The 253,079-nt window shown below is 42.3% G+C and overlaps 1 protein-coding gene across 1 annotated transcript; it reads left to right on the top strand.

Moving 5' to 3' along the window:
* Positions 1–7,384: 7,384 nt before the first annotated feature.
* Positions 7,385–238,134, top strand: LOC126203184 (2-oxoglutarate dehydrogenase complex component E1-like). The gene is made up of 19 exons (XM_049937426.1): positions 7,385–7,474; positions 7,702–7,959; positions 52,590–52,805; positions 102,823–102,925; positions 107,933–108,188; positions 114,689–114,923; positions 142,869–143,048; positions 143,271–143,451; positions 143,538–143,665; positions 152,311–152,463; positions 153,480–153,708; positions 165,280–165,430; positions 172,985–173,112; positions 174,300–174,478; positions 201,576–201,698; positions 211,002–211,165; positions 223,884–224,031; positions 224,131–224,285; positions 236,661–238,134. The coding sequence occupies exons 2-19, from the start codon at positions 7,711–7,713 to the stop codon at positions 236,758–236,760; spliced, it is 3,078 nt and encodes a 1,025-aa protein (XP_049793383.1). The 5' UTR covers positions 7,385–7,474; positions 7,702–7,710; the 3' UTR covers positions 236,761–238,134.
* Positions 238,135–253,079: the final 14,945 nt, after the last annotated feature.

Here is a 253,079-nt window from a genome sequence, read left to right on the forward strand (position 1 = left end):
AGCATTTGGGGTGCACGAGTGAAATTGGCAGAACTGTGACCGGGCAAAGTGCTCTTTTGGTCGAAGACCTTACATGCTTGCAAGTGCTAGTGCAGAACTGACCATGCAAGGGTATGTTATGATTGATACCTACAGAAACTCCAGTTCTTCGATCACTTGTTTCCGGGACATTCGTAATTTCGCGCCAATTGTGTGTTGAGGCGAAATGCGATTGGCATCCCTGCACACGCCTGAGATTAATACGTAATTGCCGGAAGTTTCATTGTTGTATGTCTGTTAGTTATTGTTCAGTGATGTATCGAGTAGATGGTTGTGTTGCACATTTTGCAAATTTGGAGGTGCAGACTTAGAGGAGCAAAGCAACAGCATTAAGTTTTGCGTGAAACTCAAGTAAACCTTTACAGAGACACATCAAATGATGCAGGAAGCCTACGATGATGAGTGCATAAGCCGAATTGTTCACACGGTTTAAAAATGGTCGAACGGGTGTTAAAGATGTTCCTCGTTCAGGACGCTCTTCGACGTCTACCGACGACGCTCATGTCAGGAACGTCAAAGAAATTTTGCGTACCAATCGGACACTGACTGTCCGAGAGATTGCAGAAGAAAGTAACATATTTGTTGGATCATCTCATGGAATCCTGACAGAGCATCTTGGAATGCACTGTGTTGCCGTCAGGTTCGCGCCGCGACTCATGAGTCAAGACCAGAAAGACCTTCGCCTCGCAATCTGTGAAGAGTTCTTGGATCGCGCAAATGAGAAAGAGGTGTTCCTTAAGAGAATCATAACTAGTGATGAGACGTGGGTCCTAGGTTATGATGCTGAGACCGAGGTTCAGGGTTCACAATTGGTCGGGGAAGATTCTCGAAGACCAAAACGGTTCGTCGGGTCAGGTCAAATGTCAAGGCCATGCTGATAGTTTTCTTTGAGTTTGGAGGATAAGTTCATCATGAATTCGTGACAAATGGACAAACTGTTAATCGATGGTACTATCGGGACGTGTTGCGACGCCTGCGAGAAAATGTGAGAAGGAAACGGCCTGAAATGTGTCGAGGTAATTCATATCTCTTGCATCACGATAACGCCCCCGCACATTCATCCATGTAGTTGCGTGATTATTGCACAAAAAACGAAATCACTGTACTGCCTCATCGTCCGATCCCTTCAGACGTGATCCGTGCGGACTTTTTTTATTTACAAAGTTGAAAATTCCTTTCGAAGGATTAAGTTCCGCAACGACAGACGAGGTAAAATAAAATTCGCAGAGGGCGCTTCGCGCTATTTATCAAGAGGCGTACCAAGACTGTTCTGGAAGTGGAAACGGGGTTGGGAGCGGTGTACAAACGGTGGAGGAGATTATTTTGAAGGACACCACGCACAAAAAGAAAAGATAAGTGTAGAAAAATTTTGTGGACAAAGTTCTGGAATTTCTTGAACAGGCCTCGTACCTGTTCATCCATCTCCGGCGGGCGTATTGTGCGAGGCCTACTGAGGTCATTTGTCCGTGCTACGAATGATCCACAATCTGCGAGGTGCTGGAACAGCCTACTGAACATGCTTGCAGATTCAGTGGCGCTTTGTGAATGATGTTCTGTGTATACGGAGGTTGGACGAAAATATGGGAACCCCGCGAGAAATGCATGCTCGAATGTAAATGCAGATGCTACACAAGTCTGCAGGCTACGCCGTTCTACAGGATTGGCTACGAACGGCACCACTTCAATGTCCTCGATACGTTTCAAGCGCAGTCGTGATCAGAATAATGTTCTGTGTGGCTGCGAGTGCAGTGAATTATTTCGGGGTAAGTGAATTCGAACGTGGGCAAATAGTTGGTGCTCGTATGGTTTGTGCTTCCGTAACCAAGAGAGACTAAGTAATGGAGTATGAACAGGTAATGTATCGAATATTTATGCCGTAAACAGGGAAAAACGAAGAAACAACATCCTCTAAGTCACAACGCGAACGGAAGACTGTGTTGAGCGATCGTGACAGACGGTCATTGAAGAGGATTGCAACGAAAAATAGAGTGGATGACAGCAGCAAAAGTTACGGCCGAGCTGAAAATCGCATTCGCGAACTCTCTCAGCACCAAAATAATACGAAATGAGCTCCAGAAGTGGGAAATTGCTAGGCGAACTGGAATTTGAAAACCATTCATGAGTGATGCAAATGGTTACAAATCACTCGTACGACAGGTTATAGAATGTTGCTGAAGTGTGTGGGATCCGTACCAGATAGGACTAACAGGGATATAGAACGTATATAGAGAAGGGCAGGTTTGTTTAATCTGTAAGAGAGTGTCACAGAGATATTGAGGGAACTGAACTGGAAGAGTCTTGAAGATAGACGTAAACTATTCCGAGAAAGTATATTGACAAAGTTTCCAGAACCGGCTTTAAATGATTACTCAAGGGATAGACTACAACCCTCTACGTATCGCTCACATAAACATCGCGAAGATAAGATTAGAATAATTACTGCACGCACAGAGGCGTTCAAACAATAATTCCTCTTGCCCTTCATACGAGAATGCATCGGGGAGAAACCCTAATAACTGGTACAATGAGATGTACCGTCTGCCATGCAGCTCACGGTGGTTTGCAGACTATAGATATAGATCTAGATGTAGATGCCCGTAACAGGAAGCCACAAATCCTGGGCTATGGAGCAACGGAAGAAAGTTATCTGGTTGGATTAGTCTTTTTTTCACGCTATTTCCAACTTCTGGCCGAGTTTACGTTCCAAGAACGAAGCATGGCGGGGATTCGGCGATCATCTGGGTAGCCATATTGTAGTGTTTTGTGAGCCCCGTGGTCGCACTGCAACGTCTCATTACTGCCAAGCATTACGCAACCATTTTGGCCAATCACGACCATCTCATGATAAAACGTTTGTTCTTCAGTGGTTATACAGTTTTCCAGAACGGCAGAGCCCCTGTTCACACAGCTCGCACCGCCCAGGACTTGTTTTGTGAGGTCGAAGACAAATTATCGCATCTTCCCTAGGCACCACAGTCACCAGACCTCAGTATTATTGAGCCATTGTGGTCTACTGTGGAGGGAAGATAGCACGATCGCTATCCACCTCCCTCATCGATACCTGAGCTTGCCACTATTTCGCAGGAAGAATGGTATGACATTCCCTTGCAAACCATGCAGGATCTGTATTTACTCATACCGAGACGACTGAAAGCTATTTTGAATGCCAACGGGCTTCCTACATCGTGTTAGGCCTGGTAATGTGTTGTGTTTTTGGTGTGTCGATATTTTTGTCCGCCCACTGTAGTTCACGGAACAGGTGATTACTGCCGTCGGCTAAATCATAACAGAGCATCATATCTGTCAGTTTCCTCGTGGAATAGCAGGCCTTAATTGCACTGTCTACAGTACAGTTTGTTCACGCTGCACCAAATCAGAACCTTGATGAATTCTTCTCTGGTTATCAGCCGAGTGGTGACGTAGTCTTACCGCAACGTTTCAATGGCGAAGATGATGGATACGAAACTCATTGAAACGTTGCAATAAGACGACGCCACCACTCGGTTGATTACCCGAGAAGAATTCACGAGTGGAATACGCCGAGAAAGACTGCAATCGGATAAATCAGAACCTTGTCCTGTTAAGTAGTGCAAGGGCAGGAAAAAAAAAAAAAATTGTTCAAATGGCTCTGAGCACTATGGGACTTCTAAGGTCATCAGTCCCCTAGAACTTAGAACTACTTGAACCTAACTAACCTAAGGACATCACACACATCCATGCCCGAGGCAGGATTCGAACCTGCGACCGTAGCGTAGCGCGGTTCCAGACTGAAGCGTCTAGAACCGCGTCTAGACTGAAGCGTCTAGAACCGCTCGGCCACAACGGCCGGCAAGGGCAGCACAATCGCAATTGGCTGATGTACAAGATCGTTTGCTCTCCTGTAAGTGATATCAGCGCCACCTTTAGTGTCCTGCAGATTACAACATGTTACAACCATTCAGAAATGCGCAAAGAACTGCAGCAATAAGACGACCTACACCACCGAATTCTACACATTACTCGTCCAAAATAAAACGGTCTATATCTCAACAGGTATTGGTTTCTGGGCATATAATTACAGGAACTTTTCCCCTAGTTATGACCAGTGCTCCTGGAGGAACATGTGCCACTTTTTTTCTTTTTTTTCTAACACCTCGTACAAAGCACCCGATAGATATCGTCTAAAACCTTATGAATCTGTTCCCAGACGACACAGCTGTACAGAGAAGTGACATCTTTAGAAAAAAGTTATGAAACTCAGAGACTTGATCAGTGCCTGGTACAATGATTGGCTGCCGACGCCAAACATAAAGAAATGTAATGAAATGTGCTTAAAAAGATGAGAAGATCCAATATCATTTGCCTACGTTACAAGGGCGGCGATCAGTTCCTGAAAAGTCACAACCTCAATTCACGCTCGGAAGAGACCGTTCACACAACCCACATTCGACGAATTATCGCGCTTTTTCGTCAGTCTGGGTCACTTAGCAGCTTTGGTTACTGGAAGACATATAAAAGACTGGAGGAAGAACTGCACAATTCGCCAAGTGTATAGTCAGCGCGTGAATGTCTGCGAAAAGCTCGACAACGCAAGACGTTACCAGAAAGGTAATGTTCATCGTGTAGAGCTTCACTTGCAAAATTCTGCGAAACCCGATGCGAAAATCAACAAAGAAACACATCGCGAGGCAGCATTCAATAATTAGATAGTGAAGGCAATATACCTAATGCAGGGAATTGTAATTTTTGATGTGTTAGATGGCAACCATGCAAACAGTTTTAATCGCTTGTTAGAGTAATATTTAAGCAAAGATAATATCTAAGTTTTTAGCTGCGATGGCATCTTCACTCGAGGAAATGAGGGCGGAGCCTTGTACCTTGGAAAACTTCTCTGATTTTCTCCTCTACCTAGCCCAATAATACAAGTTTTTTTCATATTCCATTTTTAAATTATAGCACTCAATTTTTGTGTGCTGAAGGCTTTTTCTTAAATAACAAAAATTACTCTGGAAAAGTAAGGTTTACCAAAGTGAAAAATATGTTCCATGGTAAACATGATCATGTGCATAGAAACAAATACTCTATTGAAATTTGAAAGTGTTGCAGTGGAGAAAGTCTTGTCAGAACCATTTTTGGTGGTCTGTGTGTTCCATTATTATTCTACTGCATACCAAAAATCAGTAAGAGAAATCACATTAAAGTGATAAAGGAAAACGTTTAGGGATATCTTTGGTCATGACATTTCCTGACGGATTAAAAATGTGTGCCGGACAGAGACACGACGTCGGGACCTTTGCCTTTCGTTGGCAAGTTCTCCACCAACTGAGCTACTCAAACAGGACTTACGACTCCTCCTCACAATTTTACTTTCGCCGGGACCTCGTCTCCTACCTTCCAAACTTCACAGAAGTTCCCCTGTGAAACATGCAGAACTAGCAATCCTGGAAGAACTGATGTTGCGCGGAGACATGGTTTAGCCATACCCTGGGGCATATTTCGAGACTGAAACTTTCACTCTGCCAGATTAAAACTGTGTGCCGGACAAAGACAAGACGTCGGGACCTTTGCATTTCGCGGGCAAGTGCTCTACCAACTAAGCAACCCAAGTGCGACTCACTCAAAACAGCATTTTCTGCCAAGGAATAAATCTGTACAATAAATTTCCAAGGGAGTTGAAAGAAACTGCTAAAACAAACCTATTTTAAAAAGTCAGTTAAGAAGTACCTGTTAATCCAAACATTCTATACACTGAAGCATTACTTCGATAACTCAGAGTAGGGGTTTTATAAAAAATGTAACATCAGTCCCCTAGAACTACTTAAACCTAACTAACCTAAGGACATCACACAACACCCACTCATCACGAGGCAGAGAAAATCCCTGACCCCGCCGGGAATCGAACCCCCGAAGCCGGGCGCGGGAAGTGAGAACGCTACCGCACGACCACGAGCTGTGGACTAAAAATGTAACACAAATAATCATAACGACAATAAAACATCCAACTTCCACGAAGCACTTTCACACTATATTTTTTTTCCTTTTCTTGAAAAAACTTACTCCTAGAGCTATGCAGTGCATAATACTAACACCTTATCCTCTTTTTGAGCCCAATATCTGACTCGTTATAGAGGGACACATCAGTTTTTCAGGCTAGCAAATGAGAAGTTGCGGTGTACAAAATGGTCCTGGCATCAGCTGATAGTATGTGAAATTGTATGAAACAATGTGTGTATAGTGTGTGTAGAATATGAAGTTATTGGGACTGAGAAATGAATTAAGTGCGGCTGGTCCCGACGGAAATTCGAGTCCTCCCTCGGGCGTGGGTGTGTGTGTGTGTTTGTGCTTAGGCTAATTTAGGTTAAGTAGTTTGTAAGTTTAGGGACTGATGACCTTAGAAGTTAATTCCCATAAGATTTCACACACATTTGAACATTTTTTGAATTAAGTGTAGTGTTTGCCTTTTATTATTATTAAATAACTAATTTGTAAAACAGTATTGTACACTGGGGGTAAAACGAACGAGGTAGCACTACTTTAAACAGAGTGGCCATGTATCTGGGAGAGTGGAGGCTCCAGTCTTCATCCAGCCATCCTGATTTAGGTTTCCCATTGTTTCCCTAAATTATTTCAGTAAATGCAAGGATTGTTCCAACTACCTGTCCCACCCTTGTGTTTCTAGACCTGTAAATCTGTATATGTGAATTACATAATTTTTATTGTTTCTTAAATTATAATACCAAGGTATGACCAGTATCTTCATAAAAGAGATCTACCGGTAAATAAAACTACGAGCACTACTACTACTACTACCACTAGCCTCGCGAATGCGTGCGTGGTAGATAGGCCAAGAAAGTTCTTTGCTGGCTTCCAAGACCGACAAAACGGTCTAAAGCAGTGTGGAAACAATAGATGATACTAGAAACTATGCAGGAGCAGCGAGAATGTGCATCGTTGACGACTGTTATACGTGGAAAGTTCGAGAGGAGGTTTGTCTTTAGCAGTGGATGGCAGCTGAGCGATAATGATGATAGATGTGATGACAATAACACAGAAAGTGAAGGAAGAGCAATCGAAACAAAACTAGCACTTCGCACTTTCCCGCGTATGAAGGTAACTTCGTCAAAAACTAGTCATAAAGCAGGAAATGATGAAAAGACTGTTCACACGATGCGGGCTATTCGTATTTTCCGGCATTTAAACGTCATCCCGTTAACAGGTTGTCATTGGCTACCTGGTGCCATCCAGCCATTGGCTGCCTGCAACCTGACAAGGTGATGCAACGCCGGTGCTCCTTATCGCGCTTAAGCGCACTGTGTGAACTGTCGGAATTGAAGTGCAGCCGGCGTTTAGTGACTAATACGTGATAGAGTGTCATAGACTGTAACGTAAACAAGAAAATAGTAGTCAAAGAATTAGTATTTCGCGACTGTCATATGTCAGTGTCATTTGTTTTTCTGTAAGTGTTTGATTCATGAAATATCCTGACTTGTGCGCTGTGCCGAATACGATTCGTGTCTGTTTAAAAGTAGAAAGCACACCCTCTTTCTTACTGCTTACAACCCCTCTCGGCTGCAACTGCCATGTGCTGTTGGGACAAACTACTCGTACACGAATAAGTTAATGTTTCATATTCGTTTGCCGTATCCGAGAGGCAATATTTCTCTTTTTACTTCCATTTTTCAGGAAAACAAGATGCATCGTGCGAGATCAGTATTAATAAATCTGTTACCTCTCACACCACTAATTCCACGGGCTGCAGGACTTGAAAGATATGCAGCGTGGCTGTTGCGTTCAGGAAGTGCTACAAGCTCACTGTCAGTTACCAGCATCCGAAATTACAGTGCATCTGTTTCACCAGAACCATTTCTCAATGGAACTTCATCAGTATATGTGGAAGAAATGTACAATGCTTGGTTAGCTGACCCGAAAAGTGTTCATGTGGTAAGTATTGCTGTCCCATTTGTAGGCTTTCCGAGTTCTACTTATTTTCTGTATCTTGCATTTCTGCTGTTCATCTAACTTAGTGGGGAAGCAAATGTAGGCATATAGTAAGAAATGTCATACATTTGACTTATTTATTCTCCAGGGACCATCTCTCAGTGGTTGCTTTGCTATCTTAATACAATGAAAATGTCTTAAACATAGAATACATAAATAAATTTTTTGTGAGGGTATGACAGATGGCCAGTCCTTGCCTTTATGAAGGACTCATCCTGGCATATTCTGGAAATGAATTACGAAACCCTAAACCAGGATGACTGGCCAGAGCAAACTCCAACCTTCCAAATATGAGGTCGGTCAGTATCATAACAACTGAACTGCCTCATTCATATGGCTCCTGTTGTACATTGTACTACGATTTACATGCAGTTTTCGTCAGATAACTTATAATATAAATCAAGGTGCCTACTGACAACACCTGCTGATTACTCCTGGACTGTGAAAACACTGCAGTGCCCTTTGCACTCCCTCCAGTCTGTTTGGGAAACTGTCTCCAGATGCATAAACACACACTAATGCTTGTCTTCCTGCCATCAGTTTGCTTGAAAAACTCAGCACTCCCCCCCCCCCCCCCCCCCCCCCACCAATAATGAGTGAGATGTCGAGTGCAGGATAATAACAAGACTTAATATCGTCACTGTAGGTATTGTCACATGATATTCTTGTAAAAGCATTGCATTGTGATCATGTACTATAATGTGACAATGTTGCTGTAGTCGTCTCCTTTCTTTATTAATCACTGCTCAGAACACTCTAAGTAATCTGTTTGTGGTATATGTTACTTATGAAGACTGTTTTAGCTGCGTTTCTGAACAGATGTATACTAGTAATCTTTTACATTTCCTTGGATAATTTATCAATTTTATTCTCTTATAGAAAATGCTGTTTTGAGTTTTTTTGTTTGTTTTTCCATGGCAAGTATATGCCCAGTAGACTGGCTCTTGTTCCATGATTATATATTCAACTAATAGTGAAATACTTAGTAACGTTTTCTTTGATTTCCAAAAAAGTTTGGTAGATGCACTCACTTGTTGCAGTAGGGAAACCAGTTTTTTAAATAGTTCTTTACAGTGGGTCTGATTACTACTTTGAGCTATAATTCTATTGCCTCTTTTTTGGTAAATGTAACTTGGAGCCAGCACCCGCCCTCCCGTTTTACATTTTTCAATATGGTGTGGACATAAACATAAGGCTTCACTGTTGGTCAATTTGTTACCACATCCAGATTTCTGCTTTCACATTCGTTGGCTTCGCTCACTCACAACCAAATTGTCCCTTCACACGAATTTTAAAGTTTTGAAAAAGAATCATTCGCAGCATGTGCTCAGCACAGTCGACCATTATTTAAAGATCTAAAAATATTAACTGTCCCCTCTTTATAAATCTTTGAGGTGGTTCTTTTCCTATGCAGCAGAGCTGATCTATTTAAAAAAAACTCATTTTGAACACTCATATGACGCAAGACCCCCCCCCCCCATGAACCATGGACCTTGCCGTTGGTGGGGAGGCTTGCGTGCCTCAGTGATACAGATAGCCGTACTGTAGGTGCAACCACAACGGAAGGGTATCTGTTGAGAGGCCAGACAAACGCGTGGTTCCTGAAGAGGGGCAGCAGCTTTTTCAGTAGTTGCAGGGGCAACAGTCTGGATGATTGACTGATCTGGCCTTGCAACATTAACCAAAATGGCCTTGCTGTGCTGGTACTGCGAACGGATGAAAGCAAGGGGAAACTACAGCCGTAATTTTTCCCGAGGGCATGCAGCTTTACTGTATGGTTAATGATGATGGCGTCCTCTTGGTTAAAATATTCCGGAAGTAAAATAGTCCCCCATTCGGATCTCCGGGCGGGGACTACTCAGGAGGACGTCGTCCACAGGAGAAAGAAAACTGGCGTTCTACGGATCGGAGAGTGGAATGTCAGATCCCTTAATTGGGCAGGTAGGTTAGAAAATTTAAAAACGGAAATGGATAGGTTAAAGTTAGATATAGTGGGAATAGTGAAGTTCGGTGGCAGGAGGAACAAGACTTTTGGTCAGGCGAATACAGGGTTATAAATACAAAGTCAAATAGGGGTAATGCAGGAGTAGGTTTAATAATGAATTTAAAAAAAAAACAGGAATGCAGGTAAGCTACTACAAACAGCATAGTGAACGCATTATTGTGGTCAAGATAGACACAAAGCCCACACCCACTACAGTAGTACAAGTTTATATGCCAACTAGCTCTGCAGATGACGAAGAAATTGAAGAAATGTATCATGAAATAAAAGAAATTATTCAGATAGTGAAGGGAGACGAAAATTTAATAGTCATGGGTGACTGGAATTCGGTAATAGGAAAAGGGAGAGAAGGAAATGTAGTAGGTGAATATGGATTGGGGGTAAGAAATGAAAGAAGCTGCCTGGTAGAATTTTGTGCAGAGCATAACTTAATCATAGCTAACACTTGGTTCAAGAATCATGAAAGAAGGTTGTATGCATGGAAGAACCCTGCAGATACTAAAAGATATCAGATAGATTATCTAATGGTAAGACAGAGATTTAGGAACCAGGTTTTAAATTGTAAGACATTTCCAGGGGCAGATGTGGACTCTGACCACAATCTGTTGGTTATGACCTGTAGATTAAAACTGAAGAAACTGCAAAAAGGTGGGAATTTAAGGAGATGGGACCTGGATAAACTGAAAGAACCAGAGGTTGTACAGAGTTTCAGGGAGAGCATAAGGGAACAATTGAGAGGAATGGGGGAAAGAAAAACAATAGAAGAAGAATGGGTAGCTTTGAGGAATGAAATAGTGAAGGCAGCAGAGGATCAAGTAGGTAAAAAGACGAGGGCTAGTAGAAATCCTTGGGTAACAGAAGAGATACTGAATTTAGAGATACTGAATTTAATTGATGAAAGGAGAAAATACAAAAATGCAGCAAGTGAAGCAGGCAAAAAGGAATACAAACGTCTCAAAAATGAGATCAACAGGAAGTGCAAAATGGCTAAGCAGGGATGGCTAGAGGACAAATGTAAGGATCTAGAGGCTTATCTCATGAGGGGTAAGATAGATACTGCCTACAGGAAAATTAAAGAGACCTTTGGAGAAAAGAGAACCACTTGCATGAATATCAAGAGGTCAGATGGAAACCCACTTCTAAGCAAAGAAGGGAAAGCAGAAAGGTGGAAGGAGTATATAGAGGGTCTATATAGGGGCGATGTTCTTGAGGACAATATTGTGGAAAAGGAAGAGGAGGTAGGTGAAGATGAAATGGGAGATACGAGACTGCGCGAAGAGTTTGACAGAGCACTGAAAGACCTAAGTCCAAACAAGGCCAGTCCTGACAAAAAACTACCATCTGGTGACCAAGATGTATGAGACAGGCGAAATACCCTCAGACTTCAAGAAGAATATAATAATCCCAATCCCAAAGAAAGCAGGTGTTGACAGATGTGAAAATTACTGAACTATCAGTTTAATAAGTCACGGTTGCAAAATACTAACGCAAATTCTTTACAGACGAATGGAAAAATTAGTAGAAGTCGACCTTGGGGAAGATCAGTTTGGATTCCGTAGAAATATTGGAACACGTGAGGCAATACTGACCCTACGGCTTATCTTAGAAGCTATATTAAGGAAAGGCAAACCTACGTTTCTAGCATTTGTAGACTTAGAGAAAGCTTTTGACAATGTTGAGTGGAATACTCTCTTTCAAATTCTGAAGGTGGCAGGGATAAAATACAGGGAGCGAAAAGCTATTTACAATTTGTACGGAAACCAGATGGCAGTTATAAGAGTCGAGGGGCATGAAAGGGAAGCAGTGGTTGGGAAGGGGGTAAGACAGGGTTGTAGCCTCTCCCCGATGTTATTCAATCTGTATATTGAGCAAGCAGTAAAGGAAACAAAAGAAAAGTTCGGAGTAGGTATTAAAATCCATGGAAAAGAAATAAAAACTTTGAGGTTCGCCGATGACATTGTAATTCTGTCAGAGACAGCAAAGGACTTGGAAGAGCAGCTGAATGGAATGGATAGTGTCTTGAAAGGAGGGTATAAGATGAACGCCAACAAAAACTAAACGAGGATAATGGAATGTAGTCGAATTAAGTCGTGTGATGCTGGGGGAATTAGATTAGGAAATGAGACACTTAAAGTAGTAAAGGAGTTTTGCTATTTGGGGAGCAAAATAACTGCTGATGGTCGAAGTAGAGAGGATATAAAAGGTAGACTGGCAATGGCAAGGAAATCATTTCTGAAGAAGAGAAATTTGTTAACATCGAGTATAGTTTTAAATATCGGGAAGTCGTTTCTGAAAGTATTTGTAAGGAGTGTAGCCATGTATGGAAGTGAAACATGGACGATAAATAGTTTAGACAAGAAGAGAATAGAAGCTTTCGAAATGTGGTGCTACAGAAGAATGGGGAAGATTAGATGGGTAGATCACATAACTAATGAGGAGGTGTTGAATAGGATTGGGGAGAAGAGAAGTTTGTGGCACAACTTGACTAGAAGAAGGGATCGGGTGGTAGGACATGTTCTGAGGCATCAAGGGATCACCAATTTAGTATTGGAGGGCAGCGTGGAGGGTAGAAATCGTAGAGGGAGACCAAGAGATGAATACACCAAGCAGATTCAGAAGGATGTAGGTTGCAGTAGGTACTGGGAGATGAAGAAGCTTGCACAGGATAGAGTAGCATAGAGAGCTGCATCAAACCAGTCTCAGGACTGAAGACCACAACAACAACATGACACAAGACATAAAGAGAACTTTATGCTCGTCTCTCATCGCTTAAAACTGTGTGCTCAAACTCCTCAGTTATAGCCGTGAAAATACACAACACAATAAAAGGGTGAGACATAATGAATATGGAGATAAATATTTTAAAAAGCAAGTTACATGATTTTCTAATTGAACGATGCTACTACTCTGTGGAAGATTTGATGAAGGACAAAGTGATACTTTGAGCTTGATCCCTAAAATGGAATAAAAATTTGTGATAGTTATAGTATATGTAAATCCTGTAAATTTGACGAATTTCAAGTAAGTAAACTCTCCACAAAGTATTATTGTAAGTGTGACAAAATTTTAAATAAGCAGATTGTAACCTTGACATGTCTCCTGTACATCAGACATATGTTCTGGAATTGTGTATGTTATGAGATGAATAAAACACACTTCACATTTCCTAATGTAGACCTTAGGTGTGGTACAGATCATTCTGTCACCACAAATGAGATTTCATGTGGGTAGGCAATATGTAACTTCAGCTCTTTTCTGCAGTCTAAAAATTGTGACCATATTTCATGTCTTCAGTCCCCAGAAAAGAATTTCATAGTGAGTTTTTTGAAATAGTATGTCACCACAACAGATTGTCTGTTACATAGCACCACATGAACACAACATGCTGGTTTTTTCCCTAGTAGCTTTGTGTGTTCTTTCAGTGTTCAGTAACAATCGGTATTCATCCCTGAAAATTTTGGACAACAAGCACAATCCATAGATTTCTCATCTACGCATAATGTGACAGAGTTGTTTTTCCCTCTTTTTGCTGAAGTGCTTACTGTTTGTTTTCTTTATGTTGAATGTTAATGTACCACATAGTACTTAACCTTAAACATCTTTGAGGGTTTCATTTTCTTTGTCTAATAGGAATTCTGGTGTTTATCTGTTACAGTGAGGGTACTGTCTCATCATCACTTTGTTTGCTGTGTAAGTAATTGTCAGTGTTGCACTGTTTTAGGAAGATATTGTTGCAGCCTCTCCACAATACCAGAGGAATAGTCATTTACATAATTTGCCAATTCCTGAAGGTTTTCGGTTGTTCTACTCCTACAGTATCTTTCATTTGTGCATTATTATATTTTATTTGTTCATCCATCCAGAGCTCTCTTACACTGAAATAGAAATTGTCTTCATAACAGAATGAAAATAAATAGCTCAAAATATACTTACATGCAGAATATATGAGTATACGTTTGTGAGGATAGGACACATGGTTGGCCATGGCCTTGAGGGAATCATCCTGGCATTTACCTGAAATGAATTAGGAAACCCTCAGAAAACCTAAATGACGATGGCTGAACAGAGCTCTCTCATATGAGACAAGTGTCTTAACTGCCTCATTCAGTTGGTCCCTAATGTATAATTTTCTTTGATTTAAACACAATTTACTCCAGATAACTTACAATGTAAAACACTGCTTGTTTTTCTTTGCTATTCACTCCAAGGACACCTACTGGTGATTCATGGACCATGAATGTGCTGCTATGTTCCTTGTCCTAACTCTGGTCTGTTTGAAAAACTGACTAGCCTTGTGTATGCATTTTACAGTTTCATGTTTTATAATGTCCTATACTACTTAGCTTTTATTTTCTGTATTATATATACAAATTTTGTCATATTTTCATATTAGTAATATACTCATTCAAGGATCATTTTACATTGAAAACATACGTCATATGTGTTTATCGAGGAAAGGACAGTTGTTGTTTGTGGCCTTGTTGAAGGAACCATTGTGACATTTGTCTGGAGTTATTTAGGGAAATCTAAATCAGGATGCTGGAAAGAGCATAAACTTCAGTCTCCAGAATCTGAGGTCAGCACCATCTCATTTGATCATAACTAATTTATAGTTCTGTTATGTTTGTATTTTGAAATGATACAGATTGTTAATACGCCAGTGAAGGATATTGCATTATGTCAATTATATTGTCTTAAAGTTCATCCAATGCTCTCTCCTTCTAGCCTTAACTGGGCCTCTCATTTTGTCTCTGTCTTACTCCCAACAGTTTTTTTGCGTTTTGTGTCTTGTTCATTAAGAGGGGGCAAAACATAAAAAATGTTCGACTAATATTCTTTAGCATATGCTGACTATTATAGTGCCTGGTATGTACATTAACCAACGCATTGTACTGTTGATATATATAATCTTTTCATAGTAGTGATATTGTTGCTCTGAACTTGAATCTTCTCTTCTTTTTTTATTTTGTTCTCAAACTGTTATTTGATTTGAAATTGTTGAAAGACATTTTATTTGGAATAGCTATAAGTCGCCACAGTTTTTTTAAATGCACTTATTCTGTTTTTGAATGCTGTTAGCACCATTTTCATGTCCGTGTTTAATATTGTTTCCCTTTCCATAAATTAATGAATGTTGTTGCTAAAATTTTGTGGATCTCTTGTCATTATATTTCTGCAAATATAATGATATTAGTACATCACTTTTTATTTCTTAGCAATATTTCCATTTGCTTTTACATGAATTTCGAATTTGTAGACATCTGCAGCACTCTTAGTTCTTTGCGTAGATTTTACTTTTGTTATATCTTCCAACTTTTGAATTTGTCCACTGGGGTGTGTGCATTTTTTGACAATCCTTTCCATTTACTGAAGTGCAAGAAACGTCTTAAATCATGTTCAGTTCCATAGGAATGATTGTGCCCCATGACTGTGATGGCAATGCAATGAAAGACAGGTGGCATTATGAGCAATGCTGACCTCCTTTCTGTGCTGGATCTTACTGAATGTCATAACTGTTGAAGGATGTTACCATTTAGCTGCGAAAAGGCCAGCATCATTCCATCAGTGGCACACTTCCCTGTATTCCTATATGCAATGGCCTTCCTGTTGAGGTAAAGGATGTGGTGGCATTGGGAGAAAGAGTGGCTGAACATGAGATACGAGCTGTGTTTCATGAAGCCAGTGAGCTGATCATGAGCAGGTTCCTGCCAACCACTGAGGTAAATTGAAGACCTATTAACAAACCTATGCATTGGGGATTGTTTATAATCAGTACTGTCTTCAGTGATGAAACCTAAAAATATGTATTGCCTGTAGCATATATACAGGGTGGTTATAATTAAACTTGTGCTATTTGAACCATTGTAGATAGAAAACTATTTACCATGTGTTTTAGCCAACTTTGTAGGAATGATGTTCAGGCTTTCCACTGCCGGATTTGTATTGTTAGTGCATAGTGTTAGTGTCATGACTTGCCATTTAAGAACTGGTACTGTTATGGTGACAGTATTATGGAAGTGTGCAATTCCACCCATCTGCTTTGACCCATGACGTCATCAATGTGGTGGAAATGGCTATTCTAAGTGTCTCCAATATGGCACCTATGATGTCACTACATGCACATAGCAACAAACATGAGAATACATATAAAATAAGACAATATCATCTCCCTCCTAAAATACAATCAAACTAATGGGACAACTGTGGGAAATTTGGGGTTTTCGGGAGGGGACAAGCTAAATATAACAGTAAAAAAAAAAATGCACCATGATCCCAAAACACACAATTGAAGTCTTTACATGCTACACATAGTACTCATATTTACATGATATTTTTGTAAGTTATAAAGAATGTGGCTTATACACATAACGTTGACTTTCCTAGGCTCTCAAAGATTTTGGAGAACCTCTTCCAGGCTATAGAAGCATGCATTAATAGATATTCCTTTAATACTGTTTTAAATTTTTTAGATTACTTATTACTGTAATTGCTTTTGGCAACTTACTGACTGTAAATAATTTTACCATAGTGTAATGTTCCCTTTTGGCACAAACTGGTTTTTATTTTAAGCATGTGAAAGTCAGTGTTCTGTCATGTGTTACATCGATGCAGATCTTCATTTTTGAGGAGAACAGTAGGATCTGCTATTGCATATTTCTTAGTAAACATTGCACTTACAAAGATTTAAGTACATGGGAGAAGAAGAATCCCTGTCCTTTTAAATAGTGGTCTTTGGGTGTGTTCCTTTTTATTCCAGCCATGATTCTCACTATCCTTTCTTGCATCCTGAAGGGTTTTAGGCAGGATGGTGAATTACCCCAGAAAGTGATCCTATACTTCAGAATAGAATATATATTAGCATAATAAATATTAATTACACAATCCTTATAACAACAGTTTTCAAGCACTCTCATTAAATAGCAAATGATGCTTAATCTCTTAAATATGCAGTGAACAATTGTGAAATGGTATTTCTAGTGCAGTTCCAGACTGTTCTGGATGCAGATGGTCATCACATTGAGCAGTATTTGTAAACTGGAATGTAAACATGATAGGCAATTAACGAATGTCACCCTCTTGTGGAAATTTTTAATGTGTTTCTTTCAGTGGTTTATTTATTATTTCTCTTCTGTATCCCCTTAAAAATGTTCCATTGTCCTACAATAACTTGTTTGTAGTGGGAATGGTCCCAAGTAGCGAAAATTTCATTATAACCACCCTGTACATCTGTATGCAACCTACCAATATCAGCTATCATCATCATCATCATCATCATCATCATCATCTCCATCACATAACATGATGATGATGATGTACCACGTGATGCCACCAAGTGGGCAGCAGAAGGAGAACAGAACACTGACATTATTTTTTTTAGTCCGTATTAATTCTTGGAATGTAAGTTGTGGTGAAAGACTGATCTGTAACGTAGTCTGAGGTCTAGGTTGGATTGGACGGTAACAGTTTGGTTGTGAGTTGATGAAGTGGTATTGAACGCATCTGAGAATTTAGTATTCTCCTCTGGGTAGCTGTGGTACCAGACTTTTAAAGTTATTTAATCTTGTAAGTTTTTTATATATTTTTGAATACTTTAAGTAATTTTTTTCTCTCTCCCCTTTCACTATGGCCAGTTAAGGACCAGGTGGCATTTTTAAAGCCTCATTTTTGGTTTCCTTCAATAGTCTTTCATCTGTTCCCCCTGTTTGTTTCCTTGAACCACTTCATACTTATTCTGTTACTGCATATACTTTGTTTTTGAACACATCTATTTCTGCTGCTTCTTGTTTTAAGATGTGTCTCTCTAAATCTCAGCTGACTTCTCAGAGTTATCTTATTACTGATTTATGTTTGAAGATCAAATTTGTTAATGTACTTATCATTCTGTATGAGTGTTGAAACTTTCTGAACTGCACTGACGGGAACTCTCCCAGCAGTATAGTGTTTGTTCCTGTAATCCCTCCCCTGCCTCAAACTTCATCAGTCCCTATCCTCTCCCTGCCTGCCTTCTTCCCTATTCCAATTCCAGCCTCATTCACCCTTCTATATGCCCAGTGCACATCGATAGTCCTTTCCCCTTTTCTGCTTCTTTCCTCTCCCCCTTTTGGCCCTCACAGCACATCTTACAGCCTCCCATTGGTGCACCTAACAGTCCACTAGCTTGTCCACACCATGTCCCAGTATACTCCCACAGGCAGGACTAGCATCTTCCCTTACCTCTAGCCTGATGCCTCTCACCCTCCCTGCCCCAAGTCTCTTGTGCACCCTCACTACCCACCCCAGCAAAGATCACTGCTCTCCTTGGATACAGTCACAGTTGGGCGTTAGCACTGGAGACAACAGTGACCATTTTGTGCAGGTGTGTATGTGTTTTGTTGTGTCTACATCTATGATGGGCTGAGTCCAATAGTGAATAATATCTGAGAGTCCTTTTGAATGTGCATGGCTGCCAATCAATGCATGCTCTATGTGGTGAGTAACAATCTATGCTTTTCATATTTTAATGAAAAATCATTTTTTGAAAATCTTATATAATTCAGTTGTTAAAAAGGTCTATTCGCCATGTGGTGGCATGAGAAAAGGTGCATAAGTTGTGGAAATGTGCTAGCTTTAGAAGCCAGTGACTACTTCTGCTGGAAGGGTTGAAGGGAAAGAAAGAGGGATGAAGGAAAAGGGCTGGTGATGTTGAGGAAATGAGGTGAGTTAACGGAAAAGTCATCCAGAACCCCATGCTGGGGAGACTTACCAAATGGGATGAGAAGGAATGACTGACTGTGGGGAAAATTCTTTTAGATAAGAATCCTAAACCATATATGGCACATCTACCCAACAGGCAGTATCAAGCACAGCTCATTCACAGGATTACAGAGGAGAGGGATGAGAATTCTCAGTAAACATTATGCAGTTTGTTTCAAAATGATATTACTGCACAATGCACAAAGAATTTAAAGATTTAGTTGACAATGAAAGAGTAAAACATTGTAGTGATTGACAGATGGGATTCATTGTTCAGTACATCAAGAAGATGAAGGTAGATTTGCAGGCATGTGGCATTGATGTTATGAATAGTAGAATTTATGGAGTCACATGCATTATTATGATGACAGTGAAACAGTTTTCAATGGAACTGAATGAAGAGTATGGAGACTTTATATATATTGGAAAGTATATTGGTTAACAGAATGAGATTTTCACTCTGCAGTGGAGTGTGCACTGATATGAAACTTCCTGGCAGATTAAAACTGTGTGCCGGACTGAGACTCGAACTTGGCCAGGAAGTTTCATATCAGCGCACACTCCACTGCAGAGTGAAAATCTCATTCTGGAAGCATCCCCCAGGCTGTGGCTAAGCCATGTCTCCGCAATATCCTTTCTTTCAGGAGCGCTAGTTCTGCAAGGTTCGCAGGAGAGCTTCTGTTAAGTTTGGAAGGTAGGAGACGAGGTACTGGCAGAAGTAAAGCTGTGAGGACGGGGCGTGAGTCGTGCTTGGGTAGCTCAGTTGGTAGAGCACTTGCCTGCGAAAGGCAAAGGTCCCAAGTTAGAATCTCGGTCCGGCACACAGTTTTAATCTTCCAGGAAGTTTTATATTGGTTAATTCAGCAGACATTACTGGAATGGTTTTTTGATATAAAACTCACTGTTGTTGAGTTTATGAAGGAAAAAGGAGTGCTGGATGAAAATTAGAACATTTGGAATGGATGGCAGACCTCGCCTTTTGAGTGGACTTCACTACACACTGCCCAAAGTAAGACACTGCAAGGTGAGAAACAACTTCTTTCAGATTTGATGGGTATGCATTTAAAAAGAAAATTGCACTATAGAAGAGACACAGTTTGACAGACACAAGCCAGTTCCCTAAAGCTCACTACTGTTTTGAAAAAATTACAAGGACAGCTTCATAAACATTTTGAGGACTCTGTCAATCTTACATCAGTTTTTGAGACAATTTGCTGCCTGTGCATGTGCAGATGTAACTGATTGATCTGTAAGGTAATTCCCATTTTAATGACCAAGCCTTTTACTTAAAAACTGTCCCGGATGTCTAGATTGCTTTTCTCAGGTAAGAGTTTTCATGTGTCCATACTTAAAAATGAAATCAAACACCGTCCGAATAGTCCTCGAAAGCCCAATGGTAGTGCCCGGCTGCAGTGTTATCCTCAGCCCTCAGGCATCACCGGATGTGGCAAGGCTGTTGGCCCATGTCCATAATGCAGTTGCAAAAGTGCTACATTGTTTCAATTGACATATTTGTGTGAAAGACCTCTTTTCGATTATGAATCTCTGTAAGTTGTGATGACGTGGCAGCTTGAGTGCGAAAATCTGTGTAATTCTCTGCATCTGCCTGTATGCCAACAGTTTGTACCAGATAAAAATTAGGCTTCAGTACACCAAAAATAATTAACTAATACTTGAAATTTGTTTGTTATCTACATTGTTGAGAACTTAAATGTATAATACACAGTGTTACTGTACTGGCATTTAAATGTGGCATGTTCACAGTTTCCCATCTCTTTCCCCTCCTCCTGTTCAGATAGTGCAGCATGGTGATTAGGGAAATGTGCAACGAGGCTAAGTGCTATGGCACGGCCTGTGAGCTGGAATCTTGGCTGCCCCTAATCTATACCTATCTAGTAGCGTAGGTCTAAACTTAAATGCAGTTTCAACTAAATTATAGAGGAATTAAATTTTTAACTAAGAAAAAATTCTAAAATTAAAATATAGAATGTAATAATATTTTTCTGCTTCATAATGTGTAGAAATGATAGATCTAGTGCTGCAGTTCATGGCATACATATTGCAGTGTATGCACCTACACTGTGATCAGACATCCTCTTCGTGTTGTACTTTTCTGCAACTACAAACTGTCCAGCATGTGTGGTGCACTCCGAAAATAACAGCAGTCAAGTGGATTGGAAATTATACCTTGTTTATTTGGGATACCATTACAAGAAGAGGTAACATTACCTGTTACTGCACAACTCTGATTGGAGTTACAAGGAAAGGTAACACTATCAAGTAACTTCATTGGAAGGTTCATAATGAAACCCTAAAACAGTGAGCCATAGCATGAAGCCTATCTCTTCAAGTCAGGTTCACCTGGATGTGAAGGTCCATCCAGGGTCGGCACACTGGTCGGGAGCTGTTCCAAATGAGGAACTGCAGAATGGTCTCTCAACAGTGACCGGCTTCTCGGAGGTCGTGTTCCAGCCTAAGTACTGCTGAGGCAGAGGTATACAGTGCTGAGGGGAAATAGTCCCATGTGCGATAAGAGTAGTTCCTACAGTGGTAACATCCTGAATTCCCAGCGGTACAGCTTTTGACAATGTTGACTGGAATACTCTCTTTCAAGTTCTAAAGGGGGTAGGGGTAAAATACAGGGAGCGAAAGGCTATTTACAATTTGTACACAAACCACATGGCAATACAAGAGTCGAGGGGCATGAAAGGGAAGCAGCGGTTGGGAAGGGAGTGAGACAGGGTTGTAGCCTCTCCCCAATATTATTCAATCTGTATATTGAGCAAGCAGTAAAGGAAACAAAAGAAAACTTTGGAGTAGGTATTAAAATCCATGGAGAAGAAATAAAAACTTTGAGGTTCGCCGATGACATTGTAATTCTGTCAGAGACAGCAAAGGAGTTTGAAGAGCAGTTGAATGGAATGGACAGTGTCTTGAAAGGAGGATATAAGATGAACATCAACAAAAGCAAAATGAGGATAATGGAATGTAGTCAAATTAAGCCGGGTGATGCTGAGAGAATTAGATTAGGAAATGACACTTAAAGTAGTAAAGGAAATTTGCTATTTGGGGAGCAAAATAACTGATGATGGTCGAAGTAGAGAGGATATAAAATGTAGAGACTGGCAATGGCAAGGAAAGTGTTTCTGAAGAAGAGAAATTTGTTAACATTGAGTATAGATTTAAGTGTCAGGAAGTCGTTTCTGAAAGTATTTGTATGGAGTGTAGCCATGTGTGGAAGTGAAACATGGACGATAAATAGTTTGGACAAGAAGAGAATAGAAGCATTCGAAATGTGGTGCTACAGAAGAATGCTGAAGATTATATGAGTAGATCACATAACTAATGAGGAGGTATTGAATAGAATTGGAGAGAAGAGGAGTTTGTGGCACAACTTGACAAGAAGAAGGGACCGGTTGGTAGGACATGTTCTGAGGCATCAAGGGATCACAAATTTAGCATTGGAGGGCAGTGTGGAGGGTAAAAATCATACAGGGAGACCAAGAGATGAATACACAAAGCAGATTCAGAAGGATGTAGGTTGCAGTAAGTACTGCGAGATTAAGAAGCTTGCACAGGATAGAGTAGCATGGAGAGCTGCATCAAACGAGTCTCAGGACTGAAGACCACAACATCAACAACAACATCAAGTCACATTGTGTTTGTTGTTGTTGTCATTGTTGTGCTGGCTTGCAGATGTCTGTGCTGGAAATGTACTACGCCTGCAGCTAGGTCATCTGGGAGGTTGGTTGGTCGATTTAGTGGAGGGGACCAAACAGTGAGGTCATCGGTCCCATCGGATTAGGGAAGGATGGGGAAGAAAGTCACCTGTGCCCTTTCGAAGGAACCATCCTGGCATTTGCCTAAAGCGATTTAGGGAAATTGTGTAAAACCTAAATCAGGGTGGCCGGACACGGGTTTGAACCATTGTCCTTCTGGGGTGCAAGTCCAGTATGTTTACCTCTGTGCCACCTCGCTGTCACCTGCGAGAGGTGGTGTGCTGCAGTTGTTGCGCAGTCTGTGTAGGCACACACGTATGGTAAAAAGTTTTATCCCCTTAGTGTGGGTTGAGAAAGGTGGCAGATTGAAGTAGTTCACTGAGTGCGAGCCACTGCGGGCCATTGGGGCTCTGCAGGCTGCTGTTGAATCCTCAGAGTCCCAGAGACAATCAACCCTGGAGGCCAGCTGCAGAGGGGCCGATACAGCAGAATTGAGCTGGAGTCCCATGACAAACGAAGTCTGTGGCAGTGTGCTACCTTCAAGAAGAGGGTCTGCCATGGATGCAGTTTGCAGATGCAACAGGAAACAGTATCAAGTAGCCAGAAGACAGACGAGACTGGAATGCTGTGATCGTCACCCATTCTGTTAAGACGGTTAAGAAATATTTAGCGAGTCATGGAACATATATTGAAAAGAGAGATTAGACACAGTCAAAGGGATTGTGTTCACTGCAGTCGACAAAAATATTCTCTGTTTTGAGGTTGAATTTGAGTGTGGCTGTGAAGTTATCTGGAGACTTGTAACATGTATGTGTGAAATCAAGTTAACTGTTCAATGTTTTATACACTTCTGTCATAGTTGTGTCATTTCAAGAAGGTCTACACTCTGATCATATAATATTAAGTGGAGGCAACTTTAACCTAACAAGTATAGACTGAGATATCTGTGGATTCATTGCAAGGTGCACAGGCAGGCAGTCTTGTGAAGGACTTTTGAACACAGTTGTCTGAAAACTATCTTCAGCAGCTATTTAGAGAGCCTACACACAATGAAAATATTTTAGACCTTGTAGCTACAAACAGACCTGACTTTACTGATGGTGTCAGTATAAAGGCAAGTATTAATGATTATGATGTCATCATACTGACAGTGATTTCTAAAGTTAATAAATGAACCAAGAGTGTTAGAAGGATATTTTTGTTAGAAAGAACAGATAGAGTTGTTGGGATCTCACTTAGGTAATGATGGGACATAAATGGGTTCCAATATAGTGAACACAGTAATTATGGGCAAAGTTTACACAGATTGTAAATTGTGCTCTGGAGAAATATGGAGTAAGTGGATTAAGAACAGAAAAGATGCAATGTGGTTTAATAACAAAATTTGGAAAATTCTGAGGGAGTGAAGACTCTTCCCCTCTTGGTTCAAAAGAGGATGCGCAAATGACGACAGGCAAAAGTTTGCAGGGTTTCATTATTCTGTGAAAAGGATGATGTGTGGAGCATATATATCAACTACCACTGTAATACCTTAGCGAAAGATCTTGCCAAGATCCCAAGAAGATTCTGGTCCTATGTAGAACTGCTAAGTGGGTCGAAAGCTTCTGTCCAGTCACTTGTCGATCAATGTAGTGTGGTAATAGGAGATAGCAAAAGAAAAGTTGAAGTTTTAAATTTCTCATTTAAGAAACCATTCACACAGGAGGATCGTACAAACGTACTGTCAAGTGACCATCACACAGATTCCTGTATTGAGGACATAGCAATAAGTATTCCTGGTTTAGAGAAACAGCTGAATGCATTGAAAGCATATAAAATGCCAGGTCTGTATGCTATCCCAATTCAACTTTACAAAGAGCACTCTGCATGGCTTTGCCCCTTTAGTATGCATTTATCTCAAATATCTCACCCAGGACAGAGCCCCAAGCCACTGGAAAATGGTGCAGATGACTCCTGTATATATAAAAACAGTAAAAGCCTGGACCTGCAAAATTACAGACCAATATCCTTAAAATCGGTTTGCTGCAGAATTCTTGAACATATTCGCAGTTTGAATATACTGTGAGACAGAAAAGATTGGCCACAAATCAGTGTGGTTTTAGAAAGCATCACTCATGCAAAACACAGCTTGCCCTTTTCTCACATGGTGTCTTGCAAACTATGGATTAAGGGCAAGAGGCAGATTCCATGTTCTAGATTTCCAAAAGGTGTTTGATACTGTGCCCCACTGCAGGCTCTGAGTGAAGGTATGAGTATTCCTTCAAGAATTGTTTGGTAGAAGATGAGCTCTTGTTGAAAAAAACTTTAAGGCAGTTCCTATTACAAGGATCATTTTATATGATAGAAGAGTTCCTGAACTACAATGTTTAGCATTTCGTGTATTGTTAAATGCAAATACATGCCCAAATCTACATTTGTAATCTTGACTATTGTTTATTGTAAACACATATTTTGCAATATTTATTTTCTGTAACACTTATTATTTTGTAATATTTATTTATCTCTGAAAATTGATTTTCTGTAGTAGAACCTAAGTTACTGTTCACTGTAATGTGAAATCGTTTTGTTTTTATGTGCTACCACGGATTTCTGACACGTTCCATATCCTGTGATACTGTCACAACATTGATCACCAGAACAGGAAATAAATAAATAAATATGGAATAAGTTCCCAGATATGTGATTGGCTCAAAGCCTTCACAAGTAATAAAACCCAGCATGTTGTTCTTGACGATGAGTGTTCATCAGAGACAAGGGTCACATCAGGAGTGCCCCACGGAATTCTGATAGGACTGCTATTACTCTCTGTATACATAAATGACCTGATGGACAGGGTGAGCAGCAAACTGTGGCTGTTTGATTATAATGCTGTGTTGTATGGGGAGGTGTTGTCATTGAGTGACTGTAGGAGGATACAGTACGACTTTGACAAAATATCTAGTTGTTGTGATGAAAGGCAGGTAGCTATGTAGGAACATGACAGTTAATGCAGGTGAGTAAGAAAAACAATCGTGTGATGTTCAAATACAACATTAGTAATGTGCTACTTGACAGTCAGTTCGATTAAATATCTAGGCATAACATTACAAAGTGATATGAAATGGTACAAGCATGTAAGGATTGTAATGAATGCAAATGGTCAACTTCATTTTATTGGGAGACTTTTAAAAAAGTGTGGTTTATCTGCATGACCACATATAAAACACTAGTGCAACCCATTCTTGAATTCTGCTGGAGTGTTTAGGGTCCCCAATAGGTTGGATTAAAAGAAGATATCAAAACTGTTCGGCCGTGGGCTGCTAGATTTGTTACCATCTGAGTCGGTCATCATGCGAGAGTTACAGAGATGCTTTCTGAACTGACATGGAAATCCCTGTAGGGAAGGCAGCGTTTGTTTTACAGAACACTATTGAGAAAATTTAGAGAATTGGCATTTGAAGCTAGCTGCAGAACGATTCTACTGCTGCCAGCATACATTTTCCGCAAGGACCACAAAGATAATGTAAAAGAAATTAAGGCTTGTACAAAGGCATAGGGACAGTCATTTTTCCCTTGCTCTATTTGTGAGTGGAGCAGGACAGGAAATGACAAGCAGTGGTAGAAGTCCCCTCCGCAACACACCATATGGCAGAGTATGTATGTGGATGTAGAAATGGTGCAAAGAATTCTGTTACCATCAGTGCCAATAATGACAATGGACAGAACAACATGGAAACGAGACACTGAAAAATATGGAATAGCATCAGCGATATCAGAAAATGGATGTTGCGAAGAAGATTTTAATCCCCTTTGCCCCCCAGGGGTCCCACAATTCTTTTGTGGAAACGTGCGTAGCGAGCACAGGACCCCGAGCTAATGTGGCCCTCCTTCCTTTCCGGGCTGCATACCTTTCTTTTCCGCATCCTTCCCTATCCCCCATCTTCGCCCCCCCTCCCCTCACCTCTGGCTCTTTCCTTCCCTTTCTCCCCCTCTGGGAGTATGTTTTGTGCCTACGTCCGGAGACGGACGCTCGAAAATGTAACACATTCTTCGATTTCTCTGCTTGCATTTCTTCATCCTTCCTTTGTCCTTCTCGTTTGCTTACCTCTTCTCTTTACCCTTTTCTCCACTGCGGTGTTTGAGACCTCTCTTCTTTCCTTTCCCCTTCTTTGTTTTTCCCTTTCTCTTTTTTCCTCCCTGTGCGTGTCTGAAGGCTGACCCACGCATTTTCATGCGTAGCCAGTGACGGGGTAACGTGTAATTCCCCGCCCCGGGTAGACAGGTAGGACACGTACATACCCCCTGGTAACGGCCAGGCCCAGGAAGGGTTGATTACCCGAGCTGATATCTTCCGACAGTGCCGATTGGTCCCTCTGTCCGTTTCTCGGGAGGTGTGACCTGAGATGTGAACAATCACCTAAGGCAGGAGCGCCCTCAGAGAGGGCCCCCACAAGGGAGGAGCGCGCCATTGGAGACGCTGGTAATCATGGGGGATTCTTCTGCAATGGTTTCCTCATCTTCCACTATGTCTGCTCACAAGTGTAAGTTCACACAGTCTCAGCCACAGACAGTTCTTCCATCGTTGCCACAGTTCCTTGTTGTTTCTCGGTCTGACGAAGGTCATGACTTCTCCACGGTCAACCCTTTCATTATTCAGAAAGGTGTCGACGCAATTGCAGGTCCTGTAAAGTCTTGTTCCAGATTACGGAATGGCACCTTGTTGTTAGAAACAGGCAGTGCCCTCCAGGCACAAAAATTGCTGTGTACTTCACTGCTCCACACCTTCCCTGTCCGGGTGGAAGCGCACCGCACTTTAAATTCCTCCCGTGGAGTCATTTATACACGCTCCCTCGACAGATTGTCCGAGGAGGAAATTCAACACTACCTGTCTGACCAGGGCGTAACGGCTGTTCATAGTCATGAAAAGGGTTGACACGAACATCGTTCCAACCCGTACTGTCTTCTTGACATTTGACAGAGTTCAACTCCCATCGAAAATAAAAGCGGGCTATGAGATAATTTCCGTTCGCCCCTATGTCCCAAACACTACGCGTTGCTATCAGTGTCAGCGGTTCAATCATACCAGCCAGTCATGTTCCAATCCGGCCAAATGTGTTATGTGCGGCAAGGATGCCCATGAGGTTGTTTGTCCACCTCCATCCCCTGCATCAACTGTATGGGTGACCATGCTGCTTCCTCTCGAGATTGCCCCATTTTTAAAGACGCAAAGCTCATTCAGGAAATCAGAGTGAAGGAAAAGGTGTTGACCTTTGCTGCTCGGAAATAATTCGCCAGTCGAAAGCCCACTGTGCCTCAGACAGGAAAATACAGCACTGTCCTTGCCTCTCCTTGGTCAACAAAGGAGGCGGCCACACAGACTTGTGATCTCACCTTTAGTGACACGATCGTCAGATCGGCCAGAACAAAGATCGCCCGTTCAACCTCCCCACTTTCGCCTGCTCACTCTATGGCTTACCCTTCATCGGGTTCTGCTAAATCTCAATCCCAAAAGTCAGACACCCGGACTTCCAAAAAAGAGCATACTCATGAAGATTTTTTACGTACCCCAACTTCACAACCATCAGTTCCTCCTTCATCTAAACATCATGTTTCCAAGAAGGCTAATAAGAAACCCAGTTCCTCTCCTTCTCCGCCACGGCATCTCTCATCTACAGCACCACCTGTCAGTAACCGGCCTCGGCCATCTTCTGTGTCGCCGAGGCACACTGCTAGCGGCCGATCAACCGGCCGATCACTGGTGGCAGGAGCTGCTCCTGAACAACCTATGGATCAGGATCTTCTGCCATCAGCTGAGTGCCGTTCCACGCTGTCGGTCGCAAGCTCTGAGCAGTCGTTGAGTTGACGGCAACCTTGGTCACATTCTTCCATTTTCTGTCCACCCTATGTCCATTATCCATTGGAATATCCACGGCATTTGAGCCAATCGGGATGAATTGACGATCCTCTTACGATCCTACTCGCCGGTCATCTTCTGTCTTCAGGAAACAAAGCTGCGTCCCCACGACCGCTTTGTGTTCCCCCATTTTCAGTCAGTCCGATTTGATCTCCCCTCTGTTGAAGGCACTCCATCACATGGAGGACTCATGATTCTTCTCCATAATACTCTCCATTATCACCCAATCCCCTTAAACACTTCCTTCCAAGCAGTCGCTGTCCGTCTTTCCCTTTCTGGATACACCTTCTCTCTTTGTACTGTATACATTCCATCGTCCACATCAATGGCACGAGCTGATCTCCTTCATCTTCTTGGTCAGCTTCCACCCCCCTATTTGCTGGTTGGGGACTTCAATGCCCACCACCCGCTTTGGGGATCTCGACATCCTTGTCCGTGTAGCTCACTATTGCTAGACATCTTCCACAAAGCGGATCTTGTTTGCCTCAACACTGAGGACCCTACATTTTTGTCTGCCTCCACGACAAATTTCTCTCATTTGGACCTTTCGGTCGGTACTGTTCTGCTAGCTCGGTGCTTCGAATGTTTCGCCCTTGATGATACACACTCGAGTGACCACTTCCCATGTGTCCTTAGACTGCAGCCACAACTGCCATATATGCGCCCGAGACGCTGGAAGTTTGCCCAAGCCAATTGGACACTTTTTTCGTCTCTAGCGACATTCGATGACCGTCACTTTCCTAGTGTCGATGATGAGGTCACTCATATTACAGACGTTATTCTTACAGCTGCGGAACGTTCAATGCCTCGCACCTCCGAATTGCCCTGGCGCCACCCAGTTCCTTGGTGGAACGAGGCATGCCGCGACGCAATATGTGAGCGGCGACGTGCCCTTCACATTTTCAGACACCATCCTACTTTGGCCAACTGTATCCGCTATAAGCAGTTCCGTGCGTGGTGCCGTCGCATCATCCACGATAGCAAGAAGGCAAGCTGGGACTTCTTTACTAGCTCATTTAACACCTTCACTCCCTCCTCGGAAGTTTGGAGTCGGATTCAATGGTTATCAGGCACGCCTAGTTTCTCCCCGGTCTCTGGGCTCACTGTCGCGCATGATACATTAGTGGACCCCGTTGCAATTTCTAACTCATTGGGTCAACACTTTGCTGAGATTTCGAGCTCTTCAAATTACCCGCCAGCATTTCTCCCGAAGAAACGTGCAGCGGAAGTGCGACCTCTTGCTTTCTCCTCCCAAAATCGCGAAAGCTACAATACTGTTTTCTCCATGCGGGAACTCCAACATGCACTCTCTTCTTCTCGCATCTCCACCCCAGGACCAGATGGTATCCACATCCAAATGTTGCTGCATTTATCATACCATAGTCGGCGTTACCTCCTTCGCCTTTATAATCGAATTTGGACCGATAGTACTTTTCCCAGACGATGGCGGGAAGCTATCATCGTTCCTGTGCCGAAACCTGGAAAGAACAAACATCTCCCCTCTAGCTATCGCCCCATTTCTCTCAAGAGTAGTGTATGTAAGGTTTTGGAGCGTATGGTGAATTGCCGTTTAGCTTGGTGGCAGGAGTCCCGCAGTCTTTTATCACCTGCCCAATGCGGTTTCCGAAAGCATCGTTCTGCAGTTGACCATCTTGTTGCTCTCTCCACTTATATCATGAACAATTTTCTCCAGAAACATCAAACAGTAGCAATATTTTTTGATCTGGAGAGAGCATACGATACCTGTTGGAGGACAGGCATCCTCCGCACACTGTTCTCTTGGGGCTTTCGCGGTCGGTTGCCCCTTTTTCTTTGCGAATTTATGGCAGAGCGCACATTTAAAGTGCAGGTGAACACTACTCTCTCCCGTACTTTCTCCCAAGAAAATGGGGTACCCCAAGGCTCCGTACTAAGTGTTGTACTATTTGCCATTGCCATAAATCCAATTATGGATTGTCTCCTTCCTGATGTCTCGGGCTCCCTCTTTGTGGACGATTTTGCGATCTACTACAGCTCTCAACGGACCAGCCTTCTTGAACGACGTCTTCAAGGCTGTCTCGATCGCCTGCACTCTTGGAGCATCGAAACCGGCTTCCGCTTTTCTCCCAGTAAGACCGTTTGTGTTAATTTTTGGCGTTGTACGGTGTTTCTTCCCCCTTCCTTACATCTAGGACCTGTCAACCTTCCGTTTTCGGATGTCGCTAAATTCTTGGGTCTTATGTTTGACAGAAAACTGTGCTGGTCCTCCCATGTTTCCTATCTTTCGGCTCACTGTATGCGATCCCTCAGCACCCTCCATGTTCTGAATGGTACCTCATGGGGAGCGGACCGAGTGGTCCTTCTCCACCTCTATCGCGCCTTAGTGCGCTCGAAATTGGACTATGGAAGCATAGTTTACTCCTCTGCTTGGCCGTCTATTCTTCGTCGTCTCGACTCTATCCACCACCGTGGATTATGTTTAGTGTCTGGAGATTTTTACACCAGCCCTGTGGAAAGCCTTTATGCTGAGACTGATGAACCTCCGCTGTCTAATCGGCGAGCTGTCCTTCTGAGTCGTTATGCTAGCCATCTGTCTTCCATGCCTGCTAATCCGGCCCATGACATTTTTTTCGACACCTCCTTGGATTTAGGGTATGCAGGCCGCCCTTCCTCCCTACTAACCCCCCCTGCGGGTTCGGGGGTAAGAATAGGCCCGCGGTATTCCTGCCTGTCGTAAGAGGCGACTAAAAGGAGTCTCAAACGTTTCGGCCTTCTGTGATGGTCCCCTCTTGGGTTTGACCTCCTTTTTTTTCCAAATTTCCGTTGTTAGTGCGTGCCATTTGGGGAAGGACACCTTACGTGGTGTTTTTCTATTGGTCCCTCATGCACCACCATCTTGCATGTTACCTCTTGTCGTGTGGCGGGATTTACGCCCAACGTCTCCTGGGTTGCCTCCTTCTCGCCTTGTGCGCAATTCCATTCTTAGCACCCACGACCACTGTGGACCCTTTAGACACCTAAAATCCAGCACGGTAGCCAGTCCGTTGTGGTGGGGTCGTCATGTACCCTCTTGGTGGTAGCCCCCTGACCACGCAGGGATCGCACTACAGATGCCAGAGCTGTTTCCTCCCCATGCATGCCAAGGAGTATGTGCCCATCTTGTCTGGGGCACGGGGACTCCGGGCAACGGGATATCGGCCAGGTACCCGTCGCTTTGGCTGGGTGGCGCCCTTGGGGAGAGCCCTCGTTCGGAGTAGGTGGCATCTGGGCGGATGTGGCGCAATGAAGCGCAATAAATCACACCAAGCTGGTGGTCGCCCGGCCACCAGCGTCTCTAAGCGAGGTAGAGTAGAATTTGATGCTGCGCAGTATGACCCTCAGACGTTCCCCTCGTTGGCTGCGCCATGGGAGGGCCGTAGATCTAGTGCCAAGTGGGAGCCTTACGTACCGCAATACCTTGTCTGCAGCAGGACTGATGGTGACTCCTTTCTTATGACGAAGCCTCTGTTTTTTTGTGGAACACCTGGAGGATAAGTTTGGGGAAGTGGCGGGGTTGTCTAAAATGAGGAATGGGTCCATCCTCCTCAAGACGTCCTCCCCAGCCCAGTCACGAGCGTTGCTCTTGTGTGATAAGCTGGGTGACGTCCCTGTAACCGTCACTCCCCACAGTAGCTTAAATATGGTCCAGGGGATTATTTACCATCGTGACCTATTGTTACAATCCGATGACGAGCTGAGAGCCGACTTAGAACGACGTGGAGTGCATTTTGTCCATCGTGTCCATCGAGGACCCAAAACTAACAGGGTGGCCACCGGTGCCTTTATCTTGGCCTTCGAAGGTGATGTCTTGCCCGAGAAGGTCAAGGTGATGGTTTACCGTTGTGACGTCAAACCATACGTCCCTCCCCCGATGCGGTGCTTCCAGTGCTGGAAGTTTGGGCATATGTCCTCCCGTTGCCCATCCAGTGCTACATGTCGAGATTGCGGACGCCCCTCTCATCCCGATTCTCCATGTGCGCCTCCGCCTATATGTGTCAACTGTGGGGAGCACCACTCTCCATGCTCGCCGGATTGCCCCGTTCTTCATAAGGAGCGGAAGATCATGGAATTTAAGACCCTGGACCGGCTTACTTATCGAGAGGCAAAAGTGAAATATGAAAGGTTGTATCCTGCTTCCATTCGAACATCTTATGCTGCAGCCACGTTATCGTCGCCCACGCGAGCGACGGTTGTCGCCTCATCTGTGCCGCCTTCAGTGGGCCCTCGGGGCCGTGCATCTCTGTCTGCCCCCCTTGTGCCTGGGGGCAAGCCTTCCTCTGTTGCCCCCTTAGCCGTTGGCGACAAACCCTCTTCTGTCGCTCCCCCCACGCTTACTTCGGGAGTGACATCTCCTCCAAAACCGGGGGGCTCGATCCCTCCCCCTCCTCCTCCACCGGCGTTGCCTCTGCCGGTTCCTCTCCAGCGGAAGGGGTCCCTCGGGGCTCTCCCTTCCTCCGTTTCTTCTCCTACCCAGCCGGATGTCAGCCAGTGGCTGAAGGTTCCGCCACCTGCTGGTCGTAGGGCTTCTGCGTCGTCGTCAGCCTCTGATGCTCCTTCAGAGAAGCTCTCCCAGCCCTCTCACCCTAAGGGCCGACGCGAGAAGAAGGAACGGAATGTGTCCAAGAAGAAGGACGTTCCGGCGGTTTCAGTACCGCCTGCTGTACATAGTCCTGGCTCCGGGGATGAGGTGGAGATCCTCGCCTCTGCCGCGGATCTCGCCCTCACGGAACCCTTGGGGGCCTCTCCTATGGACGCAGCTGACTCTCCCCCGGTGGCGGCAGTTGACTCTGAGGCGCTGTCTGCCTCTTAGTCGCCTTCACGCCCTCCCAGTTCCTTCCTGCTTCCATTCTCCAGTGGAACTGCAGCGGTTATTTCCGCCACCTGCCTGAGCTCCGGATGCTTCTGAGTGATTCCCCTGTTCTCTGCATTGCTCTGCAGGAAACTTGGTTTCCTGCAATGTGGACCCCCGCCCTTCGTGGTTATCGGGGATACTATAAGAACCGTGTTGCCTGTCACCGAGCATCAGGTGGAGTTTGCCTCTTTGTTCACCACTCTGTCTGTAGCTCGCCAGTACCCCTTCAGATGCCTTTAGAGGCAGTCGCTGCCAGGGTCGAGCTCTCGCCGGCTATTACAGTTTGCTCTGTTTACGTTCCTCCGGATGGGGAGCTCCCCCGGCATGTCTTGGCTGCACTGCTGGCTCAACTCCCGCCACCTTTGCTGCTTCTGGGCGATTTCAATGCCCACAACCCTCTATGGGGTGGGACTGTCTCCAATGCCCGCGGTCGTGCCGTGGAGCATTTGTTGGCTCAGCTCGACCTTAGCCTCTTGAACACCGGTGCTCCCACGCATTTCACTGTGGCTCATGGCTCGTTCTCGGCCATCGATCTCTCTCTTTGCAGCCCCGGACTTGTCCCATCCTTCCACTGGAGAGTGCATCCTGACCTGTGTGGTAGTGACCATTTTCCCATCTATTTGTCACTGCCCCAGTGTCATTCCTCTGGGCGCCCGCCCCGCTGGGCTCTCCACAGGGCTGACTGGCCGGCTTTTACTTCCGCGGCAACCATTGAGTCTCCCCCACAGGGTGACATTGACGAGGTGGTCCGTGTCTTAACCACGTCCATCATTTCTGTGGCCGAGGCTGCCATCCCCCGCTCTTCTGGACTCCCTCGGAGGAAGGCTGTCCCCTGGTGGTCGCCGGAGATTGCTGAGGCTATTCGCGACCGTAGGCGGGCCCTCCAGCGTCGTAGGCGGCACCCATCTCTCGAGACCCTCATCGCCTTTAAGAGGCTACGTGCCTTCGCCCGTCGTCTTATTACACGGCGTAAGCAGGAGTGCTGGGAGCGGTATGTCTCATCCTTGGGCTCCCGTGTCTCCCCCTCGCTCGTGTGGTCCCGGATATGGCGGATTTATGGACACCAGACCCCTATGGGTGTCCCTGGGCTCTCCTCGGACGGCGCTGTCTGCACGGACGCTGCCGCCGTTGCTGAACACCTTGCTGCGCACTTTGCTCAGAGCTCTGCGACTGCAACTTATCCCCCCGCCTTTCGCTCTCTCAAGGAGCGAGCCGAGCGGACGCCGTTATCGTTCCACACGCGTCGTTCTGAGAAATACAATGCTCCTTTCAGCGAGCGGGAATTCCTCGCTGCCCTCGCCGATTGCCCTGAAACAGCACCAGGACCAGACTGTATACACGCGCAGATGCTGAAGCATCTTTCCAGGGACTGCCAGCGACACATCCTCACCATCTTTAACCGCATTTGGAGCGAGGGCGTGTTCCCGTCGCAATGGCGTGAGGGTCTTATTGTCCCCATCTTGAAGCCCGGTGCGGACCCACTGGTGGTGGACAGCTATCGTCCCATTACCCTCACCAACGTTTTGTGCAAATTGCTCGAACGTATGGTGGGGTGGCGTTTGTGTTGGGTCCTTGAGTCACGCGGTCTCCTCACTCCATCCCAGGGTGGCTTCCGTCGGGGCCGGTCTGCAGCGGACAATTTGGTGCGGCTGGAATCTGCAATCCGTACGGCCTTTGCCCGACGTCAGCATCTCGTTGCTGTATTTTTCGATCTGCGGAAGGCGTATGACACCACATGGAGGCATCACATCCTTGCTACGTTGCATGAGTGGGGTCTTCGTGGTCGGCTCCCGGCTTTTCTTCAAACCTTTCTATTGCACCGCTCTTTCCGGGTGCAAGTCGGTGCCGCCTCTAGTTCATCTTATACACAGGAAAATGGGGTCCCGCAGGGCTCGGTGTTGAGCGTGTCCTTATTTCTAGTGGCAATTAATGGTCTGGCTGCAGCCGTGGGGTCGTCGGTGTCTCCTTCTTTGTATGCCGACGACTTCTGCATCTCATTTAGCTCCACGACTACGGGAGTCGCCGAATGCAGGCTGCAGGTAGCCATTCAGAAGGCAGCATCATGGGCTCTGACTCACGGTTTTCAGTTCTCTGCAGCCAAGACTCGAGTTATGCACTTCTGCAGGCGTCGGACGGTCCACCCTCATCCTGAACTTTACCTCGACGGCCACCTGCTTGAAGTGGTGGACACTTGCCGCTTCTTGGGACTCGTGTTTGATGCCCGGCTCACATGGGTTCCTCATATTACTCAGCTGAAGCAAAAATGCTGGCGGCACCTCAACGCCCTCCGCTGCCTTAGCCACACGTCTTGGGGTGCAGATTGCTGCACGCTGCTGCGATTGTACAGAGCCCTTGTGCAATCTCGGCTTGATTATGGGAGCCTGGCCTATGGGTCTGCATCACCCTCAGTGTTGAAGTTGTTACACCCCATACACCACTGTGGGGTCCGGCTTGCAACTGGTGCTTTTCGTACCAGCCCCGTGGATAGTCTACTGGTGGAGGCCGGGGTACCCCCGCTGCGGATTCGCCGCCATCGACTGCTCGCCAACTATGCTGTCCACGTGCATTGCTCGCCGGACCATCCCAATCATCGCCTGCTTTTCCCTGCCATGGTCCTCCATCTGCCCGAACGGCGACCTAGGTCTGGGCTTTCCGTCGCTGTCCGCGTTCGGTCCCTGCTGTCGGAATTGGGTTCATTCCCTCTTCCGCCTCCCTTCCGGGTCCGTGCACCTATGCCTCCCTGGTGTTTGTCCCGGCCGTCCGTCCGTCTGGACTTGGCACAGGGACCCAAGGCCTCGGTTCCGCCTGTGGCCCTCCGTCGCCGTTTTCTTGCGCTCCTCGCCTCATTTTCGGACTGTGAGACTGTGTACACTGATGGTTCCCTGGTTGATGGTCGCACTGCCTATGCTTTTGCTCATGCTGCCCATGTTGCGCAGCGCTCCTTGCCGGCTGGCTGCAGTATTTTTACTGCAGAGCTGGTGGCCATATTGCGCGCTCTTGAGCATATGCGTTTCTGCTCAGGTCGGTCAATCGTCATCTGCAGTGACTCCCTGAGCAGCCTTCAGGCCATCGACCGCTGCTATCCCTCTTCTCCTCTGGTGTCCTCTATTCAGGAGTCTGTTTCCGCCATTGCCCGTTCTGGTCGTTCGGTGGTCTTGGTTTGGACGCCAGGTCATGTTGGCATCCCGGGGAACGAACGTGTAGACAGGCTGGCCAAAGGGGCGATCGACTCCCCAGCTTTGGAGATCGGCCTCCCAGCTCGAGATCAGCAGCTGGTGTTGCGCCGTAAGGTGCTTGGGGTGTGGTCTGCTGAGTGGCGAGGCATGACATCCCCGAATAAACTGCGGGCTGTCAAGGTGACGACCGATGTGTGGCGTTCCTCCCTGCGGGCTTCTCGCAGGGACTCTGTAGTCCTGTGTCGGCTGCGCATCGGCCATACATACCTGACGCACGGCCATCTGTTGCGTCAGGAGGATCCCCCCTTGTGTCGGTGTGGGTCCCGGCTGATGGTCGGCCACATTTTGCTGGAGTGTCCTCGACTGCGCACACTCCGGCAATCTTTTAATCTCCCGGGCACTTTGGCTTTGATTTTATCCGACGATGTCTCCATGGCTGACAATGTTTTACATTTTATCCGCGGTAGTCCTTTTTATGGTTCGATTTAGGGAGGTCCTGCGCCTTTCCCTTTCTGTGTCTTTTGTCCTCGTGTCTCTCAATATTTGTTGCTGTTTTGTTGTGTCGTCGGATGGTTGACTCTTTCCCTTTTTTTTTTGTTCTTGTGGTCAGTCAACCAGTCTCCGGCCATTTTCTTTTCTTCTGTTTCTTTCTGTTTGGTGTTCGTCTGTACTCTTCTTTTTTGTAGTGTTCGTTGGCTAATTTGTGTTCTTTAGTGCCTGGGGGGGGGGGGGGAGAGTTTCCTTCCCCTTGGGGTTTTATCTGCTCTGCGCCTTTGTCTCGCCTGTTTTTTTTGGAATGGGGGACTGATGACCTTAGCTGTTTAGTCCCCCTTAAACATCCCAACAACCACCACCACCCTACTACCACCGGAAGTCTGCTTCCGTCACCTGCTCCATTCTCTTTCCTTCCGCTTTCCTAAAACTTTCTTGACAACTTGGGGTACAGCACCACCTTGGCTCCGGCCCCGGACCTGCCTGCTCCGTGATCTTTGTCAGTTTCCCAAGGATGGTACCCCTTCACTTGTTTGTCGGGCATTTTCTGCTCTATGTGCACAAATTAAGGAAACCACATTTATTTACACTGATGGCTCAAAAACATCGTTTGGTGTAGGGAGTGCCTATATTGTTGGCGACACCCCAAATCGATTTCGGCTTCCCGACCAGTGTTCAGTTTATACTGCAGAGCTTTACGCTGTTCTCCAGGCTGTCCAATACATCTGTCGCCATCAGCGGATACAGTATATCATTTGTTCAGATTCTCTCAGCTCTCTCCTCAGTCTCCAAGCTCTCTACCCTGTCCACCCTCTGGTCCACTGGATTCAGGACTGCCTATGCTTGCTCCACTTAGGGGGCGTCTCGGTGGCATTCCTCTGGATCCCAGGACACGGTGGTATCTGTGGAAATGAGGCGGCTGATATAGCGGCCAAGGCTGCAGTCTCTCTTCTTCGGCCAGCTATTCGCACGATTCCCTTCGCCGATCTACGGAGTGTTTTATGTCATCGTGTTGTTCTTTTATGGCATGCACATTGGTCGACACGTCCCCATAATAAACTGCGGGATGTGAAAGCTCTTCCCTGTGCTTGGACCTCTTCCTTCCGAACGCGTCGTCGGGAAGAGGTAATTTTAACTAGACTCCAGATAGGGCACTATCTTTTTAGCCATTGACATCTTTTAAGTGGCGATCCTCCCCCACTCTGTCCCCACTGCTCTCAGCTGTGGATGGTAAGACACCTTTTACTTGAGTGCCCCTATTTTACTCCGTTACCCGCCCATCTACAGCTGTCGGCTGAAATATCGTCCATTTTAGCAGACGACACACGCTCAGCCGATCGCTTTCTCGAGTTTATTCGTGCCAGTGAGATGACGTCAGTCATTTGGAGCTCTTTTTGGCGACAACCAACCCCTTTCCGTAGTGGTTTTTTAAGCTTTCCTTCTGCTTTTAGTTTCTCCAGTTTTTTGAGTTTCGTTCCCATTGCTACTGGTTTCCATTTTCGTTTTTTACCTTTTCCTAAGTCACAGACCAGGTGCTAATGACCATAGCAGTTTTGCGCCCTAAAAAAAAAAAAAAAAAAAATCCCCATTGCCAATTCTCGAAGGAGTGCCTCCCCCTTGGGAAAGAAGCCTTAACAAAAGTCAAGTGGGATGGAAATATTAACTTGTTCATTCTGCATGCCATTAAAAGAAGAGATAACATTGCTGATTACTGTATAGCTCTGATATGAGTTACGGGGAGAGAGAACACTATCAAGTAAGTTTGTTGGAAGATGCATGATGAAGCCTTAAGGCTAAGCAGTAAGGCATGGAAGCCTAAACCTGTAAGCTGAGTTTGCCTTGATGTAAAGATCCATCAAGGATCAGCATTGTGGGTCTGGTCAGGACTTACTCCAAATGAGAAATCGTGGAGCAGTCGGCACAATTGCCCAGCATACCTCCCGGTGGTACCGGCTTCTCAAGTTCCATGCACTGGCCTGAGAAGCAGCAAGGTGAAGGTATACAGTGTGGATTATTTTCAGGCCTGTGACTTACTGAGGTACATAGTCACATGCTGGCTGTGCCTCCTGTTGTCAGTTGGAACACCACCCGACGGTATGAGTAAACTCCTGGGATGGTGGCGTCCTGAGTTCTCGGCGATAAAAAACCATTGTTGTTGTTGTGGTTGTGCTGGTTTACTACCAAGAACTGTTATTGTTAAGCTGATTTTGAGACGTCTGTGAAAGAAATGAACTGTACTTCAGGCTGCCCATCTGAGAGATGCAGGTGTTCTGTGGTTGTTGTCTGGTTGGAGTTAGGTACAGACACTGCACATATATGGTAAAAATTTGGTGTCCTTCGTGTACTGCGGTGGCCCGGTGTCATGTTAAGCTCTCTCTATACAGCTTAAGCATTTCGTGGACTTACTTGTTGAAGAATGCTGGTTCTGCTTTCTTGCAGCACCGATGTCTTCTGCTAGCACCAGACATTTCTCCAAAGATTTCACTGCTAGGAAGGGGAAATTTTCACTCTCTCACTCTCTCTATTCTTGTTTAAAGATACGCTACTCTTGGAATATCATTCAATGCACCAGAACATATTTATTTCCACTTTGTACCAAAAAACAACCAAACTTTATGACGTAAGCCCAAACATTACCGGGCACCCAGAATCAGTTAATTACACATTTTTTAACACAATTAATACATAAGCTTTTATTGTGGCTGACTATCCATGTCCAGTCCACGTACTCTCAACAGCAGTTCAAAGTCTAATAAACAGTCACTATTTCAAGTCTCTCCATTTGTTTTTTAATAATAAAATGCTACATTACTCTTTGCAGCCGGCCATGGATATTCTGGGCCGTATTTGCTTATTCTTGGGAGGTCGCGCTGAACACTTGCCAGCGCCGATGAATTATCTCCCTTCCAGTTTCGCCTGCACAAACAATAAATGGGTGCAGTATCCCATGCTCATCCTTATGCCCTGCTTTAAAATAACGCGTGTTCGAAATGTCAAACACAAGTGTCTCCAGGCTTTCGTAAAATTCTGGGGGCACTACATATGCCTCCCCTTAGCTCGAACAATCATTATTTTGCACACAACATATATTTTAATATTTTTTTTCTAACCACTTATCTTGTTACTTTGTACTACATAAAAACGTTAGGTACAAAAACACTCTTCCATCTCCGATATTTCATTATGTTGTGGTTGGCAGGAGAGCCGACACCGTGTTACTAGAGGAGGCCGAAATGCACGCGTTTTAGCTCACGCAGGCTGGCGTGAGGTCTGGAACATGACAAGAAAATTAGAATTTAGAAAAACGGACGTAGCTGGTGGAATACTTAACTTTAATCCATTAATGATGAACGTCGCTCTTGATGGTACATGATTCACAATATCAATGGTAACTGAATATGGCGCCTTGTTAGGTCGTAGCAAATGACGTAGCTGAAGGCTATGCTAAACTATCGTCTCGGCAAATGAGCGCGTATTTTGTTAGTGAACCATCGCTAGCAAAGTCGGTTGTACAACTGGGGCGAGTGCTAGGAAGTCTCTCTAGACCTGCCGTGTGGCGGCGCTCTGTCTGCAGTCACTGATAGTGGCAACACGCGGGTCCGACGTATAGTAACGGACCGCGGCCGATTTAAAGGCTACCACCTAGCAAGTGTGGTGTCTGGTGGTGACATCACATTCCTCCCCCACAAATCGGCATACGGTTGTGGTATAAGGCTTCCGCCCGGTGTGGGGAGGACCCCATGTTGACGTATGCGACGAGGTGGGGAGCCTAACAACAGGCGAGGCTGTGCCACCCACACCCTGCTGTTCAGACTGCGGGGAGCTAGGAAAAGCCTGAAAACCACCTCCAGGGTGCATGCCAACATGCGGTGTATGTGCCGGTAGAGAGACAGGAGGGGCCGAAGGGTCGATCTCCATCGGGCCAGGGCACCTGACAGGCGAAGACGATACATGGTCCGGAGCGGGCAAGAGTTCCATGTCGGAGGACAACTGGTCCCGGGAAGTGATCGGTGGCGCGTGACCCAGGGAGGCGCCTGGCGGTTGCAGTGGAGCGTCCACTGTGGGCGTCGCCAGCGGAAGAACAGGCGGCGGCGGCGGTGGCAGCGCGGCGCCATGGGGCAAAATGGAAGGCAGCGTCGGTAACACCTGGGGCTGAGGCGAGCCAGTAGATGGGTCCCCAGGCTGCTGACCGGACGGCACCGTTGCTGAAAGCAGACGGGGAGCGGCAGATCCAGTGCGACGACAGAGGCGCAGCTGATTGAGATGCCGACGCACCTCACCAGAGGCCCCCAAAACCAGATACATACGTCCGAGGCAGCGAAGAATGCGCCCTTCGAGCCAACGTCGTGAACCTTGATAGTGGCGGTAGTAGACAACGTCGCCTGGGCCAAAAGCAGGTGTCTGCCGCTGCACAGGAACCTGATGCGGCGTATGTAGCAAAGACATCAAGGTTCGATAAGGGCGAGAGCGATAAGAGGACAAAAAGAGCAACAACACGTCCTCCCGAGAATGCGACTCTTTCAACTTCAACATCTGTGACTTGAAAGTTCTGACCAATCGTTCAGCGGCACCGTTTGACTGTGGCGTAAACGGCGTGGACATCAGATGTTGAATACCATTGGCCTTGCAGAATGACTGAAATTCTGCGGACATGAATTGCGGGACATTGTCGGAAACAATAGTCTGTGGAAGACCTTCAATGCAAAAGACAGCAGATAACGCTTCGATGGTGGCAGATGATGTCGTGGAAGACATCCGGACAACAAAAGGAAAATTACTGAATGAATCCACCACAACCAACCATCGAGCATTCCAGAATGGACCAACAAAATCAATGTGTAAGTGTTGCCAAGTGGAAGTGGCTTTTGGCCATGCAAAGAATTTCCACGGTGGTGCTGATTGTTGTTCGGCACACACCATGCAAGAAGAGCACATATTCGTAATTGTGGCATCGACTCCGAACCAAGTATAGTGCTGACGAGCAAGTTGTTTTGTTCTCACTATACCCCAATGTCCTTGGTGGAGAAGCTGTAAGACAGAGGACTGTAACGAACGTGGGACCATGACCGTGGACTGATCATTATCAGAACGTAACAGCAAAACACCACATCGAACAAAAAGTCTCTCCTTGTGAGCAAAAAATCGGCAAACCGATGGGTCCCCGATGCATGACTTTGACAAGGGCCACTGCGTAGCAATAAAATGCATAACAGTAGCAAGGACAGGATCAGCAGCTGTGACTGTAGCTACATGACAAAAATCAATCGGAAACGATTCGACCACATCATCGGTTTCCGCATCAATGAACATGAAAGCAAATTCGGAGGAATCGAATGCCCTATCCTCAGCAACATGTAAGTGGGACAATGCATCAGCGTTTCCGTGCTTAGCAGTGGACCGATACAAGATATCATAGTGGTACTGCGAGAGGAAAATAGGCCAGCGAATGAATTTCTGCGCTGTACGTGGAGGTACAGGCTTGGTCGGATGAAAAAGCAATGTCAAAGGTTTGTGGTCTGTGATTATGGGAAAGTGACGACCATACAAGAAATCATGAAACTTCGTAACACCAAATTCGAGAGCCAATTCTTCTTTCTCGATCTGTGAATAATTTCTTTGCGCAGACGAGAGAAATTTGGACGTAAAGGCAATAGGGTGATCGTGCGATCCATCTTTGTGCACAAGCACAGTACCGATCCTGAAATCCGATGCATCCACTATCAACAAAAGGGGCTTCTGGGAATCGAATGGCGTAAGGCAAGTATTGGAAAGCAACGCCGATTTCAACTGGCGAAAGGCGCGTTCGCATTCTATCGTCTAGATGAACGGAACACCTTTACGGCGTAAGCGATGAAGTGGAGCTGAAATGGAAGAGGCGTGTGGAACATATCGGTAATAATAGTAGATTTTTCCCAGCACACTCTGTAGCTGCTTCAAATTCTGCGGCGAAGGCAAGTCTTGTATGGCACGGAGGTGCTCGGGACTGGGATGTATGCCTTGGGCATTGAGTACATGTCCCAAGTATGGCAAGTCACGAGCAAAAAAACACACATTTGTCCTTCCACAAGCGAAGACTATTTTGTCGCAAGACCTGAAATAATGTTCGGAGATTGGCTAAATGTTCTTCTTCTGTCTTTACGGAGATCACAATATCATCCAGATAGTTTGCTGCAGTAGGGACCGACGCACAAACAGTTTGTAGATATTGCTGAAATAATGCAGGGGCGGATGCACACCCAAATGGCAGTTGTTTGAATTGATACAACCCAAGATGCGTGTTAACCACCAAAACGCGCTGGGATTCTTTGTCCACCGGTATTTGCAAGTACGCATCTGCGAGGTCCAACTTCGATAAATATTTTCCCGGGCACAGTTTGTCAAAAAGATCTTCTGGGTGGGATAAAGGAAAAATTGCAATCACTAGTTGTGGATTCACTGTTGCCTTGAAGTCCACACAAAGTCTCAATTTTCCGGAAGGTTTTGGCAAAATTACTAAGGGTGATGCCCAGCGAGAAGCCTGCACACGTTCAATTACACCTTGTGATTCCAAATCGTGTAATGTTTTAGCGACCTCATCACGCAATGCGTGGGGAACATTGCACGCTCTGAAAAATTTCGGTTGTGCGTTTACTTTCAGTTCCAAATGTGCTTTATAGTTCTTAGCGCAACCGAGGCCCGGTGCAAAAATGTCTGCAAATTCTTCACATAGATGAGAAACACTGTCTGAAGGCACAGTCTGGTTCACTGATAGGACCTGATTTACTATAGACAAGTTAAACAACTGAAATAAATCAAAACCAAACAAGCTCACTGCAGAAGAAGAACGAAGGACATAAAATGACAAGTTTTGTTTGTCCTTTGTATGTTGCAAGAAGGCTGCACTGTCGTAACACAGGGATCTCTTGACCTGAATAGCCAGTTGATTTAACATTTGCGGCGCACAATGGAGGTGAGCCCAGCTGCTTGTAAGTGTCTTGATTGATCAGTGAAACTGCAGCTCCAGTATCGAGCTGGAATGGTATCACTTTGCCGTTAATGTCCAAGTCTACAAAAAGTTTATTGTCCTGCAGATGACAAGAGCGACTGTCTCGTGCAACGTGAACTGACACTGGTACATAATCACTTGCGACTTGACGGGATTTCCGGCGATGTCGACACACACTATTTGTGGGACGAACACAGTCACTGTTAGAGAGAGTGGCACTGAGCAGAGTGGAATGAACTACATGAATTTCCATGGGCGAAGTTTCATGAGCCTGAGTATCCTCGGTTCGAATCCGGCGCGAAGCAAAGGGCCTTGAATGGTTGAGAGTTTCTGATCTGAGCTTTTTCTGGCAAACACTCTGAACATGTCCTTTTTTATTACAGAAAAAACAAATAGCTTGGTGTGATGGGCAATTCTCACGCGAATGTCTAGTAGCACACCACAGGCATGATTTTAGCACTGCATTGGCTTGCCGGGGCGGCACATATGGCTGAGAGCCTGGCGGCAGCGGCGCGGCCGGGTGCGAGGGCTGTTTACTGCTCCGTGCAGCTCGCCCGGCGGGCCGGTTAACCTGACACATGGCTGGCGAAGTTTCAAAGGATTCCTGAGCAAAGTCAAGTGTGTCTTGCCGATCCACTGTGCCACTTGTTGAAGGGAGGGACTGACTAGTTTCAAAATCTGTTCCCTTATACAAACATCAGAAACGTCATGTGCAGTTGCGTCACGTACCATAGTATCTGAATAAGGGAGTCCACATTGACTCTCAAAAGCACAATCCCTAGTAAGGCCTTGCAAGGTTGCAACCCACTCCCGATTAGTCTGACCTGCCGTACGTTTTGTACGAAAGAAGGTATACCGTTTCGCAACTATGTTGACTGATTCTTTGAAATATGCATCTAATGCAGACAAAATTTCTTCATAGGATAGAGTTGCTACGTCACGTCGGGGAAATAATTTGACTATCACACGGTACGTTTGTACGCTGACCGATGATAAGAGATAAGGGTGCCGCTCGTTACCTTGAATTCTGTAGGCGGCGAGATGGAATCCAAATTGGCGTGACCACTCCGTCCAGCTTTCCAGTGCAGCATCAAAAGGTCGAAAAGTTGGTGCAACAGCGTGTTGTGTCTGCGTTAGCGGTGGAGCGGCGGCTGCCGCATCGTTTTGCATTGCACGTTGACCCTTTACGAGCTGTCCAAGGGCATCCAGTAATGCCTGCGTCTGCTGATTCTGTAAGCGATAAAATTTGGACAGTACATCTGGAGATTGTGGCAAAGCCATTACACAAGTAAATCAGGGCAATATCGATAAGAACGCGGTTTTGCCTCGTTGCCAATGTTGTGGTTGGCAGGAGAGCCAACACCGTGTTACTAGAGGAGGCCGAAATGCACGCGTTTTAGCTCACGCAGGCTGGCGTGAGGTCTGGAACATGACAAGAGGAAATTAGAATTTAGAAAAACGGACGTAGCTGGTGGAATACTTAACTTTAATCCATTAATGATGAACGTTGCTCTTGATGGTACATGATTCACAATATCAATCGTAACTGAATATGGTGCCTTGCTAGGTCGTAGCAAATGACGTATCTGAAGGCTATGCTAAACTGTCGTCTCGGCAAATGAGCGCGTATTTTATCAGTGAACCATCGCTAGCAAAGTCGGTTGTACAACTGGGGCAAGTGCTAGGAAGTCTCTCTAGACCTGCCATGTGGCGGCGCTCTGTCTGCAATCACTGATAGTGGCAACACGCGGGTCCGACGTATACTACCGGACTGCGGCCGATTTAAAGGCTACCACCTAGCAAGTGTGGTGTCTGGCAGTGACACCACACATTAAGCTATTGGTAATATCTTTCATAGACATAGTAGTATGATAAACTAATAGTACAACAAGTATTAGCTATTTCCAATAGATTTATCTACTCTTGCTTCCAGGATTGAGCCAAAATAAATCCCTCCCCTTAGCCAGTTTCAAAGTTCAGGCGTTATTCTGAGTAGAGTCTTTACCTTTTTTTAAAAAGCTGTTGCAATGATAACCACCAGTTTTCCGGGTCTGAAGAAAATTAGTTGTACTGGGGATTTTCTCTTTTTTCTCTCTCCTTGCACAGGACTTGTCTTTTCTATTTAAAAAATTTTAGAATTCAAATTTACCAGGAGAAACTTTCCACTACAATCTCAGGTCACTATACCACCCTTTCCCTTTGGGTTCCAATCTATACTATGAAAACATCTTCTTCCTCATCCTTGGATAGGTACGCCCCTTCCATTTATACTAAACTATGGTACAGGTCAATCCCCTTTTTGGTGCCCCTGCCCACATAGTATAGGTCAGCCTCCTCTGGGTCTGCCTACCTGCCTGTCTTTCTCTCATTTCATCTATATCAGATGCGTCCTCCTTATCTTCTCTAACAATGATTCATAGTCTTGCCTCTTTTGTACTCCTCTGCACACTATTTTATTTAAAATTTCCTGGTAAAATTTCTATCTACCTCTCCTTTCCTCCTCCTGAGTCCTTCAGCCTACCTGCTTAAATTCTTCATTTGTTCATTGCTTACAGGTCACTTATTTAGCCTTAATAACTAAATATGTTTCGTCCATGGTTGTAACTTTATTTCTTTTCTTCGGGCTGTTTTGTCTGCACAATCCTATTATTCATCAGAAACTTATTTGACTCGATACCTCTGGCTTAATATCTATTTCTTTTTATCTCCATTCATATTACTTTGTACTACTATAGCTATGAACACAGGTGGATATACACTTCGCCCCCCCCCCCCCCCCCCCCCTTGTTCCTTTAGCTTAAGTTTACTATACCATTTCACTTGAGATGTGCAACCGTCATTACTTAGCACATGTGCTCAAGCCCTTCCTGAGCTCTACTTCCCCCCTTATCTGTGATGGTTATTACATCTCCCTGTGTATTACTTGCCTGCATCTTTGTATTTAATTGTTTGAGTGTGGAAGTGTGATCGTGCGTCCTGATTCTTTGGCCAACTAAGATTCTTAGTTGAAGATTTATAGAAATCACGGAAAAGAGAAGGACTTCAGTGATAGAAGTATATGAATGTGTACAGAGGGAAAGATAGATTGGTACTCTTAAGAGAAGTAAGAAAGAAAATAAAAGAATTGGTTGCTAAGATCGAAGAAAGAGAGAAGATAGCCCCAAAGACATGAAACCCTTCCCACCCCCCTTCCCCAGGATCCCCACTTCGCCGGTACTTACATGAGAAGCCAGAGGAGGTATGATGTTCGGTGTCTCCTGCAGAACGGACATTCTCACCGTCACCTTTGAAGTCTCCAAAGAAAAGACTTCTATAGAACGGCAAATGATGAAGAACGAGTCACACTTGTTTGTGAGGGTTGTACGAAGGGTGTGGTGTGTAGGTTGTGTCTGTGCCTATGCTACCCACCCCTTTCAAAATTAGATATAAACCCTCCGCAATCACATCACACGTTACAAAAAGTATAAAACATTCTATAAAAATAGAAATTAGATACACTATAATCTAACAGTTATTGAGTTAGTCACTTCACTCTATATTTCATACACATGTTCAGTTTATGTCATCTAGGTATCATTCTTCCTAAACAGTACCACCATATTATATCTCCTGTTAGAATGTTACCCTGCTAGTTTTATCTCATGCTTAGAGGTTACTGTTTATTGTGACTCCTTAAATTAGTCATAATCTTGTAATTATAACTGGTCTCTTTTAATACTAATATGATAGGATAGCTTGAGGGCTATAAATAGATTACAGGATAGTCGAAGATTTGAAGGGAGTTCGGTGTAGGAAAACTAATGTGGAAGTAACACCGAACCCAACTCGGGAACCGGCGGACGTCACTCCGCCCATTGACACAGAACGTCAACGTCCCTGGGGGTTTTGTACATATCGTTTTATATCCTTAACATTATACATTCCCTTTTCCTCTCCTGTCACAGGATCTTTTAAACATAGTGTTTTTTGGTGTACTATTGATTGAATACAATAAGGTCCTACATATTTCAGAAAAAAATGTGTGTTTCTTTTTTCAGCGGTATGGCTTGGTTAAACCTTTTTAAGAAATGGGTGGGGTGTACCTCCCCGTCTGGTTTGAATTTATGAACCTGAATTTGATTCCCATTGCAAATCAGTTATCATGTCCTTATTTAATATAATATTTTGGGAAACTGTGCCTTTCTCTAGTTTCTCCTGCATAAGCTTGAATTCCTTCCTCAACGATTCTAAGTCTCTCTTGGTGTTATCTAAATCGGAAGTTAATATAGGCGAAGAGATATCAACACTTAGTTTCTCTTCAACCTTTCGTCCTCTTAATTCTTCTACTTGTTCTCCTAAGCCATTCAAATTTATAAGCTCTGCAGTCTTTGAAGTTCCACCCATGATTTGACCCCTGAAATTTGTACCTGTACTAGGGGGAGCAACTTATCTTGTTTCTGGACATTGGTTTTTAGCGTAGTTAATTCTTGTTTGACCACATCAAATGTAACATTACATACATTTTTCAAAGAGTCGTATTTTTCGTTAAATTGTGTTTCCAAATTACTACATTTACAGTCTACATCATATTCTAATTTTTGAACTAACCCTTTTAGATGAGCTTCATTTCTTTGTTCTAAATCCTTAAATAAAATATTTGTCTGTTCACTCAGGGAATCGGACAATTCTTTTTTCCATTCTTGTATTTGATTACTTAGGATATTAACTTGAGCCTCTAGTTTTGGGTTTTGCAAATCTAACTTAGAGTTTAATTCTGCCTTTAATTCGTCCTGTTTTGTGTTCTGTGATTCAAACTGCGCTCTGATAAACTTCATTAATTCGCCTAAATCTGGCCCCTGTTTTTCAATTCCCATAGCCCCAACAGACTCTATGGATTGATGTTCTTTTTCCATTGTGTTTTGTTTTGCATTTAATCTAGTTATCCTTAAAAGTACACTCACTTATTTCCACAACTCCCCACACTTCACAAACAATCAAAGGTCAGTAGTAGCTCACCCGGCGTAGGTGGATGACAGCATCGGCTTTTGTGGACGGCTGTGTCGGCGTTGGTGTGATGTGATGTCGGCACTGGTGTACGGCGGCGTCGGCGTTAGTGTGCGACAGCGTCAGCGTTTGTAGATGGTGGCGTCAGCAATTTGAGACTAATTGCAGCATTGTGCGATTTTCTTGATTCCCTTAATCATTTCACCATTTATCAACACGATATTTCTGGATAAGTATCGTGGAATCGCTCTTCAGCCTCACTGTTATCAGTTGCTATGGCAACTCCACCCCCCCCCCCCACCCCTCCCTCCCTTCTTTCTCACGTCCTGTGACAGTCGCCACGTTCTTGCGGTGGCCCAGTGTAATGTTAAGCTCTCTCTATACAGCTTAAGCATTTCGTGGACTTACTTGTTGAAGAATGCTGGTTCTGCTTTCTTGCAGCGCTGATGCCTTCTGCTAGCAACAGACACTTCTCCAAAGATTTCACTGCTAGGAAGGGGAAATTTTCACTCTCTCGCTCTCTCTCTTCTTATTTAAAAAATACGGTACTCTTGGAATATCATTCAATGCACCAGAACATATTCATTTCCACTTTGCACAAAAAAACAACTAAACTTTGACGTACGCCCACATATTACCGGGCACCCAGAATCAGTTAATTACACATTTTTGAACACAATTAATGCACAAGCTTTTATTGTGGCTGACTATCCATGTCCAGTCCATGTACTCTCAACAGCAGTTCAACGTCTAATAAACAGTCACTATTTCAAGTCTCTCCATTTGTTTTTTAATAATAAAATGCTACATTACTCTTTGCAGCCGGCCATGGATATTCTGGGCCGTATTTGCTTATTCTTGGCAAGTCACGCTGAACACTTGCCAGCGCCGATGAATTATCTCCCTTCCAATTTCGCCTGCACAAACAATAAATGGGTGCATTATCCCATGTTCATCCTTATGCCCTGCTTTAAAATAACACGTGTTTGAAACAGCTGGAACACAAGTGTCTCCAGACTTTCGTAAAATTCTGGTGGCACTACAGTATGTATTGTGGAATTTAAATGGTAGGAATTTGAGGAAGTGTTTTAGAAAACGTTGGGCATCCATTTTTTGCATTGTTTCCTATGAACATCGAGACATCCTGAGTTGTTCAAAATACTTGTAAATTGCTAAGTTTCTTCATTACCAGCGATGAACTACAAAACTGTAAAGCATACACAAAATATAGTGCAGGGAAGAAAAGTGACGATTTTCACATAATATAGAACTGAGAAAGTGCGCTGTGTCATTCAATAAATTTTGTAATAATGCAAGTAGGATGTTCGACCCACTTGGACAACCACATGTGTTAAGGAGCTGCTCACAGGATACAGGAAAAGAAGCCAATTCTGTGTCAATCCACCTCATGTGTTAACAACAAGGGCTGGTAAGCTGACCAACCTGTATGTAGATTTTAGATGGTTTTCAACATCCACTAGGTAAATACCAGGCTAGTATCCACCTCCCACCTCAGAAACATTTTATGCAAACTTTTAAGAAAAAAACACTTGCCAGCGCCGATGAATTATCTCCCTTCCAATTTCGCCTGCACAAACAATAAATGGGTGCATTATCCCATGTTCATCCTTATGCCCTACTTTAAAATAACACGTGTTTGAAACAGCTGGAACACAAGTGTCTCCAGACTTTCGTAAAATTCTGGTGGCACTACAGTATGTATTGTGGAATTTAAATGGTAGGAATTTGAGGAAGTGTTTTAGAAAACGTTGGGCATCCATTTTTTGCATTGTTTCCTATGAACATCGAGACATCCTGAGTTGTTCAAAATACTTGTAAATTGCTAAGTTTCTTCATTACCAGCGATGAACTACAAAACTGTAAAGCATACACAAAATATAGTGCAGGGAAGAAAAGTGACGATTTTCACATAATATAGAACTGAGAAAGTGCGCTGTGTCATTCAATAAATTTTGTAATAATGCAAGTAGGATGTTCGACCCACTTGGACAACCACATGTGTTAAGGAGCTGCTCACAGGATACAGGAAAAGAAGCCAATTCTGTGTCAATCCACCTCATGTGTTAACAACAAGGGCTGGTAAGCTGACCAACCTGTATGTAGATTTTAGATGGTTTTCAACATCCACTAGGTAAATACCAGGCTAGTATCCACCTCCCACCTCAGAAACATTTTATGCAAACTTTTAAGAAAAATTTCTGACATTTGAATATGAGATTTAATCTAGACACAGACAGATGGCGTATACAGATTTTGTCATGGGGGGGATCAGGAAGAGCATCAGCCACAACTGATAATACAACACCAACCTCATGGAGAAAGAGGAACCCCCCGACACACACACGCGCACACACACACACACACACACACACACACACACACACACACACACACACACACACACACAGTCACCCTCCTATGGCCAGCAAGACTAGTCTGTCTAATAAAGCTTGCTGTGTGCACTGGAATGTGTGTTTGGGTTTCTTTGATTGTTTATGTAAATGTATGCACTACTGCTAGAAAAAGAGCTAGTGCTCAGAAGTTAGTGTGAATGCTGTTTTCTGTAATGTTTTCTATGCTCCAGGCATCAGTCTGCTGTTGGTGAGAGGTTGCCTTCCCCCTGTTTTACTTATTTCTCACTTTTGACAGACTTGTACAACCGTTTCCTAGCGAGACAGACTGATAGGTACTGAGCCAATTTAGCCATGTGGGCTTAGGCATACAGCTACATGTGATAGGTGACAGTGATTATTGACATGGCAGTAAATGTATTTTCTGGCAACAATTAGAATTCTGTAAGAATTTTGATACACAGTTTGGTTATTGAAAAGTATTGCTATGTTTCATGTAAATAACATCAATGCAAATACATATTTTTATTTCATAATTTAGTAAATATTTGAACCATTAGACTTAAAAAAGTTTTAATTTCTGTTTTAGTTACAATATGATCTTTAATATTGCTAGTTTCAGAGTCTTGTTTTGGTAACTGACATTAAGCAGTCGTTGTTTCAGGATAAACAGTTTGTGTGGTTTGAGGAACTGATGTGAAATCAATCTGGAATTTTCTTTGAAAGTATATTCACTTAGGAGCAATGATAATTTGATGTTTGTCAGAAAGCCTGTTCTAATAATAATGACAGTTGTAAACATATATTCTAGTGGAGTTAAGTATGCTAATGTTGAAAGTAATTTATAAATCCTTAATTATAACCAAAACCTGTGTAATGGGATCCACATTGGTCCTGGCATCATTTTCCTATAGTGTTTTCTGGTCTGTCACATTTCACTTGGTAAGTCAGTTCAAACGTTGGAGTAAGGGAAAGGCATAGTAATTCCAGTTGGACCTTGCCTAGTAAAACACTCTGGTGTTCCAACCAAACTCCAGATTGAGGATAATATTATTTTATTGGCTCACAGCCTGGTGATTAGAAAGTGAATGTCACTAAAGGTATTTTGCTTGCAAGTGAAATTCTGGCTTTGAAAATTTTTGTGTCACAAGTTTTGAACATTATACTACTGAAGTAAATCACCGTTGCACTTGCATGTATTAGCGACTTATAAAATAATGTTTCTCTTTATCCAGGTGTTTTTACACATATTTATTTCTCAGATTTAATTAATACTTCTGGCTATAAATAACTGTTAAAAATCTTCATATATCTGTTTACTGAGATGTGACACATTTAATATTTCCAGTCATGGGATACATTTTTCCGAAGCACCTCAGCAGGTGCTGCACCAGGTGAAGCATACCATCCTCCACCTTCACTAGCACCTCTAGCCAAGAACCAGGTTCCTATAATGAGCCTCGCTCCTTATTTAGGAGCATCAGTACCCGCTCTTGATGGACAACTCAATGAAAAGATAATTGATGACCACTTGGCTGTGCAGGCAATCATCCGTTCATACCAGGTATGCCACTAGGATTCAGTATCAGCTGCTTTGGAAGAATTGCACATGTATTTTTTTTATTAGTTAGTTCTTGTGATCATTGTGCTGGGAAAGAAGAAATTCTCTTATCCTAAGTAATCATTGCTGTAGTGTTAAGACTTCTCCTCTAACTGGCAGCTGGCCAGTTGGATAGTGTAATAAGAAACCATGTTTATAAATGTGTGTATTGAACTGTTGTGATGCAGACTACTTAACACTAAAAACACAAATAGTGTAAATAACAAATAGAATACTTTCTGGGAATCTTAGTCAAAACAGAAACTAATACAGTGCAGACACTTTTAAAGTGTCTCAACCACGCTTGGTACTTAAGTTTTGTTTTTAGTAATTTGTATAATTTACAATAGAGAAAAACTTAAACAAAATTATTTGGGTGTGACGTTACACTCGGCATAAAATATAAATGTAATTTTCATAAGTAATTTCATAAAATATAGGGGCTTGGAGTGTTGAATATTATGTGATGACTGTTTGTGACAATTAATATTACTGTATTATATTTTCATTAGAATTTTTTTTTTATTTCACTACAACATGGGTTACTTCATTCATCAGTTCAGATTATTTTACACAAAATACACTACTCCACCTTGTATTTAAACCTAGAAATTAACACATGTACATAATGAATAAATTTTTCATCGTTTTATAATGCTTGAGCAAAAATTCTATTAAAGTATTTTCTGTATTGCCTCAAATGTTCTTAAACAATAATTAGCCTAAGTTGAAAATCAAGACATGACCATAAATATATGACCATGTAATAACACAACAGTGTATCGTGACATTAAGTAATGAGATGTACTGTGTGTTACAGTAGGCAAATGTTAGTCTGTTACATTACACTATATACCATTGAGGGGACCATCCTATCATGAACTGTTCTAGATAAATATTTGTCAAGTGTATGGTCAACTATTCTTCTAAACCAGAGCAACAGTTCTTACAAATGCTACTCTCCAGGGCTAAATGCTTCTAGTTCCTTAGTGGGGTATAGCATTACTGCCTCTTTATATATTGTGCTGAACATTTAAATCCTTGGACTTGTTTAGTTGCCTTTTGTACTTCGATAATCATTATTGCTACAACTACTTCATGGTGAGTGATACCCTTGTGTTTATCCAGTTGTTTGCTCAAAATAACAGCAACATTTTTAACTGTGTGTTGCTTTCTGTGTTACAGTGTTATGGAACCAAAGTTCTCTTATATTTTTTGTTTTGGAACATTGTTTTGAGTGTTGGGTGACAATGGGGGACTTAATTTGTGCTTGCTAGAAGCTATCGCTATTGATTGAGTGGGGCTTCTGCATTTGTGTTGTCTGTTTTGAGCACTGCCAATGATCCCCCCTGCGGGTCCGGGGTAAGAATAGGCCCGAGGTATTCCTGCCTGTCGTACGAGGCGACTAAAAGGAGTTTCAACCGTTTCGGCCTTTCATGTGATGGTCCCCCTTGGGGTTTGACCTACATTTTTCAAAATTCTTCTGAAGTACGAGCCTTTTGGGGAAGGACACCTTACGTGGTGTACCACTGGTCCTCAGTGCTCTACGACCTTGGCACTCAGTATTGCACCGGCGTTGTAACCATACCCACTATTCCTCAAATTGGGCCTAAACGCCTGATGGGTTGTCCAAGTTACGCCCATAGTGCATCTCCATCTGCACCAGCGATCATGATGGACTTTCCATGGCACCAGAAATCCAGCACGGTAGCCAGCCCGTTGTGGTGGGGTCGTCATGTACCCTCTAGGTTGTAGCCCCCTGACAACACAGGGATCGTACTGCCGATACCTGAGCTGCACCCTCCCCACGTCGGCCAAGGAGTAGATGCCCGTCTCCTTGGGGCATCAGGACTCCCGGCAATGGTCATCCTGCCAGGTGGCCCTTGCTGCGGCTGGGTGGCGCCCGTGGGGAGAGCCCCTGGTCGGAGTGGGTGGTATCGGGGCGGACGTTTCGCAGATGAAATGTCAACACGTATCAGGTCGCTCTGCGGCCGAGTCTTTCAAAAGAAAAGGTACCGTTTCAAGTCCTGGTTCTCCTGCCCTTTCCCCCTTGGCCACTCCATGGGAGGAGGGACAGGCCCGCCGGCTTGGGGCGAAGTACTTCCCCCGCTATTTGGTCTGTTCTTGAACCGATGGGGGGACATTCGCCACCTCCAAGCCCATGTTCTTTGTTCAGCACATTGAGGACGTCTTTGGGGAAATCGAGGCTCTCAGCAAGATGCGTTCAGGGTCCGTTCTTATCAAGACCACCTCCGCCACACAGTCGGTGGCGCTCCAGGCGTGCGACCGCCTAGGGGACATCCCAGTATCCATTGTCCCACATCTGGCACTAAATAGGACGCAGGGAGTTATTTTTCATCGTGACCTCCTGCTACAATCTGATGAGGAGCTCAGGGCCAACCTGGAGCGCCGAGGCGTGCATTTCGTCCGGCGAGTCCAGCGCGGCCCCAAAGACCGTCGCATAGACACTGGGGCCTTTATCCTCGCCTTCGAGGGGGACGTTCTCCCGGAGAAGGTAAAGGTGATGTGCTACCGGTGTGACGTGCGACCCTACGTCCCGCCTCCTATGCGATGTTTTAGGTGTTTGCGTTTTGGGCACATGTCGTCACGGTGTGAGGCTGAGCCCCTTTGTGGCGATTGTGGCCGCCCTCTTCGTGAGGAACATACATGCACCCCACCACCTCGGTGCATTAATTGTCCTGGCGTCCACTCGCCTAGATCCTCAGACTGCCCTGCCTATCAGAAGGAGAAGAAGATACAAGAAATCAAAACTTTGGATCGGCTCTCCTATACTGAGGCCAAGAAGAAGTATGACCGTCTCCATCCCGTGCCATTGACTACTTCTTTTGCCTCAGTTGTGTCCACTCCCTCCGCGGTATCCTGTCCCCCTACGCCTCCTCCGCCCATCAGGGGGCTCCGCCTCCGCCTCCCAAATCCCTCCCTTCCAAATCCTCCTCCCCCGTGGCCCCCACCCCCTCTGCCCCAGGGGCCACCCTTCCTCCTCCTCCTCCCCCCACGCCACCTGAGAAGCGTTCCTCTTCTCAGGCGTCCATCGGGGAAACGTCCTGGACCCCAGCTTCTGAGGTCCGGCGTTCCAAAACGGACCCCGCGCGTGAGGACCTTCTTCGGGTCCAGCCCAACATCCCTGTGCCTCCTCGGCCTTCCAAGAAGGCCTCCAAGAAGAAATCTCTATCCCCCTCTCCACCCCGGCGCGTTTCGTCTGACGCTCCATCCTTAAGTCGCCGCTCCCGGCCGTCCTCAGTTTCGCCGGGACGCTCTGCTGCCAGACGCTCCGCCGGCCTTTCGTCGGCAAATGATGCGGCCCCTCCTACACAAGCAGGGACAGCGGCCGCAGCTGGTGACGACTCGATGGACCAGGATCCGCCTCCCGCCGGTTGTAGCGTTGTTCCCTCGAAACCTGGCCTTCCGCGGCCGTCGAGGTGACCTGCTCTTCCCCTGTCTCGTTCCCTTTTTTTGACTAGCGATGGCGTTGTTTCATTGGAACATAAGAGGTATTCGATCTAATTGGGAGGAATTACAACTGCTCCTCCGCCTGCACTGTCCGCTCGTCCTTGGTCTCCAGGAAACCAAGTTGCGCCCGACTGACCGTATTGCCTTTACCCACTATACCTCGGAGCGGTATGACCTCACCCCTGTGGACGGTATCGCAGCTCATGATGGGGTCATGTTGCTCGTTCGGGACGATGTCTATTACCATCCTATCCCATTGACCACCCCACTCCAAGCAATAGCTGTCCGCATTACTCTTTCTGCCTTTACTTTTTCAGTTTGTACCATCTACACTCCACCGTCATCTGTTGTTAGTCGGGCTGACATGATGCACCTGATCGTTCAGCTCCCCCCGCCGTTCTTATTGTTTGGCGACTTCAATGCCCATCATCCCCTTTGGGGCTCTCCTGCATCCTGTCAAAGAGGCTCACTCTTGGCAGATGTCTTCAACCATCTCAATCTTGTCTGCCTCAATACCAGCGCCCCGACATTCCTCTCGGACTCTACTCATACCTACTCCCACTTGGACCTCTCGATCTGTTCTACCACTCTTGCCCGTCGGTTCGAGTGGTATGTCCTTTCTGACACCTATTCGAGCGACCACTTCCCCTGTGTCGTTCGTCTCCTGCACCACACCCCATCCCCACGTCCTTCGAGCTGGAACATACTGAAAGCTGACTGGGGACTTTACTCCTCCCTGGCGACCTTTCCGGACCACGATTTTCCCAGTTGTGACAGTCAGGTCGCATACCTCACGGCAGTTATCATCAATGCTGCCGAACGTTCCATTCCTCGTACAACTTCTTCTTCACTTTGCGTTTCCGTCCCCTGGTGGAACGAGGCTTGTAGGGACGCTATCCGTGCTCGGCGACGTGCTTTACGCACCTTTCGCCGCCATCCTACGTTGGCGAATTGTATTGAATACAAACGACTCCGAGCGCAATGCCGTCGAGTCATCAAAGACAGCAAAAAAGCTTGTTGGGCCTCTTTCGCCAGCTCCTTTAACAGTTTTACTCCCTCTTCCGTCGTTTGGGGTAGCCTGCGCCGGCTGTCGGGCATTAAGGCCCACTCCTCGGTACCTGGCCTGACCTCAGGTAATGAGGTCCTTGTTGATCCTGTGGCTGTCTCCAACGCCTTTGGCCGCTTTTTCGCGGAGGTTTCAAGCTCCGCCCATTACCATCCTGCCTTCCTTCCCAGGAAAGAGGCAGAAGAGGCTCGGCGACCTTGCTTCCACTCGCTGAATCTGGAAACTTATAATGCCCCCTTTACTATGCGGGAACTAGAACGTGCGCTTGCACTGTCCCGGTCCTCTGCTCCGGGGCCAGATGCCGTTCACGTTCAGATGCTGGCACACCTTTCTCCGGCGGGCAAAAGCTTCCTTCTTCGTACCTACAATCGCGTCTGGACCGAAGGTCAAGTCCCCATGCGTTGGCGTGACGCCGTTGTTGTTCCTATACCCAAACCTGGGAAGGATAGACACCTTCCTTCTAGTTACCGCCCCATTTCTCTTACAAGCTGTGTCTGTAAGGTGATGGAGCGCATGGTTAATGCTCGGTTAGTCTGGATTCTTGAATCTCGACGACTACTTACTAATGTCCAATGCGGCTTTCGTCGCCGCCGTTCCGCTGTTGACCACCTTGTGACCTTGTCGACATTCATCATGAACAACTTTTTGCGAAGGCGCCAAACGGTAGCCGTGTTCTTCGACTTGGAAAAGGCTTATGATACCTGTTGGAGGGGAGGTATCCTCTGCACTATGCACAGGTGGGGCCTACGCGGTCGCCTGCCCCTTTTTATTGATTCCTTTTTAACGGATCGAACGTTTAGGGTACGTGTGGGTTCCGTATTGTCCGACGTCTTCCTCCAGGAGAACGGAGTGCCTCAGGGCTCCGTCTTGAGCGTAGCCCTTTTTGCCATAGCAATCAATCCAATTATGGATTGCATTCCACCTAATGTCTCAGGCTCTCTCTTTGTCGATGACTTCGCGATCTACTGCAGTGCCCAGAGAACATGCCTCCTGGAGCGCTGCCTTCAGCGTTGTCTCGACAGCCTCTACTCATGGAGCGTGGCAAATGGCTTCCGGTTCTCTGAAGAGAAGACGGTTTGTATCAACTTTTGGCGATATAAAGCGTTCCTTCCGCCATCCTTACATCTCGGTCCCGTTGTTCTCCCATTCGTGGACACAACTAAGTTTCTGGGGCTCACGTTGGACAGGAAACTGTGTTGGTCTCCACATGTCACTTATTTGGCGGCCCGTTGTACACGTTCCCTTAATGTCCTCAGAGTTCTTAGTGGTTCATCTTGGGGAGCGGATCGCACTGTCCTGCTTCGCTTGTATCGGTCCATAGTCCGATCGAAGCTGGATTATGGGAGCTTCGTCTACTCGTCCGCTCGGCCATCCCTCTTATGCCGGCTCAACTCCATCCACCATCGGGGGATACGTCTTGCGTCCGGAGCCTTCTACACTAGTCCTGTCGAGAGTCTTTATGCTGAAGCTGCCGAATTACCATTGACCTACCGGCGCGACGTCCTGCTGTGTCGGTATGCCTGCCGGCTGTTGTCTATGCCCGACCACCCCTTTTACAAGTCCTTCTTCGCTGATTCTCTCGACCGTCAGTACGGGTTGTATGTGTCTGCCCTGCTGCCCCCCGGAGTTCGCTTCCGTCGCCTGCTTCGACAATTGGATTTTGCCCTCCCTACCACCTTCAGAGAGGGTGAGAGCCCGACACCACCTTGGCTCCTGGCTCCGGTTCAGGTTTATCTCGACCTCAGCTCACTCCCGAAGGAGGGTACTCCGGCTGCAGTGTATTGCTCACGGTTTGTCGAACTTCGTGCTCGACTTGCCGGACACACCTTTATTTACACCGATGGCTCCAAAACTGACGATGGTGTCGGCTGTGCCTTTGTCGTCAGGGCCGCCACCTTTAAATACCGGCTCCTCGACCAATGTTCCAGCTTTACGGCCGAGCTTTTCGCTCTCCATCAGGCTGTTCAGTATGCCCGCCGCCACCGCCATTCATCGTATGTACTCTGCTCTGACTCACTCAGTGCTCTTCAGAGCCTTGGAGCTCCCTATCCGGTCCATCCCTTGATTCGACGGATACAGCAGTCCCTCCATTCTTTCGCTGATAATGGTGGTTCCGTCAGCTTTCTGTGGGTTCCCGGACATGTAGGAGTGCCTGGGAATGAGGCTGCGGATGCTGCAGCCAAGGCTGCAGTCCTCCTGCCTCGGCCAGCCTCCCATTGTGTCCCCTCATCTGACGTTCGTGGGGATGTATGTAAGAGGCTTGTGTCGTTGTGGTGGGATGCTTGGTCATCCCTCCAAGGAAACAAGCTCCGGGCAGTAAAACCGGTCCCAACTGCTTGGACAACATCCTCCCGACCATCCCGGCGCGAGGAGGTCCTTCTGACCAGGATGCGGATTGGGCATTGCCGGTTTAGCCACCGCTACCTGCTCTCCGGTGACCCAGCCCCGCAGTGCCCTTGTGGACAGGCATTAACAGTGCGCCATGTTTTATTGTCGTGTCCCCGTTTTAGTCAATTTCGTGTTGTCCTGTCCCTGCCATCTACTTTACCGGATATTTTAGCTGATGACGCTCGAGCAGCTGCTCGTGTTCTGCGTTTTATAACTTTGATTGGCTTGTCCAAAGACATCTAACCTTTTTACTTATTTTATCTACATCTTTGTTAGGTCTTTCTGGTGTCCCCCCCTCCCCTTGAGTTTTACTAGATTCCATGTGCTGTAACACCAGTGACTGGGCGCTAATGACCTCAGTAGTTGAGCGCCCTTAAACCCAATCCAAAAAAAAAAAAAAAAAAAAACTGCCAATGATTGCATTGCTGTGCCTTCAAGGTTAACAAGAAAAATACTATAACAGCACAGCTTGTATGAAATTTTGCTTAAGTGTGCACACAAAAATGTGAAGAATAAGTCTGTGCACTGTGCAAGTGTTAAATTTCTAATTTTTCATATTTTTGTCCTATATTAAGTATATTGTAAGAAATTTCTTTCATTTTACATTAAAATAATCATGCTTGTCAGTGGGCTGCAGATTTCATCAGCTTCAAATACAAGATTTAAAGTAAAATTTTGAAAGAGTAATACTTTTATGATGTGTAAAAAATCACTCAATGCTAGTCTTTGTTTGAACATTGCAGGCCATTCTAGTTTGAAATTGATGAAATTGCACAGTTAATATAGTCAAAATGTGGAACAAAATTCTTACTGATTTCTAGTAATTTTGGTGTCTTCATTATGTAACATTTATGCATGAGGCCGCTTGGTGGCAGAATTACATTCTCTAGGAATAATGCATACAGAACTTCACAACAAGTATGGAGATTACCATGTGCCCCAACACAGGTCATCATTTGGCAGAACAGGATGGGTAACAGTGTGCAGTTTTTCTGAAATTTCTTGCAGTTGTGTCATATGTGGTTCTAGTCTTTCTTCCCTGTACACCAGTACCCCAGTAACCTCTTGGACAATGGAGCATTTTTGGAGAAAAATGTGATAGTCAAATTTTGTCTTACGTTGTACACACAATCCATTTTTAAATTGTATTTGGTTGTGGTATTATGTTGTGGTTCTGTCTTATTATGTCTATTCTTTCTAACTTTATGCTCCTTTTTAGGGTTCTGTACCTCAGTTGGTAAAAACAGAACAATTATTGGATCACTTTGCCATCTGTCTGTGTGACTGTTAAGACCTCTTTTTCTCAGGAATCGGAAGACATATCACTTTGAAATTGGTCACATACTAATGTCTGTGATCCCTTGGCAGTGTGAAAAAATTAAGCTTCTAAGTCAGTGCACTCAAAAGATACACCCATTTATGTCACATATTTTGATACTTGCAAGATCACTCATCAAAACCTATTTGGTAATTCCCATTGCTCCAAAAGAAAGTAATTTGGTAAGATTTCATAGTACAAGTAAAGAAAAATCCAAAAATTGTTAATTTATAATTATATCACAATATTTTTTTCCAATTTTATCAGGCTGCCTATGTCTTCCATCTGTTTAGACCCCTTGTGGTGTCAATAGGTCGTATCGACCACAATTAACACCATCTTCGGACTCTTATTGCTCTGCCGAGCCTCCATGTTAGTTTTTAGTTCTGTCCTGTACACGTTTATGACTGACTATGAAATATATCTCTATGTGGAATTTAATGGGGATAGTTGTCAGACGACAACTCTAAATTCCTATGTCTCGTCGCGCACCTCCATGATCACTCGGATTTTATTTGTGATCTACTTGTCTTGCCACTGCCTCTACCAAAGTATGAGTTCACAAAGAAAACAATATTGGACCAACTCGCCTGCTCACCACAAGAATTAATCATCAAGATCTTGTACGAGGAGCACCTGGGGGACCGAACTCCATCATAACTCTGGCGCCACCTTCGATTACTTGTGAGTGAACATATGATGCCGGATGTTATTCTGTGGGTGGTATGGTCCACCAAGTTACCTACCAACCTACAGATTCACCTGCTATTGTACTTCTTCGAGTCAATCGGCTCTCGTCTTTGCATCACAGACAAGCTGTATGCACTGCTACGACAACACCAACCAGCACACCACTCACCACTGGTTGGCACAACTGCTGCTGTTTACCGGCCATCTGCAGGCAGAGGCAGAGCCCACTCCATCTCCGTCTACACTTCCTGGCAGTATCCGCTTGCTCTCTCCTCCATCCAAGCACTCAAGAATCGCTCACGCACCATACCTGCCAGTGTACATTCCGGAACAAATCCCCCAGACTCCAATGATATAGTTGCGGAACATTTCAGAGAAAATTTGAGTCTCGTAACAAATAAATACCCCACTCATACGGTTACAGTTGGTGGGGACTTCAACCTTCCCTCGATATGTTGTCAAAAATACTTGTTCAAAACTGGTGGTAGGCAGAAAACATCTTCCGAGATTGTCCTAAATGCTTTCTCCGAAAATTATTTCGAGCAGTTATTCCATGAACCCACGCGAATTGTAAATGGTTGTGAAAACACACTTGACCTCTTAGCCACAAACAATCCAGAGCTGATAGAGAGCATCATGACAGATACAGGGATTAGTGATCTCAAGGTCGTTGTAGCTAGGCTCAATACCGTTTCTTCCAAATCCACCAGAAACAAACGCAAAATAATTTTATTTAAAAAAGCAGATAAAGTGTCACTAGAAGCCTTCCTAAGAGAGAATCTCCGTTCCTTCCGAACTGACTATGCAAATGTAGACGAGATGTGGCTCAAATTCAAAGGTATAGTAGCAACAGCAATTGAGAGATTCATACCTCATAAATTGGTAAGAGATGGAACTGATCCACTGTGGTACACAAAACAGGTCCGATCTTTGTTGCAGAGGCAACAGAAAAAGCATGCGAAGTTCAGAAGAATGCGAAATCCCGAAGATTGGCTAAAATTTACAGATGCGTGATATTTGGCACGGACTTCAATGCGAGATGCCTTTAATAGGTTCCACAACGAAACATTGTCTCAAAATTTGGTAGAAAATCTGAAGAAATTCTGGTCGTATGTAAAGTACACAAGCGGCAAGACGCAGTCAATACCTTCGCTGCGCATTGCCTATGGTACTGTTACTGATGACTGTGCCGCTAAAGCGGAGTTATTGAATGCAGTTTTCCAAAATTCCTTCACCAGGGAAGATGAATGAAATATTCCAGAATTTGAAACACGAACAGCTGCTAGCATGAGTTTCTTAGAAGTAGATACCTTAGGGGTTGCGAAGCAACTCAAATCGCTTGATACGGGCAAGTCTTCAGGTCCAGACCGTATACCGATTAGGTTCCTTTCAGATTACGCTGATACAATAGCTCCCTACTTAGCACTCATATATAACCACTCGCTCACCGATAGATCTGTACCTACAGATTGGAAAATTGCGCAGGTGGCACCAGTGTTTAAGAAGTGTAGTAGGAGTAGTCCATCTAACTACAGACCTATATCATTGACGTCGGTTTGCAGTAGGGTTTTGAAGCATATACTGTATTCAAACATTATGAATCACCTTGAAGGGAACGATCTATTGATACGTAATCAGCATGGTTTCAGAAAACATCGTTCTTGTGCAACGCAGCTAGCTCTTTATTCGCACGAAGTAATGGCCGCTATCGACAGGGGATCTCAAGTTGATTTCGTATTTCTAGATTTCCGGAAAGCTTTTGACACCGTTCCTCACAAGTGACTTCTAATCAAGCTGCGGGCCTATGGGGTATCGTCTCAGTTGTGCGACTCAAGCTGCGGGCCTATGGGGTACCGTCTCAGTTGTGCGACTAGATTCGTGATTTCCTGTCAGGAAGGTTGCAGTTCGTAGTAATAGACGGCAAATCATCGAATAAAACTGAAGTGATATCAGGTGTTCCCCGTGGAAGTGTCCTGGGACCTCTGCTGTTCCTGAGCTATATAAGTAGTAATAGACGGCAAATCATCGAATAAAACTGAAGTGATATCAGGTGTTCCCCATGGAAGTGTCCTGCGACCTCTGCTGTTCCTGATCTATATAAATGACCTGGGTGACAATCTGAGCAGTTCTCTTAGGTTGTTTGCAGATGATGCTGTAATTTACCGTCTAGTAAGGTCATCCGAAGACCAGTATCGGTTGCAAAGCGATTTGGAAAATATTGCTGTATGGTGTGGCAGGTGGCAGTTGATAAATAACGAAAAGTGTGAGGTGATCCACATGAGTTCCAAAAGAAATCTGTTGGAATTCCATTACTCGATAAATAGTACAATTCTCAAGGCTGTCAATTCAACTAAGTACCTGGGTGTTAAAATTACGAAGAACTTAAGTTGGAAAGACCACATAGATAATATTGTGGGGAAGGCGAGCCAAAGGTTGCATTTCATTGGCAGGACACTTAGAAGATGCAATAAGTCCACTAAAGAGACAGCTTACACTACACTCATTCGTCATCTGTTAGAATATTGCTGCGCGGTGTGGGATCCTTACCAGGTGGGATTGACGGAGGACATCGAAAGGGTGCAAAAAAGGGCAGCTCATTTTGTATTATCACGTCACAGGGGAAAGAGGGTGGCAGATATGATACGCGAATTGGGATGGAAGTCATTACAGCAAAGACGTTTTTCATCGCGGCGAGATCTATTTACGAAATTTCAGTCACCAACTTTCTCTTCCGAATGCGAAAATATTTTGTTGAGCCCAACCTACATAGGTAGGAATGATCATCAAAATAAAATAAGAGAAATCAGAGCTCGAACAGAAAGGTTTAGGTGTTCGTTTTTCCCGTGCGCTGTTCGGGAGTGGAATGGTAGAGAGATAGTATGATTGTGGTTCGACGAACCCTCTGCCAAGCACTTAAATGTGAATTGCAAAGTAGTCATGTAGATGTAGATGAATGAGGACAAGCCTCCTCCGCTGCCACAGTTGTCATCACCACCACGTCCAGCTTATCCGTATTGTTGGTACCACAAGTTTTTCGGCGATGATGCCAGGAAGTGTTGATTACCTTGACAGTACTCAAATGCTGACCGCAGGATCTAGAAGACGCAGAGTCCTGCAGGGAACCTCACAGGCGTCCTAACACATTGCAATCCATCCACTCGTCCACCCGGCTGAGTGGTCATTTGTACATGACTGACATTTCATCACAGCTCATCTTCCTAGTCAACACAAGCGCTGATGTGTCTAGCATACCCACATTGTTGGCTCCTCCTGCCTTTTCACCAACAAGGTCACTTCTACGAGCTGTCAACGCATCAACATTACAAACCTCAGGCTCTGTCAAAGTTACGGTGCACCTATCTCCTTCTCTGTGTTTTCCATGGACTTTCTACATTGCCGACATCGATGAACCACTTCTTGGTATGGATTTTTTGTCACATTACAAACACTCTCTGAACGTGGTTCAGGGCTCAGTGCTACATCATCCCACTAACACTCAGATATCGTGCTCCCGCACTTATGTTCCACGTTCTGTTTCTCTTGCAACGTGTGAGTTAGTACGGGAGAGCTCCACCCTCATGGGCGACATTGTGACTTGCGCCACTAACCTACTGTCAGAATATGACTCGGCAGCACAACTCCGCCAGGAAAATGACAAGCTGAAACAATGAATAGCACACACTTACAACGAGCTTGTCGTGGCTCGTACCTCTGTGCTGAAACTGCAGTCCACAGTGCCACCACCTAATAGTGTTTCTCCTGCAGACACCAGCTCGGACACTCATCAGGTTTGTCCAAAAACATTAATTGCATGTGACGATTCATGTCTGGTAGACACTGCACCCCCGACGCGCTCGCCATGTTCAGTGCCAAGTGTTTCGAACAGTGCTTCTAATAATAGTCAAGTGCACGATACAACCACAGGCAGCCACCACGCGTGTTGATAAACATTCCCCCTCTCTCACACGGCACCCACGTTAATCGGCGGCCATTGCTGTTCCCCACACAATGCCAATGCTTCTCTCGCCTGCGCTGGTTACCCAAGGCAAGGCTGACAACAGACAGTCGCTGTGCGTCCTGACCTGCTCCATGCTGTGCGCACAGCTGACCTCTCCAAACAAGCACACGCGGCGCTCACATAACATGCATGTGACTTTCGTGCTGCCTTTTTCTACTCGCGCTAACAGTTGCACCTCGTCATGCCCCACTTGTCCAAAAACTTCACATCAGGATGTTACTCAGTCTTGTGTGCAGTTCTCAGTTTCTTCCGTCACTGACGGAATGATACACAAGATAATTACCACTGCTGGGCCTCCTATTAGGTACAAGGTTAGACGCCTCAACCCCATTAAGTTGCACTTGGTCCGGCAGCAAATTACGAAATTTTGGAGGCAGGTATCATGCAACCATTGGACAGCAACTGGTCTTCACTGTTTCATCTTGTCACCAAACATGACAGTCCTTTCCGAATGTGCGGCGACTACAGACAGTTACACACTCCTACCGTCATGGACAGTTAGCCAGTGCCAAACATAAACGACTTCACTCATATGTTATCAGGCGCCACAATCTTCAGTGTTATTGACTGTAAACGTGCCTATCCCCAGATTCCTGTAGCTCCAGAAGACATTCCAAAGACAGCCATTATCACACTGCTCGGTTTGTTCCAATACAACTTCATGCCATTCGGCCTGAAAAACATGGCACAAACATGGCAACGTATCATCAACTCAAGATAGTTAGAGTTTTGCTTTGCATATATGGATGACATACTCATTTTCAGCAACTCAGCTGAGGAACACGAGAACACGAAAATCATTTATCCAAGGTCCTCCAGACCTTGAACTCCAACGGTGTCGAGGTCAACAAGGACAAATTCCAACTGCGCCAGTCTTCTGTCACATTTTTGGGTTACAGCCTCCCAAATCCCACGTGCAGGCCATTATGTCACTGCCGCCTCTGGCTACTTACAAAGAACTCTGACATTTCTGGGGTATAATAAAGTACTGCTGTCGGCATCTGCCTTCTGCTGCCACCTTGCAGGCCCCGCTGACAGGCTTGCAGTCGGCCAAAGAGACTTCAGGCCTTAAACGCTGGACTGAACCTATGCTGGAGGCCTTCAAGGCTCTAAAAACTTCCTTAGCTCATGTCGTGACACTTGCCCATCCTGACCCGTCGGCCGAATTGTTCATCACTACAGACACCAGTGACATCGGGGTGGGAACAGTACTACAGCAACGCAAAGGTCACATGGTTTCTCCACTTCATTTCTTCTCCAAAAAACTGTCTACAGCTCAGAAGAAATATTACGCTTTTGATAGGGAACATCTGGCAGTCGATGAAGCCATCGAACACTTTCACCCCGACATCAAGGGCCATTCTTTCTTCACCCTTACTGATCACAAACCACTGGCAGACGCTTTCTACAACCCTCCCGAGGACCCACCCCCTCTGCGTTTCCGCCACTTTGATTTAGTCTCACAATTCACAACACACGTTTGCCACATCACAGGCACAGAAAACATCCCCACTGATATTTTGTCGCGGATGAGTACTGTCTCACACATCATCGACTTATCCAACCTGGCCGCTCTCCAGGCCTCTGACGAGGAATCTCAAGCTCTCCTTACAGATCCTCAAACATCTCTTGTGTTTATCAAAGCCAAGTTCCCCGTTGTTTTGGATGAGGTGTGTTGTGATTCTTCTACCGGCACCCTGCTGCTGTTGCTCCTGCCCACATTGCGCCGGCAAGCCTTCGACGTCTTGCATAACCTTGCTCACCCTGGCGTCCGTGCCACCACATGGCTTGTATCTGAGTGTTTCATTTGGAAAAATATTAAACGGGACGGTCAGACCTGGGCACGCAACTGCGTCTCCTGTCAATGCAACAAAATCGGCCGCCACACCTCCCCTCCACTAGGCAAGTTCGACATTCCACAACGAAGATTTCATCATGTACATATCAACCTTATCGGTCCACCACCACCATCAGAGGGTCACAGATTTATTCTCTCCACAATCGACAGCATATCTGGCTGGATGGAAGCTGTTCCTTTACCCAACATCACTGCTGAAACTGTGGCCAAGGGTTTCGTCTCCTCATGGATTGCCAAGGGTTTCGTCTCCTCATGGATTGCCAGATTCAGTTGCCCGACCCCCATCACCACCGACCAAGGTTGGCAGTTTGAGTCTGCCCTGTTCACAATTTTATATAACACCTGCAGCATTAAAAAAAATTCATACAATAGCCCTCTCTCTCTCTCTCTCTCTCTCTCTCTCTCTCTCTCTCTCTCTCTCTCTTCCCCCCCCCCCCCCCCTCTACAGCTCCCTCTAGTACCATGGAAGTCATTCCCTCATGTCTTAGCAGATGTCCTATCATCCTGTCGCTTCTCCTTATCAGTGTTTTCCACATATTCCTTTCCTCTCCGATTCTGCGTAGAACCTCCTCATTCCTTACCTTATCAGTCCACCTAATTTTCAATATTCGTCTATAGCACCACATCTCAAATGCTTCGATTCTCTTCTGTTCCGGTTTTCCCACAGTCCATGTTTCACTACCATACAATGCTGTACTCCAGACGTATATCCTCAGATATTTCTTCCTCAAATTAAGGCCGGTATTTTATATTAGTAGACTTCTCTTGGCCAGAAATGCCTTTTTTGCCATAGCGAGTCTGCTTTTGATGTCCTCCTTGCTCCATCCATCATTGGTTATTTTACTGCCTAGGTAGCAGAATTCCTTAACTTCATTGACTTCATGACCATCAATCCTGATGTTAAGTTTCTCGCTGTTCTCATTTCTACTACTTCTCATTACCTTCATCTTTCTCCGATTTACTCTCAAACCATACTGTGTACTCATTAGACTGTTCATTCCGTTCAGCAGATCATTTAATTCTTCTTCACTTTCACTCAGGATAGCAATGTCATCAGCGAATCGTATCATTGATATCCTTTCACCTTGTATTTTAATTCCACTCCTGAACCTTTCTTTTATTTCCATAATTGCTTCCTCGATGTACAGATTGAAGAGTAGGGGCGAAAGGCTACAGCCTTGTCTTACACCCTTCTTAATACAAGCACTTCGTTCTTGATCGTCCACTCTTATTATTCCCTCTTGGTTGTTGTACATATTGTATATGAACCATCTCTCCCTATAGCTTACCCCTACTTTTTTCAGAATCTCGAACAGCTTGCACCATTTTATATTGTCGGATGCTTTTTCCAGGTCGACAAATCCTATGAAAGTGTCTTGACTTTTCTTTAGCCTTACTTCCATTATTAGCCGTAACGTCAGAATTGCCTCTCTCGTCCCTTTACTTTTCCTAAAGCCAAACTGATCGTCACCTAGCGCATTCTCAATTTTCTTTTCCATTCTTCTGTATATTAATCTTGTAAGCAGCTTCGATGCATGAGCTGTTAAGCTGATTGTGCGATAATGCTCGCACTTGTCAGCTCTTGCCGTCTTCGGAATTGTGTGGATGATGCTTTTCCGAAAGTCAGATGGTATATCGCCAGACTCATATATTCTACACACCAACGTGAATAGTCGTTTTGTTGCCACTTCCCCCAATGATTTTAGAAATTCTGATGGAATGTTATATATCCCTTCTACCTTATTTGACCATAAGTCCTCCAAAGCTCTTTTAAATTCCGATTCTAATACTGGATCCCCTATCTCTTCTAAATCGACTCCTGTTTCTTCTTCTATCACATCAGACAAATCTTCACCCTCATAGAGGCTTTCAATGTATTCTTTCCACCTATCTGATCTCTCCTCTGCATTTAACAGTGGAATTCCTGTTGCACTCTTAATGTTACCACCATTGCTTTTAATGTCACCAAAGGTTGTTTTGACTCCTGTATGCTGAGTCTGCCCTTCTGACAATCGTATCTTTTTCGATGTCTTCACATTTTTCCTGCAACCATTTCGTCTTAGCTTCCCTGCACTTCCTATTTATTTCATTCCTCAGCGACTTGTATTTCTGTATTCCTGATTTTCCTGGAACATGTTTGTACTTCCTCCTTTGATCAATCAACTGAAGTATTTCTTCTGTTACCCATGGTTTCTTCGCAGCTACCTTCTTTGTACCTATGTTTTCCTTCCCAACTTCTGTGATGGCCCTTTTTAGAGATGTCCATTCCTCTTCAACTGTACTGCCTACTGTGCTATTCCTTATTGCTACCACCGACAAAACAACTGGATAGTTGAACCGTGGTACCGCACCCTCAAAATTGCCCTCAGGTGCCATGACTGCCTCTGGTCTGAGGCACTTCCATGGGTGTTACTCGGTCTCCGTTCGACCTTTAAAGCAGACTTACAGGGAACCATCTCTGAATTCATTTTCAAGGAGAACCCAGTCCTACCAGGGGAAATTATCCTGCCTCAAACACCCGAGGATTTTCGCCCCTCCCCAGATTTCATTAGTCGCATGCGCACTCACTTCAAACATGTACGGCTACACCTGCCTATCAACCATCCCCTGCCGGACGTTTACTTGTCAGCCGCACTCAACACTTGCTCTCACGTTATGCTCAGGGCTGATTCCATTAGACAACCCCTGCAATCACCCTACCTCAACTCCTTTAAAGTACTCCGGCGGGGTGAGACGGTGTTCAACATTATGGTTAAAAATCATCCTCAAACTGTTTCATTGCACAGGCTCAAACCTGCTTTCGTGGACTCTGATGCCCCTCTGCCATCTCAGTCGGACCCTCCTGATGACTTTTCTGCCATGGAGCCTGAAAATACTTTCTCATGCCATGGCGCTGTTTTCTCCAACCCATGATTCATTGTCGCCATTCACAGGTTTTTCAGGCACGACGCCATCCACCCCATGTGGGGGTTCCACCACCACTTCACCAACTGTGGAGACTCGCTCTCCCACATTCAACCTGTGCTGCAACGTGCCACCGCACCGCATGGATGACATGTTGATCACCATCGATGACCGTGTGCTCGTTCTCCTAACAGACACCACAACCTCGCCCTCCAACGGGCAGTTAAATGTCAGTGTAGTGCTAGTCTGTCCCTTCCCCGCGAGTGTGACCCGTCAGAAATTCGCGCATTCATTTCCTTGGACGGCTTGATCTGTATTCGGGGCGGGCTTACCAGCACCATGCTGCAGGCCATTCCAAACACCTGTTCTCGGGGCGGCCGATGCATCATCTAAGTGCACAAAAAATTGAAACTTAAAACTAAAAATTAACATGTTGTCTCAAATCTTGGAATTTCCAGGACCATATTTTATTTTATTTATTTATTTACTTTTTTCTGGCATTAGAACTGTGTGTTCTTCAACAAGTTTGCTCCATTCTGTTCTTTCCATTGTGGTTTCCCATCATCTTCTAACTTTAAAGAGGTGCAGACTCTTGATGATGACAACTGTATCCACAGCCTGCAAGAAATGCCTGCTTGTACAAAGCCTCCAGAAATGTCTCAGTTTAGTCAGTGAGTCTGTAGAGGATGGTATAAGAGGTGCACAGTATGACTGGCCGTGCCTTTCTATCCAAGTTTTGTGGAGATTAAGACGATCTGTCCTTGGACTGTCTTAGGGAATGTAGGGTTTTTGCTAACTGTTTTGCTGAGTAGCTCTCTAAGTTTAGGTCCCTTACAGCAGCAGTATCAGCACCGTTGGGTTCTCTGTGAAGTGTAATTCTATCTCCTGTGATTCTAAATAATGAAGCAGGAAGCTACATTATTTGAAATAACATCCAGAGTGGTGCCATTATGATGTATTTATTTACTAAACACCATAAACTGATAATATCAAAACAATTGATGTTGATTTGGCTGAAAACTACCAATTTCCTGAGAGCATGGCCTTATGACAGAAGTAGATTGGAAGGCATCCTATCAGCGACTGACTATTGTGGTGCACAGTCTTTATCTCATACTTACATCCATGGATATTTTGTAGTCATTCATACATTTTTGTTAACTTAAACATTATTCATTTGTTTATTAAGGTGATTGACTTATTCTGTTGTAATATTATTGTAAGAAAGCACTTATTACCTGTAGGCTTCTCCTAATGTCAGCAATGGAAAAAGTGATGTTTTTTAGCAAATATTTATGAAACAAGATTACTTGCTTCACACCAGGATGACTGTGTTTTCCCTGCATACTTATCTGCTGCTGTAGTGGGTGTTCTCATGTCTAGTCACAGCACATCATACTAACGTCCAGTGGCAGGGTCATATGGTTCAGTGGCTCCTTCAGCCAGCATAGGAACTAAAATCTTACTTCTGACTCTGTGTGTTCCGCAGTACCTCTTTACTCAATGAATGCTGCATATCTGCAGACATGATACAAAATTGTAAAACTGGAAAATAAGGAAATAAAATGTGGATTGATTATAAGGGGTACCTTACAAGCCTTAATGTAACTATTGATTGTAGTCATTTTGCATATAGCTATCAAAAATATTTATTGTGATTACAATTTCAAATTTTATCATTTTTCAAGCATAGTGGGCTGTTAAAGCCCACTTGTCGTGTTAAGCCACGACCTATTGGATCATAGCTCCAAGGTGCCTGAATCAAAATATGTATGGTGGTATAGCTACTCTTCCACACACTGTGTGAGCAGAAGCCATTTGTTAAGCACAAGAACAGCAATAAAATTACATAAATATAAAATCATAATCCACAATATACATTGAAATGAATTGCTCATATGGTAAACGTGGTGGTTGAATTACAATAGCCAAACATTATTGTAGCTCCCTAAATGTTTCTTTTTGGTGTACATTGTGGATGTGCTTTCACTTTTATGGAAGATGAGTGCTGTTATTGTGGTTGCCACATGGCTTGTACTCTCTTTGTGTGTGGAAGAGCAAGTATTCTTATACTGTCACATATGTCTGGATTTGGACTGCTGGGAACTAGGTTTTAACATGTCATGACTTAACATTGTAGAGTAGACTTTGTCATTTTTGAGGGTAGTGTGATGATGCCAAAATTGCAGTTGCAATGAATATACAGAGTTATTACAGTCTTCAGAGGTTTTATATCTTTTCCAAATCATTTATCCACTGCTTTTTTGGTCTTCCTCTTCATTTTCTTGCAGCTGGCCTCAGTTCGTAAACTATTTTTATCACCTTTCCTTAAACTGTCCTAAGAACAATTTCAAGCCAGGGTATTTTTCTATTATTTACCGATCTTACAATTTCAGCTTATTGTATGAGATGGTAGAACTCAGCATTTGTTCCAAACCTCAGTGTCCCATTGTTATCCTGAAATGTTCTGTAAATCTTGCACAGCAACTTGCTTTCAGACGCTCTGAAGTACTGATCATTTGTACTCATTATTGTCCATCCTTATGCTCTGTACTGGAATATGTTTAGCCAGTCACATCATTTTGTGGGTGTCAAATATTAAGCATGTTGATGTTACTTTATGTAGTGTAGACAAACATGAAAGAACAGAAAACACTCAACACACACTCACATAAAGAAAATGACATTCACAAGCTTGAACATGGCTGTTAACAGCAACCATGAGTAACCTTCAATTAAGAAGGTAAAAGCCAGTCACTTGCTGGAAGTTTGTTTAGATAGGACCTAGCTTGAAATACTACTGCATGTATCTTCTTCAGGAGTACGTAGTGTTACTTGAGTACATTAATTAAAACATGTTACATGAATCATTAGCTAATCAGTTGAAATTGTGTGCAGTAACTATAATTAAAATGTCCATTCCAACTGTAAGAGTCGATGTTTGACTTTTATCTTTGTTTAGCAGCCGCAAGTATTAGGCTCTTGTAGTTTCAATGGACATTTTAATTATATTTACTGCATGTGACTTGATATAGTTAGCTTGTGATTCAGGTAACATGTTTCAGTAAATAAACTTCTGGCAGCTGATTGGCTGTTTACTTTATTATTTGAAATATGATATTCTTTTTAATTGACAGTTCATTATTTCCTCCTCAGTTTTGAACACATTACCTCATTCTATTAAGAATTTTATTATATCATCTGTGTGCTTTAATGGTTTAGTTTTTGAGTTTCTGCATGTAAATTTAATATCTAACAGCCACAGTTCTCGCGTTTTTGTTTGCATCAGAAAGTAAACTGTTTTTGTGATATATTACAAGTTCCTAATCAGTGGCAAATTATTTAGTTTCACCTGAGTGCTTTGGTAGTTAGGTTTTTGAATATTTGCATATTTCTAGACACAGTTCGTGCGTTTTCATCAGGGTCTACAGTAGAGTTGCGCAGCACGTGCCAATAGTCTGTTTATCTGCGTAGTTTAGTTTTCCATGGTCTTTAGTATGGACAGGGACTGTGATTGTTGTGTGTGGATGCGAGCAGAGTTGGTGACACTTTGCTCTCAGCTTCAGGCTGTGATGGCTTTGGTTACACAGCTTGGGGCTGCAGTAGATGGGCACGACTGCTGTGGGCTGGCCATGGGGGTCCAACGGACATCCAGCATGTCACAGTCCTCCGATTGGTCCTCACCAGTGGCCAGCCCAGTTACTGCTCACACTGAGGCTGACGTCTCACCTGTGGTCAAGTGGGAGGTCATCCCAGGGTGAAGCAGGAGGAGAAAGACTTCCCAGGTGGCTGCACGTAAGGCATCCCCAGTTTGTCTGACATACAAGTTCCAGGTGCTGTCTGTGGCTGACACTGTAGCTGAGCCAGATGCTGTCGCCTGTTCTGTTTCAGAGGAAACCACTCAGCCTGCAAGATCCGAGCAATCACAGAGGGTGGGATTATTGGTAGTTGGGAGCTCCAATTTTAGGCACGTTATGACGCCCCCCACCCCCCCACCCCCTTTGGGACTTGGCTGACAAGGAGGGTAAGAAAACCAATGTGCACTCTGTGTGCATACCGGGTGTAGTCATTCAAGATGTGGAAAGGGTCCTCCCGGATGCCATGAAGAGCACAGGGTGCAGCCAACTGCAGGTGGTTGCTCACATCGGTACCAATGGTGTGTGCCACTTTGGATCAAAAGAGATTCCCTCTGGTTTCAAGCAGCTAACAGAAGTGGTAAAGGCTGCCAGTCCTGCTTGTAAGATGAAAGCAGACTTGGCCATTTGCAGCATAGTCGACAGGACCGATGGCGGACCTCTGGTACAGAGCCGAGTGGAGGGTCTGAATCAGAGGCTCAGACAGTTCTGCGACCGTGTAGACTACAGATTCCTTGACTTGTGCCAAAGGGTGGTTGGGTTTCGGGTTCCGCTGAATAGGTCAGGTGTCCACTATATGCAGGAGGCGGCTACATGGATATCAGGGGCTGTGAGGCATGGACTGGGTGGTTTTTTAGGTTAGACGGTCTCGGTAAAACGCAAGAAGGGCTTCAGTCACAAAGGGTGCAGGCTGAACACAGGAAGAACGTAGATACAGGAACCATTGGTGTAACAGTTGTAAATTGTCGTAGCTGTGTTGGGGAAGTACCAGAGCTCAAAGTGCTAATAGAAAGCACTGATGCTCAAATCGTTATAGGCACTGAAAGCCGGCTAAAGCCAGATATAAGCTCAGCCGAAATTTTTGCGAAGAACCTAACAGTGTTCTGAAAGGATAGGCTAAACACGGTTGCCGGTGGCGTGTTTCATGCTGTCAGAAGTACTTTATCTTGTCATGAAATTGAAGTAGATACTTCCTGTGAGTTAGTATGGGCAGAGGTCATTGTTGGCAACCGGAATAAAATAATAATTGGATCCTTTTACCGACCTCCCAATTCAGATGATACAGTTGCTGAAAGGTTCAAAGAAAACTTGAGTTTGATTTCAAACACATACCCGACTCATATGATAATAGTTGGTGGTGACTTTAATTTAGCCTTGATATGTTGGCGAAAATACTTGTTTAATTCCAGAGGTACACATAAAATATCATCCGGAATTGTGCTAAATGCATTCTCTGAAAACTATTTCGAGCAGTTAGTTCATGAACCCACGCGAATAGTAAACGGTTGTGAAAACACACTTGACCTCTTAGCAACAAATAATCCTGAGTTAATAATGAGCATCAAAACCTTTTCAGGGATTAGTGAACACAGGGTTGTCATAGCGAGATGGAATATTGTAATCCCCAAATCCTCAAAAAATATACCTATTCAAAAAAGCAGATAAAAATTCACTTGACACCTTCCTGAGAGACAATCTCCACTCATTCAAAATTAATAATATAAGTGTAGACCAGATGTGGCTTAAATTCAAAGAAATAGTATCAGCAGCAATTGAGAGATTTATACCAAATAAATTAACAAACGATGGAGCTGATCCTCCTTGGTACATAAAACGGGTTAGAACACTGTTGCAGAAACAACGAAACAAATATGCCAAATTTAAACAGACGCAAAATCCCCAAGATTGGTAGTCTTTTACAGAAGCTTGAAATTTAGCACGGACTTCAATGCAAGATGCTTATAACAGTTTCCACAACGAAACTAAGTCTCGAAACCTGTCTCCTCAGAGTAGTGAACCAACTTAAATCACTTAATAAAAGCAAGTCTTCTGGTCCAGACTGTATACCAATTAGGTTCCTTTTCGGAGTATGCAGATGCATTAGCTCCATACTTAACAATCACGTACAACCGTTCGCTCAACGAAAGATCCGTACCCATAGACTGGAAAGTTGCACAGGTCACGCCAATATTCAAGAAAGGTAGTAGGAGTAATCCACTAAATCACAGGCCCATATCTTTAACGTTGATGTGCAGCATGATTTTGGAACATTTACTGTGTTCGAACATTATGAATTACCTCGTAGTTGTCCGCCCCCGGTATCTGAGTGGTCAGTGCGACAGAATGTCAATGCTAAGGGCCCAGGTTCGATTCCTGGCTGGTGTCAGAGATTTTCTCCACTCTGGAACTGGGTATTGTGTTGTCCTATTCATCATTATTTCGTCCCCATCGACGCGCGAGTCACTGAAGTGGCATCAAATCGAAAGACTTGCACCCGGCGAATAGTCTACCCCACGGGAGGCCATAGTCACACGACATTTACAGTTACCACGAAGAAAAGGGTCTGTTGACACACAGTCAACATGGGTTTAGAAAACATCATTCCTGTGAAACACAACTAGCTCTTTATTCACATGAGGTGTTGAGTGCTATTGACAAGGGATTTCAGATCAATTCTGTATTTCTGGATTTCCAGAAGGCTTTTGACACTGTAATACACAAGCAGCTTGTAGTGAAATTGCGTGCTTATGGAATATCATCTCAGTTATGTGACTCGATTTGTGATTTCTTGTCAGATGTCACAGTTCATAGTAATTGACGGAAAGTCATTGAGTAAACAGAAGTGATTTCTAATTTTCCCCAAGGTAGCGTTATAGGGCCTTTGCTGCTCCTTATCTATATAAATGATTTGGGGGACAATCTGAGCAGCCGTCTTCGGTTGTTTGCAGATAACGCTGTCATTTATCGACTAATAAAGTCATCAGAAGATCAAAACAAACTGCAAAATAATTTAGAAAAGATATCTGAATGGTGTGAAAAATGGCAGTTGACCCTAAATAACGAAAAGTGTGAGGTCATCCACATGAGTGCTAAAAGGAACTCGTTAAACTTTGGTTACACGATAAATCTGTCTAATCTAAAAGCTGTAAATTCAACTAAATACCTAGGTATTACAATTATGAACAACTTAAATTGGAAGGAACATATAGAAAATGTTGTGGGGAAGGCTAACCAAAGACTGCGTTTTATTGGCAGGACACTTAAAAAATGTAACAGACCTACTAAAAAAAGGAGACTGCCTACACTATGCTTGTCTGTCCTCTTTTAGAATACTGCTGTGCATGTGAACGACGAGGTATCATGCCGTCTGCCAGTGACTCATGCGCATATATATGTGCACAGCAGTGTGAACTGTTTCTCTCTTATGTCCTTCCAGTGTACCATTCCCATCAGTGTATCATGTCTTGTTACATGGAGATCCACAAGAATCTGTTCTCTACCAATGTTCAAAGGTTAATGAATAATGTCATATTTGTGTTACTTGGTCCTGTCTCATGTACTACTTGGTTACTACATGATTGGTGACAAATTTGGAGTGTGTGCAATCTTTAAGTTTAGTTTCATTAGGTTTATTCATTATGGATGCTGTGCTAGCAACCCTGATTGAACAGCTTACTTTGGCTGTGACCACCTTTTCAGCATCCATTAACAAACAGGGTACCATTTCACTGGTCCATCCACTCACTTTTCCTCCATACGATGATTCAGCTGAAGATTGGAACACTTATGAAAAAAGACTCAAACAGCATATTTTGATTACAGACTCGAATTTGTGCAAAGCTGTTTTCCACTCGTGTGTTCCAGCCAAGGTGTATCAATTATTGTGTCGGCTTGCCCCTTTACAAAAATTGGCAGCTCCTACTATTGATCACATTTGCAGTTTGTCCAACTACCATCGCAAATGAATGCATTGATTGCGGCGTCAGTTGAATTCTGCCACAAGAAACAAAACCAGTTGTACAGGGCCTAGGCAGCTGAACTTCACAGCCTTAGCCATAACTGTCGGTTCTTTACTGATATCCATAATGACTCTTATGCAGACTCTATGATACATGAAGCAATTATCTGTTTAGCTCTGGACAAGGAAGGGTGCCAGAAGACTTTACTCTGTGACTTCTCCCAGCTGGGAGAAGTTTTGAAAATAGCACAATCATTTAAATTTCTTGGGCAGCTGGTGACCAAATTGAAGCATGGAGCAATGTTACAGTAGTGACAAAAGATGTGCCCTCTAGGATGACAGATAGCTTACATGAGGAAGTGGCAGTGGCAGCAGTAAATATGTGGGCCCAGTGCTGAGCTGAGCAAGGCCGGCCCAAGCAGCCACAACAGCCAAAATGCCAATGCCAATGTCAGTGTTCTCTGATTTCCATCTTTTCCCTTCTGTTTTGTCAACAAAAATGTTCAGCGCACCCTAAGTACTGGGCTACTTGTAATGCTTGCCAGAAGAAAGGCCACTTCGCCTCCGTGTGTCATTCGCCACAGGTTGCTTGGGGTAGGGACGTGGACATAAACTGTGAGACTCCAATGGTGCTTGTGACTTCTCCCAAGTTGTTTATCAAGTTAAGTGTTTTTTGCCAAGTGATTCTGCTACAGGTTGACACAGATGCTGCAGTGACATTATTGAATTCTCATACATGTGTGGGTTTAGGCTCACCACCATTGACACTGGTCATGCAGAAGCTGGTGGTTATAACATAAAGAATCTTGCACTGTTGGGACAATTTACAGCATCTGCCTCTTACAAGTCATGGTTTGTTCCATTACATTTTTGGTGAATGCTGATGCCGGTGTTGTAAACTTGTTCAGGATGGACACATTCACACATTTTTATTTTCTCTTACTGGTGCAGTTCACCTTGTCTTCAATTGGGTACCGTGTTCTTAGTTGGAAACAATGTGTGAGGAGTTTTTGGACTTGCTTTCAGAAGGTATAGGCTATGCTACTTATCTTTGTACTCACATTTCTCAGAAATCCACAGCTTGGTCTCATTTTTGTCTTGTGCTTCCTATTCCTGTAACCCTGAAAGATCAATTGAAAGCAGAATTGGACAGATTCAATATCAGAGGTAGTGCAACTTGTTATGGCTAGTGAATATGAATTTCTGTTAGTTGTAGTTTGGAAGCCATCCTGGGAGGAACTGTTTGCAAAAATATTGGGTGACTGAAGTGTATCTGCAGGTTCCTGTGGATGAAGAGTCTCTGTGAGTTCTGGTTTAGAATACTCCTTTTGGGCTTTATCAATATTTTCACCTTCCTTTTGGTGTGGTTAGTGCCTCTGCTATTTTCCAACAATTTTTAGAGCCATTGACTGTCCGTCCTGGCAACATTAATTATCTGGATGATATTGTCATGGTCTCCTCCACGGCTGATCACTTGAAAAATTTGTGCACTTTGTTTTCTGTTTTACAGTCTGCAGGCTTGCGGTGTAACATCACAAAATCTGCTTTTTCAGCCTTCCATTGTTTATTTGTGGTTCGAGGTCTCGCAGGATGGGGTTCACTCTCTGAGAGGTCACATCTCTGCTGATACATCTATGTCTTGCCCTTCATCCTTGAAGGAGCTTTAGGCCTTCCTAGGAAAGATGGCCTGCTATCATAAATTCCTGCCAGGGGTGGCCATATTGTCCCACCCTTTGCATGCCTTGTTATGCAAGAATGTACCTTTTTGTTGGAGCCCGAACTGCAAACATGCTACATTCACTCCAGATCATCACATAGTTTTTATGACTGATGCCTCTCAGTACAGCCTCGATGTGGTCCTAGCACACTGATATGCCAACAACTCTGACCGACCAGTTGCTTTTGCCTCTGTCTCTCACCTTGGCCCAGCAGTGTGACTCTCATGTGCAAAAAGGGGCTCTCACCGTAGTCTGTGCTCTCCGGAAATTTCATGTCTTTTGTATGGCTCAAAGTTTCACCTTCTTATTGATCATAAACCCTTGGTTTCCTTGTTTAAACCTCACACTTCCTTGCCTGACAAGGCAGCACACCACTACAGTGCTGGGTGTTGTTCTTGTCCCACTATAATTACAAAATCCATCGTCAACCTACCTCTGAACATGGCAATGCGGATACCTTGTACCTCCTTCATGTGGCCTAATCCCAACTTTGATCATGAAGAATTGCTTTGTTTCCATCTTGATATTGAAATACAGGCCATAGTAGATGGTTTCCCAATTATGAGCTCATGTATAGCAGCACCTTTGCCACTGACCCTGCTCTCTGCCAGATGGTTTGGTTTGTTCAGTGGGGTTGGCTAGCTGGGTCAGGCTTCAGGCCCCGTGCACAGCTGTTTTTCCTTATGGTATCTTCTCTCTGTTTTTGGTAGTGTTGTGCTGTTGTCATTCCAAAAACAGTGTTTTGCTGTTGTCCATGAAAGACCTCTCTCCCAGAGTAGTCATTCCTGCTGCATTAGGCACGAAGTTCTACGTCTTCTCTGCCAGGGCCATTGGGGAGTTTCATGCAGTAAACTGTTAACTAGTAAACATGTTTTTTGGCCAGGGATTCGTGATGAAATTGTACATTTTGTCACAGCTTGTGAGCTGGGAACAAAAGGGCAGATCTTGTAGCCAAGGAGGCGTGCCTTAATATGAAAGTATTTCAGTGTGCCATCCCCTGCACGCATTCACCTCGCTTTGAGCTCATGTGTTGTGTGTCGGTGGGAGGAAGAGTGGCTGGAAATGACTGACAATAAGCTCCCTTTAGTCAAGCACACAATGTGTGTGTGTGTGTGTGTGTGTGTGTGTGTGTGTGTGTGTGTGTGTGTTGTACTTCTTTCCAGCTCTGTAGACGGGATGAGGTTCTCCTCTCCAGCTCTGTAGATGGGATGAGGTTCTCCTCACTTGGCTTCGGATAGGCCACAGTCCTATGACGCATGGCTTCCTGCTCTGGCGAGAGGACCCTCCAATGTGTGGTACTAGTGGCGTCCAGGTCACTGTGCACCACGTTGTATTGGAATGCAGCTGACTTGCTGGTGGATGTGCCATCTCTTTTAGGAAATACTCAAGAAATGTGGTTAAAGTTTTAAAGTTCTGTGACTTGTCCAATGTTTTTACCAAGATTTTAGGGAGATAGGCAGCTCCCAGGGTGTCCCTGTCCCTATGGCCCACTCCACGCAAGCCATGGAAAAGCATTCATATTGACTTTGCTGGTTGCTTCTTGAATTCCTATTGGTGTTTGGTTGTGGATGCCTTTTCCCAGTATCCTTAAATTCTCCAGTGTCTGGCGACATTGGCTAAGGTCACAATTAGTTTGCTTTTGAGGGATTTTTCTATTTAGGGGGTTGCCTTGTACCTTAATTTCCAATATGGGCCTCTGTTTGTTTCTCACACCTTTCAATTGTTTTGTTTCCATCATGGCATTCATCATGCTATGGCTCCATCATTTCACCCTCAGTCAAGTGACTGAGTGAGGTGGCGCAGTGGTTAGACACTGGACTCGCATTCGGGAGGCCGACGGTTCAATCCCGCGTCCGGCCATCTCGATTTAGGTTTTCCGTGATTTCCCTAAATCGCTCCAGGCAAATGCCGGGATGGTTCCTTTCAAAGGGCACGGCCGAATTCCTTCCCCGTCCTTCCCTAATCCGATGAGACCGATGACCTCGCTGTCTGGTCTCCTTCCCCAAACAAACCAACCAACCAAACCAGTCAAGTGATGAGCTGGAACGTCTAGTGCGTATATTCAAGTTCCAAATGAAAAAGTTTTTGTGGATTATTTGCCAGACTACGCCCTTCTCTGTCTTCTGAGCACCTATCGCTTCTTGCCAATGGGGGAGCATGTGTGGCTGCCAGCCACACATGCTCCTCCACCTTCGGCCTGGGCTGCACCTGCCAAGGTCAGATTCATCCAGCCACTTTGTGGCGAGGTGCGAGAATGAGTGTTTGTTTGCTGGCCCAAGTGGATACCGGCCACTGTTGTCTGCTGCCAGGGACATTGTCTGTATGGCCGATGATGCACCACTTTGATCAGTTGCACCCCCGAATGCTGCTACTGGCCTGCAGGTGCTGTCCTTATAATGGCAGCCCGCCCCGCTGCCGTCCACCTTGAGTCTTTTGTCATCTGCTCTGGAGGCAGCCTTGTGCATTTGGTTGCCTTCCATCTGTGTGGCATCCAGTTGTTCCTGCTTCCCACTGCCAGGTGTCAGTTTGTCTCCGACCTCAGGTACATTGCTGCAGCCTGCTATTCTGGTTGGCGTGTCTTCTCCGGCCCTCTCACCATCAACACAATGTCCATTGTCACTGGTCAGTCCCGCCCTTCTCCCCCACACTGGGACCTGCCTGCTGATGACGATGTGGAGTTGGTGATGGCACCATCTTCTCCAGTGCTGTCATCGGGTGCTGCGTGGGCTCACTGCCTTTGGGTGTGCATGCATTCTGGCTCCAGTGCCTGGCAGGCACATCGTCCTGCCCCCTCCATCGACACCAGCTGCTGCCACTCCAAATTTGATAGATGTGTGTATTGTCAGGCTGCTGGCGTCTCTGGTGTCGCCTGGGCACCCACTTCACACAAGGAGTGCTTAATCCTGTGACTAGTGTGTGTGTGTGTGTGTGTGTGTGTGTGTGTGTGTGGGCGCGCGCGCGTTTGTTTGAATTGCCCAACTGTATCAGCATGGGTCAGCTGCTGAAGGCTGGCGTGGTCTCTGCCATGCCATCTGTCAGCAGCTCACGCATATATAGGTGCAGAGTAGCAGTAACTGTGTACTATTCAAATCAGTGTATTATGTTTTGTTATGTTGGGATCCACAAGTGTATGTTTCCTGTTATTGTTCAGAGATTCATGATAAAGCCGTATTTGTGTTAGTTGGACCAGTTTTGTGTATTACTTGGTTACTACGGTGGGAATTAGTGGAGTGTGGTAGCTGGAAGAACCCGACTTCTGGTCAGGCCAATACATGGTTATCAACCCAAAGTCAAATAACAGAAATGAAATAGTTGGCCTTAATAATGAATAATGAAATAGGAATGCATGTAAACTAATATAACAGGACAGTTTAAACCTTATCATAGCCAACACAGACCCCCAGGGGCTCACCACTCTTCAGTGAGTTCGTGCTTGGCTACCACGGGGGCCCCAGACTTTGTAGCACCTTTTCCTTCTGTTCTACATGTCTACCCTCCTGCTATTCTTTTTCCCCTCCCTTGGGGAACATGGCTGGGATATTTCTGAGAATGTGTTCTGAATTTTCATTAGCTTGATATCAGAACAGTCCTTTCCACAGTTTTTTTCTTTGTTCTACATCTCCTATTCGTGCTCTGCTTTGACGTTTGAGGTTCCTCTTTATTTCATCTTCCTCCCTGTGCACTCCTGAAGGCCAGCCCATGCATCTGATGTGTAACAAGTGACTGAGTAACATGTAATTGCCAGCCCTGGGTTGACAGGTAGAGTTTGCATGTACCCCCGGTACAGGCCAGGCCCAGGGAGAGGTGATTACCTGAGCTGTTACTTTCCCAAATTGCCAATTGGTCCCTCTGTCAGAAGTGACTTGAGGTGTGACTAATCACCTAAGACAAGTGACACCCCCCCCCCCTCCCCAGTTGAAAGAAGCATGCCATCTGAGATGCTGACAATCATGGGGCATTTTCTCACAATGAGCCAATCGACCCTTCAGTAGATGTCTACTAAGCGTAAACGGAATGAGGCTAAAGATTCAGACTCTCCCAGCTCAGTTCTTTGCGGTTTCACGTACTGAAGACGGTCAGTGCTTTGCCATGGTTAGTCCGTTTGTAATTCAGAAAGGTGTTGATGCAATTCAGCCCCTTTAAAATCTTGCTATTGTTTGCACACATTGCTTTTGAAGACTAATTGCAATTCTCAAGCACAACAACTGCTTGCAGCTTCACTCCTCCATGTCTATCCTGTTCTTGTTGAGGCCCATCGAATGCTGAATTCTTTGTGTAGTATTATCTCCACTAGGCTGCTCGATGCTCTGACCAAGGGAGACATTCAAACTTACCTCTCTGATCAGGGTGTCACTGCAGTCCATGGGTGATGGAAAAGGTTTATGCCTTCTTAGTGCCTCCTTGCAGTTTTTTCCTCATGTTCGATAGAGTAGTGCTTCATGGATCAAAGCAGGCTATGAAGTCATCATGGTCTGACCACACATACTGAACCTGATGTTCTGCCTCCAGTGTCAACATTACCATCACACTTGAACGCCCAGTCGAAACATGGTCAAATGTGTTACTTGTGGGAGGGATGCTCACAATGGTGATTGCCCACCTCCTCCTCCCTGCTGTATTAATTGCAATGGCAACCATGCAGCCTCATCCTGAGAATATCCCCTGTCTCTTGATGAGTGGACTGTCCAGGAAATCCAATTGAAGGAAAAAGTGCCTTACCCTGTTGCTCACAAGTTGTTGGCTAGTTGAAAGCCCTGTGTTTTACCATCTGGCACTTACAGCACTGTTCTTGATAGGCCTCTCTCCACAAAGGACATGACCACACAGACTTGCAATCTCAAATTCAGCACCATTGTTGTAAAATCGCCCATTGTCACGGTAGCATTCTTGTCTCCTTCTGCTACAGCTGTGCAACAAATGACCAAATTTTCACCTCCGGCTGCTAAATCGCCTGCTGCTCAACCAGCAGACCAGAAAGGACAGAAGGAATAGTCCTGTGAAGACTTTTTATGCCCCTTTTGTCAGCAAACATCTAAATCTTCATCTGCCAACTGCAGAGGCTCCAAGAAATCAAACAAAGACAAAAGATCTTCCCCTTTGATGACTAGAAGATTGCCTTCAACAGTGTCAACGCGTGATACCCTCACCCAGCCGACCTTCATTTCGCCGATGTGCACTGCCATCCATTTTTATGCTCTGAAATCCACAGACTGACTGAGGGAGATTGCTGATGCCTCTTTAGATCTCAAGGAGCAGGATCCTACTGCCCCTGCACTTCATAGCAGTGAGTCTTTGAAGGCTGACCATTGGCAGCCGCTGAGATGACAACCCTTCATTTTTTCCCTTCTCCCTTTTCCCACTATGACTCTCCTCCAATGGTATGTTCACGGCATTAGAGCCAACAAGGAAGAACTACGGCTGCTCTTGAAATTGCAGCATCAACTGTTTTTTGCCTCCAGGAAACAAAATAGCTTCCTCACAACCGCTTTAACCTCTTGCATTTCTTTCCAGTCTGCTCTCACCTTCCCCCTGAGGATGGCATTGCATCTCCTGGGGGAGTCATGTTGCTCATCTCGGATGATGTTCATAGTCAAACCATTGCACTGAACACCCGACTGCAACCTGTTGCAGTCTACATTTTCCTTCCTCACTTCACATTTTCCGTTGTACCATTAGGTCTCACCAGGGCAGAGTTTCTCCAGCTTATTGGGCAACTCCCTCACCCCTTTTTGCTGCTCTGTGAGTTTAATGCACACCATCTGTTTTGGGGCTCTCCCAGAACCTGTTGGAGAGGTGTCCTCTTGGCTGACCTTCTCAGTAAACTCAGCCTCATCTGCCTTAACACTGGAGCACCAACATTCCTTTCAGACTCCACACGCACCTATTCCCATATGAACCTCTTGTGCTGCACAGCCCAGTTTGTCCCTTGTCTCAAATGGTCCATTCTCTCTGACACGTACTCGAGCGACAATTTCGTTTGCACTATCTGTTTGCTGACTCCTATCCTACCTACGTGTTAACCCAATTGCCACCTTTCTAAGGTCGACTGGTGTCTATACTCCTCACTGACGACCTTCAACAAGCATATCCCCAGTTGTGATGAATAGGTGCAATACCGTACAGATGTTGTCCTCACTGCTGCAGAACGTTCCATTCCTTGCACTTCACCTTTACTGTGCCATGTCCTGGTTCCTTGGTGGACTGAGGTGCAATTCGTGCACGGATATGCACTGTCTTCATTTTTAACTGTTGTCGTACAATGGCAAACTGCATTTGTTATAAACAGTTGCGTGTGTAGTGTTGTCACATTCTTCAGGATAACAAGAAAGTTAGCTGTATTTCACTTTTAACGGTTCCACTCCCTCTTCTGTCATGTGGGCCAACCTCTGATGGCTCTCTGGGATCAAAGTCCATTCCCCACTTTCTGACCTGACTGCAGCAGATGATTCATTGTGGACTCTATTACTATCCCCAGCACCTTGGGCTGCCATTTTGTGGAGATTTTGAGCTCCACCCACTATCACACTGCCTCCCTCCACCAGAAATGAGCCCAATTTCGACAGCTACTGCCCAATTAGCCTGAGGAATGTACTTTGTAAACTGCTCGATAGGATGGTTTGCTTCAGATTACATTGGGTACTTCAATCTTGAGGCCTTTTGTCCCATTGTCAGTGAGGGTTCTGGGCAGGATGATCTCCAACTGACCATCTACTCAGATTGGAAACAGCAATCTGACAGGCTTTCACTAATCGCCGACACCTTGTCATGGTCTTTTTTGACCTACATAAGGCTTACGACATGGCTTGGCACCATCAGATTTTAGCTACCCTCCATGACTGGGGCTTCCATGACCCTCTTACAATTTTTATGTATGAGTTTTTATCTCAGTGTCTCTTCCGTGTTCAGGTTGGCACTTCACTCCATGCCCCTCAGATTCAGGAGAATGATATCCCACAGGGTTCTGTTCTAAGTGTGTCACACTTTTCCTCATAGCCATCAATGGGCTGGTAACTTTTGTTGGGACTGTGGTTACCCCGGCGTTGTACGTCGACGATTTTTGGATCTGGTGCAGCTCCCATTTGGTAACATCTGCTGAATGCTGGCTCCAAAGCACCATCTGATGGGGCTCTGCATGGACCATCTCCCATGGGTTCCAGTTTTCTCCCTCCAAAAGGCAGGTTATGCCTTTTTGTTGGCGATCCAAAGTACACCCTGATCCGGAACTTTATTTAGGTGACCAGCTCCTTGATGTTGCAGCACAGTCCCATTTCTTGGGCCTTATTTTTGATAAAAACCTGACATTGCTGTCCCATGTTCACCATCTGAAGACTACATGCATGCAGAAGCTTAATGCTCTCCACTACTAGCCCATACATCTTCTGGTGCAAACCATACCACTCTTCTCCATCTTTACCATGCTCTGCTCTTGTCCAGTCTAGAATGTGATAGTCAAGTTTATGGCTCAGCAGCTCCTTCCACTCTGCAACTACTTGATCCTGTTCGCCATTGTGGGGTGTGTCTGGCTATTAGTGCCTTTTGCACTACTCCTGTTGACAATCTCCTCACAGAAGCGGGGATTCCCCCTGTACACATACAACGGAGCCAACTTTGGTTTCTTATGCAACTGCTATTCGCCAGTTCCCCGGCTGTCCCATGTATCCTGTCCTCTTTGCAAATGGGGGATGTCTCCTCCTGACAACTGCCCATGGGTGGGATTGCTGGTTGACATGTGTCTCCTTCTGTTGGGATCTCCACTCACTGGAATGCACCCTGTGTCTTTCCTCCAATACCCCACCTCCACCCCCTTGGATGGTACCTAGATCACAGATTAAGGTCGATCTATTCCAGGTTCCTAAGGTCTCTGTCACCCCTGTGGTTTTCCAGCATCTTGTACGTGCCATCCTTACAGAGTTCTTGGGTGCCACCAACTTCTACACTGATAGTTCTAAGACAATCAATAAGGTGAGATACCTATTTACTTGAATCTAAGCTGCTCTCAAATCTAAGCCGCACCTGAAAATTGAGACTCAAAATCAAGGAAAAAATTTTTTCCCGAATCTAAGCCACACCTGAAATTTGAGACTCGAAATTCCAAGGGAGAGAAAAGTTTTAGGCCGCACATCCAAATCGAAACAAAGATGGTCCACTGTAATATGAGACACAATTTAAGTCGAATGAATGACAATACAGCTACAGTAGTTTGGTTCGAGTCTTAAGCTCAGCAGTTAAGCTTTACCATGTAGCCATTGCTATGCATCAGGTGTTCCATCCGTATTTATACGGGTACCATTCCTTTATCACGTGCTTCGTCTGGTTTGAATTGATTGCTTATTTTTCTTTGATCTGGTAAGTGCCGTTCTTTGTTATAGGTGTTTACGTCACTCCAAACTGAAAATGCATTACTGTACTGTGTCATGCATTGTTTGTCGCATTCTGATAATGAATGTCTACGACCTGTCGCCGCTCATGGCATGGCTTGCTTTTGTGTGTGCTACCACCGCTTACAGTTAAAAAAAAAAGGGGGGGGGAATCGTCTCATTAGCAAAACAATGGAAAGACTCTGCTTGCTATTTGCTGTTACTTGCACTGCTGCTTTCTTTGATAATGATCAACAAGAACCAAATAATAGACTGCGTATGATAGAAGATGTTCTGAACGAGAGTTTAGCGAAAAATTTTCTCCGGTTGAAAATCTTTGCAGACGCCTCTGTAGTACATTACATTCTGCACAGAAATTAGTCATCTTAGATTTAAAAATCTTGTCAATTGCCGTGCTTCATTTCTGACTGTATCACTATTAGGCATAAGAACAATACGGATATAAACATGACATGATATGTATATTATTCTGCATTTGCTGTAGTCTCACTCTAGTTTCGTCGTTTATTAGGCAGACAGGATTTAAATGAGATAGCAACAAACACAAAAGAATACATGGCAAAATGTTTATATTCATACAGTATTATTCTTATGGTGAAGAGAATACTGCATGTGATTCACAATTCATAAAAGTTCTTATTAGCAACGATCTCTTGTCACAGGTAGGAAAAAATTCAGAACATAGAGTTGGCCATATTGACAAACATCCCAAACAATCTTGCCAGTCAGATTTTTGTAGTACGCTGAAATGCTGCTACATTCGAAGATGAACAATACGGAATATGCATTTACTTCGTTGGATAATGTATGAAAATGCAGTGGCCGAAACTCGGGGCAGTGAAAAAAAAACTCGTCTTCCACCTTTTATTTATTTATTTTATTTACTGACGCAGAGGTTTTGTCGCCAGTATTTATTTTTGTGCCTGCAAAGCATGCCTGTGTAGCGCTATGCAATTCGATGGCAGAAGTTAGTTGTGGCGGCACCTACCAACATTTTTCAGAACTTCCGCTTACTTTGCACTCAATTCTAAGCCGGAGGCAGGTTTTTGGATTACAAAAACCGGAAAAAAGTGCAGCTTAGATTCGAGTAAATACGGTACACTTTTACGTCTCCTACTGGCTTAGTACACCATTTATTGCTGGGATCATGTAGTGTGTTCACAGCAGAGCTCCTAGCCATTTACAGAGCCCTCTGTTTTGTTTCTCAGGCCTCTTTCCACAGTGTTTTAATTTGTCCTGGCTCAATGAGCAGCCTGCAGGCTATCAGTTGATGCTACTCTCTCACCCTTTGGTCTCTGCTATCCATGACCACCTCTCTGTCCTTGGCTGTGCTTCCTGGTCAGTTGTCTTTCTGGTTCCCAAGTAATGTGGGCATCCCAGGGAATAAACTGGCTGACCATTTGGCTGGAGAAGCAGATACTTACCCTCCCATTCCCTTTCATGATTCCAGCTGCGGATATGTGGATCTATGTCAAATCTCTCTTTGCTCAAAAGTGGAATGACAGCTGGTATGCTACTGCTCATAGTAATAAACTGTGCACAATCTAGGAGTCTATCGCAGTTTGGCGTACTTCCTTCCACTCCTCTTGGAAGGAGTCCACTGTTTTATGCCACCTACGCATTGGTCATACCAGGCTCACCCATTGTTTCCTCCTCGTAACAAACCATTGCAACAATGTGGTAGTGGAGCCAGACTGATGGTATCCCACATATTGGTGGAATGCCCTCATCTTTTGGCTCTTTATACTAAGTACAGTCTTCAAGATTCCTTAATTGTAATATTAGCAGACAATTCACGGATGGTTGAACTGGTCCTTAGTTTTCTCTGTGAAAGTGGTTTTTATTTACAGATATATGGTTTTGCTTTACTCCTGGAGCAGGGGCAGGGTGGTTGTGGTTGGGACCTTTCTTCATGTCTTCTCAGTCTGGGATCACATGACCACTCCCCCAATGAAAGATGCCCTTTTTTCCAGTTTTTAGAGTTGTTCTCACCTTTTATGCCTTCTACTGTGTGTTTTAACTTGATTATTTTATAATTTGACTCCCCTGACTGGATTTGTCCACTTTTAGTGGACCCTCTTTGTTCTGTGAGTAACTCCAGAATTGCGGGACTGATGACCTCACTGTTTGGTCCCATAAACCCTCTCAATTTATCAACCAATCAATCAAATCAGAAATGAGTGTAGGAGGCTCGGCTGATAATGTTCTCCTCTCAGAATCATGAAGGCTACGATGCCATCTTTAATATGTGAGAGCTAGATCATGTTCTCATGTCCTGATCTTCTGCCCAAGGGCCGGATGATGATAACATTCAAATGTTTCAGCACCTTTCTCTTGTGGGCAAGCACTTTCTCCTTCATACATCTGGATGGATGGCACATTTCCCAGATGCCAGTGTGAAGCCACTGTCATAGCCATGCTTTAGCCTGGTAAAGACAAACAGGTTTTTTCTGGCTACTGCCCCCTTTCTCTCATCAGCTGTGTTTGCAGTGTAATGGAACATGCCCAGTTGGTATAGAGGCTAGAGTCTGACAATTTACTAATCACTGCACAATGTGGATTTCAAGCATGCCCTTATGCAGTTGACCATCTTGTCACTTTGTCAACCAAAGCTATGAATGGTTTTCTGTGGAAATACCAGACTGTGGCCATGTTTTTTTTATTTGGAGAAAGCCTACGACACCTGCTGGAGGACTGGTATCCACCATACCTCTACATCTACATCTACATCTATACTCCGCGAGCCACCTTACGGTGTGTGGCGGAGGGTACTTATTGTACCACTATCTGATCCCCCCTTCCCTGTTCCATTCACGAATTGTGCGTGGGAAGAACGACTGCTTGTAAGTCTCCGTATTTGCTCTAATTTCTCGGATCTTTTCGTTGTGACCATTACGCGAGATATATGTGGGCGGTAGTAATATGTTGCCCATCTCTTCCCGGAATGTGCTCTCTCGTAATTTCGATAATAAACCTCTCCGTATTGTGTAACGCCTTTCTTGAAGTGTCCGCCACTGGAGCTTGTTCAGCATCTCCGTAACGCTCTCGCGCTGACTAAATGTCCCCATGACGAATCGCGCTGCTTTTCGCTGGATCATGTCTATCTCTTCTATTAATCCAACCTGGTAAGGGTCCCATACTGATGAGCAATACTCAAGAATCGGACGAACAAGCGTTTTGTAAGCTACTTCTTTCGTCGATGAGTCACATTTTCTTAGAATTCTTCCTATGAATCTCAACCTGGCGCCTGCTTTTCCCACTATTTGTTTTATGTGATCATTCCATTTCAGATCGCTCCGGATAGTAACTCCTAAGTATTTTACGGTCGTTACCGCTTCCAATGATTTACCACCTATGGCATAATCGTACTGGAATGGATTTCTGCCCCTATGTATGCGCATTATATTACATTTATCTACGTTTAGGGAAAGCTGCCAGCTGTCGCACCATTCATTAATCCTCTGCATGTCTTCCTGGAGTACGTACGAGTCTTCTGATGTTGCTACTTTCTTGTAGACAACCATGTCATCTGCAAATAGCCTCACGGAGCTACCGATGTTGTCAACTAAGTCATTTATGTATATTGTAAACAATAAAGGTCCTATCACGCTTCCTTGCGGTACTCCCGAAATTACCTCTACATCTGCAGATTTTGAACCGTTAAGAATGACATGTTGTGTTCTTTCTTCTAGGAAATCCTGAATCCAATCACAAACCTGGTCCGATATTCCGTAAGCACGTATTTTTTTCACTAAACGTAAGTGCGGAACCGTATCAAATGCCTTCCTGAAGTCCAGGAATACGGCATCAATCTGCTCGCCAGTGTCTACGGCACTGTGAATTTCTTGGGCAAATAGGGCGAGCTGAGTTTCACATGATCTCTGTTTGCGGAATCCATGTTGGTTATGATGAAGGAGATTTGTATTATCTAAGAACGTCATAATACGAGAACACAAAACATGTTCCATTATTCTACAACAGATTGACGTAAGTGAAATAGGCCTATAATTATTCGCATCTGATTTATGACCCTTCTTGAAAATGGGAACGACCTGCGCTTTCTTCCAGTCGCTAGGTACTTTACGTTCTTCCAGAGATCTACGATAAATTGCTGATAGAAAGGGGGCAAGTTCTTTAGCATAATCACTGTAGAATCTTAAGGGTATCTCGTCTGGTCCGGATGCTTTTCCGCTACTAAGTGATAGCAGTTGTTTTTCAATTCCGATATCGTTTATTTCAATATTTTCCATTTTGGCGTCCGTGCGACGGCTGAAGTCAGGGACCGTGTTACGATTTTCCGCAGTGAAACAGTTTTGGAACACTGAATTCAGTATTTCTGCCTTTCTTCGGTCGTCCTCTGTTTCGGTGCCATCGTGGTCAACGAGTGACTGAATAGGGGATTTAGATCCGCTTACCGATTTTACATATGACCAAAACTTTTTAGGGTTCTTGTTTAGATTGTTTGCCAATGTTTTATGTTCGAATTCGTTGAATGCTTCTCTCATTGCTCTCTTTACGCTCTTTTTCGCTTCGTTCAGCTTTTCCTTATCAGCTATGATTCGACTACTCTTAAACCTATGGTGAAGCTTTCTTTGTTTCCGTAGTACCTTTCATACATGATTGTAATACCACGGTGGATCTTTCCCCTCGCTTTGGACCTTAGTCGGTACGAACTTATCTAAGGCGTACTGGACGATGTTTCTGAATTTTTTCCATTTTTGTTCCACATCCTCTTCCTCAGAAATGAACGTTTGATGGTGGTCACTCAGATATTCTGCGATTTGTGCCCTATCACTCTTGTTAAGCAAATATATTTTCCTTCCTTTCTTGGCATTTCTTATTACACTTGTAGTCATTGATGCAACCACTGACTTATGATCACTGATACCCTCTTCTACATTCACGGAGTCAAAAAGTTCCGGTCTATTTGTTGCTATGAGGTCTAAAACGTTAGCTTCACGAGTTGGTTCTCTAACTATCTGCTCGAAGTAATTCTCGGACAAGGCAGTCAGGATAATGTCACAAGAGTCTCTGTCCCTGGCTCCAGTTCTGATTGTGTGACTATCCCATTCTATACCTGGTAGATTGAAGTCTCCCCCTATTACAATAGTATGATCACGAAACTTCTTCACGACGTTCTGCAGGTTCTCTCTGAGGCGCTCAACTACTACGGTTGCTGATGCAGGTGGTCTATAGAAGCATCCGACTATCATAATTGACCCACCTTTGATACTTAACTTAACCCAGATTATTTCACATTCGCATTCGCTAATAACTTCACTGGATATTATTGAATTCTTTACTGCTATAAATACTCCTCCACCATTGGCGTTTATCCTATCCTTGCGGTATATATTCCATTCTGTGTCTAGGATTTCGTTACTGTTCACTTCCGGTTTTAACCAACTTTCTGTTCCTAATACTATATGCGCACTATTTCCTTCAATAAGAGATACTAATTCAGGAACCTTTCCCTGGATACTCCTGCAGTTTACCAATATTACGTTAACTTTTCCTGTTTTTGGTCTCTGAGGACGGACGTTCTTTATCAACGATGATAATGTTCTCTCTGGTAAGCCGTCAGGTATTTTATCGTTTCGCCCAAGGGGGGGTCCCTTTAACCTAAAAAACCCCCGTGTGCACGCCACACGTACTCTGCTACCCTAGTAGCTGCTTCCGGTGTGTAGTGCACGCCTGACCTGTCTAGGGGGGCCCTACAGTTCTCCACCCAATAACGGAGGTCGATGAATTTGCAACCATTATAGTCGCAGAGTCGTCTGAGCCTCTGGTTTAGACCCTCCACACGGCTCCAAACCAGAGGACCGCGATCGACTCTGGGCACTATGCTGCAGATATTAAGCTCAGCTTGCACTCCGCGTGCGATGCTGGTTGTCTTCACCAAATCAGCCAGCCGCCGGAAGGAACCAAGGATGGCCTCAGAACCCAAGCGGCAGGCGTCATTCGTTCCGACATGTGCTACTATCTGCAGCCGGTCACACCCAGTGCGTTCAATAGCTGCCGGAAGGGCCTCCTCCACATTACGGACGAGACCCCCCGGCAAGCACACCGAGTGCACACTGGCATTCTTCCCCGACCTACCCGCTATTTTCCTGAGGGGCTCCATAACCCGCCTAACGTTGGAGCTCCCTATAACTAATAGGCCCGCCCTCTGTGACTGTCGGGACCTTGCCGGAGAATCGGCCACTGGCCCAACAGGCGAGGCATCCTGTGGTGGCTCGGAAACGATGTCATCACCACTAGGAAGCACCCCGTACCTGTTGGAAAGGGGTAAGGCAGCTGCCACGCGGCCAGATCCCACCTTCGCCTTTCGGCCAGGCACGCGCGAGCCCACCACTGTCCGCCATTCACCCTGGAGTGATGGCTGACCGGTAAGATGCTCACTGCCGGAAGACGCAGCGACATCAGGGGTTCCATGTGATTCCAAGGCCACCGAAGTAGGCATAGGTCTCACCACAGTTGCCCCAACGCCACTACGAGCCGACGCCTGCGCCTCGAGCTCGATGAGCCTAACAGACAAAGCCTCCACCTGTCCCCGAAGAGTGGCCAATTCTCCTTGCGTCCGCTCACAACAACCACAGTCCCTACACATGACTATGTTTACCCTACTCTATACGGTGACAAATTCCCAAGATAATCTTCTGATGAGCTACTCTGATAATCAAGAAACACTCACTGAAATACGAGACGCGAAAACTACGCTAGGTTTTCCCAGAAAAACTATTTAAAAGCTAAGCGCAGCAAATAAGTACAAAAACGCTTTATACAAACAGTACTCGCTGCTGCTGGTGCTCTCGCTCTGGCTGTCACAAGACAACTGCTGATTCAAGTGACTAGTGGCTAACGGCCGCGAAACAAACAAAAGACATGTGGGGCTTCCGAGGCCACCACCATCATTTCCTTCAGGAATTTTCCAAGTATGTGTGGGTTCTGCCTTGTTGGTCACCTTTATCCAGGAAAACAGGGTGGGTTCTGTCTTGAATGTCGTCTCTTTGCTATTGCCGTTGACCCCATTATGGCCCGACTCCCACTGGATGTCTTCGGCTCCCTTTTTGTTGATGATTTTGCAATCTATTGCAGTTCTCCAGGCTTGTGTCCTTGAGCGGTGCCTTCAGCGATGTCTCGATCATTTTTACTCATGGAGTGTCAACAATGGCCTTCACTTTTCAACTGACAAAACTGTTTGTATGAATTTCTGGTGGCACAATGGGTTTCTTTAATCATCTTTTCATCTTGGGCCTGTTGCTCTTACATCTGCTGAAACTAAAAAAAATGCTTGATAGGAAACTTTCTTGGTCCTCCCACATGCTTACCTGGCAGCCTGCTGTACCCAGTCCCTCAAACTAGACCATGGGTGTTTCGTTTATGACTCTACACATATGTCCATCTTACACCATCTAAATACAGTCTACCATCATGGCATACAATTGGCCACTGGTGTCTTTAAAACACCAGCTTGGTTGAGAGTCTAGGCAGAAGCTGCTGAACTACCACAATCATACTGATGTGATGGTCTCCTCAGCAATTAAGAATGCCATTTGTCTGCTATGCCCAGCCACCAATCCTATGCCTCCTTCTTCAAGTCCCTTCGACCACCAGTATGGGGTGTGTCCCTCTTGTCTGTTACCCCCTGGAGTTTGCTTTTGTCTTTTGCTACAGCAGATTAACTTCACACTACTTGCCACTTTCCCAGTAGGTGTAAACCCTTCACCACCTGGCCTTCGTGTGGTGGCCCGTGTTCAGCTTGTACTTTGCTTGCTTTCTAAGGACACTACTCCAGATTTGATCTATTGCTGTAAGTTTCTCAACCTTCACACAGAATTTCAAGATAGTACTTTTGTGTACACTAATGGTTCTCAGACTGATGATGATATCGATTGTGCCTTCATCATTAGCACTGACCATATTTCATATCGGCTCAGAACACTGCTCAGTATTTACAGCGAAGCTCTTTGCCCTGCATCAGGCCATGCAGTACATCCGACGACACAGGCTTTTCAGTTGTCATCTGCTTTGATTGTCTGTGCCCTCCAGAGCCTTTGTGCGCTGTACACAGTCCATCCCTTACTACAATGGGTCGAAGAAACCTTCCACTTGCTCACTCTTGGGGGGGCCACTGGGTTCCTGGTCACATTGGTCACTGCTGCCAAGGCTGCAGTCCTCCTACCTCAGCCCGCTACTTCTTCCATTCCTTCTGGTGATCTCCATGCTGCCGTTTGTCAGGAGGTGGTGTCACCACTGGCCTTCCTTTCATGAGAACAAGCTCTGGGAAATTAAGCCTCTCCCAGTGGCTTCGCTGACCACCTCCTGACCCTCTCACCATGAGGAGATCGTTTTAGCTAGGTTATGTATTGGGCACCGTCGTTTCAACCATCACCATTTGTTAAGTGTTGATCTCCCACCACTTTGTGCCCCTTGTCATTAACCTTTGACAGTTTGCCAGTGCCTGACCAAATGCCCTTTTTTAACACTTATGTTCTAATGTATGTTTGCTGTCTGAGTTATCGGGCATTTTAGTGAAAGACACGCAGGTTGTCGATTGCGTTTTATTTTTCATCCGTGATAACAATATGGCGAAGGACATTTAAGCTTTATTTCAGGACCTCTGTTGTCTCTATGGTGCAGGCCCTCCATTGTCTCTACAGCATGTTTTGTGGACCTTTCTGAAAGAGGAAGTCCTTGTTTTTAGCTGTCCTTCCTTCCGTTGATTGGGCTTAACATGTAGTCACTTTTAACCACTTTTTTGTCTTAGTGTTCTAAGGTTCTAACATGTGTGTGTATGAAAAAAAAAATTAAAAAAAGGGCCAAGACAAACATGAAGCCAACACCTTTCACAGTAGTACAAGTTTATAGGCCGACTAGATGCACAGATGAGGAGGAGACAGAGAGAATGTATGATGAGGTAAAAGAAATTATTCAAATAGTCAAGCAGATGAAAATTTAATTGTGATGGGTGACTGGAATTATGTAGTAGGAAAAGGAAGAATAGTATGGGAAATGAAATAAAGAGAAAGCCACCTGGTAGAATTCTACACAGAACACAATTTAATTATTGCTGCACTTGGTTTAAGGAACGTCAAGCATGAGATGATACGGACACTTAAATAGAAAATAAAAAAGAGGATTTTTCAAAAAGATACATGAAATGAAGATGCAGAGGAAATCACTAAGAGGAAGGCGAAGGGATGGATGGCTGAAAGGCGTGGAGGAGTGTATTGAAAAAGAGGTGAGGACTGGACCAGAGTGAACACAGAAAAATGGTGGAAAAACAGGACTAGATGGTTAGTCTTATGTTCCAGACAGACTCAACCTGGGCCTGGAAACTGTTCATGATGAATGACAATGGACGGCAATGATGATGACCTGGTTTAGGAAACATGAAAGAAGATTGTATATGGAAGAGACACGGAGACACTGGAAGGTTTCAGACTGATTATATAATAAGGCAGATAGTTGAAAACCATATTTTAAACTATGACATCTTCAGGGGCGAATTTAGACTCTTAGCCATAATGTACTGATTATGAACTGCTGACTGAAACAAAAAATACAAAAATATAGAAAAATAAGGAGATGGGACTTGGATAAATTGAAAGAACCAGATACTCTTGAGAGTTTCAGAGGGAGGATCAGGCGATGTTGGACTACAATGGAGGGAAGGAATACAATAGAAGACATGAAATAAGGAAGGCAGCAGAGCTTCACAGATGGAAGTATAAGGCATAATAGAAATCCTTGTGTAACACAGGAGATCTTGATTTAATTGGCAAAAGAAGAAAATAAGAAGAATATAAAAATGCAGCAAATGTTGCAGGTGAAAGAGAATACAGATGTCTAAGACATGCATTTGACAGGAAGTGCAAAATGGCTAATCAGGAATGGCAAGAGAATAAATGCAAAGTCTATAGAAGCATTTATAACTAGGGGAAAGATAGATACCACCTACAGGAAAATTAGAGAGACCTTCAGTGAAGAGAGATGCAGCTGCATGAATATCAAGACCAGTACTAGCCAAAGAAGGGAAAACAGAAAGGTGGACAGAATTACAGAGGGTTTGTGTAAGAGACAGTGGGATAGGGAAAGAAGGGAAATATAATGTGAGAAGAATTTGACAGAACACTGGAAGACCTGATTGGGAACAAGGTCCCAGGAATTAATGACATTCCCTCAGTTATTGAGACCCTTGGGAGAGCCGGCCATGGCAAAATTATTCCACTGGTGTCAAAGATATATGAAACAGGCAAATAGCATCAGATTTCAAGATGACTGTAGTAATTCCAGTTCCAAAGAAAGCAGTGCTGACAGGTGTGAAAATTACTGAACTATCAGTTAAAAATTAAGTCATGATTTCAAAATATTTACAAAAGAATGGAAAAACTGGTTGAAGTCAACCTTTGGTGGTGGGGGAGTTGAGTTTGGGTTCTAGAGACTGTAGGGATATGTGAGGTAATACAGATCCTAAGACTTATCCTAGAAATCCTAGAAGATAAATTGAAGACAGGCAAACCTCTGTTTACAACATTTGTAGATTCAGACATCACTTTTGACAATATGGACTGGGCTACATCTTAGAAATTCTGAAGGTAGCAGTGATAAAGTAGGTACAAGGAGTGAAAAATTATTTAAAACTTATACAAAACCAGATTGCCATCATAAGAGTTGAATGATATGAAAGAGAAGTCATAGTTGAGAAGGGAGTGAGACAGGATTGTAGCCTATCCATCCTATCATGAAATCTTCCATTGACGAGGCAGTAGAGGGAGCGAAGGAGAAATTTGAAAGCGGAATTAGTTTTGGGAGAAGAAATGAGAACTTTGAGGTTTGCTGATGACATTGTAATTCTGCCAGAGACAGAAAATGAATTGGAAGAATAGTTGAACAGAATGGATAGTGTCTTGAAAAGAGAGTGTAACATATCAACAAAAGTAAAGCAAGGGTAATGGAATATTGTCAAACCTACTAACTGCTGATGATAAATGTTTTATTTACTTGTCTCATTTACCTTTTCTCATGTGTTATTAAGCTTATAAGCCATATCCAGTCTGCTGTTTTGAAGTAGCTTTTCCCAGACAATTTATGAAATTTGAAATAAAGAGTAATTAGTTGCTTATACTTCATGCAGGTTTTGGGGTGATAACTGTGTGTGTGTGTGCTAGGCTAGATTTTCTGTGTGAATAGTTTCTTACCTTTAGTGTAACAGGTAATCTATAAGCAACAATTATACTTCATGATGTTTGTGTTTTGGCTAGAATTCAGTTCAAGCCATAATTGTAGTTGTTTTTCCACATGAAGCAGAGAATTAATACAAGTAAAATGACATGTGGTATACTCTTTATTGTACAGTTGTTATAGGTGTAGTAGTGAACTACTTTTTACATGACTTCAGATGCCACAATAGTTGTAGTGGAAACCTATCTTATGGCTGACTTATTCTCTTTACATCTGTATTGGCAAACTCTAATGATTGTACTAGTGATGTAAAATTAAAAATTTAGAGCCCAAATGGTAATAATACAATGAAAATGTGAGTTTTGGGGAAACTACAGGAAAAGACATTGTATTGAGTGTGAGGAGGAAGTTCAGGTCGCTGGAGCTGCGTTTCGTGGAGCCGGAGGGAGAGCTCGAAGTTTTCCTTGTGTAGGTGAGCGATGTGTTTGAGCTCGACAAGGCACTTATGCATGGTTTCTTGTAATGTCGTTGACAGAGATGAGCATGTACGGATGAGATGAACCCGGATCGATTTGTCACGGGGGTTTGCTCGACGGAGCACAGGGGAAGTGGGTCTTGGACGGGTGATGAAACACGGTGTTTTGCACTAGGTCCGGTGAAAGTTTGTAGTGTTGCAAAAAGTCAATGCCTAGTATAGGTTCATCAATTTCGCACACTAAAAAAGTCCACTCGAGTTTGCAATTTGCGAAGAGTGAGACGACATGGGAAGTTGAACCCGAACATTGTAGTTTAGTTGAATTCATAGCCTGCAGTGAAGTATGATGAGGGAAGATGTTTGACAACGCTAAGGACGTAGGCAGCAGAGAAACATCAGCGCCTGTGTCCACTAGGGAAAGGTATCCCAACGAAATGTCTTTAATGTAAAGTCGTCCGCAATTATCTGGTCGTTCCCAGACAGAATGTAGCACTGGGGGGTGCCTGTCATGTTGTGCGCAGGAGGCATTTGGGAAGTAGCAGGGTGGGCTGCAGTTCCGTGCCGCCTAACCAAACCGTGTGTGGAAGTAACAGTATGGGTGGTGTGGTTGCATTTCCTGCGGAACGTTCATTGCCAGAGGTGGTGGCCGAGGTTCAGTGGCCGCAGCAGGCTCAGTTGCAGGAGGGGGCGTGACCATGGGTAGAGCTGGTGACATGCCAGTAGCTAGTTTACTGCTTCCCGGAGTGAGCGGAACAGTCGGCACAGTGAGGCCCCGGCCGCAGGATGATGAGCCTGAATCTGAGACTTGTCAGGTAGGCAGTGGCTGGCGAAATAGAGCAGTGATGCATCGTGTAGCTTGTCAGCAATTGTCACTGTTTGCTCGACAGCTTCGGGAGACCTCTGAGCCAGAGCAAAGCGGATGTGAGGAGATAGTTTATCTGACCATATGGCGAGGAGAGCTGTGTCATAGAGTAGATCGGCGCTGACCAGGGCATATAGCCGTCTCCAGAGCTGGGAAGGTTTGTCATTGCCTAATTGCTTGACGTGGAGCACTTGCCGTATTGCTGCCTCAGTTGAGTGTGCAAGCCAATGTAGAACTGTCTTTTTGGCTAGAGTGTACCTGGTAGATGAGTTCGGGGCATCGACCAGGTCAGCAATCAAGTCCTGCTGGTCATGCAGATGGGTGATGAGGCACAGAAACCTGGTTGACTCATTGAATTTGTAATGGTCGAACACTTAGTCTGCAATTTTGAACCAGGTTGTAGCTTTGTCAGGATTAAATGGCGGCAGTGTCGGTGAGCATTTTAGAACGTTCGGAAGAACAGGATGAGTTGAGTTCGTCGGGGCACTGCCTGAAACGAGCTGTTGTTGCTGCAGTATTCCAGGAGAGTGTGCCTCCAGGGGATGTGGCAACGACGGCTGTTCGGGTGGCAACGTGAAGGTGACATGTTGTGGTTGAGCACAATCCGTCGCGACGCAGAAGGCCGACACGGGTGAGACACCGTAATGTGTCAATTGTGGTTGCGGAAGCTCCACATGTTGCAGGTGTGTTCAGATTGATGCGTCACGGAAGACCGACGCGGATGAGGCACTGAGATGTGCCAAGAACGGTAGCGGAAGCTCGACTGGAGCTGGCGTGGGGGCGACAGGTGAGAAAAAGTTCGAAGTTTGAGAATGCGTGTTAGTCTGCAGAAAGCTCGATGTATGATCAGAGCCAGGGCCACCTGTATTGCAGGGAGGCTGCAGAGGTGCGGGTTGTCCAGAAGCACAGTGTGGGAAATGATGTCGAACGTGGGGCGGAATGTGTGAATGTTCTCTGTTCATAGTCACTCCACTCAAAACGGTGTGCAGATAAGGTGAATGTCGTGGCAAAAAACACTGAGGCATAGCAGTGGGACAGAGGTGGAGGTCAGGCACAGATAACAAGTTATTGTTCGTGTTGCAGGCCGAGGTATCGAAGTAGGAAGGCATGTGCTAATGCTGAACCGAGGAAAGTGACGGCATGGCCGGACGCTGAGGAGGTTGACCTGTGAACGAAGCAGTTCTGGCCATGTGGCAGGTAACCGCGAGGCATGGCATGGATTGCGGCATAGCAAATCATTGTCCTGGTGGTGGTATGTTGTCCAATGAAGCATTTGCAGAAATCGGCATTGGTCCCACACTGCACAGAGATCCATAAGAGGTAACTGCACAGTCGATGAGGGAGGGCACATGTGGTGGGAACAAAGGCGTTTGATAGCCGGAGTCATGCACACTCCTAACCTCACTAATTGTTGCAGGCTCGAAAACGTCCGGTGAAATCGGCGTAATCGTAGAGTGAGAGGCATTGTGTTGCAGTCCTGACAGGTGTACATTGCCTGCAACACGATGCATGTCGATCACAAAATCCGGCATTAGGCGCTGGGCCGAAGTCATTATTTGAGTGCTGTGTCGATGTAATACATGCGAAAATAACTGCCGCGGAGGTTGCGGACACTGTAAAATGGGGGAAAACGGAAGACATTACAACTTGGGGTCACCAGTGAGGAGGAAGTTCAGGTCGGTTACACCAAACAACACTCCCATTTTGCAGTAGTTCATTTATTCACCTAAACACATCAAAGGCTTATAGAGAACTGACATGGGGGAACTGCACAAAGATAATGTTTAGATCATTTTTGTAGCTTTTCATGCGTTGCGTTTGTTAGGGTTGACATTTTGTTAAAGATTGCTATATTCATTTAATTTTTTCAAGTATTTACAATTATTTGTTGTTTATAAGATCTGAAAATTCTAAGTGCTGATTTTTAAGCATTAGGACTGAAGTATGTGGTCATTCTCAAAACTTCTTACTAGATGGGGTGATTTGATGGCCAATTTTAAGTATTTGACAAGTAATGTCTTCAGTGGTTTGCTGCCCTGCACATTGTGTTACCAGATTCGAGGTCATCACATCGCCAAGCTGGATCCCCTGGAAATCTCAAGTGCAGACCTGGATGACAAAACTCCTCCAGAATTGCTGTACAGCCACTACAGTTTTGGTAAGATAATGGAATGTTATGGAGTTTAGGATTTTGCTTCAGCAAAGTATTGTTCTCTAATATATATTTGTATTTTATTGTAATTGCTAACATTCTTCCAGAAAAATAGGCTATTGTACATTTGAATTAAGCCTATATTAGCTACGTTTTGACTGTATTTCTTTCTTTCCTCTAGCAGACATACTCCCTATCTTCTATGAGGGTTGACTGAAAAGTAATGCCTCCACCTCTGCAACTCTTCAACAGTTGGCAGCATTGGTATGCTGCAGTACTGGCTTGTTTTGTAGCCTCTTCTCTATAGCTCCAGTTTTCGGGAAGCTTTAGCATTGAACGGTTCTGTTATTGCAGTGTAAAGTATGGAACCCTGCGCAGACCGTCAATCAACTTGCACTCATTGAATTCTTGACAGCAGAAGGTGTCACCCCAAAGGAGATTCATCAGAGAAAGAAAGCAGTTTATGGTGATTGTGTTGATGTGAGTACTGTGTGTTTAAAGATGCAGTTTAAAGATGTTGAGGTGGGAACATCTGACCCGTGTGACAGACAAAGACTTGGACGTCGTGTGACAGCAACCACTGAGTTTCACAAGCAAAATGTTGACAGATTGATTCAGGATGATTTTCGTATCACTCAGAAAGAAACTGCAAGCACAATCGGCATTTCACAAGAATGTGTGTGTCACATTATTGCTTTGCTTGGCTGTCGGAAGATCTGTGCATGATGGATACCCCGGATGCTAACTCCTGGAATTATGACCCGGAGACGAAACGTCAGTCTATGGAATATCGACACAGACTCGCCCCAGAAAAAGGAATTCAAGACACAGCCCTCAGCTGGAAAAGTAATGGTCACAGTATTCTTGGATGCAGATGGTGTTATCCATGTTGATTTCCTTGATTGTGGAACAACAATAAATTCAGTGTGTTATATCACAATGCTGCGAACTCTAAAACAACGACTAACAAGGGTCTGAAAGGAAAAGGGAAATGTTTTCCTGCAGCATGACAATGTCAAACCACACACTTCATGTGTCACCACAGCAGAACTTCAGAGACTGAATCTCACCACTGTACAGCATCCTCCATACAGTACAGATTTAGCACCGTCTGACTTTCATCTGTTCCCGATAATGAAAGACGGTCTACAGGGACATCATTATGCTTCTGATGATGACGTTGAGGGAACTGTGAGACTGTGGTCACAGAAACAGTGTGTTGACTTCTTCTGTGACAGATTCAGAAAACACGTTCATCATTGGCAGAAATGTATCCAATTTGCTGGTGATTATGTGGAAAAGTGAATATTGGTAACTAAAGATCACATTCTAAGTAATTATTTCTGCATTTGATTTATTAAAATGTTCCCACGCAAACCCAATTACTGAAGGTGGAGGCATTACCTTTCATTCAACCCTCATAGGTTATTGTTTCATTCTGAATCCATGGTATTAGTGTACAATCCGAGTTGTAGGATACAACTTGCTGTAGGTCCTTTGGGCATTTTTAAAAATGTTTCATTTTTTCTGTGGAGTTGTGGAGCTTGTGAGGGCCTTTAATTGATTAGTTTGTTCCACATATATGTCCTTAGGAAATAGATCTTCTGTTTCAAACTGGTGATATTCTTGAATTTGTTTCTGTACAGGTATTTATTACATTGTAGGCACTCTTGTCCGTAAACCATTGTGTTGCACAAACTTTTTCTCAATGTTATGCACTCCCATTTAATCAACTGTCTTGACTGGCCACTTTGTTCCATAGCCAAGATCTGTGAGCCATATAAAAGAGGACAAGCTAATGCATTGTTTGGGCAACAAATAAATTCACTCAAATTCCTGCCAACAACCGTTCAAAGGCTTCAGTACAAATAACAGATTTACTTCCCAGTACATTATAATCTACTGAGTAGCTGTAATCTAAGTTTAATGCCTTAACAATAGTGAAAAGAGGTTCTCTAAATACTGTTTGTTAGATGGTTGAACTATGTAGAAGAAATAGTTAATTCTGTGGGGAGAGTTTTGCTCACATAATGAATGTTAGCTGCACTGAAATCGTACTTCATCAACTGATGGACTCAGTGACATTTTATTTCATGCTGCAAGGCATTTACTTATACGAGTGGTTCACCACTACATTCTGCTGATGTGTTAGACAGAGCACCATTTCATGGGCAGTGTATGATGGAGACAGTTCTGAATAGAATTCAGACATATTTTTCAGTAGAGCACGCATATATGAAGCAAATCTCGCAAGTTTTTTTGATTAATTAAAATAATTCTTACAGCCTTTAATCACATGTTTGTGAAATGAGGACTGTTTCCTGGAAATCAGTAACATTATTTTATGCAAGTTGAAAGGTTCACTTTGATTGTGTTAGACTTTTTGATTTTTTGTGTTATTGCATATCTTGATGATAAGGCAAATTGTGGCCCTTACCCTATTTTAGATACGTACATAAATAGTATGAATCAAACAATGAAAAATCCAGGATGGACTGTAACAATATTATGAGAAGGAAAGTTGCTACTCACCATATAGCAGCAATGCCGAGTCACAGATAGGCACAACAAAAATATTTTCATACTTAAAGCTTTTGGCCAATGAGCTTTGTCAACAGTAAAAACACACACACACACACACACACACACACACACACACAGAACTCTCACAACCGACTGCATTCTCAGGCGACTGAAACCACACTGCAAGCAACAGCACCAGTGCATGATGGAGTGGCAACTTGGTGGGGGAAAGGAGAGAAATAAATATTTTTATTAATTTTTTTATTTATTTCTCTCCATTTCTCTCCTTTTCTGCTACTTCTCTCCTCACCCCCCCCCCCGCCCCCCCCACTCACCACATCTCCCCTGCCTGCTGCCCAACCTGCAGCACTTCACTGTCAGCCATCCTCACCATACTACCCCTGCCCCAGCCTCCTCCTTTCCCTCACCCCAGTCGCCACTTTTGTCATGCACTGGTACTGCTGCTCGCAGTGTGGTTTCAGTTGCCTGAGACAGCAGTCGTGTGTGTGAGTTGCGTTTGCGTTTACGTTTGTGCATGCGCGTGCGTGCGTGCGTGCGTGTGTGTGTGTGTGTGTGTGTGTGTGTGTGAAAATCTTTTAGTTGTGACTATCTGCAACTTGGCATCTCTGCTATATGGTGAGTAATAGTATGAATCACATTTAGATGTAGGCATGTAATATACTGTAAGATTATTATGTGGGTTTATACCAATTTCTGTTTTTATTATATCTGTACAAATTTGTATTAAAGGGATTTATTGTATTTTAAAAATGTTATATAGCTTTGCATAAGCCATATTAATGACTTCAGTGTAGGACACTAATAAATTGGACATCATCTATTTATCACTAATTAATGTTGAAAGCAATTGATACCTTATGAAAACAGTCATATTTTGCTGTAGCCCATGGGGAACCCATATGTAGTACATTAAATTGTGGTTCAAAACTGTCATAATTACCTCAATTTAAATCTCTCCCTCCCTCCCCCCCCCCTCTCTCTCTCTCCTGCTCCCCCCCCCCTCTCTCTCTCTCTCTCTCTCTCTCTCTCTCTCTCTCTCTCTCTCTCTCTCCTGCCCTCTCCTGCTCTCTCTCCTTCTCTCTCTCTCTCTCTCTCTCTCCTGCCCTCTCCTGCTCTCTCTCTCTCTCTCTCCTGCCCCCCCTCTCTCCTGCCCCCCCTCTCTCCTGCCCCCCTCTCTCCTGCCCCCCTCTCTCCTGCCCCCCCTCTCTCTCTCCTGCCCCCCTCTCTCTCTCCTGCCCCCCCTCTCTCTCTCCTGCCCCCCCCTCTCTCTCTCCTGCCCCCCCTCTCTCTCTCCTGCCCCCCCTCTCTCTCTCCTGCCCCCCCCTCTCTCTCTCCTGCCCCCCCCTCTCTCTCCTGCCCCCCCCCTCTCTCTCTCTCTCCTGCCCCCCCCTCTCTCTCTCTCTCTCCTGCCCCCCCTCTCTCCAGCCCCTCCCCCCTCTCTCTCTCGTGCCCCCCCTCTCTCTCTCGTGCCCCCCCTCTCTCTCTCGTGCCCCCCTCTCTCTCCTGCCCCTCCCTCTCTCTCCTGCCCCCCCCCCTCTCTCTCTTTCGTGCCCCCCTTTCTCTCTCTCTCTCTCTCTCTCTCGTGCCCCCCCTTTCTCTCTCTCTCTCCTCTGCCCCCCCCCTGTCTCTCTCGTGCCCCCCTTCTCTCTCTCCTCTGCCCCCCTCTCTCTCTCTCCTCTGCCCCCCCTCTCTCTCCTCTGCCCCCCCCCTCTCTCTCCTCTGCCCCTTCTAGGCACTACAGTCTGGAGCCGAACGACCACTACGGTCTCAGGTTCGAACCCTGCCTTGGGCATGGATGTGTGTGATGTCCTTAGGTTAGTTAGGTTTAATTAGTTCTAAGTTCTAGGCGAATGATGACCTCAGATGTTAAGTCCCATAGTGCTCAGAGCCATTTGAGCCATCAATTAAGAATGACTCCTCCGTACATCATTTCCTTCTATCACTACACGTCTTGCCTGTAGCAATTTTCTCAGTAACTAGATAATTTAAATACATACTTGTGCAGTACTGTTATAAAATCTTGATGGAATCATTGGTGTTCAGTTACTTTTAATATGTGTGAAAGTAGCTCAGAAATGTAGCATGAAGTTTATTATGGAACTGGCATGGCTTGGGTTTGCAAACACATGGATGATATCTTGTTATAAGTTTCAGACTTTATCTTGCTGTTGGATATGGTACAGTTCTGCTTCAAAATACCCTTTTCAGTACATAAAAGCAACATTTTATTTAGTTGTTTAATTAGACTTTTTTAACCATCAAATAACAGTTGCTACATCTTGTGATAAGTGTAAAACAGATAAAAAAAAGTCGTATGAGAGCCATGAAATATGATGGTGAGGTTTAAAGTGGTGAACATTAAATATGTGATAATGAACACTGTGAATATTAAATTTAAGTGTAGTCTCAAGATAACACTGAATTTGTTTCTTTGTAACACCAATCATCAAAGTGACTGATTTTCTGCAGAGGAGACTGACATGGACCGCATTTTCAAGTTGCCAGCAACTACATTCATAGGTGGCAAGGAGAATGCTCTTCCTTTGCGGGAAATTCTGAGGAGACTTGAAAACACTTACTGCCACCACATAGGTGCGGAATTCATGTTCATAAATTCCTTGGAGCAGTGCAACTGGATACGTCAAAAATTGGAAACACCTGGAGTGATGGAAATAACAAATGATGAAAAGAGGCTTATACTTGCAAGACTGACACGAGCAACTGGGTTAGTGAACAGTTTACTTTTTTTTTATCTTTTTTATAGAAATAGAAACTTTCATGTACAAACTGGCAATTCACATATTAAAACTGAAATGTTGTGCAATGGAAAGGTCACTCTTAACTGAAGAAGGGAATACTATAGCAACAGAAAGAGGAGGAGGAGGAGGGGCAACAGTGGCAACAGCAGCAGCTGCTGTTGCAGGATCTGAAACAGGACAGTGTTTAGTCGTGTTGATTCACATGAGTTGAGTGCTCATTGGTAGTTCAATCCCACATGATGTATTGGGGATAATACCTGTCTATCCATATTTACACGCATTCTCTGCAGGCCGTTGGACAATACATGACTGAATCGTATGAGTATTACAGATTTCCTTTCGTATTCCACTTTCATACTGAGCAAGGGAAAAGGCCATTTATATACATCTGTATGTTCCTTAAGGTCTCCTATTTATTCTCTTTAGCCCTACACAAGATATCTGATGGTTGCAGAAAAATGGTTGCTCAGTCTTCTTCGAAAACAGATGCTCCAAATTTACCAACAAGGTTTCACATAAACTGACATCTTTCTTCCAAGATGTACTACAGAGATCAAAGGTAGGACTGAGCAGTTGGCATCTAAGGAGGGTAGCTTTTATGAATGATAGGCAATGATTTAGGTAAAAGCTCACTATAATTCAGTACTTGGGTACGAAGGATGTGCTCGAAGAAGGTGAACAGACTACCATCAGCTTGGGTTGTAGCAGAATTTTAGGAGCAGAAGAATGTTGCATGTTGTCATGACAGAGTCTAGAGGCAGAAAGAGAGTTAAGACTTGAATCTGTGCTCTGCTCGCGTCCTCTTGAGTGACACCATCCCGTAAATAGACACAACTTCTAACATGAGAGAAGGAAAAAAATTTTACATTTCAATGTCAGTAATAAATAGTTACCAACCCCTCCAAGTGGGTGGATGCCTGTACAGTCATTAATTTCACAGGTCTGGTGGCTCACAGTGTCTGCAAAAGAACACCAGACACTTGCTCGGAAAGGTGAATTGCCCTGATAGAGGACTTCAAGCTATGGGGGGTGCACCATATAGTGAGAGAGTTTATTTTGGAAATGACATTATTTCATCAGCAATTAACATTTCAGTTTTGACTTTTAACTTTTAAATTACAGTTAATAGACTTATGTATTATACTGGCTACTCCTAGCAGTACTGATCCAATAAATTTTTAGTTTTGCTCTCTAGCTGTGGTTGTAGATTATCCCTTGAAATTAAAACATCTTCTCTCCTGTTGCTGTACCAGTGTTCCGTGACAATTTTCAGCCAAGGCTCTCAAAATATGTAGTTAAATTGTATAACACAAAACTGCAAACCAAGTGACAGACATGAAATGAATGTCAGCTTCAGTTATCACTCGCAACACTTTGTATAGAAAACATACAATCTCAAAAGCTCACACAGTAAACGCTAGAATAATGTCCTAGGCTACCTGGGCAGCAACGTAGTGCTGTACCTATTAGTGAGTAGGGGAATTCACGTTGTAATTGGCACTTAGTAGTCTACAATCACTAAACAGAGAAGGAAATAGAAGTTTTTGTCTGCAGACATACCACTCAATTACCAAATTTATCAGGAAACATTCCTATTGTACACAATAAACATTAATAAACAAATAGACAATTTAATCTTATGTCTAAATGTGATGTTACGTGTCCTTTTCAGATGGTTTTTATTCATAAGTACTGGCCAGTGGGAGTTAAAGTAAAACAGTGGAGAAAGTTAACTATTGTGTAAGTAAGAACAGAAGAAGACTGAGACAGTTCATTCAATTTTGACAACAGTATATTTACAACAGAAGAACGCAACTTAAAAAGTTTTTGTACAATCTATCATGTTGTACCTTTAGAGGAAGTGCAAAATACCATCGAGGTTATGGAATCTTAGTAATACCTATTCATATGATGCATAAGTATGCAAGATCTGTTGGATGATGGTGTTTGGTTTGTGGGGTAATCATCTGCATGGTTACCAGCATCTGTACAAAGTCCCAGTTTTTCTACAGTCCAATTTTTACACAATGCAAATTAGCCATGGTCACAGATGATGATGATGATGAAAACACAAACACCCAGGCCCCGGGCAGAGAAAAATCCACAACCTGGCCGGGAATCGAGCCTGAGACCCTATGATCCAGAGGCAGCTATGCTAGCCGCTAGACCATGATCTGCGGATGCAAGATCTGTTAATTGCACTGTACACACAAGCTTTCAATTCCAGTTACCTCTTTTTGCAAGAGGTCACAAGCAAAACTGTGCTTGATAGGCAATTATTATTTTTCAATTTTTTTAAAGAATCTGTACTACTAACAAAGCTGAAGTTTCTGTAAGCCTGTAGTCACAGCTTCACTCACAATAACTATACCAAAAGCAAAGTAGGAGAGGAGAAGCAGAGCTAGGCAGCATTCGGTTAGTATAGCTCCGGTAATACCTTCCATTAACATGAGTAACAGCACAACCTAAGTTAATTTGTCGCTCCTCGTGGCTATAAACAGATTGATTGATTTTGATTGTGATGGATGAGTATCAGTGACATTAATGGCACCATCCAGTTACCATGGTGATGCATTTCAAAGGGGGTCTGGCAGGGACAAAAAATGAATTTAAAACTAAACAATGGAATGTCCAGGTGGGAATATCAACAATATTGTAAAAAGGATAGAGTGCTACTCATTGTAAACATGACATGTTGAGTAGTGGCCAGGCACAACTAAAAGACTATTACACATGAGCTTTCAGCTGAAATCTTCTGCAGGAAGCAACAAAACGTACACATTCACACAAGCAAACAGAGCTCATGCACACGAATGCAGTCATTGACTGCTCCAACCAGAATGCAACTGTGTCACGTTAAATGGGAGCAGCAATTCGGAGTGGGTCAGAAAAAGGGGGGGGGGGGATAACAGAATAGGGGGAGGGGGGGGAGTCAGCATTGCTTGGCAGAGAGTGCAGCTACTAGATGGTGGCAGGATAAGGCTGCCAGATGTAGCGTTGGGAGACTGGGGGGGGGGGGGGGGAGAAGGGAGGGGGCAAAGAGTGCAAAAGGGGTAAAGCCTGGTGGATGCATTGGCACGGAACAGCATGTAGTGATGGTGAGGGAATGTGAATTGGGAGGAGATGATAGGACAGAGGGATGGAAACTGTGGGATGGAGAATGTGGAGACAGTTGGTTACTCTTTGAAATCCAGGAGAGTATCATATTGCCGGCAGTCTGCAACCTGATATTGAGCTTCTTGCAGCTCCCACAATAAGCATCTCATCTGCTTGCATCATAAGGACCTTTTGGCTCAACGCATGTGTGTTATGATGCATATCATAATCATACTCACACATCTATGACATCAAATATCTGTTTGGGTCCTTCAGATTTAACAGCCACAGAAGGGATGCACAGTCTGTAGCAACTTATTTTCCTGAATACCAATTGCTTTGAAATAATTTATCCCAAACACGAGGGCTAATAATTCCACCTCCATTGTGCTGTAATTAATGTCTGCTGTATTAAGTTGGTGAGATGTGTAACCAGTGTGTTTCTCTTCTGTACCCTGTTCCTGACTTAGAACACATCCCACAGCAAAGTTGGATGCATCACAAGATAATATGAATGGCTTTTCAAAATCTGGGTATATTAGCAGGGGAGAACTTGTGGAAACCTCTTTAATCTGCCATGTAGCTATCTCATACTTTATAGTATATTAAAGACATTCTTCTTTTCCTCTCCCCCCCCCCCTCCTCCCCCCAAATTTAGTCAGAGGTTTAGTCACTGTAGTGTAATCCTCGACAGAGCAATAGTAATTAATAATTTACAATCTACTAAGAAAGCTCTGCAATTCCTTCAGGTTAGTGCAGAAAAATTGTCTACCACTTTGGTAAGTGACAGGTCTGGTGTGGTGTCACCGCCAGACACCACACTTGCTAGGTGGTAGTCTTTAAATCGGTATATGTCGGACCCGCGTGTCGCCATTATCAGTGAATTGGATTAGATTAGATTAGATTAGATTAATACTAGTTCCATGGATCATGAATACGATATTTCGTAATGATGTGGAACGAGTCAAATTTTCCAATACATGACATAATTAGGTTAATTTAACAACATACTTAAGTTAATATAACAACTTTATTTTTTGTGTTAAAGCAGACCGAGCGCTGCCACACGGCAGGTCTAGTATAGAGAGATTTCCTAGCACTCGTCCCAGTTGTACAGCCGACTTTGCTAGCGATGGTTCACTGTCTATATACGCTCTCATTTGCTGAGACGACAGTTTAGCATTGCCTTCAGCTAGGTCATTTGCTACGACCTAGCAAGGCGCCATATTCTTCAAGAATGTATTCTGAACTGATAATATTGTGAATCATGTACCATCAAGAGTGACGTTCATCATTAATGGATTAAAGTTAAGTATCAAACTAATTACGTCCGCTTTCTGAATTCTAATTTCTTGTCATGTTCCAGACCTCACGTCAGTATAGTTCTTCCCTCCTCACTCCAGCCTGCATGAGCTAAAACGCACGCATTTCAGCCTCCTCTAGTAACACGGTGTTGGCACTTCTGCCAACACAACATCTGGTTTTACCGCAACTGAGCTAATAACATGACCTAGGTACTGATCTGTGATTGAGCAAAAGAACATTTTTCCAACTTCAGACTCAAATGTGCCCCTTGTAATTGTAACAACACACTTCTTAGCTGTTCAGTGTGTTCTTAGATTGTATATGAGAGTCAATAATATTGTATAAATAAACCAAAAACATAGCTAGTTTCAATCCTGTTAACAAATCTTCAAACTGCTGAAATGTATCGGGCACATTCTTTAAGCCAAAAGGCGTACTAAAGAAAGCAGTTTTCGGTCTGTCTTGGGGCACAATAAGAATCTGATGCTAGCCTGATTTCGTATCCAGAGTAGTAAAATACGAGGGTTGACATTTTTTGCAGATACAATCGTGGTTGGAAAATTTGATGGACAGATGAAAGGCCGAGGTGGGAACTTAATGTGTGGAAAGTGAAGAACATGTAAACGTTGTGCCTCACATACGTATTACAGTAGTGTACAGGATGTTAATGGTTTCATGGTGCAAAATGATTATAGCACAGCACACATTCAGTTGACTGGATTTAAAGGTCATAAAAGTAGTGTCCTGCAACGTCCACCACATGCTGCCAACAAGGGGGAGGTGCTGAATACCATCTGCGTCTACATTTCTGCAGCATGTCTGAATTGGGTCATATGTTGTCCTACAGCATTTTCAGTGTCCTCTCATGTTGCAGTCCGCCTGACAGGTAATGGTTCATATATAAGTCATTTAAGACAAGCCACAAGGTGAAAGGTCAGGAGAGTATGACAGGTGCTCCAATTCTTCCCATCGACAGAATCACAGTTGACGCTGCACACTCTCTGCTTTCTGTGGTTTCGCATTGTCCATAAGATCTGGATGTTTCTCCTGAGTGCCTCATCATACCTGTTACACCACAAAGTTCCTGTAGTACTTTGCACTCACTGTTCTGCCATGTGGAGCAAAGTGACACACAATGACTCTCCTGGCATCAAGTGTTGCGATCATCATCAATTTAACATGGCAAGGATTCTGACAGAACTTCTGTCATCTTGATGATTCAACATGTTGTCACTCTGTGGACTGATGTTTGAGTTCTGGCTCGTATGCCCTGCCCCAACATCGATGGCTATTATTCGTGACAAGGAATGGTCACCATCCAGTTGCAGCTTGTGAGGTGGTTGGAGCATATTGTGTATTGCATTCACTATTGGACTTATGTCAGTTCATACCCACCACAATGTAATTTTGCACAGTTGAAGCTCTGTCCACAATATCCCATGGATGGTGCCTTTCTCAATACTACTTGCCCTCTCTAACGCCATTGGAATCCATCATTTGTCTTCCTCCAGGAGCTGCTCTATGACAGCATGTATCACTTCAGTCATCCCAACTATGGCTGATCAGTGATTACCACACGTCCTTACTGAAACTTTTTGTACCCAGCATACCACTGTATGGTATGGAAAGACATTATTCCCAAGGGCCTTCCACCTAGTCACTGTGACAGTCTCTCGCATTTCTTCATCAGCAAATGGCTATCTTTCTCTATGCACACTGCTCAAGGCAGGCTACTTCCATTTCTCATGACACACACCCTACGACGGATTTTGCAGTGCACTTTGTGCTACTGTCCGCAATCACAGAGCCACCTGTTGTGAATACATAAATATGCCTGCATAGCTTCCATGCAACAAATACCAGTTTGTGATCCATTCACTAATTAACAAGGCAAAAAAAGATGCAATGACTTTCCTGCAAACCTCGTATTTCCAGTTCCTTGACCTATCCAGGATTTCATTTATATGAGCTGTGTTTTTAAATATAATCTGTAAGTCATAATTTTGTTTTTAAAAGAATTATTTGGAGGAAATTAAATCATTGCCATTTTATGTTTTTATCTCAGACTTGAAGCATTTCTGGCAAAAAAATGGTCAAGTGAAAAACGATTTGGTTTGGAGGGTTGTGAAATCTTGGTACCAGCCATGAAGCAGATTATTGATCACTCAACAGAGTATGGTATAGAATCTGTTGTAATGGGCATGTCTCACAGAGGTCGTCTGAATGTTTTGGCCAATGTTTGTCGGAAGCCACTGGAACATATTTTTACCCAGTTTGCTGCTTTGGAATCTGAAGATGAAGTAAGTAATTATTATTTCATATTTTCTTGGAATTGGATAATGTATTTTAAAGTATGGCTAGCCAGTCTTTTGTCCACCAATTGTGGTGTAAATCAGTTGTTGCTGTGTTTATAAAAGCAGCTCAAATTAATATACCATAAAGTACCGTATTTACTCGAATCTAAGCCGCACTTTTTTCCGGTTTTTCTAATCCAAAAAACTGCCTGCGGCTTAGAATCGAGTGCAAAGTAAGCGGAAGTTCTGAAAAATGTTGGTAGGTGCCGCCACAACTAACTTCTGCTGTCGAATATATGTAGCGCTACACAGGCATGTTTTGCAGGCACAAATACTGGCCCCAAAACCTCTGCGTCAGTAAATAAATTTAAAAAAAAGGTGTAAGACGAGCTTTTTTCTCCGCCCCGAGTTTCGACCACTGCATTTTCATACATTATCCAACAAAGTAAATACAAATTCCATGTTGTTCATCTTTGAATGTAGCAGCATTTCAATGTACTACGAAAATCCAACTGGCTAGACTATTTGGGATGATTGTCAATATGGCCAACTCTACGTTCTGAATTTTTTCCTACCTGTGAGAAGAGATGGTTGCTAATAGGAACTTTTATGAATTGCGAACCACATGCAGAATTCTCGTCAACATAAGAATAATACGAATATAAACATTTTGCCGTGTATTCTTTCGTGTTTGCTGCTATCTCATTTAAATCCTGTCTGCCTAATAACCTACGAAACTAGTGTGAGACAGCAGCAAATGCGGAAGAATATACATATCATGTCATGTTTATATTCGTATTATTCTTATGCCTAATATTGATACAATCAGAAATGAAGCACGGCAATTGATTAGATTTTTAAATCTAAGATGACTCTAATTTCTGTGCAGAATGTAATGTAGAAAAGAGGCGTCTGCAAAGATTTTCGAACGGAGAAAAATTTTCGCTAAACTCTCGTTCAGAACATCTATCAAACACAGTCTATTATTTGGTTCTTGTTGATCATTATCAAAGAAAGCAGCAGTGTAAGTAACAACAAATAGCAGTCTGTTGCCATTGTTTCGCTAATGAGACAATTCCTTTCTTTTTTTTTATTGCAAGTGGCAGTAGCGTGCACAAAAGCAAGCCATGCCGCTAGTGGCGACAGGTCGTAAACACTTATTATCAGAATGCGACGAACAATGCATGACACAGTACAATAATGCATTTTCAGCCTAGAGTGACGTATACACCTACAACAAAGAGAACGGTACTTATCAGATCAAAGAAAAATAAGCAACCGATTCAAACCAGACGAAGCACGCCTGACGCATAGCAATGGCCACCTGGTAAAGCTTAACTGCTAAGCTTACGACTCGAACCAAACTACTGTAGCTGCATCGTCATTTATTCTACCTAAATTGTGTCTCATATTACAATAGACCAACTTTGTTTCGATTTGGAGGTGCGGCCTAAAACTTTTCTCTCCCCTTGAATTTCGAGTCTCAAATTTCAGGTGTGGCTTAGATTCGGGAAAATGTTTTTTCCTTGATTTCGAGTCTCATTTTTCATGTGCGGCTTAGATTCAAGTGCGGCTTAGATTCGAGTAAATACGGTAGATGAAATGAAATGTTCGTGTGGCTAGGGCCTCCTGTCAGGTAGACCAGTCGCCAGGTGCAAGTCTTTTTAGCTGATACCACTTCATGACTTGCATATCGATGGGGCTGAAATGATGATGTAGACTGTACAACACATTCGAGAAGATCTCAACCAGGCCGGAAATCGAACCTGGGCCCCTCACAAGGCAGTCTGCTGCAGTGACCACTCAGTGTGTAGGCAGACACTACAATAGATGTGTTTTCCTATTGTGTTGTCCCAGTGCTGGAGTCTCACTTGCAGTAGGACTCTCTCTCTCTCTCTCTCTCTCTCTCTCTCTCTCTGCTCCCACTTCCCCCCCCCTCACTCCCTCTCGTGTGTGTGTGTGTGTGTGTGTGTGTGTGTGTGTGTGTGTGTGTGTGTGTGTGCGCCTGAGTGCGCGCGCACTCAAACTCAAATTTTAAGTTTTTGGATAACTTTGATCTTGTTTCACTGTCAGTCTGCCACTCAACACGTCAACAATGTATACTGATGATTATCTTTAGTTCTCCCATTGTTTATACTTCACGCAGGACCTTCTAGCTTTGTAGAAAATAAAGAGAAAGATGAGGCAGGTAATCAAAAAGATTCCTCTGACATTGTGTTGCCATACTGACACTGTAGACTGTTGTATACATTAATATTCTGGGAAGTGAGGGGAGCACTATTCATATCTCAAGAAAAAAGCATTAGTAATTTTAGTTTTACAGGGTGCCCCAGAAATATTTCGACCAACTTCAGAGGGTTGGAGAGGATATTTTGAGGAACAAATCAGATATGAACCCAGCTGTGGAAGTGTCATTCAACAACGCTATACGAGGTGCATTCAAGTTCTAAGGCCTCTGATTTTTTTTTCTCCAGACTGGAAAGAGATAGAAACATGCGCATTGTTTTAAAATGAGGCCGCGTTCATTGTCAATACATCACAGAGATGGCAGCACCGTATGGCAGATGAAATTTTACCGCCAGCGGCGAGAATGAGAACTGTTTTAAATACTTAAAATGGCGACGTTTTACGTACTTTAACAGCGCGCAATCATTCGTTTTCTGAATTTGCGTGGTGTGAAACCAATTGAAATTCATTGACAGTTGAAGGAGACATGTGGTGATGGAGTTATGGATGTGTCGAAAGTGCGTTCGTGGGTGCAACAGTTTAATGAAGGCAGAACATCGTGTGACAACAAACTGAAACAACCTCGGGCTCGCACAAGCCGGTCTGACGACATGATGGAGAAAGTGGAGAGAATTGTTTTGGGGGATTGCCGAATGACTGTTGAACAGATCGCCTCCAGAGTTGGCATTTCTGTAGGTTCTGTGCACACAATCCTGCATGACGACCTAAAAATGCTAAAAGTGTCATCCAGGTGGGTGCCACGAATGCTGACGGACGACCACATGGCTGCCCGTGTGGCATGCTGCCAAGCAATGTTGACGCACAACGACAGCATGAATGGGACTTTCTTTTCGTTGGTTGTGACAATGGATGAGACGTGGATGCCATTTTTCAATCCAGAAACAAAGCGCCAGTCAGCTCAATGGAAGCACACAGATTCACCGCCACCAAAAAAATTTTGGGTAACCGCCAGTGCTGAAAAAATGATGGTGCCCATGTTCTGGGACAGCGAGGGCGTAATCCTTACCCATTGCGTTCCAAAGGGCACTACGGTAACAGGTGCATCCTACAAAAATGTTTTGAAGAACAAATTCCTTCCCGCACTGCAACAAAAACGTCTGGGAAGGGCTGCGCGTGTGCTGTTTCACCAAGACAACGCACCCGCACATCGAGCTAACGTTACGCAACAGTTTCTTCGTGATAACAACTTTGAAGTGATTCCTCATGCTCCTTACTCACCTGACCTGGCTCCTAGAGACTTTTGGCTTTTTCCAACAATGAAAGACACTCTCCGTGGCCGCACATTCACCAGCCGTGCTGCTATTGCCTCAGCGATTTTCCAGTGGTCAAAAGAGACTCCTAAAGAAGCCTTCACCACTGCCATGGAATCATGGCGTCAGCCTTGTGAAAAATGTGTACGTCTGCAGGGCGATTACGTCGAGAAGTAACGCCAGTTTCATCGATTTCGGGTGAGTAGTTAATTAGAAAAAAATCGGAGGCCTTAGAACTTGAATGCACCTCGTAGTGCGTCAAAGTTATAGGCTCCAGTTTCTGCCATTGTGCCACCTGTTTAGCAATAAACATAACTTTGTATGCTGATGTATTATAGGCATATGTCTCGGATTGTGGTTTTTCAGTGATTGCAACTGATTGCCGTGATGGAGCTAGTTGCTGCTTAGAAAGGCCTTGTCCCCTATATGCAATGATTGTTACCCCAGTTGATGGCAGTTTCGGACACAGGTTTCGATCCACAGTTTATTTTGCTCCTGGAACCCTCCAAATCTTCAGTGTTTTTTTGGTATACAGGAGAAAAATAAACTGCAGATGGAAAGCTGTGTCCGAAACCATCATCCACAAAGGCAACAGAGCATTCCATTCATCAGAGACAAGGCCAGTTTCTCCACAGGCAGTCATTGCATTCAGTTGTGAGCACTGAATAACAAACATTTTGAGATGCTCTGCCTACAGTCCATCAGCGAAAATTCACATTTGCTGCCGAAGGGAGGTCTAGCGGCAGGCACCGGTGCCTATAACTAAGACTCTCTATAGTGTTGTTGGATGACTTTTCCAGGCATGGCTTCCCATCCTTAATTTGTTGCTCAAGACACCCTCTAAAATCCCTCAAAGTTCATTTCAACACTTCTGGGATGCTGTGTACACGTGCACGAATGTATACTCGTTTGTGCGCAGGCACATATGGAGTGGTGTGGTCAGTTGGGAGTGGGAGGTGTGGGGGAATTATGACAGAAATCTCAAATTAGTTTGAAAGCTAGTGGAATTAAATGAGAAATAAGTGCATCTGTGCATCACTCATTATTCATCTCCCACTTAGTTGCCAACCCTAATATTTCTGTATGTTTCCGTCCTAAAATTCCCATGTAAAATGTTATGCTTGTGTTGTTTCTGACACAATAAATGTCGCTGGGGCTGTTAAAGATTACATTGGATGATTTCATTAAAACTCAACAAAACTGCAACAGAGTGCATGCTTTTCATTACAGGGAAGCTTGGCTTATAAAATGCCAAGTTATGAGAGTTATGTTAGAGGTCAGCAAGTTATTTAGCTTATGTTTTGCGAATGACCACATTGTACTAACATAAGATGGAGAAGATCTTAACTATATGACTAGAAAGCTTAGCACTGGAATGGTGGAAGGGGTCACAGTGACCCCTGTCATACTTTCTTCTTCAATGTCACATCCAGTTTTTTTTACTTCGTTCACGAAATTCTATGGTTTTCCCTAATTTTATCTCTTCTGTACAATGATGTATTGCAATTTACAAAATATTTATATTTTCTTGGACATTTCATTTGATGTACCTAGAACTGTGGAAGAGGTCAGTTTGACACAAATGTAATTTCTCTTCTGAAAATATGTAAATGCGAAATGACAACTATCAGCTACCATGCAGAGTTGTTGCTGCTCATTGGTGCATCTCGGCATGTGTGCTTTCCAATCTGCCACAGTTTACTTCATGTCATTCAGATAAAATACTTTGAAGAGCTTTTCAAGCATGTCTCCCATTTCTTAAAGAATTTTGACACTGAATTGGAAATTGTCTTCACTGGTTAAGATAAGGATTTCATACCAGATGCAAGTGAGGTTGAAGATGAAGACATTGTGAATGGGGAGGATTAATGGAGGAGGATTTAGATGATCCTCACCTCAACCATCACAGCATATCCAGTGGAACCAAGTGGGAGATCACCAATTTTTCATCTTGTGGAAGGAGATTGACTGTGGATTTTCTAAAGATGAGAGAGGCCCCACTGGTTATGCTTCACAAGAAGTAGACGACTCTGTCATCACTGTTTTCTGTCTTGTTGTTGTTGTTGTTGTTATTGGCATAATGCTATGTCTTGTTAACAAAGACATGTAATAAATGCTCAAAAAGTACTACAAACAATGACTGGACAGTATGACTTGAGGAACTGGAAAAATTGATAGCCCTGATATCGGCTTGGGGTGTCATTTGTGCAAAAGGCATGTCTGTGGGTGATCTTCAGTCGCATTCTTAGGGCCCTACTTTCATCAAGGACATTGTACCAAGGGACAGATTTCAGGTGCTCCTCAGATTTCTTCATTTCCATGAAAAATCAACACAGGTTGAAGGCCTGTTGGCCAACAAATTTGCTCTTGTATCTGTAATTAAAAACTGTATTCATTCTTACTGCAGAGGATAAAAATAATCATTGTCAAGCAGCTGTTACTGAGCAAAACAAGACGCAGGTTCTTTCAATTCAGGCCTAACACACCTGACAATGATATTAAATTCTGGATTGTTGCCTATGTCCCAACAGAATATATATGTAATGCTTTGCCATATCTCAGGAAAGAGGACATGCATAGAGAGAAGCAGTCACTCAGTGAGTAAGTCATTCTAAGTCTCCTGGAATCATTCCCAAATCAAGGAAGAAACATGATGACAAACATTTTTTTTCATGTGCCTTCATCTTGCTAAGCAGCTCAAAGAAAAGAAAACTTAACAACAATGTGGGAAAAGACAGATTGCTACTTAGCATGTTGTCTTTATTGTAAGTAGCAATCTGTATTTTCCTACATTGTTGATATTCCTAACTGGAGTTTCCATTGTTTAAAAGAAAACTTTAGATAGATAATATTATAAAACTTCATTAGTTGATGCACTTAACAAGAATTGTCATGAAAGTAAGAAAGGCAAATGCTGAAGTACTCTGCCCAAATTCTGTGACAGACTGGCAACATAGACTGCACCATGTCTGTATACCATGAAAATAAAAATAAAAATGTCGTTCTTCTGAGTCTGTTGCCTCCTGAAGCAGAAACCTGGCACCTTACCATTATAAAATGCAACAAAGTATGGGATGGATGTAGTTGATTAAATGGCATCTAAATACGCTACAAAGGATACACATAAGAGATGGCCAGTGTGTGTCTTCTACAATATTTTGGACATGGTGCCAATAAATTGGACAGAAAACAGCCTGATGATGTCAACATTGACCTCTCTGACATGTGTCAATTCTTCTTTAAAGGCTATGGAGCTCAATGTCAGATTTGGACAATCATCTTGCTCCAAACCTGAGCCTCCATCCATTGTGGGCTCCCCTCTCCATCAGAAAGTCGGGATTAAAGTACTACCCCCCCTGATAGATGGCTCCCTTTTAACGTGGAACATGAATGGATTCAGTATGCACATGGAGGAACTGAAACTCCTAATGCAGCAATGTTCTCTGTGCTTGTGTTTGCAGGAAACACATTTCAAAGCATCTGATGCCCCTGCACTATGGGGCTATACCTTATATCGCAAACATGACCTGACTAGGGAAAGAGCCAAAAGAGGGGTTGCTGTGTTTGTCAATAATGGGCACCACTCCTCTGCTTTTCCCCTGGATACCAACCTGCAAGCAGTTGTGGTTGAAATTGCTGCATGTCAGCAGCTTACAGTGTGTTCTCTTTATTTACCTCCACTGGATACAGTAGACTCTGAGGCTCTCACAGGTCTTATCGCGCAACACCCCCAACCATTTCTCCTCCTGGGAGACTTCAATCCCCACCATGTCCTGTGGGGCTCAACATCTACTTGCCATCAGGGTTGAGTTTTGGAGAGCCTCCTGACATCTTGAGAGCTGTGCCTCCTAAATGCTGGTACTCCAACTCATTTCTGTGCTGCTACTGGGGCATTCTCAGCCATCAACCTATCTCTCTGCTCTCCAACCCTTGCCGACTCTGTTCAATGGGCGGTCATTGACAACCTTCATTCCAGTGGCCACTTCCCGATCCACCTTCAGCTATTCAGTGGTGTGTTGCTGGAACAAAAGCCACCAACGTGTATGATTCGCAGGGCTAGCTGGACACTGGTTGGCCAGTTGCCCATGTTTGAACTCTGTGACAGTGTCCAGAAATCGATGTATCACATCACGCAAGTGATCTATCCATGTATCCATGCCAATGTTTTTCGGTCCTCTTCAGAGGCAACCTGTCCCTTGGTGGACAGAAGAGTGCCATTTAGCCATCCGTGCAGCTCTTCGATGGTTTAAATGCTGCCCAACAGTGGACAATTTCCCATCCTTCCAAATCACGAGAGCCAAGGCTCACTGTGTCATTAAAGAGAGAAAAAAGTGGTCATGGCATGAGTTCCTGAACTCCATCAATCATTCCACTTGTGTCTGAAAAGTATGGGAAGCCATCCGGAGGATTTTCAGTAAACACAGCAGATAGCTGCAGTGTTGAACCAGGGGTGCCTCCAAACAACACTTAGAAACATTGCACAGATGCTGGCTGAGCATTTTGCACAAACTGCTGCCAATGCAAGCCAGGATCCAGTGTTTGTCGCTACCATGCGACTCTCGAGAGGGAAAAGTTGGACTTTGGGTTCAACAGTTCTGAGGCCTACAACTCCCCTTTCTCCATGTGGGAGCTCGAATCAGCACTGACTGAGACTTCTGACACTGCACCCGGTCACAACCACATCTGGCACTGCGTGCTTCAACATCTGCCTGCGGTGTGAAAGGAAATCCTCCTCAAATGTTTTAGTCTAATATGGCAGACAGATGTCTTCCCCAGCTCGTGGAGGGAGGTAATTCTAATCCATCTCTTCAAACCAGGAAAGGACTGCTCATGTCCCAGTAGTTATCAATCGCCTTAACGAGCTTTGTAGGAAAGACCCTGGAAAGGATGGTTAACTGTCGTCTGGTCTGGCTTTTAGAGACCAGGCAACTCCTTAGCCGCTCTCAGTGTGGATTTTGAAAATTTCGGTCCATGGTCGACAACCTGATCCTCCTAGAAGCAGCTATTCAGCAGGCTTTCCTCCATCATCATCACTGTATTGGCATATTTTTTGATATCAGTAAGGCATACGATGCTGCTTGGAGACACTGTATTCTCACACAACTGCATCAGTGGGGATTTCTTGGCCACCTCCCCATTTTCATTCGGTCTTTTCTGTCTCAGCAGTTTCTTAGGACCCGAGTTGGTTACGCACTGTCTGATCGATTTGAGCAGGAGAATGGTGTCCCCCAGGGCAGTGTTTTAAGTGTTAGCCTCTTTGCCATAGCCATCAACAGTATAACATGTACAGTAAGGAGTCCAGTACAGTGCTCCTTATTTGTGGATGACTTTGCTGTTTTCTGTTCCTCCTCCAGTGTTGCAACGGTGAGCCATCAGTTGCAACTTACAGTGCAGTGGTTAGAGGAGTGGGCTGCAAAGACGGGTTGTCAGTTCTCTGCCGATAAGAGAGTGTGTGTGTGTGTGTGTGTGTGTGTGTGTGTGTGTGTGTGTGTGTGTGTGTGTGTGTTCATTTTAATCATTCTCATTGTCCTTTTAATTTACCTGCCTGGCATATAGGGAACACTATCCTTCATTTTAGAGAAACAGTGTGGTTTCTGGGCCTCATTTTTGACTCCTGATTGTCATGGTTGCCACACCTGCGAGACTTGAAAGCCAGAACCCTGAAGGCACTGAACATCTTCAAGTGCCTCAGCCACAGGTCCTGGGGAGCAGACAGGGAGCATCTCCTCCAATTTTATTGGGCTTTTATGTGTTTGTGGCTGGACTACGGGTGCATGGTGTATCAGTCAGCGAGGCCCTCTTATTTGCGGGTCCTTGACGCTGTCCACCATGCAGGGATTCGACTGGCCACGGGTGCTTATCGGACCAGTCCCATACCCAGCCTCTGTGCTGAGACCTAGGAACTGCCACTTATCATCCAGTGGCAGCTGCTCCTGGTGCACCAGGTGTGTAAGTTTCTTGCAGCTCCAACCTCACCCGCTCACCACATTGTTGCTCACCCACCTCTGGACCGTCTTTTTTCCCACAGTCCCTGAGCCCATGATGCCATTTGGGATCTGTGTGCAGCATGTGCTGGAGTCCCTTGGTGTGGAGTCCATATGGCCCCAAATCCAGGGTTTTAACTGCCTGCCACCCTGGTTACTGGAGAGGCCTAGAGTGATTTTAGATTTGGTGCGGTACAAGAGAGATTGCATTCCTGCTTCTGTTTTTAATGCAAATTTTTTTTGCCATTTTTATCTCGGCCCCATGACTATGTAGCTGTTTTTACAGATGGGTTGAAACAGGGGGATTCCATTGTGCCCTTTACTCTTTGAAACATTTGTATCCAGCGGATAAAATAGCCCAGACCATCCAGGATGCCCTCCTACAACTACAACGACTGGGGAAGGAGGTGGCTTTCTGTTGGTTTCCAGGGCACATTGGCTTTGCTGGGAACAAAACGGCAGATCTCACAGCCAAGGAGGTGTGTCTCAGTCTGCAAGTATTTCAGTGTGCCATCCCCCTGCATGCACTCACCTCACTGTTAAGCTCATGAGTCGTGCGTCGGTGGGAAGATGAGTGACTGGAAATGACTGACAATAAGCTCCATTTAGTCAAGCTCACAACGTATGTGTGTTGTTCTTCCTTCCAGCCAAGTAGATGGGACGAGGTTCTCCTCACTCCGCTTCGGATAGGCCACAGTCCTATGATGCATGGCTTCCCGCTCCGGCAAGAGGACCCTCCAATGTGTCGTACTTGTGGCATGGAGGTCACAATGCACCACATTTTATTGGATTGCATTTTATTTTCTGACCAGCGTGCCATGGCTGACTTGCTGTCAGATCTGCCATCTCTTTTAGGAAATACTCAAACCAATGTGGTTAAAGTTTATAGGTTCTGTGACTTGTTTAATGTTTCTACCAAGACTTTAGGGGGAGAGGGTCTTAATGTGTTCACAGGGTAACTGGCTCGCCCATATTTTATGTAAGTGGCCAGCCAGTGACAATTTCCTTTGGCATCCTTGATGCTCCTTTCTCATTTTCCTTATGTTTGATTTTCTTATACATCATTTTTCATCTTTTCCCACTTTCTTTGCATGTATGCTTCCATTTTACTAAATTTGTCCACATTCGTTTGTTTTAATGTGTGTCAGGGTGCTGATGACCTCGACGTTGAGTGCCCGTATGCCCCGACACACACACACACACACACACACACACACACACACACACACACACACACACACACACACACACACCAATAAATTCGTGGGTCATCTACAAAATAGCAATGAACAAGAACATGGAAAAGAAGTAAGTCATATTTCAGCAGGTGAATGAACTCAAAGGAACAAAAGAACAGACAGAATGAAAGGCCATGGGACTAAAATCGCCTGTGAAGTGAAAGAAGTGCCAAATTGGCCTCTGTGAAGGCAACAAGACTAGCGACAACTGAATAAAGTGTCACAAAGCCATGCACATAAAACAGAAATCACCTGTGGTGTGTGTAGCAGATTCCAGTGACTTGAGTAAAAAACAACAAATTTGTGTGTAAAACACATGGGAGTATAATATGGACTGTATATACTAAATATGCCTAGAATCTTACACAGATAGTTAATAATTACTGTTCAGGAAGCTTGTTAGCATGAGCAATATTAATAAGTAAGATTTGCTCCAACTAAGGTTGACAACCTTCGACAGTCAAAAATGGAAAGGTCTTTTAGGAAAAAATTTCCACCGTCCTGCTCAAAAAGGCAGGAAAAGGCTACATCGGATTCGGTGGGTAGTCAACTAGAAGACAGCAACGAATCGGAGCGTTTGCAACCATCCAAATGCACACTAAAACACAAAAAGAAGATTAAACATGAGCAAATAAATTATATAGCAACACACAACATAAACTCACTACTTCAGACCGGAAAACTCAAGGAGCTCACAGATGAACTACATAAACAAAAAATTTTAATAACAGGGATCCAAGAAATGAGAAACACCACAGAGGACCCGTTCGAATCACAAGGATACAGAATTTATAATGGGAAACCAGGACCGAGGGCAATGAAACAATGTCCCCAGTTTGGAACAGGGTTTTTAGTAAACATAAAAATAATAGATTCAGTAACGGATTTCCAAGCAGTATCACCAAGAATTGCAACTCTAAGCTTTAAAACAATGAATAAAACCTATACAATAATAAATGCTCATGCCCCAACAAATGAAAAAAATTGTCTAACAAAAACAAAGGAAGAGGTAGATAAATTTTGGGACCTTCTAGAACAAACTGTGAACAGAGTAAATAAAAAGAATGTAAAAATCTTATTGGGAGATTTCAATGCTCAGTTGGGAAAAGAAAGGAAATATAAAGATATAATTGGAAAATGGAGTCCACATAAATTTACAAACAAAAACGGTCAAAGACTTGTAGAACTCTGCAGAGAACACAACCTTATATCTAAATCAACATACTTTAAGAGGAAGCCAAGTAAACTTAAAACATGGAAACATCCAGACTGGAGGAAGGGCGAGTGGCAGCTAGACCATGTCTGTATGGACAAAAATTTTCATAAGGAGACCAACAATGTTAAAGTACTGAGAGGCGTAGACACAGGCTCAGACCATTATATGGTTAAAATTAAAATCAAATTCACACCGTTAAAGAAGAGGACCGGAAAAACTAATAAAATAAAAAGGAGGTTTGACCCACATCAGCTAATTAAAAATAATAAGTACCAACAAATAACACAAACCATCAAATTAACAGATGATCTAGAACAACTAGTGCCTAATCTTAAAAAAGAAGCAGAGAATCTAGCTCCCTTGAACCCACGAAGGAAACATGCATGGTGGACATCAGAATGTGACAAACTCCATGAAGATAGACACCATGCATGGTTAAAGTTTCAAACACATAAAACTGAAGAAAATGCCACCAACCTAAAAAATGAAAGAAAAAAATTCACTCAAAATATTAGAAGAATCAAGAGAGGATTTCATAAAGATATTATAAAGTCTATAGAAGGTAATTATCATAAAACCAACTCCAGGAACTACTACAAAATCTTTGGGAAACAACTACAACAATATGAGGCCCCTACACTAATACTGAAAGATGAAGATGGAAGAATGACACACAGTAACAAGGAAAATGCAGAAATCATGGCAAAAGCATTTTACAAACTTCTGAATTGCGAGGAACCCAAAGAACCCTTACAAATCAACATAAATACCCCAATAAAAACCAAACCTAACAAACTAGACCCTCCAACTTTCCAAGAAGTAGAAGAAATTCTTAAAGAACAAAAAAATTATAAGGCATGTGGAGAAGATCAGGTTTTTGTTGAAATGTAGAAATATGCAAGTGACACAGTCAAGACCTCCTTACACATGGCTCTAACAAAAATTTGGGTAACAGAACAATTTCCTGAACATTGGACCACAGCTATCATCCACCCACTACACAAAAAGGGAGATGAGCAACCCAGATAACTACAGAGGAATCTCTCTCCTAGATTGCACATATAAAATTCTATCCAAGATCCTATATGAAAGAATCAAGGAGCAATTAGAATAGGAGTTAGGGGAATATCATGGAGGTTTCAGACCATGGAGAAGCTGTGCAGAGCAGATAATTAGTTTAAAATTGATTATGGCATACTACAAGAAACGGAACAAACCTCTGGCAATAACATTTGTAGATTTTAAAAAGGCATATGACTGTCTCCACAGACCTTCAGTATTAAAAATTTTAAGAAATCTAGGACTCCATCCAAAACTAATTAAAATAATACAACTCACTCTAACCAACACCAAATCAAAAGTGAAGTTTAGAGGAGAAATTTCGGAACCATTCCTCATAAAAACAGGCTTAAGACAAGGTGACTGCCTATCACCATTACTTTCCAACTGTGCACTGGAATACATAATGAGAGAATGGTACAAGGACAATGCAAAGAGGATAAGAATTGGAAGTGCAAAAGATGATATTAGCTTAAACTGCTTGGGATTCACTGATGATCTTGCTCTCCTAGCCAACACCGTTCAAGAAGCCAGGCAACAAGTGAAATCGCTACAAGAAATAGCAGAGAAAGTAGGCCTTAGAATATCATTTGAAAAAACGGAGATTATGCTAACTGATTCACCACTTGCAAACAAAATTACAATAGCAGAACAGGAAATCAAAATTGTTGATAAATTTAAGTATTTAGGCGAAATAATAACATACAATCTAAATGAGAAGCCATCATGGCAAAATAGAATAAAAAAACTGAACTATGCAAATTACATTACCAAAACTACATACAACAAAAAAAGGCTATCTATAGATGAAAAATTAAAACACTATAAAACAGTTACACAACCAGAAATAACGTATGCAGCTGAGACTATCTTCAAAACAACTAATACAGCAGAAATTGACAGAATACTAAAAATAGAAAGAAGAATAATTAGGACATGTATAAATGTTGTTGTTGTTGTGGTCTTCAGTCCTGAGACTGGTTTGATGCAGCTCTCCATGCTACTCTATCCTGTGCAAGCTTCTTCATCTCCCAGTACCTACTGCAACCTACATCCTTCTGAATCTGCTTAGTGTATTCATCTCTTGGTCTCCCTCTACGATTTTTACCCTCCACACTGCCCTCCAATGCTAAATTTGTGATCCCTTGATGCCTCAAAACATGTCCTACCAACCGATCCCTTCTTCTAGTCAAGTTGTGCCACAAACTTCTCTTCTCCCCAATCCTATTCAATACTCCTCATTAGTTACGTGATCTACCCACCTTATCTTCAGCATTCTTCTGTAGCACCACATTTCGAAAGCTTCTATTCTCTTCTTGTCCAAACTAGTTATCGTCCATGTCTCACTTCCATACATGGCTACACTCCATACAAATACTTTCAGAAACGACTTCCTGACACCTAAATCTATACTCGATGTTAACAAATTTCTCTTCTTGAGAAACGCTTTCCTTGCCATTGCCAGTCTACATTTTATATCCTCTCTACTTCGACCATCATCGGTTATTTTACTCCCTAAATAGCAAAACTCCTTTACTACTTTAAGTGTCTCATTTCCTAATCTGATAACCTCAGCATCACCCGATTTAATTTGACTACATTCCATTATCCTCGTTTTGCTTTTGTTGATGTTCATCTTATATCCTCCTTTCAAGACACTGTCCATTCCGTTCAACTGCTCTTCCAAGTCCTTTGCTGTCTCTGACAGAATTACAATGTCATCGGCGAACCTCAAAGTTTTTACTTCTTCTCCATGAATTTTAATACCTACTCCGAAATTTTCTTTTGTTTCCTTTACTGCTTGCTCAATATACAGATTGAATAACATCGGGGAGAGGCTACAACCCTGTCTCACTCCTTTCCAAACCACTGCTTCCCTTTCATGCCCCTCGACTCTTATAACTGCCATCTGGTTTCTGTACAAATTGTAAATAGCCTTTCGCTCCCTGTATTTTACCCCTGCCACCTTTAGAATTTGGAAGAGAGTATTCCAGTCAACATTGTCAAAAGCTTTCTCTAAGTCTACAAATGCTAGAAACGTAGGTTTGCCTTTTCTTAATCTTTCTTCCAAGATAAGTCGTAAGGTCAGTATTGCCTCACGTGTTCCAACATTTCTACGGAATCCAAACTGATCTTCCCCGAGGTCGGCTTCTACCAGTTTTTCCATTCGTCTGTAAAGAATTCGCGTTAGTATTTTGCAGCAGTGACTTATTGAACTGATAGTTTGGTAATTTTCACATCTGTCAACACCTGCTTTCTTTGGGATTGGAATTATTATATTCTTCTTGAAGTCTGAGGGTATTTCGCCTGTCTCGTACATCGTGCTCACCAGATGGTAGAGTTTTGTCAGGACTGGCTCTCCCGAGGCCATCAGTAGTTCTAGTGGAATGTTGTCTACTCCCGGGGCCTTGTTTCGACTCAGGTCTTTCAGTGCTCTGTCAAACTCTTCACGCAGTATCTTATCTCCCATTTAGTCTTCATCTACATCCTCTTCCATTTCCATAATATTGTCCTCAAGTACATCGCCCTTGTATAAACCCTCTATATACTCCTTCCACCTTTCTGCCTTCCCTTCTTTGCTTAGAACTGGGTTGCCATCTGAGCTCTTGATATTCATACAAGTGGTTCTCTTCTCTCCAAAGGTCTCTTTAATTTTCCTGTAGGCGGTATCTATCTTACCCCTAGTGAGACAAGCCTCTACATCCTTACATTTGTCCTCTAGCCATCCCTGCTTAGCCATTTTGCACTTCCTGTCGATTTCATTTTTGAGACGTTTGTATTCCTTTTTGCCTGCTTCATTTACTGCATTTTTATTTTTTCTCCTTTCATCAATTAAATTCAATATTTCTTCTGTTACCCAAGGATTTCTATTAGCCCTCGTCTTTTTACCTACTTGATCGTCTCCTGCCTTCACCACTTCATCCCTCAGAGCTACCCATTCTTCTTCTACTGTATTTCTTTCCCCCATTCCTGTCAATTGTTCCCTTATGCTCTCCCTGAAACTCTCTACAACCTCTGGTTCTTTCAGTTTATCGAGGTCCCATCTCCTTAAATTCCCACTTTTTTGCAGTTTCTTCAGTTTCAATCTGCAGTTCATAACCAATAGATTGTGGTCAGAATTCACATCTGCCCCAGGAAATGTCTTACAATTTAAAATCTGGTTCCTAAATCTCTGTCTTACCATTATATAATCTATCTGAAACCTGTCAGTATCTCCAGGCTTCTTCCATGTATACAGCCTCCTTTCATGATTCTTGAACCAAGTGTTAGCTATGATTAAGTTATGCTCTGTGCAAAATTCTACAAGGCGGCTTCCTCTTTCATTCCTTCCGCCCAATCCATATTCACCTACTATGTTTCCTTCTCTCCCTTTTCCTACTGACGAATTCCAGTCACCCATGACTATTAAATTTTCGTCTCCCTTCACTACCTGAATAATTACTTTTATCTCGTCATACATTTCACCAATTTCTTCATCATCTGCAGAGCTAGTTGGCATATAAACTTGTACTACTGTAGTAGGCATGGGCTTTGTGTCTATCTTGGCCACAATAATGCGTTCACTATGCTGTTTGTAGTAGCTAACCCACACTCCTATTTTTTTATTCATTATTAAACCTACTCCTGCATTACCCCTATTTGATTTTGTATTTATAACCCTGTAATCACCTGACCTAAAGTCTTGTTCCTCCTGCCACCGAATTTCACTAATTCCCACTATATCTAACTTTAACCTATCCATTTTCCTTTTCAAATTTTCTAACCTACCTGCCCGATTAAGTGATCTGACATTCCACGCTCCGATCAGTAGAACGCCAGTTTTCTTTCTCCTGATAACGACGTCCTCTTGAGTAGTCCCCGCCCGGAGATCCGAATGGGGACTATTTTACCTCCGTAATATTTTACCCAAGAGGACGCCATCATCATTTAATCATACAGTAGAGCTGCATGTCCTCGGGAAAAATTACGGCTGTAGTTTCCCCTTGCTTTCAGCCGTTCGCAGTACCAGCACAGCAAGGCCGCTTTGGTTAATGTTACAAGGCCAGATCAGTCAATCATCCAGACTATTGCCCCTGCAACTACTGAAAAGGCTGCTGCCCCTCTTCAGGAACCACATGTTTGTCTGGCCTCTCAACAGATACCCCTCCGTTGTGGTTGCACCTACGGTACGGCCATCTGTATCGCTGAGGCACGCAAGCCTCCCCACCAACGGCAAGGTCCATGGTTCATGGGGGGGCATGTATAAATAAACAGTATAAAATAAAGGGACATTGGAGAATAGCATCAAATGAAACAGTATATAAGAAAATAGAACCAGTCATGAGCACAATCAGGAAGAAACGCATCTCATTCTTTGGACATCTGATGAGAACTCCAGAAAACAGAATTAGTAAAAAAAATAATACAAAAATTGTGGAATAGCAAGAGCGACATTAAATGGATCACAGAAATTAAGGAAGATATAAAAGAACTTCAAATTACAGTAGATGACCTAAAAAAAACAAGACAGTGAAAACCAGAATACTGCAAGACCCGCAAACCAGACTACAAATGAAAATCAATAAAAGGAGTACAGGAAGAGTTGTCTCAGATGAAGAAAGAAAGAAAATATCTGAAAGAATGAAGAAATATTGGGCAGACAGAAGAGCAAAACACCTTTCATATAAGAATAGCCTCTAATAATTATATTACCTAAATATATTAAGTTATTGTCAAACCAAATTGTATCCATTTGTAACAACTTGTTTAGACTACAGTGGTCCAATGAAGGCCATAAAATAAATAATAATAATAATAATAATAATAATAATAATTAGCATGTAACATAATTATTATAGCAAGTGCTATACTTACAACACAGAAAACACCATATACTTTCACTATGTAATATTTTTACTGGCACAAGATAAATCAAAACACAAAGAAATAGTTTTTGACAATCACGGTAACAGTCATGACGAATGTCTCACACCAACTAGTCAACAGCCAAAGTAAGTAAAACGAAGTACAAAAATCCAAAGATATTAATATTTTCTGGCAGTTATGCCACAGAGGCCCCCCCCCCCCCCCCCCACGCCCGGAGTGCGGAGTACATAGGAGGAGTGATGGGGAGTAAGTGGTAAAGGGAAGGTAAACATTTAAGGCATGACGTAATCTTGAAGTCTGAGAGGTGGCCGTATGGTGTGGCCAGCACGGGTGATAGCAATAGGGGTAGGAGGATTCGGGGAAGACGAAGGAGAAGGGGGGTTACTATTATAAATAAAACATTATTGGAGTCTACATAGGCTGAAATGTCATTTTGTGAAGTACCAGGAGCCACATTGAAACACTGTAATAGCTTAATGTCTTTCTGGTCAGATGGCACAGAATTGTTTTGAATTTCAAATAAAAAAAGAAGTGTCAACAAGTTGTATTTTTATAGAGTCTACATCATAGTCACTAAAGTTCACTTGAAACACTAGTTCATTACTGGTGGCACTCGGAGGCGTGAAGTATAGAAGAGGGAGGCCTTGACTTACAGAGAGTGTTTGATTAGCTTGTGGAGAAGGTAGAGGACAGGCCTCTGAAGTTTCTTGCAAAACAAATTCATTATTGTGTATGTCGGTGTCGTTAAGGATCCATGATGGCTTCAAGTGCTCATTGGACACGACAGATGGTTTGTTCTTAAAGAGGATCGTATAAGTATTTTCAGAGCGTGACAGGACCTGGTATGGGCCAGTGTAGGGTGGAGCAAGGGGTGGACGCATAGTGTCTTCTCTAAGCATCACATAGTTACAAGAACTGAGGTGTGGGTGAATGAAAACCGGAGGGGTAGCATGCAATCGAGGTTGTGGAAAACGTAACTTGGTGATACGCTGTCGAACCTGTCATACCAACTTGGGAAGTTGATCCTCGGGAAGTAGAGGAGGATCATCGAGAAAATCCACCGGAAGTGCAAGGTTTTCTCCTTATACCATCTCAGCAACTGACGCTTTAAGGTCTTCTTTGAAAACTGTCCTCAAACCTAAAAGAACCCAGGGGAGTGCCTCAGTCCAAGAGGAAGAATGACACATGAGAGCGAGCTTGAGGGTACGGTGCCATCGTTCTATTAGGCCATTAGATTGCGGGTGATAGGCTGTAGTTCTGAATCTGTTGATACCACACAGTTGACAGAGGCGATTAAACAGATTAGATTCACACTGTCTCCCCTGGTCTGTGGTAAGTGAAGTAGGGCAACCAAAACAAGAAAGCCAATGGTGGACAAAAGCATTAGCTACAGTGTCGGCCGTAATGTCAGTGATGGGGATAGCCTCGGCCCAACGTGTGATATGATCTATCATGATCAGTAAGTAACGGAAGTTGTTAGATATCGGTAATGGACCGACGATGTCCAAATGGACATGACGGAATCTACCTGTGGGCACAGTAAATTTGCCTAATGGGGGCTTAGTATGTTTGTGTATTTTGGCTCTCTGGCAAGGTAGGCATGCTCTCGCCCACCGATTACAATCTCTTTTTTACATTTGGCCAAACGTATCTCTCTGTAATGAGGCGCGTAGTCGCGCGAATGCTCGGGTGAGCGAGATTGTGGATTGTGTCGAAAACATCTTTCCTAAGTGCTTTAGGGACTATAGGACGAGGATGACCTGTTTTAATGTCACAATACAAAGAGCAATCATCATTAGGGAAGGGAAGTAGAGCAATTTGTAATGAAGTATCAGAGTCAGAAAGAAGGTGCTGTATCTCTGGGTCGGATAGCTGGAGCTCGTGTAAGCGGTGAGGATCAATAGCTGTCTTCAGGGAGGACAGGTGTGACAGGTAGTCTCCTGCAACATTGTCATTACGCCTGATATATTGAAAGTCTGAAACATTGTAATACCAAATCCATATGGCGAAACCTTCTGGGTAGTACATCTAATGCTGGTTTGTGGAGAGCCTCGACAAGGGGCTTGTGATCTGTGTAAACTGTCACAAGTCGGGCTTCAATATCTGTACAAAAGTACTTTACGGCCTCATAAATGGCGTAAATTTAACGATCAAATGCGGACCACTTTCTTTGCGTTTCGGTGAGCTTTTTTGAAAAGAAACCCAGGGGTGTAGTACCTGATGTTGCAAAACTGTGCCAATGGCATTATCGCTAGCGTCTGTGGTTATTGTCAGGGAGGCACCAGGGTGAGGGTGAGACAGGGTAATAGCGTTCACCAAGGCATACTTAAGCGAGTCGAAGGCTAGCTGCATGGTCTAATCCCATTCTGTGTGTCTGTCACCTGTGGTATTCTTTCCCTTTAAGGCCCCAGTGAGAGGGGCTTGAAGAGATGCTACATGTGGAATGTGAAGTCTACAAAAATTTACCATTCTGAGGTATCTATGTAACTCTTTATAGGTTTGAGGGAGGGGAAGATCAAGTATTTGTTGTACTCTATCTGAGGTGGGACGAATGCCCTCATTGACCAAATGTTCCAGGGTAATAACCTCTGGCTTCTCCAGTTGGGATTTGTCATGATTAATCTCAACTCCGTGTCGTGCCAATCTACCAAAAACCTGTTGGAAGTGTTGTTTGTGTTCCTCAGTAGTTGTGGAGAAAATAACGTCATCTAGGTAGGCATAGCAAAAATTAAGGCCACGTAGAATGGTGTCAATGAATCTTTGCCAGGTCTGGGCGGCATTCTTCAATCCATCAGGCATAAACAAATATTCATATAGTCCAAATGGGGTGATCATAGCAGTTTTGGGGATATCTTCTGGGTGCATCGGAATCTGATGGTATGCCTTTTTGCAGTCTAACACAGAGAACAAATTGGCACCGAACATGGATTGTGAAAAATCGTGGAGGTGTGGGACAGTGTAGTTACCAAGTATTGTTCTGGCGTTCAAACGCCTATAGTCTCCACAGAGTCGAAAGGAATTGTCCTTTTTGGGAACGACATGTATTGGGGAAGACCATGCACTGTCTGAGGGGCAGACTATACCCGGGCGTAAAAGTTCATTAATACATTCTTTGGCACGGTAAGCTTTTTTTCATTGAGGCGTCGGGGGCGAGAACGGACAGGCGGTCCCTCAATTGTGTTAAGCCTGTGACAGACGCCCATAGTAATGGCCTTGATTTTGTGAATAGATGTGGCCGAAATATGTGGAGGGACGCAGGAAGGAGCGACGGTATCATTGGTGCATGGTAAGTATGAAAGGGAACTTACCTGAAATACGTTATCATTGAACGGTAGTTCAGTGAAAGCTGCAGTGTTGTCCGCGGAGCTGCGCTGCGCTGTGCGACAGCCGGCGGGGTTCCATTGACTATGGTGTTACTGCATGAAGGAATTGTTGCGCGCGCATGCGCAGCATCACCTGTAACAGCTGTCGCCTCTGTGTTTTGATGAAAGTCGGATGGTGAACCGCAGGGTTGGGGGTTGCTGGGCGGGTTGCCGTCTTCGCTGTCCGGGTCGTGGCAGGCGCTGCTGTGGCTGCGTGTAAACAGTGGTGCAGTTTGCAGGTCCCGTGTAGTTTCGTGTGTGTTATTACTTTTAATCTCGATCTCCTCTCTAAACCCGCGCAATTCATCAGTCAGGACATCACAAAGTTGAAGTAGCTTTTCATTGTCTTCGGACAGTTGGTCGATTTCAAGGTGTTGCATAACTAAGTTTACTAAGGCAGCTTTGACCTCCTCAGATAGAATAGAAACTGTCTCTTTGTCTTGTTGACAGGACGTATTCGAACTGCATTCTGTCAGCGTGGATGGGGAAAATCTCGCTGAAAATATTTGTTTAAAATCCACTGAGCAGAGGGCAGGTGTAATTAAGTCCAAAGAAAAGTTATGAGCAGTTAAGAAGTCCAATCCTAATACTGGCTCATCGATTTCTACTACCGAAAATGTCCATTCATAATTATGTGTATCATTGAAGTAAATGTGAAGTTGCGTTACACCATAAACCTTTAATGAGGAATTGTTGGCTGCTCTGATTTGGTGAGGCGAATGTGTGATTGCAGAAGTGACCATTGAACATGGAATGACACTCACATCGGCACCAGTGTCCACTAAAAACCATTTCTGAGAAGCTACATCTTGGATATACAAACGTCCGAGGGAATAATTTGGAAGTACTAGCCTGTGATCCGTTGGGCAACTTGACGTCACAGTGCAGACCGGTGCGCCTATAGCGGCCCGCCGTGTGTGTTTGGGCGCATTGCACAGGGTGAGTGGCAATTCCTGGCTGTATTACTGTAAACGGAGTGATACCAGCAGGGAGGATAAACTTGCTGATCCTGTGTTGTTACCGGGTGAAGGATGTCACTTGAAGCTGTGGTATGGGATGGTGAAGGACGGTGTGGAATCTGGTGCTCAGCCAGTGTACTCTGTCTGTTGTTTTGGAAAGATCGGCCTCTGCCACGCGGGGGAGGTGTAATACCGAGGGGGGCACATGTAGATAACTTTCTTTTTTTGATTATCTTATATGCGGCGTCAGCCAGCAATAATTTTGCTTGTAGAGGTTCCTGATCGTGTGATAGGAGCTGTAGTTGGATAGTTTGTGGCAGCTTTGCAACCCAGAAAGAAAGTAAAGCTTCATCTGGCATAGTTTTGCTATTGAAGACTGCTCTGATACATCGCCACAGTTGTGAAGGAGTCGAGTCTTTGAGATGCACATCTTGCAGTATGTGTAAAACAGACTCTTGCGTAGTCCTAGCTAGATGTTCGCAGATCTGTTGTTTTGCCAGTGTGTAACGATTTGCGGGGACCGCCAACAGCATTAAGTCCTGTACCCACTCAGCGTGGTCCTCTAGGGCATTAATAAGTGCAATAAATTTAGCACTGTCTGAATCAATGTTTAGGGCGGTGAATATAGTCTCTGCCAAAATAAACCACATATGCGGATTGTCCGTTGTGAACCTTGGTAGTTTAGGAATTTTCTCACTCTTGTGTTACGGATGTAACAGATTTGATAGCACAGCAGACGGGAGTGGCGGAGTGTTTATGAAGCTGTCACTCGCAGCGTTCGTGGCGGCTGGTTTAAACACGGCTGGCGTGTCAGGCGCAGCCGGGGCTGCGGAAACAATCGGGGCGGGACGACTGTCCAACCAGTAATTGTTGTCACTGTTTTTGTAGTGGGTCTTGTAGTGGGTGGGGAGAGAACGTGTCCAAAACCGATTTATCAGCAATATATGGGGAGCTCCAAGTGATCTGTGGGCTCGGAAAGTCTGTGAGGTTCATAGTGTTGGGGCACTGTTGCATACTACATGTCACAGGAGGTTGTACATACGATGCACTGTGAGTCACAAATTTAGGCACAGCACTCATGATTGGTTTGTTATAGACAAACGTTGAAAAAGATTTCATAGCAGGTGACGTCACTGACAATTTTGAAAGACTCCACAATGGCATTGTTGATGACGGAGAAAACTCCACGGCGTTATACTTATCTTCCAATTTTATCCCAGTTGTTGGTGGCGTTGTGCGTAGGAAACCGTGGGAAGGCAATGTAGAGGCACCATTAGTGTCATGTTGTAGTCCGACAGGAGCGGAAGGTGAGCGATGTGGAGATGTCGAAGTAAACGGCCACATTGTCGAATCGGACGTATGTTGCGTCTCGGAGGTCACCAGTACGGCGAGTGTTATTCTTATAACACAGAAAATACCATTTACTTTCACTATGTAATATTTTTATAGGTACAAGATAAATCAAAACACAAAGAAATAGTTTTCAACAATCATGGTAACAGTCATGACGAATGTCTCACACCAATTAGTCAACAACCAAAGTAAGTAAAACGAAGTACAAAAAACCAAAGATATTAATATTTTCTGGCAGTTCTGCCACATTATTATTATAACTCACAAAAGATTACAGATTAACGTACACTAAAGCAAATTACTTGGTTAAGATGAATAGGAAACTATTTTACACTGTCTCAAAATGACCCCTTTCTGCAGTTTCAGGAATGTCAGGAACTCTGCCAGTTTAGTGTTAAAGAGGAATTCAGCAAGGCTGACAGGAAGATGAACATGAAGTAATATGAGTCCTTGGCCATTGGAAAGGCAAAATACCTTGAGGTATTATTTAATAAACAGAGCACAAGTAATGATGAAAGCACTAGCAGGATTAATAAAGGACAAACTGTACAAACACGATGAATTCTGTTCTATGGAATGGGAAGATAAGAACAACAACAAAGAGTAGAATGTATAAGGCCAAAATTCAGATCATAGTTTTGTATGAAACACAGGCCTGGTACATTAGCAAAATAGAAATCAGAATGAACTGCTGGCCACTGAGATGGATTACTAAAGGTGAAGTTCAAGCCGTATTAGGATGGTTAGGATAAAAATATGACTTAATCCATCAAAGGATGAAAATGGATAGAAATATCTGTAACAACACGCAAGAAAACAGCCAGTTTGATTTGCCCATGTAAATAGGATAAAGGAAGACAGGGTACCAAATAGGATACTATGTTGGATACCATCCCATCACAAGAAAAGGTGTCACCATCAATCCAAAATGGCCAGATGAAGGGGAGGAGACAGTGGAAAGAAAAATATGAATATTGACGAAAATGATGATGGCGATTGGGGGCAGAGAAGTGGCACCAGCCATAGGGGTGTGCGGTAGAGTGTTAACAATTATGATGTGCTACACAATGGTCTTTAGCTCCAGCACCTTAGAAACTGGACACTTTATACAGAGGTGATGAAAATAGGCCGCTGAGTAGGTTGCCAAACTGAAAGGTACAAAACAATGACTTCTTAACATTGTACAATCTTCCATTGTTGAGGTGTTTTTAGCTTGGCTACCATTGTTCTGCACATCAAACAATGGAAAGTCCAGGATAGAATAATGACAATATTATGAAAAGGATAGATTGCTACTTACCATATAGAAGAGACTTTTAGGACATCACAACAAAAGACTGCTATACATTTAAGCTTTCAGTCAAAAGGCCTTCTGAAGTAGAAACAAACACACACACACACACACACACACACACACACACACACAGAGAGAGAGAGAGAGAGAGAGAGAGAGAGAGAGAGAGAGAGATATGACCACCACTGCCTCTGGCTGCTGAGGCCAGACTGCACCTGCTATTGGCAGGGGTAAGGAGGAGGCTGAGGTAGGGAGGGGGAGGGATAGCATAGTAGGAGTGGAGGGAGGTTTAGTGCTGCTTGTGGGAGCATGTACGGATGTAGTGAGAACGGAGCAGGGCTGCTGGTCATAGTCAGGAGGTATTATTGGGGTGGGGGGTGGAAAAAGAACTGGAGAAGAGGGGAAAAATGGGTGGTTTGGTGGAATAGGCAGCTGTGTAGTGTTGGAAAGGGAACAGGAAAGGGGATATCTTCTTTTCTGTCCCTCTCCACCATTATTAGCCTTCTTTCCACCAATACACCCAGTCTTTCTCCACTTCTCTACTCCCCCCCCCCTCCCCCCATCCCCTGCTTTGAAACCTGACTGCACCTAGCAGCCCTACCCTATCCCCACCACATCCGTGCTTGCTCCCAAAATCAGCACTATCCCTTCCCCCTCCCCTACCCTGCTAACTCTCCCCCTCTTCTTCCCACCCCAGCCTCCTCCTTACCCCCATCACCTACAGATTGCTTCTCCCATTGGGTGCAGTCCAGCCAGTCTGCAGTCCAGCCAGTCTGCAGTCCAGCCTCAGCAACCAGAACAGTGGGTCGTGTGTGTGTGTGTGTGTGTGTGTGTGTGTGTGTGTGTGTGTGTGTGTGTGTGTGTGTGTGGGAGCGCGCGCGCGAGAGAGAGTCTTTTGTCTACACCCGAAGAACAACTTGCAAAGAGAGGTCCCCAACAGTGGGATCTACTTTTTGAAATGATCCATACAGTGATAAGGTTAAGATTCCAGCAATCACACCCTGCAGCCATTCACCCTGGTGGACCCTTGTTTGCAAGTAATTGACGGAATTTTGTGTGACTTTCAGTAATGTAAAGTAGTAGTATTGTTGGGTGATGTAATGGATAGTGTAAGAATTTCACATGCAGAAGTTCATGGTCTTGAATCTTGTTAGGTCTTTTAAATCTTTATCAAAATTACTGTGATCATTATTGGTATTCAGTTAAGTGGTTTGAATGTAATTTATTATGTCTGTTCCTTTGTTATATCATTTTAATTGTCATATCAGTTTCTTCACTTGCTCTCATTTTTTCTTTATATCATTCTTTTTCCAATCAGAATTTAATTATATTTATCCCTTAAAATATTTAAATATTTGAAAATGCCACATCAGCTTGAAAAACAAAATATGAAATGATCTGTTTTTATTGACTGTGCAATGGTGTCAAAAATGTGTGTTTTCTGACCAAATGTGCATTTTTGTAGATGGTAATCATCATACAAACATTTAAAACATAACTTAAACGCCTACTTCACTATGAAAAAAATAATGCAAATGAAGATTTAAATGAAAGAAAGGATTATAAGTGAAATGAAATCGAACAAAATGAGGAAGGAGTAGAAATAATGAATGCAATAACATGGACGGAAAAATGAGATGATAAAATAAGAGATTAAATTGAAATTAATTTATAAAATTAGTTAAAACCACTATCAACAATAGATGACAAACACACATACACACACTCATGCAAATGCAACTCACACACATGACTGCAGTCTTGGGCAACTAAAAGCACACAACATGATTGAGTGTGGTTTCAGTTGCCTGAGACTGGTGTTGTGTGTGTGAGTTGCATTTGTGTGAGCATATCTGTGTCTGTCGTCTATTGTTGATGGAGGCCTTAATGGCCAAAAGCTTTAATTGGAAAGTCTTCTTATTGTGCCTATCTGTGACTCAGCATCTCTGCTGTATGGTGAGTAACAACTTTCCTGTTTATAATATTGTGACATTACTTCCTGGTTTTTCCATTTTTTGATTAATTAAAATCACATGAACAAAGATTTCAAGTGGGAAGAAAGACGGGAAGAAAAATAAGAGGGAATGAAGAATTTGCTATGATGGTTAAAATGATAACAAAGGAATAGAAATAAAAATAATCGTTAAACCAATTAAATGCCAGTTATCAAAGTAAATCTGATAAAGATTTAAAAATAAAAAAAATTCATGCACCCAACAACATTCAAACCCATGACCTCCTGCATGTGAAGTTCTTACGCTGTCCGTTACATAACGCAACCAGTCCATACAATATTACTATTTCAACACTACTGTTGCACAAAATTGTTTTTTTCTGTTGATTACTTACAAGCAAGAGCCCAACAGGGTGAATGTCTGCAGGTTATGATACCTGGTATCTTAATCTACATCACCGTATAGATGATTTCAGAAAGTCAACCCTTCCACCGGGGACCTCACCTTGTTAGTCTGACAGCTGATAATATTGAGCAGTCTTCTTTCAATGTACCCTTCTGCCACTAAATGCCTCCTGTCTGGTGAGTAGCAGTCTGTCCATTTCATATTATTATATTTCATGTGAGATTCCCATTGTTTACTACAAATGATGCCTTGTGTTTTGATGTTCAGACACTGTTTTGTTTCCTTTTTCCCCTCTTGATACTTCACAGCAACTCTGGTGTGTGCCCCTCCCCCCCTTCCACCCAAATGCTTCCCTACTGTCACTCACCCCCCCCCCCCCCTCCCTACTGTCACTGCCCCCCCCCCCCAATCCAGTGCTCAGTTTTACTGGCAAATTTAATATTAGTTTGATTCACAGTTTATTTATCTTGTACAGTAAACCATTTTAAAGTAACTTTTTGTACTACTTTCATATTTCTCTAATTTTTTAGACTGGTTGTTAGTGTTACCTCTCACCTGTTGTTGATATTTGCCCTAAAATGCAATTTACATGTCAAGCTTGGTATCCAGCAGAAAATGTAGAATTAATCTGTAGTACTAATTAAGCATATGTAATTGCTTTGAGTAGCTTTTTTGAAATTCTGCTTGTTGCCTTTCATTTATGGCAAAAGTGGACTTAGTACATGGTACATAGCTCATGCAGTGAGACTGCTTCTAATTTTAGGGGTCAGGTGATGTCAAATATCATTTGGGTACTTACATTGAACGTTTGAACCGTGTGACTAACAAAAATATGCGACTAGCTGTGGTAGCCAATCCATCCCATCTTGAGGCTGTGGATCCTGTTGTTCAGGGGAAGACTCGTGCTGAACAGTTCTACCGTGGTGATGGAGAAGGAAAGAAGGTAAGACAACTTTTGATTGCTGAAATATTATGGAATGTTATTTCATGTCTATTCTCTTTGGTTATGAAGATACTCGGATGTTGATTTAGATAATGTTGTTTTTGATTTTGTCAGTTTTTAAATAGTTGTAGGTTTCATCACTGTTATCTTTTGCTGCAGATAACTGTATATCTTTTAATTAAAAAAATAAATGAGTAAATATGTGTTACATTCCTGTAATAGGTTATGTCCATACTGTTACATGGCGATGCTGCATTCTGTGGTCAAGGCATAGTGTATGAGACTTTCCACTTGTCTGATTTGCCTGATTACACAACACATGGTACCATTCATATTGTACTCAACAATCAGATTGGTTTCACCACTGACCCAAGGCATTCACGCTCATCCCCGTACTGCACTGGTTTGTATTCTGTTTCTTTTGGTTATGTGTATGCACTAGTGGTGTGTATGATGCATACTAAGTGTAACTGTTAAATTATGTTACAGATGTTGCCAAAGTGGTGAATGCACCTATCTTCCATGTCAACTCAGATGACCCTGAAGCTGTCATACATGTGTCTAAAATTGCTGCAGAGTGGAGAGCAACATTCCACAAAGATGTTGTTATTGATATTGTAAGTTGTGTGAATCATCTGTTGAATTTCTAAACAAAATTGAAAAATCCATATTTGCTGATTTGTATGCAGTAAACAGCAAGTTACATTTAATTGATTTGTGTATGATGATGATTCAGATGATCATAGTCACCTTTCTCTCTAGGAAATAAAGTGCATCCCACTGCAACAAATTTGATACAAATGCAAAATTTGCATTACATGTTAATAAAGTTTCAGCAGTAGCAGCAAAAGTTCATTGTATGCATCTGCACGATTGATTTAATAGATACAACTTTTGCTTGTCTCCCCCCCCCCTCCGTCCCTCACCCCAACTTATATCCGTTCATTAACATTATAGCCAAGTACATTGGCGGTAGAGGAATATAACTTTCGAGCTCACATTAGTACTAATGCCTTACTTGATAAAGTGTGAAGATGTCTCTCTTCATCCATTTATGTATGTCACAACATTTGAGATTTAATTGGGACTAAAATTTTGATAAGCATAAACATTCCATGTCAGTTGCTTTTGCAGTTGCTTTGTACATTAATTGTTAATTGAACTTAATGTTTGAAGTAACAACTCGTGCAGATAGCTACATGCACTAAAGCACAGTGTCCAGGATTTGGGGAGGCAACCCCTCCCCAGACTGAACCTATTTCACAGATTAACAATGAGGGCTGGTAAGCCAGCCAGTTTGGATGTGGTTTCTAGGCAGTTTCTCAAACATAACTAGGTAAATACTGAGCTTGTACCCATGCCCTGTCAGACACTATGCAAACACTTAGAAGACATTCCCACACTTTAGCAAGAAATGTACTCTAGATGCAGGTGGCTGGAGTGTAATTTTCCATCCCCAGGAAGTGGTGGTGCCAGGAATGGTGTCTGGCCACACACTGTCACTAACATTACCATAGCCCATAAAACAACATTGGTCCCATAGACGGACAGGAAAAGGCGAAGAAGAAGAAGAAGAAGAAGAAGGTTTGAACTTCTAACACTACTTTCTGAACAGTTGTAATCAGTTCACTATATGTAGGGTATTTGTATTTGTTTTTGTTTTTGTTGTTGTTGTTGTTGTTGTTGTTGTTGTTTTTCTCTGTCTGAAGACTGGTAGAATACAGCCCTGCACACTAACTGAAACTTTTCTGTCCTTACCATGTGAAGTTTCTCTGTTTATCACTGCGAACTGAAAACCCAAGTCACACCACTTCAATCCAGCCAATGAGAGGTCGTCACGAGCATTGCTGATCACTGGTTGCCACATGTCCTTGCTGAAACATTTGTACCCACCATTCCACTGCATGGTATGGGAAGGCATTATTCCCAAGGGCTTCCACCAATTCACTGTGACATTCTCTTGCATTTCTCCCTCAGTGAAATGCTATTTTGCTGTATGAACATTGCTCAACACAAGTTTTTTCCATCTCACACAACTCTCGCCACACATCTGATTTCACAGTGCTCTCTGTGCTACTGTCAGCAATCACAGTGCCATCTCTTGTCGTGAATACATAATATGCCTGCATAACGCCCACACAACAAATACCAGTTTGCAATCCACTAACATATCAGCAAGAACAAAAAAAAGTTGCGATGGCTTTTGCCCCAACCCGCATATTTGCAGTTCTGTGACTTATCCTGGGTTTCACCTATACGAGGCAGCGGGTATGTGTCAGATATTGTGACTTCATTCACCATTCACATATCAATGTGTAAGCAGAAGGATTTTTCACCATTAAGACTTCTTGGCCACAATTGCTATAGGCGAAGCCCATAGATTTGAGAAAGGTTAAATAATTCCACTATTGAGCTGTTGCTGAATACTCTTCTACAACTAAATGCAAATGCTATGGGTTAATAGGGTTTTTGCACTACCTGTCTAATGCTCCAAGTTGCAATTTTGCAGTATGTTAGGTCTGTGGCCAGGAAATTCTTCTAGTACTGGATAAGCCTTTGATCAGAATTGCTCCTGTAAGTGATTTCTAATGGGTTGCATGACTGTAAACTTCTCTCATGGGGAAATGACTTCTGTTTTCTGCTCTTTTGAATTTGTTTTCCTCCTGTCAAAGGTAGTCCATCATTAACTATTGTCTATAGGGTGCCCAGTACAGTCTTGCATGGTACATCATCTCTCGTACTGAAATTATCTGTGCAAGCTGGGGCACATAGTTTACTATTCAGTCTCAGGTTTACAGAGGCTATGATTCACATGAACCTGAAATTGATAAGAGTTCATTCTGGTTGAGTGGGTCAATCAGAAAGATAGTTCTGTGAGGCTCTTGTATTTTGACTGTCATCCTACCCCCACAAGTGGTTACAGGGGCATTGGCTTTTAGCACACAGATCTACGGTTCACTAGAATCTCAGTGAATAGGGCATTTCCTCAGGGTACCTTGCTCCTGTCGTGTGTTTTCAAATGATGAATTACTTCATGGAATTCAACGGTTCACGATTGATCATCAGCACCCTGAAAATGGTGCAGAAAATAGCTACCTGAGATGACATGAAAATCCTGTCCACATTTCTTCACTGCTTCTATCTCAAGCTCATATTTTTTTCCATTGATCATTAGTTCAACAGGGTAAGTTCCCATAGACTTTATTAATCCCATCCCCAATCCGCTAATATGACAGTGAGGCAGCTTAAACGCCTGCATATCACCAAGAACTAATCACCTGAGTGCTTGTGTCAACCAGGTGACAGATATTGTAGGTGATGCTACAATGCTCATTGACCTATATGTCTCAAGGAACTGACATGCTATTTCTTTGGTGCAGTCTCATGAGGGTAGGTTTGTAGCTGATTAGCAGAACTCAGCTCAGGCAGAATGCTGCGTTCGTTCTGCAGAAGAATGTAGCTGAAGATCGACTGTGGTTTCTCCTGAGCAATTTTTCTCAGGTTTTCAATTGATAAATGCAGATTAGCTCTTGTAATTTTACAAACAAAATTTGTTTCTACTGCAGTGATACTCCTTACAGTTATCTGTGGAAAAAACATGAAATTAATTAAAAGTACACTTACAAACAGTTCCTACAAGTTAACATTTGAATGCTGACTGTATTGCAATAAAAGCTTTAAGCTTTCTACTAAGCTGTTAGATTCATGCAGTCTCATAGTTTACACAGTCGTTGTGCTCCAAGTTGTGTGGTCTGGTAATGCTCATCTGTGTGAGTTACAGGAAAATGCTGCCCTGCTATTCAAAACATCAAATTGATAAGATCTGAAAGCCACATAACAGAGTGATTGAGGACGAGGAATGCCATTTTCACATTCATTTTCTGAAATGAATTTTCTTGCAAATGACTGTCAGTGTGGTTTAACATCGTTTGCATTTATTTGTTCTTCTTATCATTGTCTTATGTCTTTCACTCTTCAAATGAAACAAAAGCACTGTTGAAAGTGAAGTAGCCATGAAGCAGATTGTCCCATATGCTTTTGAATATCTGTGGGACATCATGAATAGCAAACTCTCCATCAATTTATACTGAAATAATGTCTTTCATGAGTAATGTGTTAATACTTGACCACACTTAGATTACTGATCACATTTAAGAGATTATTCTGCATTGCATTTCAGTCTTTAAATTCTGTGAATATTGTCTTTACTGCAAGGATATTTTAAGCCTAGTTAACATTGAGCAAAGGAACACCTGTGAAAACTGTATTCCCTCACATGTAATTGGTAGGCAGGTGTGAGAAAATGACATTTGGATGTGTTTGGCCCATAGTTCATATGCTGTCCACCATGTCTGATTTTTCTGCAATAGTTTAGTCACATGATTCCTAATCTTTTCTAGTATGTAATATTATTTGCTTCATAAGTGAAACAAATCCTGTCTGTAATGTTTTTTACCCTTTAGTGCAATGAGAAACAATTTAGTACCAAATGCATAATCTCAATGTTTGGAAGTGTTTGATGAAATGCTTGTTCTGTTGTGTCCCTTTCCATTCAAAACCATTAAAATGCTTGTGGAAAAGACAGCTGATAATTGAAACAAATGGCAGAGAGCACTAATGAATTGCTCTCTTAAACCTGGTTTAGACCAGAGTGAACACAAGCAAATGGGAATTCTCCCTGGTGTAAACTGTGGGTGAGTGTGAACAAACAGCAGCTTTTTAATTTTCTCCTCATTGGTAATGAGGAGCCAGTGAAGGCATCAACTGACATATGTGTAAAGTTTTGTAATAATGCTAAAGAATGCTGGGGGTGCAATTCACTGTTGAATGTATTACCTCCTTGCATTTCATACTTATATACAAATTCAGATACCTACATACTTATTTTCACACTCGGGTTTTCTTGATTTGTCAAAAGCATTGCACAAAATGGCACTATCTCAATAACAAAGATTTACATCACAGCTATAAATTGTGTTGTCAAGTGAAACCTTTATGGGGTTGGCATGCTATGTTCATTCTCTCATGTTCACCTCCAATCCCACCAGTGTGAATGCTTGTTGCCAGATACAAATGAATTCTGGTGAATTGTCTGTGAATGCATGTTTGCTTGTTTCCTTCCATTCGCTGCAGTGTAAATGAGGCTTTACACTCCTTCTCTCATGTTCGCTTCCATTTGCTTTAGTACACAGCAGGCTTTAGAACAAGGAAATGTGACATATGATATGTGAGATTACTCATTGGTTGGCAACCTCGGTCATATTTTTTAAATGAAATATTGGTAACATTTGAATGTAAGTTTTGATTGTTTATTTCACGATTGTTATTTCGTCTATAGAGCCATTTGCAAGTGCAAAGTGAAGACTGAAGTAATGTTTCTTAAATTGTGTTTATCAAATGTTACCCATATGTTTCATTGTTTTCAGTGTTCATCTCACACTTGAAAATGGCTCTACAGCTGAAATCATGACAGTGAGCTAAATAAATAATGAAAACTTAGTCAAGTGGGAGCAATGATTTCATTTAAAAATATCATATGGTTTCTGTACAGGAAGTGCAGTTGCTGCATTATACTCATATTAACGTCTAAGACCAACAACATTTAGAGAGGATAGACTGCTTAGGATTCTACCCATAATGGATTCATCACCTGAATTCAGACTCCACTTCTGTAATTCTTTATCTGCGTCAACAAAACTGAACATTCTTAATCCAGGGCTTTCCTGTCTGCTTCCTCCAGAGTTGATGTACTTGTGAACACTTGGTATGAGAACTCGATCCACTAATGAGACTATCTCAGACACAACTGTCCTTCACAGATGCCAGATACTGGCAAGCAATTTGGAGCTATTTGTGTTGGAGCAAGGTTGCTGCGAATGTCACTGAATGAAGTGCCATCTAGTCATTAGTGCCAGAAGTAAGGGTGTGATGGCTGTCACTGTCTGGTGACTGCTCCCTGATGATGGTTGCCTGCCAGAGCAAGTGGATGGTCAATTTGTTTCTTATGTGGTCTAGACTGAAAATCTGAAATCTCAACAGTGGTGGGGCAGTGAGATATGAGATTGTAGGTATGTTAATTGAAAACTCTGACATACAACATTGCTATTTATGTGCAGTTTATTCCCACAACATATATAATATTGACTAGCCAAATATGGTAATTGTTCCCTGGTTGATACATGCACAGAAAATAATGCTGGATAAGTACTTAATTCTCGCCCACTGTTGTCTTTACATTAACACAGCCATCAATAACTTCTATAATATCTCTACACCATACACTTTACAATGTTCACATAAAAGTTCACCCTTATAATTGGCATTGTCCATGTTAATATTAATAGTAACCTCAGATTTTTTGCTGGTGATGCAGTGACCTATAATGAAATACTATTGAAAGAAGCTGCATATATATTATCGGATGTTGATAAGATTTCAAAGTGGTGCAAAGATTGGCAATTTGCTATAAATGTTCAGAAATCTAAAATTGTGCATTTCACAAAACAAAAATGGTAATATCCTATGACTATGATAGCAATGAGTCACTGCTGGAAATAGCCAGCTTATACAAATATCTGGGTGTAACACTTTGTGGGCATATGAATTGGAATGATCACACAGTCTCTATTGTGGGTAAAGCAGGTTGTAGACTTTGTTTTTTGGTAGATTACTGGGGAAGTACAGCTAGCCTACAAAAGAGATTGCTTACAAATCAAATGTGCAACTTGTTTTAGAATATTGATCAAGTGCGGGGGAACCGTACGAGATAGGAATAACGGGGGATATTGAACATATACAGAGAAGGGCAGCACGGATGGTCACAGGTTTGTTTGATCTGTGGGAGATGTCAGAGATACTGAAGGAACCGAACAGGAAGACTCCTGAAGATAGACATAAACTGTCCTGAGAAAGTCTGTTAACAAAGTTTCAAGTACTGGCTTTAAATGATGATTCCAGGACTATACTACACTCCCCTATTTATCACTCACATAGGGACCGGGAAGATAAGATTGGAATAATTACTGCATGCACAGAGACATTCAACACAATCATTCTTCCTGCACTTCATATGTAAATTAAATGAGAAGAAACTCCAATAACTGGTACAGTGGGATGTACCCTCTGCTGTGCATCTTATGGTGGTTTGTAGAGTATAGAGGTAGACGTAGTTCTCGTCAATACACTTCGTGAATGCCGCCTGTTGCCTGCTCTTAATTCCAGCTGTTTATGACTACCCTTTGGTAGCAACTCATAACTTCATGGTTTTTTGTCAATTACAAGAAAATGATATATCAATTAATAATATGAAAGAGAAAGTATCATAGTGGTGTGGATGTTTAAAACTAGTGATTTCAGGTCTCAGACAATTTTATCTTTTGTGTTCTACAAAAACACAAGATGTTACTTTTTTAATATCATTAACTGATGCATGAGAAACTTTTCCTGGCTTCCAATTGAGTTGCCATGTAAAATTATTTCAGAGATGTTCACATTTCAACTATTTACCTCGAAATCCAAAATAAGGGACATCTAAGAACATATCTATGTTCAGAAAATTTTGGGTTTCAGTATTATCAAAACAGATTTTAGAAACACGACAGGGTATAAGAATGGTGGTTTTTTGAAATCATCTCTCATTAACATCTTTTGAAATATGGATATTTAAGATAAAACAGTTACTTTCTCTGAATCGGAAACAATTGGTCAGAAAAAGTGACTAGGCTGTTGGTTTCGACACATAAGCATCATAATGAATTTGTTGTCTTCAAGTCATGATACCTCCTGAAATATTTAACTTTAAGTGAAAACAATTTCCCCACAATGTTCAGGGTTGGAGAAATTATATCTACAATAATAAGAATGTCAGACAGAAAAGTTGATAAATACAGGTACACCTAAGGTGCAGTCATGATAATAAGGTAATGACAGTTAGCTATAGCTTGTTAAATACTTGGATTAAGCATGCTGCATTCCATAGTCTATCCAGTGAAAGCATCTTCGTCTCTGTGTAACTATTGCAACTTGTATATGTTATGTCTGTTCTTTCAGATATGTCTGAAAGAACACACATAACGTATATAATTAAGGCAATGACACCAATGATCCCTTCAGTGCAGAACACACCAAGCTCAAATTCTTACAGGAATTGGCAAGCAATGGGGCTAATGTGCCGGGTACTGCATCTGTAGTGCATGATGTAAGTTGAGAATTTGGCTCTGATGGGAGACATGCTAGGGTAGTCAGTGCAGTTGCAGTGTGTCCAGATGGTGTAGTGGTCAGTGCATCTGTCTAGTAATTGTGAGACCCGGATTCAAAAACCGAGCGAGGTGGTGCAGTGGTTAGACACTGGACTCGCATTCGGGAGGATGACGGTTCAATCCCGCGTCCGGCCATCCTGATTTAGGTTTTCCGTGATTTCCCTAAATCACTCCAGGCAAATGCCGGGATGGTTCCTCTGAAAGGGCACGGCCGACTTCCTTCCCCATCCTTCCCTAATCCGATGAGACCGATGACCACGCTGTCTGGTCTCCTTCCCCAAAAACAACCAACAACTGGATTCAAATTCCAGTCCAGCACAAATTGTCAATTCTCCCCATTGAGACAAGTCATTGCCCTCTGGCATCTAATGTCCTTAATTATTTTGTGTTGTAATCACAACTTGCATTCATTTGAACCTGCTTATTGGCCTTTTTATAAAAGAGAAAAAAATTACCAAAAAGATGAACTCTTTATGCCTCAGGATGTGTCCCGTTAACCAATCCCTTCTTTAAGTCAAATGGCACCATAAATTTTTTTCTTCCCAATTTCAGTCCAATACCTCCTCATTAGTTGTTTGATCTTCTCATCTAAACTTCTGTAGCATCATATTTTAGAAGCTTCTATTTTCTTTTTGTGTGAGCTGTTTATTGTTCAGATTTCACTTCCAAGCAAGGCTACATTTTAGACAAATACCTTCAGAAAAGACATCCTGACATTTAAATCTATATTAAATTTTAACAAATGTCTCCTCTTAAGAAATTATTTTCTTGTTATTGCCAGTCTACATTTTATGTCCTCTCTGCTTCAACCATCATCATTTATTGTGTTGCCCAAGTAGGAAAACTCTCCTACAACTTTTAGTTTCTCATTTGCTAATTCCCTCATTACTATCTGATTTAATTTGACTGCATTCCATTAATCTTGTTTTACTTCTGTTTTAGTAATACCTTAATTCTATCAAACTGTTTATTGGGCTTGTGTGGTTCTTCCATTTCTGCGATAGGTGTGCTACCGACGTAATGGTCACAATGAAGCTGATGAACCAATGTTCACTCAACCTCTAATGTACCAGAAGATCAAGAAAACAAAACCAGTGTTGGTCAAATATGCACATAAACTAATAAATGAAGGTGTTGTTACAGCAGAAGAGGTCAAGGTAAGTGTTTTCTCTAAACTGTATTAGTTATAATACTGCCAGGTGGGTGAAATGCTAATAGCAACAAGCAGGAATTAACCTAATGTCTCAGGTTTATGGTGAGAATTCAAGGAGATGTGGAAAAATACAATATACATATAAAATAATGGATATTGGAAGGGAGAGCATAAGGTATATATGTTGGAAATCTAATAAAAGCTGCACACAAAAGCTGAAATAAAGTGCAGAATGCGGGTGACTATGAAATAAATATACTTTAACATAAGAGAATGCTGAATGAGATGGTGAGTACAGCAGACTCTGGATAAAATTACATTCCAGTCTCCTTGTAAATTCATCTAAACTCGCAGTGCAGTTTTAGGAAAGGTACCTTGAATACTGTATTGTTCCTTACACCCATCACCTGTGCCCCAGTGACAATAAGGGCCAAGATGAGGTTAGAGAGATTGAAGTCTGAGAAAAAGAAATTGTGAGACTCATATCACCACCCTTGACAGCTTCAATACTCTCTGTAAAAGGTCTCAAAGAGATGTGCTCTTGTGGATAGGCCACCAGTCTCTCATTTTGGATGAGAGAGGCTCAAATCCCTGTCCGGTCATATTTTTACAGTACAAGCTTGTACTTTATTTCTAATGATTGTCATCAGTGAGTTATTAAATCTCAGTCATTCTTCTCTCCTGTAAATTTTGCAGCTGTGTATGAAATGATCCAAGTCATATACCAGTGATATGCAACAATTTATAATCATTTTAAATCTGTGTTGTGTTGACTGCCCTTTCCATGTCTAATTTGAAAGGTCTAGAATCTCATTTATTGCTAACATTTCAGTTTTGATTTTCCTCTCACTATATTTGTAATTTATATTTGTAAGTTGCTTATAACATGTGTACTGAGCTGCTACACAAATGTAGTAGTGAAATTACATAATGAAGATCCAGCATGTGATAGCCAGTAGCTTTGAAAAATAAACCCAGTTTTGTTGTATTTACTTTGAATGTGGTAAATCCTACTTTCAGGATGTTCATGACAAGTATGAAAAAATATGTGAGGAAGCATTGGAAAATGCAAGAAAGGAGACTCACATCAAGTATAAGGACTGGCTTGATTCTCCATGGTCTGGGTTCTTTGAGGGCAAAGATCCAATGAGAGTATCTCCTACAGGTGTCAAAGAAGACACACTCATTCACATTGGCAAGACAATGTCATCTCCACCACCAAATGCTGCAGAATTTGAAATTCATCCAGGTCTGTAGTTAAGTAAAATTAATTTGTAAGATATTTTGTCTCTGAATCTGACTGTTCAATTAAGCATCTTCAAAGAATTCCTGAGATCATACATCAAACCCCCACCTTTCACTTAAATAATATGTGGTCCTCTTCAACAGATAGTATGTTAAGTAGATATTGTTTTGATGGGGTATCGACGATGGGGAGAGCGTCTGACAAGACTAAGTTACATCAAACCAGATGACCTGGAATGAAGTGGTTCAGACTTGCACAGAGTGGTAGCAGCACTGAAATATGTGCAAGGAGAAGGCAGAAAAGTTTTGATATAGATAATTATGTCCCTGTGGTGATCCTGTCCTTGTTGACAGATGACAGGTGAAGAAAAGCAATCTTCCCAGTATCTGGTGTGATCAAAGAAGAATTCTTTTTGACAAAGCCATTTTCTTCACTGAACACACTGAAAAACTTTTGTGAAGTTGTGGCCTTAGAAGAGATGAGGTTCATCCTTCTGATCAGGATGTTAAATGCTGCTTAGTCAGAGATGCATCAATCTTCTGACAAGCTTGGGACATATTGTAGTGCCTCGAGAATTTTGGGGTAAATTCTAGAAACCCTCTTATTTCCACCATCTTGAACACATGTTATTTTAGAGATGAGTGTGGTAAAGTAGAACTGTGTCTACAGCACCACAATTATGTGTGTGCAGGACGGACATGTATCGGATGGATGATCGGCGTGAGCAGGTAGTCGTCGAGCCTGCCTAAGAAGTTTTATGTCCAACTCAAAGAATAAACACGCCGTACTCTGTGTGATGTCAAACATTATTGTGTGAACATTTGAATGTTGTTGAAAGAAGAGAAGAGACAATTACTTATTCATTCTCTTACTTTCGTAAGGTCCAGACAGTTGTCTTGTTAAACCTGGAGATAATTTTGAAACTGTATTTATTTAAAAAGTAATTAATTGTTTCCAGCATTAAGAAGACATACGGGAACTTACTAAATGTCAATATTCATGTGTTGCTTTGTCCACTTGAAGTGTACAATAGCTGTTGTGTAATTGATCAGATTACTGCTAAAGTAAATCCTCATGTTAAAACCGCCAGAACATGGTGACCAAAGTGAGCAGGACATGAAAAGGAGGAATTTTTTTTGAAGAAGATTGAGATGACCAAAAGTTGAGAGTTGCCATAGCAACATATAATAATGAGATAAAAAAATTGGTCTGCAAGGTTCGATTAAGATGATTTGGTTGTAGGGAGGAAGCAATCCTCACACACACAGTAACCAGCCGACATAGTCACCATAACCCACCATCGTTGCTGGATGCTGTTTGAGTTGCTGACTTCATGCCCACCAATGCTGCAAGCAACATATGATGCTGCCGGTGCCCGTGTGGTTCACTGGTGCCGTTTCTACACCTCACCGACGCAGCCTTCAAACCTATGCCGGTTGAGCTCAAGATAATAACTATTTGAATGTAAATTAAGGTGGTCATTATTCACAGAGGTGATTTTTTTTATTTATTTATTAATTTTTTTTTTTAATGATCACAAGATCAAAGAAAATTAGGACTATGGAGGAGGAACAACAACCTACAGAAACTGTAGAACCAGCCATGATGATGACAGTGACTAAGTTCATGCCAGACTGGACTGAAGTAGCAAATTTAATTAAGGGACTGAGACTGAAGTTAGACTCAGTGAATACTAAGTTAAATACCAAATTAGATGCTCAGAATGCTTTGTTAAGTGAAAAAATAGATAGGCAAAGTGTAGCTGCCACTCCTCGGATTGACTCTTTGAGAAATGAAATAAGTACTACCTTTCATTTAAAGTTAGAAGCACAGAGTGTAAGTTCAACTGGTCAAATTTCCTCTTTGAGGAACGAAATAAGTGATCAAAATGTTTCTTTAAATGAAAAACTAGAAGCACAGAGTGAAGCTTTTGAGAAACGAGAAGCACAGGGTGAAGCTTTAAATTCTAAATTTGAGATGTTAAATGATAAAGTGGAAAATTTACAAGTACATTTAAAGGATGAATTAAGTAATTCTTTAACTGTACAAATGAATCAAATGTTTACAGACTTTAACAAAAAGCAGAATGATCAATTTCAGAGGTTGACCCAGAAATTAGAATTTGATATTGAGGACAAGTGTACCAATATAGAGTCTGAATTTAATGAGAAGTTAGGGTCATTTCAAAGTGTGTGCAATGTTACATTCGACGCAGCGAAACAGAGATTACATACGTTAAAAGATACCATTGAAAGACAAGACAAACTGATCCCTATTGCAGGTTGTGCTCTTCCTCTCTTCATACGGTTGTCAGAAGATTATACTAAAATTCCATCCGTGGCATTATTACAAAGGAATTTTGATGGCTGTCATGAACACTGATTTTGTCTCTAATTGCTAACGACCTACCTGTCTGCCTTGATGATGAATAAGAAAACGAGGCTCTTAGAAAAGCACCACCCAAGCAGTTGTTGGCTTTCATGTACCTGTATGTATAATATACATATCTACATTCCCCAAAACAGGGAACTAGCATTCCAACATATAGCTGGTCTAGTAGAACAATTTCCTCCTACCCTCATTACTGCAGGGTGTATCATAATGCTGGGAACCCACTCTATGGCCTTACAAACAAGTCCAGAACTGGTCTATTGACTGGAAAATTAATTGCAGGGCTTGCTGTAGGGCTACTTAATACTGGACCTCCAATGCACTTCAACATAGCCTACACTGTGTATTCCATCATAGACATTATAATATGTAGTACAGCCACCACTCCTTTTGCCACTGGAGCAGCCCTAATGCTCTGTGCAGCTTTGATCCCTCTCTCTCTTTTCTTAACCACCACTCAACAGAAAAGTTAACTGGGCAGCTTTCGGTGCAAAAGTAATGTTTAAGATTAACCACCAGAAGGGAATTTGTGGAACCGAGTTGGAAATAAATGACGTGATACTTATCACCTGTGAAGTACTAATTCACTGTTCCTCAAGTGTTCCACCTCCCTGCAGTGATGATCCTCCCTCCCCAAACTATTTCTGTTTTAGCCTCCATAAACTGACACCTCCCATTATTTTTATCACCATATTCCAGTAATTTACCACAGCAACAGGCCTTAGTAAACAGACCTCGGACATTGAAAAGAGCTGAGTTTTCTTAGGATAGAGGTCCTGATGATCTCAAAGTTTAGTTCCTATAAAACAACAATCATCTTCATTGTGATAAATGTATGGGAGCCTAGTCAGTGCTAGAACTGATCCTTCATAAAGGACATAGCCAATTTCCTTCCAATGTGATCTTTTTCTTTGTCTTGTTCGCCCTGTTGATGGGGTGTTAAAGACAAATCTGCCTTCTTCCTTGCTTCGCAATGCTGTGAATAAAAAGACAACTCATCACATCACAGAATTTTTTGTGACACCAGATAAGGAAATAAACAAGAAGTTTAAGATTGTAGTTAATATAGAGGAATGATGGATATGACTGGAATGTTGGAGTGCTTCAAAATAAATTAAGACAGTGAGATAGGTATAATGATTTTTCATGGCAAACTGAGCCATTTATGAATGGGAAATTAAATGTTAAAATATATCAAACATAACAGTTGGACACCAGCTGACAGATTATGGAATAAAACAGTTCATATATAGCAAGCTTATTACCTAAAGCCAGTGCTTGATTTGTAAAAGTAGTAGTTCTCGTACAGTGACCTTCCAGGAAGGGGGGGGGGGGGGGGGGGGTGCTTCTGAAATTAGACTTCTTAAAATTTAAATAAAACAATGGAAAATCCAGGATGTAATGTAATGATATGATGAGAACGAAAGTTGTTACCATACAGTGGAGATGCTGAGTCATAGTAGAGGCCGTCAGATGTTGCCATATTCCTGCTTGTTCTTGCAAGCGAGACTGAGCAGCGAGAATGCTGCCTGCAAGATTATCATGTTCTGGGAGTGCAGTCTCGATAATGATGCAACCTGACACTCTTGGCTGGCCACCTGCAGTGCCGCCGGTCGCATGGGGTCGTTCCAAACGTAGGTCGTACTGTGTGCGGCAACCCGAGTTACAAGTATACTAGTAAGGAACATTCGCGGTTAACATGTCACAGTTGTGCTGGTATGTATGAATGCATTTTGGGAGATTTAAGACACATTTTAGTCAAACAAAGCAAATCAGACATTCGAACAAATCCAGTCCACGTAATTATAAATGTAAAGCTGCCAAAGTTTCCTGTAAAAGTGCTATCAGTGGCGGCATTGTGGTTACTAAGAAACTGTCATGTAATGGCGACAAGGGAAATTGTGAAACCTTATGATAAAGCAAGAGATGACTGTAAATTATTTTCTGCACGAAGATAAGCTTACCGTGGGGTTTAAGCTAAGCATTAACACGAAGTCATTTCTTGCAGTAGCAAGGAAAACTAACGACCTACTTTCCTGCCTACCATAGATATTAATGTTGAATTTTGTGTGTGTGTGTGCGTTTTGTACTTATGGTTATTTTTAAAGTGACGTTTCATTTTACAAATGTTTCCTATTTTGTGTGTAACTGTGCGTATGCAAGATTTCCTTTCGCATTACTCCGCTGTTTCTTCCCTCTTCAATGACTTAATACAGTTCATTGTATTTATTACGACCTCAATTAGCATTAAAGATTGCCATCAACTAGGGAAAGGTGGTTAACATATTATCTGTTTCAGAGTTAATTTTGTAAAGTTTTCTATCAAAACTAATTGTGTAACTTTTATGTTTTGTTTTTATTTTATTGTAGGCCCTAGTTCTATAAAAGATATTTCACTTTTGCAACAATGCTGTACAGGTAGAATATTCGAGGAAGTAGGTGCTTTGGACTTATGAACAGTCTTTCGCAGGCTCTGTAGATACATACATGGAACACTTGAAGGAAACGACCACCTTTTGAGGTGTTCCACTTTTCAGGTCATAGGTGCTTAATGTATTAATTGCTGTACATAATTACCATTTGTTATCATTTGATACCCTTCTGTTAACCATCACTGCCCTGCAATTTTATTTTTATATGCTGTGTTTTCTAACTGAAAATATACAAATCACAGTAACAGACATAAGAAAAACTACAAAAAGCCTGATCCACCTGTTGCTAAAGCAGAAAGAACCTCAAGATTACGGTGCTTGAACTCAACAAAGAGAAATGCATTACAGAATGATGTTCTGAGGTAACTCGTCACTTAGAAAGAAAGTATTGATTCCACAAAAGAGAGCAGTAAAAATAATGTGTGATGTTCACTCACAGAAATCATGTAGGCGCAATAATCTTCAAGGGGGTTGGCATTTTAACTGCGCTGTCAAAATACATATATTTGTTAATGACATTCGTCATAAACAGCCCATCACAGTTTGAGAAGAACACTAGAAGGAAAAAAGATCTTACCCATTATTAAAGCTTTCAGTGGCTCAGAAAGGAGTTCAGTATGCAGCAACAAACATCTTTGGTCACTTGCCCAATAACATAAAATGTCTGGCAGGTAGCAAAGTAAGTTTTAAATTGAACTTAAAAATCACTTCTTCTGGACAACTTCTGTTCCATTGATGAATGTACACTCCTGGAAATTGAAATAAGAACACCGTGAATTCATTGTCCCAGGAAGGGGAAACTTTATTGACACATTCCTGGGGTCAGATACATGACATGATCACACTGACAGAACCACAGGCACATAGACACAGGCAACAGAGCATGCACAATGTCGGCACTAGTACAGTGTATATCCACCTTTCGCAGCAATGCAGGCTGCTATTCTCCCATGGAGACGATCGTAGAGATGCTGGATGTAGTCCTGTGGAACGGCTTGCCATGCCATTTCCACCTGGCGCCTCAGTTGGACCAGCATTCGTGCTGGACGTGCAGACCGCGTGAGACGATGCTTCATCCAGTCCCAAACATGCTCAATGGGGGACAGATCCGGAGATCTTGCTGGCCAGGGTAGTTGACTTACACCTTCTAGAGCACGTTGGGTGGCACGGGATACATGCGGACGTGCATTGTCCTGTTGGAACAGCAAGTTCCCTTGCCTGTCTAGGAATGGTAGAACGATGGGTTGGAGACGGTTTGGATGTACCGTGCACTATTCAGTGTCCCCTCGACGATCACCAGTGGTGTACGGCCAGTGTAGGAGATCGCTCCCTACACCATGATGCCGGGTGTTGGCCCTGTGTGCCTCGGTTGTATGCAGTCCTGATTGTGGCGCTCACCTGCACGGCGCCAAACACTCATACGACCATCATTGGCACCAAGGCAGAAGCGACTCTCATCGCTGAAGACGACACGTCTCCATTCGTCCCTCCATTCACGCCTGTCGCGACACCACTGGAGGCGGGCTGCACGATGTTGGGGCGTGAGCGGAAGACGGCCTAACAGTGTGCGGGACCGTAGCCCAGCTTCATGGAGACGGTTGCGAATGGTCCTCGCCGATACCCCAGGAGCAACAGTGTCCCTAATTTGCTGGGAAGTGGCGGTGCGGTCCCCTACGGCACTGCGTAGGATCCTACGGTCTTGGCGTGCATCCGTGCGTCGCTGCGGTCCGGTCCCAGGTTGGTGGGCACGTGCACCTTCCGCCGACCACTGGCGACAACATCGATGTACTGTGGAGACCTCACGCCCCACGTGTTGAGCAATTCGGCGGTACGTCCACCCGGCCTCCCGCATGCCCACTATACGCCCTCGCTCAAAGTCCGTCAACTGCACATACGGTTCACGTCCACGCTGTCGCGGCATGCTACCAGTGTTAAAGACTGCGATGGAGCTCCGTATGCCATGGCAAACTGGCTGACACTGACAGCGGCGGTGCACAAATGCTGCGCAGCTAGCGCCATTCGACGGCCAACACCGCGGTTCCTGGTGTGTCCGCTGTGCCGTGCGTGTGATCATTGCTTGTACAGCCCTCTCGCAGTGTCCGGAGCAAGTATGGTGGGTCTGACACACCGGTGTCAATGTGTTCTTTTTTCCATTTCCAGGAGTGTATATTGAAAAGGTGGTAGCCAGAGAAAAAAGATGTTCTTTCCACATCATTTCCATAAAAGAATCATTCAAATGATTTATCAAACATTTAACTAACTAACTGACCAACCAAAGACTGTTGTACTGACAGTCGTACAGTATCACCCAAAAGAAAAATGATTTAAAGCAGCAGCTGAGGATTTGATCCACCTGCTAAACAGTACATTGAAATTAATCTGTTATTTAGTGAAGAAGTCGTTTCTTATACACAACCAATTTTCTTCTACTCAAGCTATGTAAACGACCGTAGTACACAATTATAAATTCATGTAATTAAAAGAAAGTGTACATAGTCAAACCAAATAATGTACAATATAGTTTTGCAAATTAATCTGAAACCTTAATTCAGCAGTCCCATTTCTGAAGATATTGCACTGCAGTTGAGTCTGTTCTCCTGTTAGTACCATAGTTATACAATAATTTACACTACTTAGCATGAAGTATGTAATATCCACTGCATAACTGTGCAGTCATTACTTATCACCCCTCAATATTATATTTGATTACGTACACACCTCAGAAAACCAGTTGTCAGTGCCTTTGTTTCTGTGCCTCAAATTTAGCTTATTTGGTTCTCTTATTGTTATGGATGATGATAATATCATTAACATGATCAGAATCTAGAAAACTTCTTTTCTGAGCCAGTACCATCCCTGCCTTACTAAAATTTCTTTCACTCGAGGTTTTACTGGCAGGTATGCAGAAAACGTCTTTGCTGAGTTTCGAGAGGGCACATGAATTTGTTTTCCACCATGAAAGAAGGTCTGTGAACTCATTGTTTGGACTCTCCATGTTCATATATTTCTCAACCTCATCTTTCGACTTTGAGGTGGATGTTTGCCACTTTTGAAATTTTTTTGTGGGAGAAGGCACGACATCTTTGGTTACATTTGTATCAACAACATTATTTTAACATTTTACGCACATCTTGATGAATTTTTTCTCTTCTTTCTTCAGGAAAAACTAATAGTTCCTTGAAACAGGGATGCAAGAACGTTGCCACATGATGAATGTCATGTAGTTAATTCAGAACTTTCTGTTTTATAAACAGTTCTGCCCTTTCATTTAGCTTACACATTGTCGGCTCCAGTTTCGCAGAGACCTATCAGTTTCAAAATCCATGGCACTATAAATGGTAGTGTTGGCTCATTGTCTCCTTCCAAATTGTCCGTAGCCTCTTTGAAAACCTTCAAAAATTGAATAACGCTTTCCATAGTCACTTTCTGATATGATGTCTTCATCTTGTGTTTGTTTTAATCACTCAAAACAATCTCTATTTGGTCTTTCTGTGAATGGAATGAGTCTAACATCATGTACACACTGTTCTACCTGGTTTCTACATCATAGTGTAAGGTTTATCTAATCTCATGACTAAGCCAGATCGTTTCATAAAGCCTACTAGTTTAGGTACAGTTAGGATGGAGTCTCATCCATTAAGAAACCTTCATTGAATGTGTGTCTCGGTGCTGTATTAATACAGTGCATCACACATGGGAGTCGTATGCATGCTTCTAGTGCTTTCTTGATGTTAGCTTCCTGATCTGTAACGAAAGTAACCTGTCTTAGTTCCAAGGACGTTTTCTGCAACTCTGCCATTTGTTCATATATTTCCGTAATGATATGTTCACCAGTCTTGGCAACATCAGGAAACCTCATACTGAAGAGTACACTGTTTTTTAGTTTCCATTTGTCCGTCGACTCATCAATACAGTTGGATGTGATAGTCAGGTAATGGGTTTTATGATAACTGTGTCCACAGATTGCATGTCATTGAACACTGGTTTTTACCAATTGTGTCTTTCACTACTGGATTAAGTTCACTCCTGACTTGATCAGCCAATTTCTTAATATGTCGTGCTACAGACCTTGGGGAAGGTAGCACGTCTTGGGTGGTGATTTGTCCGTATTTTGCTCCTGTATTTATCAGTTCTTGAGCTAAGCTTATGAATCCTTCACCACTTACCATATGAAATGGTCAGAGGTCTACTGCACACAGTAAACACGTTTGTCCCTAATAGATATTTTATCAGCACTGGCAGCTGCAATGCTTGACAAGCATCAATTATCCTTACATTTATGTATGTTACTTGCAGTTGTGCTTCCTTTGTAAGCAAGCAATCCTCCACAATTTCCATTTTGGCACTGAACGTAACCAACTGGAAGCTGTGTATCTCTTTCAACAACCACCTGAAACAGTCTTAGTAAACACCTTCATGTATGTTTCATGAAGACCATTTTTCCTTTTGTTTACAGACACAACAAACGTATCAATTCATTAAAAAATACTACACAAACAAAGTGATTCAATTAATCAAATAGTGTCACATCTCGAATTCGGAAGCTCTATTCTGTAATTACTTAGTAATAATTGAAGGGCTTACCTTAAATTTTTCCCAACTGGAACTGCCACTACTTACTCCCATTTTATTTATCAGAATGTACGTCCCATCAGCAAGTTTCTCCAACACAACATCTTTTGTGATGGTAGTTATTGCACTGGTCCCAGTTCCGCAACCACTCGTACTGAGTTCAGTCCCATGACAACTTACTGCCTAACAATATGTTACAATAAAGCGAGTCTCTCAGGCCAGCACGTGTCCTATTCGACAATCCTCGCCTAAGCTCATTTTTTAGTGTGACATCAGTCATCCCCACCTCACTCGCCTGTGCCAGCAATAATGAGCCCTGTACTCAGCGAGAAGTGTGCAAGACTGAGCAGCGTTTTGACGTGCTCTAAGTCATAGAGCGGAAAAGGAGAGAAATTAAAAGACTGGGTGGGTGGTGGGTGGTGGGTGGTGGGTGGTGGGTGGTGGGTGGTGGTGGGATGACGGCTGTGTAGTGCTGTAATGGGATCATGGAAGGGGCTGGATGGGTGAGGACAATGACTACCAAAGTTTGAGGCCAGTAGGGTTACGTGAACGTAGGATGTATTGCAGGGAAAGTTCTCACCTGCACAATTAAGAAAAGCTGGTGTTGGTGGGAAGGATCCATATGGCACAGGCTGTGAAGCAGTCATTGAATTGAAGGATATCATGTTTGGCAGAGTGTTCAGCAACAGGGTGGTCCACTTGTTTATTGGACACAGTTTGTCGGGGGTCATTAATGTGAACAGACAGCTTGTTGGTTGTCAAGCCTACATTGAATGCAGCACAATGGTTGCAGCTAGGTCTATTACAGGGGTATAAGTCATGAGGTAAGGGATTGTGAGCCGGGGTTGTGTAAAGATGGACGAGTATATTATGTAGGTTCAGTGGACAACAGAATTCCGCCGCGCGTGATTAGGCGAGTGGTCTAAGGCACTGCAGTCGTGGACTGTGCAGCTGGTCCCGGTGGAGGTTCAAATCCTCCCTCGGCCATGGGCGTGTGTGTTTGTCTTTAGAATAATTTAGGTTAAGTAGTGTGTAAGCTTAGGGACTGATGACCTTAGCAGTTAAGTCCCATAAGATTTCACACATTTGACAGCAGAATACCACTGTGGGAGGGGTGGGAAGGATAGTGGGTAGCATGGTCCTCATTTTAGGTCATGACAAGCGGTAGTCAAAACCCTGGTGGAGAATGTGATTCAGTTGCTCCAGTCCTGGGTGATACCGAGTCATGAGGCAAATGCTCCTTTGTGGCCGGATGTTGGGACTTTGGGAGGCGGAGGGTGACTGGAGAGAGAAGGCATGGGAGATTTGTGTTTGTCCCTTTATGCTCCCACAAGCAGCACTTTACCATATCACACCCCTACCCTGCTCCCCCTCCCCCTCCCCCTCCCCCTCTGCACAGCAGCCTCGTCCTAACCCCTACCACCCAGGCTGCTTCTCCTGTCACGTGCAGTTGCTCAAAGTCCAGCCTCGGTGGCCAGAGACAGTGCGTGCATGCGTGCGTGCATGCGTGTGTGTGTGTGTGCGCGTGTGTGTGTTTGTATTAGAAGAAGGCCTTCTGGCAAAAGCTCACTTACAACAAATATATGTTTGTTTTAAGCATTTTATTTGTTAAATTCACTTAACCTGATGAGTTTAGGACTTTTGCCTATCATCTGATGCCTCATAGCCAATACACATGTCACAGAACATACAAAATTAAATGATTAAGTCATTCAAATGTCTTACAATAAGACCCATTGAGCCTACAAAATTGTAATTGACCTAGATGCAAAACCTGCTCGACGCCATGTAGATGATATATGACTGTATCTGTTGTGGCTGTTGTGTGATTAGTTATCTCTTTAGATATAAAAGCCAGTGGTACAGTAAAATGTTTATGTATAACATTCAGTTCTGCATTTCAAAAATCTGTTTCTTGGCATTAGTGCTGATTTTGTATGTTGTCCTCTAGTTCAATACAGCCAGTTTTTATTTGCTTATATTGATGCCATGGCTTTGTTTTGTAGAAGTAACTTTTTCCCATATATAATGCACAAGAAGCTTATATCCTTTCATATTCAGTATTCTGTTGTAAAGTTTTTTACCTTTCTTTCTTTATTTTTTACTTTTTGTTACAGACAAACATCGTCAGGAAAGCATCAAACAGCACAATCTTTGCATTAATGTTCTTTTGCTGTAGGTTTAGAACGCATATTGAAAGCACGAATGGAAATGGTAAAGGCGAGAAAAGTTGATTGGGCTCTTGGTGAAGCAATGGCTTTTGGTTCTCTGTTGAAGGAAGGAATCCATGTGCGCCTAAGTGGACAAGATGTAGAGAGAGGCACATTCAGGTATGTGAGTTTGTAATAACTTCAAGTTGAACAAATATATTTCAAGGAAGATGCAATACATGAAATTCACAGATCAAGTAAACAGAGTAAGACGTGTATACACTTTAACAATCAAATCATAACTGAGTCCAAGTCTAGCAGCCACTGGCTGGCTGGCCACTTAGGTGGTGGTGCTGCTGCTGCATGGCTGGCAGACAGCGCCACATGTAGAGGACGCGCATAACTGCGCGGCGGCACTTTGAAAGATCAGCGAGTCACAACAGAGTTTACGATTGATAATACCTTCAGTGACTGACAGAATTTGCCTTGACTTGATTCATTGATTTGTGGAACATCTTGATGTACTTTATATTTACTGTCCATCAATAGTTACACTGAGCATATTTAAATAAAACAGAGACATTAAGTTAAGATTATTCTCAAGAGGAAGTCTTTCTACCAGCTTGTTACAGTTGTATCTTGCACACAGGGTATACTTGTGATGTAGGATGCATGCATGCATGATTAACGTGAATACTGCACCTGTTAATTCTGCTCACACTAATGTTGGAGAGTGTGTCACTCTTTGAGTGTTTTGACAAGCCCTAGATGGATGGTGCTCTCAAATGTGTAAATTCAGAGCTTCAGAAGAATCTCAGTGGGATGGGACACTCACACATTGGTCATGCCAGAAACAACATGATCTACATCTGAATGTTTCCAGTAATAGATTACTTTCTTGGCTAATTTTTGGAAGCATTCAGTATAGTCAAAGCACTGTATGTCCAAACCCTGGGATTTCCAGTGTTGTAAAGTTCTGTAAAAGACGTAGTGGCATAATAACTAGGGCCACAGCATGACACAATTAATGGAAGCCTAAGAATGGAACTTGGACAACACAAAGGGAAAAACTCAAAATATTTCTGCAGGTGTATCATACATAGCAGAATATCATTTGAAAGTCACAGAAATCGTGCAGATGCACCTAACTGGATACAAGTTGTTATGACATTACTGTTGACGTGGAATGACATTACTGTATGCACAACGCGAGGAAGGAGGGAATAATTGCATACAGGACAACTGGAATAAATGAGTACTGAATTGAACAGCCCTTTGAATGGTGTGCTTCACTTAAGATTTGTAAATACATTTACAAGATAATGGTGTTGAAAGGTGTCATGTCCCCAACAGAATATGTTATAGACTCCATTACCCTGGTGCAGAGATTATTTACAACATGTAGTAGAAATAAACTGAAAGTCAACATATGTGACAATTTTCATATTCATTTCATCTCAAATAGTAATGACGGAAGTGAGAAATATGTAGCTTCAGGTACAAACAAGCAATGGAAAGCCCAGGATGGAATATCAACAATATTATCAAAAGGATAGGATTGTGACTCACTGTATAGGTAACATGTTTAGTTACAGGCAGGCGCACGTGCACGCACGTGAACCCCCACGCCATGCGTGTGCGTGCACCCGTGCGCACGCACGCACGCACGCACGCACGCACGCACACACACACACACACACACACACACACACACACACACACACACACACACACTGCAACAACTCTCATGACCACTATCTCCAGCAGCTCTGATCAGAATGACATTCCTGTTGGAACTGCCAGAGGCAATGGTCACGTGTGTGTGAGGTATGCTTCCTTTGTGTGTGTGTGTGTGTGTGTGTGTGTGTGTGTGTGTGTGTGTGTGTGTGTGCGCGCGCACGCACTCTTTTTCTGAAGAAAGCTTTGGCCGAGCTAAATGTGTAACTGTCTTTCTGTTGTGCCTGTCTGGAACTCAACGTGTCATCTTTATGGTGAGTAGCAATGTATCTTTTTCCTAATACTGTTATCTTCAGGTACCTTCTGTTCTTTTCCTAAAGCATCATTCCCAATGAGAATATGATGACATAATGCAACTGCAATTTATAATTTCTTTCCAAATCCGGTAGTCATGCAGTAAATAGATGTGAGCCCTATACTAACTAGTTTGCCTGGCTACGGTGATCAAACAACAGTAACAAGCATCTACCATCAACCAGGTTTAGCTAAGAAGGGGGGGGGGGGGGAAATTGTAAATGCTGATTGTTGCATTATTCAGAGGGAATTTACTGTATGAACAGTGGGAAGACGTTTAGCGAGGGCACACAGTGGATAAGAAATTTCTTTTCCAAAAATATTCTTATAACAGTTCATATTGCACTCAAATTTACATCTTTGACTTCTTTTGACATCCCAATGACCCCTCTTCATCGAATCCAAGGAATAAGACTAATATATTATAACAATATGAATTTAGTTTTCCTTTAGCACAGGCCAGGGCAATGAGAGCAGAAGCAAAGGCACTGGAATCAAAGCATGTTGTGCCATGAAGAGAATGAGCTTCATGTAATAAATGATTAACAGTGCAGTTCAAACAAATGGAGTCTGCATGTATTTTCAGAAAGACTAATATAGGTAGTAGTAATACTGGTTAATGAAAAGTGGGAATAACCAAGCAAAATTTAATTGCTGTCCCTTCCCCGTCCTTCAAGTGTTCTCATTATGTTTCGGGAAGTTACTCGTAACAGAATGTTGAACTTTTTCTGACAATAACTTTTAAACAGCTGCTCAGTTTTTCTTCTGAAAAGGCTCCTGTACAGCAGACAGTATATGCTCCCATAAGCTTGGTTTTGTCTTCATATTATTGCAGAAATAACAGGAAGCAAGATGGGGTAGGAACTTACATTAACGAAGATACAAATTTTACTGCCCTACCTCACGTAAATGGAATTAACAATATTATGAGAAGGGAAGTTGCTACTCACTGTATAGCTGAGATGCTGAGTCACAGATAGGCACAACAAAAAGACTTTTCACAGTTAAAGCTGTCAGCTGTTGGCCTTCATCAACAATAGTTCGGCCAATGTGTGAAGGCTTTAATTGTGAAAGTCTTTTTTTTGTTGTGCCTATCTGCGACTCCAGCATCTCCACTATATGGTGAGTAGCAACTTCCTCCTCATAGTATTGTTACATTCTGTCCTGGATTTTCCATTGTTTCTTTTTAGGTGGAATTAGTTTTGAAGAAGACTGTGAAATTGCAGCTATGAAGTTCAGCTTTGTTATTGTTAGTTTACTGGCCACCATCTGGAATGTTTTTTTTTTTTCCTGAAATAAAATGCAGTCATTGCCGAAGAAAGAAAATAAAGTGGATTGTGATTTGGTAATCTGTGGGGACTTCGACATTGATTTTCTGACAAAAAGTGGTGACAGAGGGGCCCTTTTGAACCTTGCTGCATCCTACAATTTAAAGGCTCCTGCTTGTATTGCAGACACTTGTGAAACAGTTTTAGCAGTTCACACATTGGATAATATTGTGAAAACAGCACAATATTTCAATGAGGCAGATTCTTATCATCTTCACCTGATTAACTGTCTCCTTGAAATATTGTGGAACTTTTACAACATTATTTGATGTGATACCGGTGAACCACTGAAGCAGTTATTACATCAGGAAAGTCTCAAACAGCATAACTTCTGATTGGTTTCTAGTCAAGAAGAGTTTACACAGAATATCACTAAAAAAATTTTATGCAAACTTTAGTGACCATCTATCTCAATTACTAAGCTTGAAAATAAAAGGCAGAATTGCTAACAACTTGTCTTGAAGAACCACATGTGGAAGCTATAGTCAGGGTAACATAACTACCTCAGCAACTTATTAAGCAAAGAAAAATGGTCAAAGGTTTAAAATCGATGATCTACATGGAAAAATTCAGCACCTTCATTAATGCGCTATTTCATTTATTAGAAAGTTGCGCCAGAATAGCTGCTTATAATAACTAATCTTCATTCATGAGAGGCTGTTTTGGCACATATTGCCATTGCCAAGTATGTCTAAAATGATGTGACTTCCATATTATGTCATTATTTGAAAAAAACTATCCCATTTCTTTCAAACTGCATTTACATGGAAAACTGTAACTGTAAGGGGCCAACTATAGAACAGACAGTTGGATCACAAGGGGAATAAGGATTTAATGCCAGAAAAAGAAACTACTTCATAAAAACTTGAAAATTCATCATCTGAAATGAAGGCCTGTGGAGTATTATAAAAAAGAATTTGGTGAAAACAGAGCACCACATAAAAATGCAATACTGTCACAAGGAAAAAAGTAACAAAGCCTTTAAAAGTTGCAAACACATTTAAAATGTTTTCGCTGATATTGTTGATGATATGAAAAAATTCTTAGCACTGTGGCTGCAAAGCAATGTAAAATGGAATAAACAAAGTTGAGCAAGACCTGCTACCTTTGTTGCTCACTAAAATCCTGCTGTAGTGATAAAATAAATAAGGCATATCATACCTAGTTTGATTCTTACTATAAATAGGGTGTCCAGCCCATTCAAACTGCAAAAAGGACATTGAATCATATTTGGATGCAAACCTAGTGACTCATTGTAAACGCTACAGTATTTAAGAGCTCTGTTTATCATTCTTTCCCATGTATTTACACAATGGAAATACCTAATATTCTTTAAAATAAGTGTAATAGATAAGGACAATAGATGGCAAAAAAGAGAAAACACATTTTCATATTTATGATCACTTTACTATATATATATATATATATATATATATATATATATATATATATAAAACCTTAAATGTGATCAAAATCAACACAGCCCTGTACCAAAATGGTACTTTTCACATCTTTGCTGCTCATCGTGGCTCACTTTGAAGTGGGTCTCATCACTGAAGATAATTCTACTCCTGTCAATGAATTTCCAGGCTGAAGTAGTGTTTGTAGACACCATGGACAGTAGTGGGATACCACACTGACTGTGGCCTGCCTTATAGCCCACCAACCAACAGTAATGGTCTGGGGTGCCATTCTTTTCATAGCAGGATCCATTTATTTGTAATCTGTGCCACCCTTACAGTACAGTGGTACCCCAACATATTCTACACCCTGTTTTGTTGCTCTTCATGGTAAGCCATCCTGGGCTAACATTTCAGCAAGATAATGGCCATGACACATGGTAAGAGTTCCTACTGCTCGTCTTTGTGCCTGCCAAACCCTACCTTCGCCAGCAAGGTTGCTGGATCTCTTGCCAATTGGACGGAATTTGGCACTATATCCCTTAGGAGGACAGCCAACATCTCTGTCAATCTGTGCCATGTCGAATAATTGCTTGCATAAGGGACAGACTTGGAACAACACATTACTAACTTGCTAGATTTGTGAAGCTCTCTCTTTTGAATAAATCATCCAATTTTTCTTAAATTGTAATTATTTGTTTTTCTATACATGTATGTCACATACGCCTTTTTTTGTCCCAAGTGGATATTTCTTTTGTGACACACATCATTATTTTTTAGTGTAAATACTTCAATGTATGAAGTGTATTACTTGTAATTTAAATTATGTATGCATAGAAATCACTTTCATCTATATTCTAAACTGACTTGTCCAGTGTCTTATACATAATCTGCTTTTGTAGACAACAGTATCGCTAAACTCATCATCACCAAACAAGAATTGCCAATTTGGTATTTTCTGTCACATTGCCAAGGTCATTGATTAGTTGCTAAAAATTTTAGTGTTCGTGGTGGTGGTGGTGGTGGTGATATCCTACCTGAAGAATGGCTTGATGCAGCTGTCCATGCTAGTCTATCCTATGCAGATCTCTTCATTGCAAGTCTCTGTAACTACTGCAGACTTAGTCTTCACGTAAATTTATATAAGCAGTACTTCTCTCCATTTCCAAATTACCTCTTCCTTGGTGGCTCAGGCCGTGTGTCATCCATCTTTGCCTTCTTTTAGTCAAGTTGTTCCATAACAATCTTTCCTTCCTGACTTGACTAAGTACCTGTTCATTGGTTTTGTGATCTACATAGCCAAACAACAGAAAGCAGTCAGTCATATTAACAAGTGAAATTATGGGAATTTGGAGTGGGAATACATTAAAAATGATTCCTCCAAGGTTTGTCAGTTGAGCCAGTCGTCTTCTTGCTTTACACAAATTATTAATGAAAGCTGCCGGAGGCGTCTTCAAATGCTGTGATGATAAAAATGTTCTGATGACTGATACAAACATATTCTTAGCAGGCAGCCGGGAGGTTAGTGGAACAGGTATGCATGTGGTTTACAGCAAGCAGCCTTGCTCTTAAACACACACAATCACACTACAAAATTTTAGACAAGAGAAGATGACTTATAGGTACTAGAAGTGGGGAGATTAGTGGGTACACACAAATGAAATTCCATGGGTGAAGTTCCTAGGCATTAAGATGAGTAACAGATTGAAGTGTAGCAAATTTTGTGGGCAACCAGGTGTAGAACTGACTCATTATCAATAAGGATGCTTCAGCTGTGTGATAAATCTTTATTTGTGATCCATCTACCTTTGCAGCATTAGAGCCACTTCATGAGGCGTACAAATTTATAGTTTATACCAGAAGATAAACAGTAGATGACCCACATTATTTGTCCATTTGTGATAAAACTGTTTAACTTTTAAGAGGTTGGTTGTCCAATTTAAAATAGAGCTTAATTTAGGAAACATGCCAATGCAGGAAGTGAGAACACAAGGTCTGCACTGGCCACCTAGACGTACTGAGATGGCATAAGCACATTAATAAGCTAATCAAATAGCTCAGTCCTACCTACTTTGCACAAAGTAATCTGTGACTGAGTTGACCTACAGATGGGATTTCTAGCTTACTTGGAATACTTTCACTTGCCTCATTTCCATGGCTTAACGTTCAGAACAATTAGCTAAGACAAAAAAACTATTTGTTCAACAAACACATGCTCTAAGAACATCATGTTAATGTGATAACCGAAAATGTTGCAGAAGCCCTTCCAGGAATTTAGAGATTTTAACCCTTGTGGGCCAGTACATGTACTCATAACAGTATGTGTGTCTTATAATAAAAGTGAAATTAGTGGGCGCTGTATAATTCACAGCCATAAACAAGCAATAAAAATAATTTCCATTTAACCTGTTTGTCCCTTTTAGGGTCCAGAAAGAATTCGTATATTCTGATACAAAAGCCTTTAACAGATTGCGAATAGATATCAGACAGGAAATTGAAAAACACAAGATATCAAAATACAAAGTAAAAGAGCACGTTATTAGCTTTCTATAATTGATCAGGACATTTGAGAGTTAGTTCCATTTTACAATGTGCACATTAACTATGACATACGAAGTAGCAAATGGTTTTATGTAGCACATCAAAACAATAGTGAAATAATATAACAGAAAATCAATAGTATTTTCAGAGCAACTGCTTTTATCCTAAAATATTAGTAGGTCAACACTAGTTGTTGTTGGTTTGTAGTGTATTTAAGTTGCTCACAGTGGCTGTTTCTGGCTATTAATGTATAGCAGCTCAACTTTTCTTGTTCCACATACCTAAAAACTCTCCTTCATAATGGTATTTATGGGATGCTGTGTGTGATATGTTGTCGTTAGTAGTAGTAGTAGTAGTAGTAGTAGTAGTAGTAACAAATATACTAAAAAATTGCTATGTACTTTTAATTTTTTTCTTTCTTATTTTATTTTTAGTCACAGGCACCATGTACTTCATCACCGGAAAGTAGATAAGGTTACATACAGGCCTCTATGTTATCTTTACCCTGACCAGGGTTCTTATGTTGTTTGTAATAGCTCTTTGTCAGAGTTTGCAGTATTAGGTAAGTTAATATTTTCTCAAAATTTATGTTACATCGTCAGTCTTCTTAGAACATAGAATTCTGAATGATAATCTTGAGAGGATCAATAATCCTGACTCCACCAAGATTTGTGCAGCACACACAGTGAACATTACCACACATGACAAAATTCTGTGTCAAGCTCCTATGTAGACCAGTCTTACCCTCAGCAACACTATAGTTACAAATACAACTAATTATATATTTTTTTGTTTCACTACTCCCTCCCCACTCTCCGCCTCTCCCTCCCCACTCTCCGCCTCTCCCTCCCCACTCTCCGCCTCTCCCACCCCACTCTCCGCCTCTCCCTCCCCACTCTCCGCCTCTCCCTCCCCACTCTCCGCCTCTCCCTCCCCACTCTCCGCCTCTCCCTCCCCACTCTCCGCCTCTCCCACCCACCCCCCACCTCTCCGCCTCTCCCACCCACCCCCCACCTCTCCCTCTCCCACCCACCCCCCACCTCTCCCTCTCCCACCCACCCCCCACCTCTCCCTCTCCCACCCACCCCCCCACCTCTCCCTCTCCCACCCACCCCCCCACCTCTCCCTCTCCCACCCACCCCCCCACCTCTCCCTCTCCCACCCACCCCCCCACCTCTCCCTCTCCCACACACCCCCCACCTCTCCCTCTCCCACACACCCCCCCACCTCTCCCTCTCCCACCCACCCCCTACCTCTCCCTCTCCCACCCACCCCCCACCTCTCCCTCTCCCACCCACCCCCTACCTCTCCCTCTCCCACCCACCCCCACCTCTCCCTCTCCCACCCACCCCCTACCTCTCCCTCTCCCACCCACCCCCCACCTCTCCCTCTCCCACCCACCCCCCACCTCTCCCTCTCCCACCCCCACCCCCCACCTCTCCCACCCCCCACCCCCACCTCGCCCACCCCCCACCTCTCCCTCTCCCACCCCCACCTCTCCCTCGCCCACCCCCCACCTCTCCCTCGCCCACCCCCCACCTCTCCCTCGCCCACCCCCCACCTCACCCTCACCCCCACCTCACTCTCCCCCCCACCTCACTCTCCCCCCCCACCTCACCCCCACCTCTCCCTCACCCCCACCTCTCCCTCCCCCCTTCCCCATCACCCTTTAGTGCTGGCAATATAATTTGTGTCTATATGTTATCAATGGTCATTGTTCTGTTTATTTTTAAAACAATGTAATTTCAGGCTTTGAACTGGGATATTCTATGACAAATCCGAATGCCTTAGTTTGTTGGGAAGCTCAGTTTGGAGATTTCAACAATACTGCACAGTGCATCATAGACCAGTTTATATCATCGGGTCAGGCAAAATGGGTGCGACAGTCTGGACTAGTGTTGTTGCTACCTCACGGTTTTGAAGGGATGGTAGGTTTTAGTTATTTTATGTTTCTTGATGAAATACTGAAATGCTCTAAGTTAATTAAACAAAGTGTAGAAACCTACTTATTGTGTGAAGTACACATTTTGCTTACTAAATTTTTGTTTCAATCAGTGTGGTTCTTTTTTAAAGGCAACTATTATGTTCAGAATAAAACTCATTTCATTGTTGCAATAAATGCTTAAAATGGTTAATGACTAAACAAAAATATTTCTATAGTTGGATTAACAGTCCGTGAAGTAGAATTTTAGAGATACTGTATACCAATGTTTGGGAATTCAGAACATTTACATGAATGATGATGTTATAGTTCTAGGTGCATCACAGGTGTTTTAGCCATGAGCATTTATATTCCATAGAAATAGATGTGTGGGATTGCTAGTCCCCCTCAGTAGTGATATGAAATTAAAAAAAAAAAAAAAAAAAAAAAAAAAAAAAAAAAAAAAAAAAAAAAACAGTCATTAAAGATAAATTAATAATAAAAGGAATAAATAGATTTTATTCTCTGCAAAAACAGCTTTTCAGTGGAATATATGCTTTTGCAAAAACTTTCAGTATTTTTTCTTGAGTAGTCTTTTGTTTTCTTCTTTTGGCTCTATTTAAGCTTTCAACAAGAGGCTTTTCCTGTTGAGAGACAGCAACATTTTCTCACTAGTAAACAGAGTGCTACTCTGATTTAAACTTTTTTTGACGTTATCTTTATTTTGCCACACAGATCAGTAACTGCACAACATGCCGAACACTTATTTGAAACATGTAGCATGTAAGCCCTGATTAGCAATTACAATGCCCTTTCATGACCCATATTACCACAATTGACAATGAAATGGATAGAATTCACAAAGTAACTAAAGGGGAAATAGAACTGAAAGTCACTCTACTTGTGTTCTTCAGGATGACTGTGTGGTCTAAATATATTGGCTGGTTTTGTTTTCTGGTCACTGTAGTGTAGAAACTACAACCAGATGACAGGTGGCCACGAGCATGAACGATGACAACTTGGAATGCTCAAAGGGTGTGGAGTAGTGTGGGGGAACAGTTCCCACCTCCCTCTCACAGGGCTGCCAGCCTTCACCCACATTCTATGTTCCACATGGTCATATGGATTGCCAGTCCATTCTGGTGTTATGAGAGTTGAACTCTGTGATGAAGAGGGGATTAATCTCTTCACTCATTTTAAAGTAAGAAAAGAAACAAGAAGCTGTGCAAGTGCAAATCAAAATTGAGTATAAATAATGCATTTGGTAATGGCTACTGCATGATTGCTTGCCAAAGTTGGTATTATTGTAGACAAGGTAGTTCAGGCCAACTTCTGCAGTATGTTACACAACTGTAACATCTAAGTGTCAGCAATTGCACATAATATAAATTTTATCTAGGAGACAGACTAAAGCATTTCTTTGTTGTACGATACTAAGTCCATCGGCCGAGTCGTACATAGCCATACACGGTGTGTATCTCGTAGAGATCATTCAACTACACACTGCTTGACTTGGCACCAGATAGTAACTTATGAGGGCACTGGTACATCACTTTGTTTGTATAGAGACATGCTGTTTATTTTGCAAATGCGTTTTTACACATATTATCTTATCTGATGGGGCTTCACCAAACCAAAAATTGGTTACTGTTTTGATATTTATATACAGAAGATAAAGTTGTTTCAACCTATCACTGGTAAAATAGTTCAGATGGATACAATTAACTGTGAAACAGCATTTATTACCAGAATGAAATTTTCACTCTGCAGTGGAGTGTATGCTGATTTGAAACTTTCTGGCAGATTAAAATTGTGTGCCAGACCGAGACTCGAACTCAGAACCTTCGCGTTTCGCGGGCAAGTGCTCTACCATCTGAGCCACCCAAGCACAACTCATGACCCATCCTCATAGCTTTAATTCTGCTAGTACCTCATCTCCTACCTTCCAAACTACACAGAAACTCTCCTGTGAATCTTGCAGAACTAGCACTCCTGGAAGAAAGGATATGTGAAGAAATGGCTTTGCCACAGCCTGGGGGATGTTTCCAGAATGAAATTGTCACTCTGCAGCAGAGTGTATGCTGATATAAAACTTCCTGGCAGATCTACCATCTGAGCTGCCCAAGCACGACTCACAACCTGTCCTCACAGCTTTAATTCTCCCAGTACCTCATCTCCTACCTTCCAAACTTCACAGAAGCTGTGAGAAACGGTCATGAGTTGAGCTTGGGTAGCTCAGATGTTAGAGCACTTGCCCGCGAAAGGCAAAGGTCCCGAGTTCGAGTCTCGGCCCGGAACACAGTTTTAATCTGCCAGGAAATTTCAGCATTTATTACGTAAATTTGCTTTTTCACGTTTTGAGACAGAATACAAGTTTCAGTTAATTTTATCACAAATGCCAATTTTTAGGTTCCTAGTGATAGTTCCTAGTAAAGGGAGTACCCAACATTCCAACAGAGCTACTGGTATCTTTTAGAGAGCCAGCATTATAAAACTATTCCATCTGGTGTGCAAGATGTATGAGACAGGCGAAATTCCCTCAACCTCAAGAAGAATGCAGTAACCCAATTCAAAAAAAGCAGGTGCTGGTGGGAATGAATATTACTGAACCATCAGTTTAACAAGTCATGATTGCAGATAGCTGACATGAGTCATGTATGGAAGATGGAAAAAAACTTGAAGCTGACATCAGGGAAGATCAGTTTGGATTCTGGAGAAATGTAGAAAAACATGAGGCAGTACTGATGGTATGAGTTCTCTTAATATATGTTAAGGAAAGGAGGTTTTGTAGACTAGTTGAAAGCTTTTGACAAAGTTGACAGTCTGAAGGTGGTAGGGGTAAAATACGGGGTGCAAGACCAGACAGCAGGTATAATAGTCAGGAGAAATGAAAGGGAAGCACTGGTTGAGAAGAGAGTGAGACAGGGTTGTAGCCTGTCTCCAATGTTGTTCAATCTGTTCATAGAGCAAGCATTAAAGGAAATCAAAGAAAATTTTGTAGAATGAATTAAAGACTCTAGGGTTTGCCAATGACATAATTCTGTCAGAGACAGCAAAGTGCATGTAAGAGCGGTTGAAAAGAATAGGCTGTGTCTTGAAAGCAGGATAAGAGATGGACACCAAGAAAAGCAAAACAAGGGTAGTGGAATGTGATTGAATTAAATCAGGCATTGCTATTGAAATTAGAGTAGGAAATGAGACACTGAAAGCAATAGATGGGTTTTACTATTTGGGTAGTAAAATAACTGATAATGGCAAAAGTAGGGAGGATATAAAATGTAGACTGGCAATGGAAAAAGAAAGTATTTCTAAGAAGAGAAATTTGTTAACAGCAAATGGAGATTAACAACAAATATTGATTTACGATAATGATGAAGCTGAAGAAATGATATCAGATTTTTAGCTAGAGATTTATTACAAAGTGTTTTCTGAAGGTATTTGCCAAGAGTGTAGCCTTGTAGAGAAGTTAAATGTGGATGATAAACAATTCAGACAAGAAGGGAATAAGACACTTCCTGGCAGATTAAAACTGTGTGCCGGGCCAAGACTTGAACTCGGGACCTTTGCCTTTCGCGGGCAAGTGCTCTACCAACTGAGCTACCCAAGCACGACTCACGTCCCATCTTCACAGCCTTACTTCCACCAGTACCTCATCTCCTACCTTACAAACTTTACAGAAGCTCTCCTGTGAACCATGCAGGACTAGCACCCCTGAAAGAAAGGATATTGCAGAGACATGGCTTAGCCACAGCCTAGGGGATGTTTCCAGAATGATATTTTCACTCTGCAGTTGTGTGTGTGCTGATATGAAACTTCCTGGCAGATTAAAACTGTGTGCTGGACCGAGACTCGAACTCGAGACTGTGAAGGGCAAAGATCCTGAGTTCGAGTCTTGGTCCGGCACACAGTTTTAATCTGCCAGGAAGTTTCATCTCAGCGCACACTCTGCTGCAGAGTGAAAATCTCATTCAAGAAGGGAATAGCTTTTGAAATGCCTTGCAACAGAAGAATCCTGAAGATTTAGGTTGGTAGATCTTGTAACTAATGAGGTGGTATTGAATATAACAGGGAAAAAAGAAATTTGTGGCACAGCTTCATAGCTTGACTAAAAGAAGTCATACCTTGACAGGACACCTTCTGCAACATTGACGGATCAATTGATGGTGGAGGAAAGTGTTGGGAGTAAACATTGTAGAGAGAGACAGAGAGATGAATACAATATGGAGATTCAAATGGATGTAGGTTGCAGTAGTTATTTGGAGATGAAGAAGTTTGCACATGACAGAGTAGCATGGAGAGGTACATCAAACCAGTTGCTGCGCTACTGTCAGACCTAGTCAAGGGAAAGGGAAATTTTATCAGAATTCAATGAAGGCACGGTTGGGCGATGAAATCTGGGGCCACTGCAGAGTGTGGTAACAGACGACAGCCAGCCGGTCAGGCAAAGTAAACATGGCACTCGTGGGCGCGGAGCTGCAATGGCGGTATTGCATGCACAATTTGTTTTGAGTGGTGCAACAACAAGGCAGGAAACCACAGCATTGCTTGAAGTATTGCGATGTATAAGATGGGGCAATAGGCCAGAGCCAGGAAGGCAATTTGTAAGTGGATGACGTGTGGGAATTTATCCCTGGCAAAATTTCTGTCTCTCTCTGATACTCTGTCAGAAGTGAGGGGAAAACTGGTATAAATAGATGGGCAATTTTAGCTTGAGATAGTGTGCCAAATCAGTTGAGTGTTGGGCCGGACCTGTGCTGGTCTACTCTTATAAGGGCCAGTCTGGCAGCAATGTTATAAGTATTCTACAAAGTTGTACTTTGTTTCTATGTACTTGTTCAGACTATATTCTGCCTCCGGGGACACACAACACTGGGGTGGGATGGAACAGCAGCCTGGAACTTTGAGATCACACGGTCTGCCTGAAAGAGAGCAGTGTGCAGCGGGTCTGGGAGGGGCTCAGTCTCACTCCAGTCTATGGGCCATGCTCGCTTTCTACCTGGCTTACCAGGGTCCGGGTGAGGCTTACGCTGCGGGAGGCACAGCAGTGCTGCAGCAGCGCCAGGGACGGTGGCGGGTGTTGCCATCCGGCAAGCACCACTAGCGGCAAGTTATGGCACCGCATCCAGGAGGGCGCGGGTTCGAGTCCGGTCCTTTCCTGGGAGCAGTGGGGGCCCGAGGGGCTACGGGTGACCAGTACATCCACCGTCATCCCATGGTCAGACAGAGCAGGCCAAATGGGGAGGAGGGCAGCGAGGACTAGGGACTGTAGCAGTCTCCGGAATCATGGGCAGCAGTGCAGCACAAGACGCGACTAATTGGTGGGCAGCGACTTGGGAGAGCACGGTTGACTTCCAGCTGAGAGGCCTTGATGACAGAGCAGCAGCGTCTTCATACCAGGAGTCTTCTGAGCTGGCTGGACTCACTGCACAGCTGCAGGCGGCACACCAACAGTACGCTGCACCCATCGAATACTGTAAATTAGCCGAATAAAGTAATGCTACCGAATACCGCTGTATCACTGTGCACTGCCCCTCGATGCTCTTGAACTGGCTCAGCCTCCTGACAAAATACGGCGCGATGGGTCCCGGCTTCAGCTCAGCCATCTGGAGACCAGGGTTCGACCACCGAACCCGCAACAGTGGTGTCAGAAATGGTGCCGGTTACAACGCTGGTACCGGATTTCCCCTCCCACATGTTACGTCAAGCAAGTAGCATTGAGGTGTGCCTGTGTAGAGGGGTAGATGAGGTGTTTGGTTGCATTCATGATGGGTAGTCATGCACTTCTTGTTACGTCTTGTCGTTCTGGAGGTGTTTGTCCATACCAGTATAGGGAGGAAAGTAGGACTGTTCACCTGCACACAAGCACGATGTGGATGGGTAAGTGACATTTGATTTATTGTTTGTGTAATTCGTTTGTGTTATGAATGTTTAAGTATGAATTAGGATGGACTTTTTAAAGGTGTCTTTTGTAATGCCGGAGGAGCCTGTAGATTTATCTGGATTCAGGGGAAATGGATGACAAGATGACACAGCGCCTGAGCGTTGTAATTTTTGTAACCTGTCAGGCCCCACATTACCGTGTACAAAGTGGGTGCCAAAGAATTGTTTTATTTGTAAGAGATTGTCATTTGGCACACAGCTGTTCAGAATGTAGATGGGCGATGAGTCGCCGCAAGAACTAAGTTAAGGAGTAGCAGAGTGAAATTAATGGAAACAGTGGAGCTATAAGCAAGAATGGTGGAAACATGGCAAGCAGCAGAGGCTGCAGCAGTAACTACAGCGGAAGCTGTAGCTGTTCTAACTGAGCAAATTCGGGTATTGTCAGAGGCGAGGATAAGTGACAAAGAAAATTATGAAGAATTAGCAGGGAGATTTGAGGCATTGTGAGTAGGGGAAGGGATGGTCGGTGAAAGTAAATTACAGGTGTCATAGACCATTTGACACGGCATTGATTAACCCCCTTCCGGTTAAATCAATGGAGGATGTGTCAGTATACCTTAATGACATTATCACAATGGCCGAGGCCAATGGGTGGTCGGATGTTGTAATGTTGAAGGTGGTGAAGTTACGCTTAATAGGGGATGCCAAGTCATACATATTGTACCATGAAACATTGAACAATGTGGGGACATTCTCAGAGCTTGAGTCTGGGTTATGCCAGAGGTACCAAATACAGAATAGTACCAGGTTCTTTTGTGAAAAATTAAGTGTGTTAGTTATGAGGAGAAATGAGACTGTTGAGGTTTTCTCAGACAGGATTGGAAAACTGAATGCACAAATGTTCAAACTGTCACAGAATGGGGAGACTAATAGGGTGCTGTTACAAGAGGTTGAGAGCAGGGCATTGATGTGTTTTCGGGGGAGTACCACCGGAGATAGCACATCGGGTGAGAATGGAGAATTCCAGTGATCTTGCGGTGGCTCTAAGGATTGCCACATGCTTACAGGAGGTAGATTATGTGACGAAGCAAAGGGTGGAGCATAGAGTCTTGGCAGCGGAAATTAAGTGTTTTGGTTGTGGCCAGGTAGGGCACATTAGGCGGCAATGTCAGTGTCAGTTGTGGTGTTACTCATGTGGGAAAATAGGTCACCGAGCAGTGAACTACAGGAGTAAAAGTAGGGGGGAGCCTCAGTGGCAGCAGCTGTTAAACGAGAATGGGATTGCTTCAACCGTCGGAGAGCAGTCCCAGTGAAATTAGGTAATGCGCTTGTAGGTGCACAGATGGAATGCTGCTTATTAGGCTTCGTAAACAGAAGGGGACAAAGGTTTCTGGTTGACACGGGAGCACACGTGTCCGGTATTAGTCTAGACCTGGTTAGCAGGAGAAGGCTTGAGCCACCATGTTAAAGGTTACATGGGGTTGGAGGTGATAAAGTGGGGTCATTGGGTATGACGGTACTTCAATTCGTGACTGCAGGAACTAAGTTAAGTGAGCAGGCAGAGGTGTTACCATGTGTAGGTGAGGGGTATTCGGTGATTCTCAGACTGGACTTCCTTGACAAACATTGGCCAAAGATAGATCTTTGGGAACAAACAGTGGAACTCGGTGGAACAATGTTTTACATGGGGGAAATGGTTGCAAATGGATGAATGTTGCGAGGTGCACTTAACATGAAGGTGATGCCAGCTAAACTGCGAACGGATTCATTAAAGGTCAGTCTACAGGATAACATACTGGCAGGTACGGGGAAGATAGTTTGGGTTTTGATAAATATGGAGTTGCCAAAGGAGACGTTGTACATGGTGGAGCCACTCTTGAGTAATGAGGAGTTGGAAATTGTGCACTGTTTTGTGCGGCGGAGTTTAGCTCACGCAAGTTGTGTGGAAGGAGATTATAGGGTTCCTGTAAGTATAGATAACGTCGGCAGAGTGGGTTTTAGCTGGTTGAAAGGGTTGTTATTGGCCACGATGGGGGTGTTTGATGAAGATGACCTCAATAGGGAGGATTTAGAGGTGAGCCATAAGCAAAAAATCGATGCAGCACAATTGAGGTGAAAACTACAGAATTTGCAGGGAGACGACAGGGTCGCATTGGAGGAATTGTTATTGACATTTAGCAATTTATTTGGAACAGATGGTAGATTACCGGCAACACCGATTACAAAGCATCACATACCAATGGAGGATAATACACCAGTGTTTAGGAAACCATATAGGATAGTACGTCATATGGAACTGCTGCTACAGGAGTTTATAGAACAGCTACTACAGGATGGAATCATAGAGCATAGCGATAGTCCATATTCAAGCAATGTAGTTCTTGTATCTAAGAAGTTAGTGTATGGTACAAGGAAATATAGGTTTTCCTGTGATTATAGGTTTCTGAATGCAAAAAAGATTTCGAACGCATATCCAATTCCGAATATCTCGGACACATGGGACAATGTAAGTATTTTACGATGATGGATTTACGGAGTGGATACCATTAGTTGAAAGTAGCGCCAGAGGATAGGGCAAAGACAGCTTTTACTGTTCCTGGGGGACACTATCAGTATATATGTATGCCGTTCACATTGAAGAATGCACCAGCAACTTTTCTGCGATTATTAGATGGGGATTGAAACCAAAGACATGTATGGTTTATCTTGATGACATTGTAGTATTTTTGAAATATATAACAGAAGATGTATCATGTTTAAGATAAGTCTTTAGAAGGTTGCAGTCAGCACAGTTGACATTAAGTTTAGAAAAATGTAACTTTGCGCAAACGCAGGTCAAATATTTAGGTCATGTAACCAGTGAACAAGGGGTTCAAACCGATCCTTGGTTAACAGAGGCAGTTCAAAATTTTCTGACACCACATACAATGAAGCAATTACAATCGTATATTAGGTTATGTTCATATTATCATAAATTTGTAAAAGATTTTGCTAAAATAGCCGAGCCATTAACAAAGCTTTTAAAGAAAGGGGTTAAATTTCAGTGGACGGAGGAATGTCAGGAAGCTTTCGATAAATTAAAGATGAGATTAGTTTCTGTTCTGGTGTTGGTGTTTCCAAAATTTGAAGAAGACTTCATCTTATCATGTGATGCTTCAAATGGTGTGGTAGGATGTGTTTCGGGGCAAATGGTGAATGGACAGGAGCATCCAGTGGCGTATGCTTCTATACAGTTAAATAGGGCAGAGCGAAATTATTCCACAACAGAAAAGGAGATGTTGACTGTAATATATCGAGTAACGTATTTTCATTGTTACCTTTATGGTAGGAAGTTTAAGGTCATGACAGATCATGCAGCGTTGAAATGGTTACTGGGACTCAAGGATCCTTCTCGTCGACTAACATGGTGGGCTCTAAAGTTAAGTGAGTTTGACTTTGAAGTAATTCATAAGCCAGGGAAGCAACAAGGGAATGCAGATGCATTAGTCACAAATTAGACGTATTAGAGGTAATGGGTAAGAGTGTCGCAGAATGGGAAAGGGCACAAGCAGAGGATGAGAAGTGCCAGCATTTCGGAACTCAACTGCATTTCATTGTGGAAGGAAATTTTTTGTGTAGAGTTACCAGATGTGGACCACAGGTAGTGGTACCAAAGAGTTTGAGAGAGGAAGTCTTAAAGCAGGCCCATGATCATGTGCTCTCGGGGCATGGTGGTTGTCGAGTAATGGGAAGACGAGTAGCAGAACGATTTTTTGGCACACTCTGAGAAAGAATGTGGAACAATACGTACCAAATTGTGTGCCGTGTGCGCAGTGAGTGGATATGACATGCGCAAGAATTCCATTGCAACGGTACCAGTGGCATCGAAACCATTAGAGTTAATTGGTCTAAATATCTGTGAGCCATAGAACAAAACACTGGCAGGGAATTGTTATGTTTTAACTATAAGAAATAAAAACTTTTGAGTTTCTTCACCGATGACATTGTAATTCTGTCAGAGACAGCAAAGGACTTGGGAGAACAGTTGAACGGAATGGATAGTGTCTTGAAAGGAGGATATAAGATGAACATCAACAAAAGCAAAACGAGAATAATGGAATGTAGTCGAAAAATGGGGTGATGCTGAGGGAATTAGATTAGGAAATGAGACACTTAAAGTAGTAAAGGAGTTTTGCTATTTGGGGAGCAAAATAACTGATGATGGTCGAAGTAGAGAGGATATAAAATGTAGACTGGCAATGGCAGGGAAAGCGTTTCTGATTAAGAGCAATTTGTTATCATAGAGTATAGCTTTAAGTGTCATGAAGTTGTTTCTGAAAGTATTTGTATGGAGTGTAGCCATGTATGGAAGTGAAACATGGATGATAAATAGTTTAGACAAGAAGAGAATAGAAGCTTTCGAAATGTGGTGCTACAGAAGAATGCTGAAGATTAGATGGGTAGATCACATAACTAATGAGGAGGTATTGAATGGAATTGGGGAGAAGAGAAGTTTGTGGCACAACTTGACTAGAAGAAGGGACTGGTTGGTAGGACATGTTCTGAGGCATCAAGAGATCACCAATTTAGTATTGGAGGGCAGCGTGGAGGGTAAAAATCATAGAGGGAGACCAAGAGATGAATACACCAAGCAGATTCAGAAGGATGTAGGTTGCAGTAGGTACTGGGAGATGAAGAAGCTTGCACAGGATAGAGTAGCATGGAGAACTGCATCAAACCAGTCTCAGGACTGAAGACCACAACAACATATTTGATCACTTTTCACGGTTTCTAGCCATGTTTGCAGTACCAGACCAACAGGCAAGTATGGTAGTACAAGCTTTAGTCAATAACTCATTATTTAAGTTTGGTGTGCCTGACACCATAATTATGAACCGGGGAACGAACTTCATGTCCGAATTAATGTCACAGTTGTGTCATGAGAATTAAAAAATTAAGGACCAGTCCATTCCATCCACAGGCGAATGATATGTGGTATCGAGTTATAACACTAAAATACATTCGGGTGTTGGAATGTCACCATTCGAGGTTGTCTGTGGAAGAAAGATCCCATTGCCATTTGACATTCTATGTCTGAAATCGGGAGCTAAAGGGGACGCAGTGAGAGAATCTGCATGAACAATATGGGAAGTCTGGAAGAGGGTACAGAAGGCCAATACAAAAGTGTTAGAGAGGCAGGAAGAACCGAATAAGCAGTTGGGACCTTTACCACAGTACAAGGTAGGCCAATGGGTATTAATCACGAATCCATATACGTCTAACGGAAAGATGAAAAAAATTCTTGACAAAGTACCACGGACCAAACCAGGTCGTGGAGACTACTTCGCCTGTGAATGTTGAAGTGCAGCTGCCAATAAAAACATCGATTATCCACATGAGTAGGGTAAAGCCTTTTAAAACAATGGTGGATGGATTACCTCAATTACAAGGAAGTGACCTGATTGTAGTGGCTAGGCAAGCAAACAGCAAACAGAAGGAGGTGGTCTTGACGGAAGAACAACAGTGGACGCATAACGTTCCGTATGCGTTATGGTTACGGATGGAGTAAATTATTGTATGTGTAATATTGTATAGCATGTTTACATTTTATGTTTTTGTATCAAGGGATAATTTGCATTTTGTTTTTGTGTGTGTGTGTTCTCTCTCTCTCTCTCTCTCTCTTTCTCTTTCTCTTTCTCTTTCTTGCGTTTTGGTGGGTCTGATTATAGTTTTTCTTGTTTGTTGTTTTAGTTTTGTCATTGTGGGGGGGGAGGATTTCAGTCTTACAGCGTCATGTACAGGTGAAACAGCTTTAACCTTGTCACAGGGAATGTTGTTTTACCTGGAAGGGGCTCTGGAGATATTACCAGTGCAGAATCTGACATATTTGAACTCCACGTTAAACCCAGAGTTTTTGGAAACATTGCGTTCCTTTATTAATGCACAGGAAGGATCTGTCATGGTTAATAAAGTATTGGAACATGTTTGAACATTACAACAGCATCGGAGCAACAGGATAATGACAGTGAGCATTTCAGCCACAGCGTGTGCCATTTTTCTATTTTTCTTGGGTATAGCATTGTGGAGAGTGTGGAAACATATACCAGTGGAGGAGGCACCAACACATCAGTTGCCTACGGCTTGGGTAACCAGTGTAAATAGTGTATAGGTGTAGAGTTAATGTTTTGATGTTCTCGTTAGTTTTAGTCTGTAGAATGTAAGTTTTATGGACAAGGTATGTTTATGCAGCCACAGGCCACATACGTTTTATCTCGATTCGGGACGAAACTTGTTGAAAGGAGGAAGGTGTGCTGCACTAGTGTCAGTTCTAGTTGAGGGAAAGGGAAATTTTATCAAAGTTCAATGAAGGTGCGGTTGGATGATGAAATCTGGGGCAGCTGGCAGAATGTGGTAACAGATGACAGCCAGCAGGCCAGGCGAGATAAACATGGCACTCGTGGGCATGGAGCTGCGATGGCGGGTTTGCACACATGATTTTTTGAGTGGTGCAACAACAAGGCAGGAAACCACAGCATTGTTTGAAGCATTGCGATGTATGAGGCGGAGCACTAGGCCAGAGCCAGGAGGCAATTTATAAGTGGCTGATGTGTGGGAATTTATCCCTGCCATTGTTTCTGTCTCTCTCTGACTCTACGTCGGAAGTGAGGGGAAAATCAGTATAAATAGATGGGCAATTTTAGCTTGAGATAGTGTGCCAGGTCAGTTGAGTGTCGGGATGGACGCTTATAGGGGCCAGTCTGGCAGTAATGTTATAAGTATTCTACATAAACTTGTTCTTTGATTCTATGTACTTGTTCGGGATATATTCCGCCTCTGGGGACACAGCACCGGGATGGGATGGAACGGCGGCCTGGAACTTTGAGATCACATGGTCTGCCTGAAAGAGGGCAGTGACAGTGGTCTTCAGCGGGTCCAGGAAGGTCTCAGTTCCACTCCAGTCTATGGGCCACGCTCGCTTTCCACCTGGCATACCAGGGTCCGGGTGAAGTGTACACTGCGGTAGGTGCGGCAGCACTGCAGCAGCGCCAGGGATGGTGGCGGGTGTTGCCATGTGGCAAGCACCACTAGTGGCAAGTTGTGGCACCACATCAAGGACTGCATGAGTTCGAGTCCGGTCCTGTCCTGGGAGCAGCAGCGGCTCGAGGGCCACGGGTCACCAGTACATCCATTTTTGTCCCATGGTCAGACAGACGAGGCCAAACTGGGCGGAGGGTGGCAAGGACCAGGGACTGTAGCAGTCTCCGGAATTGTGGGAAGCAGTGCAGCACTAGACGCGATGCATTGGCAGGCGGTGATAGGGGAGTGCGTGGCCGACTTCCAGCTGAGCGGCCTTGATGACGGAGCAGCGGCATTGGCATACCAAGCGTCTGCTTAGCTGGCTGGGCTCGAGGCACAGCTGTGTGTGACATGCCAACATTACGCTGCACCCATCGAATACTGTAAATTAGCCGAATAAACTAATGCTACTGAATACTGCTGTATCACTATGCACTGCCCCTTGACACACTCTGGAGTCCCAGGTTCGACCACTGAACCCGCAACTCAGTCTTTGGTCTGAAGACCATAATGTCGTCAACAACAACGATGTCAGTACAGCCCATATAAAAATATAATGGAAATGCGAAAGGAACTAAGATGGATCTCATGAACTCTTTTTGAGTAAATTCAGAGAAGGCAGCTTGCAAGAGTTCTGTTGCATCCATCATATGTCTCTAATAAGGGCCATGAGAATAAGATAAGAGATTAGTATGTGTACTGAGGCATACAGAAGTAATTTTTCCTTCACTCCATGTGTCAATGGAATGGTGCAAAGTTTATAAATTGATATGAAGTGCCTTCATCTCTGCACTGTGCCATAGCTTGTGGCTGTGATCCTCTTCTATAGGGAAGTGTACTATTCATTATTCTTGTTAGTGCAGTCTCTTTCCTCCAGTTTTACTTGAATAATGCCCACAATCACGTTTTTTGTTATGCATCACCTGGTTTAGATTCTTGTTTTGTGTGGTTCAACTTTCGGTTCTCTAATTTTGCAGTGAGATTTGGCTCTTCAAAGGAGGGAGGCAATAATGTGTGATGAAATGCCACACAATATCATTATGTGTACTTCAGTGATGTGTCTGGGTGCACTATCAGCTTGTTCATAGTCATGAAATCTCCCATGCCCTGATACCTATATTAAAAGTACATATTTCTTGACATCATAACAAGAAGATTATCTGGATTTTTTTGAACTCATTTGTTGTTACATACATTTTCCAAGTACTCTGAAGGGGCTAGGAGAATCTGAACATATTTAAAGGTTCTGCCTCCATTACTTATCTCTAACACCACTTCTTTAAACTTCACATAGTACTTTGCATGGGAAACTGTAAATTTATTTGGCAGGTTAACTGTAGATACAGTGCCAGAGATATTATGGCTGCTTCTGATAGCCTTAAAATTAATGTTTATTGAAAAGTGCACAAAAATGGCTAAAAGCAGCACTGAGTGTGCCTGTCTACTTGTAATCTGTCTTATTATATAACAATATGGGCTTTGCTAATAACTGTTGTAGAAATTTATTCCATCTCTGGACTGAGCTGAATATATATATATATATATATATAATAGAGGGAAACATTCCACGTGGGAAAAATTATATATAAAAACAAGGATGAGGTGACTTACCGAACGAAAGCGCTGGCAGGTCGATAGACACACAAACAAACACAAACATACACACAAAATTCTAGCTTTCGCAACCAACGGTTGCCTCATCAGGAAAGAGGGAAGGAGAGGGAAAGATGAAAGGATGTGGGTTTTAAGGGAGAGGGTAAGGAGTCATTCCAATCCCGGGAGTGGAAAGCTTTCCACTCCCGGGATTGGAATGACTCCTTACCCTCTCCCTTAAAACCCACATCCTTTCATCTTTCCCTCTCCTTCCCTCTTTCCTGATGAGGCAACCGTTGGTTGCGAAAGCTAGATTTTTGTGTGTATGTTTGTGTTTGTTTGTGTGTCTATCGACCTGCCAGCGCTTTCGTTCGGTAAGTCACCTCATCCTTGTTTTTATATATATATATATATATTTTCCCTCAGACGTTATGTCTGGTCAAAAATGGAAAGTGACGCGGACCTTGATCAAGCGTGACTTCCTTTTAACTGTATGGTATATGTTATATTTCATTTAGGAACTTTCAGGTAATTGAACATGTATCAATAATTACGGATTTCTGTAGTTGTATATATAAGTTTGGATGTAGCTGTATTGCATTGATGTACTGGTGGATATTGTGTGGTATGACTCCTGTAGTTGATAGTATAATTGGTATAATGTCAACTTTATCCTGATGCCACATGTCCTTGACTTCCTCAGGCAGTTGGATGTATTTTTCAATTTTTTTCTCCTTTTTTTTTTTTTTTTTTTTTTTTTTTTTTTTTTTTTTTTTTTTTTTAAATTGGGTATGGATATTTCGATTAGTTGTGTTAATTTCTTCTTTTTATTGGTGAGTATGATGTCAGGTTTGTTGTGTGGTGTTGTTTTATCTGTTATAATGGTTCTGTTCCAGTATAATTTGTATTCATCATTCTCCAGTACATTTTGTGGTGCATACTTGTATGTAGGAACGTGTTGTTTTATAAGTTTATGTTGTAAGGCAAGCTGTTGATGTATTATTTTTGCTACATTGTCATGTCTTCTGGGGTATTCTGTATTTGCTAGTATTGTACATCCGCTTGTGATGTGATCTACTGTTTCTATTTGTTGTTTGCAAAGTCTGCATTTATCTGTTGTGGTATTGGGATCTTTAATAATATGCTTGCTGTAATATCTGGTGTTTATTGTTTGATCCTGTATTGCAATCATGAATCCTTCCGTCTCACTGTATATATTGCCTTTCCTTAGCCATGTGTTGGATGCGTCTTGATCGATGTGTGGCTGTGTAAGATGATACGAGTGCTTGCCATGTTGTGTTTTCTTTTTCCAATTTACTTTTTTCATATCTGTTGTTGTTATGTGATCTAAAGGGTTGTAGAAGTGGTTATGAAATTTCAGTGGTGTAGCCGATGTATTTATATGAGTGATTGCTTTGTGTATTTTGCTAGTTTATGCTCATTCTAGAAAGAATTTTCTTAAATTGTCTACCTGTCCATAATGTAGGTTTTTTATGTCGATAAATCCCCTTCCTCCTTCCTTTCTGCTTAATGTGAATCTTTCTGTTGCTAAATGTATGTGATGTATTCTATATTTGTGGCATTGTGATTGTGTAAGTGTATTGAGTGCTTCTAGGTCTGTATTACTCCATTTCATTACTCCAAATGAGTAGCTCAATATTGGTATTGTTAAAACTTCAAGTTTAACACATATATTTCAGAACGACACAACAACACATATAAGTCACAGAGTAAGTTGACAAGTAAGACATGTGCACACATTAGCATTCGAATGAGCACTGAGTCCCAGTCTAGCGGCCGCTGCTCGGCTGGCCGCATAGGTGGCGCAGCTGCTGCATGGCTGGCAGACAGCGCCGCACGTAGAGGACGCGCGTAATTGCGCGGCGGCTTTTTGAATGATCGGCGAGTCACAACACTTTTCCCCCCTTTGAAATTGTTGCACTGGTCTTGATGGAGGTGTCCTGGAGATGGCTAATGTCCATAGGCGTTGGTTGACTCACCGTAAAGTCTCGAGGAGGAGGCTTCCCGTACGGACGGAAGTGTCCCCGATGATAACGGGTCGAGATGTCAGGAGACGTAGGGGTCGAATCTGCTGGGGCTCCATGCACCAATCTGCCTGGTGCAGCAAGTCCAGTTGATATGACAGGAGACATGGGTGATGTGTCGGCGTCCGTTGGAGGAGGAGGCGAGTAGATTTGCTCTGGCAGAGGATGGTCCTCCGGTTCTTGCATGGGCTCGTCTCCTGGTGGCGTCCGTTCTGGTGCTGGCATCGCGATGACGGTGAAAGGGCTGCGTTGTGATTATTGAGAGATGCCAAGATCCCGAGCGACAGGTAGAGCCAAAGGTGGTGTGGCGGCATTCAGAATAGGCGTTGCTGGCATCCGAGGCCGAAGCTGGTCCGAATGACGCACTGCAACATCCGTGTCCGTCTGGATTTCATACAGGCGTCTGCCACGGTGTCTTAAGATGCGGCCCGGGCTCCATTTTGGCCGCCTGCCATATCCCCGTACCCAGTCGAGGTCGTCAGCGGTGAACCAGCCAAGTGAAGGGACCCGCGGCCGTGAGGTGGGAGGCCGCAGAAGATGAAGTAGCGTGCGGGGCTGTCGGCCATGTAAGAGCTCAGCCGGGCTGTGGTCGCCCATGGGGGTGAAACGGTAAGACGCCAGAAACTGGAGAAGCGCATCATCAGCAACAGAAGAAGTCAGAAGTTTCCGCATCTGAGCCTTAAATGTGCGGACCAGTCGTTCAGCCTCACCGTTGGATTGTGGGTGGAACAGCGGGGCCGTGACATGCGTAACGCCGTGACGAGCACAAAAATCCACAAATTCGGAAGAGGCAAATTGCGGACCATTATCAGTAACAAGAGTAGAGGGGAGGCCTTCCAAAGAAAAAATGCGGGCGAGAGCACTGGTGGTTGCAGCGGTGGTAGGTGACGTGCATCGGACAATGAAACGGAAGTTAGGGTAGGCGTCAATTACGAGGAGCCAATAAGTACCTAAAAAGGGTCCCGCAAAGTCACCATGAATGCGCTCCCCGGCTTCTCAGGCGAAGGCCACGGTGACAAAGATGACTTCGGGGCAGCAGCCTGTGACGCACAAGGGCCGCAGGCAGTGACCATGTGTGCTATTTCAGAGTCGATGCCAGGCCAGTACACATGACGGCGCGCCAGAGATTTTGTGCGAGACACACCCCAGTGCCCATGGTGAAGGAGGCGCAAGACCGAAGCATGCAAAGATGCAGGTACCACAACACGCGGCAAGCATTGTCGGTGGAAAGGAGGATAACACCATCCCTAGCCGTGAGTTGGTAGCGCAAAGCATAGTAGTTCCGCAACGGATCAGAAGTCTTAGCGAACGGGCGATCTGGCCAACCCTTCTGAATATAGCATAAAACCCGGGAGAGGGTAGGGTCAGAACCCGTAGCAGCTGCCAGCCTGTCCCCAGTGATGGAGAACCCGTCCACAACCCGCTGCTCGGCAACATCCAGGTGGAAACACAAAAGTTCGTCCCTATCGAATGCCTGATCAGGACCCATGGGAAGGCAAGACAGAGCATCAGCATTCGCATGTTGAGCCATTGGCCGGAAATGAATCTCATAATTGAAACGGGAAGTGGTTTGTGATCCGTAACAAGATGAAATTTTGAGCCATAGAGAAAAACACCAAACTTATGAAGAGCATAAATAATGGCCAAAGCTTCTTTCTCAATTTGAGAATACTTTTGTTGGGCATCCGTGAGCGTTTTGGAGGCATAAGCAATGGGTTGTTCCGAACCGTCAGAAAAACGGTGCGCAAGGACTGCACCGACCCCGTATTGAGAGGCGTCTGTGGCCAGAACAAGATGTTGGCCAGGGCAATAAGTAGCCAGGCACGGGGCCTGTTTCAGCATAGTCTTCAACTTCTGGAAAGCCGCTTCACATGACGCGGACCAGTGAAAAGGCACGTTTTTATGCAACAGGTGATGCAACGGCTGAGCCACCGAAGCCGCAGACGGTAAAAACTTGTGATAGTATGCTATTTTCCCCAAGAAGGCCTGCAGTTCCTTAACAGATGTAGGGCAAGGAAGGGCATCGATCGCAGCGACAGTTTGTTGAAGCGGACGAATACCATCCCGAGAGAGTTGAAACCCCAAGTACGTGATAGATGCCTGAAAAAATTGTGATTTCTGAAGATTACACTTAAGACCGGCAGTCTGTAAGACATGAAAAAGTGTGCGGAGATTTTGAAGATGTTCTTCAGTGGTGGAGCCAGTGACAACAATGTCGTCCATGTAATTGATACACTCAGGGACAGGGAGCAATAATTGTTCCAAGAATAGCTGAAAGAGAGCAGGGGCGCTAGCAACCCAGAATGGCAAGCGTTGGTATTGATAGAGACCAAAAGGCGTGTTAAGGACCAGAAACTGCCGGGAAGCAGCATCGAGAGGAAGTTGATGATAAGCTTCTGACAGGTCAATTTTAGAAAAATACTGGCCTCCAGCAAGTTTAGTGAACAGTTCTTCAGGACAGGGCATAGGGTAAGTGTCGATGAGGCATTGAGTATTTACAGTGGCTTTGAAATCGCCACAGAGACGAATATCACCATTGTGCTTAGCAACGACGACAGGAGAGGACCACTCACTGGAAGTGACAGGAAGCAAGACCCCTGAAGCAGTGAGACGATCCAACTCCCGTTTTACCCGATCACGAAGGGCCACCGGAATGGGCCGAGCCCGAAAAAACTTAGGCCGAGCAGTGGGTTTGAGCGTGATATGAGCTTCAAAGTCATTCGCACGGCCTAACCCAGGAGAAAAAAGGGACGAAAATGTCATTGTCAAGGAATCCAGTTGAGCATAAGGAATGGCATCAGAGACAATATTGACAGAGTCGCCTATGGAGAACCCAAAAACGCGAAAGGCATCGAAATCAAAAAGATTTTCTGCGTTGCTCTGGTCGACCACAAATATGGGAACAGTGCGAACGACGGATTTGTAAGATACCTCAGTATTAAACTGTCCCAAGAGAGAAATCTTCTGTTTATTGTACGTCCGTAATTGCCGAGTGACAGGGGACAGGAGTGGAGAACCCAGCTGAAGATACGTCTGAGAATTAATTATAGTGGCAGCAGAACCGGTATCCTCTTGCATGCGAACATCTCGACCAAGGATTTGGACAGTGAGGAATAACTTCCCTGAAAGGGAAGAAGTGCAATTGACAGACAACACAGAATCAGAATCAGCGTCACGTTCATGAACATCATGTATGCGGTCGGATTTGCAAACAGAAGACACATGACCTTTCTTTTTGCAGTTGTGACACACAGCCCAACGTTGGGGACAATCCTCGCGTGAATGTTTCATAAAACACCGCGGACATGAAGTAAGTTTCCGGGGGTTTTACTGCAGTTTCTTAGCGGGTTGTTTACGGCTAGGCCGAGGCTGCGCGTGGGAGTGCACTGCGGCCACGTCGGCCGGTGGGGACGCGCCACACGCGTCGTCAACAGTGCACAGAGGTTGTATTTTCCCAACATCACCCCATGACTCTATTTGCGCCCCAGCGGCGCGAGAAATTTCAAAAGACTATGCAATGGAGAGAACTTCATCTAGAGTCAGATTCGCCAACTGAAGGGCACGTTGCCGAACTTCTTTGTCGGGCGCCGACCGGATAATAGCATCCCGTACCATGGAGTCGGCATAGGATTCTTTGTGAACGTCAGTAACAAATTGACACTTTCGACTGAGGCCGTGAAGTTCAGCAGCCCAAGTGCGATAGGATTGATTTAGTTGTTTTTGACAACGATAAAAGGCAACACGAGAGGCTACCACATGCATTTGCTTTTGAAAATAGACAGACAGAAGTGAGCACATTTCAGCAAAGGACAAAGACGCAGGATCCTTCAAAGGAGCCAATTGCGACAACAACCGATAGATTTGAGGTGAAATCCAGGAAAGGAACAGAGACTTACATGGTTGTTCGTCTGTGACATGAAATGCCAAGAAGTGCTGTCGAAGACGTTTTTCATAATCAGACCAGTCTTCCGCCATCTCGTCGTAAGGAGGAAAAGGAGGTATAGCCAACAACGAGAAACGCCCCGCATTTGACGCTGCGACGAAATCGCGAATCGCCGCTGTGAGAAGCGTTTGCTGTTCAAGGAGATTTTGCAATAGTTGCTCGACAGTAGCCATGGAACCCTGTGATTCAACGGTGAAAAGGAAAAATCCACTACCTCGTCGCCAATTGTTAGAACTTCAAGTTTAACACATATATTTCGGAACGACACAACAACACATATAAGTCACAGAGTAAGTTGACAAGTAAGACATGTGTACACGTTAGCATTCGAATGAGCACTGAGTCCCAGTCTAGCAGCCGCTGCTCGGCTGGCCGCTTAGGTGGCGCAGCTGCTGCATGGCTGGCAGACAGCGCCGCACGTAGAGAACGCATGTAATTGCGCGGCGGCACTTTGAATGATCGGCGAGTCACAACAGGTATAGCATAAGTATTTATAGCTTTTGTCTTGTTTCTTGCTGTCAATTCTGTTTTCAGTATTTTTATTAGTCTTTGTCTATATTTTTCTTTTAGTTCTTCTTTAATATTTGTATTATCTTTTCCTATTTTTTGTCTGTATCCTAGATATTTATAGGCATCTGTTTTTTCCATCGCTTCTATGCAGTCGCTGTGGTTATCCAATATGTAAGCTTCTTGTTTAGTGTGTTTTCCCTTGACTATGCTATTTTTCTTACATTTGTCTGTTCCAAAAGCCATATTTATATCATTACTGAATACTTCTGTTATCTTTAGTAATTGGTTGAGTTGTTGATTTGTTGCTGCCAGTAGTTTTAGATCATCCATGTATAGAAAATGTGTGATTTTGTGTGGGTATGTTCCAGTAATATTGTATCCATAATTTGTATTATTTAGCATGTTGGATAGTGGGTTCAGAGCAAGGCAGAACCAGAAAGGACTTAATGAGTCTCCTTGGTATATTCCACGCTTAATCTGTATTGGCTGTGATGTGATATTATTTGAATTTGTTTGGATATTAAGTGTGGTTTTCCAATTTTTCATTACTTTGTGTAGGAACTGTATCAATTTAGGATCTGCTTAGTATATTTCCAATATTTGTGGTAACCATGAGTGGGGTACACTGTCAAAAACTTTTTGGTAATCAAAAAGTGTAGCGACCTTTGTTTAGTTTTAGCTTGATATGTCACCTCTGCAACTATTATCAGTTGCTCTTTACATCCTCATGCTCCTTTGCAGCAGCCTTTTTGTTCTTCATTTATAATTTTGTTCTGTGTTGTATGTGTCATTAATTTCTGTGTAATGACTAAAGTTAATATTTTAACCTTATTAATAAATTATTATTATTATCATCATCTTTACTTTCTCAGACGTTAAGTCTGGTTAAGAATGGAGTGACGCGGACCTTTATCAAGCGTCACTTTCTTTTTGCTGTACGGTACATGTTATATTGCATTTAGGAACTTTCGGGTAATTGAACATGTATCAATAATTACGGATTTCTGTAATTGTATATATATGTTTGGATGTAGCTGTATTGCAGTGATGTATTGGTGGATATTGTGTGGTATGACTCCTGTAGTTGATAGTATAATTGGTATGATGTCAACTTTATCCTGATGCCACATGTCTTTGACTTCCTCAGCCAGTTGGATGTATTTTTCAATTTTTTCTCCTGTTTTCTTTTGTATATTTGTTGTATTGGGTATGGATATTTCGATTAGTTGTGTTAATTTCTTCTTTTTATTGGTGAGTATGATGTCAGGTTTGTTATGTGGTGTTGTTTTATCTGTTATAATGGTTCTGTTCCAGTATAATTTGTATTCATCATTCTCCAGTACATTTTGTGGTGCATACTTGTATGTAGGAACGTGTTGTTTTATAAGTTTATGTTGTAAGGCAAGCTGTTGATGTATTATTTTTGCGACATTGTCATGTCTGAAACTTCCTGGCAGATTAAAACTGTGTGCCCGACCGAGACTCGAACTCGGGACCTTTGCCTTTCGCGGGCAAGTGCTCTACCAACTGAGCTACCGAAGCACGACTCACGCCCGGTACTCACAGCTTTACTTCTGCCAGTACCTCGTCTCCTACCTTCCAAACTTTACAGAAGCTCTCCTGCGAACCTTGCAGAACTAGCACTCCTGAAAGAAAGGATATTGCGGAGACATGGCTTAGCCACAGCCTGGGGGATGTTTCCAGAATGAGATTCTCACTCTGCAGCGGAGTGTGCGCTGATATGAAACTTCCTGGCAGATTAAAACTGTGTGCCCGACCGAGACTCGAACTCGGGACCTTTGCCTTTCGCGGGCAAGTGCTCTACCAACTGAGCTACCGAAGCACGACTCACGCCCGGTACTCACAGCTTTACTTCTGCCAGTACCTCGTCTCCTACCTTCCAAACTTTACAGAAGCTCTCCTGCGAACCTTGCAAGTAAAGTTTGGAAGGTAGGAGACGAGGTACTGGCAGAAGTAAAGCTGTGAGTACCGGGCGTGAGTCGTGCTTCGGTAGCTCAGTTGGTAGAGCACTTGCCCGCGAAAGGCAAAGGTCCCGAGTTCGAGTCTCGGTCGGGCACACAGTTTTAATCTGCCAGGAAGTTTCATATCAGCGCACACTCCGCTGCAGAGTGAGAATCTCATTCTGGAAACATCCCCCAGGCTGTGGCTAAGCCATGTCTCCGCAATATCCTTTCTTTCAGGAGTGCTAGTTCTGCAAGGTTCGCAGGAGAGCTTCTGTAAAGTTTGGAAGGTAGGAGACGAGGTACTGGCAGAAGTAAAGCTGTGAGTACCGGGCGTGAGTCGTGCTTCGGTAGCTCAGTTGGTAGAGCACTTGCCCGCGAAAGGCAAAGGTCCCGAGTTCGAGTCTCGGTCGGGCACACAGTTTTAATCTGCCAGGAAGTTTCATATCAGCGCACACTCCGCTGCAGAGTGAGAATCTCATTCTGGAAACATCCCCCAGGCTGTGGCTAAGCCATGTCTCCGCAATATCCTTTCTTTCAGGAGTGCTAGTTCTGCAAGGTTCGCAGGAGAGCTTCTGTAAAGTTTGGAAGGTAGGAGACGAGGTACTGGCAGAAGTAAAGCTGTGAGTACCGGGCGTGAGTCGTGCTTCGGTAGCTCAGTTGGTAGAGCACTTGCCCGCGAAAGGCAAAGGTCCCGAGTTCGAGTCTCGGTCGGGCACACAGTTTTAATCTGCCAGGAAGTTTCATATCAGCGCACACTCCGCTGCAGAGTGAGAATCTCATTCTGGATTGTCATGTCTTCTGGGGTATTCTGTATTTGCTGGTATTGTACATCCACCTGTGATGTGATCTACTGTTTCTATTTGTTGTTTACAAAGTCTGCATTTATCTGTTGTGGTATTGGGATCTTTAATAATATGCTTGCTGAAATACCTGGTGTTTATTGTTTGATCCTGTATTGCAATCATGAATCCTTCTGTCTCACTGTATATATTGCCTTTTCTTAGCCATGTGTTGGATGCGTCTTGATCGATGTGTGGCTGTGTTAGATGATACGGGTGCTTGCCATGAAGTGTTTTCTTTTTCCAATTTACTTTCTTCGTATCTGTTGATGTTATGTGATCTAAAGGGTTGTAGAAGTGGTTATGAAATTGCAGTGGTGTAGCCGATGTATTTATATGAGTGATTGCCTTGTGTATTTTGCTAGTTTCTGCTTGTTCTAGAAAGAATTTTCTTAAATTGTCTACCTGTCCATAATGTAAGTTTTTTATGTCGATAAATCCCCTTCCTCCTTCCTTTCTGCTTAATGTGAATCTTTCTGTTGCTGAATGTATGTGATGTATTCTATATTTGTGGCATTGTGATTGTGTAAGTGTATTGAGTGCTTCTAGGTCTGTGTTACTCCATTTCACTACTCCAAATGAGTAGGTCAATATTGGTATGGCGTAAGTATTTATAGCTTTTGTCTTGTTTCTTGCTGTCAATTCTGTTTTCAGTATTTTTGTTAGTCTTTGTCTATATTTTTCTTTTAATTCTTCTTTAATATTTGTATTATCTATTCCTATTTTTTGCCTGTATCCTAGATATTTATAGGCATCTGTTTTTTCCATCGCTTCTATGCAGTCGCTGTTATCCAATATGTAATCTTCTTGTTTAGTGTGTTTTCCCTTGACTATGCTATTTTTCTTACATTTGTCTGTTCCAAAAGCCATACTTATATCATTGCTGAATCCTTCTGTTATCTTTAGTAATTGGTTGAGTTGTTGATTGGTTGCTGCCAGTAGTTTTAGATCATCCATGTATAGCAAATGTGTGATTTTGTGTGGGTATGTTCCAGTAATATTGTATCCATAATTTGTATTGTTTAGCATGTTGGATAGTGGGTTCAGAGCAAGGCAGAACCAGAAAGGACTTAATGAGTCTCCTTGGTATATTCCACGCTTAATCTGTATTGGCTGTGATGTGATATTACTAGAGTTTGTTTGGATATTAAGTGTGGTTTTCCAGTTTTTCATAACTATGTTTAGGAACTGTATCAATTTAGGATCTACTTTGTATATTTCCAATATCTGTAGTAACCATGAGTGGGGTACACTATCAAAAGCTTTTTGGTAATCAATGTATGCGTAGTGTAGTGACCTTTGTTTAGTTTTAGCTTGGTATGTCACCTCTGCATCTATTATCAGTTGCTCTTTACATCCTCGTGCTCCTTTGCAACAGCCTTTTTGTTCTTCATTTATAATTTTGTTCTGTGTTGTATGTGTCATTAATTTCTGTGTAATGACTGAAGTTAATATTTTGTAGATTGTTGGTAGGCATGTTATGGGGCGATATTTAGCTGGGTTTGCTGTGTCTGCTTGATCTTTAGGTTTCAGATAGGTTATTCCATGTGTAAGTGTATCAGGGAATGTGTATGGGTCTGCAATGTAACTGTTAAATAATTTAGTTAGATGTGAATGTGTTGAGGTGAACTTCTTTAGCCAGAAATTTGCTATTTTATCTTTTCCAGGGGCTTTCCAATTGTGAGTAGAATTAATAGCTTGGGTGACTTCATTTTGCAAAATTATCACTTCAGGCATTTGTGGTATCATCTTGTATGAGTCTGTTTCTGCTTGTATCCACCGTGCATGCCTGTTATGTTGTACCGGGTTTGACCATATGTTGCTCCAGAAGTGTTCCATGTCTGTTATGTTTGGTGGATTGCCTATTTTAATGTGTGTGTTATCTATTGTCTGGTAAAATTTCTTTTGGTTTGTGTTGAATGTTTGGTTTTGTTTCCTTCTATTTTCACTTTTTTTGTATCTTCTAAGTCGTTTGGACAATGCTTGTAACTTCTGCTTCTTTTCATCTAATTGCTCCATTGCTTCTTGTTGTGAGATTTTACCTAACCTTTTTCGTTTTTTGTCTGATATTTCATTTCTTATAAATTGTGTTAGCTGTCCGATGTCTTTTCTCAGTTTTTCTATTCTGATCTGTAGCCTGTGTTGCCATGCTGGTTTTGTGGGTTTCTTCTGTGTGTTGGTTGGTTCTGATCTCTGCCTAGTGTGTATATTTAGTGTAGTGAGTGCTCCTACATAAACCAGTAGTTGTAACTCTTCCATTGTTGTATTTTCATTTATTTTGTTGTGTATGATTGTGTTGATAGTTGTTATTGTTGTTTCGACTTGTGGGTTATTTGGTGGTCTATGCAAGAATGGTCTAATGTCTGTATTTGTGTCTTTGTATTCTATATATGTCAGCTGAAATTTCTCTTCTATATCTAACATGTGTTTCACTTCGTGTTCTATTTGTGCTTGTTCTGGTGGCTGTCTTAAGATGTAGTTTTCCTCTGATTCTTTAATTGATGTGTGTTGTTCTTTGTTTGTTTGCTCTGGGATGTTTGAGTCCATTACTGTATTTTCTTCTTCTTCTTCTGACTGCACATTATTTTGTTCTAGTATTTGTTGTACTTGTTGTTTGATGTTTTCTAATTCTGACTGGGGTATCCTGTTATTTTTGATTATTACACGGATCTGATCAGCTAGTCGTTGTTCTGTTAAAAATTTTAATTCTGGGTATCTGGTAATAAATGTTGTGTGTACTTGTGATCTGTATCCAGTTGTGTTGGTTCCTAGGTTTGTTGCTTGGTAATAACAGAACATGAGGTGTCGATTAACTTCATCTGACCATCTCATCCTCTGTCTTTGTTTTCCTTCTAGGGTGGTTGCAGGAAGCATATCCTGCAAAACACCTCTATTTGGATTTAAATCATTTTCCAGTTGGCTAGCAGTGTCGTTACCATTGTGGGCGGGCATAGGGTTCAAGCGTCGTCCCCAACCATGACGGCGCTTGTCCGAGGCTTCTTTAGTTCTGTCCTGAACCAAGTAATCACACTAAAAGGGGGGTTAGCCCTATTAGTGGTTTGTTCTTTTCGTCACCTTTTACGACTGGCAGAACATACCGGAGGCCTATTCTTTTCCCGGGCCTCCACGGGGGGATTATTATTATTATTATTATTATTATTATTATTATTATTATTGCTGAATTTCACATAGAAGATAAAAAAATGTTATTTTAATTTTAATATGACTCATTGGAATTTATCCTATTTGATTAAATGTATTGCATTTGTTTCAGGGGCCTGAGCATTCCAGTGCTCGCCTTGAGAGGTTCCTGCAGATGTCTTCTGATGATCCGGATTATTTCCCACCAGAAAGTGAAGAGTTTGGTGTTAGACAGTTACATGATATCAACTGGATTGTGAGTAAAACCTGAATTAAAATAAATTCTCCTGGTGAATTCAATGTATATTTTCTACAGGATTCTGAGATGAAAAATTATCTGGAAACCTTATTTGCATCCTATAATTGGATCTCGGTAGTTAATTTTCCAACACAGGTGGATAAAGACCATAGAACACTAGTTGATGATGTTTCCTTTGATGATGCTCAAAGGAAGAAAATAAATGTATACCCAGTAACAGTTGGTCTCTCTGCTCATGAGGTGCAGTTAGTTTGGATAAATAAGTTAGTGCTTTTCAGTATAGCTACTCCTCGGTGGAAATCAGAGATGATAATTGACTCCCGGGCAGACGTTTCTAAAAATATTTTGTAAGAGATGACCTGAGCTGAAATTTATAATGAGCCACATGCAAAATTTAATCTGTTCCATGATAAATTCATATCATCATTTGAAAATAATTTTCACATAAGCTAATCAGAAAAGAAAAGAAAAGAAAGATGTATTTGTTGGTGAGAACAAATAAAGATCCTACAGTAGGCACGGACTACAAAAACTACTCAAAATCACTAAGAAAAGCTATTAAAAATCAAGGAATGTACACTGTATCAGAAATCAGTAATGCCCACAAAACTTAAGTCTGTATGGGATGTAGACAGGACAACAGGCCACATAACATAACATAACTATTAATTTAAGTGGAAGAGCTGTAGGTAATCAGTGACAGGTAGTAGCTAAGTTAGATAATTGTTTCTTAAATGGAGTAGAAAATATGAGGATGATTAGTTCGAGAGAAAAATCAAAGCAGTAGGTTGAAAAAGTAACTTTTATAAATTCCAGTCATGTGAATGTCTCACCAACTTCTCCTTCTGAAATTATGAAAAATTACGCATTTTCTCTAGAATAAAAGCTCATTTGGATTTGTTAGCTTTCTAACAGAGAACTAAAGACTTGCTCGAACAGTCCCAGGTATACTGCCAGTTCATAGTGTCCAATGGGCACAGTATTTCAGCAATCAGACATGTCGCCATCGTCCGGTGCGCTGAGGAACTGAGCTCCTGAGGGAGGGCGGCCGATTTAAATCCCCTTCCCCCGCGGGCCACTCTCTTCGCCGTCCAAGCCCACGTGCCGGAGGTCGCGAAGACTTGGGCGTCAGAATCTGTCGTAGCGCCGATGTGCTTGCTATGTCCACCCTGGTTGCCAGTTCATACTTCTTCCTGAGAGTCTTCTTAATTACATTCAATGCCGGGTCCCAAGCCTTGCTGAGATTGTAGCCGCAATCTCAGTTGATAAGATCTTCCCTGGTGCAAATTTCGACAGCCTCCCTTATAACACTGTCCAAATATTTAGAGGTCTGAGCCAGGATCTTGGTTCGCTCATAATCCATCTCGTGTTTCTCATACAAACAGTGCTCTGCTACCACCGACTTATTTGGATATTTCAATCGAGTGTGCCTTTGACGTTCTCGGCAACGATCTTCGATGGTGCGTACTGTTTGACCAATGTAAGTCTTCCCACACTCACAGGGAATTTGGTATATGCCAGCCTTCCTCAAACCGAGGTCATCTTTCACACTTCCCAGTAATGCCCGTGTTTTATTGGACGAGCCGAAGATCGTTTTAACTCGGTGTTACTTTAATATACGGCCGATTTTCACAATAGTGTGCCATTGTACGGAATAAAGGCAGTGGCTACCTCTTCTTCCGTGAGTTCATGTGTCTCCACAGGTTGTGCTGTGGTGGTGGGACAGAGAGCGCGTCTGATCTACCATTCCGAGTACCCGTTTTTTCGGAACACTGTTTTGAGGTGTTCCAATTCCTGGGGCAGATTCTCTGCATATGAGATGCTGCGTGCCCTGTGTACTAGTGTTTTTAGTACTCCATTCCTCTGAGAAGGGTGGTGGCAGCTGTCTGCATGCAGGTACGGGTCAGAGTGCGTTTTCTTCCTGTACACACCGTGGCTCAGGGTACCATCAGCTCTTCTCTTGACCATGACGTCCAGGAATGGTAATCCTCCTCCTGCTTTGGTCTCCATGGTGAGTTTGATGTTTGGATGTATGGAGTTTAGGTGTGTAAGGAAATCCAGGAGCTTGTCCCTACCATGGGGCCAGATGACGAATGTGTCATCGACATAACGGAAGAAACCAGTAGGTTTCCGATTGGATGATGCCAAGGCTTCCTCCTCGAAGTACTCCAGGTACAAATTTGCGACCATCGGCAAGAGTGGGCTGCCCATTGCGACTCCATCCGTTTGCTCATAGTTTTCCCCATTAAACAGAAAATACATTGAGGTCAAGACATGCCTAAAGAGTTCGGTGGTGGTCTCGTCAAATTTCTCCCCAATAAGCTCGACTGACTCTCGTAGAGGCACCCTGACAAATAGTGAAACCACGTCGAAGCTCACTAGGATATCAGTGTCTTTCAGTCTGAAGTTGTCAAGGCGTTTCATGAAATCCACAGAATTACGGATATGGTGAGGGCATTTACCTGCATAGGGGCTAAATAATTCGGCCAGATATTTTTCCAGCAAGTAAGTAGGTGCCCTAATGTTGCTGACAGTCGGGCACATAGGTACCCCCTCTTTGTGGACCTTAGGGAGTCCATAAAGTCTTGGTGGTACAGGTCCTTGAGGTGACAATTTCTTGGCGTCCCCCTCTGATAGATCCGTGTCCTTGAGTAGAGCCCTGGTCTTGTTCGCCACTTTCTTCGTGAGGTCAGCGTTGATATTCCTATAGGAGTCGTCATCTAGCAGGTGCTGCATCTTCTCAATGTAGTCCTTACGGGAAAGAACAACAGGGGCATTGCTTTTGTCGGCAGGTAAGATAACAATCTCGGAGCACTCTCTTAGGTCGCGAATGGCCGCCCTCTCTACTGGTAATGTTAGTCTTCGTAGGTTTAGTTCTGATCAGAGCTCGGAAGGTTTCCCAATGCACTTCTTCCTGTGAGTGTGGGAAGACTTATATTGGACAAACAGTACGCACCATCGCAGATCGTTGCCGAGAACATCAAAGGCGATATGTCTGATTGCCGAAATATTGTGCCCATTTGACACTATGAACCGGCAGTATACCCGTGGACTGTTCGAGCAACAAATACTCCGGGAGAAACTGAGGAATCACAACTAAAGACTTGTTCCCATATAATAAGCACTGTGTTTTTGGAAATATTTAATGCATCACTAACTCGGGGCATTTTTCCAGAGAGATTGAAATATGCCATTGTTAAGCACCTCTGTGAGACAGGTGACAAGAAAGATGTCAATAACTACCAAAACACATTTTACCACTAACATCATTTTCCAAAATTTTTGAAAAATGGTATCCCATCAGAGCAACAACAATATTCTCAATGAGGCACAGTTTTTTTTTTTTTTTTTTAATAAAAGGAACAGAAAATGCCATTTACACTTTTACTCACCAAATTGCACAAGCATTAAATAACAAAATAGCACCAGTTGAGGTTTTCTGTGACCTATCTAAGGCATTTGACTCTGTGAATCATAATATTCTCCTAAGTAAACAGAGGTCTTATGGAGCTGATAGTATAGCATTGGGAAACAACTACTAGAACAGAGGAAAGCAGTACAGAAGAAGACAAATCCATAGCATAAAGAGAGGAAATAATGAAGGCATGAAGGGATCAAATAGATAAAAAACAAAGCCTAGTAGAAATCCTTGATAACACAGGAAATATTGAATTTAATTGATGAAAGGAGAAAATATAAAAATATATCAAATTAAGCAGGTGAAAGAGAATACAAACATTTAAAAACTGAGATTGACAGGATTGCAAAATGGCAAAGCAGTAATGGTTGGAGGACAAATGTAAGAATTTAGAATCATATTTCACTAGTGGAAAGATCAATACCTTCTACAGGAAAATTAAGAGACCGTTAGAGAAAAGAGAAACAGCTGTATGACAGGATTGAGCTAACCCCCCCCACCCCCACCCCCACCCCCACCCCACCCCACCCCACCCCACAATGTTGTTCAATCTTTACATTCAGAAAGCAGTAAAGAAACCAAAGAAAAATTTGGAAAAGGAATTGGGGGAAGAAATAAAAGCTTTGAGGTTTGCAGATGACATTGTAATTCTGTTAGAGACAGCAAAGAAAGGGCAGTTGAATAGAATGGACATTGTCTTGATAGGTGGATATAAGGTGAACACCAACAAAAGTAAAACAAAGGTAATTGAATGCAGTTGAATTAAACGAGAAGAGGGGTGAAGGAAAAGGACTGGTGAGTTTTAGGACATGAAGAGAACTCAGAAAAGTTGCACAGAACCACAAGTCAGATGAGACTTACTGAACAGGATGAGTAGGAGAAACTGATAGTTTGGGACAGCACTGGGCACTTTCCTTCAACCTTCTTCCTTTCCTTTCAACTCTTCAGCCAGAAGGAGCCACTGGTTCCGAAAGCTTGCATATTTCAACACCTTTTTATGTTTGTGGTCTCCTGCTGCCAATTTTTGAGCAGATTTTTTATGAGGTATTCTTTCAGCTGTTCATTAGAAGTATACTCCTAGTCTGTAGGTACTGATGGTAGTTTTACTGGGAAAAAAATATATATATATAAAAAAACAAAGATGGTGTGACTTACCAAATGAAAGTGCTGGCAGGTCGACAGACACACAAACGAACACAAACATACACACAAAATTCAAGCTTTCGCAACCAACTGTTGCCTCATCAGGAAAGAGGGAAGGAGAGGGAAAGACGAAAGGATGTGGGTGTTAAGGGAGAGGGTAAGGAGTCATTCCAATCCCGGGAGCGGAAAGACTTACCTTAGGGGGAAAAAAGGACGGGTATACACTCGCGCACACACACACAAATCCATCCACACATATACAGACACAAGCAGACATATTTAAAGTAAATATGTCTGCTTGTGTCTGTATATGTGTGGATGGATATGTGTGTGTGTGCGAGTGTATACCCGTCCTTTTTTCCCCCTAAGGTAAGTCTTTCCGCTCCCGGGATTGGAATGACTCCTTACCCTCTCCCTTAAAACCCACATCCTTTCGTCTTTCCCTCTCCTTCCCTCTTTCCTGATGAGGCAACAGTTGGTTGCGAAAGCTTGAATTTTGTGTGTATGTTTGTGTTCGTTTGTGTGTCTGTCGACCTGCCAGCACTTTCATTTGGTAAGTCACATCATCTTTGTTTTTAGATATATTTTTCCTACGTGGAATGTTTCCCTCTATTATAACTACATATATACACACACAGGGTGTTTCAAAAATGACCGGTATATTTGAAACGGCAATAAAAACTAAACGAGCAGCGATAGAAATACACCGTTTGTTGCAATATGCTTGGGACAACAGTACATTTTCAGGCAGACAAACTTTCGAAATTACAGTAGTTACAATTTTCAACAACAGATGGCGCTGCGGTCTGGGAAACTCTATAGTACAATATTTTCCACATATCCACCATGCGTAGCAATAATATGGCGTAGTCTCTGAATGAAATTACCCGAAACCTTTGACAACGTGTCTGGCGGAATGGCTTCACATGCAGATGAGATGCACTGCTTCAGCTGTTCAATTGTTTCTGGATTCTGGCGGTACACCTGGTCTTTCAAGTGTCCCCACAGAAAGAACTCACAGGGGTTCATGTCTGGCGAATAGGGAGGCCAATCCACGCCGCCTCCTGTATGTTTCGGATAGCCCAAAGCAATCACACGATCATCGAAATATTCATCCAGGAAATTAAAGACGTCGGCCGTGCGATGTGGCCGGGCACCATCTTGCATAAACCACGAGGTGTTCGCAGTGTCGTCTAAGGCAGTTTGTACCGCCACAAATTCACGAAGAATGTCCAGATAGCGTGATGCAGTAATCGTTTCGGATCTGAAAAATGGGCCAATGATTCCTTTGGAAGAAATGGCGGCCCAGACCAGTACTTTTTGAGGATGCAGGGACGATGGGACTGCAACATGGGGCTTTTCGGTTCCCCATATGCGCCTGTTCTGTTTATTGACGAAGCCGTCCAGGTAAAAATAAGCTTCGTCAGTAAACCAAATGCTGCCCACATGCATATCGCCGTCATCAATCCTGTGCACTATATCGTTAGCGAATGTCTCTCGTGCAGCAATGGTAGCGGCGCTGAGGGGTTGCCGCATTTGAATTTCGTATGGATAGAGGTGTAAACTCTGGCGCATGAGACGATATGTGGACGTTGGCGTCATTTGGACCGCAGCTGCAACGCGGCGAACGGAAACCCGAGGCCGCTGTTGGATCACCTGCTGCACTAGCTGCGCGTTGCCCTCTGTGGTTGCCATACGCGGTTGCCCTACCTTTCCAGCATGTTCAGCCGTCACGTTCCCAGTCCGTTGAAATTTGTCAAACAGATCCTTTATTGTATCGCTTATCGGTCCTTTGGTTACATTAAACCTCCGTTGAAAACTTCGTCGTGTTGCAACAACACTGTGTTCTAGGCGGTGGAATTCCAACACCAGAAAAATCCTCTGTTCTAAGGAATAAACCATGTTGTCTACATCACACTTGCACGTTGTGAACAGCACACGCTTACAGCAGAAAGACGACGTACAGAATGGCGCATCCACAGACTGCGTTGTCTTCTATATCGTGCACATCACTTGCAGCGCCATCTGTTGTTGAAAATTGTAACTACTGTAATTTCGAAAGTTTGTCCGCCTGAAAATGTACTGTTGTCCCAAGCATATTGCAACAAACGGTGTATTTCTATCGCTGCTCGTTTAGTTTTTATTGCCGTTTCAAATATACCGGTCAATTTTGAAACACCCTGTATATATATCTATATCTAAAAACAAAGATGATGTGACTTACCGAACGAAAGCGCTGGCAGGTCGATAGACACACAAACATACACACAAAATTCAAGCTTTCACAACAAACTGTTGCCTCATCAGGAGAGAGGGAAGGAGAGGGAAAGACGAAAGGATGTGGGTTTTAAGGGAGAGGGTAAGGAGTCATTCCAATCCCGGGAGCGGAAAGACTTACCTCAGGGGGAAAAAAGGACGGGTATACACTCGCACACACACCCATATCCAACCACACATACACAGACACAAGCAGACATTTGTAAAGGCAAAGAGATTCGGCAGAGATGTCAGTCGAGGCAGAAGTACAGAGGCAAAGATGTTGTTGAAAGATAGGTGAGGTATGAGTGGCGGCAACTTGAAATTAGCGGAGGTTGAGGCCTGGTGGATAATGAGAAGAGAGGATATACTGAAGAGCAAGTTCCCATCTTCGGAGTTCGGATAGGTTGGTGTTGGTGGGAAGTATCCAGATAACCCGGACGGTGTAACACTGTGCCAAGATGTGCTGGCCGTGCACCAAGGCATGTTTAGCCACAGGGTGATCCTCATTACCAACAAACACTGTCTGCCTGTGTCCATTCATGCAAATGGACAGTTTGTTGCTGGTCATTCCCACATAGAATGCATCACAGTGTAGGCAGGTCAGTTGGTAAATCACGTGGGTGCTTTCACATGTGGCTCTGCCTTTGATCGTGTACACCTTCCGGGTTACAGGACTGGAGTGGGTGGTGGTGGGAGGGTGCATGGGACAGGTTTTACGCCAGGGGCAGTTACAAGGATAGGAGCCAGAGGGTAGGGAAGGTGGTTTGGGGATTTCATAGGGATGAACTAACAGGTTACGAAGGTTAGGTGGACAGCGGAAAGACACTCTTGGTGGAGTGGGGAGGATTTCATGAAGGATGGATCTCATTTCAGGGCAGGATTTGAGGAAGTTGTATCCCTGCTGGAGAGCCACATTCAGAGTCTGGTCCAGTCCCGGAAAGTATCCTGTCACAAGTGGGGCACTTTTGTGGTTCTTCTGTGGGGGATTCTGGGTTTGAGGGGATGAGGAAGTGACTCTGGTTATTTGCTTCTGTACCAGGTCGGGAGGTTAGTTGCGAGATGCGAAAGCTGTTGTCAGGTTGTTGGTGTAATGGTTCAGGGATTCCGGACTGGAGCAGATTCGTTTGCCACGTAGACCTAGGCTGTAGGGAAGGGACCATTTGATGTGGAATGGGTGGCAGCTGTCATAATGGAGGTACTGTTGCTTGTTGGTGGGTTTGATGTGGACGGACGTGTGAAGCTGGCCATTGGACAGGGAAGGTCAACGTCAAGGAAAGTGGCATGGGATTTGGAGTAGGACCAGGTGAATCTGATGGAACCAAAGGAGTTGAGGTTGGAGAGGAAATTCTGGAGTTCTTCTTCACTGTGAGTCCAGATCATGAAGATGTCGTCCATAAATCTGTACCAAACTTTGTGTTGGCAGGCCTTGGGTAACCAAGAAGGCTTCCTCTAAGCGACCCATGAATAGGTTGGCGTACGAGGGGGCCATCCTGGTACCCATGGCTGTTCCCTTTAATTGTTGGTATGTCTGGCCTTCAAAAGTGAAGAAGTTGTGGGTCAGGATGAAGCTGGCTAAGGTGATGAGGAAAGAGGTTTTAGGTAGGGTGGCAGGTGATCGGCGTGAAAGGAAATGCTCCATCGCAGCAAGGCCCTGGACGTGCAGAATATTTGTGTATAAGGAAGTGGCATCAATGGTTACAAGGATGGTTTCCGGGGCTAACAGATTGGGTAAGGATTCCAGGCGTTCGAGAAAGTGGTTGGTGTCTTTGATTAAAGATTTACCAACTGACCTGCCTACACTGTGATGCATTCTGTGTGGGAATGACCAGCAACAAACTGTCCATTTGCATGAATGGACACAGGCAGACAGTGTTTGTTGGTAATGAGGATCACCCTGTGGCTAAACATGCCTTGGTGCACGGCCAGCACATCTTGGCACAGTGTTACACCGTCCGGGTTATCTGGATACTTCCCACCAACACCAACCTATCCGAACTCCGGAGATGGGAACTTGCTCTTCAATATATCCTCTCTTCCCGTTACCCACCAGGCCTCAATCTCCGCTAATTTCAAGTTTCCGCCACTCATACCTCACCTGTCATTCAACATCATCTTTGCCTCTTCACTTCCGCCTCGACTGACATCTCTGCCCAAACTCTTTGTCTTTAAATATGTCTGCTTGTGTCTGTATATGTGTGGATGGATATGTGTGTGTGTGCAAGTGTATACCTGTCCTTTTTTCCCCCCTAAGGTAAGTCTTTCCGCTCCCGGGATTGGAATGACTCCTTACCCTCTCCCTTAAAACCCACATCCTTTCGTCTTTCCCTCTCCTTCCCTCTTTCCTGATGAGGCAACAGTTTCTTGCGAAAGCTTGAATTTTGTGTGTGTGTTTGTGTGTCTATCGACCTGCCAGTCACATCATATATTTATGTAGTGTTAGACCTTAAATATAAAGCTGGATATTGTTTCACCTTTAACAGGTAGCAAACTGCTCAACACCAGCCAACTACTTCCACATTCTCCGTCGGCAGATAGCCCTTCCATTTCGCAAGCCCCTCATTTTGATGACTCCAAAGTCACTTTTGCGTCATCCTGAGGCCAGATCAAGTTTTGATGAAATGACTGAAGAAACGCAATTTCTCAGGTAGATTAAATACATATTTTATTAGCCTAGAAAAGGGGAAATAAGTTTCATGATTGTAATAAACAAAAAGTATGCAAGGGAATTTTGTAATTGAATCCATTGTTTAAGCTGATTTAAAAAATGTTGTATTCCTTGTTGCTGCGGGTAGATAATTTCATAATAGTTTACCTTTGTTATTTGTAAAATTTGATAACTTTACATCTTTTTAAATGAAGTGGAGTACACATTTTAACTGAAAATTTGTTACTTGTTATATTTTAAAAATGTGTGTCACATTTATCAAAAGCCAATCAGTGTGTGTTCAGGAAAGGGCTCTGAATAAGTATGATGTTAAATTTATTTACAGCTGTTGGATGACAACACCTGTTAAAGAGTTTTAAATTTTTTTCTCCTTCTTGGAAATTTTCTGGGGAAGTTCAGACATCAAGATGACAGTAGTTTACTGCATTACACACAATTTTTGAATAAAAAATGGAAAGGAAAGGAAAGGAAAGATGGCAGCCAAGTCAAACGTAAATTTCGGTAGTAAAAGGAAAATGTGTGCAAGTTGTAAGAATGAAATACTGAAGTTGAATGAACGGATATCCAGTCTACAGTTTACAGTCGGTGCTCAAAAGGTGGAAATAAGTAAACTACAATCTGAAAAACGTGAGACGCTAATGAAGAAAGAAGACTCGGTCTCGGAAAAAATGGAAGATAATGAGTGAAGGAAGGTGTACTCAGAAGGTAAAAGATCTGAAAGACAGTGAAAATTTAGTGCAAAAAAACACTTTTGAAGTGCTTTCTGCCATGGATTCAGTGAACATGTCGGAAAGGGTTGAAAAGTTGGAAAACAAAGTAGGCAAACCGTTGCTTGTTTTAAGTATTTCAAACAGTGAAAATACTGCATCAGGAGATATTGTAAAAACTCCGAAAATAAGTGCGAACACCTACACTAACACGGACTTCAATGCAACAAAGGAAACTACGTTGAAAAATGTATCTAAGTGAAAAGTGCAAACTGAAGAACCTTTAGAACACGTATGGCAAAAAGACAACACTAGTCAGGTGAGAAGAAGAACCTTAAATCCCCTGGTTACAAAAAGTGTGAAACACAAAACAATTTGTGTGTTAGGTGACAGTTACCTAATGTTGACGAGAACAGGTAGTTTCAAGGCATCTGGTTTCATAAAGCCAGGGGCTCCATTGAGTGAAATAACGGACGTAACAACATCAACTGACGTAGCTAATTTGAGTAAAGATGATTTCACCATTTTAATAGGAGGGTCAAACGACATCTACAGAAACGAGATGTACAAGGTTATTACAGAAATGAGAAAATGTTTAAATAATTTAATCCCCACAAATGTACTCATGGTGAATATCCCTCATCATCATGTTTTACCACCCTGGTCGTGTGTGAACTGCAAAATTAATGTTGCAAACGAGTGTATCACTGAAATATGCACTAACTTTAAGAATGTCAATATTGTCGATATAAACATATTGGAGCGAAGATTCCATACGGTCCATGGTCTTCATTTGAATACGCCGGGAAAGAAATTACTCGTCGAAAAAATATGTACTCAAATCTCGAAGAAGAGTGAAGAAAAAAGTATAAGTGACAAACAAACGGAGATTACAAAGTGCTTTAGAAGAGTTACAAGCTGTTCCATCGACCAAACGCAAATTACCAAGTGGTTTAAACCGATTAGGAGAGAAACAAATAATAAAGTTGTCAGCCAAACGAAAATTACAAAATGGTTTAAACCGAAGAGGACAGATGTGGATGAAGCAAAACTCATACAAGCTCCAGAAGTTAACTCACCTGCTGATTGCCACCAGCAAACAGAAGCCACACACAAGAAAGATACTGAAAATTTTTAGGGTAAGTGCTGTATTAGAAATGCCGTTAGATTAAGAATCAGAAACCGTTTCAACTAAAGTTCCTAAATACCCAGATTTTGCTATACTACAACATAATGTTCAGTCACTCACAAATAAAATTTCCATGTTGGAAGCACCACTCCAGTATGCACTAAATTGGACATAATTTGCATTACTGAACATTGGCTATGGAATGACAAAGTAAAATTAACCTCAATCTCAGGATATAGATTAGCAAGTCATTTTAGCTGAGAGTTTTCCAAACATGGTGGCTCTGCTATCTTTGTGAAAGAACAAATAAAGTTGTGTGATGTCAGTAAAAGTTATATTGACCCAATTGAAAAAGACTTTGAACTTTCCATTACTAAACAGCCAGAGCTTAATTTCATAGTTATTACCTTATATAGAGCACCAAATGGAAATCTGCCAGTCTTAATGAATAAACTAGAGGTTCTGCTGAACAGAATCAGTACACTAAATATGAAGATAGTGCTTTGTGAGGATTTCAATATTGATTTTTCAAAAGACAGCAGCAGCAAAGATGCTTTGATAAATATGACCAACAGATTCAATATGATCCCCACAATACACTGCCCAACAAGATTAACAGAATGCACAAATTCCATTATTGAGCAAATATTCATATCGGATACAAATTACAGTTTCACAAGCAGAGTACTGAGCATGTGTTATAGTGATCATGAGGCGTAGCTGCTGTGTATATAAATGCCAACAAGTAGTCGTAGTTCCGAAAAAGTAGTTGAAAAAAGAACCTTTTCTGAAGATAACATTAGAATTTTTAATCTCTTACTGGTGAAGGAAACCTGGGAAAGCATCACCACTCAGAACAATGTTGATAGCATGTACATGAGTTTTCGGAGCATCTTTCTTCACTATTTTAATGTAGCATTTCCAAAAGTAGTATAAACAGTAAAACCTAACAATAATGAGCAATGGATAACTAAAGGCATAAAAATTTCCAGTGAGAACAACAGATTTCTGTAGTACTGGTGTAAGAAATATAGAGTAACCTGAGGATTTGCAGATTATTCAAAAGCCTACACAAGAATCTATGGTAGAGTAGTCAGAGAGGCAAAAATTATGTGGAATGACAATTTGATAAGAACCCATCTGACAAAATGAGATACACATGGAGAGTTATAAAGAAATAAACTTGTAGTCCAGCTCCAAAGAATAAGAATGTATCATTAACACTAGAAGGCTCAAAAGTCACAGACCCAAATTCAGTTGTGGAAAAATTCAATGAATACTTCACTTCACTACCTGAAGACCTCACTCAAGTACACTGTCAAGGATCAGTACAAAGTTTCTCCAGCAAGTCAGTGATCTTGAATGCTTCCATGTGTGTTTATGAAACAAACCCCAATGAAATTATAAGTAAAATTAAATCATTAAGCAATAAAATGTCAAGTGGTCTTGATGAAGTACCTGATTTCATATTAAAAGCATGTGCTCACCACATAGCAAACCCCTTGGCAAAAATTTTCAACCTGTCTTTAAAAACTGGTGTATTTCCAGATATTTTTAAAATAGCAAAAGTTGCACCACTGTCAAAGAAAAAAAAAAAAAGAAAAAAAAAGTTCTTCTGAAAAAATATCAAACTACCGACCTGTGTCACAGTTAAGTTCCTTCTCAAAAATTCTAGAAAAACTCTTCTATGACAGGCTTTTAAGTTTCATAAATAAATATGCACCTCTTACAGTACAACAACATGGTTTTAGAAAGTCTAAATCTACACAGACAGCAATTTTCGAATTCTTAGACTGCATTTTAAAATCCTTTGATCAACATAAATTAGCTGCAGGTATTTTTCTAGATCTATCAAAAGCCTTTGATGTCCTGGACCGTAACATTCTTCTCGAAAAAGTAGAAAGACTAGGATTAAGAGGTGTAGCACATAGCTGGTTGTGTTCATACCTAAAAAACCGCAGGCAGAAAGTATCACTTCAGTATGAATTCAACAAAATGAATAAAACAAGAAACAACTCCTTTCTTTCTAGTGAATTACCAATAAAATATGGTGTACCGCAGGGCTCAATCTTAGGTCCACTACTCTTCTTGATTTATGTGGACGACTTAGTTGAATATATGAGTCCCACAAAAACTATCCTGTTTGCCGATGACACTGTGCTGTTGATCCATGGATCGATAGGCCGGAACATCATATGTGCATTATGTCTTAGAGTTGATCTTTGTTTTGTAAACTTCCGGGACCTCAGTTCCTGCCTAGTCTTCGACTTGTACATTTGTTCGTGTAATAAAAGTATTAATGATTAGAAGAGAGAACTGTGGTCATTACCTTATCACCTTGATATCTCCTTCAGTGGTGACCCCGAAGTTCGAATAATCCATCGAACGGAGTACAAAGTGACTACCGCGCCGGCTTCCGCGTTCCGCGTGGGCCTTTGTCTGCTACACAATGGCCTTCTACAACACGCCGCCTCTGCCCAGTTTTCACCAGCAACAACTACTAAATTCAAGCATGACAGCTGTAGTCAGTGCCTGATGTGAATTTCCGCAGTCCTATAGCCTCGAGAACCCAGGGACTTCGTCAGGTGCAGTGGTTTTGAACATGACACCAGCAGTCTCTGACACCGGCTTTGTTAGCCCGGAAGTGCTTCAGTTTTCGCCACACAGCAGTACAAGAAACCACTACACACTGATACCGAGCTTTAATGCAAATACTGGGAAGCATAGTTTTCATAATGTGCCACAACAGGACGCCTTTTTGAATGTGAAAGCTCGACATGTGTATCACTCCGCGCCGGTTGCACACTACATGAATGACATTCGCCAGCCTGTTACTCTGAGTGTTCATCAGTACAGTAATTTGAGCATGTCAGGTTCCACCAAGCTCATCATTGACTCTGTGATGGACAATTTCGCTGCAGATGTGGAGGACCAATTGCATAATAACCTGTCAAGCAACAGTCGTGACCACTTTGACCTTCCGCTGCAACAACCGGTCCCGCTGTGCTCCACGCTGGGCTTCCTTCTAATGGATTTAGCTTCCCCTCCAGCTACTATGAACACAGCTGGCATGTCTGCTTCCTCTCTACTGCCCTCACAACACAGAGTTAACTTTGACTTGCCTACTCCTACGTCCGCAAGTGACTGCCCGCTTTCTTCGACCGCCAGTTCGTCGAATCTACCGAAACTTCCGGCATTCAAACATGCTCACCCGGAATTCTGGTTCAACCTGGTCGAGCAAACTTTCAGTGTCTGTGCACTTGATGACAACACCTGTTACACATGCCTCATGAACCACCTCCACGACAGTGTCGACTTAATTTATGACCTGGTTAAGTCACCTCCTCGAACAAGAAGTACGCTACAGCTAAACAAGCAATGCTGGAACGTGTCTTCAAGACATCAAGAAAATTCATTCAACAGCATACCACCCCTAAAGCAACAGCCTATTGGAACGTTGGCATAGGACACTTAAGATGGCCCTACGTTGCCATGGCCTCCTTTGGACAGAAGCCCTGCCATTCATCTTACTCTGTTTGGGGACCACTTTCAAGGAAGACCTTAAAGGCTCAGTGGCAGAGTTCATCTATGGCGAATCCCTTACACTGCCAGGCAAACCTGTTGCTCCTACTCCAGTCGCCATACTGTCGGAACTGCCATCCTTGGTAGAAATGGTGAGGTTACACTGTAACAAGCTTCAACCCCCGTCCCCTTCCAGCCACACTTCGCCGCACACATATGTTTCCAAGGCGCTCGACACTTGCGAATTTGCGTTCCTTTGCGACAACACTGTAAAAGCACCATTACAGCCCCCTTACACAGGCCTGTACAGAGTTGTCAAATGAACCAGTAACACAATGGACATCATAATTAAGGGCTCAGTAACTACTGTCTCCCTCAACAGGGTTAAACCTGTTCGCGTCGAGTTTTCCCCTACCTCACCCACCACTGAAGAGACCATGCTCTCTGGCCACCCTCGGCCTTCTTCCTCTGCTCATGATTCGCGTAAACTCATGCCTACACTGGCCCCGTCAACGAGCCCACATTCATTCTGGGGTTTTCCGCCTCCCGGCTCCCATAGCAGAGGCCCCAGCTCCCAGGGCTCTAATATAACAGTTCCATCTTCGTGCAACAGCACACCATGCTGCTCTTCTAACCAGTGCAACCTGCAGGTTCCGGCCACGCCCACTCAGACCTCACCGTCTGACACTCACCCCTCTACTCGCAGCACACCGCCCTCACCTTGCTATGGTTCCCCCACCCCACCAGCTCAGCATACCTCTCCGTTAGCAGGTACCACTTATGAGCTCTCTACCCACGTTTGTCCTAATGACATCTGTGGTTTATCTGTCGTCACTAATGGTGATACCGCATTAGTGCTGCTTGCGTGTGACAATTAGTGTGATTTGTTAGGTGGTGTGTCAAAATGTGTAGTGAAGCATTTCAAAATCTCTCGAAGTGCTACTTGTGGCAACCTACGTGCTTACGTTAGGCCAAGTGGAAAGGTGATCATTAGGTTCCCTGCCGATGAGACCCTTCCACACCAGCGCTCCCGCACCGGCCAATGACTACGACCGTTGATGTCGCTTCAAGACTTCAGCATCAGCAATCCAGGATTTGCTCCACGCTCTCCTCCCACACCCACACGGCCCGTGCCGTTAAGACGCGGAGGAACTCACTGTAACCCACTTAAACTCTCGCCAACCACCTCCACCCCACACCACCACCTTCAGCAGACCATCATATGTGTGTTATGTCTTCAAGTTGATCTTTGTTTTGTATACTTCCGGGACCTCAGTTCTCGCCTAGTCTTCTACCTGTACATTTGTTCGTGTAATAAAAGTATTGATGATTAGAAGAGAGAACTGTGGTCATTACCTTACCACCTTGATATCTCCTTCAACATCATCATATTGCTCACTGGATCCAGTCCAGAAACTTTGCAGTCCACAGCAGAAAGTTCTATGAAAAGACTTTGAGTGATTCACAAAAAACAAACTCATTATAAATACCGAAAAAACTGTGTGTGTCGATTTTCATTTAATTCCACCAACTAATCAAATGTCTATTCAAGCACAATTAAAAAATGATCCGCTAGAAAATGTAAGTGTCACAAAATTTTTGGGTCTATGGGTTCAGCAAGACTTAAAATGGGACACACATATAAATAACTTGTCTAGAAAACTATCATCTGTGTGCTATGGGCTAAGAATTTTAAAGGCTACAACAAGCAAAACAACAGTACTGCAGGCATACTGTGCACAGTTCCACTCACTAGTCCGATATGGGATCGTTTTCTGGGGATTACCAACTCACAGTGTAAAGGTTTTTAGAATGCGAAAAAGAGCTCTAATAATAATTTGTGGCCTTAAAAAGATGGAGTCCTGTAAATCCCATTTTACTGAGCTTGATGTTCTAAATGTTCCAAGTTTATTCATTTATGAAACTATCTTGTTCACTAGGGACTACTTCCTGAAAACAGGCAAACTGCTACAGAACAAACATGTACACAACTACAGTACCAGAGGGAAATCAAATATACATCAAAAATATCACAGAACAACCACCTATCAGAGGAGCATAATTAACATTGGTGTGATACTACACAATAAGATACCAGAAGAAATAAAAAAATGCTACTCATCCAATATTTAAAGTTAAACTAAAGGCATTTCTAATAAAGCACTGTTTCTATTCTGTCAGAGAATTTCTGAATACATAACAAAATTAATTGTAATAGGTACCTATTTTTAATTTGCCTACTATTTTGATAATACTATTTTTTATTGTAACTTATCTTTGACCTGTCCAATATCAATTGTACAATTTGTGCTGTATGATAAAACTGGACCAATAAACAATCAAATCAAATCAGAATTTCTCACACAGGAACAATATTTAGTAGCACCTAAATATATGTAATAGAACATGGGGCACTTAAATTTGTTTGTTAAAAAGAGGCTAAGAGAAGAATGAAGTCAATATTTTCTTGCAAGAATGTAACTCCCTCACACAATAATTTTTCTGTAGAAAATATTAATATTTGTTTATGATTTGCATGAAAGTATGTTTTGATACCCCACCTGCACAACATGAAATAATTAGCATTGAGATCAGACTTGTTCTTCTACATGTCAGTATCACCTATTAAAGTTAAATTTTAAACACAGATGTGAAGCAGTACTTTCATGGACTACAGTATTAACTTTTATTTTCAGACAATTTTTTTTTCTTTCAGCTAGTAACCCTGGTTTCACCACTACAAATACAGAGAAAAGGTTCAAAGAAACAGTACAAGATGCAATAGACACATTCAATCAATCTGTGTACACAATAATACTATTCTATTTTCATCCTCCTAAACAGAAACCTTTTACATGGTGGTGGAAGAAGATTGCAGATGCCATCATAGAATGATTAAGGGCTGTATGACGACATAGTCATCACCACTCTACCTAAAACTTAATTTTAAAAGGTCAAGGGCAAAAGCAAAAGGAGAAAGAATATTGGGATTGATATGTTTCTTCTGTGGAAGCACAAACCACAGCTTCGCAGATGTGGTTCCAATTACAGTGGGTTAGTGTCATGATGTCCACTAACGGACTCCAGCAAATCCTTGATGAAGGAGAAATTAACGCAAGTTCTGTGAAATTCCTGAAATTTTAGCAAAATATTATGCAGAAATGTTGACATCTATTACCGTACTAATTTTACTCAACATCGACTTTTAACTGAACTTAATACTATATCTTTTATGTTAACAAACTTGACAACCTGCAGTGCACATTTTACAGCCTGGGAACTACATAATGTTTTAAAGCAATGTAGAGATAAGTTCCCAGGAGCAGACAACATCCATAATTAAATGTTTCAACATCTTGGTGAAAATAGTAAAAGCTCTGTTCCACAGAGTTTTTCACAAGATATGACAAGGCAGCAAATTTCCCCTGCAATGGGGAGAGGGTACATCAATACCCCCTACCAGGACAAGACCCCAAAACTAAAAATAGTTACAAACTGATCAACCTAACAAGTAACTTGGGAAAATTATTAGGAAGGGTGGTTAATGAGTGAGTGGCTTCATTGGTGTGTGTGATATCTGGAAATCTCCTTTTTCAATTCCAGTGCAGATTCCAAAGATTTTACACTACCACAGATCATCTCATATGATTGGAGTTGCAATGCAAAAGGCCTTTGTGAACTACCAACAAACATTTTATTCTGCATTAGGAAATTTACCAGTCTTCATCCAAAGTTTTTTTTTTATTTCTTAGACTGTTTAGAATCAAGGTTTGTTCCACACTTAGTAACCAATACATGCAAGAAGGTGCAGTTTTAGTAAGGATCACTTTTAAGTGCCACACTTTTTACAGCTGCAGTAAATGGTATAGTAAATGCAGTGTGACATACAATCACAGTGGTATTATATGTTGGTCATCTTTGTTTGTTTATATTATAGCAAGTAGTCATATTTGTTTATATTATAGCAAGTAGTGTTATGCACAACAGAGTGCTAGCTACAGATAGCTATGCAGAAGCCACAAAAATGAATGCAAAATCGTGGAGATTGTTTTCCTGTTTCTAACCAACTAAATCAATATTTGTGACTTTTGTAGAATATGGCCTGCCTATTATCATTCAGAACAATACCTTGAAACCCAGTTATTGGAAGTAACTTCTTTTTGATTATATACTTAACATGGTTCTACATATGCGCCAACTCAAGACTTCCTGCATGGAAAAATTTGGTACTCATTTCCATGCTAATGGATCCTGGGGTGCCATACCAAACAGTTTCATTATCATTTTATAAAGTGCTAATTTTATCCCTTTTGGACTATGGAAGTATTGTTTATGGATCAGCAGCACCATCAGTACTAGATCCTGGTCATCATAATCGGATCGTTTTGGCAACTGGAGCTTTTCAGACAAGTCCACCTGATTGTCTTTTTGTTGATGTTGGAGTACCAACACTGAAAATATGACACCAAAAAAATTTATGTAACTATGCAGTCCCAATTAATCAAATTTCACAATAAAAAGACCCAGTTACTCAATAACTGTCTTACAAAAGGGTAAGCCACAGCAGTAAGACTGGGAGACCTCTGACCAGAACTTCAACTTGCTCTGAGTACCCATACATAACACTCTTGACCGTGAACGCATCCCCAGTATGTGCCCCAACTAGTAGGTAGGGAAAGAACTGCCACTTTTTATCGTTGTGCATTTTATTCAGTCATCCAAGAGTATACTCATTTTAATCTTCTTTACACAGATGGCACCAAAGATAGTGAAAGAATCGGTTATTCATGAATACACAACTGAAATCTAGAACAACATTCTCTACCAAAAAAAGTGCAGTATTTATATGTCGAGTTAATAGCCATACTTAGAGCACCACAAAACATATTGACTTTCCCTCAACAGAACTTCATTATATCCAGTGACTCTTTGAGTGTTATGCAAAGAATAGACAGTTGCTGTCCAGAACACCCATTAGTCCCTGCATCCATGACAAACTGTATGCCCTCAGCAGTACAGGTATGTCAGCTATTTTTCTCTAGCTGCCAAGTCACATCAGCATTCCAAGTAATCAGCTGATTGACAAGCTAGCCAAAGAAGCAATGGGAATATAAATGCTTGAAATAGATATTCTAAGTGCTGACTTAAGGACTCACATTAGATGCCACATCCTGAAGAAATCGTCAAACACACCTCTAAGGTCTGTCAGACTTGGCTACAAAGCTCAAGGGGAGAAGGTATTGCCTTGTGCTGTAGCAGAATAGCACATTGCAAAGTAACTCATGAATTTCCACTACACCAGTAAATATCCTCAGTGTGTCTGTGGAGGAACAACAGTGGTTCATCACTTCCTTGAAGATTGTACAGCTACCCAATATCTGCAGTGTCAAATGAACCTAGGACATCACTATCTCCTAACATATGTTACTAATTATGTATGTTAGGTAGTGATTTGAACTTTTATGCTGTGTACTTAGTTTCATTTTGGACAGTTGAATTTTAGTAGGCTAGTTATCCATTTGTGTATCTAGTACAAGACATAGAAGTTTTTTTACTCTAACAGAGAGAGGAAGAAGGTGAAGGAGGGAGGAGGGCAGGAGGTCATACCTGCATATTCAGATACACGGAGGGACTAGCAACCACATTGTTGTTTCCCTCCATATTTACAGTCGTCGTCACCACCACCCCCTTGTGGGGCCGCCCGCATTGCCACCTGCGCTGTCCCCACCAGTCAGTCCGCACGCTATTCATTCACTTCTTTCTTTAGTTGACCCAACTGAATCAAGTTATCGAATAGTTGTACTTTCCTATGTAGTACGCACATCCATGTCATAACATTTATACATTTCTGTCTGGCACATAGATAGCTAACACTTACTTACAAGAAATGTCGTGGCCATTCAAGTGATCTCAGTATGTTGTTCTGTCTGGCACTTGTTCAAGAAAAGTCACAAATATTCTACTGTTTTCTTGTACAGAAAACCTTAGATACATAGCATTATAAATAAGGACTATTTGCTGAATTGGAGGCTACTTTACATTCAGAAGCAGAAATATTAGGACTGAAGAATTTCCTTCCAACACTGGACCGTGGTACGACTGACATGAGAGAAAATTTTGTTGAAGAAAATATTTATCATTTAAATTCAACATACTTTTGCCCTCATAACTGCTGAAAATGATGGTAATGATCTGGCAGATGAATTGAATCAGTGCTTAACTGAACTACCATTCTTTGAAGAAGAATCACTCTTTGTGATTAAAAAGAGACTAATGGGAGAGATTCTTCAATACAAGCAAATGAGCATAAACACCCTTAATGATCATGATTCTGCTATGCAAGCATTGACCGTTCATCCTAGATCTGACTCTCCTACTTTGCACATGCTGTACGAAATATTTGTTTGTCTACCTGCATCTATTGCTACAGTAGAAAGAAGTTTTTAATGGTGCGGCATACAAAGACATGGCTGAGGTTGACGATGGAGGAGGATTGACTTACTGACTTAGTTCTGTTGAACACCCACCCTGACTTTGATTGTCCTATTGATGATGTAATTAACCAATTTGCCAAGAAGAATAGATGCATAGAATTCATCATTTAAGGAAGAGAACCACAATTGTAACTTTTTTATATCATATGATTACATTTTCTTGTATATGTGTATATTCAGTTTAAATAATACTTTCTTAAACTTTGCATGTGACTTGATTATTATGATAAAATTAAAGGTAGCTCAAGATGTCTTTAGCGCCCCCTCCTTGAGGTTCTTCTGTATCAGCCACTGCTTTTCACTGTAGATAATTGTGGATGTCATGTACCCTTGAGAACATTTGCTAGGCCTCAATGGGCAGGCAGGTGGGTGGAAGCAAAATGGCAGGGATGAAATTGAATGAATTTGGCCATTTGGAGAATATTATCTACACACAGGTGTTTTAAAATTTAGGAATAATCACTTAAGTAAAGAATTACTGTAAATGCTCTGCATTTAATATTTATTAAAGGGTTTTATGTGATTCAAATGACAATTTAAGTTGTCCTTGTGTCTAGATCATTTCCCTCTCAGAATATAAAATAGGGAGGGGATAACACTGTCATTCAAGTGACGAATACTACTGTCAGTTAAGTATGTACAGTCACCAATCTGTGAGACTCAGGCGTTCAGATTTTGTGTTACTTACATATTTACCTATCTGATTTTTTGAATAACCATTTACCTCAGTCTGATCTCTAATTATAAATTCAAGGAACATGGTTTTCATTTATTATAGTTTCAACATTTGTTTCTTCATCCTCTTTTTCTAAACTTCTCTCCATTTTTTTTTTTTTTTTTTCCAGGGTCATTCCAGAGGACGGGGCCCCTAGCAAGAATGCAGATGCTGTCAAGAAATTAATATTCTGCACAGGAAAGGTGTTCTATGACTTGCGAAAAGCTCGTGATGAGAGAGTTTTGACCAATGACATAGCCATTACAAGGATTGAACAGGTATTTTAATTGTATAAATACTACACATAATTGTACTTTAGGCCATTACTCTTACAGCTAGTTCAGATCACAAAATATTTATTTGTATTGTAATTGCAGATATGCCCTTTCCCCTATGACTTGGTGAAGAATGAGTGTGCGAAGTATCCAAATGCACTTTTGTGCTGGGCTCAAGAGGAACACAAGAACCAAGGTTCATGGACATATGTTCAGCCAAGATTCAACACAGCAATGAATGGAACCAGGACTGTTGTGTAAGTGAATTCCCATGCCAGATACAGTTACACTGTCTATTGCAGCAGACGTCTTAAACATTTGCAGTGAACAAAGCAGAGGCAACATGCACTGCAAATTATCACAACCCATTGCATAATTATTCAGTAGACATTCTAACACCACTCAAACACCTCATCTCACAGTATAGCGGCGAAATGTAAGTTACTTTTTCAATAGCTCTTGTCCATCAATAATACTTAAAAAGTGCTTGGCTCTTTCATTAGTCAACTGAAGTGGTGGAGTATGATCCATATGATAAGTATGTAATGGCTCAATCTCTTTGAACAAGAGTTAAAGGAAACCCTTCTTCTTTTTGATTTCTTATTCGCAATTAAACATTTTACACAATCGGAAGTCACTCTTCACCTTGCCGTTCAATTTTGGTGTATAATAATCATGTTTTATTTCCTCTTCAGTTTAACAGCATAATTTCCTTTCTCAGGTGCAAGCTTGATTATTTCATGTTGTATATTAGAGTCTCTAAGTCTCTCTTCCCTCACTGAACTTGAAAAGAATTCCCTCTCTCAATAAAGTTTTTACAAGGTATTCTCCGAGACTGTCCATGATCATTGCCAAACCGTCATTCTTCTCTTGAACTTTCGGGATTCTAGCTACTAAACTATCTGCAAAACCAAACAGTGCATTTACACAGTGATTTAGCTAGTTATATGTTCAATGGATCATTCTGCACGATAGATCGTAATGATGTGGAACAAGTCATTTTACATTCACATCACAAATTAATTTGTACATACGGTTACATTGTGAACATTTCTAAGATTTTTTAAATGTGTCATGCTAGACCCAGATTCCATGGTGTTAGGAATACTTTTCTAACACTGAAGTCAATCTTGCTATTCTTGGTGACGAGTTGTCCTCATCCATTATATTTCAGAATGCGACACAGTCTGTTAAATTTTAAAATGTATTCCTAATAAATACATCAAAATTCCCTTGAGATATTAACAGTAGCTAAGGTTTTAAGTTCATAAATACTGTATATTTCCTCTTGAGGTGTTTTTTTACCCATGTAACAGACTGGATGGAACTTCTCGTCTGGAGATTTTTGTAATAACGCAGCTCCAAAATGTTCTTTGCTTGCATGTGTGTTCTTCAGTTTCATATTTTAGTTTCCAGACTTTTAAAACTGGATCCAATGAAAGGATGTCTCTGCTTTTCTTCAAACTTATATTCCTGAACATTGCTCAGTAAATCATTCAGAGATTTGGCAGTCGTAGAGTAATTAGAGAGAAACTTGTTAAAAGATCCTGTTAGCCTCAGGAAACTTCGTACTGCTGCAATAGATTTCAGTGCTGGAAAGCTGTAGAGAGCTTTTGTCTTTTCAGGAGAAGGTCAGATTTGTTCATACTGTATAAACACATACAAGATACTTAATAGTTCTCCTCATGAATTGGCATTTTGAAAAATTAATTTCCAAGCCATATCTGCTGCAATTTTTGACCCTACACCAAGCCCCCACAGTGCCTCATCCTCATTCTTTCCTGGTATTAGAATATCATCCATGTAAATAAATACAGTGTTCTTTCACACCAGTGGGGGGGGGGGGGGGGGGGGGAACAGTTTATAAAATGATGGATAACTGCTGGTGAATGTGATAATACAGATGGAACTTTCTTGAGCTGGATTTGCTTTGACTGTCTCAAATGAAGTATACTGTTGCCTTTCCACTTCATCATAAACATAAAAAAACCATTCTTGAGTCCAGTGTGCAAAATACATAGGCATCTTGTGGTTTATCTGTGGTTCTTCTATAAGAGGCAACGGGTAACAATCATTCACTGTAATTTTATTTAATTTACTATGATCTATACAGAGGAAATACTCTGCATTTTTCTTTTTTACAGCAATGACCTGGCTATCATATTCAGATGAACTAGGTTCTATTGTTCCTTGATCAAGTCACACCTAGGGGTAGTTATCAAAAGGGTCTCTTGGTCCTGGTGGCAATCTGCTCAGTTTTTTATACAGTGTGTTTTAAAAAGAAAGGCCCGATTTCAAAATTCCATATTTATCGAGAAAAACATACTAAAAACATGGAATACATTGAAAAATACTCACAAAATCTTAATTTTAGTTATGCTTTTACAAATGCTCTGTTGGTCCTCCAGCAGCAGCAGTAGCAGCACGATAGCTAAATTTGTCATAAACTTTACACAGTGTATCTGCCTTTACAGAAGTTATGGTGGCTGTTGTTCTGTTCATTTTTTTTTTTTGTCACGAGATAAAGGGGAGATGAACACACTTTCCTTCAATATGTCCACAAGAAAAAAAAAATATTGCATGGGGTTGTGCCTGGTAATGTTGGGGACCAGGAATGCAGGGCAGTGTCTTGGTGTCCCGTGTTCCCTACCCAACATTGACACAGAGTGTAATTTAGAAACTGACATGTGTTATTCTGTGAGTGAGATGCAGCTTGGTCCTGTTGGAAAATGACATCACTGGAGCACTCCTGAAGTTGTGGTAAAAGCTAAACATTTGCCAATTTCTTTCCACCAAGTCATCAGAAGTTCGAGGTCACTGTGGACATTTACCTTTGTACAAGCATCCTGTATCTCCAAATTGATGACACCAACAACGAAAGTTTTTGGGTGCAGGTGGATCAGTGCCAAACTGCCAATGAAAAGTACCCTGCACCAAAATCACTAACTCACTCTTTGCAAACTGCGTCACACAAAATGCCTTCTGTTGAGCAGACCTCATATTACTTCTGATTGACTGCAAACTGAGAAGATACATTGACTGACATCTAACATTTATTTTCTGAAATTCTAGGGCATGACCATTCAAACAACACACATTTCCTTTCCAGCAGGTCCCATGTTTCATAATTACTACCATCCAAAATCAGGTCATTCTTTTTTAAATACACTATGTATTGGTTACTTTCTCTCTTAACAGTCATCATTCTAACAGCAGTAGACCTGGTCATTGTTGGGTGTAATTACACACTAAATCTGCAGTATGTTCCTTCACATCATCACTAAAGGAGCTTTTGTTATAAAATTCTGGTTTGTCTCCTGTATTGATACACATGAGATGAGATTCGCGTTCTGACTTCCTAATAGTAACTCCATCCTTGTTTATTGAAATTTCAGTTTGGTCTAGAAAATCTTCACCAGCTACCATTTCTAAATTTTCAATGTCTCTAGAGAAAACATAAATCCATGTTTCAATTTTCACATCCTCAATCTCAACAGGATCTGTAAAATAACCTTATGGAAAGGGAGCTTTTCCCAAATCATGTCAAAAACACTTCTGTATCTAGCAATCTTGGAGCATCCTATGTGTGAGAAACACTGTGTAAGAAATTGAATAGTACAGTCAATTAATGCTGTCAGCTTTTAGTTACTTCCTCAGACATTTTTAAATTTAAGTTATTAATAGGCTACCCTACTTAGCAGTGTATGCCTTCATTGCCATCTTTAGACTATTCTTCTCCTTCGGGCATTCAGATGAGATATGGCCAAACTTGGTGCAGTTAAAGCATCTCCTTCCCTCGCTTTTGTAATTATCATTTGATATGGGGCTGCTGGAACCACAGTTGAAATATGTTCTGTTTAGATCCCAAGCTGCACTTCATGTTTTTGTTATTTGAGTCTTCAGCTACTTTGTTATGGAGTTTCTGGATTTTTCATTGCTGTAATGTTTGTTACTCTTAATGGCAGTGACTTCACAGCTCTTTTGTAAAGCTTCCTTTTTTTCTGTAAACCCTGTTACATTTCCAGTACCATAAAGTAGAAGTTTTGTGCCCAATTTCTTTTTTATCCTGTCAGCCACATACTGGAATTGTGAGTTGTTATCAGCATTATCACAGCTCATTGTATAACAATCTTTTTGTTGTGCTTGTCTGCAACTCTGTATGTCATCTTAACAGTGAATTGCAGTCTATCCTTTTCATAATATTGTTGATATTCTAACTTGCACTTTCCATTGCATAATAATGAATTTACGTAGCCATTTCATTTTACATCCTGTTATCAATACATAATATATTAGATTGCTCCCAACTCGCTTTTGAAAATGATGCTTCAATAAATGACTTCTTAGCTCCAATTTTGACAGCTGTTCATTGAAAAGTAAAGCCAGAAAATTCCCTCAAATGTTTCCATTTTCTTTCTGTCATTTGGAGCTGATTTGAAAATTATCTTGTGTAAAGATTTAATGGCTTTAAATGGTGCAGAGGTTATATTTTTACTTACTACTTTGATTTTATCTGAAGCTGTCATTTCTAGATATTTTATCACCTTGTTTTGCTTTTCACAGGAGTCCAAAATAGCAAATCTGTTGTAATGCATCAGAATTGATGCATAGATAAACCATCCATTGTGAATTAAAGCTCAGTACCCCACATTCAAACCTGTAGTCTTCATTACATTGGATACTTCTCCTTTCATTACAACATGTAATTTTTGCTACTGCTAATCAATTTTAAAATGTGAATTCTTGACATAGATTCAAAATCCACTCAGTCGGACATCACGGTAACATTGGCAGCAAAGCAACACTCAGAATAGTCCATCTTAATCAATATAAATAGACAGCCAAAATTGCATTGTCACTCATTCATTTGATTGCAGCCAAGCCCTAAAATTTGTTGGAAAAACTAGGTTTGAGTTCATGTAAATTATTTATTACTTTCAGTGTTAGAAACTCAAACAATGTGCAAAACAAAGTAACAGAAGAACAGACCAATCCAACTCATGTCTTCTCTGTGCACATAATTTCTCCATGCACACACAAAAACTACTCTGCAATATTTGCTTCTCTGGTGCGTCACTTACCTCATTTGTGGAAAAACCTTTAAAATCCCCATCCAAATACCACAATTTAATGTAGAAAGTATCAAAAGGGGGAGATGAAGGAATATTTTCAGCTATTGGAGTGAAACTTAGAACTACCAGCATCATAACCTAGCAAAATATCTTGCCAGGAACCCAAGAAAATTCTAGACTTATGTTGAACTGCTAAGTGGGTTGAAGGCTTCTATCAAGCCACTCATTGACGAGTCTGGTGTGGCCGTAGAAGACAGCAAAAGGAAAGCTGAACTTTTAAATTTCGTGTGTAAGAAATCATTCATGCACAGCAGGATTGTACAAACATACCATTGTTTGACCATCACACCAACTCCCATGGGGACGACAAAGTAATAGGATCCCTGCCATTTAGAAGCAACTGAAAGAGTTTAAAACAAAAGAGCCAGGTCCAAATGGAATCTCAGTTCGGTTTTACAGAGAGTACTGTGTAGCATTGGCCCCTTGCTTCCCTTGCATTTATTATGAGAGTCTCACCCATCCCAAAGTCACAAGCCACTGGAAAAAATGTGCAGGTCACTCTTGTCTATAAGAAGGGTAAAAGAAAGGACCCACAAAATTACAGACCTGTACCCCTAAAATGCACTTGTTGCAGAATTCTTTAACATATTATGAGTTTGAATATAATAAATTTCCTTCCAATGGAATAGCTTCTGTCCACATATGAACACAGTTTTACAAAGCTTGCTCTCTTCTTGCACAACATCCTGTGAACCGTGGGTGAAGGTCAACAGGCAGATTCCATATTCCTAGATTTCCAAAAATTGTTCAACACAGAGACCCACTGCAAACTGTGAAGGAAGGTACAAGCCTACAGAGTAGGTTCTCAGAGATGTTAATGACTAGAAGACTTCATTGTTGTTGTTGTTGTTGTGGTCTTCAGTCCTGAGACTGGTTTGATGCAGCTCTCCATGCTACTCTATCCTGTGCAAGCTTCTTCATCTCCCAGTACCTACTGCAACCTACATCCTTCTGAATCTGCTTAGTGTATTGATCTCTTGGTCTCCCTCTACGATTTTTACCCTCCACGCTGCCCTCCAATGCTAAATTTGTGATGCCTTGATGCCTCAAAACATGTCCTACCAACCGATCCCTTCTTCTAGTCAAGTTGTGCCACAAACTTCTCTTCTCCCCAATCCTATTCAATACCTCCTCATTAGTTACGTGATCTACCCACCTTATCTTCATCATTCTTCTGTAGCACCACATTTCGAAAGCTTCTATTCTCTTCTTATCCAAACTAGTTATCGTCCATGTCTCACTTCCATACATGGCTACACTCCATACAAATACTTTCAGAAACGACTTCCTGACACCTAAATCTATACTCGATGTTAACAAATTTCTCTTCTTGAGAAACGCTTTCCTTGCCATTGCCAGTCTACATTTTATATCCTCTCTACTTCGACCATCATCGGTTATTTTACTCCCTAAATAGCAAAACTCCTTTACTACTTTAAGTGTCTCATTTCCTAATCTAATTCCCTCAGCATCACCCGACTTAATTCGACCACATTCCATTATCCTTGTTTTGCTTTTGTTGATGTTCATCTTATATCCTTCTTTCAAGACACTGTCCATTCCGTTCAACTGCTCTTCCAAGTCCTTTGCTGTCTCTGACAGAATTACAATGTCATCGGCGAACCTCAAAGTTTTTACTTCTTCTCCATGAATTTTAATACCTACTCCGAATTTTTCTTTTGTTTCCTTTACTGCTTGCTCAATATATAGATTGAATAACATCGGGGAGAGGCTACAACCCTGTCTCACTCCTTTCCCAACCACTGCTTCCCTTTCATGCCCCTCGACTCTTATAACTGCCATCTGGTTTCTGTACAAATTGTAAATAGCCTTTCGCTCCCTGTATTTTACCCCTGTCACCTTCAGAATTTGAAAGAGAGTATTCCAGTCGACATTGTCAAAAGCTTTCTCTAAGTCTACAAATGCTAGAAACGTAGGTTTGCCTTTTCTTAATCTTTCTTCCAAGATAAGTCGTAAGGTCAGTATTGCCTCACGTGTTCCAACATTTCTACGGAATCCAAACTGATCTTCCCCGAGGTCGGCTTCTACCAGTTTTTCCATTCGTCTGTAAATAATTCGCGTTAGTATTTTGCAGCTGTGACTTATTAAACTGATAGTTCGGTAATTTTCACATCTGTCAACACCTGCTTTCTTTGGGATTGGAATTATTATATTCTTCTTGAAGTCTGAGGGTATTTCGCCTGTCTCATACATCTTGCTCACCAGATGGTAGAGTTTTGTCATGACTGGCTCTCCCAAGGCCATCAGTAGTTCTAATGGAATGTTGTCTACTCCCGGGGCCTTGTTTCGAATCAGGTCTTTCAGTGCTCTGTCAAACTCTTCACGCAGTATCTTATCTCCCATTTCATCTTCATCTACATCCTCTTCCATTTCCATAACATTGTCCTCAAGTACATCGCCCTTGTATAAACCCTCTATATACTCCTTCCACCTTTCTGCCTTCCCTTCTTTGCTTAGAACTGGGTTGCCATCTGAGCTCTTGATATTCATACAAGTGGTTCTCTTCTCTCCAAATGTCTCTTTAATTTTCCTGTAGGCAGTATCTATCTTACCCCTAGTGAGACAAGCCTCTACATCCTTACATTTGTCCTCTAGCCATCCCTGCTTAGCCATTTTGCACTTCCTGTCGATTTCATTTTTGAGACGTTTGTATTCCTTTTTGCCTGCTTCATTTACTGCATTTTTATATTTTCTCCTTTCATCAATTAAATTCAATATTTCTTCTGTTACCCAAGGATTTCTATTAGCCCTCGTCTTTTTACCTACTTGATCGTCTGCTGCCTTCACCACTTCATCCCTCAGAGCTACCCATTCTTCTTCTACTGTATTTCTTTCCCCCATTCCTGTCAATTGTTCCCTTATGCTCTCCCTGAAACTCTCTACAACCTCTGGTTCTTTCAGTTTATCGAGGTCCCATCTCCTTAAATTCCCACCTTTTTGCAGTTTCTTCAGTTTCAATCTGCAGTTCATAACCAATAGATTGTGGTCAGAATCCACATCTGCCTCAGGAAATGTCTTACAATTTAAAACCTGGTTCCTAAATCTCTGTCTTACCATTATATAATCTATCTGAAACCTGTCAGTATCTCCAGGCTTCTTCCATGTATACAGCCTCCTTTCATGATTCTTGAACCAAGTGTTAGCTATGATTAAGCTATGCTCTGTGCAAAATTCTACAAGGCGGCTTCCTCTTTCATTCCTTCCCCCCAGTCCATATTCACCTACTATGTTTCCTTCTCTCCCTTTTCCTACTGATGAATTCCAGTCACCCATGACTATTAAATTTTCGTCTCCCTTCACTACCTGAATAATTTCTTTTATCTCGTCGTACATTTCATCTATTTCTTCATCATCTGCAGAGCTAGTTGGCATATAAACTTGTACTACTGTAGTAGGCATGGGCTTTGTGTCTATCTTGGCCACAATAATGCGTTCACTATGCTGTTTGTAGTAGCTAACCCGCACTCCTATTTTTTTATTCATTATTAAACCTACTCCTGCATTACCCCTATTTGATTTTGTATTTATAACCCTGTAATCACCTGACCAAAAGTCTTGTTCCTCCTGCCACCGAACTTCACTAATTCCCACTATATCTAACTTTAACCTATCCATTTCCCTTTTCAAATTTTCTAACCTACCTGCCCGATTAAGTGATCTGACATTCCACGCTCCGATCCGCAGAACGCCAGTTTTCTTTCTCCTGATAACGACGTCCTCTTGTTAGTCCCCGCCCGGAGATCCGAATGGGGGACTATTTTACCTCCGGAATATTTTACCCAAGAGGACGCCATCATCATTTAATCATACAGTAGAGCTGCATGTCCTCGGGAAGAATTACGGCTGTAGTTTCCCCTTGCTTTCAGCCGTTCGCAGTACCAGCACAGCAAGGCCGTTTTGGTTAATGTTACAAGGCCAGATCAGTCAATCATCCAGACTGTTGCCCCTGCAACTACTGAAAAGGCTGCTGCCCCTCTTCAGGAACCACATGTTTGTCTGGCCTCTCAACAGATACCCCTCCGTTGTGGTTGCACCTACGGTACGGCCATCTGTATCGCTGAGGCACGCAAGCCTCCCCACCAACGGCAAGGTCCATGGTTCATAAGTAATAGAAACCATTACATTGCCCTTGACATCAAGTATTCATCGGAGACAAGTGTTCATCAGAGACAAGGGTATCATCAGGAGTGTCCCAGGGAACTGTAATAAGACTGTTGTTGTTACCTATCTACATAAATGATTTGGCAGATAGTGTGTGCAGCAATCTGCGGCTGTTTGCTGACGATGCTGTGGTGTACTGGAAGGTGTCATTGGAAGTGACTGTAGGAGCACACACAATGACTTAGACTTAATTTCTGGTTAGTATCATGAATGGCAGCTTGCTCTAACTGTAGAAAAATGCGAGGTAATGCATATGAGTAGGAAAAAACAATCCCATAATATTTGAATATAGCTTTAATAGTGTGATGCTTATGCAGTCAGGTCAATTAACATTGCAAAATGATACGAAATGGAATGAGTACATAAGGATGGTTGTAAGGCAGGTGAGTGTTCAACTTTGATTTAGTGGGAGAATTTTATGAAAGTGTGGTTCTTATGAGGAGGTGAATGCGTACAGAACACTAATAAAACCTGTTCTTGAGTACTGCTTGAGTGTTTGGGATCTGCAACAGGTCAGATTAAAGGAAGATATCAAAGCAATACAGAGGCAGGGAGCTAGATTTGTTGCCAATTAGTTTGATCAATGTGTGAGTATTTAGGAGATGCTTTGTAAAGTCAATCCCTGGATGAAAGGCAATGTAAAGCTTGTGAAACACTATTGAAAAAATTTGGAGAACTGGCATTTGAAGCTGATTGCAGAACAGTTCCACTAATGCCAACATACTTTTTGCATATGGACCAGACAATAAGAAAAAATAGGACTCATATAGACAGTCATTTGCCCATAGCTGTATTTGCGTGTGGAACAGGAAAGGAAATGACTAGTGGTGGTACTGGGTACCATACACCAAGCACTATATAGTGCACAGAGTATTATGTAGGTGTAGGTGTTCATAGAAGTAATTTGTTGTAAACTTACCAGGGATATCATTTTCTTTCTACCTGACATGGGCAATGTCTGTAATTTCTGATGCAGTGACATGTCAGACCAGACAGCAATGAAATGAGCCAGCTTGCATTCTGATGGTGTGTGTTTTACAGAGTTTCTTGTTATATGTGTAAGTTTCATTACAACTGATCAACTAAATGGGAACGCATGAGCAGACATGTTCTTGAGCTTCACTGAAAGGCAATAAACAGAGAACTTTTGCACAGATGTGACAAATACGAGGGCAGTTCAATAAGTAATGCAACACATTTTTTTTCTCGGCCAATTTTGGTTGAAAAAACCGGAAATTTCTTGTGGAATATTTTCAAACATTCCCGCTTCGTCTCGTATAGTTTCATTGACTTCCGACAGGTGGCAGCGCTGTACGGAGCTGTTAAAATGGCGTCTGTAACGGATGTGCGTTGCAAACAACGGGCAGTGATCGAGTTTCTTTTGGCGGAAAACCAGGGCATCTCAGATATTCATAGGCGCTTGCAGAATGTCTACGGTGATCTGGCAGTGGACAAAAGCATGGTGAGTCATTGGGCAAAGCGTGTGTCATCATCGCCGCAAGGTCAAGCAAGACTGTCTGATCTCCCGCGTGCGGGCCGGCCGTGCACAGCTGTGACTCCTGCAATGGCGGAGCGTGCGAACACACTCGTTCGAGATGATCGACGGATCACCATCAAACAACTCAGTGCTCAACTTGACATCTCTGTTGGTAGTGCTGTCACAATTGTTCACCAGTTGGGATATTCAAAGGTTTGTTCCCGCTGGGTCCCTCGTTGTCTAACCGAACACCATAAAGAGCAAAGGAGAACAATCTGTGCGGAATTGCTTGCTCGTCATGTGGCTGAGGGTGACAATTTCTTGTCAAAGATTGTTACAGGCGATGAAACATGGGTTCATCACTTCGAACCTGAAACAAAACGGCAATCAATGGAGTGGCGCCACACCCACTCCCCTACCAAGAAAAAGTTTAAAGCCATACCCTCAGCCGGTAAAGTCATGGTTACAGTCTTCTGGGACGCTGAAGGGGTTATTCTGTTCGATGTCCTTCCCCATGGTCAAACGATCAACTCTGAAGTGTATTGTGCTACTCTTCAGAAACTGAAGAAACGACTTCAGCGTGTTCGTAGGCACAAACATCAGAACGAACTTCTCCTTCTTCATGACAACGCAAGACCTCACACAAGTCTTCGCACCCGAGAGGAGCTCACAAAACTTCAGTGGACTGTTCTTCCTCATGCACCCTACAGCCCCGATCTCGCACCGTCGGATTTCCATATGTTTGGCCCAATGAAGGACGCAATCCGTGGGAGGCACTACGCGGATGATGAAGAAGTTATTGATGCAGTACGACGTTGGCTCCGACATCAACCAGTGGAATGGTACCGTGCAGGCATACAGGCCCTCATTTCCAGGTGGTGTAAGGCCGTAGCATTGAATGGAGATTACGTTGAAAAATAGTGTTGTGTAGCTAAAAGATTGGGGAATAACCTGGAGTATTTCAATGCTGAATAAAACAACCCCTGTTTCAGAAAAAAAATGTGTTGCATTACTTATTGAACTGCCCTCGTAGTTCCTTGTGATGAATGTGACAGTTTAATTATGAATTGGCAAAGCTGTTACATCTGTCCTGAGAACAACTGTATTTGTGGTTGCTGTTGATATTTAATGCATTTTGGATCTGAATGTGTGATTTATGTCAACTATTTTAGTGATGTGATGAGTCAGAGCACATAAATGGTGTTATCGGTCTCAGAATTTCCTTGGGAGAGAGGTGCAGTGGAAAGTTAGGTTTAATTTTCATCTCAAAAGTGCAGATTAATACAGTTAGGGACTTTAGTCTTATTTGCAAATAAGTGGCATACTTTATTTTACCTGCTACAACTGCAGGTGTGTGCATTTGGGTGTCTGGGTGTCTGGGTGTCTGTGTGGTTGTGTATGCAGATTTGTGTACTTCTGCTAGAGAAATAACAAGAGCTCTAAAGCTAGTATAAACTCCTGTTGTATGTGTCTATTCCCCCACACTCAGCTATATGTTAGTGGTTCCCTTTCTCTGTTTTACTCGATATATTGGTGATACTGTTGCAGTGATGTGTCTACTACCTGCACTAAACACTTGTTAGAAAAATGTGATTAAAAGTGATAAAAGGTTCAATTTTCCTGTAGCATTTAAAATATTATGAAAAAAATAGATAAAAGGTTATATTGAAATTAGCAAGTGTTTTGGTATTAAAAGATGTTTGAATTAACAGTTTTAACTTTTTACAATTGCCTTCCCTTTACTGGTTTCTGTGTGTCCTCTTCCCACATATTGCAGGAACTGGGCATTATGCATTGGTTTTTATGTATTTAAAACAATGTGTTTGATATGTCTGTTTCAGATATGCTGGGCGGCCTCCTTCTGCATCTTCAGCAACTGGTAGTAGAGTCCTTCACCTTAGGGAACTTGCTGCTTTTCTTGATGAGGCAATGTCAATTTGAACAGTCGTCCTAGTTCATGTTTCCATTTCAGTTATTGGCATTTTATATCGTACATGCCAATGGTTTGAAGGCTCGTATCACCTGTACACTTTTTTACCAGCAAATGTTTGAAGATTTCCACCAATGTTAAGCACATGCACTATCTCATTAGACTGGAGCTATTGTCTTAGTTTTAGCAGTGTGCAATTAATCATATTTGCCCAGTTGTTAACCAGTGTGTTTCATGTGACTGACTTTGTCAGCTTTGTGTGTGTGTGTGTGTGTGTGTGTGTGTGTGAGAGAGAGAGAGAGAGAGAGAGAGAGAGAGAGAGAGAGAGAGAGAGAGAGAGAGAGTGTGTGTGTGTGTGTGTGTGTGTGTGTGTGTGTGAGAGAGAGAATTCCACCCAGTAGTGGTTGTGCCATGTGAAATAAACTGATATGTGCATTGTGTGTACAGTGTACAATGTAAGAATTAAAACTTCTTATTGACTGTGTATTTTGTTGCAGAAGTAATGTGTGCTGAGAAATAGTTGATACTTTTTCTTTTTCCATTATGTACTCTAAATATTTGTTTAATTCTGTCCATAAGTTAGTGTTTTAAAGTACATGCTGTGCTTTTCGCTTTTACTTATGTCTTAAAGTCAGTGTTACTTTCTGGCATATTTCTATATAAATGTTGGCTATCAAAATTGTCACCTTTTTGGATTGAGGTTCTGCATGCAACAGCCAGAAACATTTTCCATTATAAGAAATTAACTGTCCGTCAGATAATTTGTCTGATGTTGAGTGCTTGATGTTGAAGTGACTTAATCAACTATGTTGATTGGCTTTAGCTTTGTTTAAAATATATTTTACAGGTTCATATGTTTGCCAGATGTCTTTAATGTAAAATTTCCCAAGGTGCTGCTGTTGATTTTCCATGGAACTCTGTAAAATATTATTATGTATGGATTTCATATTTTCCTACAGTTTAATAAATGTTGCATGTTTTGATGTTATATGTCATTGCACTGCACAGTCCATCTTACCATAATAGTGTAGCTAATTAACATACATCTATAAAGAAATATCATGTCAAAGCTGGTCTGTTACGTTCTGCAATATGCTTTGCATGTAACTGGACTGTTTATGTAGAAATTTGGTTTGCAACTCATGGTTTCACCTGCTTTAGTTCTACTTAAATAAAAACTGCTGTTAATTGTTGAAACTTCTTAGAAAGGACCAATAATACACATGCATTGTCAGATATTTATTTTGTTGTTTTATATAGATTGTATGACACAATATGAACCACAATATTAATTTGTGAACTGCAGATCATTGATGAGAGACTTGTACAATTCACATCTCCTGTAGGATTTGTTTCAGTGTCAGATTGTTGTGACTGTTGATAAATGTAAGCTCATGATTGATTTAGTTTTTAAATAAATGAATAAATTACTGTTTTGAAGTGTGCAATGTACTGCATTTATTCATCCAGTCATTTTCTGAATACAACATGTCACACGCTTGCCTCTTCCCCCACCCCCTCCCTCATGAACCATGAGTCTTGCCATGGTGGAGTGGCTTGTGTATCTCAGTGATGCAGATAGCCATAATATCGGTGTAGCCACATGGAAGGGGTCTCTGTGGAGGGGCCAGACTAACACACAGTTCCTGAAGAGGGGTGACAGGCTTTTCCGTAGGTGCTAGACCTCGAGGACTTAGTGCCTGCGTGCCCCAGTGCCACGTAGAGCAGGACCAGTGCTTTTTCCCTCCCTCCCATCTTCCCTCCTATATAGTGGCTGTAGCAGATTGTGTGTGACAGACAACGCTCTCTCTGGCGTCGTCTTTTGGTGCACAGAAGTATCTGTTCAGAATCTTATCAAATGGGACACTGTTAATCTGTCTTGCGAGTGTTCAGCATGAGCAGAAAACGTTCAGATTTAGGTGTGCCATTTTTTAATGCCCAATGGGAAGATCCATATTTGCTTGTAAAGTCTGATGGGAAATTGTGCTTAATATGCCACTCTGTCATAAGTATCAAAGCAGTGACAGTGCGCCGTCACTACAAAGGTAAAACATTCCTCAACACATGAGGGTATTGTTGGACTGAAGAGAAGTGAACTGATTACTAAATTAAATACAGAATTGCCACAATCTGAAGAGGTGAACCTCTTTATACTGTTCATTCTAAAATGAAAACATAAATATACCCTTTTGTAATTGTACTCATATCTGTAGAAACTTGTGCTATTTCTCTTTAGATAACTAAATTAAGAGATTTTTTTGTGTGGTAAGATTTTAAAGTTAAATTTCTGTTGCTGTCCCGCAGACATCTGAGCTGAATTGCACATTGGAAAGTGCATTTGAGGCAAGCTACACTGTTACATTTAAAATTGTGGAAAGTGGAAGACCTTTTACAGATGACCAGTTTGTAAAAAGAGTGTTCTGTAGTGTGTTCAGAGGTAATATGCCCATCTGTAGTGGCCCAATTTGAGCCATAAAGCTTGTCTGAACATACAATTTTTCAAAGAGCACAATAAATTGGCACAGAATGAAAGGAGCAGTTGTGTGATAAATGTAACTTCCTAGAGTACTCAATTTCCCTTGATGAGAGCACTGGCAGTTGCAGCATAGCTCAACTTGCAGTTTTTATAAGAGGTGTCAAAAAAAGAGTTCACTGTTACTGAGGGACTGGTGGATGTTATTTCTCTGAAAAGTATCAAAACCAGGGAAGATATTTTCCTGGCTGTAGAGGTGGTTTTGAACAATATGCAGCTGTTACTTGAGCACTGCCTGTACAATGTTGCAACTGATGGGGGCCCTGCAGAGTTGTCAGAATGGGTAGATTTTGTAGGGAGTATGAAAAAAAAAAGTGTGTGAAGCTGGGCTTCCTTCAATTTTGGCAATACAATTCCTTTTACATCAAGAACATCTAGGTGCAAAAATTTTCCACAAGTTTAGGTCCATCATGGATAAAGTTATAAAAATTGTGAATTTTTTTAGAAAGCAAGGCTTGAATCCTTGTGAATTTAAAGGATTTTTTGAAGGCTCTTGAATCAATTCACAAAGACACTCCTTTTTATTATGCCACATGATGGTTAAGTTGCTCAAGAGTATTCTCAATATTTTTCGATTTGAGACAAGAAATAGCTCTATTCACATATATGAAAGGTTCTCCACAGTCAGACTTGGATGATGAACAACGGATCTCTGACCTAGCTTTCAGGAAAGACATCACAGTGCGTTTATGTGACTTAAATATCTCGTTGTAAGGTAAAAATAAATTAATTGGTACTATGTGTGACTATATTGAAAGTTTCAAATTGCAGCTTTTGCTTTTTAAAAGTCAGCTTCAGGGAGGAAATTTGGACAATTTGCCCTCTCTAAAATCTTTGAATTTAGGTACCTATGAGCATATCAGTGAGTACACAAAAGCGGTAGTCATTGTATGAAGAATTTGAAGAATTAAAGCAAGTAAAACCTGCACTCAAAGTTTTTATGATTCCTTTTTCGGTGCACCCAGAGGGTGCCACAGTGAGTCTCAAAAGTTGAGCTGATAAAACTACAGTGTGATTCAATTTTGATAGACTGCTATTACCATTACAATGGTGATCCGATTTCATTTTATAAAGGCATTGATCAACAATTACCGAGGATGCGTGCCCTTGCCCTGAAATGTATTGCTATGTTCGGAACTATGTTAGTTTGTGAAGAAATGTTTTCAACTATGAATTTAACAAAAAAAAAAAAATTAGTTTGTCTGATGCTTTGTTGGATGCTATCCTTCAAAATGCAACTACCAGAACAATTGTTCCAAATATCTGAAAATTAGTGGCTTCAAAGCGATGCCAAAGATAAACAAAGAATGTTGTAAATTAGTGAAAAATAAGGAGCACAATAAAACTATTCTTTTATAGTCTGTACACAAAATTGGCATTATTATTGTTATTATTATTATTATTATTATTATTATTAATTTTTTTTATTTTTAAAATACCGGTACTCCACATGATGTGCGCCCATTCATCAAAGAAGAAGAAGAAGATTCTTGCCTCGCTAAGCACTGCCACATTATGTTCCTCTCCTACCACTGCCACAACAGTGTGTCTGCCTCCCTCACCTTCCCCCACACCACAGTTGCTACAGCAGAGCACCAGTGCTTTTTGTGGTGCCAGCTGATGCTCGCAAAGCATTGGTGTGGCCTGCAGTTAGGTACTGTGCACAGCTGAAAGAAAGGGGAGACTACAGCCATTATATTTCCTGAGGACATGAAACTCTACTATATGGCATCCTCTTGGATTAAATATTCTGGAGATAGAATAGTACCCCATATGTATTTCTGAATGGGGAATACTTAGGAGGATATTACCATCAGAGAAACCAAACCTAGCATCCTATGGGTTGTCTCTCTCTCTCTCTCTCTCTCTCTCTCTCCGGCATGAAAATTCTTTGATTTTTTAAATGTAAGATCTATCTCTCTCCGAAAATTCTTTGATTTTTTAAATGTAAGATGTGGTCAGGAATATATTTAATATATTGTTGGTGTCGCATATATTCTGCAAGCTCATAACTGCTGCTTAACATATACGCCAATGATAATCAAGGTTGCTACACAGGCACAAATGTTGATAGAAGTGGGTACAGTTTTGTTTTTAATGGTTGAATTATATTATTTAAACTAGCATTTAGCTCAAAGATAGTCAGAAGTAGCATGCAACTATTACTGCTTTTGCCCATCAAATTAATTGTTCTGAAGAGAGAGACGATATAACCACCTGTGTAGCATAACGATTTTTACTTGTGATACATAATTTTCATTGAGAATAAGTTGGCTTCACTTTAGGATAAGCATTTCCATGACAGAAATAAATTTGATTGCAAACTCAAAGGTATTGTAAGGCACACCTAAGACTTGTTGTCTATTGCAGTTAAATCTATGTATGCAATTCTGTAAAAGTTCTGATAAAATCAACTTGAAAATATTAATACTTCTAAATTACTATCAATATTCAAATATAATATAAATGGATGGATTAAAAAATCCTACTCACCAAGCAGTGCCAGGGGAAAACGCTCACACACACACACACACACACACACACACACACCAAAGGATTTAACTTTTACAAACCCCAGGTCAGGGGAGACTTACCAGACGGGATGTGAAGGAAACTGCTTAATGGATCTAATATTCCATGCACCAACTGTGATGTCTCCTGGAAAACCCAATAAAAATTAAAGTAAACCTACACCAGACTTGTAAATTTGAAGTCTTATTTATTTTATTTATTTATTTATTTCATTCGTGTTCTGTAGACCCATTAGCGATAAATCGCTTGGGTGTAGAAGGTGTCATTTACATAGATTTATAGACATTTGTTTATAATAATAGGGTGTACAATGAATAATATATTACATAGAAAAAATGTTTACAAGACTCGTTTTTGTAAAAAAAAAATTACATTGAACAGACTTAGAATAGATCAAAGTCAATTCACATATTCTCATACATAAATTCGTCCAGTGAGTAAATGGTTTTACTTAGAAGATATTGTTTAAGTTTATCTTTAAAAGTAGGTGGATCAGTAACTGACATTTTTTATTGCCTGAGGGAGAGCATTAAATATTTTCATGCAAGAGTAGTGTACTCCTTTTTGTACCATACTTAGATTCTTTTGTTCAAGATGTAGATAATTTTTTACCCTAGTGTCATAGTTATGATACATGCTGTTCATTTCAAAAAGGGAATGGTTTTTACAGAAGAATCAAATGAAAGAGAAAATGTACTGAGATACTGTTGTGAGCTCTTGGAGGAGTTTCCTGCAGGAATGTATTTAAAGTGAGTTATGTAGAAGATTGCCCACCCGGCTTTCTTTTGTCATTATGGCACACAGGTGGCCATTACTTAACATTTCATTAAATACTAAATGTTGGATTTCACCCTCAAGTTAACATTATAAATACTTTGAATATTGATATAACAATGAAAATAATCAGTTATTTCCTTTCCTTCTCGTCCCATCTGGTAAGTCTTCCCTGACCCGGGGTTCTCGGTGACTTTTCTAAACTGCACACCTTTCCCTAAATCTCTCCAGTCCTTTTTTCTACCCCTCTTCATTCCCCTTCAACTCTTCCACCAGAAGGAGGAGCCACTTGCTACAAAAGCTTGTAAAAGTTAAATTCTTTATGTGTGTGTTCCCTTGCCACCACTTGGTGAGTAGATTTTTTTATCTGTCCATTTACATTATATTATCAATAATTGATTATTTTCATTGTTATATCAATATTCAAAGTATTTATAATGTTAAGTTGAGGGTGAGGCTCAACATTATGGCCACCTGTGTGCCATTATGGCAAAAGAAAGCTGGGTGGGCAATCTTCTACATTACTCACTTTAAATAATTATCCTTCACTTAAATATTTCCACAGGGAGGGAGAGGTTTTGAATAAGAACAGGGAAATTCACTTTTTACTGCAAATTATAAAATGAATACTAGTGCATCAGAATAGCTAAGTGACTTAATTCTTCAACAGCAGAGACAAAAGCAATCCTCGGTCTTTTAATCAAGTTTTTTTTAACCTCTATGAGATAAGATGTCCATTGTTACAAAGAATGTCTTTACATTGTGTACTTATTCTCTGATACTAAAATACATATTTTATTACATATTTAACACAAAAATATATCATATTGATGAGTTGTAGGTTGTATACCCATCAGTTGTATCAGTTTATCAACAGAAATATATTTAGTTTTGTACTTTTTTTATTATACTTCAAATTTACAAGTCTGGTATAGGTTTAGTTTAGTTTTTATTGGGCTTTCCAGGAGATGTCACAGTTGGTGGAATATTAGATCCATTAAGCAGTTAAGTAGGTCAGGGAACTCAAAAACAGAAATGAATAGGCTGGAGTTAAATATAGTGAGATTTAATCATACTGCAGCAAAAAAAAAAAAAAAAAAAAAAAAAAAAAAAAAAAAAAAAAAAAAATTATGTTTAACTGAAAACAGCGTCAACAATAACAATCAAAATAAGGGGAGTGCAGGAATAGGTGTAATAAGGACTCTGGAAATATGCATGCAAGTGAACTACTATGAACAACATAGTGAAAATATCATAGCCAAGACAGACAATAAGCTGAGGCCAACAGCTGTAGTAACACTACATATACATACATGCTTCGCTGATGATGATGTAACATACTAAAGTCTTTCGTCATACTATATCTTGTGTGTCAAATAGGATTACTAAGTGTGTGACTGGTTTGAAAGTTCAAGAAAGGGTCAAGAGAAGATATGGGGAATTATTGTCCTATCTCCCTCCTTCCAGTGCTGTCAAAAATTTTCGAGAAAGTGGCCACTATCCAAATCCAAAACTTTATTGTATCACAGGGGATTATTTTGTGCAATCAGGTTGGCTTCCAACAAGGGAAAAAATAACAGATATCATAAATAATTTCATAGAAAAAATTAGTGCAGCTCTAGACAAAAAAAGTAAAGTAGCCAGAATTTTCTGCGACCTGACAAAGGCTTTCGATTCTGTAAATCATTCCTTGCTAATCCACAAACTAGAAAAATGTGGGCTTAAGGGTGCAGCACTTCGATGGCTTACTTCTTACATATCTAATAGAAAACAAAGAACAATCATCTCTTCAGATGGTGTAAACTACCATTCAGAGTGGAAAGCAATAACACAGGGTGCCCCGCAAGGTTTGATCCTCGGTCCAATTCTCTTTCTATTGTATATCAACGACTTACCGTTAAACATAAATTCACCATCCGTTCTGTTTGCTGATGACACGTCTGTCTTGATAGAAAGCGAAGAAACAGAAATGATTCCTTATAGAGTCACTGGTACATTAGACACATTAGACAGGCTAGAGTCATGGTTCCAGTTAAATGGTGTGAAGCTTAACATATCAAAAACAAACTTGATTGAATTCAGAACCAAACAGTCGAGAGACCAGGAAATTAGTATAAATCATAAAAGTGAGGAATTAACAGAAGTGCATTCTGACAAATTTCTAGGTCTACACCTCGATAAGAATTTAAACTGGAACACACATATTGAGTACCTGTGCAGCAAACTGGGGTAGCTTTATCAAGTGCTACTAATATGTCCACCTGCAAAGTAGCATATCTAAGTTACTTTGAATCAATGATAACATATGGCATTATTTTCTGGGGGAGCTCCAATAATATATCTTGTGTACTGAAGCTCCAGACGAAAATTATCAGAAATATGTGCACTGCACAGCAAAGAGAATCATGTCATCCATTATTACACAAACTAAAAATTTTGACTGTCCCCTCCCTATACATATACGAGCTAATGATATTTTTACACAACAAATCAGAATTGTTCATTAGAAACCAATTTGATCATCCATACAGTACAAGGAATAAAGATAATTTTATGCTTCCTGCCCATAGATCGAAATTGTATGCTCAGTCCCCACAATATATGGGCATGAAGGTCTACAACAAACTTAAAGGCAAAAACATTCTAAACATCGAACTAGGGATACTAAAAAAGAAGTTACATGAAATTCTTATACACAAATGTTATTACTCATTAGAAGAGTTCATGGAAGATGAGCTGATAATTTGAGCAGAATCCAACTGCAAATTAGCATTATATTGTAAAAAAGAAAAAACAAATTGTCCATTATCAAGAAAGATATTTACCTATGCTGGAAAATAATAAAATATAGATACTGCTACATAGACTAAATATAGTTTTAAAAATTAATGTTAGATTCTAGTTTGTAATTTTGGACGTATCTTCTGTACCATAATTACATGATTTGTAATAAATCACAATTCACAATGTATGTATGTAGAAGATGGCCACAAACCTGACACATTACCCTGACAGCATTCTGTCAGCTTTCTATAACTTCTCTTGAACAAAAACTGGAATATGGAGTGCCCCAAGGATCAGTCTTAGGACCTCTCCTATTCCTCATATATGTCAATGATACGAGCTGTAATAGTTAAATGTTGCAGTTTGCAGATAACACTACCCTTGTTGCCAAAGGACATACAGCCACAGAAGCTCTTGGTGCATCAACTTTGATGTTTGAAGAAATAAAAGAATGGTTCATCATAAATAAAATGAAGATCAATGAAGGAAAAACCCAACATTTGATATGCAGTCTAACCAACATTGAAGAGCAAGAAAACATGGAGACTGTCAGACTACTGGGCTTCAAGATTGACAGCAAACTCTCCATGAATGATCACACCGCATATGTATGCACCAAACTTTCTCATGTGATATACCTTCTGAGGAAGCTGAAGAGGGTAATAACTGACCAGTTTCTCACAATAGTCTACCATGCACTCTTCCACAGCCACATTAGCTATGGACTGTTGTTGTGGGGACACTCCTCAGGCTGCAAAGATGTGTTGCTATTACAAAAAAAAGCCATCAGGTTCATATTCTATAGCAAAAGACTGGACCACTGTAAGCCTATTTTCACCAGGCTAGGCATAATGACTGTTTTTACCCAGTATTTGTTTTTCTGCCTCATTTATATAAAATAAAATCAAAGGAATTTTAGCATAAGACAAGAAATACATAATCATGACACTTGCTGTAAGAGGAACATTGAAGTGCCAAGGTGTCACCTATCAAGCACACAAGACAGCTTTCCCACAGTCGCCCTAAAAATGTACAATCAACTGCCCCCAGAAGTGAAATCCCTGCCACCTGAATTATTTCGGAAAAAAATTGCTCAGGACTTGAAACAACATCCAGTATATTCTTTGGAAGAGTTTTTCAACAGTGGTTCTAGTGAATGGACAAAATAATAAATATTGTTATGTTTTATATATAATTTTGCATAAATTTAATCTTCTTTTTATGTTCTCAGTTAATTGCACATTTAATTTTGTGTTTTACTTAAAGTACATATTTTGCCAAAACGAAACTTTATGTGTGTGATCTACATGGTTTTGTAAACATTTTGCTTTATGGTATTTTCATTTGCTGCTATGAAGTTTTACTTTCCTGTTTAGTTATATTTCATTTTCTCAATGTTCTATGTGTTTTTGTGCACTGCATAAATATTTTCTTTTATTTGTAATATAAATTTTGTATATGGTGTTGTATAAATGTTAGTTGATGAACATTGTACTTGTCATGCAGTCTGTCCAGCCATCGCTGGTAAACGACGAAGATATAGTAATAAATTGCCACCAGGATTATGGTTGGTGAGATGAAATGAATAACTGTTCTTAACACTAGCTGGGCACTGTTCAGCAATGAAAATGTTTTCCAACCCTTATTTAATACTGGAGTGTGACAGATCAGTTTGTGAACTCAACAAAGAATGTACAAAGTCTGGCATACCACATTGCTGTTCATAGTTAAAGTTCAAAAATATTATGAAAAGGATAGATTGGTACTCACCTTATAGAGATGTTGAACTGCTGACAGGCACAACAAAAAGACTGCTAAACATGTGAGCATGGGAGTTTTTGGGCAAAAGGCCTCCTGGAGTGGACACCCCTCCCCCCCCTCACTCTCTCTCTCTCTCTCTCTCTCTCTCTCTCTCTCTCTCTCTCTCTCTCTCTCTCTCTCTCTGTCTATTTGAGAAGAAGGCCTTTTGACCACAAGCTCACATGTTTAGTGAATTGTGGTTTATTGGTCTTGTAACGTACATAATCTAAATAATTTGATTCAGGTACAATAGATGTGTCAAAATTGTGGTGAAATTTCAGTGTAAACATATAACAGCCGATGTTAACAAACAGCAGCATAACAACACAGTTTTGTTATATATACATACAATAAAATTAACGTTTGTTTGTGTGGTCACCTTCCGCAGCAGCTGTTAATATCATTTATTATAGGTTATCTGTCTTGAGCTGACTGCAATGTAAATAATTAATTTTTAATTAGATTGCAGTCAGCTCAAGACAGATAACCTATAATAAAAAATAAAATTAACACTTAATTTCCCCTTGCTCAAGTTATCATTTCATCCTCTATGAATTCTTCAATTGAATTGTTGCATTTCTCCTACAGAATTTGCTGTAGCCTTGTTTTTAAGATCTCTGGCTTCATATTAAATATGTTTTTGCCCGTTAAGGTCTCATATATTGTCATCCCCATATACTGTTGAGTCTGTGCATATAATTTCAATGGTGTATAGGTAGCATAAAATTTTTATTTCTCATGTTAGGCGTGTGGTTAAAATGATTCTCCTCAAATAATTTTTGTCCATTATGTAGGAAAATTGTAATGTCATAAATGTATATGGAGGGAATAGTTAGGATTTGTAGTTTCTGAAATAATGGGCAACAAGACTCTGTTTTGCTGTGCAGTGCACATGTCTCTGACAATTTTCTTTTGCAGTTTCAGTATTTGAGATACACTATTTGAAAATTATACCATATCTAATGAGTGGTTCAAAATAACAATGATATGCAATTTTTTGTGTATTCAAGTCAGTGGAATTTGCTAGTATTTGCACTGCAAATGCAAAACTGCTTAGTTTATGATAGGAAATCAATATATATATTCCAGCTTAAGTTCTTGTCCACATTTAGTCCTAGGCATTTTATCATGTCAGCTGCTTTCATAGGTTGATTGTTATGTTGTATTGTAAGTTCCACACATTTCAAATGCTTGGTTTTGAAATGTAACATATGGGTTTTTACAATGCTCAGTTTCAAATCGTTTAGCTAGAATCAGCTTTCTAGGGTATCCAGTGTGCTTACGATGTAGCTCTGAATGTTTTTCTGCATTGTCATCTTCAATTAAAACAGAAGTATTATTTGCAAACAGAACTGATGTGAAATTTATATGTATGGGTAAGTCATTTATGTATAATACAAACAGGATTGGTGCCTTGAGGCACAAATTGTGGTTAAGTCTTTTTGTTGTGCCTGTCTGTGACATCTCTATATGGTGGGTAGCAATCTACCATTTTTTTATAATAATGTCCTTATTCCATCCCGGGTTTTCCATTGCCTGGTTTAAAAGTTCAAACAATTGGTTGTGGATAACTTTTCAAAGTTCACGAACATATTCAGAAATTATATGGCTCTAACACTGCTCTGCTGTTCAGAGTTAAAGTCCACTAGTGCACTTATTGAAAAGTTCTCTGCATTCCTGTATTCTTGCAGAAACTCTACAAGTTTTTAGACTTATTGCCTGAAAAATTTTAAACACTTTAGTCATGACAAACACACTGCTCACCAGTGAATATCCTTAAGTGCTGAAGTCGCAAAGTGAATTGACCCCAAGCCAACAATGTTGCGGCCCTTATACAGATGGATTCAAGATTGGTTTGGGCCAGTCATTGTCTGCACTGAGTGTCCTTGAGGACTTGGTGCCACAGTGTTGCTGATTGGCCATCAATACCTGCCATCACCAGACTCCTGCCAGAGAGTAGCAGGTTGTGCCTCATGCATGGCAGTCTTCACATGCCTCCACAGTTGACCCTAGAGCTGACACTGTTCAGGGCTGCAGGAGTGGGGCATTTCTGCCTCACATTGCTAACAACGTGAGGTGTATTTAAAGTTGAATGAAACATTTATCTTGATCCCCAGTGTGCCACTGGACCCCACTGGCCCATCACTCCACCACTTACTCACCAAGTGCCACCTGCACTGAACAGGTTGCGTCATCAGGGGATCGTATACACATGGGCTCATGACAGCAGATAACACTTACAACCACAATCCATGGATGGAGAAGGTGACTTAACTACTGCAAGGGTGCAGTTTCATCAACATGTGGTGGGGTGAGTGTAGTTTCTTGTATCATTTTTGTTTGACTATGTGGTCATGGCAAATCAGATGTTAAGTTCAGTATGTGACAGGTGAATGATTACAGTATCTTGAGGTGTAAACATAAGCATTAATTTTCACCTCAGTGGTATGGGAAATAAGGATGTCATAAGCTGTGAACCATGAGCAGTAATTCGGGAGATGAAGCTAAGTTTAGTCATTGTTTCAATGCATAGTAGTAATTATGAGCAGCGATTTATTGAGAGTAAGTAAGTTAAAGTAAGAACTAACATGATAGTGCTGTGGCTAAGATGTTTTCGTAATTTGATTTTGTTTCATGCTGAGCAAGGAATTTGGCTCAGTATTTAAGCAGTGAGAAGTTTTAGGATAGTTGTATGTTTAAATGTTTTACATTTGAACATGTGTAATTGATAAGAAGTAATCAGGTCATTGTCAGTGTCGCTGGGAATAGGGTTTTCAATACTACAAGGGGCTACCACAGAGGATATATCGAGAATTTTGAGAGATGAAGTAGGTAAGGGGCAAGCAGAAAATGCAAAGCTGTCCAAGAGATGGGAAGTGATTCAAATTGAAAAGAAGGTAACACTAGCTTTTGAAATGTGAGAAATATGGTGATCATATGGAGGATGGAAAGGAGGGAAAGGGATTCAGCAGAGAGGAGAGAAGAGAAGGAAGCTGACAGGAAAGGGAAATGGAAAGGGAGAGGAGCAGGCTTGTGGATAGTTCACCTCTTCTTGCAGGCTGTCTGACTACCTTTAATGTACCAGGAGGCTAAAATTATACTGGCAGTGTTCTGAGTGTTGCAGTGCTGATTGTATACATCATAAGGTGCAGAAACATTGTATGTAATCTCATTAATCAGCGTGCTCAAAGTGTATACTGAAAAAAATAATAGTTCCACTTTCTGCCACCAGGTGAAAATATGGCACTGTAAGCAGTTAGAATGTGAAATGTTTCTTTTGATATCAATATAAGAAGGTTAAAGTTTACTGTATGGCCATTAAGACTAAAGACCTTATACAACTGATAAAGTTATTCTATCAGAGCACCAGCAATAGCAGCACTTTGTTGTGGGAATATTGCTGACAGAAAGAGCTGCAAAGAGTCCCCATATAAATAAATGGGATAAAGAGTATGATCAAGAAATTCAAAGAAGCAGGTGAATTAGGTGATGCAGTAGGGAGAGGGAGGTGGCCCATTTCCACTGCAGTTGTTCATGAAATTGTTGTAGCTATAGCTGATGATGCAGTGCACATCTCAGATTCTGTAGCCAGTGCTAGAGCTGTGTAATGGGAATTCCCTCTTCCCTGGTCAACAATTCAAAAATTTTGTGACACATTTTACACTGATATCCCTAAAGTATTATGAACGTGCACCAAATGAAGCCCCAGGGTAAGCTACAACGCCGTGACTTTGACCTTTGATACTGGGACGCACAGAAATGGATGACGTATAGCCAGAGAATATTCTTTGGATGGATGAGGCACATTTTACTCTTCAGGGCACTGTGAATGCTCAGAACTGTCACATATGTGGTTCTACTCTGCCACATGTTGTGCAGGAACATCCAAGGCACTTAGCTTATGTGACTGTGTGGTGTGATTTCTCAAGCTCCTTCATTCTCGATCAGTTTCTCTTTGAGGAGATGACACCTCCCAGGTTTGTCATGTGTACAGCAACATTTGTTCAACACATTAATGCAGCTTTGTTAGAACACAGCTGTATCCACATCACTATTTTCATGCGAGATGGGACAACACCACATATCACTTGCCAGGTGAAAGAATTGCTTCAAGGAACTTTCAGTTACAACTGCATCATCTCTAGGCAATTTCAAGATGAGTGGCCTTCCAGACCCCCAAGCTAAATCCATGTGACTTCTGGTTGTGGGGACATCTGAAATTTTGTGTCTATCAGGAATGTATCTGGACTCTTCCTGATCTGAAGGACAGCATATGGCAACATATCACTGTGACTACACAACATATGCTGCAAGAAACTGTTAACAATGGCATGTTATGGTTGCAGCATGCTGCTGAAACCATACTGAACACATAACTTGTGATCATGTCCTAATAAATGTGCCAGAACCGCTGTTATCATGTATTTGATCATTCCTCCCCATTTCCTGCACCCACATTACATTCTGACTGCTTACAGTGCCATATTTTCCCTGGTGGCAAAAAGTGGAACTGTTTTTTTCTTCTTTTTTTTTCCAGCATACTCTGAGAGCACACCAATTAATGAATATATCTACCATTTTTCAGCATCTTGCTGGTGTATACAGCCTGCATTGCAGCACTCAGAACACTGTCAGTTTCATTATAACGACCCCTTAGATAAACCTGTCGATCCTGTGAAGAGTAGGGAAGAACATCTCGGAGTGGTGAACAATCATTTGAGTAGGGAGATCAAAGTAATTGTAAATGGTGGCATAATACAAGTTCCTGAGAATGTAAGCAACGCACAGAATAAAGACATTGTTGAAGTTGAGGATACTGCATGGAGTACACAAGAAGTTGTTGAACCTTGTGTTGTAGATTTAAGGTAGAAACTGTACAAACATATATACTTTCTCAGAAGCAGAGAACAGAGGTAAAGGAAGAGGAGACGGAGTTGTTGAGTGGATGATCAAGTCAATAGGGTTGAATATGTTTGAAGAGTGTGCATCAGAGGTTCAGAATGTAGCACAAGTGCAAGTACTGGGACACAGCCTTGCATGGCAAGCAGCTAATGTGCGCAGCAAACTGATTACAGCGCAGCCACAGTCTGATGTATATGATGATTATGAAGTGGGTGAAGGATACAGTAGGAGAATGATAGTAAATGTTGTAACTGAATATCATGGCAATGAAAACCTTCAGTGACAGAAAGCTGTGGCCAGTGTGGAGCTGTCACGAGAAGTCACCAGTTAAATGGTGTACAAATGCACTAAGGTGTAATTCACTTGGTGTAGTGCCACAACAACAAGGCTTCAAGAAATTGTTTTGGGTGAGCAGGAGTTTTGGAAAACCAAGCATTTTGAGGGGAATTCAATCTGTAATGAGCACATCAGTGGGAGGAATAACTGGGGCTACCTGTTGAAGAGTTGTGAATGATAGTGTGGATGTGATTCTCTCATGAGGGTAGTTTTGGGAGTATGTTTTCTTGTAAAGTGCAGGGGGAACTGTTGTTGCAAAGACAAAGTTCTAAGAATTGTTCCAAAACAAAGGGTTAAAAATCGCTGGATAGACAGATGAGATGCCAAGCATAAGAGCTAAATGGAGCAGGACTATGTCTTGTTCAAGTTGATATGTTAATGTATCAAGAAAGAAAGAGTGCAATTTTAGTTTGTAAGTATGGAATGGAGAGTTAGAAGTTGTTTGTGCAGAAGTGCGGCAAGGGGTCTAGCAGTAAAATATGTTTTGTAGTATTGGAGATAATGAGTAGGGCAATGAGAGATTTTGTGAGATTAAGCAATACATGGAGAGGTACCAAGGGGATGACAGCCATAGAAAGTGTGTGAGGAATATTGTACTGTAAGAATCAGAGAAAACTGAATATGTTGGGCTTAAAGATAATGAGAAATAGCCATGAAGTTTAATGTAGA

This window comes from Schistocerca nitens, chromosome 9, assembly GCF_023898315.1.
Source record: "Schistocerca nitens isolate TAMUIC-IGC-003100 chromosome 9, iqSchNite1.1, whole genome shotgun sequence".
In the NCBI taxonomy this organism is placed as follows: Eukaryota; Metazoa; Arthropoda; class Insecta; order Orthoptera; family Acrididae; genus Schistocerca; species Schistocerca nitens.

Coding starts and splice junctions, on each gene's coding strand:
- LOC126203184 (XM_049937426.1), top strand. CDS start 7,711: ATGCATCGTGCGAGATCAGTATTAATAAATCTGTTACCTCTCACACCA. Junction 143,666..152,310: donor AAGATGTTGTTATTGATATT/GTAAGTTGTGTG, acceptor TTTCTGCGATAG/GTGTGCTACCGACGTAATGG. Junction 201,699..211,001: donor TACATGATATCAACTGGATT/GTGAGTAAAACC, acceptor CACCTTTAACAG/GTAGCAAACTGCTCAACACC.